The sequence below is a fragment of the Channa argus genome, chromosome 1 (genome assembly GCF_033026475.1).
Source record: "Channa argus isolate prfri chromosome 1, Channa argus male v1.0, whole genome shotgun sequence".
NCBI classification, from domain to species: Eukaryota; Metazoa; Chordata; class Actinopteri; order Anabantiformes; family Channidae; genus Channa; species Channa argus.
In genome coordinates, this window is record NC_090197.1 from 51,557,748 (window position 1) to 51,823,944 (window position 266,197).

Genomic DNA, 266,197 nt, shown 5'->3' on the forward strand with positions numbered 1-266,197 from the left:
ACGTGTTCACCTGATGACGTCAGCTTTGTAAAACTCCAACCCTCCATGAATGACGGCGTCGGTAGCCGGGTGCGGTGGCACGCGCCTGTAATCCAAGCTACTGGGAGGCTGAGGCTGGAGGATCGTTGGAGCTCAGGAGCTCTGAGCTGCAGCGGACTGTGTCGAGCGGGTGTCCGCACTAAGTTCGGTATCGATATGGTGCTCCTGGGGGAGCCCGGGACCACCAGGTCGTCTAAGGAGGGGTGCACCGGCCCAGGTCGGAAACGGAGCAGGTCAAAGCCTCCGTGCCGCTCAGTAGTGGGATCGCGCCTGTGAATAGACGCTGTAGCGCAGCCTGAGGACACAGCGGGACCCAGTCTTTTTCTTCTCTTTATACTGTGGGACAACACACACGGTCAAACGTCCTGTTTCATCGTCATACAGCAGCTTCTTCTCTCTGTCTGCATCTGCTTCTTTCCACAAAAAGCTTCAGCAACCGGAGCTGCTTGTTGCTCCTACAGCGCCTCCAGCTGGAGCAGAGCAGCAGTGACACCAGTGCTCAGATCCAGATCCACAGCAAACTAATTGCTAATTAGCTCTTAATGTGAGTCTTGATGGAGTGGAAAATAATCCCAACCCTTGACAAACTGCATTTACACAAGAAAAGAAAAACCTGACTGAATATATGTGAACATGTAGAATATGGATTCTATCAAACACAGGACGTCACACAGACTGGATTATAGTAAAATGACAGCTGGTGAGGAATGTGGATCAGGACTCTAATTCATAACATTATTCTCTAATACAAACAAAGGAACAACTCATATCTTCTCTATCAAACTAATTCATGTCTTTAATTCATTTCAATTTCTGACAGTAGAATGTGACGTGTCCCACGGTCTCTTCTTGTCCACAATAGTCACATTTGCCTGTGTTGTGCTTCCCTATTCTGAACAATGTCCCTATTCATTCCACTTTGTCTAAATCTGAGTCTTGACTGTTTCATCTGTCCTATCTGTCCCTGTACATGTCATCTCTCCTACTTTCCTTAGAACCATGGTCCTTTTCTTTCTTCTTTCCATTTAGTTCATTAACATCCTGAATAATCAGTCAGCTTTTCCCATTTCTTGACCACTAATATGGTAAATGGTAAATAATCGCTTTTATCCAAAGCGCTTTACAATGTTTCTTCCCACCGGCAGCAACTTGGGAGCAAAATGTAGCCAGGGGATCAAAATTGTGACCCTGTGGTCCATGGTCAACTGCCTTACCAACTGAGCTACAGCCGCCCCTGACTTCACTTACACAGCGTTTTGGTTATTTTTTGTCCTCACAGTTTGAACACAGACTGAGACTTGTTATTATTGAGTAAAAACTGTCTGTGGACATGTCTCATGTCTATTCATCATATAGTGGAGTACGGTCCACAGCATCTTCTGCTGCTTCTCAACGATTAAAAGAGGAAGCAGAAAGAGCAGCTCTGCTTGCAAGGGCTGCAGCATTGAAGAAGAAGCAAGCTCTGGAGATGAAGGAAGTACAGCTAAGAGCTGAAAAGGAACAACTGGACATACAAACGGCACTAGCTGTCTTTCAACCACAAGAGCCCCAAGGTGCTTATGCCGTAGAAATGACACCTGGTGCAGTAAGTCCACAATACGGTTGCAAAGGTGAAGACATTAAACACAGTCCTATAATAAATTATGTTAGAGACAAATCATACAAAGATGACTTGCACTATGTTAAGCCTAGAGTACACGAATCCTACAAGTCGATCCCAGTAACTGCTACAGAACCACCACACCATCAGACTGACAAACGAGAATTATACAGGGTGATGAAACAACAAGCAAATATGACAGAATTGCTTGTGAAGAGTCAGCAGTTGTCTCTACTGCCACAAAGGGAAATACCATTGTTCCATGGAGACCCTCTTGAGTTCTGATCATTTATAAAAACCTTCATTTTTCAGCTCTGCTTTCACAAAACCATGTCTGCTTTGTGACACAAATCACAGTTTAGAAGAATGTTATTAAGTGAAAGCAAAAACCAACAAGGAAAAGACTGAGTTCTGAAAAAAGGCAGGTCTGTGTTTTGGATGTCTTCTCAAGGGTCACAGAAGTAAAGATTGTAGACGGAGAATGACCTGTCAGGTCTGTGCTCAAACACACCCTGCTGTGTTTCAGATAAGTCTGGTACAAGGAAAGTTACAGAACAAATGACACAAGATGATAAACCAGATTCTACAGCAGTTTCCAGTGCAATGGTAACCATTAAACCAGAAACAAGTGCCTGCACTGGGGCTGGGGACGACTGCATCTTTGCCATTGTGCCAGTCAAGGAAAAGTAGCAAAGTAGTGGAAACATATGCATTTATGGACCAAGGTAGCTCTGCTACTTTCTGCACTGATGCATTGGCTGGACAGGTAAACAAACTGAACTTGAGCTGAAAACTATGGGTCCAAAGCAGCATGTGGAAAGTTATATGCTCACAGACTTGGAGGTTAGTGGGATTGACAGCAGCAAATTTATTGATCTGCCTACAGTATTTACACAGTCAGCCATTCCAGTTTCAAGAGGGAGCATTATTTGCTGTCACAGCAAATAGTGCACATGTTAAGGTTGCAGTCCATCACATTTCTGTCAGTAATATAAAACAATTACTTATTCAACAGTTTAATCAAGACTTCCCTGAGCACATAAGTCAGGAGAAGCTGGAGATGTCCAAGGATGATATACAGTTCATGGATTCTGTAAAAAGCTCTGTGTATCATGCAGATGGTCATTATTATGTTGGACTCCCTAAGAGAAATGCTCACCTCACAATGCCAAACAACAAGAATGCAGCAAAAGAGAGAGCTCTCATTCTCAAAAGAAAATTTGAACAAGAATCCAGCATTTCATGACAAGTATACTGATTTCATGAATCAAATAATTGACAAGGGATATGCAGCCAAGGTACCCGAAAAGCAACTGATCCAAAACGAGGGAAAAGTGTGGTACATCCCACATCATGGGGTCTACCATCCCCAAAAGAAAAAGCTAAGAGTTGTCTTTGACTGTGCTGCCGGTTTTAATGGAACCTCATTAAACACTGAGCTGTTACAGGGTCCTGATCTTGCTAATTCTCTTGTAGGAGTGTTAATGAGATTCAGACATGAGCAAATCGCTCTAACGGCAGATATAGAAGCAATGTATCATCAGTTCTTGATGAAGACAAAGATCTTTTGCATTTCCTATGGTGGCCTAATGGAGACACAGAATTTGGTGGAATACAAAATGACTGTACAGCTGTTTAGGGCCACATCATCCCCCAGTTGTGCAAATTTTGCATTAAGAAAAACTGCAGAAGATAACAGAAACAACTTGTCACCAACAGCTGTCGATACAGTGCTCAACAATTTTGACATTGCTGACTGTTTGAAATCCGTCAGCAGTGTAACTGAAGCTGTTGCCCTGTATTCAGACCTTAAAGCCCTATGTCTCTCAGGAGGGTTTAACTTGACAAAATGGGTAATCAACAGCAGAGAGGTTCTAGCAGCCATAGCAGAAGCTGATAGAGCCATAGAAGTGAGGGCAGTAGATTTGGCACATGATGTCCTACCAATAGACAGAGCACTTGGGGTATTATGGTGCATCGACTCTGACTCCTTCAAGTTCAGATTCATGTAAAGACAAGCCCTTCATTAGAAGAGGAATCTTTTCAACCGTGTGTTCCATCTACGATCCATTAGGATTCCTTGCTCCATTCATACTTCCTGCAAAAATAATGTTGCAGCAGTTATGTAAAGAGAAGTGTGGTTGGGATGAGGAGATACCAGAAAGATATGCTCAGAAATGGCATGAATGGCTAAAGGATCTAAAACAATTGTCTACCTTTTCTGTGAAAAGATGCATAAAGCCAGAGGACTTTGGAAATACAGCTACAGCCAAACTCCATCACTTCTCAGATGCAAGTGAAAATGGATATGGTACTGTATCTTACCTCCAACTTGCAAACGAACAGGGTCAAGTCCACTGTGCATTAATACTGGGAAAGTCAAGAGTGGTACCCTTGAAACAAATGAGTCCACGACTGGAACTAACAGCAGCGGTCATGGTGGTGAATATAGACAAAATGATAAGAAAGGAGCTACAACTAGACTTACAAGACTCAGTATTTTGGACAGACAGCACGACAGTCTTGAAATACATTGAAAATGACACCCTGCGATTTAAAACATTTGTGGCTAACAGGGTATTTACCATCCGAGAATCAACAACGTCATCACAATGGTGATATGTGAGATCTACAGGGAATCCTGCAGATTGCACATCGAGAGGTCTCACAGCTGCTCAGTTGATGAATCACCAAAGCTGGATAACTGGACCGTCTCATACACAGGAGCCTGAAGCTCTCTGGCCAGATAACCCTCATCAGTTGAAGGTAGATGAAGATGATGCTGAGGTTAGGAAACCAGTAATTTCAAACCATATTCATGCAGATGATAGTACAGATCCACTCAACAAACTCATCACATACTACTCCAGCTGGTACAAGTTAAAAAAGGCAGTAGCACAGATGTTGAAGCTTAAATCTACTCTGATGCAGCTGAGCCAGAAACGCAAGAAGCTGTTAGCAGCAAGTGGATACAGTTATGCAGACACACAAAGAAGCTTTGTAGAACAACAAATGCAAACCTTAAATACTGAACATCTGCACAAGGCAGAAATGGAAATAATCCGCTTCAGTCAGAGACAGAGATATCAAGAAGAAATATTAAAACTCCAAAAAGGAAACCATTTCATCAAGAGGAGTAGTTCAATATATAAACTGGATCCTGTTCTTTAAAAAGGAGTACTTAGAGGGGGAGGCCACCTCAGTAAAATCTGCCTTACCAGTTGAAACTAAGCATCCAGCAATCATTCCAAAGGATGTACACATCACCACCCTAATACTGAGAGACATCCATGAGAAACTTGGGCATGGTGGAAGAAACTATATGTTTTCCAGACTCAGACAAAAATATTGGATTCCCACAGCAAACTCCACAGTGAGAAAGTTCCTGTCAAGATGCATTGTCTGTAGAAAACTCAATGCAAAGAAAGGTGAACAAAAAATGTCAGACCTACCACAAGACAGACTTCTGCCTGATAAACCGGCGTTTACAAATGTCGGGGTCGATTATTGTGGCCCGTTCTTTGTAAGGAGGGGACACTCTACTGTTAAGAGATATTGTGTGTTGTTCACCTGCTTAACAACCAGAGGACTGCACATTGAAGTTGCTGACACCCTCAACACTGACTCCTGCCTAAATGCCATTAGACGTTTTGTGTGTAGGAGCTGTCAAGTATCTATACTTCGTTCAGATAATGGCACCAATTTTGTTGGTGCTGAACGAGAGCTTTGGGAAGCAATACAGGGATGGAATCAAGAAAAAATACAAAACGCACTACACCAGAAAGACATAGAATGGATGCTCAACCCGCCGGCTGGCTCTCATCATGGAGGTATTTGGGAGCGACAGATCCAGTCTGTGAAAAAGATCTAAAAAGATCTAAAATCAGTCCTGAAAGAACAATGTGTCGACGATGAGGGCTTTCAAACTTTGCTGTGTGAAGTAGAAACTATACTCAATGACAGACCAATCACAATGTCATCAGATGACTCGAATGACCTTGAGGCCTTGACTCCAAATCACCTTTTGTTGCTAAAAGGACAACCTGCACTACCACCAGGACTGTTTAACAAGGACGATGTCTATTCTCGTCGCAGGTGGAGGCAAGTGCAATATTTGTCAGACTTATTCTGGAAGCAGTGGGTTTGAGAATATCTACCTGTTCTACAAGAACGTCAGAAATGGAATCAGGTGAAACAAAATCTAACGTCCGGAGACATTGTTATGGTTGTTGATGATTCAGCCCCTAGGAACTCTTGGATGCTTGGGAAGGTCATTCGGACAAAAACAAACTTTCTAGAAAGACCTGTTGACAAACTTTGTCTTATTTGTTAGAATATGTCTTGAAAACTTGCAACGTACCATGGAGAGTGAATAACAATGTAAATGTTTGTTTATGGTTCAAGTAATTGTTTTGTCTCTGTAGTGTTGTAATTGAAAAAATTTTTAGTCTTTTGGCCTTTAAATTTGAGGCTGAAAAATGTAAGAGCCAAAACAGCTGTGCATAGTTAATTAAGTTATTGTTATTTTGTGTTATATCATTTTACTAATTGTGCCATCTATTTATAGTAAATTGATCATGTGGGCCAGGGCGGCAGCACATGCGCAGTGAAGGCTATGAGGCACATAAGAAAGGAAAAAGAATAGAGAACGGTAAAAAAGTTGTTGAGTTGGTACAAAACAGGTTTTGACTGTATAATACGTATATTACGATAAGAAAAGACAAAGTCGATTAGTGGATTCACTGTTAATAATTGAGAGAAGCTCAGTTAAAGGACATTAAGATGGAAAAGTAACCAGTTTTTGTCTGATGCCAGTAAATCATCAAAAAGCTGCTCGGATTGATTCATCTGTGAAGCCGTAAGTCTGTGGAACGTTACATGAGAAGTGGAATACGAGTCAAAACGTTTTGTCTGGAAGGTTTTATTGATAAGAAAAGGCACCAACAGCCAGTAATTTAAAACCAGAAGACAGAAAGTCAGAACTGGTAACTGGGACATCGTGGACATTGGTCTTTTCAGACTTTCAGAGTTCCAGGGCTACAAGACCTAACACACGTTTGTAAAAAGACAAATGGAATAAATCCAAACCTCAGACAGGAACTTTTGTTCACTGACAGTTGAACCTTAGTGAAAATCATTCAGCAAATATCAGCCTCCATATTAAAATCATCACAGCATGTAGCATTGTTAGCTTGAGACATTGTCCATGTTCAGGAGGCTCTGAACTTTATCTAAATGTTGGAAACTCATCAACCTGCTGTAACATGAACATACTGTGCACAGTAGACAGCTGTAGTTCGCTCATATTTGAAATGACTTTCTAATCTTATGACGTCATAGAGTCAAACTGGGGCTGCAAACACAATATTTAGTAAAACTACTGATCTGTGATGGAAGTGAAATGTTCACTTTTTTATATTCTGACTCTGTCTGTGGTTCCAGACTGGGACACACCAGTGACACCACCTTGTCAGTGTCGGTTTGGTCCTGAACTCAACCACAGACTAAAACTACAACGTGCTTTTTTCTGAAAAATGTTAGAAATCAGTGTTTTTTTCTTTATCATTCTGTTGTATTTTCTGAACGTCTCACATGTTAAATCAGTCCCTGATTTTCATCTTCTGACCTTCTCCTCTGTTTGGGCTGTTGGAATCTGGAGACCGTCTCTTCTTTGCACAAGCAGTAGTTGAGCTGTATTTACTCACACTGACACAGGTCATCTTCTCTGGACATGGACATGTCTTACAGGGCTGGACAGGTGTTGTGACTGCACACACACTGGAAGAACAGCTGGAGGAATGTGGGGAAGATTTAGATAAATATGACAACATGTGGCCGTAACTTTAATGTGAAACGTAACTAGTTCCTGTCAGATAAATTATTTCCTTCTGATTATGTTGAAGTCTAATGTTATGGGTGATTATATGAAGCAGAGTTTTTACAGAAACACTCAGGGAGCAGGAAGCTGTGACACTACTTCAGAAAAACACAGTCCAACAACAAGTGCAGGACTTTGTTTCACTTTTGTCAGTGTGGAATGAAACCTGACAGGTTCAGTCTGTAGCCTGCAGCAGTTTACAGCTTAAAGACCAGAGAGAAACTTCCTGTAGAAGCTCAGAAACAACTCACAGTTTAGGATTAAATCTGAAGGAAAAGACCAAAGAAGAACTTACAGCATTTTATTTGTAACCTTCTCAAACACTTCCTCTGTCTTTAGATGCTGTGTTGATAAATTCATTATAACGTCCATTTCCACAGCTGTATTTCCATCAGTACAGTTTAGATGTTAAATGCTCCAAAATGTTCAACAGCAGGAAAAAACCCGACAATGTATTTGTTAGACAGAATAAGTTAATAATGAAAATCTACAGATTGGATTCAAATTTCCGTTCATTAGTTTTAACATTAGTAAGTAAAGTTCAGAATAATTCAGTTTTTAGTGTTGGTCTGATTGTGACAACATGTGGCTCCAACCTGCTGAACATGTTGATCAAATCTGTATCTGACAAACTGAAAACTGACTCTGACACTTTGTTGTTCAGAAGCTGATCTAATGTGAGACTCAAACACACACCTGAGAGGGGGCGGGGCCACAATGAACACTTGATCCAGGTACATTAGATCAGGAAGGGAACACAGCTTCTATTTAGAGTGAACAGAGCAAATGGAGGAAAAGTGAAGACTGAGACAGGGTGAGTGTTAATCCAACATTACTATTATTTTACTGTCAAAGTCTCTGAGTCACACACTGTCCACTGCTGTTTATATGAAGAGACTTCGGGAAACAAAACAGGAAGTAGAAAATGTGGTGTTTCCTTTAACTGACAAATTTTGTTTTTACACCATTGTTGTGAAGAAGTTTTGGCTCCTGACAATTTCAGAGTCTGAGGGTTAAGACTTGGTTTTAGTTATTAATGGTTGGTGTTAATATAAGAATTATTTCAAGAGTGTCTTCACCAGTCTAGTAAGACACGACTCTGTGTGTTTGTGTGTGTGTGTGTGTGTGTGTTGTCTTTTTAGGTGTGAACAAACCTGTTTGTCCTGATTTTATGTTCTGGTCTCATAGTTTCTGTTATTGGTTCTTCATGACTTGTACAAACATACACATACAGTTGTTTCTATGCTAATAAACTGGAGTCACATGTGTTTTTAGGGAACAGAAACCCACATTTTTTTCTGCTAACACAATTAGGACATGTTAACAATAACATAAATATAAAGTCACTAATACATTCATGCTAAACATACAGTTGTGTACAAAAATTCCATCTGTCTTTTTAGTGTAAAGATGCAAACTTTACATATACTTTACAAAAAAGAAGTGTATGAAGAAGTTATTGTAAAATAATGAAAAAAAAATTAAATTAATTAAAACAAAATTATTATTTTTCTTTATTGTAAATAATGTTATTTTAATTAATGTTTGTAGGTAGATTTGGAACGTTAACTTCCTCAATGGGTATCTACCTCAGTGCTTTCAGTTTAGCAGCCTCTAGTTTTCACCCTCCCATAGACACATTCAGTCAATGACAAATGATTGCAAAACAATTAGTAGGAAAACAAGGCTTCATTTCCTAAGCATTTTACTTTTTCAAGTAATTATTAGATAGCTTGAAAATATTGTCACATAGTGTCGATTTATTGAAATCTTAATGTTATTTTATTTATAGAGCACAGATTTACAGCAAAATAATGTCAAGGCACTTTACATAGTAAGTTCATGGCCTTAGAAATGTACAGACAAAGCCAACAAAGGACATTGAGCAAGCACAAAGGTAACGATGTGGTGAAAAAAATGTGGAAAGCAGAAAAAAAAATTAAAAAAACAAGAACTAAGGCCAGTGACTGCATATGGAAACACACAGCTCCAAACTGGGGACACCTGCAGAAGATAAAAGCACAACTATGGGAAAAGAAAATAGTTAGTGACATATAATGGTGACATGGCAATGTGTAGAAATGAAGAGAGGGGAGGAGGAGGCTCCTTTCATGAATCTGTACCCAGCATGTGGCACTGTGTTCTTTATTGTCAACACGACATGGTCAAGTTCTTCATCTGTCGTTTTAGAATTGGTGTCAAGTTGACAAGTTGTTTTCAGCTACACATCTCTGAACAGTCCTCCTAGATACTCCAAGATGCTGAGCCATCATTCCAACTGACATGGACATGTCAAGCAGTCCCTGAAGCTGGTTTGCAGATACTACATAACGTGGCCGACCCATTGCTCCTTGTACTTGTTCTGGAGAGGCATCAGGCACCTCAGGGTCACAGATATGAATATCATTTAGAAGGTTGTGTAATCCCTGTAAAATGGGTGGAGGGATCAAAGTGAACTCTTGAGAACAAGTAAACTCAAGAAAGTCCAAATCAATGGGAGGATGATTGATGACTTGGAGTAGCCTGGTCTGAAGCTAAACAAAAGGTGAACCAACATAACTGTACTTAACACATCCTGCCCGTGGATGTAGTGGATGGTTAACCATCTAGCACCAAGTACTGCCAGCTCTGCCTCTGTGTTTAATGTGTTGCCGAGGTTTCCTCAGCTCACAACAGTGCTCATTAATTACCATTAAGCTGACAACTGTGGACTGTCTTGATACAGTGTGTATAATAAATGACTTTATACAAACCCGATTCCAAAAAAGTTGGCACACTGTACAAATTGTGAATAAAAAAGAAATGCAATAATTTACAAATCTCATAAACTTATATTTTATTCAGAATACAACATAGATGACATATCAAATGTTTAAACTGAGAAAATGTATAATTTTAAGGGAAAAATAAGTTGATTTTAAATTTCATGGCATCAACACATCTCAAAAAGTTGGGACATGGCCATGTTTACCACTGTGTAGCATCCGCTCTTCTTTTATAAAAGTCTGCAAATGTCTGGGGACGGAGGAGACAAGTTGCTCACGTTTAGGAATGTTGTCCCATTCTTGTCTAATACAGGCTTCTTATTGCTCAACTTTTTCAGGTCTCCATTGTCTCATCTTCCTCTTTATGATGCGCCAAATGTTTTCTATGGGTGAAAGATGTGGACTGCAGGCTGGACATTTCAATACCCGGATCCTTCTTCTACGCAGCCATGATGTTGTAATTAATGCAGTATGTGGTCTGACATTGTCATGTTGGAAAATGAAAGAGACAATGTCTGGATGGGAGCATATGTTGTTCTAGAACTTGGATGAACCTTTCAGCATTGATGGTGCCTTTCCAGATGTGGAAGCTGCCCATGCCACAGGCACTCATGCAACCCCATACCATCAGAGATGCAGGCTTCTGAACGGAGCGCTGATAACAACTTGGGTTGTCCTTGTCCTCTTTAGTCCGGATGACACAGCGTCCCAGTTTTCCAAAAAGAACTTTAAATTTTGATTTGTCTGACCACAGAACATTTTTCCACTTTGCCACAGTCCATTTTAAATGAGCCTTGGCCCAGAGAAAATGCCTGCGCTTCTGGATCATGTTTAGATATGGCTTCTTTTTTGACCTTTAGAGATTTAGCCGGCAGCGACAAATGTCAGTGTGGATTGTGTTCACCGACAATGTTTTCTGGAAGTATTCCTGAGCCCATGTTGTGATTTATATTCCAGTAGCATTCCTGTATGTGATGCAGTGCCGTCTAAGGGCCCGAAGATCACGGGCATCCAACATGGTTTTCCGGCCTTGACCCTTACGCACAGAGATTGTTCCAGATTCTCGGAATCTTTGGATGATATTATGCGCTGTAGATGATGATAACTTCAAACTCTTTGCAATTTTTTAATATTGCTCCACTATTTTTCGCCGCAGCATTGGGGGAATTGGTGATCTTCTGCCCATCTTGACTTCTGAGAGACACTGCCACTCTGAGAGGCTCTTTTTATACCCAGTCATGTTGCCAATTGACTTAATAAGGTGCAAATTGGTCTTCCAGCTGTTCCTTATGTGCACATTTAACTTTTCTGGCCTCTTATTGCAACCTGTCCCAACTTTTTTGGAATATGTATCTCATGAAATCCAAAATGAGCCAGTATTTGGCAAAACATTTCAAAATTTCGCATTTTCAACATTCTATTGTGAATAAAATATAAGTTTAGGAGATTTTTTTTGGAATCGGGTTTGTATGTACAGTGTCTAATAAAAAGAAAAAACTATGCTAGATAATTGACTAGTTCAACATGCAGGACGTTTCCCTTCTGTTTTCCCCTTTTTTCGCTTTGTCTTTGATTTCTGTGGACTTTAAATTTGAAAAACAATTGAACCCGACATCCAGATGCGGGCGTGACATGTTGCAGTGCCGTCGTAAAAAATGTAGCGCTGACCTCTGGTAATACTTAGGTGTTCAAAAGCTGCCAAAACAACCGGGGGAAAACCGAGAGCAGATGCAGAAATGAGCACTCAGAATGGACTGTGCTCTCACAAATCCTTCCTCCCTCGCTCTCAAAACAAAGACTGACTTACAAACCTAGGAGCTCTCAAAATTGGGTTTGTGCTCTCTCAGGCCTTTTGGCGTTGATCTACTTCCATAGAGCGAGAGAAACAGAAAACACTATTGATTAGGACATATGTGAATAATTACTAATGATTTGATCAACATATTCCCAGATTAAGTTGCTGCAGTTTGTCTGAAATCAGCTGTGATTCTCTGGTCTCAGCTCTGAAGTCCAACCCCTCCCATCTGAGAGAACTGGACCTGAGCTGGAACAACAACCTGCAGGATTCAGGAGTGAAGCTGCTGTGTGGTTTTCTGGAGAGTCCACACTGTAGACTGGAGACTCTGAGGTCAGACACCTTTTATTTTTTCAGTGAGAGATACTGTTGGGTTGAGTTCTGTGAGTTCAGACATACTTTGACAAACTTGTTTGATGAAACAGCTAGTGAACGTGCTTGTGAGATCACTGTGCTTAAAGTTGTATGTACAATTGATCTGTCATCGGCTAAGTTGAGAACCAAGTGCAGTAAATGTTCAATGTTTGTCTAACAATGATCTCTGGAGTGAAGTATGTGCTGAAGCGTCAACAGCGTCACATTCGAGTAAGATCACCTCTACATTTTCTGTCTCTGCTCCTGTTTCTGACATTGATCCCAGACAAACCAATGTAGCAAAGATGTGTTTCCCAGTCAGTCACTGAGACAATAAGAAAGAAAACTTCCTGTAACTGTTCCTCATGTGAGGTCTTACTGGGATGGTTTTATCCATAACTTCCCTTGGAAAAAAGTTTAGACTCCTACCTGACAAATAAATTTGAACTAATAAAAACAAATCTCTCTAATTGTTTTGGACCTGTGATTATACTGTGTTTCAGTCTGATGTCCTTACTGTCATTACAATCAAAATTCTCAATAATTTCAACTTTTCTTAAGATATTTTTTCTGAATATTTAATTACATAGAATTCAACTTTATTCATATGGCACCAATTCACAACAAAGTCACTTTACAGAATGAAGTGAAGACTATACAGATGTGTAGAACCAGAACCAGGCTCAGGGTGGGCAACAACAAAACATCTGGCAGGTTGTTAGGACCAGTAGCTGCACACTGGAGAAACACACAGCTCCAAAGCCGGGGACACCTGCAGAAAGGGACAGAGAGTGGGAGACAGAGAGGGACATAGACACAAAGTGAAGAGGACAGTGACCAATATTTTCTAATACATTTTATATTTGCTAAATTCTATATTCATAAATGTAAATTTACTAATAACCCAAGTGAAGTGTGAGACAGGGTGAGTGTTAATCCAACATTCTTCTTATTTTACTGTCAAAGTCTCTGAGTCCGTTTGTCCCTGTGGACACAACACACACTGTCCACTGCTGTTTATACAGAGAGACTCAGAGAAAATGAGAAACTTGTACTGTGTGTTACCTCCTGGTTATTGAGCTCAGTTACTCCTGTCAGTTTATAAAAATGTTTGTTGAAATGTTTCTAATGTGGTCAGATGATTGTTTGAATCACATAAATCTGCTGCTGTTTGTATGATATGAACTTACTGATGATAAATGTAATGTTTGATTAAGACGTAATGATCATAATGATCTTTGTGATTATACTGCAGGCAAATACCAACATTTCTACTAAAACCCTTTTTAATTCAAGCTGTTGATCATGAAAACATCATGTTAAAGCTGATAATACACACAGACAGACTCATGAGAAGAAGCTGCTAAAACAGAAACTGTTCTTAGAAATTAATTTCTGTTGCTCTAAAGTAAGAAAGCAGTGGTGCAGTAACATCTGTGTGCTTCTTCCTTTTTGTCATTTCCCAGAGCTGATATTCAGAAGATGGACGAAAAGGACAGAACAGAGTCTTCAGGATCCAGCTGTCTGTCTATGAAGAGTAACTTGTCCAAAGACAATCCTCCAGACTATAGTAATGGACCTGGACCCTCAGACACAAAGTAAGAGACTGAAGATGACTCAGTGAGCAGGAAGATAAACTTCTGCTCTGTTTTATCAGTTGCTCTTCACTGTTACCAACAACAGACATTTCATTAGAGATGATGATCAGGAGGAGTTTATGTCTCCAACTTAAAGCTGTAGGGGTTTTGTTTCAGAGTATTTTACTTTATTATTTTAAAGTAGTAACTTTACTTTTTTGAACCTGCTGGTGAAGCTTTTCTTTAACAAACTGAGGGTTTCTCTCAGTCCCTTTTTGCTGAGTCTGAAGAATCTGTCCGTCTCATTCATTCATACAATACTTTTCATATCATACCAATTTCCTGAAGTTTACTTGGGGAGTTCAAATTAACAACTATTATTTTATTAATTAATCCTTTTCTTTTATATATACGTGTATATTTATGATTGTACATTTTTATTTTAATAAATAAATCTTAGTTTCATAAACAGGTTTCAAATGATTTATAAATCATTGCATGTACTTATTATATTTTATTACTGATAATGGAGATTCTTAACGAAAACTCTTCCAACAATGATAATAATAAAACACTTTAAAAACAACTGAAATTGTGTAAGATAAAAAAATAAAAATGAAATACCAACTGAAATCAAGACATATTTAATCAATACAATATTTGATAAATATTTTAAAATCAAACATCCACCTTTTAATCTCTTGTATACAACTGATCACATGACTTGTGCAGAGCCCTGAGGGTGTGACATCATGTAAAATCTAAAATGATGACACACATTTCCTGCACGTTATTTGCTTGGTGTTATTTCAGAGCAGGTTATGTTTCAGCAGGTTCCAGTGTGATGTTAGAAATGTCAGATCAAGGTCCTTATGTTTATAAGGTTATGTTTAAGAAGACACATATCCTACAGCTGCAGAGGATTCTTATTGGTGAATTATTAAAATGTTTCTTCACCATAAAAATAATTTTCCACTCATCCACAGGACGTGTGCTCCTCACTTCATCAGCTCATTTGTTGTTTTCTACTTTTCCTGTGAAAACTTGCTGTTGAACTTTGTGTGGATTGTGTCAGACCAACTACCTCTGACCTCTCTGATAAATTTCTGATTAAATGGCAGCTTTCAGTCCACTCTGAGACATGTCTGAGGTTTTTGTATAATGAAGTTACACACATCTGCTGAACACTTAGTAGTTACATGTCCAATTTGAAAGGACTGATGTCTGAAAATCAAAACAGTCCTGTAAGAACAAACTGTCACAATTCATGTCCACATTGAGTTTTCTTAATGTCCACAGAAAGAGGAAGAGGACACAAGTTTCTGTGGAGGAGCAGGTGTCCTGCTGTGCTTTGTGTCAGGACGTCCTGAAGGATCCAGTCTCATCAGGAGACTCCTCCTGTCCCCAGTGTGCAAAAAGATCCAGAACAAGACCTGGACTGAAGACAGTCAGTCAGAACAGGACTGTACAAAGTAAGACTGAACATCTGTCTGCTGATCTTTCTGAAAACTGGAGTTGTTATTTTCCACAGAAACATTTGTTACATCATACAGCACATTTTTGTGTAATTTTAAATATCAGATATTCTTAGACATCTTTGATTGTTTTTATTGGATCCTGTTTCTTCATTCTCACATAGTTTCTAATCTTTCAGCAGATGTTGGTCTGCAGGAGGTTTTAGATGAACATAAGATCAGTCTGAGGAGGAGATGTGAATGTGTGATTGAAGGAAGTGATGAAACAGGAAGTGGAACCCTCCTCAACAGGATCTACACTGAACTCTACATCACAGAGGGACAGAGTGAAGAGGTTAATACCCAACATGAGGTGAGGCAGCTTGAGACAGCTTCCAAGATGAAGACCCTCCATGTCACTCCAATCAAGGTCCACGACATCTTTAAAGCCTTACCTGACCAACAGAGACACATCAGAGTGGTTCTGACCAATGGCGTCGCTGGTGTTGGAAAAACCTTCTCGGTGCAGAAGTTCAGTCTGGACTGGGCAGAGGACTTGGAAAACCAAGATGTCAGTGTGCTGGTTCTGCTTTCGTTCAGGGAGCTGAACTTGATCAAAGATGAGCAGTACAGTCTTCTCACGCTGCTCCATGTTTTCCATCCAACATTACAGAAGGTCACAGCAGAGCAGCTGGCTGTCTGTAAACTTTTGTTCATCTTTGACGGCCTGGATGAAAGCAGACGTTCACTGGATTTCAACAACAGTGAGGTTGTGTCTGATGTCACACAGAAGTCATCAGTCGACGTGCTGTTGACAAACCTCATCAAGGGGAATCTGCTTCCCTCGGCTCTGGTCTGGATAACTTCCAGACCTGCAGCAGCCAATCAGATCCCTCCTACATGTGTCGACAGGGTAACAGAAGTACGAGGCTTCACTGACGCCCAGAAGGATGAGTACTTCAGGAGGAGGTTCAGGGATGAAGAGCTGTCCAGCAGAATCATCTCCCACATCAAGACATCCAGGAGCCTCCACATCATGTGTCATATCCCAGTCTTCTGCTGGATCACTACCACAGTTGTGGAGCACACGTTGACTACAGAGCAGAGAGGAGAGCTGCCCAAGACCCTGACTGACATGTACTCACACTTCCTGCTGGTTCAGACCAAGAGGAAGAAGAACAAGTATGATGAGGGACATGAGACCAGTCCACAGGATCTGATGGAGGCTGACAGGGACGTTCTTGTGAAGCTGGGGAGGCTGGCGTTTGAACATCTGGAGAAAGGAAACATAATGTTCTACCAAGAAGACCTGGAGCAGTGTGGTCTTGATGTCACAGAGGCCTTGGTGTACTCAGGAGTTTGTACAGAGATCTTCAAAAGAGAGAGTGTGATCTTCCAGAAAACAGTCTACTGCTTTGTTCATCTGAGCATTCAGGAGTTTCTGGCTGCAGTTTACTTCTTCCACTGTTACACCAACAGGGAGAGAAAGGTACTGAAGTACTTTCTGGGTAAATACTACAATAACTTATCTCTCAATGACTTATTGAAGTCAGCCATGCAGAAATCCCTCCAAAGTCAAAATGGTCACCTGGACTTGTTTGTCCGCTTCCTTCATGGTCTCTCTTTGGAGTCTAACCAGAGACTCCTAGGAGGTCTGCTGGGTCAGACAGAGAACAGTCCAGAAATCATCCAGAGAGTCATAAACAACCTGAAGAAAAAGCAAACTAAAAGTTCTCCTGACAGAAGCATCAACATCTTCCACTGTCTGATGGAGATGAAGGACCACTCAGTACATCAGGAGATCCAAGAGTTCCTGAAGTCAGAGAACATATCAGAGAAGAAACTCTCTGAGATCCACTGCTCAGCTCTGGCCTACATGCTGCAGATGTCAGAGGAGGTTCTGGATGAGTTGGACCTGAAGAAGTACAACACATCAGAGGAGGGACGACTGAGACTGATCCCAGCTGTGAGGAACTGCAGAAAGGCTCAGTAAGTCCAGATGTGATCAATCACACTTAACACACATGATAGATCCCACTGTGGTGGGACAGAGAGTCAGAACCATGATATCTGTGTGTGTGTGTGTGTGTGTTCTGTGATCCATCCTCTTCATGCTGGTTCTAATGTTCAGTGTTTGTTGGAGATGTTCTCCATTCTACAAACAGCTGATTGTGGATTAGCCCACATTAATATCATCTCAGTGGACAAAGTAGAACAAACATCTGTTAGTGTGAAGCAGTACAATTCAACAGCATCACACTAAATCCTCCAACATGAGCAGAGATGGAAAATAGTGTCACTTTCAGATGTGTAAAGTGTTCAGGGATCAAGTGATGCGTTAACAGTTTCAGCTTTTCAGCAGCAATAGGAAACATTATTCACCAACCCTCTGGATGAAGTTAGTGTTGGAACCAACAGTGTTATTACACCATAGATATGGACATTTAGAGAGATTCCTCCAATTCTGTCCAACAACTGTATGATCAAAGTCTGGCAGAAAAGTGTGACACTTAATCAGTGCACGTTGTGGTTTAGCTCATGTAATATATAACACGATGGGTGTTGAAGGTTTTTCTGCTTTGTTGTGGTGTCAGTGTGAAACTACAGATACTGTGACTGCAGTCTGATTTAATGTAATGTCAGAATGACAGAGCAGGGAGTGGGGGGCTGAGTGGAGCAGAGGGGATTGATTTGGAGACGAGTTTTAGTAAATTAGCAACTGAGAAACTTTAGTTTCTAACTAAAAATGAAGTTTAGTCGGAAACTTCATTTTCAGGAGACAGTGTTTAATCACTGCATGAAGCTTCTGTTCAAAGTGACTTTCACATAAATTTGGTACATTGTGGATTCTGTGTGTAGATTGAGGACATGTACATGTGGACAAGAGGAGCTGATTGACCCAGGAGACTGTGTGTGTGTGTGTGTGTGTGTGTGTGTGTGTGTGTTTGTGTGTGTGTATGTGTGTGTGTCTGTGTGTGTGTTTGTCTCCATAATGTAGAAAAGTGTTATAGAAGATAAGTTCAGACCATTTAGCTTCTGCCTCCATCTCATTCTGCTTTGTGATCAAAATAAAATATAAACTTTATAATAAATCTTTGATTATACTTAATAAATGTTTATATTATTTCTCATTAACTGTGATCACAGACTTTCTGACTGTGGACTCTCAGAGACTCACTGTGAAGTTTTGGCCTCAGCTCTGAAGTCCAGCCCCTCCCATCTGAGAGAACTGGACCTGAGTAAAAACTGGGACCTGAAGGATTCAGGAGTGAAGCTGATTTGTTCTGGCCTGAAGAATCCAAACTGTCTCCTGAAGACTCTGAGGTCAGTTTTCCATCTTAAATCCATAAGTGAATGTTCAGGTTTCGTTTGGTTCATTAGTTTCTACGTTTGTCTGAGCACAAATGTGAAAACCATTTCCTCAGGTCAAATACCTCAACACTATGTGGGACTTTAAGTTGAGTCCACATAGAGAAGTGAAATAAGTCCAGACTGGCTGATGGGAGATGTCTCCATGTTTGCAGACTGTACTTGAAGGAAAGTGGTGCTGAGGAGGAACAGGCTGACAGTCTGATTGGGCCTTGGACTAGTACCTTGTCTGCACTAGTAGTGGACCATGAACTTAAGGAAAGCCGAGTTTTTCTCAAGTGTTAAAGAGTGAAAAGTGTAAAGATGAAACTTTCTTTCTCTGACATTTGTCTGCCTGACAGCTGGAAGGTTCCACACATTCAACAGTGGTTTCTGCCTGTGGCCTTTATGCACTGAATCTTTTCCCACTGTGATGTTGTGGAGATGGTGAAAGAGCTCAGTTCTTTGCAAACTTCTTCTTTCAACTTGATGACAGAATTGTCAAAGTGCTGAGCCACGAGCCATGTTTGATTGTAGAGACTGAGGCTTTGAGCCAATCCTGATCCCCTCACCTGTTACCAATGAAGCTGCTCATTCTGGAATCATCCACAACCGTCGGACTTTTCTTCACTTTTCACTCTTATTTTGTCTTTTCTCAATGAGCTTCAATTTACAAAATACAGTGAAAAATCTTTTCTTTGTCCTTTTGTCAGATAAATCAAATTTCAAGTGAATGAACAAATCCCAGATTGGAGTTTTTATTGCAGTTTGGAAAAAGTCCCAACTTTTCTGGAAGTAAGGTTTGTAGATGAGAAACAGGCAAATAGTTTTGTTAGTGTTGTTGAGAAAAACCAAAGGCTGAATGTCGTCTCAGTATGAATCAGAGCTACAGTGAACCTTTGTAGCAGCTCTTTAAATTCCACTGCTGAGGACATGATCAGGATTTTGGTGGTTTGGTCGTTTTGACCTTGGAATGAACCAGTTCATGGTGGATTTTGTTGTAATTTTTCACGATTTACCTGCTGGTTTTATGTTAAACGACATTTAATAAGTAAAATTTAACACAGTCAAAATCTGTTTTATCAAATGAACTCTTCATATCTTTAGTGGTGTCTGATTTGTCTCCATCAACAGGTGACACTTGAACCTGTGCATGATGCTTCCTGTCAGACAATGATGTCACTTTGTGTAGAGACACAACCAGTAACCAGGAGCAGAAATCTGACCCTGCAGACATGTTTGTACAGAAAGGTGCTAGGTTCCATTTAGGATCAGAGAAGAGAACATCCATCTGACTTTCAGAGGAAGCTGAACTCAGTGTGGTCATTTATTTCACAATACTGGTCATTTATGAAATTCTAAAGAAAACTTCATTCAAGATTCAGTCTTTTGAATAAACATGTCTGATTTTATAATATGTTATAAATGTCATGTTCTGAATCAGTGGGGACATGAATAGGTGTATGAATGCTGTGCTGACATTTGGATGATGTCTGTAGAAGTCTGACATTCTGATAACACAAGGACAAAGTCACTCTAACACCATTGATTAGGACATATCTGATTGATTACGAATGATTTGATCCACATCTTTGATTTTTTATTCAGATTAAGTTGCTGCGATTTCTCAGAGATCAGCTGTGATTCTCTGGTCTCAGCTCTGAAGTCCAACCCCTCCCATCTGAGACAACTGGACCTGAGCTTCAACAACAACCTGCAGGATTCAGGAGTGAAGCTGCTGTGTTGTTTTCTGGAGAGTCCACACTGGAGACTGGAGACTCTGAGGTCAGATTCCATTTTTTAGTTGTGTGCTGAGATTAATATGATGTGAAAGTTGTGGTGACACTAAACTACAGACAGGTTCATGTTTCTGAGGTCAAATCACATTCAAACTGTTCAGTGGTTGAAAGTAAGTTTTGAAAGTGTCGACTCTGATTGTAAAGTAGAAAAATCTGATGTAAAAATGTGAAGATGACATTTGATTGTCAGACTTAGAATTGAAGACACTTGTATAAAGCAGCAACAGAGAATCAGCTTGGAGCAAATAGAAGGAGGAGAGAAGAATCAGCAGGTTAAGAACAGGACACACAGCACTAAATAGTTGACTGAAGCTAATGAAGAAGCATCCAACTGCCAACTGTGTCAAGAAGCAGAGACAGTTGATCCTGTTTGATTTGAGTGGAATAAATGTAGAGAGGAGCAGCAGAGTGGGATTGGAAGGTGCAGAGAAAAGGAAAGAAATCCTCCAAACATTCCACAACTACTATCAAGTGCAACAGGAGATGATTGACAGCTTTACATCATATGGGAAATAGTTTGCATGTGTGAAGACATGTGAGAGACACATGAGAGAGCAGGGAGGACAAATGTGTGTTGAGGACAACCAAAGTGTTGCTGCAGACAAACTGGATCTTCTGGGTCTTCACAAAGACATGGACTGTCCAAATGAAGAAGAAGACAGAAATATATTATTGAAGAATCCTGAGAGAAAATCCTGATCTCAGCTCTGATCAGATGAAGAAACATTGATGGTTTCAAACAGGAATTTTGTTTCTAAACTTACATCTTTGATTCTTTATTCAGATTGTGGGGCTGCAGTTTGTCAGAGTTCAGCTGTGATTCTCTGGTCTCAGCTCTGAAGTCCAACCCCTCCCATCTGAGAGAACTGGACCTGAGCTACAACAACCTGCAGGATTCAGGAGTGAAGCTTCTGTGTGGTTTTCTGGAGAGTCCACACTGTAGACTGGAGACTCTGAGGTCAGTTCACTGACTGATACTGTTGGAGATTTTATGTGTTTTGTCCCCAACTGTCATTAATAAATCAATTACACTGAAGTTAAATGTTTCTTATATCAACAGACTAAAAATCTTTTCTTCAGTTTCAGGTAAATGTATTAATAATAAACCTACATTTATTTAAGATTATTTTTTTTAAAAAATGTAACAGTAATAAAATCAAACTCTGTTTAGAACAGCAATAAAATCCTTATTAAAATCAATTTACAGTCAGTGAAAAGCTGCATTATAATGGATCTGCAACCTTAAAGAGACACATGTTTAACTCTGCAATGAAACTGTGTTGGTGAATGTGAAAGGGAAGTTCAGTCCAGAGTCTCAGTTCTGGTTCTGAGTTGAACTTCAGCAGCTGAAGTAGATCACAGCATGAGGGAGGCAACATCATAAAGGCTCAAATTGGCCAGTTATGCAGGAGCAAGGCCATGCAGAGCTTTGAATACTTCCAAAAGAATTTCCAACTGAACATGATGAAGTAACGTGTTCACATGTTTTAGATTGGATGAGACCTTTGGCTGCAGAGTCCTGGATAATCCAAAGATGATCAATACATTTTGGGGAATGTCAGACAAATATTGGGTTTTGTTGCATCTAATTATTTTTAGTCATGTGTCATTTTTCTGTCAAATTAATATTCATATTTCTCACTAATGTTTCTCAATACATTGTAAAGAATGTTGAGTTCATCTTTGAATTTAAATTCAGATTTATCACAACAACTTAACAAAACAATATTCTTTGGATTTAATTCATATCAGTGAGCTGTAATCATTGATGATCATATAAAAACAGTTGTATTTTTTCACATAGGTGAATTTTCTTGTTAATGAAGTTGCAAAATGTTTAAAGAACCAAACTATTGTTTTTCCATGTTTCAGTCCATGAAGTGGAAATTGTTTTTATTTTACATTTCTGCTGAACATTTTCCAAGTTTTCATAAAATCATCTGTAATTTGGGATTCAAATAGTTTTTGTTCTGATTAGTTTAGTAGTAAAATAGTTTTTAGTTTTGCTCATTTTAGAGAAAACACCATTGATTAGGACAAATCTGATTGATTACTAATGATTTGATCTACATCTTTGATTCTTTATTCAGATTAAGTTGCTGCAGTTTGTCAGAGATCAGCTGTGATTCTCTGGTCTCAGCTCTGAAGTCCAACCCCTCCCATCTGAGAGAACTGGACCTGAGCTACAACAACCTGCAGGATTCAGCAGTGAAGCTTCTGTCTGATCTTGTGGAGAGTCCACACTGTAGACTGGAGACTCTGAGGTCAGTAGAGGGTTGGAGTCAGTCCATGCTGCTTTCAGCAGTATTGTACTAAACCCAGTTAGTATCAAAGCAAAGATCCAGTATTTCCTGTAAAGCTCCAACCTTCTCAGTGGCTGCTTTCCTCAGTGAAAATGTGAGAAGAGAATGGGGACAGGCTTCATGATTGGACAGAAAGAAAGAGACAGAGGGAACAGTCAGCCAATCAGATCAGCCAAGAAGCTTGTTTTCATCATGTGTTTGAGTTGTTGTTGTCTTCATGTGGACAGGAAATAAAGCTGGATTCCAGCTGACAGCCTCACAACATAAATAGAGACAGTGGTCCTCATTCATCAAATCTGATCTGATTTCAACACTAAACTATTGATCAGTTTGATCTTTGTCACAGCTCTAAGATCAGTCTGACTGAAGCCTGCAAATCAAAGAACCATGGTTACATTTAGTAACCATGCTGTCTTTTTACAGACCAGAACCTCTGCTGACTGACAGATGATGAAGTGAGTCTCTGGAAACATCACTGATCTCCTTTGTTTTCTCTCATTCTCTCCACAGGTGGAAGTGATGATCTCTCTGTGTCCTGATGATGCAGATGTTGCAGCAGCAGCATGTTGTGTGCAGAGAGGCTCTGAATGGACCATGTTACTGGGAGGTAGAGTGGAGAGGAGAGCTTCATCCAGCAGTGACTGACAGAGGAATCAGAAGAAGTGGAGATGACTCTCAGTGCTGCAGTCTGAACTGCTCTGAGAACAGCTCCACTGTCAGACACAATGTCAAGTCCACCATCATCCCTGTGTGATCCTCTGGATCTGAGAGAGGATCAGCAGTGGATCTGCTCTGCTGCTGCTCTGTCCTTCTACACAGTCTCTGCAGACACACTGAGACTCCTCCACTCCTTCTGCTCCACACTCAACCACCTCCTCCACCTCCACCTGGATTTGACTTTGTCTTGTTTGATTCCTTCAGATCTTACATTCATATGTCTGTTTAACTGATGGAGTGTTAAAGTGAAATGTTTCTCTCTGAACTCTTATATCTGCTCTTAGACACCTCAAGTGTAAAAAGTAAAGAAGCTTCAACATCCAGGAAGAGAGAAGAACATCAACAGAGTTTCCAGTGCAGTTCTAAACTTCATACATCACACATTAGTTTTCTAACCTTCTGTTGCTGGGCAGAACATTCTCCTCCCTCAGGCTACTGCTCTCATCCCTTTTCTCCTTTTCTGGAAACCTTTTCAGCACTTTGATAAGCACCTTGACTCTGGGTCACTACAGTGTGGGAAAGTCTGCTGTTAGACAATAACTGACCTGGATATGAGACAAAGTTTGAACAACATTTAACAACTAGAGAAAACACAAGCATTAACATTATATCCTACTTGATTTTCCATCACAAGACATTTAAGAGATTCAATATACATCATCATGATGTTGTATTGGAAATTCCAGCTGTTTTTTTTTGTGACAGACATCACTGGGGTACAGAGCTAAGCAGAGATTAGGAGGTTTTCTAAGCATCTGCTTGGACCTTTTTGGACCTTTTTTCAAGCAGACTATGCTGATGCCACACAGCTCTTCCTGTCCTTTCCACCGGACGACTCCACTCTCTCATCGCACATTTCTGCCTGTGTCTCAGACATCTCAGCCAGGATGAGTGAGAGACATCTTCAACTCAACCTCTCCAAGACCGAAGTCCTTGTCTTCACAGCCAGAACTTCGACACAACATCAGCATCAACATTGGATCTACAGTGATTGTCCCCACTAATTCAGCCAAAAATCTGTCATCATCGACAACCAACTGAGCTTTAAGGACCACATCTCCTCAGTCTCCAGGGCAGCAGATTGCTCTCTACAACATCAGGAAGATCAGACCCTACATCACGGAATATACAACCCAACTCATTGTACAGGCGCTGGTCACATCTCTTCTTGATTACTGCAACGCTTTGTTGATGGGGTTACCGATATCCACAATCAAACCCTTGCAGATGATCCAAAATGCAGCGGCTCGCCTCATTTTTAATCAGCCAAAAAGGACCCATGACACACCACTCTTCAGATCTCTACACTGGCTTCCTGTAGCTGCTCGCATCAGGTTCAAAACTCTGTCTCTTGCTCACAGGGTGGTTAACTCGACAGCTCCCGCTTACCTCAACTCACTCATTCAAGTCTACAATCCTTCTCACCCACTGCAGTCTGCCAACGAACAACGTCTGGTGGTCCCAGAACCGCACAGAAGACATCAAGCAAAACTTTTTAGCGCAATGATCCCACGATGGTGGAACGAGCTACCAAACGCTGCACGCTCAGCTGAGTCTCTCCCAATATTCAAAAAACTGCTGAAAACAGAACTTTTCACACCTTCCTATGCACATATATCTCTTAAAGAAAAAAAAAATCCTTTCTGCTCTTTCTTGCACTTGCATCTCGTGAACTGTGAACACTTTTCTGATAGAACTTTGCTTTGATGTTTTCTCCTTGACTTAGATTTTTGCTGCCTTGTACCTCACTTGTAAGTCGCTTTGGATAAAAGCGTTTGCTAAATGACTAAATGTAAATGTAAATGCATCTTTACAATCTGTGAATGGATCAACATCAGGTTATTAAAGAACATTATTCTTAGCAGATCTTAGATCAACAAGTGCCATCTGATGAGTCACAGCACTCTGTGACTCACATAATTAGACCTCTTCCATGTGGCATAAGACAACATCCACAAAATGCAAAAATCAATTCTAAAATCCCAAATCTTTACTGTTTTTGTCTTCAATTAACTTCATGCTTCTATGAGCCACAAATTCAGCTCCTGGAGCTAAATAATAAGATGGTGAAGCACCAAACCTCAAACATCATGTTTATGGAACCATTGCAAAATCCACTTGGGGTCTCTTCCATGGTGGGATTGTGTGATGCAGAACCATCTGAGAAAGTAACAGTGGAACTGGGTTAAGAACATTCTATTCATTAACACTTCCATTAGGCTTGTCAAGTAACACTGTATCGTATCTCTGCCGTCTCGCTGTAGAAAGGTGATGAGTTTCTGCTCCTGGAAGATGAAAGAGAGGCTGCATAAGGAACCAAAAGAGTTAGATCAGTCTAACCAACTGTTTGTCTGAGTCATGACAGCTTTCTCTGCAACTGTCACAGCTGGCAGGCATCATATTCCATCATCTACAGGGTCCAGCTTAGCTGAAAAGTAAGCAATAGGTTATCATCATGCCATCATGGCTCTTTAACCAAACAGAATATAATAATATCTACAGAATATTAAAGACAAGGAGCCTTTCTGTCTTGGCAACTGTGAATCCATTGTTTTCAGTATGACGTCATTGTTTCTTGGTTAAAGATATTAGAACAGATTGTTTGGTTATGTGATCTCAGCTGTGATCACATGACCTAAATAAGTTTCTTTAGGTAGGACAAACTGTAATGTGAGTCAGTTTTCTGCTAAATGTTTGGGTAGGTTCACCTTATCTAACATGCAGGCTTTCTCAGACAGGCTGCACATCAGAAAGTCATCAATGATTTCAGCTGAAAATCACCTGGACGCTTCAAAAAGTCAATTCAAAAGCCAAATCTTATCCAGGTAACCGCTATTATTTTCAGCTAACATAAGGACAAATAGAAATACATTCTCCAAATCAGCAACAGAGAAATTAGTGGAAGTTGATTGTGGATTTAATACTTCTGAAGCTCTCGGATGAAATTCCATTTTTTACTACTTGCAAATCCTGTACAAATCTCCACTTTCCACCATCACGTATCTTTGCCGATAAAGTTTCACAAGACGACTCAAAACATGTGATTCCTTCAGTCTTCAATCTTGCACAAATTGTCGTCTTTAACCGAACACGTTCAGGTGAGGTTTCCAAAATGCACCTCAAACACTTTCTTGAAAGAGAAAAAACAAAACTTTTTATCGATTGGTCAAGATTTCAAAATTCCTTTTGACGATGGAAAAAGGACAGATTTCCAGCATTCAAGGAAAATCTTTGGATGAAATTGAAATTGAAGGTTTGTACTGAAATGAATTTCTATTCAAAAATATGTCCACTGGATTGTCTTATACACATGATAATTATTTTAAATAATACAGTAACAAAGTTGACAGTAGAATGTAACTGCAGTGCCACACTTGCAGACCTGCCCACCTGTACTTATTATTTGTAGTATCAAAATATGCTGCAATGATTGGTCACTCTAAAGTATTTCACAAAGATGGTGACATCTTATGACCAGGCTACACATTTAAGCTGTTGTAGCTCTTGTATTAGCCATGAAGCAGTCGATATTTGGTGGCCAGTGAACACAGATGTGTTTAATTTTAAAAAAAAATGCAAATAAATACAAATAAAAAAAATTGTATAAATGTGGTTGGTGATCTAAGCAGTTTGAACAGTTCTCTTCATAAAACCTCTGTGGTACATGTGAATATACCATTTGTAAAACTTGTTATTCACTGATTAACACAGCTTGGTAACTTGACTATTGGTCTATCTAGACATCGGTGTTTGTGCCCTCAGAAAATGTGTGGAATTCATGGCTAAATGCGGTTGCCCTTGAAATAGTTTATGGGGAGTTTTGACTTATTGCAGGCCTCACATTTCAAATTGTTTAGTCTTATTTTGAGGTGCATTCTTCGAACTTTATTTTCCTAAGCCTGGCAGAAGTATATATGTTCATATGTAGTTGTAAATGGTAGGTTGTGTTTTTTGTCTTTAGCTTCTCATGTGCTGTTAACAACAGGTGAAATTTGATTAAGTGATGCAGAAAATGGTGTCCTTGAAAGTGAATGTGATGATGATAGTACCACCGATGCGTTGTCAGAGAGCGGATCTAGCCGGGCTGTGGATGCTCCATCAGACACTACAGTCACAGACCAGAACAATGAAACCAGAGATTTGGACAGGTTTTACAATATCATTTAGCTTGTGCCAATAAAATGTCTGTTACAGCACAAAATGATGCGAAATTTTGTGTTCAGCAGAAACATCAGTGTCCTCAACAATAAACGAGACCATCTCTGACTCTGAAGGTAAAACAAGTTTATTTTTATACTAGCTTTTTGTAATAGGTCCATTTAAAGTGCTTCACATTATTAAACTTTTTTTTTTCAAATAAATAAAAAAACATTAAAGATTTAAAGTATAACCAATAAAATTCCACACAAATCTTATTTTCATCAAGTCAGATGCTAAATATGCTAAAACAAATCACTTCTGATCACATTTAGTGTTTCAGTCGGCAGCTTGGATTATTTTGTCTTTGTCATAGTTCAAAAATAATTTTATACTCATAATTTAGCAATTGGCTGAAATTAGTAATAAAGATCAGGACTTTTGCCGTAAGAATTGCAGTGAAAATCTAAAATGAGTTGCTGGGCTATAAATGCAACAAAAAAGGTTTAGGCTGCCAACAAGTTGTGTAGTTTGTTCATACTCACCATGGACATGTCAATATGGGCTTTAAATATGACTTTAGTTTTCATACTGTGTCAGAATCATTCTACAACACACATGTTTATTAAATGAATGCACTCTGGCCAAACTGGTTGGATATTTGATCCCTCTTTTTAGAAAGAGGGATCAAAGTGCAGGTCCATTTTTAAATACTCCACCATATACTATGCAATGCACCAGGTCAACTTGGAGCAAAACATACCTAGAGCAGTGTTTAATCTGGCCATAATTTCCTCCCGTACGCTTATTCTTTGTCCATGAGTTGTTGTTGTTGAGTTGACTTGATTGCTGGGGTGTTGGGCGTCCAAGAAAGGTTCCCATTAATGAAGAGCATAGTTATATTGTTCCCGAACTCCGTTATATAGTTGGACTGTAAAGTATCTAGAGGTCTTGGAGATTAAGATCAAGATTTCTTTATTTGGCCTTTAAGCATAAACAGACAGTGTAGGCATATAGGAAGTGTTTGCTATCAACTTGTGGCATTTTGATGATCAGAGGCTGCAGAGGGGAAGGGATCTTCTTAAAGTCTATGATTTCTTTTGTCTTGTTTATATTGAGGATGGATTTAGATTCAGGTTGTTCTCCTCCCCATAGACAAGTATGTCATTCACCAGGATGGTGGTGTTGTCCTGGATGGAGACACAGTCAAGGTGAAAACTTCGGGGCTGAGACAGCAGTCCTGCGGTCATCTTGTGCCGATCGTGAGCTCGGCAGACACCCGCCCTCCCATTCAGTCAGGAAGTCCAAAATCCAGTTACAGGTGGGAGTTGGGACACCAAGTTTAGTCAGCTTCTCAATCAGCCTGCCTGGGCAGATGGCATTAAATGCAGAACTGTAATCCAGGAAGAGCATCTTAACATACGTTCCGCTGCTGTCCGGGTGTTTCAGGGTGTGGAATAAAGCCAGAGCAAATGAAGCTTGCTGGTTTGGGATTGAAAAAAACGTCATCCAGTGGAATGGTGTGTCTAGAGGATGTACTTTAACTAGCATTTGTACAACAATGGAGTTGTGGCACAAACAAATGAGTGAATCCAGGCTGATAACTAACCAAACATGAGCACAGAAGATTGAAACCATACTTGGCTGAAGTCATCTTTTAGGATTTGGGTATTTAAATGTCATCATACACACATTGAAAATGCCTAAGCTAAAATAAAGCATAAGTGCTTTTCAATTTTGAAAGCTTGTTCCCTCAAATCTGATTGATGTCAACTCTAACACTTATGTCCTTTTTCTTACTGGGCATCATTTGTAGATGTTGCTGAAGACAAACATTCCAGCAGAGCACCAAGGAGAGCATGGTCTAAGGCTGAGATGACACTTCAGAGCTCACATTCTTAAAGGAAAAGTGGCCACACAAAATGAATGCAAACAGTGTAAGCTTGCAGAAGGTGCAGCTGTAGAAGGAAGAACCGTGCAAAAAGATTATAAAAATCAAAGTCATCTATTATTTAAATATCTGGTTTCTGTGTTGTGTTGCAGGCTGCTCCTGTAATACAGTAACACAGTTTTTGGACTTTTGATTATGGCTGTGGTTTATTTAATTAACATATTTTTATTTTATTTTAATCTATTTTTGTTGTAATACAGTGTATTTTTATTTTTTTTGGAAGCAACTTAAGTGCAGCTTTATTGTTAATGAAATGACTGTGCCAACAATACTGTGTTCTGTCAGGTTTGTGTAGATATGCAAATGAAGTCCAATATAAACTGTCAATCATTCTCCCTTTAAAGACCCAACAATGTTTATTTGGACCATGTAAACCACATAATCAGCCGTCTTTACAAACCACTGTAGTTTCAGGTTGGTGTGTATGAGCTTCTGTAGCTTGTATCTAAATTCTAAAGTGAGCTACATTTTTTTCACATTTTTTGCACCGTTTTAATCTTACTTCCACGTCTCTACCACATCTAAAAGTAGTAGTCTGTAGAAACCACCATCGCACAGGTTTCTCAGGAATCGACCTTGTAGTTTGTGTGTGTGTGTCCAGCGGAGCACAGAATCCTGTCATGGTTTGAACGACTCCTTCCTGTTGGCTGCACACATACATATGCAATAGAAAACATAACCTGGACAAAAGTTAGTTGGTGTCTCAAAGACCAAATGAAAATAGCAACTAACAGCCATCAAGACCCCAGCTGAGCAGCCCCTCTCTCACACAGAGAGGAAAGTTCACCAGAACACACATAGTGAACTTTGACAATCAGCTGCATGTTTGGATCCAACTTCATTTGAAGTGATGCTTTTATACACTTCAGCCCCTGATCTCTGTCGGCTGATACCTGGCTCAGCTGACCCAAGTAGGGTTTGGATGTTGCATTAGCAGATGGGTTTTGAATCCTGAACTTGATTTATTTGAAGTTGGAGGATATTTGTGCTGTTACTTTGTGTGTTCTCTTCCTTTAACAGCACAACACCTGCTTCTGCCGTACGTGCTTCTAGGGTAAAACCACAATGTGTCCAAAGGGCTGACGGATTGTTAGCGTTTTGTTTTGGCCTCTTGCTTGTCGACATCGGGGTTTGCTTCTGGGGAGTTAAACTGATTCATCATTCAGCCCTAATTCATTTTTTTTTTGATCTGATTTCACTGTTTGTCAGTCTGTCCTCGGTAACATTTCCTCTTTCTGAACAGCTTTCTGAACATCACACTGCCAATAAAAGGCCAAGCTCTGGTGTTCCTCCATCCACCATATAGAGGGCCTCAAACACTTCATGGATTTCTGGGCAAAACAACATTCCTCTCTCTTCTATGGGTTTACCTTTGATCTAAACTCCGATTTCAAGTCAAATCATCTCATTCTTTGGAAACAATCAGAATCTGTCTGTGACGTTCATGATAACAACCACCAGGTGGCAGAAAACCCCAGAAAACACTAATCAGCTGACTAGCTGGCTCAATATGACCTAAATGTATGCTAGCACAAGCTAAGTTAGCAACTATGCTAACAGGTCAGGGATCAGAATGGAGTAATAGTCAACCAGCATCTAACAGCATCAGTGGCTTTAAACTTCCAGATGTTTCTGCTCTGGCTTCAGCCTCCAGCTGGAAACTGCAGCCTGCTCCAAAATGAAACCTCTAGTGTTTTAACAGATCACTTTAATGATCTGCCCTGTGCTGACTCGTCTACACGGGTTATGGAATAGTTTAGCCTTAGTATGATCTAGTTCAACACCTCACACTGTTCATTTCTTCTTCTTTGTTGCTGTGTGTGCAGTGAACTTCTGTTTTCATCTTTTTTATCCAAAGTCATTTTAGGAAGTTACTGACAGTCTGGTGCATATTCTGACTCCATAACTACATTTGTTGTTTTACCAACGCTATGATGAGCATATATATTTATTCTGTCTCTTTGTTAGAATCCAACTAGATATACAGAGAAAATCTGTGCACAGTATTACAATACACAGAAATGTTAGGGAAAAAAGCCCAACAGTCTAAAGTGACAGGTATTTAGTGTGACCTCTCTTTGCACTTTCTTCCACCAAAAATAGGAGTGAAGACCAAGAAAAGTGTCAAATCTCATGAGAAGTTTCTTCTGTGAGAGACCAGAAGTCCAGCAAGGACCTGACTCAGCTTCTGACAGCTTCAGATGCCAAGTTGATGCTTTCACTCAGAAATAGACTGAGCTGCACTAAGTGCAAAGAGAGGTCGCACTTAATTAGTGGTGGACTGATATGGGTTTTCAGCGGCCAAATATTAGAGAGCAGAGAGGCTGATGGCTGATTTATAATGCAGTTTTTTTCCATTTCTGCATCTTTAATAAATACAATTTAATAACTAAAGAGACAAATGTGTTAAATGTTCTATGTGAGTTAAATTAACAGGAATTATGTCAAATAATTAAACTGGCAAGACACTGAACCCCTAACAGCCCATTCTCCTCCCCAGCTGTGCAGTGCCGGTCCAAGCCCGGTAGAAATTGGGGAGGGTTGCGTCAGGAAGGGCATCCGGCGTAAAAGCTGTGCCAAATCAACATGCGGACAATGATCCGCTCTGGCGACGCAGAACTCACAGGATAAGCCGAAAGGACAAAAAAATAAATAAATAAATTTCAAATAATTAAACTAAAAAAACAACAAAGCAAAGTTAATTTTGAATGAATTTCTATTTAAAAATATTCTGCAGAGCAGCAAACAGAATAACTATTCAAACTACTTTCCAGTCTTTTGAAATCATCAAATTTGGGTTTGGGTCAAAAGATGGCAGCCGGTAATTTTGTGTGTAGAATTACAGGTTAATCCTCTAGAAGGACTGAAAGGATTCAAGAGCACAAGCTCTGCAGTGCGTCTTTAGAGGCAACTTGTCTTTTTACAGTCATGATCACATGGTTAAGATAAACATGTAGTGATTGAAGGTCATTTAATTAAGTGTCAGTCGTCCTCTTTTCCTACATGACACGAGTAATAAGGCCACGAAGATCCACTTGTAGAAGTTCCATAAAGATAAATGATGAAAACATTCTGGCTGTTCTGTGCTAAGACTCGCAGAAAAACTAATTGTTGCTTTGATACTAAACATCATGTGAATCAACATCGCCCTCCTGTGATCAAGTGTGGTACTGCAGGTTTCAAAAGGCCCACAGATGTTAGCAGCACACACTAAAACTCCACCTTAGATTCACTTTTAGAGCACAAATCAAACAACTTCTACAACAATCTGATTAGAAACACTTGAACTAAGTTCTCACAAAAAAGCAATTAAGCCGATATTGTTGTCTTATTTTATTGTCTTTCACCTTTGTTAAAGAATCACAGTCATGCACAAACTACAATCATCTACAGAAACAACAGAAGGTTGCAAAAACCTTTAAGCATGTTCAGATGAACCTGCTTGTGGGTACAAGGGCACAAGCTGACAGTAAATTACACAATGTTTGTGCCTAAGGGTTGGGGTCAGAGACTGGTAGAAGATATTCCAGAATCCATCTGACCTGGTTAGGCTGCCCTGGGCTGTCAGGCAGATGATACTGGAATCAGCATCAGGACATAACTAAATCCAATGGTACAAAGAGCAAAAACTACGAGATTTTTAACAATGATTGTTTCATATTTTCTCCAGATCCAGAGATCAGGATCTCTTGGCAAAATTATGTTTAGTAATTCATTTCTTTTAAGACAACAGTAGCGTCGTGGTTACCTGATTGAATTCTTCATCTTTGATTTCTACACCTACTGAATACCACATAAATCATCACATTTACACCTTCACTTGTGTTGCCATGGATACAGACAGTCACACTATGGGCTGCAAACTGAGCCTTATGCAGCTTATTTGCTCACGTTTTAAAAAGCCACAGAATCAGCTATGGACAGTTCAGTTTTACTTTAGACTGAGGTACTGACAACTGTCACTGAACTACTGTGATACTGAAGACGTCTTCAAGACCTGATTAATCTAATGCAGGTTCTGAAACCTTCTCATAATAAGGACATCTGTAAATCATAGTTGAGTTTCACTCAACTCAGGGTTAAACAGCCCAGAGTTTTCACTAAACCCACGTTCTGAAAAACTCCCCAGATCAGCTTCTGCTCCGGACATGAAAACCAAATATCCCATAAATACAACAGCAATGATGTTAACGGTTTGTTCCTTTACTCAGACTAACATTTCTTTTTATGCTTTCAGGTTAATGTATTAACTGTTAAGTCTTTTTATTTTGTGAGACCCAAACTTATTCTGACACGTCTCCGTCATTTCCGTCTCTGTCCAAAATGGCCGCCGTGCTGTGACTCTGGTTTCTGTCACATTTAATCAACTTGGATCAGTGTTCAGTTTCGTGTGATTTTTATTTTCTTTAACTCAGAGTCACATGTCTTTCTGTTAGACCGCCCTTCCAACCTGTCCACCCCCTTACAGCTGGGATCAGTTTTGGTGCAGTAATGTGGATCAGGATGGTCTTTGCTGCTGTGCCACCACCTTTTTTTCCCCATTTGTCCGTCATCGTCTATTGTATCAAACTTTCCATGTGCAAACAGTAAGAGTCCTTTTTGTTTTCTGTAATTCTGTGTGACTTTCTTTGGCTACCATCTCTCTCTGACCTTTAACCTTTGCTTATACATTACTGAGCTGTAACCTACTCACTTCCTGTTTATTACAGTCAACATGACAAACAATCCACTGCTCAGTATGTTTGGAAAAGTAACTTTGATGTACTATCCTCCACCTCACAGGTCAGAAATGACTAAACCTTTACATGAAATCTCATAGCAGCTGGTTTCATTGAGTGATGGATAAAGTGTCACTTAGTTCACTCTTTAGTTATAACCAGCGGTTTGAACTACAAACAGCTGCTCAGAGTCTCCAGATGAATCAAGGTGAACTTTGGTTTTGTCAAGTAATGTGATGGTTGATGACATGTTGTGTCTGGTGGTGAGTGGATGATTGTTGAACAACCTGAAGCTTCTATGTTGGTGCAGTATGTGATGATGTGCTGCCGCCTGCTGGCTGCTCCCTGTGACTTCCTGTGATGGAAAATCAAGTATTATTAAATGATGATTACATTTAATCCTTAGCATTTTACCTAGTTACAATAGCAACTTGTACTCAGTGCACTTTTGAAGAATGTTTAAAAGATTGTATGTTGTTCAAACTTTGTCTCATGTACATGTTTTGTCCTGAAGTGTTTGCAGAACTGCTCCAAGGTCAGTTATTGTCTAACAGCAGACCATCCCACACTGTAGTGACCCAGAGTCACTTCATGCTCACAGGTGCTTATCAAAGTGCTGGAAAGGGAAAAGGTTTCCATAAAAAGGAGAAAAGGGCTGGGAGCAGTAGCCTGAGGGTGGAGAATCTACCCAGCAACAGAAGGTTATAAAATTATGTGTGATGTATGAAGTTTAGAACTACATAGGATGGAGAATTGAAACTCTGTCCATGTTCTTCTCTCTTGCAAGATAATCAAACCCTAAAAGACGTCCTGGATGTTGAAGATTCTTTACTGATTACACTTGAGGTGTCTAAGACCAGATATGGTCATTTTTGTCATGACAATTTGAAGTTCTCGGCAGGATCTGTCAGTGTTCACCGGAGGATCCAGAGTGAACAGTGGTTTGCATGCACCATGGAAAAGAAAACCAATTCCAGTCTCACCCTCCGCTGAAAGAATCAGTGTAGAGAAGGAGAACTGAGCACAGCAGCTCCTATGGTGACTGCCGCCAGATTCACAAACTAAAAATGAAAACTGGTCAGCATGGATACCAGGTGAGTTGTAAAGAAGTTCCTAAATTATTTTGTTGAGCTCAAGTTGCCATTCTTGGTTGAATAATCTGTTAGAATCGGACGACTCCTAGTCAATTGGGGAGGATAAGTGACATTGATGGATAGCCCGAGTGGGCTAATGACTCCTAGCTAGTTAGGGAGTATAAAGGGCAACAGCCAAGTTGGACGAAGGGGCCAACAAATAAATCTGGTGTATTGGTAGCTTTAAAAAGATACCATCACCCTCGTAGTTGCGTCTGCGTTGAAGACCATGCACGGACGGGGGCTTGGACACCGTAGAGTCCGATTGTTGAGATTATGAAAACCAAGTATGGCGACAAAAGTCTTAAATGTATGAAAATCTGGATTGAGGATTTTGGCTTTTCTCGAGGAGGTTGCTTTAATAAAATAAGCAAACAAAATTAGAAGAAGACAAAAAAGTTAAATCAAGAAAAGAAACTGAAGGCTAAAAAGAGTGTCAAAAAAAAAAGACAAACAGAAACTTACATAATATTAAATATGTGAACAAAGAAAAAGGAAGTAGAGTTTAGGGAAAGAGGACGACTGAGGGGAAACAAAACTCTCATGACAGCTGCACCACACAGAACAGATGACGCTTCAGTAGAGAACACACACATCCACCACATACACCCAGTGTGTCTTCTCTCTGTCCACAGATCACGGCACTGAAACTGGACGCTGGCTTGGACTCCTACCCGTCAGTGCCGCCACATCCACCACCGCAAGGACACCATGAACAACGAGTGCAACAACAACCGGTCTCACAACAACAACCACCACCTGACTCCATCACATCTCCGTCCTCATCCTCATCTTCCTCCCTTTCTGCATTCTCATCACCAACCTCATTTCACCTCAGGAGAGGAAAGATGGAAGAGAAAAAAAACATGGTTGAAGTGGCCCAGACAGTCTGTGATACAGGATGAAGATGTCTTCATATGACAGGTCGTGGAGGAAATGGATATTGTGGACGATGGAGACGCAGAGGATGAGGAGTTGGATGTGGCTGACGTTCAGTAGCTGCAGATGGATGCCACACATGTGGGCAAAGGGGACACTGTGCAAAGGACTGTCCCTCTGGGATTGAGGAGGTTGGACCAAGAGATTGTCCTGAGAAGTCATCGCCTGTGGCAAACTGACGGGTGGAGAAAAAGCTGGATTCCGAGGACAGTTACTGATGATTGACCTAAAGGAGGGAGGTAACACACACTGACACACACTGCAATGAAGACATGCTCACACACACACACACACACACACAGTAAAGAAATGCTCGCTTAGACCTACACTGACAGACAAATGCAATGAAAACTGCTTGATAAAGCTCACACATGCTGGAAGAGATGTGGATTTGATTGAGCATCGTGTTTAATATCAGAGCTAGATTGAAACCACCTGAGGTTTAAATGCTGAGGGAGAGAGTCAATTTCCTGAACATATGCTGAAAGTGAAAAGTCAATAGGTGATTTTTTTTTTTTGGTGGGCAGTGGAACAATTAGGTCAGTATTAAAAGTAACCGAAGTTGCAAAATGAGCACTGTACATATTGGTGTTTCTGGAAAACCCCAAAAAAGAGTATTTGGCCTTTTCATTGCCTTTTGCTAATTCTCAAGATCGATCTCTTAAACATGCTTTCATGTTGTCAGAATTATGCCCCATAAATTTGATTGAATAAATATCTAATGATTAAGCTGTGGATCTATCTGATGACTTCATCAAAAGTAATGCAAGTGTTCGATAATTAAAAAATGTACAAACACACTATGATGAATTATTGCCCTGATTCTCTGTTATATGTGTATGAATGGAAGCTGTAGCAGTCTTGTCTTATTTATGTTAGGAAGTGATTTACATTGTACAGCACATGTTTCACATGGCCCTGATGTTTCTTATGAACAAAGATGGGATTCAGTGAAGTTTGAGAAATTGACTGAAGTGTTTAATTGGTTTGATCACTTATGCACTGTCTCTCTGAATGAGGAACAAAACTGCTTCTATGATGTTCCAAATGCTGTTCCCCATAGTTTCATTAGCTAAATCAGAATAAGATAGGTGGGAAAATTTTGGCTATTTTTGTTGATTCAACCTCAATTTGCTACCAACCATGCAAAGAACACTTTTGACAAACAGAGTTCAAGGAATCTGATAACAATCATATTTTTTTAACATAATAATGTTGCTGCATAGCTTGATATAAATGTTTGTGTAATAACAATGACTTAGTTTCAGCAGGAAACACAAAAGTGGATGCTGTAGCCAAGGAAGCTGCCCAACAGGAAGTACTATATCTCAAACACACACACACACACACACACACACACACACACACACACACGTGTTTCAGACATTTTATCGTCACTCACTGCTGTACAACAATTTTCTATCTCTAAGAAAATCAGAAGAAAAGAGGGGGTTGCAAATTCCAAAAGTTCCAAAAGTTTTCTTAAACACTGATAAAGTTGACACACAGGTTAAACCATGTGTCCAAAGGGGGGAATGTTATCTGTGTGACATTACTAAAGCCACAGGCAGCACATCCTCCATCTGTTAAACCATTTGACCATGTGATGATTGATTTCATTGAGCTGATGGCCAATTGAGAGTGGAGATATTGTGTTGTTATGAATGACATGTACACAAAACTAAATTGGAAGCAAGAAGAAATTCTCCTTGGACTGAAGTTTAATGAACATGGGGATAAGGGAAAAAAAAAAAAAAATTGTTTGGGAAATATCCAAATTTGAGAAAATGATATGTTGCAATATTGCCAGACGTTGTCTTCTGCTTTGTTTCAAATACATTAGCCGGTGAAGGACATTCTTTCTATTTCAACTGAAGGGTTTCTAGGAGGTGGAACAGACGCTTCCAAATGATGCACGCAACCACACAGCAGTGAAAGACATGGATACACACCACCCACCCTGTGGACAAAGAGGACGAGTGCAAGTGCCTGCACTCTGAGTCTCCAAGCCGTGAAGAAGGAAAGCAACAGTGAGAACAACACCAAAGAGGACAGAATGAGACTCTTTGTGCTACAGACTCTGTCCCAGAACGTGTACACAGGTGATGTTTGGATTGAAGGTAGGAATCAAACGTGACATCTCCCCCTTCTCCAGGGAGGAAGTGCAGTGCCCATAATGGATGGAAAATTAGAAACCAAATAGCTGGATTTGAGTCTTTGTGCCATTAATAAAAATGTTGATTGGATGAATTACATATATTATATTCACCACACCTCTGATACTGTAGAACACCTGGTGGAGCAGCTGGCAGAACAGGATGGACCTGGACCTGCTCCTTGCTGAGAAAGAAGGTTTGTGTGATGTTTGGAGACTCATGTTGTACTTTCATTCCTAATAATACTGCACCTGATGGAAGTGTCACAAAGGCACTTGAGGGTCTTAGATCCCTCAGAGAAGAGTTTGCACGGAACTAGTTGGACTGACTGGTTTGACAAGATATTTGGCAAATGGAAATCTGTCATATTGTCTCTGTTTACTTCTGTACTTGCTGGCCTGACAATCTTTGCATTTTGCGGCTGTTGTCTTATCCCATGTATAAAAGGTTTAATTATGCGAGTCACGGAAAGTGCTATGACTCTTCAAATGGCACTTGTTGACGTGAGATCTGCTAATGGTAATGCATCTCTTTTACAGCCTGATGTTAACTTGTACATAGACTCTAGTGATGAAGATTATTATGCTTAAACTTGTGTAAGGTGATTTAAACATGCTATATAATCCTTTCTAATCTGTGCTTAGCTCTGTACCCAAGTGATGTCTGTCACACAAAAACAGTGTCTAAATTTCACAATTTTTAACATTATGACGATGTATATATAATTTCTGTGAATTTATACATCTGATGACCGTTGTTGTGCGTCTTGTGATTAAAATGTAATCAAAAGGAGGAAATTGTGATGGAAAATCAAGTATTATTAAATGATGATTACATTTAATCCTTAGCATTTTACCCAGTTATAATAGCAACTTGTACTCAGTGTACTTTTGAAGAATGTTTAGAAGATTTTATGTTGTTCAAACTTTGTCTCATATCCATGTTTTGTCTTGAAGTGTTTGCAGAACTGCTCCAAGGTCAGTTATTGTCTAACAGCAGATCATCCCACACTGTAGTGACCCAGATTCACTCCATGCTCACAGGTGCTTATCAAAGTGCTGAAAAGGGAAAAGGTTTCTAGAAAAGCAGAAAAGGGCTGAGAGCAGTAGCCTGAGGGTGGAGAATGTTCTGTCCAGCAACAGAAGCTTAGAAAACTAATGTGTGATGTATGAAGTTTAGAACTGCACTGGAAACTCTGTTGATGTTCTTCTCTCTTCCTGGATGTTGAAGCTTCTTTACTGATCCCACTTGAAGTGTCTAAGAGCAGATATGGTCATTTTTGCTATGACACTTCCTGTCCACAGAAAACAGCTGATAGCATCAGCTGGACTTTACAAAAACACTGATGGAGATGAAAATTACACACACATCAAACCAAGTACAGCTGAACTTATAAAATGACCCATTTACTATAGTACAACAATGTTTTGCCTTATTGTTCTTATTGTTGTTTAAAATGTTTTTGTGTAAAAGTAAAATGTCTGCACTTTATTCAGTAAAGTTACTGAAGTACATGGAGCTGAGTAAATGTATCCTGTTACAGCCCAGTTCCTAATCTGAGCTCAGCCCTGCAGGACTGAGAGTTTCCCTGAAATTAGCCTGTGAGATCAAACCAGTTTATTAATGAGAAAAGATTTTCTCCACAGTCTGAGTGGAGTCACAGTCACAACATGACTGGTGTTTTATTCTTTTCTCTATGACAGAAATCTCATTCTGAATGTGATCAACTTTTTGTTTTAATGTAGCTGCAAATTGAAATGTTTCATATGTCAACTCAGTCTTTGCATTAATGAGGGAATAAAAACAGACCTGCCCATAAAACAGCTCAGCATCCTACTGTCCAAATACTTTGGCCAAATACTTTGGACAGTAGGACAGTAGGCACAGGGAGTCATGTGTGGAACCAGAGCTCGGAGACCAGTGGTTCATTAGAACACCATCATCTAGCAGGTAAGACACAAACTTTTCACATGTGAGATTTTTCCTTTGGGACCAACAGTGAGGTCTTCACTCCCCACGCCACAATATCTGAACCGCAGTAAGACTGAGCTGAGAAGGGCAACACATCCCCACGAATCAGGGACTGTTTTGCACCGGTATCTCAAAATAGTGATTGGCACTTGACTTTTCTCTCCCACCAGAGAAACAAAACCATGACAGACAAAAGGTTTAAAATCTTCATCACCTTTGTTATTCCCAGGCCCCACTGAAGGTGTGGAGAGCGGCCTGCTTTGTATTAGAGCTATGGGTGATGGAGATTTTGTAATTTTGGACTCTTTTCTTTTTAGGATGGGACAGACAGCTATGAGGTGACCCTGCTCATGACAGTAATAACACTCGCGTGTTTCAGAAGCATCTATGTTGGGGATTTTCTTTTACTTCCAGAAGAGACCAAATCACGACGAACTGGGGAAGTGAACACATTTTTATGAGTTCACGCAGATCACCCCAGGTTTTAATCTTACTAGCCTGACACCATTTGTCAAACAGAACGCAAACTCTACATATGTCTGTGTGGAAGTTTTTTCACATGTCCTAAATCTCTGTCTGTAGGCCTCCGGAACCAGCTCATCTGCATGAAGAACAGTAGCTTTTATTTTGTCATAGTCCAAACTGTCTTCAATAGACAAAGAAGCACATACTTCCTGGGCTTTGCCCACAAATTTACACTGAAGCAGCAGAGGCCACACAGTCTTTGGCCACTTTAACGTAGCCGCTATACGTTCAAAGCCATTGAAGTAAGAATCAACCTCTGATTCTCTAAACGGCGGAACGAGTGCAATGTGCCTACTCACGTCAAATCTGTCTTCACGGCCACATAAGGGGGACGGAGGTGCAGGACAGGCAGGTACAGCGGCTCCCCGCTCTGTCTCCAGAGCCTTCACCTTTAACAGCATGGCCTCCACCTCCCTTATCCGCAGGGTTCATTTTAATTCCTCCACGGTCCTGCCAGGATGGAGTGGTAGGTCTTGGAGTGCGGCAGGAGAACCAGCTAATTCACCCAGCTCAACTTCCCCGAAGGGTGTCGGCTGGACAAAAAAAAAACCCTTTCCATCAGCTTTTCTGTGAGGAGCTGTTTCAGTTCCTCTTTTTTGCATTTAAAGACTCACACACATCAAAAAAGTCTGCTATTAGAGTCAAATCAGCTTTGCAATATCTGTCCAACTAGTCTCTCGTTGGATTAGTTGTGAACTCCTCTAATTTACAACTAACTAGCTAATACCTACACCAAAAGAGAAACAAAGTGAGTTAAATCAGAACGGACGAGCCCCCAAATCATGTTAGGCCCCTGGTCTAGGGCAGTGGTCCCCAACCTTTTTATCACCGCGGACTGGTCAACCCTTGACAATTTTACTGCGGCCCGTCAGATAAGACTTCTGCATGTTGGTGTGCCCGCTAATACTCACAAGCTCTACTCCTCTCCTCTCGACCACTGCCCTAACGCTCTCTGACTCTGGTCGCTATGATAACGTTTAAACATCCCTTCAAAATAAGATACAGATACGCCACAAAAACGAATATAAAGAACAATTTATTTTCATGAAATTTTTAACTCACGATATCGACAAATTATGGGAGTCCTGAGCTTGTTTCTCTGCAACGAGACTGTCCCATCTGGGAGTGACGGCAGACAATGACACCCGAAGTCTGTTGCTTAAGTCCAGTCTGCTCCGTTGTTTGGTTTTGGTTGCTGTCACTGCAGAAAACCCCGCTTCACACAGACAGGATGTCGGAAATGGCAACAGGGCTTTCAGTGCTGCGGTGGCGATCACAGGGTTTTCTGCCATGACTTTAATCCAGAACACCGGCAGAGTTGCTGTCTCAAACATTGGCACATTGCACTCATTGCACCCAAACTAACCCACTAGCCAGGCCGTTACACAGCCCCCCCCCTTAAGAGGGTTCAGTGTCCCCACAACCCTCAGTCGCTCCAAAGCCCCACAACAAAGTCTCTTAACTGTCCCGGCAGGCGTCGAACATGCAGTCCGGTAGGCCCACAGGACCAGAGGTAGGTGCTGGTCCCAGTCCTTCTGATGCCTACTGGTTAGGATAGCAAGCTGGGTTGCCAGGGTGCGATAAAACTGCTCCACCAGTCCATAGCTCTGAGGGTGGAGTGGCGTGGTCTTTTTCACCCCAAGCCGCTGGCACACCTCAGCAAACAGCCGGCTTTCAAAGTTCCGCCCTTGATCACTGTGCAGTTCGTCTGGTACCCCGAACCGGGAGAACATGTCATCTTCCAGGCACTGAGCCGCTGTGGTGGCAGTCTGGTCCGGCACTGCATACGCCTCGGGCCACTTTGTGAAATAGTCCATTGCAACCAGGATGTAATGGTTGCCGGCCTCAGTAGTGGGAAAATGGCCCAGGATATCGACGCCGACCCTCTCCATGGGCGCCCCAACCAGGTACTGCTGCAGCGGCCCTCGTGAGTGCTGGCTGGGTCCTTTTTGTGCTGTGGAGTCGTCACAGCAGTGGACGTGAAGCTTAGCGTCCTGGCGGCAGCCTGGCCAGTTGAAACGCTGTCGCAGACGGCGCACCGTCTTGGAGTTCCCGAAATGGCCAGCCCCGGCCGACCCATGAACCCACCGGAGTACCTCCGACCGAAAAGCGCCGGCGACCAGGAGCTGCAGGCGGTCAACCCCCCCACCTGGCGCCCGCCACCACCGGTAGAGGATACCATCGCAGAGCTCCAGGCTGTCCCACTGCAAGTGAAGTATCTTGATCTCTGGCCCTTTTGCTGAAATGGCCGGCCATTCCGGTCGTTGTCGAGTCTCCAGCCAGCTTCGAACCTCAGCCAGCACCGGATCAGTCTCTTGGTGCTGCCACAGCTGCTCTCTGCTGAACGGTGACGCCCGGCTTAGCCGCAGCTGATGATGGCCCTAGCTCTCGTTCTTCATGGCGATGACAGTAGCGGCACTCGTCTGAAAGACAGGGGCGTCGGGAGAGTGCTGGATCTCGTAGTCATATTCCTGGAGGATCTCCAGCCACCTTGCCACCTGGCCCTCGGGCTGCTTAAAGTTGAGCAGCCAGGTCAGAGAGGCGTGGTCGGTCCTCAAGGTGAATCTGGTGCCAAGAAGATAAGGTCTGAAGTGTCGTACAGCCAGGACCACTGCCAACAGTTCTCGCCTAGTTACACAGTAGTTGCGTTCAGATTGTGGCAAAGTCTTTCACAAACCTCCTGTAGTAGGAAGCTAGGCCAAGGAAACTCCTCAGCTCTCTCGTGGTGGTTGGCTGGGACCACTCCTTAATTGCGGCCACCTTTACCTGGTCCGTGGTCACCCCACGCTCGCTGACCACGTGCCCCAGGAACTGAGTCTCTCTGGCCAGCAAGTGGCATTTCGCTGGGTTAAGCCGCAGTCCAGCCTGACATATGGCCATGAAGACTCCTGCGAGGTTGTTGATGGCGTCCTCGAAGCCCTTGGCGTGCACCAGCAGGTCGTCCAGGTAGACCACGCAGCGCCTCCGTGGAATGTCCTTGAGAACCTGTTACTCCTGCACAAGTAGATTATCTTGTTGACAATTCTGCAGCCTCACTACGTACAATACTCGATAGTGTTGCCCCTCTAAAAAAGAAGGCAGTAAACCAGAAGAGGCGATCTCCATGGTATAGTTCACAAACACGCAACTTAAAACAGGAAACACGAAAGTTAGAAAGGAAGTGGCGTTTCAGAAATTTAGAAGCATCTCATTTAGTCTGGAAAAACAGTTTAAAAATGTACAAAAAAGCTCTCAGTGATGCCAGAACAGCATATTATTCATCATTAATAGAAGAAAACAAGAACAACCCCCGGTTTCTGTTCAGCACTGTAGCCAGGCTGACTAAGAGCCATAGTTCTGTTGAGCCTACTATTCCCTTAACTTTGAGCAGCAATGACTTCATGACCTTCTTTATGAATAAAATTGTAGCTATTAGAGAAAGTATTCACCAGATCCTCCCCCCAAAAATTACAGATAGATCTTCATGTACAGCAGTGCTAGAATCATGGATAAGGCCCCAATCCCTGTTAGACTGCTTTTTACCCATAGATCTCTCTGAGCTAACTTCAATTATTACCTCATCTAAACCAACAACCTGTCTGCTAGACCCTATTCCAACTAAGCTGCTCAAGGAAGCTTTACCCTTAATAGATACGTTCATATTAGATATCATCAATCTATCTTTAGAAACAGGCTATGTACCACAGGCCTATAACGTAGCTGTAATTAAACCATTACTTAAAAAACCCTGTCTTGACCCAGGTGTTTTAGCCAATTACAGACCAATATCTAATCTCCCCTTTATTTCTAAAATAATTGAAAAAGTAGTCGCAAAACAATTATGTGATCACCTGCATAGGAATAATTTGTATGAACACTTTCAGTCAGGATTTAGAGTTCATCATAGTACAGAAACAGCACTGGTAAAAGTCACCAACGATCTTCTCATGGCCTCAGATAATGGACTCATCTCTATACTTGTTCTGTTAGATCTTAGTGCCGCATTTGATACCATTGATCATAACATTTTATTACAGAGACTGGAACATGAAATTGGAATTACAGGAACTGCACTAGGTTGGTTTAAATCTTATCTGTCTGATAGATTTCAATTTGTTCATGTTAATGATGAATCCTCCATGCACACAAAGGTTAGCTATGGAGTTCAACAAGGCTCTGTGTTAGGACCAATACTTTTTACTTTATATATGTCTCCTTTAGGCAACATTATTAGAAAACACTCCATAAATTTCCACTGTTATGCTGATGATACCCAGCTATATTTATCTATGGAACCAGATGAAAATAATCAGTTAATAAAGCTTCAAGCATGCCTACAAGACATAAAGGCCTGGATGTCCCACAATTTTTTACTTTTAAACTCAGACAAAACTGAAGTCATAGTATTTGGGCCCAAAAATCTCAGAGATATGATGTCCAACCATATTGTTACTCTAGATGGCATAAGTCTGGCCTCCAGTACTACTGCAAGGAACCTTGGAGTTATTTTTGATCAGGATCTGTCCTTTAAGTCACATATAAAACAAATCTCTAGAACAGCCTTCTTCCACCTACGAAACATTGCCAAAATTAGGAGCATACTGTCTCAAAGTGATGCCGAAAAACTGGTCCATGCATTTGTTACTTCTAGGTTGGACTACTGTAATTCCCTACTTTCAGGATGCCCCAGTAACTAAAGAGCCTGCAATTAATCCAAAATGCTGCAGCAAGAGTGCTGACTGGAACTAGCAAGAGAGATCATATTTCACCTTCACTAGCTTCTCTCCATTGGCTTCCCATTAAATTTAGAATAGAATTTAAAACCCTGCTTCTTACATATAAAGCTCTGAATGGTCAGGCTCCATCATATATAGAAGATCTCATAGCACCATATCATCCCAGTAGACCACTTCGATCTTAAAATGCAGGCCTACATGTGGTTCCCAGAATTTCCAAAAGTAGAATGGGAGGTAGAGCCTTTAGCTATCAAGCTCCTCTCTTGTGGAACCAGCTCCCAGTTCAGATTCGGGAAGCAGACACCCTCTCTACTTTTAAGTCTAGGCTTAAAACCTTCCTCTTTAATAAAGCATATAGTTAGTTATAGTTATGCTGCCATAGGCTTAGACTGCTGGGGGACCCACCCCCCAATGCACTGAGCTCCTTTCCTCCTCTTGACCATCTCTCCTCTCCTCTCACCCCGCAATTGTCACCACTGTATGTCATTAACTCTGTGTGTTCTCTCCCGTAGTTGTCTTTGTCCTCCTCTGTCCCCCTCTCTCTGTCCCTTTCTGCAGGTGTCCCCCAGCTTTGAAGCTGTGTGTCTTCCAGCGTGCAGCTACTGGTCCTACCAATCTGCCCGATGTTTTGTTGTTGCTTTTTGTTGCTCTGTTCTTTTCTCTCTCCCCTTTCCACTCACCCCAACCGGTCGAGGCAGATGGCCGTCCACCCTGAGCCTGGTTCTGCTGGAGGTTTCTTCCATTAAAGGGAGTTTTTCCTCTCCACTGTTGCCTATGGCTTGCTCCAGGGGGAATTGTTGGGTTCTCTTTAAATATCTTTATAATCTTGACTTGGCATTTCACCAGCACCAGTCTATGGGGCTTCAGGCGAATGGGGGGGCGCATCGCCAGTGTCAATGTGATGCTGCACCAGACCTAGTGCAGTCCTCGTCCTTGGCAGCAAAAATGTCCATAAAGTCCTGCAGCAGCCTGCTCAGCTGCTCCCGCTTTGCTGCATCAAGGTGTCCTCCACTCCGCTGCTCTAGCTCTGCAACAGCGGCATCAGAGGGAGGTACAGAGGCAGGAGGGGGCGGCTGTTCAGGTTCACTTGGCCTGGCTGTGCAATGGTCTCTGTGAGGCTGCTGGGGTGTGCTGGTCCTGGCTGTGCAGCTCCCACGGCGTCTCTGTTGCCTCTCCTGCCTGACCTGGGCTGGAGAGCGATGGTCTCTGTGAGGCTGCTGGGGTGTGCCGGTCCTGGCTGTGCGGCTCCCACGACGCCTTAGGGATTCTCCAGCAGCACCCCGGCCTGACCGGAGGGTTATGGTCTCCATACCGAGGCAGATAGCAGACCCCAGCACTTCGATGCACGCCCCCAGCGGGCCAGCAGATCCAGACCAACAATGCACTCCTCTCTAATGTCCGTGAGCCAAAACTCATGGCTCATCTGTTGCGCCCCCACCACCACAGGTAACAGTTTCTTGCATGGCATAATTGTCTTTTCTCCCGTCACTGTGAGCAGTTCAGTAGTGGTGGGGGTCCAGTCCTTGGGGAGAGGACCAGCGGTCCCTGGCAGTACCCCCCGCCGCACTAAGCAGATGGTGGATCCTGTATCCACTAGCGCACTGCAGAGCGGCCCCGCGATGACACAGTCTAAATACAGTCCCAAAGCGGCTCCGCAGCGTCCCACTGTGGGGCAGTCTATTTGGAGGGGTGGTTGGGAGCGGGATGAGGGGTCCCTAACTGCCTCATCCCGTATCTGTTTCCCGTTAGTGGTTCAGCTCTGGGGCGGGGGCTTGCGGCTAGGCAGTCTCTGGCAAAATGCCCCGGCTCCCCGCAGTGGTAACAGCGGTCGTCCCTTGACCGTCGCCGTGTGACAGCTTGCTGGGCCCGACTGGTCCCCTCTCCCTCCAAGCTGTCACCAGCGGCCTCCCAGCTGGCTGCGCTGACTGGCCTGTGCCAGGACGGGGATCAGCCTGGTGCTGACCCAGCCCCCAGCACCTCCTTCGCACGCTCAGCTTGCTTCAGGGCCTCATCCAGTGATTGGGGCGTGGCCAGGCGGACATGTTGGCGAAGCCGCTCCGGTGCTAACCCCTGCAGAAAGGAGTGGAGACTTAGTTCCTCTCGGGCTGCAGCTGGGAAGGTGGGGTAGCCGCGCTGGGTGTAGAGCTGCACGTCAGTGGCGAAGGCCCCTAAGCTCTCTCCATCTTGTCTGTAGCGTCCAGCTAGCTGTTCTCTGCTCTGCTCAACAGAGGTCCTCTGCCCGAAGCGCTGTTTGAAAGCAGCAGTGATGGCTCGGAGCTCCCGACGATCCTCTGGGAGTAGGTCAGCGAGCACTTGCAAGGCAGGACCCTCCAGGGCCAGGACAAACTCTAACACCATCCCTGTCTGACCTAAGCATCCAAATACATACAAAACCAAATGACAGGGTGTCTAACCTGAACTCCTCACCCAAAACAGGAGAAATATTAGTAACATAAAAGGGCTTCTCCCTCCTATGGTGGCTACCTGGTGCTCAATATGTACAGTGAATTATATTTATAAGTATTTACAGAAATGTCCCAAAAAAAAATCAAAAACAACAAAGTTCAAAGAGCTCTGTGATTCGATTCAAGTCCAAACACAATGCTGGGTTTGTTGGGACAGACAGTCAGTTGGAGATGCCCAATCCATGACGACCACCTGTGGCTCACCCCCCCTCAGACACACCCACACAAAACACTGAGGAGGAGGAGAAAAAGACAACACACGTAATGACTCAGGTCATAACAAGAAGTTTACTTAAGTAGGGGATTGGAAAATAAACATTCATCCAGACACTTTTCTTAGTTGTAGTCAGTCTTAGGTCATCAGAGTACAATAACTAAATCAATCAGGATAAATGATGCTTTCACTGTTTAGCTGTTGGTAAATGAACCTGAAAGAGTTCAGTTAATACAACCTGACCATAGTCTCACTTGTGGACTGTGGAGAAGAAGAAACACTGTCTCCTTCTCCTTCTGTATGTACCATAGATAAGTCTATGGTCAAGGACCATTTTAAGACATTACCACAGAGGGACTTCTCCAGTTCTCTACAATCTGATGGACATAAGTATGAATCAGAATCAGAATGACCTGTTCAATAAATGAAGAGTGTGGATCTGTTGTGTAAATGAGACCAAAAATATTGTTTTTTCCACTAAAATAAGAATCCACAAACAGAACAGATTTGACAGATTTGTATTTTTATTCTAAGACAACAAACAGAGAACCAGGAAGTAAAGTTTGACACATATGCACAACATCCAGTTGGTGATGCTGTCAGCTCGCTCTCATTGGCTGTTGCAGGTTTTTCCCTTTGCTCTACAGGATTTCAAGGTGTTTTTATGAAAGCTGATATTGGACATTGATTTTGGAGCCTGGCTTTTGGTGTCTCAGTGTCTCCAGTGATTTGCAGTATGTGCTCAGTGTTACACATTCTGATCCTGACCCTGTGTCTTCACAACTGATCTGACTTCTTGTTACTGAGACGTCATCAGATGCTTTGGAAAACCTCAGTCAGTGTTTGTCTTTCACTTTCCAGGCCTTCTGGACAAGTGTCAAATCAACGTGTTGTTGATGATTGTCCCTTATTTTGCACTTCTACGGCCAGGTGAAACCTAGAATCTCTCCAGAGGGTTCTGGGTCTACCCTGGGGTCTCCTACCAGCTGGACATGTCTGAAAGACATTTAATGTGAGTCCCCCAGTGTGTGCACTTGGACCAGGTCTCATTGATCCATATGATCACAATGATCACAGGTTAACAATAGTACTGATTGTTCAATGTCATGATTTTGTTCTGTGACGTCAAATAACAAAACAAGGCAAAGCTTCAGTGTCCTACTTTTACTGAAATCACTCTGTAAATAACTCATCTTGTCCCAGTCTCTGAATGGTGACGTTAGAGAAGAATCTAGAAGAAGAAAATGGAAAATATCCATGTTAGCGGTCGTCTCCTGCCACTAACTGAGGATGTGTCTTTGTCTCTACAAACTGTCCAAACTGGAGCTCATGAAGCTTGAACTGGTTTTTGATGCTTTGTAGTTTTGCTTCCATGAGATGTTGCTTTCAGCTGCCATCAACAATGGCTGATGTCACTCAGTCACATATCATGTAGAGTTCTGTACTCAAACAGCATCATCTGAATAGAGCAGATGGATTCGATTCAAACTCACTAAAGATTGTAGTGACTCATGTAGAGCAGGATGATCATTTACTGTGTGACACAGGTTTGATTTGTCAAATGCTGCCTCACAGCACTGCTCACTCAGCCTGTCATGCAATGGTCCACACGTCAGCCACTGACCTCAACAGAGTTGAGTTGACAGCTTCTGTTTAATATCACGTGTTAGTTGTGTCTGATGTCGTGCTGTCGTTGTGCTGCTTTGAACACGTGAAAAAATAATGTTCTGTTTATTTGATTCATAAATCATTTGGATGAAGAAGCTTTCCTTCATGGTGTGGTCTCCCTTTGCTTGGGACTTCTTGGCGTTTGGAAACATAATAGATGAAAAACATTATCTATAATAATGTAACATCATCTTCTAATAGACTGGGAGTGAGCTTGTGCTGTGAGGTCCTTGCCTCCACGTGCTTCTGTGCATGAAATGCAGTTTGTTCTAAGCAATAATATCCAGTGTCTACAGTCTGTACACGATAACACATGAGTCCACTATGAAGCAGGGGCCCAATATCTCAGCTCAGTGGGTTTCTCCCCTGCTGTGAGCCTGCAGTGGAAACTCCTGTGATCCCAGCAGAGCTAAAGGGACTTCAAATAGTCCAAATGGACAAATAGTATTGTTTTGATTTCATTTACGGGTTTTTTCTTACTTATTGATCAGTAGTTTGTGTTTGGTTTTATGGAAGTTCTTTAATTTATTTTCTACTTTTCACATGGAGAGCAGCTGTAAAATAGCTAATAAACAGTGATAGAAATAATTAGACAAATGAAAATGATCACATTCATCCAGTTCTAATTTCTGGCTCTGTGTCTTTACTCTGCATATAGTGATGAACCTAACATGGTCCATCACATCAGCAAATGTGATACAACAGTAAATATTACTACTGTTAGGGGTTTTGTTTTTTTGTTCAAATGCTGCTGGAAAAGTCAGTGACGTCTGGCTGCCAGTGTCAGAGACAATGGTTCACACATCAGCCACTGACTGTAGAAGTTTGAGTAAAGAATCCACATTTTTGTGTTTCCTCCATAAAATCTCTGAGAGCATCAGACCCAGAATAAGCCAAGATATGTGATCCAGAATCCATCAGCACTGGTCCAGAGTGTTGTAGTGTTTTTTCAGTGAGCTGTAGCTGCAGGATCATGAGTGTGTGTCAGACAACAACAACAAGACACACACAGCAGTGAACATGAAGGATTTAAACACAGATGGAGATTTGACTTGGATCAGTGTTGGTTCAGTTTTGTCGTGTGATTTTTATTTTCTTTAACTCAGAGTTACATGTCTTTCTGTTAGACCGCCCGTCCAACCTGTCCACCCCCTTACAGCTGGGATCAGTTTTGGTGCAGTAATGTGGATCAGGATGGTCTTTGCTGCTGTGCCACCACCTTTTTTTCCCCATTTGTCCGTCATCGTCTATTGTATCAAACTTTCCATGTGCAAACAGTAAGAGTCCTTTTTGTTTTCTGTAATTCTGTGTGACTTTCTTTGGCTGCCATCTCTCTCTGACCTTTAACCTTTGCTTATACATTACTGAGCTGTAACCTACTCACTTCCTGTTTATTACAGTCAACATGACAAACAATCCACTGCTCAGTATGTTTGGAAAAGTAACTTCGATGTACTATCCTCCACCTCAAAGGTCATAAACGACTAAACCTTTACATGAAATCTCATAGCAGCTGGTTTCATTGAGTGATGGATAAAGTGTCACTTAGTTCACTCTTTAGTTATAACCAGTGGTTTGAACTACAAACAGCTACTCAGAGGCTCCAGATGGATCAAGGTGAACTTTGGTTTTGTCAAGTAATTTTTTTTTATCCATGTGATGGTTGATAACATGTTGTGTCTGGTGGTGAGTGGATGATTGTTGAACAACCTGAAGCTCCTCTGTTGGTGCAGTATGTGATGATGTGCTGCCACCTGCTGGCTGCTCCCTGTGACTTCCTGTCCACAGAAAACAGCTGATAGCTTCAGCTGGACTTTACAAAAACACTGATGGAGATGCCACTTGAACACTTGAACACACACACACACACACACAAACACACACGCAGCAGCAGCAATCAAACCAATTACAGGTTAATTTATAAAATCACCCATTTACTATAGTGCAACCATATTTTGCCTTATTTTTGTTTAAAATGTTTTTGTGTAAAAGTAAAATGTCTGCACTTTATTCAGTAAAGTTACCGAAGTACATGTAACTGAGTAAATGTATCCTGTTACAGCCCAGTTCCTAATCTGAGCTCAGCCCTGCAGGACTGAGAGTTTCCCTGAAATTAGCCTGTGAGATCAAACCAGTTTATTAATGAGAAAAGATTTTCTCCACAGTCTGAGTGGAGTCACAGTCACAACATGACTGGTGTTTTATTCTTTTCTCTATGACAGAAATCTCATTCTGAATGTGATCAACTTTTTGTTTTAATGTAGCTGCAAATTGAAATGTTTCATATGTCAACTCAGTCTTTGCATTAATGAGGGAATAAAAACACACCTGCCCATAAAACAGCTCAGCATCCTACTGTCCAAATACTTTTGAGTCCATAAAATGGAGGGTTACATATGCAAATGGTTGCAGTCCCAACGTTAAAGCCGACAGTCAGAACATGTCGTGGTTAAAATAAGTGAACACACAGATGTTTCATGTGATGTCCTGAAACAAACCACAAACTTTTCCGTTCAGACATTTTGAGTCGACACGAGTAAAAACTGCTCCTTAGAAACGTCTGAGTGTTCAGCTACTCTTCACACAGGTAAATCACACAAATCTTCACTGGCTGGTTTGTTTCACCCTGTTCATTAAAGTTTTTCACTTTCAGCTTTTGAAATTTCACTTTTGAATATTTCCTCTATAAAATCGATGGTCGGTACAGAAAAAGCTGTGTGTTTCTGCTCACGTCTTGATTCCAGCTCTAAAAGGTTTGAGACACACTAACTTAATCCTGAGCTCTACTTCATTTGTCCTTTTTAAAGCAGCTCAGTGCAGCTCTGCTCTTCCTCAATGTGACTCTGTGGTTTCCTGTACTTTTAAGGGAAGAACAGCACAGAAACTGAAAGTGTGCAGTTAGTCAAGACTCCATTTTAAATCGATCAACAACAGGAAACCTGAGGCTGAATCCGGGTGAGTGTTAATGCAACATCATTCCTACAGTCCAACATGAGCTCTATAGAAGCAAAGAGAAGCTGGATCAGGCTGTGTGACTGAGTCCACATCCAGCAGTGTTTGCGTTTTCTGTGTTGTGTCTCTTTGGTTGACTTGTTTGTCACAGTTGTGTTGTGGACGTGTCCAGCACCTCTGTTTGGACATATATATACAGCAACATAGGGCCCTTGTGACATCATTAGGGATATTATGGCTTATAGCTTTGAATATTTTGGATAACAGAACTTAGTGGTTTCCATTTTATTTCAGTTTTTTCTGTGTTGTGTATCTACGTAATGCATAGAAGGAGCCAGGACTAAAAATCAGCAGTGTCTCCCAGACTGTGTTTGAGGTGGAAAATGTCTACCACTGGTCCACGGTTCTGTAACTAGTGAGCAAACTACAGTGAAGTGTGATCGTCTAACAAATGAAGAATCATCTTAAGGAAATCGTACTGTCTGGGTGAAACACACACACCCTCTTTTTTTATAGCTAATAAACAGTGATAGAAATAAGTAGACAAATGAAAAAAATGTTTCTGTGATCACATTCATCCAGTTCTAATTTCTGGCTCTGTGTCTTTACTCTGCATATAGTGATGAACCTAACATGGTCCATCACATCAGCAAATGTGACACAACAGTAAATATTACTACTGTTAAGGTTCAGTTTTTTGGTTCAATCTCTATGTGGCTGTGATGCTGATCTGTGTGTGAAGAAATGGAAATGTTGGTGGGGGCTGTACTGGGGGATTATGGATGTATTGGTTTCATATGCTGCTTCTCATCAGTTAAGTTAAAGCTGATTCCTGAGGGCTGCATCCCTGCTGTTCCTTTATCTTTCCACACTCCCCCCTCGTTTAAGAATCTGAGTGACTGAACACACCTGATCCAGGTGATCAGCAGTGGGTAGGGCAGGGACAGTTAAACAGTGTTGCTTAAATATGTTTCTCCATCACTGGTTTTAATGTTAAAACCACCTTTTCATTTAACAAGATGAAGCCAGGAGACATGATCTGTGTGAATAACTCAGACTCATGATTCCTGTAAGAAAAACCACTGAAAGTGTTCAGTTAGTTCAGCCTCCGTTTAGAGTGAAAAGAGCAGGAGGCAGAAACCTGAAGGCTGATGCAGAGTCAGTGGAAGGTGGAGGGAACAACAGCAAAATGTATTTTTCCTTTAGTTGTGACTTGTGATTTCTTTACAGAGTCAGTCACTGGTGATTAGTAAAGTGATCCTGACATTCTGCAGACACAGGGAACAGTAACCTCATGACATCAATGTGGCTCCAGTTTTTGGATCAGGTGCTGCCGTTGCTCTCTGACTGCTAAACCTCAGGGCTTCACATAGACCTGAGACTGTGTGTCATGTGATTTCCTGTAGAGAGGAATGAGAAATGAACAGTGTGCAGATAGTTCAGACTGGACAATTTGAAATCAACCGAGCAGAGAGAAGTAGAAGCTGAGGGAGACACAACATGATTATTCTCCTAGTTAAGTGTCTCTGTGGACTTAAAATGATCCATCTATTCATGCTGATCTGAAGTGTGTGTGTGTGTGTGTGTGTGTGTGTGTTGCTTCCTCTTCTTGGTTTGGATCAGCCTGATGCTCCAGCCATTGAGCCATCAGGCTGCATTGGGACATATAGAGGGCTGCATAGGTTAGGGGCCCTTTTTGGCATCAGTGAATATATTGTGGCTTAACCCTAAAATATTTGAACAGAAATGAATTATTCAAGATTCAACAACTTTATTGATCCCATAGGGAAATTGTGCTGCCTGCTCTGTGTGTGAAAAGTAGAAAAGAAAGGAAAAAATCTTCACCCAAACCAAGACAATGAACAAGTACAAACTACTGATCATAAGTAAGAAAAAACATGTAAATGAAATAAAAACAATACTATTTGTCCATTTGGACCATTTAGTCCCCCTCCTTTTCACAGAATCACCCTCTTCTGAACAGTTGAATCTCCTGTGTTGTTCTGTGGAGAACTTGACTGTGATCAGTCTCTGGCTGAAAGTGCTGCTCTCTGCAGCCAGCTCACAGTGGACTGGGTGGGAGGGAGGAGTTTGGACGACATTCTTCTCTCAGCCACAACATGCAGAGGGTCCAGCTTCTCCCCCCAGAACAGAAGCAGCCCTCCTCATTAGTTTGGCCAGTCTGTTACTGTCTGCTCTGTGTTCTGCATTAAGTGTCCAGGTGGACACCCAGGTATTTGTACTCCAAAACCACTTCCACCCCCTCTCCCCATAGGGAGAGAGGATTGACAGGAGTCCCAGATTTCCTGAAGTCCACCACCAGTTCCTTTGTTTTACTGATACTGAGCTGGAGATGATTGTGCTCACACCAGTTAACCAAACTGTCTACGATGCTGATATCATAATGCTCTGTGACATCTCCACCCTGGATACATCCAACAACCACAGAGGTTGTAGGATGTGTGGCTAAACAAAGTATTGGAACAGTGAGGCCAATTCATCTGTTTGTGTTCTGGGAAACTGTGTGAGTACTGCTGGTACTGGCTGTTACTCAGCAGACTAACCGAACGTTCATGCACAATTTAAAGGAGATTGGTATGAAATTGCCACAATCATCTAATTTGTGTATAATGCAACTTTTTGTCATACTTGCTCCTGGTTTTTGTTGTTAATGCTGTTTCATTGGTCAAATCAGGCTTTGCTTTGATTTGCACAATACAAAGACAAATAATCTTACTTTTTACGTTTTTCAGAAAATGATTTGTCAAGTGAGTGTGTATCTTAGTGTCTTCTACTGTAATCAGTGTGTAATCAGTGCCACCTGTTGATCCCCCTGCTGTCTCCCCATTGGTTGGGAGGAGAGCAGATCAAGTCAAGTGGCTTTTATTGTCATTTCTACTATACACGGTGATACACAGTACACAGTAGAAACGAGATAATGTTACTCCAAGAACCAAGGTGCTACAAAACAACACAAGCTATGTAAAGTGCATCGAGTGCAACCTAGTGCAAACAGTGCAAACAAAAAACAGTACAGACAGACAGTGTAGACAGACAACACAAAATAACACAGGACAGGACACATAACCTAAGACAGTGCCAACCAGTAAACCTACCGTATACTATTTTACAGTACAGTACAGTACAGTCAAGTGTGCTAAAGGTACAAAAAAAGCAGCATGTAAACAGTATAGTGCATTTAAATGTCCAGCATGTAAACAGTGCAATTGCAGTGGAATGTGCAAAAAACAGCAGGTAAACAGTGTAGTGCGGTAAATGTAGAATGATAAAAGTAAATAAATAATAAATAAGTGGTGGTGGAATGAATTGAGATGAGGAGTCTGATGGCTTGCGGGAAAAAACTGTTGCATAGTCTGGATGTGGTGGCCCGAATGCTTCGGAACCTCTTCCCTGATGGCAGGAGTGTGAAAAGTGTGTGTGATGGGTGTGTGGGGTCGTCCACAATGCTGTTGGCTTTGCGGATGCATCGTGTTGTGTAAATGTGCATAATAGAGGGCAGAGAGACTCCGATGATCTTCTCAGCTGTCCTCACTATCCTCTGTAGGGTCTTGCGATCCGCGACGGTGCAGTTCCCAAACCAGGCAGTGATGCAGCTGCTCTCGATGCTCTCAATGGTCCCTCTGTAGAACATGGTGAGGATGGGGGGAGGGAGATGGGCTTTCCTCAGCCTTCTCAGGAAGTAGAGATGCTCCTGGGCTTTCTTGGTGATGGAGCTGGTGTTGACTGACCAGGTGAGGTTGTCCGCCAGATGAACACCAAGGAATTTGGTGCTATTGACTATCTCCACTGAGGATCCATCAATGATCAATGGAGAATGGTCGCTCTGTGCTCTCCTGAAGTCCACAACAATCTCTTTGGTTTTGTCAACGTTCAGAGACAGGTTGTTTGCTCCACACCAGGCTGTTAACCGTTGCACCTCCTCTCTGTAAGCTGACTCGTCGTTCTTGCTGATTAGACCCACCACGGTCGTGTCATCGGCAAACTTGATTATGTGGTTCGAGCTGTGCATTGCTACACAGTTGTGCGTCAGCAGAGTGAACAGCAGAGGGCTGAGCACACAGCCCTGAGGGGCTCCAGTGCTCAGTGTGGTGGTGCTGGAGATGTTGTTCCCGATCCGGAGTGACTGGGGTCTCCCAGTCAGGAAGTCCAGAATCCAGTTGCAGAGGGAGGTGTTTAGGCCCAGTATGCTCAACTTCTCGATCAGGTGCTGAGGGACGATTGTGTTGAATGCTGAGCTGAAGCCAATGAACAGCATTCGTACGTATGAGTCCTTATTGTCCAGGTGGGTGAGGGCCAAATGGAGGGTCGTGGAGATGGCATCGTCCGTGGAACGATTTGGACGATACGCAAACTGCATGGGGTCCAGGGAGGTTGGGAGTTGGGACTTGATGTGCCTCATGATGAGCCTGTCGAAGCACTTCATCACGATGGGTGTGAGGGCGACGGGACGATAATCATTGAGGCAGGAGACAGTAGACTTCTTAGGCACGGGAACAATGGTCGTTGTCTTGAGGCACGTAGGAACAACGTTGCTGCTCAGGGAGATGTTGAAGATGTCTGTAAAGACATCCGCTAGCTGTTCTGCGCACTCCCTGAGCACTCTGCCAGGAATGTTGTCTGGTCCAGCAGACTTCCGTGGGTTAACTCTGCATAGAGTTTTCCTCACTTCAGCTGTGGTTAGACAGAGCACCTGGTCACTGGGAGGAGGAGTGGACTTCCTCGCCTTCACGTTGTTCTGTACCTCGAACCGGGCGTAGAAGTGGTTCAGCGCATCTGGGAGGGAGGCATCACGGTCACAAGCAGGTGAAGTTGTCTTGTAGTTCGTGATCGCCTGAATGCCCTGCCACATGCGCCGGGTGTCTCCGCTGTCTTCGAAGTGGTCGTGGATTTTCTTTGAGTGTGCGCGCTTTGCCTCTCTAATGGCACGGGACAGTTTGGCCCTTGCTGTTCTCAAGGCCGTCTTGTCCCCTGTTCTGAAGGCAGCGTCTCTTTGTTTCAGCAGCGCACACACATTGGCATTTATCCACGGCTTCCTGTTGGAGCGTGTAGTGATGGTCTTGGAGATGGTCACATCGTCAACGCACTTGCTGATGTAGCTGGTTACTGTTGATGTGTATTCCTCCAAGTTGATGGAATCGCCGTTGGTTGCGGCCTCCCTAAACATGTCCCAGTCAGTGCACTCAAAACAGTCTTGAAGAGCAGAAGTAGCTCCTGCTGGCCAGGTTTTCACCTGTTTCAGAACCGGTTTAGAGCGTCTGACGAGCGGTCTGTATGCTGGAATTAGCATAACCGAGATGTGGTCTGAGTAGCCGAGATGGGGGCGGGGCTCCGCACGATACGCGCCGGGGATGTTTGTGTAAACAAGATCCAGCGTGTTCCCTCCTCTCGTTGCAAAGTCCACATGCTGATGAAGTTTAGGGAGCACAGTCCTGAGATTCGCATGGTTGAAATCTCCGGCAATAATAAACAGTCCGTCGGGGTGAGCGTTCTGCAGGTCGCTAATAGCACCGTAGAGTTCACACAGTGCCTCCTTAGCATTAGCGCTGGGGGGAAAGTACACTCCAACAATAAAAACAGTGGTGAATTCCCGTGGTAAATAGAACGATCTGCATCTAACAGTCACGAACTCCACTAGCGATGAGCAGAAACGTGAGACAAGCACAGAGATCTTGCACCATTACGTGTTGATATAAACACACACGCCACCACCGCGAGTCTAACCGCACAGAGCAGCGTTTCTGTCGGCACGAAACACGGTTAGCCCGTCTATCTGGATGGCGGCTTCCGGAACTCTGTTGCTGAGCCGTGAAAACAAAGATGCAGCAGTCTCTGAATTCTCGCTGCGTCGTCCGCTGGAGTCGGATGTAGTGTAGTTTATTGTCCAGGGAGCAGACGTTGGGGATGAAGAGATGAAGGAGTTGATTCTCTTTTGGTTGGAGGTTAGAGGTAACACTAGTCTGCTGTGTGAGTGAGACTTCAGCATAAATAGACTGAATGTTTGAGGATGTTGTGATGGACTTAATGAATGTTCTCCTTTTTTAGCATTGTTACAATGTGGCCACACAGCATTTTATATAGTCTGCTGTGTGTGGGGGATATAGGTGTAGGTTTGGTTTTATGGTGCAAATATAATTATTTTAAAGTAATGAGATTAAACTTAATGATTTAATGTTTTGGTGTAAAACATCTCTTCCCTGTCCTAAACCGTTCCGGGTAATCAGTAGCCTTAATTCCCTCTGTGACTGACATTTAATATTGTAGCAACCCACGGTTTATGGGAGCTAACTGTGGGAGGCGGTGAAGCTAAAGCTAAGGCTAACCCTAACTAACTTAGCTAACCTAATTGGCTAGCTTCGGTGCTAGCAAGCTAACATCAATGAACAGTTCAAAATGGCAGGCGGAATGGAGAACACTTGCGCCCCATACACCGCACGACCCCAAGTGCCTCGAGCTGTTTGACATAAGCAATCACAACACAACTCTTGCCCCTTTTTTTTTTTTTTTTTTTTTACTCTGTTGTGAGAGGTAGCTGAGCTTTATTTTGAACACATCCACAAGTAGCCGATCACCGTGAGGGCCATTCATACACCCATCACCTTCCCTCACGGTGCCGGCTAACACATACACTTTACATAACAAACCTAAACATGTGAACACACCTAATAACACTGACTGTAACGTAATCATTTAACAACATTTAACATTTAAGCAATTAAAGCACAGAACTATTCAGAACACATTTACCCATAATTCCCTCGGGGCAGATTGCATCCGCCCCCACACTAACCCACTTGCTGGGCCGTTACAATATGTTTCACTGGTTGTATTCACGAGTAGATTGAAGGGCTGTGTGTTTCTTATAAATCGTGACTTTGTTGTGTAGTGGTTTGTCTAAATCATCACATGTGTGTATTTCTTCATCAGACAGGAGGGTTATTGTATATGATGAGCTGCATGGGACTGTGACTAGGGTTGTAATTGTTTGGGTATTTAATACAATATTAAATATTGTGAGTTTAATTTTTGATTTGTAAAATATGACTATAAAAGTGCTAATCATTGAAAAGGTGAATGAACCTTGGAAATAATACTGTGTATATAATTATACTGCAGTATAAAATGTCCCTCCAACTTTTCTCCAGTTACAGATAAAGTGCATGGCTCCAGAGAGATTTGGCATTGAAGGGCAGAATCTTGCTTTCAAAGGCTGAAGGTGTCTCCAGACGCTGTCTTTATATGTAGATGACACTACTTTGAAAAATGACACAATGTTCCTGGATTTTGTTTGGAAGAGGAGAATTCATTATATTACGACGTGTGTATTAATGAACAAAGGGGAGTGTGGTGCTATGAACGTACTTGATTTTTTACAAATTTTACATAGTTTCTCTGAGCTTATTCAGTTCCTGTATCTCCAAGGGAATAATGTCTTGTTCTTGATGAGGTTCCTTCTAATGTGGTCATGCTGTTCAAAGGATTTTCTGTCTCTGCTCCTGTTTCAGACATTGATCCCAGACAAACCAATGTAGCAAAGATGTGTTTCCCAGTCAGTCACTGAGACAATAAGAAAGAAAACTTCCTGTAACTGTTCCTCATGTGAGGTCTTACTGGGATGGTATTATCCATAACTTGCCTTGGAAAAAAGTTTAGAATCCTACCTGACAAATAAATTTGAACTAAAAACAAAAAGAAATCTCTCTAATTGTTTTGTACCTGTGATTATACTGTGTTTCAGTCTGATGTCCTAACTTTCAGTAAAATAACATTTTCAATAATTTCAACTTTTCTTTAAGATTTTTTTTCTGAATATTTAATTACATAGAATTCAACTTTATTTATATGGCGCCAATTCATAACAAAGTTACTTTACAGAATGAAGTGAAGACTATACAGATGTGTAGAACCAGAACGGGGCTCAGGGTGGGCAACAACAGAACATCTGGCAGGTTTTTAGGACCAGTAGCTGCACACTGGAGAAACACACAGCTCCAAAGCCGGGGACACCTGCAGAAAGGGACAGAGAGAGGGAGACAGAGAGGGACATAGACACAAAGTGAAGAGGAGAGTGACCAATATTTTCTAATACATTTTATATTTGCTAAATTCTATATTCATAAATGTGAATTTACTAATAACCCAAGTGAAGTGTGAGACAGGGTGAGTGTTAATCCAACATTCTTCTTATTTTACTTTCAAAGTCTCTGAGTCAGTTTGTCCCTGTGGACACAACACACACTGTCCACTGCTGTTTATACAGAGAGACTCAGAGAAAATGAGCAACTTGTACTGTGTGTTACCTCCTGGTTATTGAGCTCAGTTACTCCTGTCAGTTTATAGAAATTTTTGTTGAAATGTTTCTAATGTGGTCAGATGATTGTTTGAATCACATAAATCTGCTGCTGTTTGTATGATATGAACTTACTGATGATAAATGTAATGTTTGATTAAGACGTAATGATCATAATGAGCTTTGTGATTATACTGCAGGCAAATACCAACATTTCTACTAAAACCCTTTTTAATTCAAGCTGTTGATCATGAAAACATCATGTTAAAGCTGATAATACACACAGACAGACTCATGAGAAGAAGCTGCTACAACAGAAACTGTTCTTAGAAATTAATTTCTGTTGATCAAAAGTAAGAAAGCAGTGGTGCAGTAACATCTGTGTGCTTCTTCCTTTTTGTCATTTCCCAGAGCTGATGTTCAGAAGATGGAGGAAAAGGACAGAACAGAGTCTTCAGGATCCAGCTGTCTGTCTATGAAGAGTAACTGGTCCAAACACGAGCCTCCAGACTATAGTAATGGACCTGGACCCTCAGACACAAAGTAAGAGACTGAAGATGACTCAGTGAGCAGGAAGATAAACTTCTGCTCTGTTTTATCAGTTGCTCTTCACTGTTACCAACAACAGACATTTCATTAGAGATGATGATCAGGAGGAGTTTATGTCTCCAACTTAAAGCTGTAGGGGTTTTGTTTCAGAGTATTTTAGTTTATTTCTAATAAATCTTAAAGTAGTAACTTTACTTTTGTGAACCTGCTGGTGAAGCTTTTCTTTAACAAACTGAGGGTTTCTCTCAGTCCCTTTTTGCTGAGTCTGAAGAATCTGTCCGTCTCATTCATTCATACAATACTTTTCATATCATACCAATTTCCTGAAGTTTACTTAGTTGTTAATTTTAAACTCCCTATTATTTTATTAATTCTTTTCTTTTATATATACGTGTATATTTATGATTGTATATTTTTTATTTAATAAATAAATCTAAGTTTCATAAACAGGTTTCAAATGATTTATAAATCATTGCATGTACTTATTATATTTTATTACCTGGTAATGGAGATTCTTAATGAAAACTCTTCCAACAATGATAATAATAAAACACTTTAAACACAACTGTAATTGTGTAAGATAAAAAAATAAAAATGAAATACCAACTGAAATCAAGACATATTTAATCAATACAATATTTGATAAATATTTTAAAATCAAACATCCACCTTTTAATCTCTTATATACAACTGATCACATGACTTGTGCAGAGCCCTGAGGGTGTGACATCATGTAAAATCTAAAATGATGACACACATTTCCTCCACTTTATTCGCTTGATGTTATTTCAGAGCAGGTTATGTTTCAGCAGGTTCCAGTGTGATGTTAGAAATGTCAGATCAAGGTCCTTATGTTTATAAGGTTATGTTTAAGAAGACACATATCCTACAGCTGCACAGGATTCTTATTGGGGAATTATTAAAATGTTTCTTCACCATAAAAATAATTTTCCACTCATCCACAGGACGTGTGATCCTCACTTCATCAGCTCATTTGTTGTTTTCCACTTTTCCTGTGAAAACTTGCTGTTGAACTTTGTGTGGATTGTGTCAGACCAACTACCTCTGACCTCTCTGATAAATTTCTGATTAAATGGCAGCTTTCAGTCCACTCTGAGACATGTCTGAGGTTTATGTATAATGAAGTTACACACATCTGCTGAACACTTAGTAGTTACATGTCCAATTTGGAAGGACTGATGTCTGAAAATCAAAACAGTTCTGAAAGAACAAACTGTCAAAATTCATGTCCACATTGAGTTTTCTTAATGTCCACAGAAAGAGGAAGAGGACACAAGTTTCTGTGGAGGAGCAGCTGTCCTGCTGTGCTTTGTGTCAGGACGTCCTGAAGGATCCAGTCTCATCAGGAGACTCCTCCTGTCCCCAGTGTGCAAAAAGATCCAGAACAGGACCTGGACTGAAGACAGTCAGTCAGAACAGGACTGTACAAAGTAAGACTGAACATCTGTCTGCTGATCTTTCTGAAAACTGGAGTTGTTATTTTTTACAGAGACATTTGTTACATCATACAGCACATTTTTGTTGTAATTTTAAATATCAGATATTCTTAGACATTTTTGATTGTTTTTGTTGGATTCTGTTTCTTCATTCTCACATAGTTTCTGATCTTTCAGCAGATGTTGGTCTGCAGGAGGTTTTAGATGAACATAAGATCAGTCTGAGGAGGAGATGTGAATGTGTGACTGAAGGAAGTGATGAAACAGGAAGTGGAACCCTCCTCAACAGGATCTACACTGAGCTCTACATCACAGAGGGACAGAGTGAAGAGGTTAATACCCAACATGAGGTGAAGCAGCTTGAGACAGCTTCCAAGATGAAGACCCTCCATGACACTTCAATCAAGGTCCACGACATCTTTAAAGCCTTACCTGACCAACAGAGACACATCAGAGTGGTTCTGACCAACGGTGTCGCTGGTGTTGGAAAAACCTTCTCGGTGCAGAAGTTCAGTCTGGACTGGGCAGAGGACTTGGAAAACCAAGATGTCAGTGTGCTGGTTCTGCTTTCGTTCAGGGAGCTGAACTTGATCAAAGATGAGCAGTACAGTCTTCTCACGCTGCTCCATGTTTTCCATCCAACATTACAGAAGGTCACAGCAGAGCAGCTGGCTGTCTGTAAACTTTTGTTCATCTTTGACGGCCTGGATGAAAGCAGACGTTCACTGGATTTCAACAACAGTGAGGTTGTGTCTGATGTCACACAGAAGTCATCAGTCGACGTGCTGTTGACAAACCTCATCAAGGGGAATCTGCTTCCCTCGGCTCTGGTCTGGATAACTTCCAGACCTGCAGAAGCCAATCAGATCCCTCCTACATGTGTCGACAGGGTAACAGAAGTACGAGGCTTCACTGACGCCCAGAAGGAGGAGTACTTCAGGAGGAGGTTCAGTGATGAAGAGCTGTCCAGCAGAATCATCTCCCACATCAAGACATCCAGGAGCCTCCACATCATGTGTCACATCCCAGTCTTCTGCTGGATCACTGCTACAGTTGTGGAGCACATGTTGACTACAGAGCAGAGAGGAGAGCTGCCCAAGACCCTGACTGACATGTACTCACACTTCCTGCTGGTTCAGACCAAGAGGAAGAAGAACAAGTATGAAGAAAGACATGAGACCAGTCCACAGGAGCTGATGGACGCTGACAGGGACGTTCTTGTGAAGCTGGGGAGGCTGGCGTTTGAACATCTGGAGAAAGGAAACATCATATTCTATCAAGACGACCTGGAGCAGTGTGGTCTTGATGTCACAGAGGCCTTGGTGTACTCAGGAGTTTGTACAGAGATCTTCAAAAGAGAGAGTGTGATCTTCCAGAAAACAGTCTACTGCTTTGTTCATCTGAGCATTCAGGAGTTTCTGGCTGCAGTTTACTTCTTCCACTGTTACACCAATGGGGAGAGAAAGGTACTGGAGGACTTCCTGGGGAAGAAATACTCATCTCAAAACCCATCTCTTGAGGTTTACATGAAGTCAGCCATGCAAAAATCCCTTCAAAGTAAAAACGGTCACCTGGACCTGTTTGTCCGGTTCCTTCATGGCCTCTCTCTGGAGACCAACCAGAGACTCCTAGGAGGTCTGCTGGGTCAGACAGAGAACAGTCCAGAAATCGTCAAGAGAGTCATCAGCAACCTGAAGAAAAAGCAAACTAAAAGTTTTCCTGACAGAAGCATCAACATCTTCCACTGTCTGATGGAGATGAAGGACCACTCAGTACATCAGGAGATCCAAGAGTTCCTGAAGTCAGAGAACAGATCAGAGAAGAAACTCTCTGAGATCCACTGCTCAGCTCTGGCCTACATGCTGCAGATGTCAGAGGAGGTTCTGGATGAGTTGGACCTGAAGAACTACAACACATCAGAGGGGGGACGACGGAGACTGATCCCAGCTGTGAGGAACTGCAGAAAGGCTCAGTAAGTCCAGATGTGATTAATCACACTTAACACACATAAAAGCTGGAACAACAAGTCACATTGATCTGTTCTGTAAACTAAAGACATTTGGGTTTAAGATAAAAAGATCACAGATGAAGGTTCAGCATTTCATCTTTCATGTTCTTGGTGGCAGCAGCAGCTCAGCTCAGCACTGATGGACACACTTCAACACAACTACAGTCCTTGTTGCACAGTGACAAAATAATTTAAACTGTTACACAAACTGATTTTTCAAGGAAAAACAAGACAAACGTCTTCTTCACGTTTAAAAAACCAACCATTTATCAAATAAGACGTTTATATTCAACTTTTCCTTCAGACAAACTGGCAGCAACATATTTAACATATTTAACTTTAGCAGCAGCTTTTGTTTGCAAAATGAATAATAACTTGTATAAAACACTAGAGAAACAGAGCCAGTGGTAAATTGTCACACAGCTTACTGAGATAAGACTGTTCTAACCTGGGATCATGGTGGACGTTAACTGGTCATGAGGAGCTGGGCTGCAGGCTGCTGACATGATGCTGTGTTGTGTGGTAGAAAATGTTGGATCAGATTTACAGATGGACTTTATTTGGATCAACTGAGCACATGTTGGAAGTGTCGGCTGATTCATTAAAGGAACAGATCAGAATCTGTTGTCACTTGATGAAGAAATGGTGTTTGTAGAACTGTTGGAAAGGAACTCTTTCTCTGGTTTGTACTGATGATGCAGCAGGATGAATTCTCACGTGTTTAGGGCTTTATTATCTGCTCACATTGAGCTAAAAGCTCAGAATTTCACAGTGTAGATGGACAGTGACTCAAAGCACACTGTGAAAGACACCCAAGACTTTTTCAAGGCTCCACAGTTGAATGTTGTTCAATGGCCAAGTCAGTCATCTGACCAGAATCCAGTTAAACTTGGATTTGACCTGCTGAAGGCCAAACTGAAGGCAAAGCCCCCAAAACCAAGCTGAAGTGAAGAGAGCTGCAGTAAAGGTCTGGCAGAGCATCACCAGGGAAGAAACCCGGCATCTTGTGATGTTCATGGTTCCAGACTTCAGTGTGTTTGTGTGTGTGTTTGTGTCTCTGTAATGTACAAAAGTTCAGATCATTTAGCTGCTGCCTCCATCTCATTCTGCTTTGTGATCAAAATAGAGAAAATATAAACTTTATAATAAATCTTTGATTATACTTAATAAATGTTCATATTATGTCTCATTATCTGTGATCACAGACTTTCTGGCTTTGGACTCTCAGAGACTCACTGTGAAGTTGTGGCCTCAGCTCTGAAGTCCAGCCCCTCCCATCTGAGAGAACTGGACTTGAGTGGAAACTGGGACCTACAGGATTCAGGAGTGAAGCTGATTTGTTCTGGCCTGAAGAATCCAAACTGTCTCCTGGAGACTCTGAGGTCAGTTTTCCATCTTAAATCCATAAGTGAATGTTCAGGTTTCGTTTGGTTCATTAGTTTCTACGTTTGTCTGAGCACAAATGTGAAAACCATTTCCTCAGGTCAAATCCCTCAACACTATGTGGGACTTTAAGTTGAGTCCACATAGAGAAGTGAAATAAGTCCAGACTGGCTGATGGGAGATGTCTCCATGTTTGCAGACTGTACTTGAAGGAAAGTGGTGCTGAGGAGGAACAGGCTGACAGTCTGATTGGGCCTTGGACTAGTACCTTGTCTGCACTAGTAGTGGACCATGAACTTAAGGAAAGCCGAGTTTTTCTCAAGTGTTAAAGAGTGAAAAGTGTGAAGATGAAACTTTGTTTCTCTGACATTTGTCTGCCTGACAGCTGGAAGGTTCCACACATTCAACAGTGGTTTCTGCCTGTGGCCTTTATGCACTGAATCTTTTCCCACTGTGATGTTGTGGAGATGGTGAAAGAGCTCAGTTCTTTGCAAACTCCTTTTTTCAACTTGATGACAGAATTGTCAAAGTGCTGAGCCACGAGCCATGTTTGATTGTAGAGACTGAGGCTTTGAGCCAATCCTGATCCCCTCACCCAGTGGTGATCCTAGAGTATGTTGGCACTCTAGCCCAAACATTATGCACCATAAAACCACTATGCTTAAGATATGGAAAATAAAATACACCACACTGCACATAGCACAATAACTTACAGTAATAAACTGTACTGATACAGTAAACTTGGCTCAGTCAGAGACAACTTTCATCAGTTTCCTACAGAAAAAGAAAAATGTACTAATTCATGGTAATAGACACTAGTGTATATCACCACTTCCTTCACAAGGAGGAAAAACAAAAAACACTTCAGTCAGTCAATATGTGAATGTGTGAATAAGCAGGTACCAGCTCTGTCCCAGTTCTCAGTGCTGTAACACCAAAAACTCACATAGCACTGCTTCAAATCTGCTCCTTTCTGTGCCCATGGAACAAAGAAGGATGCAATGACAAGTTCTATTAAGAAAACATTATAAGCGCTTGTCATTATATTGTTTGATCCACTCTGACATCGGCTTCAAGGATCCGATTTGAAGGCACATTTTACAATAAATACAGCAGCTTTATGTCTAAAAAGAGACCATGAGTCTGGGGTTTAAATCCTGTGCGGTGAATGCAGCTCTCAGGCCAAACTGCACACAACACGCCAAAAAGGAAAATTGCTGAGCTCACTTTTGATTATTGCTAATATGTCAAATAACAGCCTGCACCTGGTTTAATAAAGACATTTCTGTGTCACTTGTTACTCGTTTTCATAAGAAAATGAACAAAGTGGTTAATTATGAAATCTGTAAAATAACCTGATTGTAATATAAGAACACAACAATTTTAGAAATGTAGTGGAGGAAAAGTCAAAGTAGCCATAATTAAATTTACTTAAGTTAAGTGAAATGTGACAAATTACAGTAAGGAAATATTTGTGCTCCATTACTTTCCACCACTGTAAATTGGTGAGTGAGGTGAGCAGCATGTTCTGAATCAGTGCTGACATGAATAGGTGTATGAATGTTGTGCTGACATTTGGATGATGTCTGTAGAAGTCTGACATTCTGATGATCCACAATAACACAAGGACAAAGTCACTCTAACACCATTGATTAGGACAAATCTGATTGATTACTAATGATCTGATCCACATCTTTGATTCTTTATTCAGATTAAGTTGCTGCAGTTTGTCAGACATCAGCTGTGATTCTCTGGTCTCAGCTCTGAAGTCCAACCCCTCCCATCTGAGAGAACTTGACCTGAGCTACAACAACCTGCAGGATTCAGGAGTGAAGCTGCTGTGTGGTTTTCTGGAGAGTCCACACTGTAGACTGAAGACTCTGAGGTCAGACACCATTTTTTCCGTGAGAGATAGTGTTGGAGATTTTTTTTTAGTTGACAACTGTAGTTAGTTAATTAAAATCAAATGTTTCTTTTTTAAAATAATATTATCAGTTTACAGTTACTGAATATTGTAGTAAGTTTTTAGTCTGTCATATGTGATTTGATGTTTGTCTTCTAATTCCAGTGGTGAGTGAGGTGAGCACCATGTTCTGAATCAGTGCTGACATGAATAGGTGTATGAATGTTGTGCTGACATTTGGATGATGTCTGTAGAAGTCTGACATTCTGATGATCCACAATAACACAAGGACAAAGTCACTCTAACACCTTTGATTAGGACATATCTGATTGTTACTAATGATTTGATCGACATCTTTGATTTTTTATTCAGATTGAAAGACTGCAGTTTGTCAGAGATCAGCTGTGATTCTCTGGTCTCAGCTCTGAAGTCCAACCCCTCCCATCTGAGACAACTAAACCTGAGCTTCAACAAGCTGCAGGATTCAGGAGTGAAGCTGCTGTGTGGTTTTCTGGAGAGTCCACACTGTAGACTGGAGAATCTGAGGTCAGACACCATTTTTTAGTTGTGTGCTGAGATTAATATGTGAAAGTTGTGGTGACACTAAACTACAGACAGGTTCATGTTTCTGAGGTCAAATCACATTCAAACTGTTCAGTGGTTGAAAGGAAGTTTTGAAAGTGTCGAAAAATCCGATATAAAAATGTGAAAATAACATTTGATTGTCAGACTTAGAATTGAAGACACTTGTATAAAGCAGCAACAGAGAATCAGCTTGGAGCAAATAGAAGGAGGAGAGAAGAATCAGCAGGTTAAGAACAGGACACACAGCACTCGATAGTTGACTGAAGCTAATGAAGAAGCATCCAACTGTGTCAAGAAGCAGAGACAGTTGATCCTGTTTGATTTGAGTGGAATAAATGTAGAGAGGAGCAGCAGAGTGGGATTGGAAGGTGCAGAGAAAAGGAAAGAAATCCTCCAAACATTCCACAACTACTATCAAGTGCAACAGGAGATGATTGACAGCTTTACATCATATGGGAAATAGTTTGCATGTGTGAAGACATGTGAGAGACACATGAGAGAGCAGGGAGGACAAATGTGTGTTGAGGAAAACCAAAGTGTTGCTGCAGACAAACTGGATCTTTTTCTCAATCACTACATTGTCTGATCACTAAAATTTCCCTAATGATCAGATTGTTGCTTCTGTCTTCACAAAGACAAGATGGACTGTCCAAATGAAGAAGAAAGACAGAAATATATTGTTAAAGAATCCTCAATGAAAATCCTGATCTCAGATCTGATCAGATGATGAAACATTCAAACAGGAATTTTGTTTCTAAACTTACATCTTTGATTCTTTATTCAGATTAAGTCACTGCAGTTTGTCAGAGATCAGCTGTGATTCTCTGGTCTCAGCTCTGAAGTCCAACCCCTCCCATCTGAGAGAACTGGACCTGAGTGTCAACAAGCTGCAGGATTCAGGAGTGAAGCTGCTGTGTGGTTTTCTGGAGAGTCCACACTGTAGACTGGAGACTCTGAGGTCAGTAGAGGGTTGGAGTCAGTCCATGCTGCTTTCAGCAGTATTGTTCTAAACCCAGTTAGTATCAAAGCAAAGATCCAGTTTTTCCTGTAAAGCTCCAACCTTCTCAGTGGCTGCTTTCCTCAGTGAAGCTGTGAGAGGAGAATGGGGACATTTTTTTCCTTCAGTTTCAGGTAAATCTATTAATAATAAACCTACATTTATTTAAGACAATAATACCAAACTAAACCAAATACAAAGAAACCTTTTTAAAAAATGTAACAGTAATAAAATCAAACTCTTTTTAGAACAGGAATAAAATCCTTATTAAAAATCAATTTACAGTCAGTGAAAAGCTGCATTATAATGGATCTGCAACCTTAAAGAGACACATGTTTAACTCTGCAATGAAACTGTGTTGGTGAATGTGAAAGGGAAGTTCAGTCCAGAGTCTCAGTTCTGGTTCTGAGTTGAACTTCAGCAGCTGAAGTAGATCACAGCATGAGGGAGGCAACATCATAAAGGCTCAAATTGGCCAGTTATGCAGGAGCAAGGCCATGCAGAGCTTTGAATACTTCCAAAAGAATTTCCAACTGAACATGATGAAGTAACGTGTTCACATGTTTTAGATTGGATGAGACCTTTGGCTGCAGAGTCCTGGATAATCCAAAGATGATCAATACATTTTGGGGAATGTCAGACAAATATTGGGTTTTGTTGCATCTAATTATTTTTAGTCATGTGTCATTTTTCTGTCAAATTAATATTAATATTTCTCACTAATGTTTCTCAATACATTGTAAAGAATGTTGAGTTCATCTTTGAATTTAAATTCAGATTTATAACAACAATAAACTGAAATAAAATTAACAAAACAATATTCTTTGGATTTACTTAATATCAGTGAGCTGTAATCATTGATGATCATATAAAAACAATTGTATTTTTTCATACAGGTGAATTTTCTTGTTAAATGAGTTGAAAATGTTTAAAGAACCAAACTGTTGTTTTTCCATGTTTCAGTCCATGAAGTGGAAATTGTTTTTATTTCACATTTCTGCTGAACATTTTCCAAAGTTTTCATAAAATCATCTGTAATTTGGGATTCAAATAGTTTTTGTTCTGAATAGTTTAGTAGTAAAATAGTTTTTAGTTTTGCTCATTTTAGAGAAAACACCATTGATTAGGACAAATCTGATTGATTACTAATGATTTGATCTACATCTTTGATTCAGATTGTGGGACTGCAGTTTGTCAGAGATCAGCTGTGATTCTCTGGTCTCAGCTCTGAAGTCCAACCCCTCCCATCTGAGAGAACTGGACCTGAGTGTCAACAAGCTGCAGGATTCAGGAGTGAAGCTGCTGTGTGGTTTTCTGGAGAGTCCACACTGTAGACTGGAGACTCTGAGGTCAGTAGATGGTTGGAGTCAGTCCATGCTGCTTTCAGCAGTATTGTACTAAACCCAGTTAGTATCAAAGCAAAGATCCAGTATTTCCTGTAAAGCTCCAACCTTCTCAGCGGCTGCTTTCCTCAGTGAAGCTGTGAGAGGAGAATGGGGACAGGCTTCAGGATTGGACAGAAAGACAGAGGCAGAGAGAACAGTCAGCCAATGAGATCAGCCACAAGCTTGTTGTCATCGTGTGTTTGAGTTGATGTGAAGACGACTGTTGTGGACAGGAAATAAAGCTGGATTCCAGCTGACAGCCTCAAAACGTGAATCTGATTTATTTCAACACTAAACTATTGATCAGTTTCATCTTTGTCACAGCTCTAAGATCAGTCTGACTGAAGCCTGCAAATCAAAGAACCATGGTTACATTTAGTAACCATGTGGTCTTTGTACAGACCAGAACCTCTGCTGACTGACAGACGATGAAGTGAGTCTTTGGAAACATCACTGATCTCCTCTGTTCTGTCTCATTCTCTCTACAGGTGGAAGCCGACTATAATGGACCAGCAAAATAGAGTCAGATCATATTAATGTCTGATGTAAAAGTGTCATTAAATGACCAGGATAATGTTTGTCCTGATGATGCAGATGTTGCAGCAGCAGCAGCATGTTGTGTGCAGAGAGGCTCTGACTGGACCATGTTACTGGGAGGTAGAGTGGAGAGGAGAGCTTCATCCAGCAGTGACTGACAGAGGAATCAGAAGAAGTGGAGATGACTCTCAGTGCTGCAGTCTGAACTGCTCTGAGAACAGCTCCACTGTCAGACACAATGTCAAGTCCACCATCATCCCTGTGTGATCCTCTGGATCTGGATCAGCAGTGGATCTGCTCTGCTGCTGCTCTGTCCTTCTACACAGTCTCTGCAGACACACTGAGACTCCTCCACTCCTTCTGCTCCACACTCAACCACCTCCTCCACCTCCACCTGGATTTGACTTTGTCTTTTTTGATTCCTTCAGATCTTAAATTCATATTTCTGTTTAAGTGATGGAGTATTAAAGTAAAATAGTGTAATGTTTCTCTCTGAACTCCTGGTTTTTAGCAACAATAGACAGTTTCTCATTATCTTTATATTATTAACAGATAAATAGCTGATAATAAATGTGTTTTTATAATCAGTAAAGTCTCTCAACTGACTGGAAATCAATTATATCTGTTTTTTGTTATTACTGTTAAAAATGACAATTTCTGGTCTTAGACACCTCAAGTGTAAAAAGTAAAGAAGTTTCAACATCCAGGAAGAGAGAAGAACATCTACAGAGTTTCCAGTGCAGTTCTAAACTTCATACATCACAATCATTAGTTTTATAACTTTCTGTTGCTGGACAGAACATTCTCCACCCTCAGGCTACTGCTGGTTAGATCAAACTAACCAACTGTTTGTCTGAGTCATGACAGCTTTCTCTGCAACTGTCACAGCTGGCAGGCATCATATTCCATCATCTACAGGGTCCAGCTTAGCTGAAAAGTAAGCAATAGGTTATCATCATGCCATCATGGCTCTTTAACCAAACAGATGTCATACAGCATAATATAATAATATCTACAGAATATTAAAGACAAGGAGCCTTTCTGTCTTGGCAACTGTGAATCCATTGTTTTCAGTTTGACGTCATTGTTTCTTGGTTAAAGATATTAGAACAGATTGTTTGGTTATGTGATCTCAGCTGTGATCACATGACCTAAATAAGTTTCTTTAGGTAGGACAAACTGTAATGTGAGTCAGTTTTCTGCTAAATGTTTGGGTAGGTTCACCTTATCTAACATGCAGGCTTTCTCAGACAGGCTGCACATCAGAAAGTCATCAATGATTTCAGCTGAAAATCACCTGGACGTCTCAAAAAGTCAATTCAAAAGCCAAATCTTATCCAGGTAACCGCTATTATTTTTAAGGAAAAAGCAAAAGAGTAATGGCTGTCAGCGAATATAAGGACAAATAGAAATACATTCTCCAAATCAGACACCGAGAAATTAGTGGAAGTTGATTGTGGATTTAATACTTCTGAAGCTCTCGGATGAATTTCCATTTTTACTACTTGCAAATCCTGTACAAATCTCCACTTTCCACCATCACGTATCTTTGCTGAGAAAGTTTCACAGACACAATTACAACTGCTTTTCTTCAACAACTCAAAAACTGATGTAATTCCATCAGTGGCTTTTGTTTTAAAGAATATTGTCATTTGCTGGGCCTGTAAGTAAACTTTGGTATTATCACAACCAGCTCAAAAATATATTTTATTTTATTTGTATATTACATTTTTCCCAGGGTTAATGCAGAATTCAGATGTATTAACAAACAGACAGAATGGACGTGTTCATGGGAGGTTGTATGTCAAATGAAAAATCTTAATTGATAAAACATGGTTGACATTCAAGACTTTTATCCATCAGTAGATAAATATGAGTATTTAAAATTAACATCCGTGCAGATTTAGGCCTATTACATCTTCAATAAATTAGAAAAAAAATACCGCCATGAATATAAACTGTTATTATTTGAATTCAACAATAATTATTTTAGGATATTTTACACCATGAGAACTTTTTTGCATCAACATATGAAACATATGATGGAACCTTAAGTCAGTTATTTATTATACACTATGAAAACAAACAGGAACCAAATGAGATTTTTTCCCGTTTTTCTTCCTCAATCAGCAAAAAAACATTTTTTTTTTTTTTTTTTGCCAAAATGTTTTGAATGATGTGAAATCCCACTTTTCTCAGTAGAAAACAGTGAATCTGAATCACCCTCTTGGAAATATGAATGAATGAATGAATGAATCACATGATCATTTTTTCTTTTTTCCTTTTTTCATTGAAAGGTTGTCACAGGTTACATTAAGGCTCCGTGTGACATCAGGGTGTTTTATTATGAGACCTACTCTATAACAAGGACAGCTTCATGCTCTTTTACTGTGAAATCTGAAAGAATCACTGGCTCATCCAATCCTAACCCTCTCCTCTCTGCTCGCACCTCTATCACTACGTGTTGCTGCCACTACATAAAGAGAGTGTGTGTGTGTGTTTTCTTCTCAGGCAAAACAGAACTAAAAGACTCAACCATGAGCTGCTTCCACTCATGCACAGAAGAACATTTTCCCAATTATCTTCTTCTGATTTAGCTAATGACAATATAAGAGGAGCAGCATATGAAACATCATAGAAATGTTTAGTTTCTCCTTCAGACAGACAGACAGTGCACATCTGTGATCAGACCAATACAAAAACCCTGCAGTCAATTTCTCAGACTTCACTGAATCCCCTCTTTGTTCATAAGGAACATCAGGGCCATGTGAATCCTGCTGTACAATGTAAATCACCTTCTGACATTAAATCTGTGCACATTGGGGAAAATGGATAATGTGACACTTCCATTCATACACATGTAACAAAGAATCAGGGCCGTGTGTGTTTGCAAAGTTTAAATGACTGAACACTCGTATTACTTCTGATGTAGACGTCAGACAGATCCACAAGTTAATCAATAGATATGTCAATTTATGGGGCTTAATCAGTTGAATTCCTGTGTTTAAAGATTTCACTGTAAGAATTGAGTTGGTTTCTTAAATCTCATGTGAGCTGTAAATATCAGAGCAACACAAACAGATCTCAGTGACTGTTTCTGTCCTGTCAGGATTTAGAATGTGACTGCAGAATCTTGAAGTTCCTCCAAAAGAGAACTTGATGAAGTAGTTCAGGACTCAGAGTATTTGTGTAGTTAATGCAGCATTAGATAGATATGAGCTGGCAAACATCAGATAGTTTGGAAATAGTTACTGTACAACACATCGAAAAAGCTCAAGTTAACACAGCAGCAGATATTTGTCTGGACAGACTGAAACCAACAGAAAACCAGGAGCATCTCTGGGGAAATGATGACAGGAATCTTTGGCTTAAATTCTCTGACTTCATCTCAGACTCAGATCTGATTAAGAGATTAACATCTGTCTCATATCCATGTTTTGTCTTGAAGTGTTTGCAGAACTGCTCCAAGGTCAGTTATTGTCTAACAGCAGATCATCCCACACTGTAGTGACCCAGAGTCACTTCATGCTCACAGGTGCTTATCAAAGTGCTGAAAAGGTATAAGGGTAAATTACGCTTCCTGAATGAACAGAGCTTCACCCAGTGGGGACAAATATGATCATTCGTGTCTGATTTGTACCTGCTGAAATGTCATTAACACAGGAGATGATGGCAGGTTTTGCACTTTACAACATTTGTTTATAGAATGAAATTTGTTAAGCCAAATCTTTTTAATAAAATCTTCATAGAGTCGATTTACCTGTTGAGGACCCTGAGGTAACAGTTCCCAGTTTGTCCTTGACTGATCACCAACCTCTGTGCATGTGTATGTCCCTGCTGTCCTTACCGAGTACAGAATAAGTGTGTAATTTTCACACTTATCTCCTATTTAAAACTGTGAAATATTATGACAACAAAATACAGGAAATATTATACTTAAATATAAACTTTCCTTCATAATGTTGATGAGGGATTTGTTAAAATGCCTCAGTAACTTCTTAAAAACTTGACCTGTGCCTGTTTGCAATAAGTGTTTCTTTGCAAACCACCAGGATCCAGGTTTGTTTCTCCGGCACTGCCTCAGTCAAACCAGGAGCTCAGACCCTGTGACGTTTCTGGACTAGAAAAATCCTCATGATCCACTTCACTCTTCCACATTTCTACTACAGGGATAAAGTTTTTCTCTTTACTCAAACACTGATTTAACACTTTGGAAACTGCTCAGATACTACTACACCTTTCTGCACTGCAGCTTGACGTGTTCACCTGATGACGTCAGCTTTGTAAAACTCCAACCCTCCATGAAGGACGGCGTCGGTAGCCGGGTGCGGTGGCACGCGCCTGTAATCCAAGCTACTGGGAGGCTGAGGCTGGAGGATCGTTGGAGCTCAGGAGCTCTGAGCTGCAGCGGACTGTGTCGAGCGGGTGTCCGCACTAAGTTCGGTATCGATATGGTGCTCCTGGGGGAGCCCGGGACCACCAGGTCGTCTAAGGAGGGGTGCACCGGCCCAGGTCGGAAACGGAGCAGGTCAAAGCCTCCGTGCCGCTCAGTAGTGGGATCGCGCCTGTGAATAGACGCTGTAGCGCAGCCTGAGGACACAGCGGGACCCAGTCTTTTTCTTCTCTTTATACTGTGGGACAACACACACGGTCAAACGTCCTGTTTCATCGTCATACAGCAGCTTCTTCTCTCTGTCTGCATCTGCTTCTTTCCACAAAAAGCTTCAGCAACCGGAGCTGCTTGTTGCTCCTACAGCGCCTCCAGCTGGAGCAGAGCAGCAGTGACACCAGTGCAAACTAATTGCTAATTAGCTCTTAATGTGAGTCTTGATGGAGTGGAAAATAATCCCAACCCTTGACAAACTGCATTTACACAAGAAAAGACAAACCTGACTGAAGATATGTGAACATGTAGAATATGGATTCTATCAAACACAGGACGTCACACAGACTGGATGATGGTGAAATGAACAAGTCAAATATGACACTGACATCATCATAAATCGGCTGCTGAACATCTCAGATCAGTGTTTAGAGTGAAGATAAAGAGTCAGACATGAGGTTAAATCAATAACAACTTTCAAAGCCAGAACAAATCACCAACACACCTGTTGATGATTTGATGATCTGACAGTATCTGCCTGAGCATTGTGTTTAATTCATTATTAGATTTAATGTAAATAAACCCAGTCACTGTTTTAGTCAAACCCTTTTATTGACCCCTTAGGATCTGGCGTCCACATGCGTGTACATCACATTTTGGGTTATATTTCCATAGTAGTTAATTCTACTTAACTGAGACCTCTTGGCCACGTATATGGACACTTACACTGAACTATTTTGAACAGTACATAGATAAAGATTTGATGAAAATTATTTCAGATTGCTCTAATGCTATGATACTACATAGCTACAATATCTGGTACATTAAAGAACAGAATTATGCAGTTCCTTGAGTTTTTATACTTATGAAGTTCCAATAAGCCCAAATAGCAAAGAGAAATAAAAAATGCATATTAAATTAGAGCTTGGGTCTTAAGAGGCTAGACCGTGTTCTTACATATGGAATTAAAATGGATAATTTAACAATATTTCCGCACAACTCTCTTCTGTCTGACCATTTTCTAATAACATTTGAATTTACAATAACGGACTATACAGCAGTTAGGGAAAAATTCCACTATAGCAGATGCTTAAGTTGACAATTCCGCAGCCTCACTACGTACAATACTCGATAGTGTTGCCCCTCTGAAAAAGAAGGCAGTAAACAGGAAGAGGTGATCTCCATGGTATAGTTCACAAACACGCAGCTTAAAACAAGCAACACGAAAGTTAGAAAAGGAAGTGGCGTTCCAGAAATTTAGAAGAATCTCATTTAGCCTGGAAAAATAGTTTAAAAATGTACAAAAAAACTCTCAGTTATGCCAGAATTATTGAGTAAAAACTGTCTGTGGACATGTCTCATGTCTTTTCATCTCTGTCATGATTCTTTGTTTCCTCCCAGCCACCAAATCCTCTCTGGATGCTGTGAGAAAAAGACTTCATGTCCTCAGACACCAGTCGTCCTCCTCCTCTTCCTCCTCTTCCTCCTCTCTTCAGCCTCCATCCAGCTCACCTTCCCCAACGTCATGACGTCATGGATCAAGGTTACAACGGAGAGCGTTTGGTTTCAGTTTAGCATTAGCTGAGTCACGTCCGTCCACCGGACAAAATTAAAGTCAGTAATTTAAAACCAGAAGACGGAAAGTCAGAACTGGTAACTGGGACATCGCGGATGATCAGCGCTCTTGGTCTTTTCAGACTTTCAAAGTTCCAGGGCTACAAGACCTAACACACGTTTGTAAAAAGACAAATGGAATAAATCCAAACCTCAGACAGGAACTTTTGTTCACTGACAGTTGAACCTTAGTGAAAATTATTCAGCAAATATCAGCCTCCATATTAAAATCATCACAGCATGTAGCTTGAGACATTGTCTTTGTTCAGGAGGCTCTGAACTTTATCTAAATGTTGGAAACTCATCAACCTGCTGTAACATGAACACACCGTGCACAGTAAACAGCTGTCGTTCGCTCATATTTGAAATGACTTTCTAATCTTATGACGTCATAGAGTCAAACTGGGGCTGCAAACACAATATTTAGTAAAACTACTGATCTGTGATGGAAGTGAAATGGTCATTTTTATATTCTGACTCTGTCTGTGGTTCCAGACTGGGACACACCAGGGACACCACCTTGTCAGTGTCCCCCTGCTGCAGGAGGACAGGTTTGATCAGGACAAGTTCTGCTAAAGATCCTCATCACCTCACCATGAGCACAGCTGAAGCTGAGAGATTCTTCTTTACCTGGGAAAGAATTCAAACTTTCCAGAGAAACACCAGGACCGGGGACAGACTCAATACATGGACCATGTTGTCAGTGGAACAGAGACTAGTGATTGAGACGGACTTTAACCAGAAAGTCACTGAGACATTTGCAGACCAGAAGGAGACGAAGACAAACGTGTTCAAGTTCTGTTTGAAGTTTGAAGGTGTCCTCAGTTTTAATATTGTGGATAATAAACCCAGACTGAGCTCAGATTCAGTGATTGTTTGTTACTCATTGTTTTAAATGTGCTTCATTGTCCCTTTTTTCAAAGTTAAGCAGTGTTTTTTCAGTGAGCTGTAGCTGCAGGATCATGAGTGTGTGTCAGACAGCAACAACAAGACACACACAGCAGTGAACATGAAGGATGTCTGAGATGGGATTTAAACACTTCAGCTGTTAGTTAGTAGCTTTGGACAGCAGGCGGAGCTGCTGCATCCACAATGAGATGAGACTCCAACAGAAAACAGTGTGTTTCTGTCTCATCTGCACACAATCATTTCAATAGCAACATCTTCAAATCATGAGACGTCATGAACATTTTAAACTACTGATCTGTGTGATCACCACTGTCACATTTACATGAATTTATACCTTCATGTAACATAGTTTACATAGTGTTTGCTGTTTGTGCAGAGTTTAGAAGCTTGTTCCACCATCGTGGGACCACTGCACTGAAGAAATTAGGTTGGGATCTTTTGCTTTGTGAGGAAGGAACCACCAGATGCTGTTTGTTCAGTTAGAGAGAGGGATTGTAGACCTGGATGAGGGAGTTCAGGAAGGCAGAAATGTGGGGTCTGATCTTTCTGATGTGTAGAGACTAAATCTGCTGCTGAGAGATGGAGGAGATGTGGTCAGTAAAGTTCAGTGTGGTGTCAGTGATGACCCCAGATTTCTTTTAGAGTTTGTGGGACAGTTACTGAAGATCCTAAGGTCATGCTCCTCCTGTTTTGTATTTACAACCTGACGTCTTGGTCATAATCCCTGTGTCCACAGTTCACAGTCATATTAATCATTTACCTCTCAGACTGACTGAAGTCCAGAGGAAGGAAGATGAAGACACAGCACAGTCTGCAGGATCCAGCTGTCTATGAAGCCTTGTTGGTCTGGTGAAAAACCTACAAATGAATAAGTAAGAGAACTTCTACTAACTCCTTTTTAATAACCACTGTCATTTCCATGTTGTTGGTGTATTGGTACATTAACATTTTGCATTTGCAAAGTAGAGACAGAATCAACATCAGTACAGAGACACTGAGGAAAAGTAGGACATTCAAACCTGACTTGTGTTTGTGATCTTACAGTCAGTAGGTCCAGTGGGATTTACTCTTAGTTTTATGTGTCTACTCAGTGTTTGTGCTTTATTGAACAATCATAATTACAGAATGAACATTGAAGGACATCAAAGTCATTTTGTCTATAGATCAGCAACTATTTGGGATTTTTACTCCTTACAAGATGTGAAATCTCATTTTTATTCCAGAAAGAATAAATAATGAGACAGTGATGATGAGAGGACTTTGATAAGTGAGCAGGATTTGACATTTACTGATGATGTTGAATCTCCACATGGGTCTTTAGGTCAGAGTCTTATTACTGTACATGTGTTTGGTATCAGCAGTGGTAGAAGAAGAACTCGAAACCTTTTCTTAAGTGGCTCTGTAGAAATCGTAAACTGAAAGTAAAACTTCCACTTAGGTCAAAGTACACAAGTATTAACACAAATATTTTATGAGAAGTAACAGAACTTTGCCCCATGACTTATCTGATGGTACAGTTTATTACAGTTTATTGCTTCATTCTGGGTGAAATATCAAACACATTTTTTTATTCACTAAGATTTAACATCATGATTTTCTTTTATAATTGTTAAACAATATATTTCTTCCTCTTACTATTAATTTGAACTTCCATGTTGTCTTTTCAAAGGCAGAACAAACAGTTTGATCAACTTCAGTGTTTGTAAAAAAGTAAGTGAGTCTGCAGCCGAAGTTTCTGTCTCCAACACTAAAAACAAAGTGTTCAGTGTGGAACTAAAGAATCATTTAAAGCAGCTGTGACTGTACAGAGAACTTGTCAGGATGGTGAGATGGAAAAGAGGGAACAGACAAGCTGCTGAAAATGAACAAGCACATTTCTGCTGATTAACATCTTTAGTTCAACCTGTTCAAACTAAGACAGACGCTCATAAACACACACAGGTGTAAGTGGGGAGGGGACGGAGCTACACTAAGCATGTGATCCAGGTACATGAGAACAGGGAGGGAAACACTGAAGGTGTTGAGTCTGTGAGTTCAGCCTCTGTTTACATTGAATAGAGCAGAAGGAGGAAAAGTGAAGACTGAGACAGGGTGAGTCAGTTTGTCCTTGTGGACAGTAGAGGACACAACACACACAGGAAAGACATGTTTGCACCATTTACATTTACATTTACATTTAGTCATTTGTCAGACGCTTTTGTCCAAAGCGACTTACAAGTGAGGTACAAGGCAGCAAAAATCTAAGTCAAGGAGAAAACATCAAAGCAAAGTCCTGTCAGAGCACCAAACTGTATCTGTAAAGTTTTCCACAGTGTTTTTTGTATTTTTGTATTTTGTATATTTGAGGTTTTTGTGATTATAGTGTTAATAAAATTACACTCTGTCAGCACTTGGTCAAAGTTAGAGACATGTTGTTTTCCACTTTACAAGAGAACAATTTTACCTTTTATTCACAATTTGTTCATTAGCCTTTAACCACTGTCCTTCTCTAACTTTAACCAAAGTGTTTTTTTATTGCCTGAACAACAACACACAAGATTCTGGAGTTGAACTCAGAGGATGTGACAGTTGTGTCTTCGTACAACATCCCCAAACCCACGTTTTGGGGTCGTTTTGACCTGTAAATTTTAGGACTGATTTGTTTTCTGATGATCAGACTCCTGCTTATGTTCGTGATTTGCTGCTTGATCACTGCTGAATAGTCTCCAGCATCTGAAGTGACCACGTCTACTCTCACTGCTTAAAGTACAATACTTCTGGACTTTACTTGTATCAGTTTTGGTATAATACTGCAACACATCAATATTACTGCACTACTGCAACTCTTAATACTGCTACAATATTATTGTACTTTTATTCAAATCAAAAAAATGTAAATGGAAAACTTTAACTTGGGCCACAGTTTTTGTTATTCTTACTTTTAATTAAATTCACAGGGTTTTTGCAAAGTGCTGAATAAATCAACAAGGCTCCAACTAATGCAAATTAAAACTCAGCAGAAAAAGGAGAATCACAGTACAAACTAAACAAAAATTCAAATACTTTAAAAGTAATCAAAAATCTCTTAGCTCTTCTGTTTTTCCATCTTTAATTATGGTTCCATTCTGTTTGAGTTTCAGATGTGTCTCTATTTTTAGTCTAATATTAGGAAAACCTCAGAATATAACCACCTTTAATTATGTTCCCTATAATTAAGATGGAATTAAATTAAAGCATTTTTGAGAATTATCATCAAAAACTGAAACTGATCTTCATAAAGACACTGTATGCTACAGTAGGACTTCATTTACCTGGTGAAACTGATCAGTGAGTCTATTTACCTGTTTGTTGTGTGGTTGTAGACGTTAAGATGATCGACAATTTATCGTTAAATGTCTAACAGAACTTTTCCACTTTTGTATTTAGATAAAGTAAATGAACTTAATAGAGGAAGTGCTTTTATTCTGAACACGTTCAACCAGAAGACTGATTGATGCTGTGGATGGAGGAACATGGGTAACACATCGTAAGTTTTGTATTATTATTTATTATTTCACTGTCAGAGAATCTAGTTTAGTCTCATGTTGGGCTGTAGGAGGTAAGTCGTGTTTGACATTGTCTGTGGACACAGAATAAACTTTACTGGAAAATAAATTTCCCACAGTTTGAGGTGTAAGTTACTGTGTATTTATGATATATTATTAGTTTATTAAGTAACTGATGCTGTGTATATAGAGTTTTATAGCAAGTTAACTTTCAGTCCCTGTTTAAAAAAAAGTTATGACCTAATTAAACTGTGATAATCAAAATGTTTATCTGTGTTTGAGCCGTTGACTGTGCAGATTCAGTGCAGTGTGTGAGCTGTAAACCACTGTCACATGTAACAAAGTGAACTGTGAAGACAAACCTGTGACAGTCACATAAAAGAACATGACACATGTAGGACAAACAAAGAGACGCGTCTTTAGGTTTTTGGTGTCAAATTCACAATTAGCATCCATCCATTATCTGCAACCACTTATCCACCCTGGACAGGTCTCCAGTCTGTCTCAGGGCCAATACAGAGAGACATACACAGACAGACACCTAGGGACAATTTCCCTAACATGCATGTCTTTGGACTGTGGGAGGAAACTCGCACAAAAACAGGGACAACATGCAAACTCCACACAGAGAGACTGCAGCTGGTCAGGGATTTGATCCAAGGACCTTCTAGCTGTGAAGCAACAGCATTAACCGCTCCACCACTGCTGCCTTCACAAATATAGGTTTTAAATTATTTGGAAATTATTTCGTCGTGATTGTATTTACGTTTTACAACATCTCAACTTTTCTGAAAACAGGTTATTGATGGAGAAAAACACATAATCGTTTTATATTCTAAAGCTCTGATAATGTCTTGTGTTTATGTCTGTTTATTACAAGTGTTATTGATAAAAACAATTTTGTTTCCACAGACAGAAACCAGAGTCTTCAGCATCCAGTCATCTGTCTATGAAGAGTGACTGGTCCAATGATTGTCCTCCAGACTTCAGTCCTGAACCTGGACCCTCAGACACAAAGTAAGAGACAGTTTCTACTTTAAACTGACCTGATGAAGATGATTCACTGAGGATAATTTATATTCATGATGCAGAACTATTAGTGCAGATACTGGTTCAGACTAAGATGGATCTTAGTCTGGGTTTTATTTCCACAAATTACTGATGGTGTTTCTGTAGTAAAAAAAGAAAAAAACAGAAATCTACTGATTAGTTAGTTATAAAGAAATGTTTTCACAGAGAGAAGAAAAATCAGTTTGGAGAAAGATCCAGAACAAGACCTGGACTGCAGACAGACAGTCAGAGCAGCTCTGTACAAAGTAAGACTGAACATCTGTCTGCTGATGTTTCTGAAAACAAGACTTGTTGTTTTATACACAGACATTTGTCGTATTATACAGCATTAACATTTATTTTGTTATTATCATTCATTTGTGTTAAATATTATAATAATCACAAATTCTTAAACATCTTTGTGTTTTCTTCATTGGTAGTTTCTGATCTTTCAGCAGATGTTGGTCTGCAGGAGGTTTTAGATGAACATAAGATCAGTCTGAGGAGGAGATGTGAATGTGTGACTGAAGGAAGTGATGAAACAGGAAGTGGAACCCTCCTCAACAGGATCTACACTGAGCTCTACATCACAGAGGGACAGAGTGAAGAGGTTAATACCCAACATGAGGTGAGGCAGCTTGAGACAGCTTCCAAGATGAAGACCGTCCATGTCACTCCAATCAAGGTCCACGACATCTTTAAAGTCTTACCTGAGCAACAGAGACACATCAGAGTGGTTCTGACCAACGGTGTCGCTGGTGTTGGAAAAACCTTCTCGGTGCAGAAGTTCAGTCTGGACTGGGCAGAGGGCTTGGAAAACCAAGATGTCAGTGTGCTGGTTCTGCTTTCATTCAGGGAGCTGAACTTGATCAAAGATGAGCAGTACAGTCTTCTCACGCTGCTCCATGTTTTCCATCCAACATTACAGAAGGTCACAGCAGAGCAGCTGGCTGTCTGTAAACTTTTGTTCATCTTTGACGGCCTGGATGAAAGCAGACGTTCACTGGATTTCAACAACAGTGAGGTTGTGTCTGATGTCACACAGAAGTCATCAGTCGACGTGCTGTTGACAAACCTCATCAAGGGGAATCTGCTTCCCTCGGCTCTGGTCTGGATAACTTCCAGACCTGCAGCAGCCAATCAGATCCCTCCTACATGTGTCGACAGGGTAACAGAAGTACGAGGCTTCACTGATGCCCAGAAGGAGGAGTACTTCAGGAGGAGGTTCAGTGATGAAGAGCTGTCCAGCAGAATCATCTCCAACATCAAGACATCCAGGAGCCTCCACGTCATGTGTCACATCCCAGTCTTCACATTTTGACTACAGAGCAGAGAGGAGAGCTGCCCAAGACCCTGACTGACATGTACTCACACTTCCTACTGGTTCAGACCAAGAGGAAGAAGAACAAGTATGATGAGGGACATGAGACCAGTCCACAGGAGCTGACGGAGGCTGACAGGGACGTTCTTGTGAAGCTGGGGAGGCTGGCGTTTGAACATCTGAAGAAAGGAAACATCATGTTCTACCAAGACGACCTGGAGCAGTGTGGTCTTGATGTCACAGAGGCCTTGGTGTACTCAGGAGTTTGTACAGAGATCTTCAAAAGAGAGAGTGTGATCTTCCAGAAAACAGTCTACTGCTTTGTTCATCTGAGCATTCAGGAGTTTCTGGCTGCAGTTTACTTCTTCCACTGTTACACCAACAGGGAGACAGAGGTACTGGAGGACTTCCTGGGGAAGAAATACTCAACTCAAAACCCATCTCTTGAGGTTTTCCTGAATTCAGCCATGCAGAAATCCCTCCAAAGTCAAAATGGTCACCTGGACCTGTTTGTCCGCTTCCTTCATGGCCTCTATCTGGAGACCAACCAGAGACTCCTAGGAGGTCTGCTGGGTCAGACAGAGAACAGTCCAGAAATCCTCCAGAGAGTCATCAGCAACCTGAAAGAGATGAACAGTTATAAAATCTCTCCTGACAGAAGCATCAACATATTCCACTGTCTGATGGAGATGAAGGACCACTCAGTACATCAGGAGATCCAAGAGTTCTTGAAGTCAGAGAACAGATCAGAGAAGGAACTCTCTGTGATCCACTGCTCAGCGCTGGCCTACATGCTGCAGCTGTCAGAGGAGGTTCTGGATGAGTTGGACCTGAAGAAGTACAACACATCAGAGGAGGGACGACAGAGACTGATCCCAGCTGTGAGGAACTGCAGAAAGGCTCAGTAAGTCCAGATGTGATCAATCACACTTAACACACATAAATAGATGTTGGAACAACAAGTCATATTGATCTGATCTGTAAACTAAAGATATTTTGGTTTAAGATGAAAAGATCACAGAAGAAGGTTCAGCATTTCATCTTTCATTTGATGGTATCATGTTTTATATATATACACACTCAGCCTCAGTCTTCTTGGTGGCAGCAGCAGCTCAGCTCAGCACTAATGGAGACACTTTAGCACAACTACAGTCCTTGTTGTACAGTGACAAAATAATTTAAACTGTTACACAAACTGATTTTTCAAGGAAAAACCAAATTCACAGCTGCATTGTGGTAAAAGACAAACGTCTCCTTCACATGTTTAAAAAACTACAACCATTTATCAAATAAGATGTGTATTTTCAACTTTTCCTTCAGACAAACTGGCAGCAACATATTTAACATATTTAACTTTAGCAGCAGCTTTTGTTTGCAAAATGAATAATAACTTGTATAAAAGCACTAGAGAAACAGAACCAGTGGTAAATTGTCACACAGCTTACTGAGATAAGACTGTTCTAACCTGGGATCATGGTGGACGTTAACTGGTCATGAGGAGCTGGGCTGCAGGCTGCTGACATGATGCTGTGTTGTGTGGTAGAAAATGTTGGATCAGATTTACAGATGGACTTTATTTGGATCAACTGAGCACATGTTGGAAGTGTCGGCTGATTCATTAAAGGAACAGATCAGAATCTGTTGTCACTTGATGAAGAAATGGTGTTTGTAGAACTGTTGGAAAGGAACTCTTTCTCTGGTTTGTACTGATGATGCAGCAGGATGAATTCTCACGTGTTTAGGGCTTTATTATCTGCTCACATTGAGCTAAAAGCTCAGAGTTTCACAGTGTAGATGGACAGTGACTCAAAGCACACTGTGAAAGACACCCAAGACTTTTTCAAGGCTCCACAGTTGAATGTTGTTCAATGGCCAAGTCAGTCATCTGACCTGAATCCAGTTAAACTTGGATTTGACCTGCTGAAGGCCAAACTGAAGGCAAAGCCCCCAAAACCAAGCTGAAGTGAAGAGAGCTGCAGTAAAGGTCTGGCAGAGCATCACCAGGGAAGAAACCCGGCATCTTGTGATGTTCATGGTTCCAGACTTCAGCGAGTTTTTGACTCGGAAAGATTTGGAACAAATATTAAAACAGACAGTTGAACTTGTTCTTAATATTTGTGAGCCACTAAAATTGGGGGTCTGTGAATAAAAGTGTGTGTAGTTCCTCCACTGTTCATCTAATGTTTTGGAGCAAAGCCTTAAATGAAAGCTGACAGTCTCCACTTTAAGCACATTTTGATGGTTTCACTTCAAATCCACTGTGGTGGGACAAAGTGCCAGAACCATGAAATCTGTGTCCCTGTTCAAATACTTATGGACCTGGGTGACTGTGTGTGTGTGTGTGTGTGTGTGTGTGTTTATAGAAGATAAGTTCAGACCATTTAGCTACTGCTTCCATCTCATTCTGCTTTGTGATCAAATTAGAGAAAATATAAACTTTATAGTAGATCTAAAATTATACTTAAAAATTAAATATTAATATTATTTCTCATTATCTCCGATCACAGACTTTCTGGCTGTGGACTCTCAGAGACTCACTGTGAAGTTGTGGCCTCAGCTCTGAAGTCCAGCCCCTCCCATATGAGAGAACTGGACCTGAGTGGAAACTGGGACCTACAGGATTCAGGAGTGAAGCTGATTTGTTCTGGACTGAAGAATCCAAACTGTCTCCTGGAGACTCTGAGGTCAGTTTTCCATCTTAAATCCATAAGTGAATGTTCAGGTTTCGTTTGGTTCATTAGTTTCTACGTTTGTCTGAGCACAAATGTGAAAACCATTTCCTCAGGTCAAATCCCTCAACACTATGTGGGACTTTAAGTTGAGTCCACATAGAGAAGTGAAATAAGTCCAGACTGGCTGATGGGAGATGTCTCCATGTTTGCAGACTGTACTTGAAGGAAAGTGGTGCTGAGGAGGAACAGGCTGACAGTCTGATTGGGCCTTGGACTAGTACCTTGTCTGCACTAGTAGTGGACCATGAACTTAAGGAAAGCCGAGTTTTTCTCAAGTGTTAAAGAGTGAAAAGTGTGAAGATGAAACTTTCTTTCTCTGACATTTGTCTGCCTGACAGCTGGAAGGTTCCACACATTCAACAGTGGTTTCTGCCTGTGGCCTTTATGCACTGAATCTTTTCCCACTGTGATGTTGTGGAGATGGTGAAAGAGCTCAGTTCTTTGCAAACTTCTTCTTTCAACTTGATGACAGAATTGTCAAAGTGCTGAGCCACGAGCCATGTTTGATTGTAGAGACTGAGCCTTTGAGCCAATCCTGATCCCCTCACCTGTTACCAATGAAGCTCCTCATTCTGGAATCATCCACAACCATCTGACTTTTCTTCACTTTTCACTCTTATTTTGTCTTTTCTCAATGAGCTTCAATTTACAAAATACAGTGAAAAATCTTTTCTTTGTCCTTTTGTCAGATAAACCAAAGTTCAAGTGAATGAACAAATCACAGATTGGAGTTTTTAATTGCAGTTTGGAAAAAGTCCCAACTTTTCTAGAAATAACTGTCAAATAGTTTTGTTAGTGTTGTTGAGAAAAACCAAAGGCTGAATGTCGTCTCAGTATGAATCAGAGCTACAGTGAACCTTTGTAGCAGCTCTTTAAATTCTACTGCTGAGGACATGATCAGGATTTTGGTGGTTTGATCGGTTTGACCTTGCAATGAACCAGTTAAAGGTGGATTTTGTTGTAATGTTTCACAATTTAGTTGCTGGTTTATGTTAAAAGATATTTAATAACTAAAATTGAAGAGAGTCTGGAAAGTCAGTAGCATACTTATCTACTGTTGAAATCAAAAACAAAGAAATTAATTTAATAAACATCAGTTTGATATTTCCTCAGGTCAAATCCCTCCAAAAATATGCAAATGAACTCTTCATATCTTTAGTGGTGTCTGATTTATCTCCATCAACCTGTGCATGATGCTTCCTGTCAGACAATGATGTCACTTTGTGTAGAGACACAACCAGTAACCAGGAGCAGAAATCTGACCCTGCAGACATGTTTGTATAGAAAGGTGCTAGGTTCCATTTAGGATCAGAGAAGAGAACATCCATCTGACTTTCAGAGGAAGCTGAACTCAGTGTGGTCATTTATTTCACAATACTGGTCATTTATGAAATTCTAAAGAAAACTTTCAAGATTCAGTCTTTTGAATAAACATGTCTGATTTTATAATATGTTATAAATGTCATGTTCTGAATCAGTGCTGACATGAATAGGTGTATGAATGTTGTGCTGACATTTGGATGATGTCTGTAGAAGTCTGACATTCTGATGATCCACAATAACACAAGCGAGTATACCGAGCGACGACACTAGGTAGTTTATTTCAAACTTCTTCTACTTCTTTTCTCTACTTTGCTTCACATTAATCCTTTCTACTCCAGAAAGCCTTTTTCTTTGTTATACTATGTGTTTTCAGCAGATCCCTGTTCTCCTCCGCAGACGCAGGACATGGCGTCCTACTAGGGGAAGACATGTTTCTCACCTGCGCACTCTCACCCAGACCACTTTGTCACCAGCCTTTTTTTCTCTTGCCCTGTGGAACTGCCAGTCTGCAGTGAACAAGGCCGACTTCATTCCAGCTTTTGCTACACAGTCAGCTGTTCACCTGCTTGCACTTACTCTCCGCCAATTTTTCATTCTCTCACACTCCTCGCTCATCAGGCCGGGGGGTGGGACTGGACTTCTCATCAATGACACCTGGAAGTTTTCCTCGACAGCACCACTCAGCAATCTGTGTTCTCTGGAATATCATGCAGTTAGGATCACAGCACCGATTGCAGTCCAGGTGACTGTGATATACCGACCACCGGGCCAGCTGGGGAACTTCTGCGGTGAACTGGACATGTTGCTGTCCCACTTCCCGGAAGATGCCACTCCTCTCATCGTCATGGGAGACCTGAACATTCACCTGGACAAACCACATGCTGCTGATGTGTTTGCTCTTCTAAACACATTTGACCTGAGTCTGGTCTCCACTCCTCCGACCCACAAAGCTGGCAACAACCTCATCCTCACCCGGAACTGCACCACAGACAACATCTTGGTCACTCCTCTGCATGTATCGGATCATTTCTTCATTCAACTCACAGTCTTTATCCCTAGACCTTCGCAATCTCCCCCCACACTTGTAACATTCTGGCGCAACCTCAGGTCTCTCAACCCGGATCGATTCTCCTCGCTGGTCTCTGCCAGGACCTCTCCATCCGCGATTCAGATGCAGTCACAGACACAGACGAGTCCGCTCGGCTCTCACCTTCTAATCCGTGGCTCACTGACGGGATCCGTGAACAATGCACCACGCTCAGGAGTGCTGAGAGGAAGTGGCGCAAATCCAACACTCCATCTGCCCTTGCTGATTATCAGAATCTGCTTGGACCTTTTTCTCACAGTGTCACCAGGGCTAAGATCAATTACTACCAGGAGAAGCTCAGCAACACCTCGGACACCAGAAAGCTGTTCTCCACTTTCAAATCACTCATCTACCCACCTTCACCTCCGCCATCTACCTCTCTCACTGCTGACAACTTTGCCTTGACTTTTTTACCAATAAGGTGGCAGCCATCAGCTCACAGTTCTCTCCACCAGATGATGACATCCATCTAACCTCTTCCAACACTGCATTGCTCCCATCATTTGCAATTCTGACTGAGGATGACGTATCCACCCTCCTCCTCTCTAATCATCAGACCACCTGCACTCTGGATCCAATCCCTTCCACTCTTCTTCAAGCAGTTGCACCTGCACTAATGCCAGCTATTACACAAGTCATCAACACATCTCTCAAAACAGGGACTTTTCCAACCTCTTTCAAGCAGGCCTTGATTACCCCACTGCTCAAGAAGCCTTCTCTTGATCCCTCTGTAGTGGAGAACTACAGACCTGTCTCCCTCCTTCCTTTTCTGGCCAAGACAATTGAACGAGCAGTCTTCAACCAACTCTCAGACTTCCTTTCCAAGAACAACCTCCTCGATGTCAAACAGTCTGGTTTCAAGAGGGGTCACTCCACAGAAACGGCACTCCTGACTGTTGTGGAATATCTTCGAGCTGCAAAAGCCACAGGTCAATCATCTGTCTTAATTCTACTTGATCTATCATCAGCCTTTGACACTGTGAACCATCAGATCCTCTTGTCTACACTCTCCGACTTGGGCATCTCTGGATCAGCTCTAGTCTGGCTTCGTTCTTACCTATCGGGACGAACCTTCAAGGTATCCTGGCGGAGGCATCTTTCTAACTCTCATAGCCTGTCTACCGGTGTGCCGCAGGGCTCAGTTCTTGGTCCTCTCCTCTTTTCTATCTATACTTCATCCCTAGGGGCCATCATTCACTCACATGGTCTTTCCTATCACTGCTACGCTGATGACACACAGCTCTTCCTGTCCTTTCCACCGGAAGACTCCACTGTCTCATCGCGCATTTCTGCCTGTCTCTCAGACATCTCAGCTTGGATGAGTGAGAGACACCTTCAGCTCAACCTCTCCAAGACCGAAGTCCTTGTCTTCCCAGCCAGACCTTCGATGCAACACAATATCAGCATCAAGATTGGATCTACAGTGATTGTCCCCACTAAATCGGTCAAAAATCTGGGGGTCATCATCGACGACCAACTGAGCTTTAAGGACCACATCTCCTCAGTCTCTAGGGCAGCAGATTTTCTCTCTACAACATCAGGAAGATCAGACCCTACATCACGGAATATACAACCCAACTCATTGTACAGGCGCTGGTCACATCTCGTCTCGATTACTGCAACCCTTTGTTGATGGGGTTACCGATATCCACAATCAAACCCTTGCAGATGATCCAAAATGCAGCAGCTCACCTCATTTTTAATCAGTCAAAAAAGACCCATGTCACACCACTTTTTAGATCTCTACACTGGCTTCCTGTTGCTGCTCGCATGAGGTTCAAAGCTCGGTCTCTTGCTCACAGGGTGGTTAACTCGACAGCTCCCACTTACCTCAAACCACTCATTCAAATCTACAATCCTTCCCGCCCGCTGCGATCTGCCAACGAACGACGTCTGGTGGTCCCAGCACCGCACAGAATGATCCCACGATGGTGGAACGAGCTACCAAACTCTGCACGCTCAGCTGAATCTCTCCCAATATTCAAAAAACTGCTGAAAACAGAACTCTTGCGCGTCTTCCTATGCACTTAAATCTCTTAAAAAAAAAAAAATTCTTTCTGCTCTTTCTCGCACTTGCATCTCATGAACTGTGAACACTTTTGTGATAAGACTTTGTTTTGATGTTTTCTCCTTGACTTAGATTTTTGCTGCCTTGTACCTCACTTGTAAGTCGCTTTGGATAAAATCGTCTGCTAAATGACTAAATGTAAATGTAAATGTAAACACAAGGACAAAGTCACTCTAACACCATTGATTAGGACATATCTGATTAATTACTATTGATTTGATCTACATCTTTGATTCTTTATTCAGATTGAGGAAATGCAGTTTGTCAGAGATCCACTGTGATTCTCTGGTCTCAGCTCTGAAGTCCAACCCCTCCCATCTGAGAGAACTGGATCTGAGTGTCAACAACCTGCAGGATTCAGAACTGAAGCTGCTGTGTGGTTTTCTGGAGAGTCCACACTGTAGACTGGAGACTCTGAGGTCAGACACCATTTTTTAGTTGTGTGCTGAGATTAATATGATGTGAAAGTTGTGGTGACACTAAACTACAGACAGGTTCATGTTTCTGAGGTCAAATCACATTCAAACTGTTCAGTGGTAAAAAGGAAGTTTTGAAAGTGTCGAAAAATCAGATGTGAAAATGTGAAAATTACATTTGATTGTCAGACTTAGAATTGAAGACACTTGTATAAAGCAGCAACAGAGAATCAGCTTGGAGCAAATAGAAGGAGGAGAGAAGAATCAGCAGGTTAAGAACAGGACACACAGCACTAAATAGTTGACTGAAGCTAATGAAGAAGCATCCAACTGCCAACTGTGTCAAGAAGCAGAGACAGTTGATCCTGTTTGATTTGAGTGGAATAAATGTAGAGAGGAGCAGCAGAGTGGGATTGGAAGGTGCAGAGAAAAGGAAAGAAATCCTCCAAACATTCCACAACTACTATCAAGTGCAACAGGAGATGATTGACAGCTTTACATCATATGGGAAATAGTTTGCATGTGTGAAGACATGTGAGAGACACATGAGAGAGCAGGGAGGACAAATGTGTGTTGAGGACAACCAACGTGTTGCTGCAGACAAACTGGATCTTTTTCCAATCACTACATTGTCTGATCACATGAAGCCAAATCCAGGTGAATGACAGCAGCTGTGCTGTGAGATCCACCTTAGAGACATTTCAAATGTGTGAGGACAAAGTTCCTCCTGTCTGTCTCTGTCCAGTGTTTGAAGACAGACACAGAAAAACCTTAGTTTGAAGGTTTGATCATTAAGAGCAGACAAGAGGTTGAAGTTTGTGTTTAGCAGAGTTTAGACACTAACATTTCACTAATGATTAGATTGTTGCTTCTGTCTTCACAAAGACAACATGAACTGTCCAAATGAAGAAGACAGACAGAAATATGTTATTGAAGAATCCTGAGAGAAAATCCTGATCTCAGCTCTGATCAGATGATGAAACATTGATGGTTCAAACAGGAACTTTGTTTCTAAATTTACATCTTTGATTCTTTATACAGATTGATAAGCTGCAGTTTGTCAGAGATCAGCTGTGATTCTCTGGTCTCAGCTCTGAAGTCCAACCCCTCCCATCTGAGACAACTGGACCTGAATGACAACAACCTGCAGGATTCAGGAGTGAAGCTGCTGTGTGGTTTTCTGGAGAGTCTACATTGTAGACTGGAGACTCTGAGGTCAGATTCCATTTTTTAGTTGTGTGCTGAGATTAATATGATGTGAAAGTTGTGGTGACACTAAACTACAGACAGGTTCATGTTTCTGAGGTCAAATCACATTCAAACTGTTCAGTGGTTGAAAGTAAGTTTTGAAAGTGTCGACTCTGATTTGAAAGTAGAAAAATCTGATATAAAAATGTGAAAATGACAGTTGATTGTCAGACTTAGAATTGAAGACACTTGTATAAAGCAGCAACAGAGAATCATCTTGGAGCAAATAGAAGGAGGAGAGAAGAATCAGCAGGTTAAGAACAGGACACACAGCACTAAATAGTTGACTGAAGCTAATGAAGAAGCATCCAACTGCCAACTGTGTCAAGAAGCAGAGACAGTTGATCCTGTTTGATTTGAGTGGAATAAATGTAGAGAGGAGCAGCAGAGTGGGATTGGAAGGTGCAGAGAAAAGGAAAGAAATCCTCCAAACATTCCACAGCTACTATCAAGTGCAACAGGAGATGATTGACAGCTTTACATCATATGGGAAATATTTTGCATGTGTGAAGACATGTGAGAGACACATGAGAGAGCAGGGAGGACAAATGTGTGTTGAGGACAACCAACGTGTTGCTGCAGACAAACTGGATCTTTTTCCAATCACTACATTGTCTGATCACATGAAGCCAAATCCAGGTGAATGACAGCAGCTGTGCTGTGAGATCCACCTTAGAGACATTTCAAATGTGTGAGGACAAAGTTCCTCCTCTCTGTCTCTGTCCAGTGTTTGATGGTTTCAAACAGGAACTTTGTTTCTAAATTTACATCTTTTATTCTTTATACAGATTGATAAGCTGCAGTTTGTCAGAGATCAGCTGTGATTCTCTGGTCTCAGCTCTGAAGTCCAACCCCTCCCATCTGAGAGAACTGGACCTGAGCTTCAACAACCTCCAGGATTCAGGAGTGAAGCTGCTGTGTGGTTTTCTGGAGAGTCCACACTGTAGACTGGAGACTCTGAGGTCAGTTCACTGACTGATACTGTTGGAGATTTTATGTGTTTTGTCCCCAACTGTCATTAATGAATCAATTACACTGAAGTTAAATGTTTCTTATATCAACAGACTAAAAATATTTTCTTCAGTTTCAGGTAAATGTATTAATAATAAACCTACATGTATTTAAGACAATAATACCAAACTAAACCAAATACTAAAAAACTTTTTTTTTTAAATATAAAAGTAATAAAATCAAACTCTGTTTAGAACAGCAATAAAATCCTTATTAAAATCAATTTACAGTCAGTGAAAAGCTGCATTATAATGGATCTGCAACCTTAAAGAGACACATGTTTAACTCTGCAATGAAACTGTGTTGGTGAATGTGAAAGGGAAGTTCAGTCCAGAGTCTCAGTTCTGGTTCTGAGTTGAACTTCAGCAGCTGAAGTAGATCACAGCATGAGGGAGGCAACATCATAAAGGCTCAAATTGGCCAGTTATGCAGGAGCAAGGCCATGCAGAGCTTTGAATACTTCCAAAAGAATTTCCAACTGAACATGATGAAGTAACGTGTTCACATGTTTTAGATTGGATGAGACCTTTGGCTGCAGAGTCCTGGATGATCCAAAGATGATCAATACATTTTGGGGAATGTCAGACAAATATTGGGTTTTGTTGCATCTAATTATTTTTAGTCATGTGTCATTTTTCTGTCAAATTAATATTCATATTTCTCACTAATGTTTCTCAATACATTGTAAAGAATGTTGAGTTCATCTTTGAATTTAAATTCAGATTTATCACAAAAATAAACTGAAATAAACTTAACAAAACAATATTCTTTGGATTTAATTCATATCAGTGAGCTGTAATCATTGATGTTCATATAAAAGCAGTTGTATTTTTTCATAGAGGTGAGTTTGTTGAACTTGTTAATTGTGTTGCAAAATGTTTAAAGAACCAAACTGTTGTTTTTCCATGTTTCAGTCCATGAAGTGGAAATTGTTTTTGTTTCACATTTCTGCTGAACATTTTCCAAAGTTTTCATGAAATCATCTGTAATTTGGGATTCAAATAGTTTTTGTTCTGAATAGTTTGGTAGTAAAATAGTTTTTAGTTTTTCACATTTTTGAGAAAACACCATTTATTAGGACAAATCTGATTGATTACTAATGATTTGATCTACATCTTTGATTCTTTATTCAGATTGAGTTGCTGCAATTTGTCAGATATCAGCTGTGATTCTCTGGTCTCAGCTCTGAAGTCCAAACCTTCCCATCTGAGAGAACTGGACCTGAGCCCCAACAACCTGCAGGATTCACGAGTGAAGCTTCTGTCTGATCTTGTGGAGAGTCCACACTGTAGACTGGAGACTCTGAGGTCAGTAGAGGGTTGGAGTCAGTCCATGGTTACATTTAGTAACCATGTGGTCTTTGTAGAGACCATCTGCTGACTGACAGATGATGAAGTGAGTCTCTGGAAACATCACTGATCTCCTCTGTTCGGTCTCATTCTCTCAACAGGTGGAAGCCGACTATAATGGACCAGCAAAGAGGACTGAAATCATATTAATGTCTGATGTAAGAGTGTCATTAAATGACCAGGATAACGTTTGTCCTGATGATGCAGAAGTTGCAGCAGCAGCATGTTGTGTGCAGAGAGGCTCTGACTGGACCATGTTACTGGGAGGTAGAGTGGAGAGGAGAGCTTCATCCAGCAGTGACTGACAGAGGAATCAGAAGAAGTGACTCTCAGTGCTGCAGTCTGAACTGCTCTGAGAACAGGTCCACTGTCAGACACAATGTCAAGTTCACCATCATCCCTGTGTGATCCTCTGGATCTGACAGAGGATCAGCAGTGGATCTGCTCTGCTGCTGCTCTGTCCTTCTACACAGTCTCTGCAGACACACTGAGACTCCTCCACTCCTTCTGCTCCACACTCAACCATCTCCTCCACCTCCACCTGGATTTGACTTTGTCTTTTTTGATTCCTTCAGATCTTAAATTCATATTTTTGTTTAAGTGATGGAGTATTAAAGTAAAATAGTGTAGTAACGTCCTTACAATGTTTTCTCCTGCTAATGTGCTTAGTTCAAAGCTTTGAATTGTTTTGTTGCTTTTATTTTTATAACTTCCTGTAAGACGGATGTGTTTTATTTTGAAAGGACAGCTAACATAAAAAAGAACGAAGCTTAACGGTAGAAGACGGTAAAATGTAACAGACGGAGAAATAAAATGAGACTAAAGACATTAAGGAGACGGTTACGGATAGTGTCTTTTTGTGTTTAGCTCCAGTTGAAAGTGGTAACAAGTTGGTTTTATAATTTATATAAATTTGTAAGACATTTGAAATTTGTTTTGATTAAGTTGCTAAATTGCCTTTATGTTAGCTTAACGTGAAACTGCTATAAGACGTATTAACGGTCTAATATGGTTTGAATTTATTGTTTTGTCTGTGTTTACTTTGTAAAGCTCTTACGCTGGTTTGAGGAAAAGCATAAAGAAAATAAACTATTATCAGACCATCAGTAAGGCTTCAAATTTCTGACTGGACGCTACAGTGTAATGTTTCTCTCTGAACTCCTGGTTTTTAGCAACAATAGACAGTTTCTCATTATCTTTATATTATTAACAGATAAATAGCTGATAATAAATGTGTTTTTATAATCAGTAAAGTCTCTCAACTGACTGGAAATCAATTATATCTGTTTTGTGTTATTAATGTTAAAAATGACAATTTCTGGTCTTAGACACATCAAGTGTCTCCAGGATGTGTTTTTCCCTTTTCAGCACTTTGATAAGCACCTGTGAGCATGAAGTGAATCTGGGTCACTACAGTGTGGGATGATCTGCTGTTAGACAATAACTGACCTTGGAGCATTTCTGCAAACAAATAAATAAACATATCTTACAGTGAGTGGAGTCATTAAATATGTCCTCCACTAGTGGTATTTACAAATGGACATGTTCCCATAAATGCTCATATGATACAACTGAGAAAAAAGCCATTTTTAGGAAAAACTCTCTTCTCACCTTCAGCATCCTGAATGAACAGAGCTTCACCCAGTGGGGACAAATATGATCATTCGTGTCTGATTTGTACCTGCTGAAATGTCATTAACACAGGAGATGATGGCAGGTTTTGCACTTTACAACATTTGTTTATAGAATGAAATTTGTTAAACCAAATATTTTTGATAAAATCGCCAACGTCTGTGCATGTTTATGTCCCTGCTGTCCTTACCGAGTACAGAATAAGTGTGTAATTTTCACACTTCTCTCCTATTTTCAGTTTCCAACCGTGAAATATTATATAAAATGACAACAAAATACAGGAAATATTATACTTAAATATAAACTTTCTTTCATAATGTTGATGAGGGATTTGTTAAAATGCCTCAGTAACTTCTTAAAAACTTGACCTGTGCCTGTTTGCAATAAGTGTTTCTTTGCAAACCACCAGGATCCAGGTTTGTTGGTTCTGCACCGTCTCCACTGGAGCAATGACCATCAGTCACATCATTCAAATCAGCACCACAGACCCTGTAGAGTTCTCACATGAGAAAAACCAGCAGTGATGTAGCTTCAGTTGTGGTCTGCAGCATATTTTGGTGGTGGATTCATTCAGCACTGAGGTCAAACACTGACCGACAGCTTGATAATAACATTTTAAAGAACAGGGATAAAGTTTTTCTCTTTACTCAAACACTGATTTAACACTTTGGAAACTGCTCAGATACTACTACACCTTTCTGCACTGCAGCTTGACGTGTTCACCTGATGACGTCAGCTTTGTAAAACTCCAACCCTCCATGAATGACGGCGTCGGTAGCCGGGTGCGGTGGCACGCGCCTGTAATCCAAGCTACTGGGAGGCTGAGGCTGTAGGATCGTTGGAGCTCAGGAGCTCTGAGGTCCCAAGTCTGGATAAATGCAGAGGGTTGTGTCAGGAAGGGCATCCAACGTAAAACACATGCTAAATTAAACATGCGAATCGTGAAAATGACTTCCATACCGGATCGGTTGGGGCCCGGGTTAACAACGACCACCACCGGTGCTGTTGACCTACAAGGTACCGGTGGAAATTGGACTACTGTTGGTCGAAGACGAAGAAGGAGAGGAGGAAGGTGTGTTCGTAGGCAGAGAGAGAAGAGGAAAGTTAAGAATGTAGGACTGACAGTAGGGACTTTGAATGTTGGTACTATGACAGGGAAGGTTAGAGAGTTGATTGACATGATGCAGAGAAGGAAAGTGGACATACTGTGTGTCCAGGAGACCAGGTGGAAGGTAGCAAGGCTAGAAGGTTAGGAGCAGGGTTCAAGTTGTTTTACCATGGGTCAGATAGGAGGAAAAATGGAGTAGGAGTTATCCTGAAAGAGGAGTTTGTGAGGAATGTTCTAGAGGTGAAAAGAGTATCAGACAGGTTGATGAGTCTGAAGCTGGAAATTGAAGGAGTGATGTTCAATGTTGTTAGTGGTTATGACCCACAGGTAGGATGTGAGTTAGAAGAGAAGGAGAAATTCTGGAGTGAGTTAGATGAAGTGATGCAGAGCATCACCAGAGGTGAGAGAGTGGTGATTGGTGCAGATTTCAATGGGCATGTAGGTGAAGGAAACAGAGGTGATGAGAATGTGATGGGTAGGTTTGGTCTTCAGGACAGGAACGCAGAAGGACAGATGGTGGTAGACTTTGCAAAGAGAATGGAAAAGGATGTAGTGAACAATTTCTTCCAGAAGAGGCAGGAACATAGGGTGACATATAAGACCGAAGGAGAAGCACTCAGGTGGACGACATCTTGTGTAGACGTTGTAATCTGAAAGAGATCAGTGACTGTAAAGTGTTGGTAGGGGAGAGTGTAGCCGGACAACACAGGATGGTGGTGTGTAAAATGATGCTGGTGGTGAGGAAGATGAAGAGGACAAAGGCAGAGCAGAGGATGAAGCGGTGGAAGTTGAAAAAGGAAGAATGAGGAGCTGAGACAGGCTCTGGGTGGTTTTTGGAGGTGCTTCCAGATGACTGGACCACTACAGCTAATGTGATCAGGGAGACAGGTAGGAGGGTACTCGGTGTGTCATCTGGAAAGAGGAAAGTGGACAAGGAGACTTGGTGGTGGAACGAGGAAGTTCAGGAGCGTATACAGAGAAAGAGGTTAGCTAAGAAGTGGGACACTGAGAGGACTGAAGAGAGTAGACAGGAGTACAGGGAGATACAGCATAAGGTGAAGGTAGGGGTGGCAAAGGCCAAACAAAGAGCATATGAGGACTTGTATGTTAGGTTGGACACTAAGGAGGGAGAGGTGGACTTGTACAGGTTGGCCAGACAAAGAGATAGAGATGGGAAGGATGTGCAGCAGGTTAGTGTGATTAAAGATAAGGATGGAAATGGATCGGTTCTGACCCCCTTCTTGTTTGCTCTGGTGATGGACAGGCTGACAGATGAGGTTAGACAGGAATCTCCATGGACTATGATGTTTGCAGATGACATTGTGATTTGTAGTGAGAGCAGGGAGCAGGTGGAGGAAAATCTAGAGAGGTGGAGGTCTGCTCTGGAAAACAGAGGAATGAAGCTTAGCCGCAGCAAGACAGAATACATGTGTGTCAATGAGAGGGACCCAGGTGGAACAGTGAGGTTACAGGGAGCAGAGGTGAAGAAGGTGCAGGACTTTAAGTACTTAGGGTCAACGGTTCAGAGCAACGGAGAGTGTGGAAAAGAGGTGAAGAGGCGAGTGCAGGCAGGTTGGAACAGGTGGATAAAAGTGTCAGGTGTGTTGTGTGATAAAAGAGTATCAGCTAGAATGAAAGGAAAGATGTTCAAGATGGTGGTGAGACCTGAGATGTTGTTCGGCTTAGAGACAGTGGCACTGAAGAAAAGACAGGAGGCAGAGCTGGAGGTAGCAGAGCTTAAGATGTTGAGGTTCTCTTTGGGAGTGACGAGGATGGACAGGATCAGGAATGAGGACATCAGAGGGACAGCTCATGTTAGATGTTTGGAGATAAAGTCAGAGAGGCCAGATTGAGGTGGTTTGGACATGTTCAGAGGAGAAACTGTGAATATATTGGTAGAAGGATGCTGAGGTTGGAGCTGCCAGGCAGGAGGTCTAGAGGAAGAGCAAAGAGGAGATTTATGAAAGTAGTGAGAGAGGACATGAAGTTAGTTGGTCTGAGAGAAGAGGATGCAGAGGACAGGATTAGATGGAGGCACATGATTCGCTGTGGAGACCCCTGAAAGGAAACAGCCCAAAGGAAAAGAAGAAGATTTTCCATGACACACAGTTCATCAATGCATGTCCCACACAATATTATGCGCTTAAAAGCATTTTCAGGCCGAATGAGCTGATATGCTTGTTTCTCCCAATTGCAGCAAAATACTGAAGGGAAAGTGGGTTTGCCTTCATATTTGACCCAGAACAACTCAGTTCAGCATGGAAATATCATTGCAACAGCTTTTATTTAGCCACAGTACAAACTGTACAGCCGCATCAACGACAAAAGGTACTTCTTCCACATCATACATCGTCTGTGCCTGACTAAGATTGAAGTCGTCATTGCTGACATTCAGACCACATGACGCAACGAGTCCTGCATGTTTCTTCAAGATCTGGCTTCATGCATTAGCAGCTGCAAGAGCTGCATTCATTTCCAATTCTTTTTTGTTTGCTCTAATCCTCACTTCCTCTGCCTTAAGCTTAGCTTCTCGCTGCTCTAGTTCGACCTGAAGCCGCCTTTGAAACTGCAGATGCTACAGAACTCGTTCTAGATTACCTAGATCTCCTTGAAGACCCAACAGACACACTGTCCTCAGGAGCAACTCTCATCTGCCTTACGTGCTTCCTCACGACGCTGACGTGCCTCCGTTAACCCACATGCAAGCTCGTCGCCAAGTTGTCTGAGTTATTTTAACCTCGGGTCGAACCAGTCTCTTTAAATGGTTTTCATTACTTCTTCGAGATTAAGCTCATGGAATGCTTCTGAGTGAGGTATTTATGCTACAAAAGTCATCAAGCAGATGGTAGAACTCCGGCAACAGCTTGGTTTCCGCCACTATGTAGCAGTGCTCTTCCATGAAAGAGCGCATCTTGGTCTTCAGTTTCGTCAGCTGGTCCAACTTGGCGTTTCTTTTCTCTATTCGATTTTACAATGCAACCTTTCTGGCCTCGAGGCTTGCCTTAGCCTGTTGTTCCTCCACGCTGTCTGGATCCACAGCTGGATCAACTTCTCCTTCCATTATTCGCTGAGTAGTGCCTAGCCCATGTAGAGGGCTTCTTACTTATCCCTCAGAATGTGGTAGTGAGATTACTGTACTTAAACTTGTATGTATGTAACTTGTATGCACACTGTTTCTTACAGGTTTCTCCGAGTTCAGTGAGTTCTGCCAAACTTTGAGAAACTTATTTGATGAAGCTGTTTGCAACGTGCTAGTGAGATTACTGTACTTGCATGTACAATTGACCTTGGGATCCCAAGGTATTTGTAGCTATCCTCAACATCTGCTGTCTTGCCTTCTGGTTGTACCATCCCCTCAGTTCTGACTACCTTTCCTCTCCTTGTTACCATCCGACCACATCCAGCCAAAAGGACATTCTGATATCCTAGCTGTATATCCTGGTGGTGTGGATCAGTGAGTCAATATCTTGTTCTCTCCTGGCATACAGCTTGATGTCATGTCTGATGGTTGCTCCATTCTGTAGTTAATATCCGTAACCAGTATTGGTGATGATCTGGTTAAGGGGGTTCAGGCCTCTGCAAAACAGCATCTACCTGGTATATGCCTCCCTTGATGTTGACTTGTGCAAGTGGCTTGAAGGGTCGTTTTCCTTCTACCCAATGAGTTCTCAATTAAGGCTCTTAAAATCCTGTTGAACTTGTATAGTATCAAGCATTCCAGGATCCATGTGTGAGGCATTGAGTTATTGGCTTGGTATGTCTGGTCTTTCAGTCTTGAGCGACGGCTTTATCTACCAGTAGCTGGTGCTTTGGTACCCATTTAATCTACAAAAAGTCGCTCTGCCACGAATTTTACTTTTGCGAGGTTATCATTTCTCAATTGTTTTTCTATAACAAGAAGTGGGTGTGATGTTTTGGCCACTCATTTTAAATAGAGTGGCCAAAACTTTAGAACCACCTCTTCTTATGATGCAGGCCACTACGAATCCACTTTGACTTCAATAACAAACACATAGAATTATCACCTTTCTGACAATTTCAACCTAAAAACTAACACATTATAACCTTGTTAAAGTAGAATTCATGTCAGAGCCACTGTATTCGATGGCATTACAATGCACAGGTTTTCCGATCAATGTAAATGCTTGAACAATTATTTTGGTGGAAAATTACTAACTTGGTCACAGTTAAATCACACAATTAATAAATGACTCATAGCAAACAGATAATGTAAGTAAGATTACATTAAAAACGATTTAGTCTTTAAACTCTCAAAAAAATTGCAAAAGAACGATTTTGCTAGTCTAACCAGTGGGTTTTGATGAAGATAGTAACACCAAGATCACCTCCATATAAATAATCTGCCTGCTCCAGGTCCTACACCAATTAATATAAACAGACAGGAGGAGATATTCCTTCATTCACAGAAACCTTTAAGCTACGAACACTTTGGTATTAAAATATGTTAGTATAGTCACATTATTAGGTAAAAAGAATGTAACAGGATTTAGTATGTGAACAGAGAAAAGGACACTCTCCTTTTTTTTATTTTATTTTATAAGGGCTAACACAATTGGTGCATTTAAATTTTGTAAATGGTTCTCTGTCTTTATGTGTCATCCATGTGATAAAGTGGTGACCTGTCCTGTATATAACCAACCCCTTCTCACCTCTACACTAGTTTGTTAAAGTTGTCTTAAATTTAATCTCTCAAATCCAAACTTTGGAAACTTGAACAGGGCAACCCGTTATCTCAGTGAGAACATCAAGTCGAGATGCAGAGGTCTGCAGGATCGAATTCCAGCCCACCTAGTCTTTGAGCCAGCTACTCGGGGTTGGCTCTCTGTGGCTACCCACTGCTTCTTCCAAGGGGATAGCATTTATTGTTCTTATCAGGTATGTGCTCAATGACAAGCTTAAAGAAAAGGATTTTTAAGTACAAATGGCTAATTAAGATTTACCGATAATGCTGAAATTCTGTTGTTATAATAATAATCACACTTTAGTTATAATTAGAAAAATACAACAAAATAAACGTTATTTTGGCTGCTCCCTATAGAGGTTGCAAAACTGGATAGAAATCTTGTTAGAAATGTGTTTCATTGACTCCTTACTCCTTGCTAAGTGTGGAAGTGTTTGCTCCTGGTGGGTCAGGTGAGCACCTTACATAGTAGTCATCAGTGTGTGAGTGTGCGAATGGGTGAATGAGAAACAATATTGTAAAGTGCTTTGGATAAAAGCACCCACACATTTTTCCTTCAGTTTTTTATTGGAATTGTCAGAGAACAACACATCTTCAAAATCAGATTTTTTTCACTCTTCAAAGGAGTTTCAGCCTATAATACTGCATAGCATTTGCATTTGTGAACTGTAGCTAAATAATAACTTTTGGAAAGATATTTCCATGTTAAACTGATTTGATCTGTGCCAAATAAGAATGTTTGACTTTGGAATTGTCTAAAAGCATGATAACTGAAGCATCTGCTCTTTTTGCCTTTAATAGTTTATGGCATTTCCCTTTGTGAACTGACAGCCTCCAGTTTACTACTGTCCTGCTGTCTGGAAATATTTTTGTGTGTCCAGCGATTTGTCTGATTTGTCAGCGATTGGATGATTTTCTTTGCCCTCAGCTGGGGAACCCAGGCTCATCCTTACAGGCTGCTTATACAAATAATGTGTCAGGGAACTGTAAGAAGAGCTGGGTTGAAATAGACAGGAGCACAGGTGAAACTAATCAGTTGATGATGAGAGGTGACCTGTTAGGAGAAACAATGAGAACAGGAAGTCAGGACAATTGGCTACAAAATAAAAGTCCAGGACAGGAAGTGAGAACTTGTGGTCATGACACTTATGTATCATCTTCTGTATCCTGGCAGCTCTGGTACAGACTGTTTCTGCTCACATGTTTTTCTGGACCAAAATATATATTTATAAGAATATACATTCTATGGCTGTTTTTCAGTCCCAGTCTGCTCTTGAATATATAAAATGAGAGATACTATTTGGTACCAATCAGTTTAGCAATGGTATTGGATCAAAGATGAAAACCTGACAAATCAACATCTAAATGTCAATCAATTGTCAATCATTACCCATCTCTCTTTTCATGAATTCTTGTCTCAAATCTGCTTGTTCCTGTGTGTAGCCATTTGTTACACACATGCACAGCTGGAGAAAGCGACAACAACTGGTAACACGTATATACAAGGAGTTCTCCAACTGTAACCTGTAAATGCACTCAATGACTACTGTCTCATGAGTTTTATCTCATTGTTAAAATTACCTTGATACTGCAAATAATAAAAATGAGAAATGTATGTTTTTATATGATGAACATTTTGTAAATATTAAAAATGACAACAGTATATCATAATGAGACAGCTAATCTCTTTATAACAAGATGGTGAGCAAATATATTTGTTGGGTCGGCAGCAATACAACAAAATGAAAATGAAACATAACAAAAATGTGTCAATGCAGTTACTATAGTCCAAAACAAAAGTTTCAAAACAACAACTAAATACATGTATGCAGAAAAAGTATTGAGAAAGAAATGCAACTACAAACTTCCTAGTTGGAAATAAATTTCTTTATTCTCAGTCAATGACAATTGCGTAATCTTATTTCTACTGATAAGTGAACAGCAGCAATCGTTAATGACAGATGACATTGTTTAGATTATGAAAAGTAAAAAAAAAAAAAGCAATATTAAAACAATACTAAACAATACTATTATCTGTCTACTATCTGAGAACCAGTGGGTTCACCTAGTTGGCAGCCATGATGAATCTTGGAAAACTTTCTCATGTCGTATATGTTTGCAAACACAGGAATCAAAGGTCACACAACTTTTAGATATCTTTTGACTGTAAAACATCTAATGTGTGTTATACCTATGTTAACAATACAGCAATAAAACAAATGTAGATAATGGTTCTTAAATAATAGCATGCAAATTATGCATAATGCCCACTCATCCATAGTCAGAGACAAGTACACAATTTAAAAACAAACAAAAAAAGAGTTCAACAAAGCAGGTTAGGTACTTTTTTTTCCTGATTATCATTGTTACTTTGCAAATACAAATTCAGGAAGAGTAACAAAGTAAATTAACCTAAATTATCTAGCTGCTCTAATTAAAAAGGAGAATGTGCTAACATTTCACTTGACGAGCTCTCTGAGGCAATTTGCTGAGGCATTTGTGTATTATTGTGTGTATTATATATATATAGTCAACAGCGTCATTGCTTGCTGTGAATTACCTGTATGTTGAAATGTAATTATTTCAGAGCTGTATCATGTCTTTACTACATGTCTTTATTCACCCAATCTCTTTTAAATTACATTTTCATAGAACTAAACTGCAAACGTGATTATGTTTTCCTGAGAAACCATAAATGGCGAGTTGCAAATACGTTGATACTGAACATATCAATAAAATTTTACCAGTTAACGAATTTTTGTCCGCGAAAAAATCCAATCTTGGAGCAAATATTCTGTTTTGTCTACCGCTGTAATGTGTGATCCTGGTGTAAGATACCTAGTTCGTGTGACTACAGTGTTATTAAAGTGTTTTATGCTTGTAGTTAGTTATGTAGGTAGTTACAGCAGCTTGTTAGGGTCGGAGGAAAATCGAGTACTGGTGTAATAGAGACAGTCATTTTATGCAAAATATATTATATCGTTCTTAAACACATCCACAATCTTTCTCTAACCCTAACGTTATCTTTTTTGCCTGAACAAACTAGGATTCAGGAGTCAATCTTGCATCTGTTGGTTGACATTCCTGTACTATGGACATCCACCGGCCTCTCCAATTACCTCCTTGCAGCTTCTATTGCAATATAATGATTAAGTCTTTACAGTCGCTACAAAGACATACACACATTTGTAGTTTAGTTGTATAGGGATGTAATTTGTAGGAGACAGAGTTGGAATCAGAGCTGGTGAATCTACAAAAACTATTTGACTGCAAGCATACTGAAAATGGGTTGTGCAATGCCTCCCCATTGGTCTCATGGCAAACTCATGGCTTCCTAGCCTAGTTCCAAACCTCAGACTCACAACTGTTTAATTCGGTCATTCAGATAGGTCTAGGTTATAGTATTACCCAGGTATGAGAAACAATCCACCAGTCAAAATTTAAAAAACAAAGTTGAAGCAAATTATGGAGGAAATTGCTTAAAGTCATTATACAGAAATAACATCTTATTACTTTAGTTTAATCCTGCTCCTATACTGTAACGTATCTTGTACATGTTAACAAGATACAGAAAATTTGTTTTTAAAAAGCAAACCTAACAAAAATGCATCTGTATTTCATATGTGAAAAAAGAAATTGGAAAATTGGAAACTACCTGGAATTATTTACAATTAGTCCTTTTGCTGCAGCTTTTATTAAAAAGACTTACAGCCTGGAAGCACACAACAGGGATAACTGGGGTCTAGTTGCCCTCAGACATGCCATGTAGGAGAAAGCCAGGAGAAGCCCTGCAGTTTGTAGACAATTGCTTTACCAACTGATCTACCGCCAACCCAAACATTGTAAAATGTTAAAGATGTTTGCTTTAATGTTTTGAAAATCAGTTGTTCCAAATTATTCCAATTGTTCCAAAAAAAAAAAAAAAAACAAGAATTTCCCTTGTTGTTGGTTGTTGAACAAAATCTATATATAACTTAACACCCAGTACAGCTGGGTACAGATGCCTTTTCAGCTGTACCATCAGCTTTCCATTATTAGTAGTTTAGACTGATATTGCAATCACAGGTCAATACACACTGTAATTTAGTGAAATCATGAATAAATGGGTCTGAACAAAATGCAATCAAGTTCACTTTCCCCTTTAGAATTGCATCAAACAAATCTGGTCTAGACTTGTAAGTCATCACAGAGTAAATCGGTTGTTAAACCTGTTTTTTGAAATACTATTCAACCTGTAAATAGTAGTTGTACCATGTGTGATCATCCCTGACTGCTAAAAATTACTTTCCCATGCAAGAAAAATACAACTGTATATACTATTGGAGGGAATATAATCAGTGGGTTGATTTCTGTTTCTATGCATTTTTGATTTAAAGAAGACATGCAGTGCTACATCCTTAAACTGAAACATAGTTAGAAGGAAATGGTAAATTATATAGCGCCTTTCTACTTATTGGTACTCAAAACGCTTTAGTAGCAAGTGGAACCAGTTAGGGTGGATGGCTACTACACCACAAACCCAAGATTAACTGAAAAGTACACTTCCTGGTTAGGTTCAGGCAAGAAAAACACCAAAAAAAGTTAGAGTTAGGTAAAAGTTGTGATTTGTTTTAAATGTATATAAACACACGTCCGTACTAATAGGATGATTCACTGGTTCTTTAAAGCTACTTATATTACAATGAGAGACCCAAGTTAGCTCAGTTTAGCTTAGTGGGACAACTGAATTAGCATTTTTACACAAAAAAAGCTTTGCATTTTGCCCCAGTTAATAACGCTACCTAATGACACTGGACAGGCTTGGTGGAAAAGATTGTAATACTGCCAGCTTTAAAATACCTGAACCATTCCACAATCTTACACCAACCTTAACCAACCCCAGTGTTTAAGTTCACAAATTTCAACCGAGTGCCTAAAAAATACTTTCAATTAAGCTGCAATTACAAAACTTTTGTTTTTGTATTGTGTTATGTCTTTTTGCCTTAGCTTTATTGCTTTGAGCTGTCTTACAACGGTAAAGTTATACTTGCAAAAATGTGTACTTTTTATTATGTATATGCTACTTTCAATAACAAAGTTTTGTATTGAATTTAGTTATCATGAATTTAGTCTCATCCACTAAACTGAAACAATAAAATAATTTGATTAAATTTGATTTCAAACTAGTGAGTTAAAAAACTGGAAACACACACACACACACACACACACACACAAACACCATTTTGACCCAGGTATCTTTCTTTTCCAAAGCCAGCTGTAAATATGATATCAGGAATGCTTCTGTACATGTCATTTGAAAAAGGAAAGTTTTTAGTGTTCACCACGCTGACAAGGGACAGATTTAGGTTATTTCCATATACAGTTTACTTATACTGTATGCAAACAGTATAGTCCGTCGTTGCCTGGGATTTAGTTTTTTTCCAACCAAAATCAACTCCCTTTGTGACAGTAAAATTAATAAATTACCTAAAAAATGTAATTCAGTGCTGACATTAGTCCAAAAATAGAGACACATTTCTCATCCTGCACGCGACAAAGTATATAGTCAATAACATATGCAGCAGGCATATGTAAAAAAAGAAAACCTAAGAAAGTTTTGAAGCAAGAGGCTGAAATGCCGTAAATTTGTCAAAAAGCAATATTTGTCAAGAGTCTGCATAATGAGCATATGAATACTTCCCCTTGAAAAATGTTATGCTCATTCTGTAAATAAACATTGTGTTTCATCTATGCAATCTATTTACAAAGACTGACTACTTTATACATACAACCCTTTTTTTATATTGTACAATACTTACAATTACAACATTCATTTGTGGTGTCATTTAATGCCTCAATGCAAAAAAAGTATATAAGAAATATCATATGACCACACAGGAAAAAGTGTAAATCTGGTTTCAAAGTATCGTTTTACAGCACAGTCGTCTGCAGGTAACTGGATTTTTGAAACGGCAGTATCAAGAAGGAATCACCAAGGTCTTCTTTTGTTTCGTAGTTTTTCTCAGAAATTCATAGTTGATGTTACATCAAACACAGCATGTGCCTCAGTAGCCATGTCTGATTTCACCAGATGTTATAGAGCTCACACATCATAATGAACCATGTATATTGCCATGTGGCTCATTGTCCTATAAAAACAGCCATAAATAACTATAACTGTATGATGGTGCAAGGTCTATACTTTCTAGCCTTATCGAAGTTTATGTGGTCGCTGTTGCCTCAAACATTACTGGCCCTGTGTTCAGTCTTCTGGAAACACACTGAAAATGCAAATCCATTTTTGGAAAAAAAAAACATTAAATATATATTGAAATGTCTTCAAGTTTCCTTTTTTGACTTCACGGTGACAGTCTCTGGTTGCTCTACTTCTTAGCCAGTTGGAAAGGGTGCTGACCCTTTAAACACATGTGGGAATACACTTTAATCTCTTCACATTAAAATGCATATAGAAATATATATATCATCAGTCTATGATGTTCAGTGGATTTCCAAAAGTTATTTCCAATGAAATGCTGTGTAGTAGTCATGGGTTCAGATTAGTTCTAGGGTCCCAAATTCTTGTTCACAAAATGATGCTGTTTTATTTATTTGACCCTTGTAAAACAATCTACTTACTGTAGCTAACAAAAGCAGGACTCTGGATGGCACTGGACATCATAAGCTGGATACATATCTTAAAATTTAAAGTATGTTTTTATCGATGTATTACTTTCATCCAGCAACAAATGTGGTCATAAAAAAAAAATCAAACAACTCTTTAAATCCATGCAGTGAAGCAAACACAGTTCAAGTCAACGAGGATTAGCACTTTGATGCGAGCAGTCAACACTTCATCCATTAGAAATAAACTCGGGTAAAAATTATTATATATAAACTGCAGCGTTAGTCATATAAAATGCTACTAGTTAACTCAACAACTGAAAAACAACATTTTGGCCCAAGTTCTTTTAAACTGCATTATAAAGGTTTATGAAAATTTCATATTTTAACGCCGAACAAAATGACCAACAACTTCTGTCCCATCTCCACACAAGATCTCTGAAGTTCAGTCAGACTGACCATTGAGTTCTTGGTCACGCAGCCTACTAAGGCCTATCTGGATGTGCCAAACTTCTTTTTGTTATGCAGGCCATGGACCTTATTAGCATTTACTCTAATACAGTATGCATTGTCACTGAGGCCTTCTATAGACAGGTGTGTTTTTCCAAATCATGTCCAATGAATTTAGTTGACCACAGGCGGACTCCAATCAAGGTGTAGAAACATCTTAGCAACAATCAAGAGAAATAGGAGGCATCTGAGCAAAAGTTCAAGAGTCAAAGAGTCTGAATCCTTAGGCTAATGCGATATTTCGTTTTTCCTCTTCATGCATGTGCCAACAATTCTAACGTGTTTTTACTTCTACATTTAGTGTAGAATAATGACAATAAAGAAATAATTTGAACAATCGTATCAGGCTGCAACATATTAAAATTGTAAATATCTGAATACTCTCTAAATTCACTGTAAACTGTCAGGAAACTATGTAACATAATTAACTACTGTACTGTATCATCAACTACTATCCATAACTATGTAACTTTAGGTTAGAAAGACTTAACATTTCCTAAATGAACAAAAATATAAAGCACTTCAATTGCTAATAAAAATCTCCATAACTATGTGGTGAAAGAGAACAAACAGGTTGGCTGTTGGTTAGCAGCTGCTAGACTTTTGCATGCTGGTCATCCTGTGCTGTATATTGTGCAATAGGTGAAGTTACAGGAAATTCAATCTACTCTTATGCTTTGCATGTGTGAACTGTCATTTATTCTTTAATGTAAAATAAACCGACAACTACTTGTCTGACCAGTATGAGCAAAACATTTATAGATCAAATTCAAAAAGATCTAAAACAGTTCTAACAAGTGCACTACAACAGTGTGTAAAGTCATCTATTTCTGAGTTTGGGTTTTAGCATTTATGGAAAATGTCCTTAAAAATAAAGGAGCTCAAAACTCCAATTAGCTGGAAAATTATAGCTGTACAACTTCACACTTGTGAAAAACTTACCTGTCTCATGTTTAGAAACAGTTCAAAACACTTTATCACTGTACATACTAATCCTGTGACTGCATTCTGTTTGACACCACAGATGAAATACATGTTTTTTCTGATAGTGTTCAACCAAGTACACAGAAATTATCTAATGATTACCTTTTACTGCAACTGTTTGTTTTCTCTTATATTCTTTTTTTCATCTTGTTTCTTATGTTCTTTTAGCCAAAAGTAAAATGGCAAAAAAGTAAAGCTTTAAAATTGTGTAACACGCTACATTCTAAATGTTTTTCAGTGAACACTGTCGCTTTCCTGTAAACAAAACATTTCGATTTAGAACATTTTTCCAAAACCATTTATGATGAACTGTTCATCATAAATGGTTGTGGAAAAATTGTATTGGCAATAATTTTGTGCTTTATGATTCTATGTATTAACCATAGTGTTAGGTAATCTCTTACACCATTTGGGAAAGTAATTCCTGACATTTTAGTTATTGTCTAGTTGGTAAGAATTAAAAGCAGGGCTCCACCATTTCAACACATATAAATATATTCTTAATGTAAAGGTGATATTGCATTACCACACCGAATCCAATTTATCTGCAATAACAAAATATTGACAGATGTTTCAACATCATTGATCTATCTCTAGTACAAACCTTTTTTTTGCAAACATGTAGTAAATTTAAATTATTATACTTGCAAAGTTTGTTCATACATAGTTTTAGCTCTTTATCAGAAAAAGCATAAATTGACCTTTCCAAATATGAATACATTTTTTCCCAACTCCACAATTCAGTGCAGCATGGTCTATGACAGCAAAAGCATAAAGCAGTTTTAAGCAGTATCCACTTCACATTATGCATAAATATCATGCATTAATAGTTAATAGTTATATAGCTAATAAAGGTTAATTAATAGTTAATAATTAATTATACACACATCCAATTATTCCAAAATAATGCATAGATGTAGAAATTAATAACTGTATGTATTAAAATAAACAATCTTTACAAATAGTTTGCTTTGATTTAATAGTTTTTTGTCCACATATAACAAAATAGGGAAAAATAAAAAAATATATATAAATATTCTATGTACAATCAAACAGCCATTCCAGAGTTATCATCACTGCAAGAAAAAGCAAAAAGGCACGTTCAAATATTATTTCACACAACACTCATAGAAATGTTTGCATACAGAATGTGACTTATTACTGTTAGCAACAAACCAAGACATAATCGAACTCTTAAACTTACTTTATTCCAACATCCAGATACAGGTAAGCCATCATCTCCCTGGAAAAATTAACAACAAGGTGTGAAATTAAAAGAATCTTCACGCTTCAGACATTAACAGTATTATTATGCAAGCATGAAGCACAAACACATAATAAAAAGCATGTGCATACATGTACAGTGGCACGTGAAAGGCTGTGAACCCTTTATAACTGTCTCTATCACTGTTTACTATAACAGTTTTCATTAAAGTCTTAAAACTAGACAAAAGAAACAAAAATATTACACTTATTTATATTTCTGTTTGGAAAATAACATGCCTTAAATTTTGTGTACCAAAAATATGTGACTCTGTTCCTTCAGTAACTGTTACCCCCATAACACCCTGTGAACTGTCCTGGCAGCAGTCAGATCCTCTTGGTGTGAACTTTGTAACATTTTGAATTGTAACCATGAGTCACTTAGCAGAAGGAAACTCTCACCATTTGTATTGTTAACTGTAACCATGTGCCGTGCACACTCTTATTGTTTAATGTTCTCCTGATGGTGGACTCATAAACCCTGATAATAGGCCTCCAGTTTCCTACACATTAGCCCCACACACTGTAACTTAATATGTGATTTTTGTTGGGTCACCCCTGCTGGGGAAGGTAACAATGGGCACTTTAGTTACTTTGAGCTCTCCTCTATTCAAGGCAGACACACGTCAAACTTTGATAGGGAAGACCCAGATTTCATTATTTAACATCTTGCACTATTTTCCCCGTTAAATGAATCAATATTTCTGAAGACATACAGTGGTATGACTCCCTGCTCATAATACAAGGGAAGAGAGCATTTGTACAAGATAAACTCTATTAATGTATTGTTTCTCCAAAACTGTGGTTGGTGGTTGAAAGACAGTCCTGGAAGGTGTGGTCCTTCTTTCTACACAACACAATGCAGAGTCAGACAATCAGATTTATTGTATGTAAGAATGTAAGTAATGCAGAGCCATATGTTAAGATCCCAAGAATCTAATAGGCCTGTAAAAGGCCTTTTACAGTGTTTCAGCTTCCTTACTAAGAAGTCATGTACCTGCAGAATTTATATGATTAACATTTGATTCCATGGACGAGTGAATAAACTATGAAGGTTTATATGGCAAAATCCTGGTGATACCATAATTCCAGTGTAGTTTTAGCTTAACTACTAAGTAATTTGTAAAAACTGTGAAGAATTTACCTTCTATTGAAGATGTACAATGACTCTGGAGGAAAACTTTTTATGGGGGGTTTGTAACCAGGTAAGTATGGGATAAATTATTTATATTATATTTATTAATATAATAATTATTTAAATTATAATAATGGCTGCAAAGTAATATTCCAGTTTCTACATAGTGCATAAATAACATACATAATTAAACTTATTGCAAACATAAACATTAGATAACTACAATTATAACTTCAACTGATGAGTACTACAGGAGGTTTTGATATTGCACCGGATCAGTCTAAGTTTTAAGTGTCAGGATTATCAACTTCACTTCCCCCTTCAAGACTTTTATTTTGCAGCCACTTCCTGTTCCTCACATTTTTTCCCCGCCTTACTAATCACCATCAAATAGTTTCACCTGCTCTCACCACCCTGTTTATTTACCTCCTCAGTTCCCTCACCAAGCTGCCAGATTGTCTGGTTTCTCTCCACAGCTTTCCAGAATTCATCTGAATCAACTTTGCCATCTACGGTTTGGACCACGCTACGTTTTTGACCTGACTCTGGCTGCTATTTTGGTTATGTGAGTAATTGCTCCCTATTGACTCTCTGTTGCTAACCTAATGAATGACCAGGATTATGAGCACTGTTATCTGCCCATGAGGGACCAAGTTTTTCACAAGCCTTTGTAACCACGGGATTATAAGGAGAAGATTTACCACGTCATGTGTACATTTTGATCATGCCATGTTACGTTTTTACTAAGTTATGTGATGTGTTGGAGATAAAGTCAGAGAGGCCAGATTGAGGTTGTTTTGAACATGTTCAGAGAAGAAATTGTGAATATATCGGTAGAAGGATGCTGAGGTTGGAGCTGCCAGGCAGGAGGTCTAGAGGAAGACCAAAGAGGAGATTTATGGATGTAGTAAGAGAGGACATGAAGTTAGTTGGTGTGGGAGAAGAGGATGCAGAGGACAGAGTTAGATGGAGGCACATGATTCACTGTGGAGACCCCTGAAAGGGAACAGCCCAGAGGAAAAGAAGAAGACTCCTATGTGGAACTCAGACTAGTATCCATCATGTGTTCAAGTTACTGTGTATCAAGTACTTGCACCAAATGAATATCCACTCAAGGTTTTTTCATGTGTCCCATTTGTGGACCAAGACATTATCAAGTATCAAGGATATATATATTGATATGATATAAGGATATATAATATAAATATCCACTGTAATAATTCTCATGTTAAGAACCATGTTTGTGTCTCATAAGAGATTCATGGAATCTAGAACTATAAGTCTCAAGATTCGTCTACAGGACCATACTCTACTCTTCCCCATAAGAACTTTGCTTCTCCTCTAGACTCTGCTCATCTTCCCACTGACTTTAACTGGGGTTTAGCGACATCTAGACTACATCTCCATCCTGTTTTGCCAACTATTAGATTTTATTTCACTCTGTATTTTTTTTGTCCTTTCCCGTGAGTTCAGGTTCGCCACATCGTCCGCATGTTTATTTGGCAAAGTTTCTACTGGGCTTTGACTGACACTGCACAGCTGGGTATGGGAATGGGCTGTTAAGCGTTCAGTGTCTTTCCCATATAGCCAGGGCTACGGATTGAACCACTGTGGTCTTAGGACAACTGCCTTTACCAACTGAGCTACAGCCGACCCTATTAGCTATTATAATAAACGTTATTTTAAACTGAGTAGTTGTGTCGAGGGCTTTATTGGGTCCCACCCTAAAACTAGTACCTTACATTAAGGTTCATGTAAAAAAACTGATTGTGAAGGAATGTGTTAAAGATTTACTGGTAACAGAACAGAATTCCAGTGCCCCTATAACATATATAGGGTTATATGTAATCTGACTTTATGACTCTGGCCAGCAAACAGTTTTAGACAGTGTTACTCTGAATATATATTTATTCTGAGGAAGATTTGATGAGAAAACAGATGAGACTATTTGTTGATTCCCTTAAAAGATGACTGTGTGGTTACAGAAATGGAAGAAAAATATGTTTAGTCATTAAGAGTAAGTAGTTTCTGACCCATTACACAAAATAAACCCGTATTTGTGTTTTTCTCTTAAAGGACAAAGGAGGATTAACTGCTGTGTGCTTGTATTGCTAGTTACACACTTTGAGTTATCAAATGAAACCAAATGTTAAATTAACATGTCAGGAGTATAAATGTAACCCTCTCAGAGTTAATTTAACATTATTGTGCTGTGCATATATATCAAAGTATAGACTAACTTTCTCCTCATCCTTCCATCTACACAGTTTGTCAAAGCAGATGGCCGCCCACCCTGAGTCCGGTTCTGCTAAAGGCTTCTTCCGTTAAAGATAAGAACAGTATCTTTCCTGTCGACTGTTTACAAGGGATTGCTCAAGGGAGGTTGTCTGTGTTTTTCTCTATAGCTTTATAATTTTGACTGTATTATCTTGGCATGACTTTGTTGTAAATTCGGTGCTATATAAATAAAGTTGAATTAAATTGAACACATCCACTTCTTTAAAGATTCTCTGTACACCTAATCTATGTGTTATAGCTACTTAATTATATCTGGCAAGGTCAACACCAAAGTTCTGTTCCCTGCTGTTCAGAATATCTTGAAACCTCCTGCTTTACTTCCAAACCACATGTATCGACATGTCCACTTAGCTCCTCAGTTAAGTTTTCTACGAATTCTCCCACTCTACGTTTCTCTAGCTATAAGCTCACTACTGAAATCAGATAGTTAAAGTCTCATCTCAAAATCAGAGCTCCACATGTCAGCTCGATCCCTTGCTGACTCAACGGGTAAAGTGTGTGTCCCTGGAGTTTTTTCCTACATTACCCTGATTAACTGTTCTTTGACTACTATGGGACATTTCAAACCACTGACATAGTTCTCAAAAAAACCTGGTACTGACTGAAATAACTTTCAGCCAGTTTCTCACTTGTCATTGATCTAAAAAATCTTGGAGAATATACAGGTTTACACAGGTTTATACTTGTTAGTTGCAATAATCTGTTTTAATCATTTCAGTCTGGGTTTCATTGTAAGAATAGGGAAACAGCTTTGGTCAAGGTCCCTAATGATCTACTGAAGGCTGCTGATGTTGGACTGCTAACTATTCTTGTTTTACTTGATTTGGGTGCAGCCCTTGAAATTGTTCTGTATAACATTTTACTGAACCACTTAGCAGCTATTGTCATTACTTGCACCTCTCACCTGGTTCACTTCCTAACCTATTTTATACAACTAAACATTTTATTCACAACTCTATTGTGGCTATTCTTGTGGGTCACGGGCTTCTCCATTAACCTTAACTGGTTTAGAAATCTGTTGCTTGTATTATAAGCCAGACCACCCCATACAACATGTTACACCCACTTACTTACTTTTAATTAATTTTTTTCAATTCAATTCAACTTTATTTATATAGTGCCAATTCACAACAAAGTTATTTACAGAATAAAGTCAAGATTATAAAGATGTATAGAGAGAACCCAACAATTCCTCCTTGAGCAAGCCCTAGGCAACGGTGGAGAGGGAAAAACGCCCTTTAACGGAAGAAACCTCAAGCAGAACCAGGCTCAGGGCAGGCGGCCATCTGCCTCGACCGGTTGGGGTGAGTGGAAAGTAAGGAGAGAAAAGAAAAATGGCAACAAAAAACATTGTGCAGGTTGATAGAACCAGTAGCTGCACACTGGAAAACACACAGCTCCAAAGCCAGGGACACCTTCAGAAAGGGACAGAGAGTCGGAGACAGAGAAGGAGAAAGACAACTACGGCAATCTAAGCCTTTAGCAGCATGTCTATGAGTTCAGTGTCGCCACAGCGGATCATTGTCTGCATGTTGATTTGGCACAATTTTTACGCCAGATGCCCTTCCTGACGCAACCCTCCCCAATTTCTACCGGGCTTGGACTGGCACTGCACAGCTGGGGATGGGGAACGGGCTGTTAGCGGTTCAGTGTCTTGCCCAGAGACACTTCGGCATATAGCCTGAAGTGATCGAACCACTGACCCTGTGGTCCATGGATGACTGCCTTTAACAACTGAGCTACAAAAGTTCTTCTTTCCACATCAACCACATGTTTGACTACCATGGGTTCTAGAGCATTTAGTTCCACTACCCGACTATCTCTAGAATTCTCTCTGGGGCAACATTTGTAACAAAGATTTATTATCCCTAAATAAACAATGACTTAAGACTTATCTATTTAAAATGGTGTACTCTTATTTCAGACTGTAACTTAATTAATTAGCCTTATTAGGAGCAAGGAAGTGACTTTGCAAGGACTGGTTGCTAAAAAGAGAACTACAGGTTGGAATTGATAACCATGTTTCACAGTTAAAACCCACTATATTCCTGAGACAGCACCACTAGTAGGGTACTGAAAACATGGAAGACACATTGATACATCTGTACTACAGCTGCAGAATATATACAAGAGATGAGGAACTGTTATGTAATTCTAATGACTGAAAAGTGCCTGAACAGCAACATGCCAGACTCAGTTTTTCAGATAGCAGGATTCTGTTCCTCCAAGTGAACTGGAACTTTCCACAGGGGAAACTTGGGGAGGAGGACTCTTTTTGTGCTCAACTGTTCCATCATTAGTAGCCACTTCTCTGAAGCAGTTGAGCATTTGATTAGGAGCCTCTCACTCTCCTCTGCTTTGGAGAAACAGATGTTGAGGTTGTCACTAGCCCAAAATACCTGTGGACAAACTTTAATAATTGCCTTGCTTGGCACACAAACAGATTAAGACCAATAAAGTCCAGACCAGACCATTACAATTGCAGATTTTTTTTTAAGTTCTGTGTTCTTATATTATCATTATCTTCTTTTATATCTCAAACTATTTGATTAATTAATTTACATGAAGTAATACCATTAATCAAATAAATTTATTTTAAAAAGTGTTTGCATAGGTATTTACCCTTTAAAGTCAGTGTTTATTAGATGTTACTTTCGCCATAATTTGTGTTATGGCCAGAGGTACAGCTAATAAACATTTGATTTGTGTAGATGGGTCTCAGTCAGCTTTTAACATCTGTTAACTACAATTTACCATTATTATTTGCAAAACAGCTTATGCTCTGTTCTCAACTGGATTGAGGTCAGGGCTCTGATTCAACCACTGCAGTAACATTCCTGCGTAACTAGAACCCCAAATAATGTGTTTCACTACCTGTGGTACACCGTTAACTTGAAGATAGAATAAATTAGTGCTACATGCAAGAGATAGTTTAAAAATGCTCTAGTAAACATAACAATTTTAAAGCTTTTAGAAAAAAAGATGTTTCATGGTTAGGCCTCTGTAATTGCTGATGCTAGTCACAATAACATGTGAGACTGCAGAGACTGCTGCTACATATAAAAACATAAAAAATGTCATGGAAGGACATATGAATATAATTTCTCAGAGGGACTGGCTCTTCCATGTTAGTTCTACAGGAGCTTAGTAACAGTATATAGACATAAACTTCCATGCAAGCATCCATGATTTTTACATTGCAACATCCAAGTGCCCATATTCAAGGATGTGGCTAAGGATAGCTCAGGACATGCTGTTAAAAGTGAAGGGAAAGAAAGAACACCATACCACAGGGCAAGGGGCATCCAGCCCATCCAGGCCTGGCAAGCCTGGTTCACCTTTCTCCCCTTTAAAGCCTCGGAAACCCTGTTTGTGAAATCAACCGTTTTAAAAGCCATATTGTAGCTTACTTGCAGTAGATGAATGTTTGTCCTGTCACTGCTTGATGGCAGGAAGACCTCAACTTCTGTCCACTGGGTGACTAGATGCAGACAACATGCAGACAAACTGGGACTGACAGGACCTGGGTTCACTGAGTTGAGTTTGAAGTGTTTATAAGGCTTTACAATGTAGTGTTAGGCTTTAGTCAAGTTTTATAATTAGGTCATTAGTCCTGTGGGTTAAAAGTAGCCACCTGACTTGGTCCATAAATGTGATCATTCTTTTAAAGGGCAGATTCAATAGGAAGGAGACCTGAGGATAGAACAATAAGACACACTGTATTTAACATGTGAAATCCCACTGGAACTTTTGGAAATGGTTACACATGTTGAGATCGGAACACATATTGCAAGTGCCCACATACCAATGGATATAGCGATACCATTGTGTGTTACCTTTGTGTTGCATTAAAATGTTGAACTGAGGGCCATATTGATTTAAATAATACAAAGAAGTTTCGGGTTAAGTACAGACATTTGAAAGGGGATAAATACATTTATTAAATGGTGGTTTCAAGCAAGATTCAGGTCTCAATCTTCAACCTGTGCAGAATAGATTTCTTTCTAATAGATAGCTTTCTGTTGATACCCAAGGTTGGCTCGACTTGCTATTTCTGGAAAAAAAGAGATACCTCAGGCAGAGTTGTGGTCTGTCGTCCATTCAAGTAATTTTTTCAACTGAGACATCTATTTTCAAATGTGTTTTACATTTGTTTAACTCTAATACATAGTTCAATAATTGATCAAAATAACAGGCTTTATCAATTATTCATGTGACTATATGTTTGACATCCAATTGTGCTGTTCAGTTGCAAATTTCCGAAGATTTCATCACTTCTAGGTGATGAAGTCATACGTTCTAACTGACAAGTCACAGAGAGTCCTAGAGTTCCAACATACTCTTCTAAAACTTCAAGCAAATCCAGAATTACTGAGAATCTATACACATCTTTGTCAGGCTGCAATAGACAACTAGACCAAACCCTCCCTGAAGTTTATTAGAACCACTCAAAACCAGAGCCAAAAGGAAGTTGCTTAATCACTACACATTAGCAGTGAAACTGAAGCACTAGTGGATTATGTTATATTCTAAAATAGTCATAAAAGTGCTGTTCAATGGTATCTAGATTTGCTTGCAGTTGTTAAGGAGGTTTCACAAAAATCAAAGTCCAGTTTGCCACTAAACAGCATTTTTAATGTAGCCAAGACTGAGATGAAAGAGAATTTTCACAGACAAATTCTAAAATAGTGCTTCTTCCTTTTGCCTCTTGGCTACACATGAGATCACAAACATACCAAAGGACAGGGGGCATCTAATCCAGGTGCTCCTTGGTCTCCCTTATCCCCTTTGGCCCCCCTGTTGCCTTTCTTGCCCCTCTCTCCCTGCAAACAACAGTGTATTAAAGAAAGACAAACTTTAGTCTTTCTTATTGCACCACACACAAACTGAACATCGTGTTAGTTTTGTTTTTGTACTCAAAAATAAAACTAACACATCAAATAAACACATTCAAGTCAATAACATGTTTGTGTGTGTTTTGCTATTTTCAAAAAAAGTATGAGCTTAATGCAAATTTAGCAGAAGAGGGCAGTAAATAGAAGAAGGGAAGAGACTAAAGCCATTGCATCTGGTGAGCAGTTTCTTGTATTCAAGTAATTCCAATTCTCTTTATTCATATTATGCCAAATCACACCAAAACCCCCCATTACATCGTAAGGTCAAGACCTTACAGAATTGGACAGAAGAATCCAACCCCCTTGAGCAAACACTACAGGCAACTGAGTTGAGGAAATACATATTCTACCGAGCAGTAATATTACAAGATTGTGAAGTAAGAAAAATCAGGTAACTAGGCTAAGTGAATAGATTTTTAAATTATTACATGATTTGTATTATTTTTGAAAACACTGCTGAACAATGAAACACAGGAAAATGCAAAAATAAGCACTAAAGAGCAGTGTTATAACTGGTGGACATTGTGACTTAACTGGGTGGTGGATCGTTTAAACACTGGACTATGTAAGTTGAGTCATCATGACAAACTGAGAAAATCTCAAAGGTTTATTAATGTACATATAAATTTGAAAGTCTAGTCAACTATAAGTCTCCCTTGAGGTTGTTCAAATCTATTCAGACAACCTCCTTTCACAAATGCAGATGCATGACTTTACTGTTTAGCACAGATGTCTCTAAAATCGAAAGCACATCTTAATTATGGCAACTTTGGCCTCTTTCTGTTTACAATATTTTCTCATCCACTGCAGAAGGATATATTCATCAAATATACGATAATATAAATATGTTATAAATTAGTTTCTCAATTATGATTATTAGTATCATAATTCACATAACCTGTTAACCTAAAGTCAACAAACAAACATGCCATGTGTTCCCTGTAGTGTTTTGTGTCTTATGTCTTTAAGCAAATATGAGCTGGGCAACGGTCTAAAATAAATACAAATAATCAAAATCATATTTTTTAGATACTTAATTGGTTTAGTTTGGTATTTGTTGATGGTCACGCTTTTTATTTATTTTTAAATTTTTTGATCTGCAGGTCTCACAGTATTATTCGTATATTATTCTTGGACTTTTTACCAAGACGGCCTTTCTGTATGGTTTCCAAAATTGGAGTAGCTGATTAGGGAAATCTGATGTTCCAGTAGAGTGCTGATATCTTGTGTATGCATAACTAGGTTTCTAAAATGATTTTTTTTCAACTGTGAGTGTAATAAAAGGCTGCAGACAGGAACAAGCAGCTGAGTGACGGGGTAAGGCTGCCTCATTTTAAAAACAAGGGCATAAAGCACATGGGAAAATGTAACTAACACAAAGTAATGTAAATGGTAAATGTTCTGCACTTATATAGCGCTTTTCTACCTATTGGCACTAGAAGCACTTTACACTGCTTCTTAATCAACCATTCGCACTCACAATAACACACACACTCACACACCGATGGTGGAGCTGCTATGCAGCTGGCCAACACTCACTGGGAGGAACTAAGTTGGGGTTCAGTGTCTTGCTCAAGGACACTTCGCTGTATGACCAGAGGAGCCTGGTATCAAAAGTTAGAAAGCAGCATTTTAAATCACTATCACAAGCCAGGCTTCCTAAATAAGTATCTTTATATTGTCATTGATATTAGTACGCCAAAAATATAACTGTGTATTGTAAAATATATTGTGATAAAGTGTTAAGATTTACTTCAGCAGCAGCAACCAACTGATAGAGATGGATAGAACATAAGCAACCTAAATATTTCCAGACACAGTGACTTGTTTGTTTTTCTAAACACTGCACCTACAAGCGTTAAATTATAGATCCCACATTTTACCATCTAATACTGCTGTTAACAGAATGACTCCTATCAAATACAATGCTCCAAACTCAAAGTTAGCATATTTTGTCAGGTAAAAAGTTGTACTACTGTGGGATTTATGTTTTGCCCCTTTCAATCTAGTCTTTTGCAGTTCTAAGTTGTAATAGCATATCATATACTCATCAACAAAAGTATAAAAAAATAATGCTTATTTGGGGATATTTATGTAGTACTTGTATTTATTTTTTTCGCTGCTACTGCATCTATCTCACCCTGAATTTGTACAATAGTACAAATACAACATAAAAAATGTGGAATATTGCCAATGTTCCTATGTTTGGTAAAAAGAGAGAGAGAGAGATGCATAGATAGACAGATAGAACTAAGATACTTAGTTTACTACAGTTACATAGGCGTGATTACAATGGAGCATCTGCATAGCCACAGACTGATATGCTGGGGGTACACAGTGACCCATGTAGCACAGGTCAGCCAACCAACAAAAGTCGCAATGAGATTACACGCAAGTGGGGCTACAGGAAGCAGAAGGGCGGCTTTCATGGGGGCCTAACAGCAAGGCTAAAGGCAAACCCATGCAGAAATCTGCTACAGTCTCTTCTGGTTGCCAGTGTTTACTTTCTAGAAAACAAACTGGATAATTTACAGCTGGACTTATCAACAAGAAGGGAGGTGAAAGACTGCTGCATCATAATTCTGTCAGAGACTTGAATAGACTCTTCCGTACCCGGTGCTGCTGTTAGCTTCGGGGCTTAACTGTATTCCATCTGGATAGGAGCTGCAAACTGACTGGTAATTCCCATGGCAGAGGTGTTTTTATAAATAACACATACAGCTGGTGCAATAACGGTGCATTTGTCCCCAGTCACTGTTCTTCTGATGCAGAAGTTTTGATTTATTTTTTTGTCATTTTGATTTATCCCGTGAGTTCAGGTTTACCACAGCGCATCATATTCCACATGTTGATTTGGCACAGTTTTTATGCCGGGTGCCCTTCCTGACGCAACCCTCCCCAATTTCTACCGGGCTTGGACCTGCTCTGCACAGCTGGGGAGGGGAATAGGCTGTTAGAGTTTTAGTGTCTTGCCCAGAGACACTTAGCCGACATATAGCCACGACCGGAGATCAAACCACTGAACCTGTGGTCCATGGACGACTGCCTTACCAACTGAGCTACAGAATAATGACTGTAAAAGGAATTTGTCAGTACATCTAACTTAGTGCTAACTCAAAGGAGGATCTCAGCATTCTCTATCCCTCCTTCAGTGACTTTCAAAATGCACATCGAGAAGGAGTTATTATTGTTGCTGGGAACTTTAATCAGGCTAAGGTGAAACCTGTCCTCCCTCACTTCCATCTGTATGTGGATTTTGCAACCAAGGGAGAAAACAGAATGGACCTGACCTACAGTAACATCAAGGAAGCATACAAAGCAGTACCACACCCCCACTTTGGCTCCTTAGATCTTCTCTCCATTATGCTCATTCCAGCCTACAAGACCCTGTTAATAAGGGAGAATCCCTTGGTAAAGGTGAGGATTTGGCCTGTGGGAGCCATGAATACGCCACTGGACTCTAAGAGCACAGCAGCAGCAACATAAAATCAGCACATCAATGTGGATGAGTATGCTACATCTGTGACAGGGTACATACACAAATGCATGGAGAATATCAGTGTCATCAAGAACACTATCTAGGCCAACCACAAACCCTGGATGACCACAGAGGCGCACGTCATGCTAAAAGCACAGCTTTTTAACCAGGCAACATGGTGGGTGCCAACCTCAACCGGGCCATCAGGACAGTGAAGCACACACATGGACAGAAAATCCAGGAATTTTTCTATGATTCCACCAACACCAGGAACATGTGGCAGGGCATCCAGGACATTACAAACTAAAAGGCAGCTCAGATGCCATATAAGGACTACAGTGAAAGATGTCCTCAACGAACTGAACAAACATTTTGGGAGGTTCTAGGCACTAAAAAGGACACCAGCAAGGAAAGCAGTGCTTCATCTGGATGAGCAGGTACTGAGTTTTGAAACAACAGAAACCTGCAGGACCCTAAATAAGATCAACACGTGGAAGGCAGCTAACCCAGATGATATACCTGGGCGGCTGCTCAGAGAATGTGCGGATCAGCTGGCCCTGGTTCTGATGGACATCTTTAACACCTCCCTGGAGGTTGTACTTCCTGTGGCAGCTGAAAAGGTTTCACCTCCCTGTGAACTTGTACACCGCCACCATCAAATCTATTTTCAGATCCTCGATCACATTCTGGTTTGCTGCAGCCACGACCATGGACAAGGCCGAGCTGCTGAGAAGGTGATCAGGTGCATCCTCTCATGTCTTTAGGAGCTCTATGTCTCCAGGATCCGGGGACAGGCAGCGAGGATCGCAGCCAACCCCTCTCATCCCGGACATAAAGTCTTTCAGCTCCTCTCCTCTAGCAAGAAGCTCCAGACCTTCAGGACAAAGACCTCGTGCCACACGAACAGTTTTTTCCCCATAGCAGTCTTTCTGCTGAAGATTGCCTCGAGCCCCCTGAGATAACCCCTCCAACCTACGGTTAGTCACTCTCACTTTTTAAGTTGCACTACTTCTCACTGCATACACACTTCTTCTTTTCAATGTATTATTTTTTTATTGTATTTTATTTATCTATTGTGTGCATATGTCATATTTGTTTTATGTCACACATTTTTATTTTAACTTTATATTAAAGAATCTGTGTTTGCACCTGTCATCAAGACAAATTCCTAATACTTTAAGGTTTTCTTAACTGTACCTGGCAATAAACTGTTTTCTGATTCTGATAGCACTTGTACAGCATTTACTTGGGACATCTTTCAAAGCCATTTACAGCACATGTGAACTATTGTTGTTTTACTTTACTTTTTTATCTTATTTTTAGTCTATATCCTCTATATCCTCTATATCCTTTACCTCGTGAGCAAATCCATCAAAATCTCTTGTGGTGAATGAATGGCAATAAAGTTTTGAACCTTGAGCCTACAGCTCAAAAGCATCTTGTTGGACAAACTACAAAAATGCAGGTCGAAATTCTGCACTGGAGCACGTTGTGTGTAAATATTTTGTTACCTAAATGACTTGGATTTGCCCTCTAAGATTAGTTCTTATCGTTAGTGTTAGTCATGTTTTGTGCATCTAATTACTGTGTGTGTTTTTGGTGTCACATCAGCTGCAGCAGCTCCTCTCCAGCCTCTCTCATCTTAACATCACCCATTGTTACTTTTCATGCAATGTAATCAACCAAGTCTAACTAAGTCTATGAATTTTTAGCCTCATGAATTCTGCACCATCAGCAGTGATCTCAACAGCCTACTGCCCCACTAAAGTGCAGCACTGAATCTTCCTGTGTCTTCCCTGTGTCTGTGCCTCCCTCAGTGATGATAGTCGAGACTTTGACTGAGGCTCAAAGCTGTTTGATTTTCATACTAGATCTGCTGCTTTGTTTACTTTTTTCATGAATGAAAATCCCCACTTAGATTTAGAAGATGTGGTCAATTCATATATCTAAATTTGATCCAGTTTCCACGATTCAAATCTTTCTTCTCTGCCCGACCGTGAGTGAACGGTGTCCACCTTCATACCTGGGGAGTGAAACATCCTTATTTAAGCAGTTTACTGCTGGTTCGTGTTCATATCATTTTAAAAAGTTGTAATTAATTTTGGAAGAATAAAGTTGGTGTCCAAGATGAAAATGCTACAGTTGGCTATACTACCCCAACTAACTAGAGTAGCATGATGAAAGAAACATAATTATCATGTAGTTTTTTTTCTACTTGTTTACCACACAGCAGTGCTTTGATTAAAACTGAAACTAACACAAAGTTGCCTGTAGGAGTCTAAGTTTTAAAAACTCCCAAAGGCTGCGCCAAATATGGACCCGCTGTCTAATTTCTCTCTTTTCTCACTGTGTTTCTTCCTCCAGGCTGTCAATTAATTAAAAAATTATTTGGAATTAATTTACTATTATCATTTCTACATGACTACTGTGTGTCTAACGTAGTTCAGTGTTGTTGTAAAATAGTGAATTTTAAAGTAATCTAATGATGAAAAATAATAACTACCACTATAATCCACTGCCTGTGTTGAATTGTTTTAATGATCATGTGTTGGTCCACACAGACACAGGAGAGGTAAGCGAATCCCCAACTATCAATGTCAAGAGCCTTTTCCCGGTGAGATGAAATGGAAGTAGAAATTTAGTGACTTTAAAAATCTCAGTGTTGGACATATTTATTAACAAAGGGCTTTTAACCAGCCCTCTGCAGGCAGTTGGGCTGCTCCTTCTATTGTCCTGTTTTTTTAGCGTGATGAAATTCACCACACTGGTCTAATTGTTGCGATTTTACAATATATTTAATGAAAGTTATTAAAAGTGTTGCTCTATTGTGTCTGTCCTACAGTACATACTGTATAATTTCTACTAAAATACTTTGTATTTGTCCAAATACAGAACTATGGTACAGAACATTAGAGGTTATGGTTTGTGCATGTACAGTTTACTGTAACTATGAGTGTAACCTGTTTGCCACCTACAGATTATATATATAATTACATGCCATGGCAGAGACAGACACTTTGAATGCCTACATATGGAGACAGGTAAATAGTTTTAGCAAAATTGCTAAGTAATGTTAATCAGAAATCAGCAAACTAAACAAATATTATAAATATTATTTAGACAGTAAAAGCATGTTTTTAAAGTGACCAATGAGTAATATGAAGGTAATCAACAATCACTGAGATATTGGAGTATAAAAAATGACTCAGATTCAGCAGAGATGGTAAAAGATGAAGAAGAAAAAAGGAACACTACCTGGAGAAATTAACTTGCAATAGTAAGCTATACTTTTTAAGAAAACAACAATAAAAACAAAACTATACTTGAATTGTAAGTACATAGGTAAGGGGGCCGTCCTCTACTGACAGCAGCACGGACCATCATAGTGATGATTTTCAGAATCAGAAGAGAAAGTCTAAACAGCTTTGTGATCACAAAATGAGCCCCATATCCCACAACAATGAACACAGCATGTAATCTACTTCACATTCTGTACAAAGACCCTGAGGCAGCTAAAGAATTTTCTTCCTTTCATTCTTTTCTGGTGAATAGGCCCTATTCTGCTTTTTCGTGCTTTTAACTGTAACTTAGTTCTAGTGATGATGAATGTTCATGTTAAACAGTACCGTGGAACAAGTTCCAAAATGTCCACCAGCAGGGTTTGGCAAAGTGACCTATCAAACTCAGGTTGAGCGAACTGTTTAAGATATATAAATATAGAAATAATAAAAAGGTTTCAATCAGTGCTGAAGAACAAGAAGTGTTAACAGTTTTTGGAATTAGAAATTTTTAAACTATTTAAGTAAACAAAAAAAACAAACAATCATACTACATTACATAAACTATGATCTCTGCTACATAACATGTTTGCCCAGAGTGCAGTGGTAACCTGGTTATTGAATTGCTTATTAAATATTCATTCATACTCTATGGGGTCAAGCTATTATACTATTTTGGATCATAATAATAAAAGAATATCTGCTCACCAGCGTGAAATGCTATTAGATATAAAGAAATTACAACACTTCACATGATAAACAGAATGATATGCTTCATAATCCCGTAATACAACAAGCTCATGCAATGTGATTTCATTCCATGAGCTTTTTGTAGTATAAAAAGAAAATATGAGAAATACAGTACAAATATGACAAATTAATTATTGTTTTGGCAGTGGTTACACATTAAAAGATTCAGTCTGACTGCTGTGTAAAATCCCACTAAATGCCTACAAATAAAACTGAAAAAATGTTTACATCAGAAACATACCTTAGGTATGTTCACATCTTTATATAGCAAACATCTTGACAGTAATGAGACAGCACTGTTTGCCAATTTAGAATGTAGGTAATGGGATAAGGGGTTGAAGGGTCTACACAAAGAAGCAGGACTCCGGAATGTTTTTGACCTGTGACATATCAGTGCTGAACCCTTGATCAGATACAATACATTTAGTTTTCTGCTGTGCCAGTAACTCATGAATTAAAGTGACCTATGTGGATTTTTCTGGTCATCATGCAAGAAATGGAATCATGAATGGAGATAAGCAAGAGCAGAAAAACTACTTTTTAGGGCATTAAATTCACCAGCGACATGAGACAGTGTCACCTCCAGGTGGAGGCATGTTGAAAAAAACCCCCAGTGATTTACCATCTTTCATATCCATGTCCAACGATACATTTTATCAAAGCTGCTAATGTATTACTGGGTAAAAGAGCAAACAGTTTCTTTTTTTTAAGTTCAGCGCATACATTTTCTATTTGTGGCAAGATTTTTTTAAATCTCTTTGGAAAGAAGAAAAGTGCCTCAATGGAGTGGTTTGTTCAGGTGATGTGCTTTTTAGATGTTTTTGGACAACAGAGGTTTACAGGACAGTACAGTACATTAAATGTCTCTGCCAGTGGGCCAGGCCAATTAATATCTATCCCAAATGTCATGGTCATATGTTTAATAATTTTAAAGCTATCCCAATGAAAACTCAAAATGTCATGATACAAGAAGACTCCACCAAATCATTATGCCTCATTATGCTCTAGAAAAATTTAATGTGTGTACCAACTTCAATGTGCATATCATTTATAGGGATGAGGTATTTCAATCTAGACATATGAATGTACACTATGAGCAAATGTGTGGGAGTGTAAATTAATGAGACTGGCTTGGCTAATAGTGGGACCAACAAATCTCTAACACCATTTTAAACAAACTCTGTAATGTATGTAAAATATGGTTATCATAAAACGTTTCAATTTCTCAAAATTAGCTTCATATGACCTTAGCACGAGGTTGGAATACATCTTACAATGATGGCTTGTTTATATACACTAAATAAAATATTTAATGTCAAAAATGTTGTAGTCAATACGATTAACACAATAATCTGGGAACAAACTGGGTTTTCATATAACATGAAAGATAGTATGACTTATGGCAGGAGTGTTTTTTTCCCCCCATCTGCACACTTTTACTTCCAAAAAGATAGGACCCTGACCTCTGGTTGTGTGTCTCCTGTTTAAATTCAATTCAATTTCAATTCAACTTTATTTATATAACGCCAATCCACAACAAAGTCATCTCAGGGCACTTTACAGAATAATGTAAAGTTTAGCCTCCGCCCCATTGGTCATATGGTGCCAAAGCACTTATAGAAAATGTAGATAGCAAACCCTGAAATATGTTATGAGGATTATCAGGATTGCATACTCAAAACTTATTTTGCTCTTACCATTCTGTGCCCGTGAACTGTTAAATGTTGAAATGCAGACTGAGTGGTACTTAAGAGTCTGTGAGTACATGAATGCCATGATGTGGTGGTGCAAGGTGGAAAGGTTTGCATCCCTTTATTCTGAAATGTGAAAAACTGGAAAACAAAGGTCTTTTCATCAACATAATATTTAATGCACATTAAGCAAGTGTTGCTTCTTTAGAAATAATTAGTTATTGTTTAATAAATGTATTAGGCGGGTGCAAAATTGTGACACAATGTAATTATCATTATTTTACCTTTCTTTATACACTACTTGAACATTTTTGTAACTTCTGATAATAAAACAGTTCATTGAATGTGTTCATAATTAAAAGAAATATTTTATCCTTATAACTCTTGACATTTCAAAATAGGTGGATGCAAACCAGCTGTATGTACTTTCCTGTGTGATTTACTTTTAGTGGGGATAAGCTTGATAATACTGTTGCATGGGTCAACGTGATAAAATCAAGATCTGTACCAAGGGGGTTTTATTTTCTTCTGTACCACACCACACAGTGGTGTGGTACTGTGGTTTCACAGTTTTGTAACAATGCAATAAATATATATTTTAGAATGTGCATAGACACAAGCTTTCATAAACATAAACGGGCACAATATACAATATGTTCAACAATATGTTATTACAAATAACTATTTGTATAAAATAATTATTTTTTAGTTTCCAACAGTAAGAACATGGATATAACCTCATCCTATTGATGTGCCACAACTGCATAATTTTAAACAAATAGGGTTTTTTTTTGTATGATTTAAACTATGAATTTTTCACACTAATAAGCATAAAAAGAGTTATATTAATTATTGTTTCATATTGTGTAGTGAAACCACAGAGGGATTTTTGTTACATCTTTTCCTCTGTCATCTCCATCATTTATTCCACCCCTAGCATGAGAGACCAGAAAATACAAAATGTGCTTTGTTACTCCTGTGTCACTGGCATTGGTTGAGCAGCATCCAGTAGAAAGCTACTGCAGGAGACCAGTAATCCAGCACTGAAATCCAAGTACCTCTCACTGCAGGCTTGACACATGTAACCCTTCTCTAACCTTTAGTGTGCAGTTTGGAGCTTCTCTTGGAATGCCACAGGTCAAAATATATTCCCAAACCCAACAGACATGAGGGCCTGCAAAGAAGAGTCACTGTTAAGTAAAAGGAGCAAAGAGCAGGTGTAATAGGATAATGATTAACCCAGGATTACATTAGAATACAGGAGGAAGAGCAGCAGACCAGGGGTTGTAAGAGGGAGAGAGGGCAACCTGGCAATAAAAAGAGCCACAGGCCACTGTACAGGGTGGAAGGAAGGAAAAGGGGATAGGAAGACCTGTGGAAACAAAGGAAGACAGGACAAAGTAAAAACACCAACACTATATTACAGCTTTGTTCTCAACACCTTCAACTGGTTTCTTCAGATATACAAAATATAGCGACTTTTGATTCAAAGCCAGTTGAAGGTGGAGAGAAAGCTTATTAAATATAAAGACTTAAAACATGTGAGTGGAAATATTAATAGCCATGAGTTATTGGGAAGGAAACAAACATTCTCTTAGAGGAAGGGGATGTTGATATTAAAAACAGATTCATTAAGTATATTGCAGCCTGGAGATGGAAAGCAGTTTTTACACAATACCCTTTGGCAAAGCTCTTTTTATATTAAAGGGACAAAATGCAACTTGTTTCACACTTTCGCTGAAGTTTCAGAGAGAGTCGCAGACTCTCCCATATACAGCTAGGATGATTCTTACAAGTTGCATATTGTACCTTTTAAATTCGAATTAAATAAATATATCGTTTTTTAATTTCCAACAGAAAGAAGATGGATATCAACCTCATTTTTGTGTATTATGCACAGAGCTGGAATCTAGTCACAAGCATCCTGTCCTAAATAGAACATGAATCATCAACCTTTAATGTGTTGTAAGTTCTGGACACCTTTACTACTCTGTTCCTACGCTACACTGTAACAAATTGCTGTCATTTCTACAGTAACACAGGACTTTTCTACAATAATATATTGTACAATTACAGGCAAGTTGTATCTTGACTGTAGATACACAGCTGAGTACTGTTGATTTAGACGGTTGAATCTGAACGAGGAACAAGAGCATTTGATGAGCGAAGCAGAAGAGCAACAGTACTTTCTTTGGTGAGAACAAAATTGTCTTATTTGTAATAGTGACTGTAATTTTAGATTATTTTAACTAATCTGACCCAAGCAACACTGTAGAGTGAAGCTGCAGGTTAGTCAGAAATTGGACAAAGAACAAATAGGGAAAAATTAGTTACACTAATGCTGTTTGTAAAGAACTTCACACCTTTGCATGATTTTAAAGTAGTATTTTAGGTCTTGCAATTTCCAGTAGGTAACTACATGTGTACCATTGTATGATGTTTTTCATGATTAAAATGCTAATTATTAGCATAGCTTTGGTGTATTGTTAGCTTTATTAGCTACTGTCTAAAGCTAAAATTAGCTTGGTATGATACAGTCTGTGAGCGGTTAGTTGACAAAAGTGACTGAAGCAAACTTTTGCATTTGTCAGAAGGAGAGAAGCAGGTAACAGCCTGGACCGTGTGAGCAGTAAAAGCCTCCGGCCTGCTACAGCTACAGTCCCACCTGTAGACACCAGCCAGAGATCGGAGTCCACCACAGCCTCCTTTCCTCCACTGTTCTTGGTCGGTGCTGTGCTCCAATGACCAGTGAGTACAAACTAACTGTTTGTGTGTTATTTTTGGTGGCTGGTCACTAACCCAGATAAAATGGAAGGGTTTGCAGCAGGAAAGGCGTCCGGCATAAAAAAAACCCTCATGCCATATTAACATGCGGGACACAATCCACTGACAAGCCAAAAGCTGTTGATCTTGGAAAAACACTTTACAACAACATAGTGTTTTGTGAACTACTACTACTACTACTCTCCTTTCGGCTTATCCCGTGAGTTCGGGGTCGCCACAGCGGATCATTGTCCGCATGTTGTTTTGGCACAGTTTTTACGCCGGATGCCCTCCCTGACGCAACCCTCCCCAATTTCTACCGGGCTTGGACCGGCACTGCATCGCTGGGGAGGGGGAATGGGCTGTTAGGGGTTCAGGGTCTTGCCCATGGTCCGTAGCAACTGCCTTTACCAACTGAGCTATAGCCGCCCCTAGTGTTTTGTGAACTAAAAGCTTTTAATAGCTGGCAACTTTAGTTGCTTTAGACAGTGCTGTAGACTAAATTACAATTAATTGTTTTTCTGTCCGAAAACAATACATTGCTGTAATTTTAAATACATTAAAACCCTGTAAATTATATGCAGTTGTATACTATAATTATTTTTACAGCAATTAGGTGCCAATTTTACAAAACTGTATTGGGAACTGTCATAGCTGTCCATTACACTACCGTCTTTGGACCTGTTAATAAGTTGTGGCCACAGCATAATATCTCGTTCCCACATGTAATGTTGAAGCTGTGACCAGGGGTTATTTGTTCTCCCATATTCCTTTCTTAAGTGTAAATAAAGGCGAATATTTATGAGGGTGTTGATACTTACTTTAAGCACTGTAACTCTTCATATCTATCTCTGATTAGGACCATGCATCACATACAATTCATGCTGTAGAGCATATAATTTTAATGTAGGTGTAATGTAATGTAATGTTATGTCTTAAGTTTGGATAAGTGCTAAACTAAAACGTATTGCAAAGTGTATTGCTTCAAGAGAAGAGTGAGACACTTAAGCTACAGTGGCCTTTAATATTAGGCTACATCAAAAATACTTATGTAATTCACTTGTTTTAAAAATAATTTTTCATTGCATGGAAAAGTTACTATGGTCAGGGTTTAGATGAAACAGACACCAACACCAAAACCCTGCATAGTAAATAGGGACACAAAACATGACAGCACCCCATGAAATATAAAAAACAACTATAATAAATAATCTTGGTTTGTAAATCCAAGTAATAAAAAATAACATTTAATATTGTAATCTTTACACATACATAGACATATGCTCTAGTGTGCTGAATTTTGACATGCAAACACGTGTGACATATGTCCAACAATACATGTTACCTGGTTATAGCTACAGGATTAGAGAAAAAATCTTTAAAGCTTTATTGATGCTTTCTGTCCTGTGGTTCAACCTTGAAGTTATTCTCTGCTATTAAAACACTGCACTGTGAAAAAGTCTCGTCTACAATAGTGGTTGAAGGTGGATGGAAAGTATAAGTACCACACTCCCAGTTGTACTTAAGTTAATGTACGTGATTTGCTATTTACTTAAAATAAATAAAGTAAAATTAGTTGACTATTTTTTGTGGATCAGTGCTACATTTAGGTTGTTATGTAGAAACCACAGTGTCATTTTAATGATTACAGATCATTCTACTAAAATGACCATTTATTAACAATATTGGATGTAATTGTATTTCCTACTTTGTTTTTCTCACATGTGGTTCACATTTCAAGACTGTGGCACAGGACGTAGAGCAGTTGTCCACCAATCCTACATTTGTTGGGTCGATTACCAGCTGCTCCAGTCACATGTCAAAGTGTCCTTGAGCAAGACACTGAACCCCAGCTTAGTTGCTCCTGGCGAGTGTTGGCCAGCTGCATAGCAGCTCCCCTATCGGTTTGTGATTGTTAGTGCGAATGGGTGAATAAGAAACAGTGTAAAGTACTTTGAGTCCCAATAGGTAGAAAAAACGGTATATAAGTAAAGTTTTGATGTTACACTGAAACCGAAATAAGGCCCTTAAATCAATGAGAAGGAGCAATTTGTTGACAACTATGGCCAAATAGACTTTCATTGGACAACAACTGTGCTCCCTAATTAAGTAATATGCACTGCTAGCTAACACAGTGAAATTCTAATTACTTAATGGTACTTGACATAAATCTAACTGTTTTGTCAATATAAACCTTTTTCAGTTTTCTTTTTAAACTACTCATGACCGAAACAGACTTACAGCAGTATTTGCACTGGAATTTCAAGAATGTAAGATGGAACAATGATAAAATGTCAAGAAAGCTGAAAATATGGTCACAGACATGAAGAGCCACAGAAATCCCATAACAAGAAGAAAACATTATTGTAAATGCTTGGGGTAAAGTAGCCTTATTTTAGTTGCACCTGATTTAATCCAGGTAAACACAGTAGATTGGTCACACTTAAACCTACTGTGCACTAGCATCTGTGTCCTGCTGCCTTCAGGAGGAGAGGACGACAATTAATCATGTCAATTATTGATTTATATAAATTTATAAATAAAGAGGGACTTTTCATAAGGGAAGGAGAGGTAGACAAAGCCAGTTTCAAGTTTAGGAAATGTTTCGATAACTGGAGCATTGACTTTGAAAGGGCAGAGTGAATTTGACATCTTATTCAATGATCCCTATTTTTATATTGTCGAAGACGAAGAAGAAGAGGAGGAAGGTGTGTTCGTAGGCAGAGAGAGAAGAAGAAAGCTAAGAATGTAGGACTGACAGTAGGGACTTTGAATGTTGGGACTATGACAGGGAAGGATATAGAGAGTTGATTGACATGATGCAGAGAAGGAAGGTGGACATACTGTGTGTCCAGGAGACCGGGTGGAAAAGTAGCAAGGGTGGAAGCTTAGGAGCAGGGTATCTCTCAAACCCCTTCTATTAATACTCAAACCCAAGAAAGGAACCACCCTCACAAAACATGAATGAAGAAACCAGGTGCACGCAGTTGACAGTCATCACTCTTGTCCCTTTCTAGGTTATCTGAAGATGTCAGTTGCGAACAATAAAACCCTTTTATTGCACCGTTTACCTCCGCTCGTATATGTCACCCTATGTTTCTGCCTCTTCTGGAATAAAGTGTTCACTACAGCCATTTCCATCCTCTTTGCAAAGTCTACCACCATCTGTCCTTCTGTGTTTCTGTCCTGAAGACCAAATCTGCCCATCACAGTCTCATCATGTCTGTTCCCTTCACCTACATGTCCATTGAAATCTGCACCAATCACCACTCTCTCACCTCTGTGGATGCTCTGCATCACTTCATCTAACTCACTCTAGAATTTCTTCTTCTCTTCTAACTCACATCCTACCTGTGGGGCATAACCACTCACAACATTGAATATCACACCTTTAATTTCCACTTTCAGACTCATCAACCTATCTCATACTCTTTTGACCTCGAGCACATTCCTCACAAAGTCCTATTTCAGGATGACTCATACTCCATTTTTCTTCCTATCTGACCCATGGTAAAACAACTTGAATCCCATTTATTCAGAATTGGGACTGGCACAAGACACTGGGTTGTGCCCCCTTGTGGTTGCATTTCATAAATGTATAACACTACAGGTCTTTATCAAATATTTTGCTCTGATAAGGTTGTGTGTAAAGCTCCTTCTATTTATTACAAACAGCAATAAATAGTGCAATATAGAATAGCACTGCACTTGAACCAAAGGGCAATCAATTAATTAATCAATCAATCAAATCAATCAATTTAAATTCATAGATTCATTCTTTTCTACTGGTCTCTTTGCTCCATAAAAGATGGCCTTTGAAAGCCCTTTCACTTTTTCAACACAGTGCATCCTACAATATGTGCAAGACGTCACAAGAGTTTCTTTCATAATCTATTTTTTATTTTTTTTTATTGCTGTGTATGTGTCACTGCAGAGAGGCAGCATAGAGGGAGAGAGGAAAATAGAGGGTAGAGATAAAGAGTCTGCACTTTTTTACTTTTCTGTTACCCAAAGCGCTTTACACTGCTTCACATTTACACTGATGGGGGAGCTGCTATTCAGCTGGCCTGCACTTACCAGGAACAACTAAGTTGATTGTCTTGCTCAAGTTCAATGTGTTGGTCAAGGACACTTGAACCTGTGACCGGAGCAGCTGGAAATCAAACCAACCACTGTGAAATCGGTGGATGACTTTACATCCATAGCCACAGCCGCCCCATCCTCTGTCAATAACACACTCCAAGGCTTCACAAATAGACCAATGAGCAAACATTGTGTGGAGGTAGTGTTCATGGGAATTGTAGTGTGGTAGTGTGATACTACAATTAGTCTATGATTTCACATTCATTTTGAGTCAAAGTCAAACAAATATAATTCAATCCGCCAAAGTCAGTGGTTGTTACACAGTACTGCTGAAATCCACCTGCATTTAACTGTTTGGTGTGTAGTAATGTCGAGCTCTGGTTACAAGTCCCACTGGTAGAAACAATGTTTGGTGAGCACTAAGACACTACATCAACACTTTTCACCACTTACTTAAACTGATGTACTCAGTTGTTGGTTTAAGCTCTTTTAATGCATTTACATGAGACTGATATCCATCTTCATTTCAGTTCTAAATTGAATCCATATTATGATCTTACAATAGAGATAATAAAACAAGGAACTGGTTGAGGCAAACATAGCTATCTCATTTGTCACTGCTGACATCCCAACTATATATTCCTATATTTAGTTGTGTATAGATTTTCTTTAAATAAAATAGTAAATTCTGGGGTGTTTAGAATTATTAGAGATTTATTATGGAATTATTCGTCTGGATATGTTACAATTTGTTTTAAAATGGATCAGTGAACCTCACAATCCAAACAAAGGCAATGCAAACACATACATTTGCCTCACATTTACAAATGACATCTATACTTAAAGTATTCATAACCATTTTTGTGTATATTAAAAAGTACATCCCATTTAATAATATTTAGCCTATTAATTTACATGTGCCCCTTAATTAGTAAAGCACAAAAGTGACCTGGTCTGTATGTTTTCCACATATTAAAACAACATGTCCATTTGGTAAAGTTATATTCCCCCTTCTGCTATATTTAAAACTGGAAAAACATTAAAAGTAGTGTCCTACCCGGTTCCCTTTAAGTCCCTGTGGTCCAACCAAACCCTGCAAAAGAAATGAAAACCATTAGTGCTGTGCATGTTTGGGAAAAATGCATATTTCTAACACTTCAGGTAAATGCCTATTGGCTGTTGTGATGCCCCATCGAGGGAAAGACAGTACAGGGAAGACATTTGTACTATGGACCATATATTGCTTACCGTGGAAGTAAGAGTTACAAAAAATCATGGATGCCTATATTCCCTGAAACAAATCAGGGAAAATTGGTGCATATTTCAAGAGATTATTGTAATTGTGCAATTTTAATTGCAAGTAAAAAAACCTGAGGTAATACTGTATTCCAGTTCATTATTTGAGTGCATGTTTATAAGTTGAAACATATCACATGATTTAAACCCATTTGTTGATTAAATGTCTGTTACTGTCTTTTGTGACACTAAAGTCTGAGTTGCAGAAGATTGCAAGGCGGTGAAAGTACAATGCATTTTATATTTGGGGTTCAGTGTCTTGCTCAAGGACACTTCGACATGCGACCGGAGGAGCTGCGGATCAAACCAACAACTGCGGGATTGGTGGACGACTGCTCTACCCTACATTACAAGTACAATTTAAGAAAAGGTGGTTCTAAAGTTTTGGCCACTCTATTTAAAATGAATGAGGGGAGCCAAAACTTTAGAACCGGCTCAGAATGGAACAACCATCAGCCAGAATTGAATGAGACATTGACTCCCTGATCCCTACCACGAGGATCTACAGTCAGGACATCAGAACGTCATTCAGACTGAAAAAATGTGGTCAGATGGTAACAAGAACAGGAAAGGTAGTCAGAACTTAGAGGATTGTACCACCAGAAGGCAACATAGCAGATGTTGATGATAGCTACAAGTACTTTGTGATCCCACAGGCAAATGGTAACCACGAAGGAAAGCAGCTCCTGCCAAATACCTGCAAAGAGTAAGGCAAGTTCTGATAAGTCAGGTGAATGGAACAAAGTCCGGTCGATTAATACCAGCAGCATAATAAGTTGGCCAAAAGAGGAGAGAGAGGCCACTGACATCAAGAGAAGTAAGCTCCTTACAATGCATGGAGAGTTTTACCCCAAATCCAGGATACTAAGATCGAGTGGAAGGAAGGAGAAGATTAGTGAGCATCAGAGCCACTAGCCAGAATAAAACAACTAAGATCCACGAATACATGAGAAAGTTGGCTCAGTGTGAGGACATGCTTCGGGTAGCGGAAATCAGAGGAGCAAGGGAAGAAAGAGCAGGAGCACAGGAGCTGGTTCTAAGTACAAGATCATAGAGGCCAGGGTCTACCATACCACACATCACTCCAGGTGCAGGCTGTGCAACAGGCTGGAGGTCCTAATGTCAAAACGGGACACGCTTTCAAAGGTGGTTGAGAATGACTCCTCAGAACAAGAGCATATATACCAAAAATGATTGTCACAACATCTACAAAAAACATCCTGCACAAGCATAATGAGCAAGATCTACAAGTACAACTAAATCATAAATTAAAAGTATACATATGTGTTTTCCATCACACTGAAAAGCTGGTAATGGCCAACCAACTGGCCCGAAAGAAAATTTGGAAATGCTGTTAGAGGTGAAAACACAAGTGGGCTCTATAGTAATAGGAACATTGAGGGCTGTGACACCTAAACTGGGAGAGTGGCTACAGCAGATTCCATCAACAACTGATATCTCTGTCCAGAAGAATGCAGTCCTAGGAACAGCTAAGATACTGTGCCAGAACGTCAAGCTGCCAGGCCTCTTGTAGAGGACCCAAGCTTGCAAGAAAGAATAAGAACTAGCCTAGTCTCAGTTAAATAATTAGTCAATCAATCCTCAATGTTGTTTATATGCCACCTTTAATAAACTATCTTGCTAGGAGCAACACACCACATATGTAACAGCAAAAAAGTTGTGTTAATGCACCTGTAGACTGTGCGATTCCACCGTTTTATGCGTTTATATAAAGCCACACTGTGTAACATGAATCTAATAAACTTAGATAGACTGTATGATGACGGCTATGATGCAAGTCAATAAATGGCATCACTGTGTCATTCATGTGCTCTTTTGTAGCTAAAAAATAAAGCTAAGCTAATAATGTTAATAATCGAGCCGCAATGCACATGTGAAATTCAAAACAACTAATAGCAATTAACCAAAAATTATGCGATCCAAAGATGTTTGCAGTTTTTTCAAGTAAGAAATTTGAATCTGGTCCAAATTTTTCCATTGTGCAATGAGGACACATTTCCAGCAGATTACTTTGCAGTGCGAATAGGGCAACACTACTCATATTATTTCCCACATGATGAGCGTTTTATTTCTGGTTTAAACTATTGCTAACAATGCTCAGCACCAGTAGCAACGCAAAACTGCATTCACAAGAAATATAACAAGTGGGCATCAAAGCAACATTCAAACAGAAACTGCAAATACAGACTTACAGGGATGCCCTGAGCCCCAGTTGGTCCTGGTAATCCAACATCTCCCTTTTCACCCTGTGAGAAATGAGAAAAAAGTGCATATTCTTTAAAATAACTCCCTTTGCATCAGTCTCTGTATTTCTCACTGTAAAAGCTAATCTAATCTCTCACTTTCACACACACACACACACACACACACACACACACACACACACACACACACACACACACACACACACACACACGTACTTCTATCTTTGTGAGTGTACCCACAGTGCTAGTGCAAACCATAGCCCTTACCCCACTGATAAGAAAATGTTTTTGAACTCACTCTCTCTCCTTTCGGTCCTGCTGGGCCTGGCACACCAGCAGGTCCTATTAAACCCTTTAAAACAGAAAGAGGAAAAATAATACCAGTCAGCTAACAGAAACAATGAGTCTATCATCATCAATTCAGTAAATCAACAAGCGGCCTGGTAGACATAAATGAAGCAAAATGCAATAGTGCACATGTACTGTTTTTACTAATCTGATGCACAAAGGGTAACTTTGTTTTTTTGTCGTTACATTATGTAGCACCAACATACCAAGCTTGTTGAATTTACTGTCCAAACCATCAAAAAGCAGGAAAAGAGAATGAAATGTCAGAAAGTGCATTTCTTCTTTCTGTCTAGCACTCAGGAGTGGAAAGGAAAATGCTGCATCTCAGTCATATCCATGGTATACGGAGCTGTACCAATACAGATATTTAAAGGTATTAAAAGACATTTCAACATGCATCATGGCACTTCTACATGCTCCTTATGGATTGTTCTTAGCAATAGTAGGTTTACAGTTCACTGTTGGTAGAGAATCAGGCAGCAAGATACTATAGAGACCGGCCTGAGAACTGAGGATTTACACTGTTATGTCAAGTCCAATACCAGACTAGATGGAAATTGAAACCACGCTGGGCAGCTTTCTATATTAGTAGCCCCAAGTAGAAGGAAGAGATAAGTTTTCTTTTCTATTTTAATCAGTGTAACTCCAATTCTGCCCTGTACTTGCATTCTCATGGACTTGTGAAACATCATCAGTGAAAACTGGAAGTGTTCTCATTCCGCCCATCAAGGATGCTTTGTGAGACTGACTTGTGTAGACTCAGGGTGGCCAGGCTTTGTGCACCACCCTGTGGTCTTAATGGAGAGTGTAAACTAAGCTCGGAGCTTATACAAATTACGCCAATTTAAGTTATAACATTTTTTTATGCAAGTACCCCTTCAGATGTGTTTATATGTGTTCTATTTATCCATATTAAGTCTGTTTGTAAAACTGACTGGACGTTTTTGGCACCATGAGAACTATCATCAGCGATCCCAGCTTATAAGAGGACAGAGTACATTTGCCATAGTCTCAGGGAACAACAGACTTATCTCAGTAAGCTGTGTAGTTGAACTACCACTTTCTGTTGTCTGTAGCATTTTTTACATATGTTAGTATTTATTTATTAGTATCTATTTTGGAAGACAAACATCTTAGAGATGAAATATATTGGTGCCAGTTTGTCTAAAATTTAAAATACACATTTGATTGAATACTACAAATCACCTGTCTGCCAAAACTCAATATAGTTATTCATACATGCATTAAAACACCTGTATAAATGATAATAACAGAGTGCAGTGTATATTGCATTGCTTTAAATATATAGGCATACATACAGTTTGAGTTTATCCTTTATTACATTTACTGTTGGTTTTGTCTTTCCTGAAAAAGTCTGTCTTGATCAGATGATATACTGAGAAACACCAAATGTGTCATTATTTTATACATCTGCTAAAAAGAATTTACTTAAGGCACAATTAGAAAACTAGACTTGGAATTTACATTCTCACCAAATAACTAAACTTATTTTTTTATACATATACTTTTGAAACATGGTAACAAGACTAGTAAACTGCTGGCCCTGGTTTGCCATGTGGTAACATCACTTTAAGACCAGAAATGGGTAAAATAGAATTCAACTAAAAGGATTATTTGAACCAACTTTTTACCACAAACTGAGAATAAACTGACTCTATGAAACTTTACCAACCAATATGACTTATGCAGCGTTGGCCAATCGCATAATTGAGGGCAAACAAAATCCTGAAACTTTTCCATTGTCCTGTAAAGTTAAAATGAGTGAACATAAAGGATAATGAATGTTGGGTATTGTTTTACATTCATGAAGTTGTACAGCCTGTTATGAAGGAGCACAAATGTAAATCATTGTGCATAAACTTGTCTACAAGTTGTTATTTCATGTTAGTAATGTTATGTTTCATTCATTATTACACGAACTGTTAGCAGCACGACTAACCAAAACACAATAGTGTCTTCTATGTTTGTTTTGCTACTTTTATACATAACAAAATTACTTCTTTAAAAAAACAGAAATTTGTGAGGGCTTTTTAGTTTTGGTCCAAGGCCAAATATGAGAGTGAATACCAGTGACACTGAAAAAAAAAACATTACGCCAAACAAATTAGTCTCAGTTATGTTTCTGTTAGTCATGCTGTTAGTTTAAAGACCAAAACTTAACGGTGCTAAGCTTCTCGTCTATGCTCACTCATTGTAGATTGCAGTGTTAACTGCCAACACTGTATAAAAGACTCCTTTTCTGGTTGACCTCCTGATTGGCCATAAATCCTATTGGTTGGGGAATTTTGATAATCTCAGTTAAATGACCACAAGCACAGATTCAAGACCAGAGGTTTTTCGAGCAGGCGGCAGCATCTCAAATCAAGGGTTTGAAGCACAGGAACATGTAAATCAACATGTAAATTTAATGGTGACTATGGCATATTCGAGTGAGAGCAGAGTAAATTGAGTGTGAGGCAAGAGTTTTGAGAGCGCTATTACAAATTCTAAACATAAAATCATGAAAGTTTGCTCTTATATCAAAAAATATGCTCTTGATATAAGACAAAAATATTACTCTGTATAGCTGAGAATAGCATTATATGCTGATGACATTTAGCTTTTTGTCATAAATCGAGAAACTTTAATTCCAGCAATACTTTCCATTATCAGCATATTTTGTGAAATATGTGCAAAATGGCAAGTCTGACAAATAAGAAGCACTACCTTAAGGAGATTTTGGTAATCAAAGACTAATTTTCCCTTTAAGTACTGTCTATTAACATTCTATGAGGACATCTAAGAATCAACATATCTGCAAATCAGAAAAACCTCTACAAAGGCAAATTGGATCAATTATCTCGGTAGTCAAGAGTCAAGTAGAAACTTCTACATCTACACTCCTATGTTTTTTAAATAAGAAAAATAGGCCAAGCGAGTGTATTTGAAACTTGAAACACTCTAGAAAACGATGCTGTGAACCTCTTACCATTTGAACACCTTCAGACTAAACATGTTATTCCCTTTTTTTGCATATTTACAGGTTAGGCATTACATCCTTTCCTCCTGCAAATTCTCATTTGATAAACTGGTAAACAGTATTCTTCTTACCACAGATATACTGTATCAACATGTGACAGATTCATCACCAAATGATATATATGTATGATATGATCATACCATCTCTTGACCAACATAACATTGATAAAATAATGTATGTATAGGGGAAGGACACCAAGACGGAACCTGATCAGAAAGAACTGATGAATTTACAGATTAAATTGCAATTTTTTCCTGCAATAGAATGGAGACAACATCACACACTGCACAGTTTACAGCGGACATCTCAGTTACTTAACAGGGTCCATCCCGGTGTCTCTCCTATGTGTTATGAATGTAAGCAAGAAACCGGAACATACTTTTATTATTATACATCTACATGGCCATACATCAGTATGTATTGAAAAAAAGGAACTTTAGTTTTTAATCACTCAAAAGTTAAGATGCAACCTGCACTGTTCTTAAAGGACTATTTTATCTGAGGACCCTGACCTTAATCTCAGACAGTGTACTTTCATAACAAAGCTCTTACTGCTAAGCAGACGATGTATTGTATTTCCAACATGTTCTCATTCCAAAGCGTCAGATAATTACCCTTTGCAAGGTGTCAAACTGTGGTGCTTTTTACATCCTTTTGGCTTATTATATTTACATCACAGATCGCCAACGGGTGTCTTAAGCATCATTTAACACATAAGGACTGGATGAAACAGCACTTTTTGATGGGGATGGGAATGAGAGTGATACAGAAAAGTATACAAGACTCTATCACTGTAACATCTTAGGGCTACAAACAACAATACTTGGCCAACCAGTCTTAGTTCATCCTCTTCCTCAATATAACATAAAATGATATGTATCCATACACAAACTGTGCCATTGCTTATTCTTTTTTCCAAAACAAATTTGATTTGTTGATGCTGTTCTTCTTCTTCTTCTTCTACTTCTTCTTCTTCTTCTTCTTCTTCTTTTCTTTTCCTTTCCTTTGTTCCCTTTCAGGAGTCGCCACAGAGAATCATGGGCCTCCATCTAACTCTGTCCTCCACATCCTTTTCTCTCACACCAACTAACTTCATGTCCTTTCTCACTACATCCATAAATCTCCTCTTTGGTCGTCCTCTAGACCTCCTGCCTGGCAGCTCCAACCTCAGCATCCTTCTACCGATATATTCACAGTTTCTCCTCTGAACGTGTCCAAACAACCTCAATCTGGCATCTCTGACTTTATCTCCAAACCATCTAACATGAGCTGTCCCTCTGATGTCCTCATTCCTGATCCTGTCCATCCTCGTCACTCCCAAAGAGAACCTCAACATCTTAAGCTCTGCTACCTCCAGCTCTCCCTGCTCTCACTACAAATCACAATGTCATCTGCAAACATCATAGTCCATGGAGATTCCTGTCTAACCTCATCTGTCAGTCTGTCCATCACCAGAGCAAACAAGAAGGGGCTCAGAGCTGATCCTTGATGCAGACCCACCTCCACCTTGAACTCCTCTGTCACACCCACAGCAGACCTCACCACGGTTTTACAGCTCTCATACATGTAGTTGCCACAGCTCTGCTCATCTCCCTTGTTCTTAAAAATTGGTACCAGTACACTTCTCCTCCAGTCCTCAGCATCCTCTCACTCTCCAAGATCTTGTTAAACAAACTAGTCAGAAACTCTACTGCCACCTCTCGTAGACACTTCCATACCTCCACAGGTATGTCATCAGGACCAACTGCCTTTCCGCTCTTCATCCTCTTCAATGTCCTCCTCACTTCACTCTTACTAATCTTTGCTACTTCCTGCTCCACACCAGTCACCTCTTCTACTCTTCGTTCCCTTTCATTTTCCTCATTCATCAACTCTTCAAAGTTCTCCTTCCATCTTCCCATCACACTCCTGGCACCTGTCAATTCATTTCCATCCTTATCTTTAATCACACTAACCTGCTGCACATCCTTCCCATCTCTATCTCTTTGTCTGGCCAACCTGTACAAATCCACCTCTCCCTCTTTAGTGTCCAACCTAGCATACAAGTCCTCATATGCTCTTTGTTTGGCCTTTGCCACCTCTACCTTCACCTTACGCTGCATCTCCCTGTACTCCTGTCTACTCTCTTCAGTCCTCTCAGTGTCCCACTTCTTCTTAGTTAACCTCTTTCTCTGTATACACTCCTGAACTTCCCCGTTCCACCACCAAGTCTCCTTGTCCACTTTCATCTTTCCAGATGACACACCGAGTACCCTCCTACCTGTCTCCCTGATCAAATTAGCTGTAGTGGTCCAGTTATCTGGAAGCACCACCAAACCACCCAGAGTCTGTCTCAGCTCCTCCCAGAAAACTACACAACATTCTTCATTTTTCAACTTCCACCACTTTGTCCTCTTCATCTTCCTCACCACCAGCTTCATTTTACACACCACTATCCTGTGTTGTCTGGCTACACTCTCCCCTACCAATGTTTTACCGTCACTGATCTCTTTCAGATTACAACGTCTACACAAGATGTTGTCCACCTGAGTGCTTCTACCTCCGCTCTTATACGTCACCCTATGTTCCTGCCTCTTCTGGAAGAAAGTGTTCACTACAGCCATTTCCATCCTCTTTGCAAAGTCTACCACCATATGTCCTTCTGCATTCCTGTCCTGAAGACCAAACCTGCCCATCACATTCTCATCACCTCTGTTCCCTTCTCCTACATGTCCATTGAAATCTTCTCCAATCACCACTCTCTCACCTCTGTGGATGCTCTGCATCACTTCATCTAACTCACTCCAGAATTTCTCCTTCTCTTCTAACTCACATCCTACCTGTGGGGCATAACCACTCACAACATTGAACATCACTCATTCAATTTCCAGCTTCAGACTCATCAACCTGTCTGATACTCTAATCACCTCTAGAACATTCCTCACCAACTCCTCTTTCAGGATAACTCCTACTCCATTTCTCTTCCTATCTGACCCATGTTAGAACAATGTGAACCCTGCTCCTAAGCTTCTAGGCTTGCTACTTTTCCACCCGGTCTCCTGGACACACAGTATGTCCACCTTCCTTCTCTGCATCATGTCGATCAACTCCCTAGCCTTCCATGTCATAGTACCAACATTCAAAGTCCCTACTGTCAGTCCTACATTCGTAGCTTTCCTCTTTTCTCTCTGCCTACGAACACACCTTCCTCCTCTCCTTCTTTGTCTTTGACCAACATTAGTCCAATTTCCACCGGTACCCTGTAGGTCAACAGCACCGGTGATGGTCGTTGTTAACCCAGGCCCCGACCGATCCGGTATAGAAGTCATTGTCATGATTCGCATTTTTAATTTGGTATGTGTTTTACGTCGGATGCCCTTCCTGACACAACCCTCTGCATTTATTCAGACTTGGGACTGGCACAAGAAGACACTGGCTTAAGCCCCCTTGCAGTTGCATTGCATTGTTGATGCTGTTGGATTTGGTTATTTGATAAATAATTGAAAATAAAATACAAACAAACTTAAAAATGTCAGTTATCCTGAGAAATAAAATTTTTATGTAATCAGATTACTTCTAAGTGATCTATCTAACTATCTATCTGCAGACATGGAAGTGTCAATAGTCAAACAATAATAATTGTTCTTTGGTGGTCCTTAAATGAGACATTATAAACCATCGCAGCAATAGGGTGATACTGCAGCTGTTATAATGTGTGCAGCAAAAGTAAATTCATCTCAGTGCATCCTCAGAACCCAAACCAGTTCTGTCTGCACACAGGTATTTTAGAATGGATAAAAATAATATGGAAAAAACATGGTAAGCGGGAAAGATAGTGGACATGACAAGCAGACATCAAGCAAGACGGGTGGAAAAGAGCAGGAGAATGGTGAGAAGACCAGAACAGGACTTGCACCACTCACCACTGGACCTGGTCTGCCGTCTAACCCATGAGCCCCCTGTATAGCATTGTACATAGTTAGAAAGCAGATATGTTGAAAGAGAAGATGGGAAGAAGGTGGGGTGGGGGTTTTGGGATGAGGAGGGTGGGGGTGATAAAGCTCAAATTGAGTGACTCAATTTCAAAATTACATTCAGATGATCACAAATGTGAGGTGGACATAAAGTGAGTGACAGTAAAATCAGAGATAATTGGATGAGTATTTTTTTGTGGATGATGATGGGATTTTTCAGCCATCTTGTTGCTCATAATAGTTTTCTTTACTTTGTTTTCACATTAATTGTTATGATATAATACCATGTTTGTAAATGTAGGTATGCTGAGTATACCAGCTGCTCAATACACCTACAGGGTTAAAGTATTGGACAATAGAATATAATGCTTGTTGAACCACTTGCCATCACAAAAAGGGAGGAGTTAGTTCCCTGAACAAATGTCCACTAGAGTAGATGGTCACTTGGTGCATCAGAGAGGTTGATGTGTTTTAATAATTTTTTTTGGCTTTGCATTCACACACAAAACAGATTTGAATAACATTATAGACTTGGCCATTTACTGAAAGATTTGACTTTCCTCTAAAATACTGGTTCCTAACCTTTGTCCTCAGCCATGGCCATGCTGTCATTGTTTACCTTCTAATTTCTGATTCATTGAACACATTTGATGCAGGTAATCAGCAGTTTTTGGATGGGATAAAACAAGCAAGGCAGTTGGAAACCAGTGCTCTAACCAATCTGTATGTAGTTGGACTAAGACGTAATTTATACAATGAAATAAACCACCCTGTCTAATCTGACATAAACCAAACCGTTAACTCAAGTCACCAATCTTTTGCAATAGTTCACTCTTAGCTGCATTGTCAAAAACAGCAAACATACATAGTTTCCAACACTGAACAATTCTGTGTGCAAAAGCTGCACAATTGCTTGAGATTTTCTCTTGCTGTGTGAATGTACAGATGTAGCCGTTAAAAGTGTCAGTCTTTGCTGCGTGACTTTGTCACTCTGGCAACAATTACTCCTGTCTTGTCCTGCGAGATGGCATGTGATGACAGTACATGGTTAGTAGGTGACATTCAGCTTACACTCAGCATTACAGCTCCACATTGCATGCAGAAATCATAGTCCCTATAACAATATACAGTACCACTATTACTGTACTTGTAAACCAACAATGTACTGGAGTAGAAGATATTTCTAGTATTATTCAAGAGCCATGAGAACAGCAAACCTATACCAAAAATAAAGTTTCAAGGAACCTAAGTATGTTGCAGTTAATCTGACATTATCAAGCAATCTCACAGATAATTACTGTTCAGACATGACAGCTGGTTTCAGTGTTTCTATGGGAAACTAGAGACTATGTGCACGTTACAGTTTTTTTTATCAAAGCCTCTCCCCATAAAAGAAAAATGAGGCTTTTATGCAGTGTTGTATCACTGTATCACTGTTTATGTGATCTCATCAATCTAACGATGTTCAGTTTAAATCATATGCCTCATTTAAAAAAAAATGGTTTTCCCTGGGAATAACTGTAACCTGCTCGTATTCTTTTTTATCGTCATCAGGCTGAAGTTATTTTTATATTGCACAAAATATTCAGCTGGATGAGACTGGGTGGAGTCAGGAATTATTTTCTGACCCACTAAAAAAACAACAATAATGCAAATAATGGAAATTGTTTTAGCCACGTCCACGCAACCGTTCGTAATCCTCCAAGCAATTCGGGACAGAGCAGCGTGCTACGCACACAATACGGACATTGCACTAGGGGGCTTGGAGGATAAAATTGGCAGCGTTTTATTTTCATTTTTATTCACACATACACTCACTCCAAAAAAAAAGTCAGGATAATGTCAGTTTTATTTAAATTTTGATGTGAAAAGAAAAGCAGACATCACTTTATGGTGATTATTTCTATTTTGTGCCTCTCTGCACTCCTTCAAAAAGCCAGTTGGCTCACTGACAGCAGTAGGAGGTGGTTGTTGTAGACGCCACCTTTTTAAAAAATTAATCACTACATTTAAAAATGCTTTGAACACAAGCCAGTGCCAGAAACCGATCGCTTGTTCTTTAGCAGAGAGGTCTGCATGAAAAACTTAATACTTAAACTGAAAACATCGGGTCAAATATATAGACTGAGATCATATAAACTGATATTTATTAAAACCTAGTCTATGTTCAGCTCAGACCTGCAGTTTTAGAGGCCAAAAATCTGAACTGTGATAACTTCAGGAGAAGAGAGAGAATCTATTAAGTGAGTTCTAATATTAGGAAAATAACCACATAAATATTTTCTATAAATTTATCATTGCGTGGAAAATTCACAACAGTTAATGTTGAGATGAAAAATGAGAAGCTGCTCCAGCTGGTCTGACACCAAAACCAGCACAGTAAAACATGACCGCATCCCATGATGAATTAAAACTTATCCAAGTAATTCACGTAACACTTAACAATATTTACACACAATCTGTTACAATGCGCAGAATTTCCACTGCGAGAATTTCTTTAAATAAATAATAAAAAAACTTTAAAGCTGATTAAATGCTGGTTATAGTTCTCTTTGGAACTACATTGGAAACAAACTCTTTACCAGCTCGCCACTCCAGTAGAGTAATGTTCATGTCTGTTCACATGTCTGTGGGTAAATATACCGTTTTATTTGCTAAAGACATGTTGGAGAGTGCTATAAAGCAAAGTAAATAAGTATCAAATGTTGGCTTCAAAAATTTTGCAGTTTAGTTGCTTAGGAACCTTTTAGGAAACAGGATGACTGAACGTGTATGAAAGAGTAATGTAATCTCATCACGAGCAACGTTAGAGTGACAGAAACACAATCTGTAGGAAATGTCCATCACATCATCTGACAAAGTCAACATAAACACAGGGTTATGATAGCAGCTATGTCATAGATCAGATTTAAAACTAGTTTTCACCAAGAAATTGTTCATGCATCCACAGACCGTAGGATTCAGTACCGCACACAAAAACCATGACACTTTCAAAGGATACACCTGTACACAGGCTATAAATACAGTATGTACATTAAACACTGTCTGCAGTGGATTTTCACAAAAATGCAGATGGGCTTCACCTTCCTAATGTTCCCATTACCCCAACGCTGTTAATGTTACTTTGATGTTTCATTGTGTTATATTATTACTTTCCATAGTAACATGGTAACATAACATATAACTCCATTACATTTATTAATTATGTTTAAGATACTTTATCAAGTAACTTGTAGATAACTAAGCATAAAGAGGAGCGTTACTAGCCAGCTATCCTAACGTCAAGAACAGTTTGATTTCTAAATAAATTTAGTTGCTTTGGCTTCATGAATATTGGGCAGCATGAACGTAAACAATTGATTAAAATACAAATAACTTCTAAAATAGGTTATGTTACCTAAAGCATGCAGTTAGAATGTTATTACTGAAATTAACAGTATTAAGTATTAAGTATTTAACAATATTTAATGTTCTCTTTGATTTGCCTTTGCGTTTTTTACTATATTTGCTAGTCTCAGTCTCTCATGTATTACATACATTTGAGTCATGCTAACTCTTCAGATACCCAATCAGGCAGTACATTGCAACAGTTTCTAAATTATTATGATCATTTGAGAACACTTACCCAAATACTGAAAGTATTAATATAGTATTAATATAATACTGAACCTCTTCTGGGTTTATTAGGATGAATAGTAAATGGCCTTTACAATGTTGATTCATATTCACCCATTAACACACAGATGGTGGTGGCTTCCATGCAGGGTGCTCATCTGGCCCACTGGAAGCAACTTGGGCAAGACTCAGTGTCTTGTACAGCTTGTGTAACTTCGACCCTGTAGTCCGTGGACTGCTGCCATGCCAATTGAGCTACAACTGCCCTCCTGGACTACAGCATTTTACATGCCAGGGAAACACACTAAAATTATATGTTTCCATTTTCGAGCCTGATAATGTTTTTAATCAATTCTAAAAATTGAGAATTCGACATTGTCTTTGTACTGCTATAGGGGGTATCAGGAGAGACTCACATGTACTGTAAAACACGAGAGACACAAGCTGTATGTGTTGTCAAACTGGTTTATGTGTAGTTTATACACATCAGCTATGCCAGACACATTTTAGGGTTTATAAATTATGTTAATATTATCATCATTTAGGAACTTAGTAAAGTGAAACCAACACTAAATATTGACCTAAAGTGATACTAACACAATTTTGAGTGTAAAGCTAGGCATGACAAAGTTTTCTATTAGATTATTTGTATAACATTGCAAATAAGCTTGGTACTGTATAACGCTAATATTTCTATATTGAAGCAGCACAGAAATTCTTAAAACAATCAAAAGACTTTTGAACTTACAGGGAGTCCAAGATGGCCTCTGTCTCCCTTGTCACCCTTCTGACCTGTTGCTCCTTTTTCTCCTCTGATGCCTATGCCTTGCTCTCCCTGTAAAATATAATCACATTCTTACACCCTAATGTATATAAATCACATGATAGGTGAAAACATAATGTAAATCTGGAAGAAGAATTAATATTGGTACAAGTCCTTGCACTTTATTTCTTTCTTTTTCATTGCTCACCTTAGGTCCTGAAGGTCCTTGGGATCCCTGGAAAAAAAAAGTGGTGAAGATCACTGACAGAATCAATACAATTTCACAGTTGTTGCAACTGCCTACCACTGATTTCTTCAGCTGTCGCAGGCCATAAATGTTGTGCTAAACCTTATTGGAGGCCCTCAGGCTGAAGACAACAGCCTTTCGAGCATGGTTGGGTCAGGAGTGTCCCTAATCAGCAGACAGGTACAGGCTGGCCAGTAGGGCTGCGGCTTGAGTTGTTGAAAATGCAAAAACTCACTCGTGTGAGTTTAGAGAGGCTATGGAGGAGGACGTTCAGTTGTTCCCCAAAGGACATTCTGGAAAACCATTGGATGCCTTACAAAGGGAAAGCAGGGTTTGGCCCAGGCTGTATTCAGCAGGGGAGGAGAACTGCTGGACATTGTCGGGGTTCTCTGGGGTACTCAAAGAGCACCTCGGCAGCAAGTCACCAGGTGCAGATTCAATTCGATTCAACTTTATTTATACAGCGCCAATTTACAACAAAGTCATCTCAAGGCACTTTACAGAATAAAGTCCAGACTACACAAGTATGTAGAAGTAACCCAACAAATCCCCCTTGAGCAAGCCATAGGCAACAGTGGAGAGGAAAAACTCCCTTTAATGGGAGAAACCTCCAGCAGAACCAGGCTCACGGTGGGCGGCCATCTGCCTTGACCGGTTGGGGTGAGTGGAAAGTGGAGAAAGAAAAGAAAAGAGCAACGAAAAGCAACAACAAAACAACAACAAAAAGCAACAACAATAACAACAAAAAAGCAACAACAAAGCATTGTACAGGTTGTAGGACACAGAATTAATGGCATACAGTGGTGACAAATAAATGTATAGAGAAAAGCTAGTTAGGGTTGAGTGAGGATTTTTAACTATAAGCTTTATCAAAAAGGAAAGTTTTAAGCCTAGTCTTAAAAGTAGAGAGGGTTTCTGCTCCCCGAATTTGGATTGGAAGCTGGTTCCACAGGAGAGGAGCTTGATAGCTAAAGGCTCTGCCTCCCATTCTACTTTTGCAAACTCTGGGAACCACAAGTAGGCCAGTATTTTGGGATCGAAGTGGTCTAATCGGGCGTTACAGGACTATGAGATCTTTTAAATATGATGGAGCTTGACCATTAAGAGCTTTGTATGTAAGGAGGAGGGTTTTGAAATCTATTCTAAATTTTATGGGAGGCCAATGAAGAGAAGCTAGTGAAGGTGAAATATGATCTCTCTTTCCTAATCCAGTCAGCACTCTTGCTGCAGCATTTTGGATTAATTGAAGGCTTTTTAGAGAGTTATTAGGACACCAAAGAAGTAGGGAATTACAGTAGTCCAACCTAGAAGTAACAAATGCATGGACCAGTTTTTCGGCATCACTTTGAGACATGATGCTTCTAATTTTAGCAATGTTCCGTAGGTGAAAGAAGGCTGTTCTAGACATTTGTCTTATATGTGACGTAAACGGCAAATCTTGGTCAAAGATAACTCCAAGGTTCCTCACCGTAGTACTAGAGGCCAAAGTTATGTCATCTAGAGTAACTATATTATTAGACAGCATATTTCTCATGTTTTTAGGCCCAAAGAGGATGATTTCAGTTTTGTCTGAATTGAGAAGTAGGAAATTGTAGGACATCCAGGTCTTTATGTCTTTTAGACATGCTTCAAGTTTGACTAATTGGTTAGTATCTTCTGGTTTCACAGATAAATAGAGCTGGGTATCATCTGCATAGCAGTGGAAGTTTATGGAATGCTTCCTAATGATTTTGCCTAAAGGTGACATGTACAGATTAAAAAGTATTGGTCCTAACACAGAGCCCTGTGGAACTCCATAGCTGACTTTGGTGCATAAAGAAGAGTCATCATTAACATGAACAAGTTGGAATCTGTCTGACAGATAAGATTTAAACCAATGTAATGTGGTTCCTTTAATCCCAAATCCATGTTCTAGTCTCTGTAATAAAATGTTGTGGTCAATGGTGTCAAATGCGGCACTAAGGTCTAGTAAGACGAGTACAGACACAAGTCCATTATCTGAAGCCAGGAGAAGATCATTGGAGACTTTTACCAGTGCTGTTTCTGTACTGTGATGAGCTCTATATCCTGACTGAAAGTCTTCATACAAATTATTCCTATGAAGGTGATCACATAATTGTTTTGCAACTACTTTTACAAGGATTTTAGAGATAAACGGGAGATTTGATATTGGTCTATAGTTGGCTAAATCACCTGGATCAAGACAAGGTTTTTTAAGTAATGGTTTGATTACAGCAACTTTATAGGCCTTTGGTACATAGCCAGTTTCTAAAGATAGGTTAATCAAATCTAATATGAAAGTGTCTATTAAAGGTAGAACATCTTTAAGCAATTTGGTTGGAACAGGGTCTAAAAGACATGTTGTTAGTTTTGAGATGAGATCCACCGTGAGATGCTGAAGGCTCTGGACATTGTCGGGCTGTCCTGGTTGACATGGCTGTTCAGTATAGCTTGGAGGCCGGGTACAGTGCCTGTGGAGTGGCAAACTGGTCTCTATTTTTAAAAAGGATGACCAGAGGGTGTGTGCCAATTATTATGCCCATACAGTCTAAATGCATTTTGTTGACTTGGAGAAGGTTTAAGATCATGTTCCTCATGGGGTTTTGTTGGGGTTATTGGGGTTTATGGGGTCCCGGGGCCATTGTCAGCCATCTGGTCCTTGTACAACCAGAGTGCGAGTTGTGCTTGTACTCGCGATAATAAGTCAAACACATTCCCAGTTGGTGTTGGCCTCTGTCAGGATTGCCCCTTGTAACACATCCTGTTTGTGATTTTCATGGACAGGATTTCTAGGAGCAGCCAGGGCGAGGATAGTGTCCAGCTTGGGGACCTCAGAATCTCTTCTCTGCTTTTTGCAGATGATGTGGTTCTGTTGGCTTGATTAGACCTTGACCTTTTGTATGTACTGGGATGGTTTGCCACCTAGTGTGAAGCGGCTGGTATGCAGATCAACACCTTCAAGTCAGAGGCTATGGATCTCTCCTGGAAACTGATTTCCTCCTTCAGGTTGGGAATAAGCTACTATCCCAAGTGAAGGAGTTTAAGTATCTTAAAATGGTCCATTTTAATGGACATTTGGTCATGATCTTTGGGTTAAGGCGAAAGATTAAAATCCCCAGTACAAGCGTCAGTCTCCTGCATAGGGTGGCTGGGCTCACCCTTACAGATAGGGTGCGGAGTTCTGAAATCCAAAGGGAGCTTGGAGTAAAGAAACTGCTCCTTTGTGTTGAAAGGAGTCAGTTGAGGTGTTTCAGGCATTTAATAAGAAAGCCTCCTGGGCACCTCCTGCAGGAGGTCTTCCAGGCACGCCCAACTGGTAGGAGACCCCGTGATAGACCCAGAAATCGTTGGAGGGATTATATATTTTATCTGGCCTGGGAACGCCTCAGAATCCCACCACAGGAGCTGGAAAACATTGCTGGAAAGAGTAATGTCTGGAAAGCCTTGCTAAACCTTCTGCCACCACCAACCGACTCAGGATAAGTGGAAGATAATGATGATAATGATAAATGTTGGTATTTGCAAAGGCCATTAAATCTAAGCCGCCTAGTTTTAAGGGTTATAGCATATTAGACTTACTGCAGGGCCAGCTGGTCCTGAAGGTCCTGGTGGGCCTGGTGGACCATAGATCTGAATACAGAAAACAAGGCAAAAGTTTTCAATTCAGAAAATATTGCTTGAACATTCTGTGTTTAACGTGAAATGTGCTAACTAGACCTGTGGCTTACCAATTCTGTTCTTTCTTTTCCTGGCTCACCTTTAGGACCCTGACAAAACAGGTACATACAGAAAAATATAATTTTGATTCCATAAACCCTCTGATTGGATGCTGCAGCTGATCAGACTAATCTTAGACCACATCACAACACCTTTACCTTTGCCTCAATAACACGACCAATTTAGGACTTAATGGTTTTATTTTTCACATCTAAAATTTAGTTAGATCACTAGTGTTTGTCCAACACTAGTGATCTGTAGACCTGTGCTTAGAACTACAGAGAGAGGAAAACTTCTTTTAATAAATAATGAAAAGACTTTAAAGCTGATTATTGCTCTTTCATGGAACAACGTTGGAATTGAACTCCCAAATTTGGCATTAAAGTGCTGAACTTTACCAGCTCACCACTCCGATAGAGAGGGAGTATTCACATGTCTGTAGGAAAAAGTATCAATTCATTTGTTAAAGACATGTTGCAGTGGGCTATAATCCAAATATCAAATGTTCCTTTCAAAATGATTTTGCAAAAAGGTTTTAGGAGACAGGGCGACTAAACCTCTACGAAACAGTAATGTTATCTCATCAGCCTCCACGTTAAAGAGACAGAGACACAATCTATAGAATTTTATGTCCATCACATCATTTGACAAAGTCAACATAAACACAGGGTTATGACAGAAGCTGTTTGATACATCAGAATTAAAACTAGTTTTCACAAAGATGTTGTTAATACATCCACAGACAGTAGGATTTAGTAGTGTGGACTGGGTACGAGAATGACACTGGCTGAAAAGACGAAATGCAGGTTATTCTTAATGAGCCTTTTTCTAAATACAACACACTGCATTCCTGATGGAACGCCACCAATAGGGTACTGTGGACATACCGCACACAAAAACCATGACACATTTAGGGGATGTATCTGATCTGTAGCTTCATTGTACAGAATTGTTGCAGTCAAACAAGCAATGCTGGTTTTCCACTGCAGGCATCAACTAATATGCAAGAGTGACAGCATTTAATGTAGGCTATCAGAGTGACAGCAGACTACAAACACCATAGCTCTTTATAGCATATTCAGTTATGTTTGGGATCTTTCAGAGTGAGTTAAAGGCTAAACCAAGTGTCATATTTGACGTCTATCAAACCAGTGAGTGTCATTTGATAACAAAAGGGCAGCTGGAAATACTAAGGCCTTCAGTCTGGACCATGGACTGTTATCAGGAAACCATTGGTGGAGATGTGATGTGGTGTGGTGTAACTCACAGTTGATCCAGATGGACCCATGTCTCCCTTATCTCCTTTGGGTCCTGGAAAGCCCAAGACACCATCCTCCCCTCTTGGACCTTTAGGACCTACTGGACCTGTAGGACCAGGTTCTCCAGGCTTTCCTTTGTGCCCCTAAAAAACCGACAGGTCGGATTATAAAGTTAAAAAACTATGATAATATATATTTTTTCAGTATTTAGCATCACAGTTAAAACTCTTCACAGAATACATTCATGCAACAATTCAACTTCCTGGCTAATGAGTACTGATACGGTGGACTAAAATATTACCTTCTCACCATCCAGTCCAGGAGGGCCTGGCAAACCTACTTCTCCCTGAGGACATACCAAGGGTGGTTAACTAACCAGGAAAAGCAGGTAACTGCTCCGGGGCAGACCATCAGGGGTTTCTGAAACACTATCTCAGTTGGTTTTTGTAATATGTTAAACACTGAATTTGTTAGCGTTGGTGGGTGCACATTGTTTTATGTACCCGTGTAACATAAAATCAGTTTGACCAGACCAGTTTGAAATAAAACCTTTAATTTAAAGAACTCCGCTGTTTTTGAAAGACTCTGTTCCATAAAACTCACAGACAGTGTGAAAAAAGTGTCAACATCATGCATCAGCTGTCCTTCTAAAATGTCACCTACCTTGGCTCCAGGGAGTCCAGGGGGCCCTGGAGGTCCAGGTAATCCAGGCGGACCCTAGTAGTACAAGTAAATGCATCACTGAATAGGATTTTGTGCGTGGTGTACAAAGTTATGATAAACCCAAAGAGCACTTACCATCAGAGGTATTTTACGAATATCCTGTTGAGGAATTGTAAATGTTTAAAATACTATATTTTTTTAGTCTCTTTATCTTAATTAGATAAGAGTAACATACATTTTCATTGTTGTGGATTTCAGTTTTTCCCGGTTCTCCAGTTGGCCCTGGAGCCCCCTACAAGGTCAAAAAAATACTGTGTAAATCTAAAGGTGCAATGTGTAAAACTTAGTGGTTTTCTAGTGGTGAGGTTGCAGATTGCATTCATCTCAACATCTCAACATCTCAGCATGAAAGAGAGCTAAGGTGGTCGGGTGTACGAACACAAACATGAAACATCAAACTTCATATAAAAGCAACCTGCTGATTTGAAATGGAAAGATGGTAAAACGGAATGATTGCAAAGGTGCTTCTTTCCAACAATGAAGGAACGGTTGGTTAAAATGAACATTTTATTAAAAGAATGCTTCTCTGAAAATTGTAATGACTGAAATGTTAACTGCAGTGTAGTATGTTTCCAGTGTGGCTACATTTACAAGGCTCTGCTGTCTCGAAGTTTGTGTCCTCAAGTAATCACATTAACTTTTCTCTCACTAGTGAAAATGGCACAGAGTAGGTGAGTTCAATTTCAGGTAAGTTTTCTCAATGCACAAAAACTGATATTTTGGATGCTAACAGCCAGGACAAGGATGCATTTTTCATTTTTAGTAGGGAAGACAAAATTAGAGCCACATCCCAACATAAATGCTGTACTGGATCACATTTCAATAAACAAGTGTACCTAACAAAGTGGCTGGTGATTGTATGTTACATAGGCATAATTTTTCTAATATTGAACCATTTGATTACCATATTTCTTCTGGTCCCCCTGATTAATGTTACTTTTACTTAATGTTATCGTTTCTGTTCATTAAATAGTCAAACTGATTTCAAGTTGTCATTAAAAAAACCTCGTTAAATCTTAATTTATATCAGACTTATTGAAACGTGAATTTTCCAATTTACCTTAAATTCTTTCCAATCAGAACAAAGGGTGCTAAAGCCATTATTTCAACATAATAATGTAAAAATTCCCTTTACTGCTAGGATTTGTTTTGTCCTTTGGGCTACTGAAGAAACATGACAGCACAACATGGCAGCCTCCATCAACCAGGGGACCCATTCGCATATAGATGTTTATTTGTTTAAATGTTTATTTAACGCTAAAGAAGACATCCATTCTTATTTTTAAGGAGATTGTGCCCAAAAACATAATTATGATCTGATAGGTTTTTCTAAATCTTACACATTACACCTGTTACTATAATAAATACAAAACACATTCTGTGTGCTATGGAACATAGATATTTAGTAGATGTAACAAAGTTGCCATGCATGACTCACTCTGGGTCCAGCTGGACCTTCAGGCCCCAAATCCCCCTAGAATTTATATGAAAGCATTACACATTTATTCATAAAAAATTTTCAGAAAGCAGGTTTCTTATTAAAATATTGTGTTTAAGTTATTTTATGCTGTTTTATCTTACCTTATGTCCCCGGTCACCTTTGTCACCCTGCAAAAAGAACAGCACTACTTATTGGCACTCAAAGCACTTTACACTGCTTCTTATTCAACCATTCGCAGATGATCTCACACACACACACACACACACACACACACACACACACACACACACACACACACACACACACACACACACACACACACACACACACACACCATGGGGGAGATGCTATGCAGCTGGCTAACACTCACTGGGACAAACTACGTTGGGTCATACAGTAACTTTGCTGAAGCGTTATAGTAACTCTGGGACTGCTGTATGTTAAGGTACTGCATCTGTCTACTAACCACATATCGTCCCTTACCTTGGGTCCTATTAGGCCTGGAATTCCTGGTGATCCTGGTTCCCCTTTAATTCCCTGGGCTGCAATACTTGGATCTCCCTTTTCACCCTGCCATACAGTACACACAGAGACAACAAATTGTCAAGGCCTTACCTCACATTATTTACTGACTCAGGAGATTCAATAACACCATAAACGTTCATGTTGAAAGTAATCTCCAGGTTTTTTCAACAAATGTTTGAAAAGTAGAACAAGGGGTGGCCCTTGTCTTTTTGAGGCCAGTGTTGATGCCTCTGTCTCCGCATTCTCTCACACTCACATTCACTCATTTATTTATCAGTGGTGTTTCAAGTTTAAACTTTTGGACTGCTTAGTTTTGTTGGATACTGCTCACTTTTTTATTTATTTTGCTGCTTAGTGTGATGATAATGATTACACTGCATCATCAAAGTGACACAGTAAAATGGAATTCAGATCCAGCAGGGGCTAACAGATGCCTAAGTCACAGGCCTATCCTCTAGTCTGTCCTCCAGAAGGGTCCACCCTCACTGCCAGCTGCCCGCTTGTTCACCAGATTACTTCTGCCCTTGCCACTAGCCTCCTGCCCATACTCCAGAGAGGTTCTGCCCTCACCACAAGATGACTGATGAAGGGATCCACCATTGCCAATAACTTCCTAATGATTTAAAACATAACGGTGAGCCACAGCTTGTTCAGGCTGCAAAGACTCCATGACCATCAGGAGTGCAGTTTTTATAGAATGACTGATTTCTTTTAAGAAATGATTTCTCAACCCAAACTGGTTAACACCAAGCAATTTGATAAAAGCCTGCACATTCAGGGATCTTGGCCAGAAATAAAAGAAGAAGACAGTGCAGTTGAAAAAGAATGTATTTTATTGGGATAGATCAGTATAAAGTAGCAAATAATTGTGAAATGAAAACAGAAATGAAAATGATAATGTTTAGCACCCTTAACTATAATCCAGTGGAACCAATTGCCTTCAGAAGTCACCTAATTAGTGAATTGAGTCCACCTGTGTGTAATTTAATCTTAGTATAAATCCAGCTGTTCTGTGAAGCCCTCAGAGGTTTGTTAGAGAACATTCGTAAACAAGCAGCATCATGAAGTCAGAAGGAACACACCAAACTGGTCACGGATAAAGTTGTGCAGTAGTTTAAAGCAGGGGTAGGTTATTAAAAAATATCCCAAGCTTTGAACATCTCGTGGAGCAGTGCAGAATCTATCATCCGAAAATGGAAAGAGTGTGGCAAAACTGTAAACCTACCAAGACATGGCCGTCCACCTAAACTGGCAAGGACACCATTAATCAAAGCAGCCAAAAGGCCCACGGTAACTCTGGAGGAGCTGCAGAGATCCACAGCTCAGGTGGGAGAATCTGTCCATAGGACAACTATCAGCCATGCACTTCCTAAATCTTGCCTTTCCCACAAGGCATGTGGGGGACACAGCAGTGCTCCTGTCAGATGTGAACAAAAATGTAACTTTTTGGCCTAACTGCAAAACGTTACATGTGGTTGAAACCTAACATTGCATTTCTAACAATTAAACCATCCCCACCGTGCAACCTTATCATGGCAGCATCATGTTGTTGGGATGCTTTTCTTTAGCAGCGATAGGGAAGTTGGTCAGAGTTGATGTGATGATGGATGGAGCTAAATAAAGAGCAATCTTAGAGGAAAACCTGTTAGAGTTTGCAAAAGACTTTAGACTGGGATAAACACACAGCCTGAGCTACAATGTATTGGTTTAGATCAAAGCATATTCAAGTGTTCGAATGGCTCAGCCAAAGTCCAGACCTAAATCCAATTGAGATTATTATACATCAATTTGTGTTGGTCTATAACATGAAATCCCAATAAAATACATTTACATTTGTGGTTATAATATGACATAATATGGAACATTTCAAGGGGTATGAATATTTTTGCAAGGTACTGTAAGAGGGGTTAGGACTAGGCTTCTTAAGCAGTGGCCTTTTAAATGTGGTTGGCAAGGTGCCTGTTGTGAGAGATATATTAATAATGGCTGATATTAGTGATGGCTGCGATTAGTGTTTACAATAATCTTGGTTCTCTGAAGGTCATTTTGTCTACTTTTCTAACATGAAAACTAGTGGCCTTGAAACACTTTCATGAAGTAAAACAAAACAAATGTTGGCTGCAAGAACATTAACAAATTTTTTTAAATTTATTTATTTATTTTGTCCTTTCGGCTTAACCCGTGAGTTCACTGTCGCCACAGCAGATCATTGTGTGAATGTTGATTTGGCACATTTTTTATGTCGAATGCCCTTCCTGACGCAGCCCTCCCCAATTTCTCCTGGGCTTGGACCAGCAAAGCTGCTGAGGGCTTTTAGGGGTTCAGTGTCTTGCCCAGAGACACTTTCTCCTTCTTTTTTTTCCTTTGTCTCCCTTGTGTGTTTTTCCTTCGTGTACTCCGGTTTCCTGCCACTGCCTAAATACATGCATGTTAGGTTAATTAGTGACTCAAAAATTGCCCGAGGGTGTGAATATGAGTATGAATGGTTGTCTGACCTCCCTTAATCCTTTACCCTTTGTTGGCTTTTTGTTGGCTTACTTGACAGAAACATTAGACCATTACACTGGAGCTTGGTTAGTTTCTGGTCTTACAAAATGTGAGACCATATCTCTTGAACCAGTACCTCTTACTACAGGCATTTTTGACCCTTTATTAGTAGAACTTTTTAAGGATCTATGGCAAATTCTGGGGCCTCAATAATAAGTACAACGGTGGAATTTAATGCAGTCCAATACAGTGTCTCTGCCATAAGTCCTACTGGAGTGCATTATAAGTGATATGATGGTCAAAATATTGAAGCATTTTATCCACTGCCCCCTTTATTTTCTGGAATAACCTTTCTGCTGAATTCTGTAGAGATTTTTTAATCCAAACTTCAAACTTGTTTATTTGCTCTAAACTTCTATTAGTGTGTTGTTTAAAAGGTTTTGTCTAAGTGCATGCTGGGAGTGAGCATGTTAAGTGCGATAGAGCCTGTGCGTGATGGGAGTGTGACTTATCTAATTCTTTTTCTGTTTTTTTACCCCCTTATGTGAAGTTTCTGTTGTCATTGTTTGGTTTCACTCTTTCACTCTTGGGTTTTACTTTGGAGGAGTATGTGGCGTTGGCTACCAGCTCTGCTGGTCAGCATGACACCGGCTGGAGGATGCGACTTAGAGAAACAAACTCTAAGTCGGCAGGCCATTAATTTGGCACCGGGTGTCAGATGTAGTGTGGAGGAATTTGGCCTGTCTGTTGGTGAAATTTTAAGGTATGATGGTAATAAATCCACCTCATGTATGAATAATGGTGTAGAATGGGGTGGTCATTCACAGTACTTTTACCCGGGTCTTCTTACTGTCCTATCCTGCAAAAAAAGTCATAATTTTTAATGTTCCTCCATTCATTTGGAATAAAGTGCTATGCAAAAGAGCTGTCAAGGCCTGGGCAACTAATGTTACCCATAAAGCTCATTCCTCTTGGCTCAATGAAAACATGTTATGTTGTTTCCCAGACAGGTGCTTATGATTTAAAAAAAAAAATAGGAAGATTTAAATCTTGTGTTCAAATTGACTTTGTAGATGACTTTGATTACTCTGTGCATGTAACTACGGAAACAATGAAACACTTTAGTTGGGGTTTTAGAAGGGCATTTGGTTGTGGTTTAAAAGTGGAAGGGAAGTGGCGTCGAAGTTGGTGTCCACTGCATCACCTCGCAATTTGGCAGTTGGCCTACCTTCAAGTGGGTCACGGTTGTGCCACCGAGCTGCTGAGAATCTGAAAAGTAGGATTAATGGGATTATGGGAGAGGAGGCCAATAATGTGGCGTTGTGGCATGGTTCAGAAACTTTTTCACAGGAAGAGCTGAGAAGATGATTGTCTGTCTGGACAATGAGGATGACTATATGGATGAAGAACTTTTTAAATCTTCAATGAAACAGTAAAACAAATAAATTAGAACAACGGTAAAAAAAAAAAAAGCAGATGTCGAAAATAGCAAATGTTTCACTATTTCAGACAGAGGTAATGATGGATAATGATGGAGACTGTGAAAATACTGGTGAAACAGTGGGTAGTGAGTTTGAAAGTGGTTATTAATTTGCTCATATAAAAAAATTTGTGCAAGACACAAAAGGCCGGAGGGTTAAGGTGGAGGATAATTTTACAGATCTTCTGCTTCTGCGTCTGCAAAAGTTTATATGGTTCCTAAACCACAATGTTTCCCAGATCAAGAGGTCATTAGAATGAGAAAAATAGATGAAGAGATAGTAGAGTGGTATAGCAGTCGTCCACAAGCACCAGTTGGTGGTTTGATCCCCAGCTCCTCCATTCACATGTCAAAGTGTCCTTGAGGAAGACACTAATCCCCAACTTAGTTGCTCCCAGTGAGTGTTGGCCAGCTGCACAGGGTGGAAGTGAAATGGGTAAATGAGAAGCAGAGTAAAGCGCTTTGAGTGCCAATAGGTAGAAACGTGCTATATAAGTGCAGAACATTTACCATTTGTCTTGCTGATTATGTTGCTTGGTTTTGTTGTCCCACTGTCCCACAATATTGGCTCTTTAAATCTGAATATAATTTTGTTTAAGAAACAATAGTATGGAGGAAAACACTGTAGAGGTTTTTCTTAGTCAGTGGTTATTTTCACAAAAGTTTAATCCCAGTGACACAGATGTTGAAAAACAATTGTGGCAGAGTGAATTTTGAAAATAACAGCTCTCGTTAAAAACATTAAAATGTTTTTTATTAACATTTATGCCCCAACTGTAGTTATGTTTTTTTTTTTAATGTTTTGAGTGTTTTTTTCTTGGATGCGATTTCATTTGTACAAGATATCCCAACACTGAGAGAAATCATCCTGAACCTCATTTAGCTTCAAAGAACCGTTTAGTAAAGCTACTTAAAGAGCATGAGTTGTGTGACTTGTAGAGATTTATTTTATAAAAATCCACTACACTTGGGCCCACAACAATGAATGGTTCACTACTCAGCTGTCTTTAAATGGCCATTTGCTATATGGCCACTTATATATTGATTTTATGCAAAGAACTTTACAATGTTGCTTCTCACATTAACACACACACAAACACACACACTGACACATCAATGACGGTGGCTTTCATGCAGGGTGCTCACCTGCAACTTGGGGTTCATTGTCTTGTCCAAGGACACTTTGACACATAGCTTGGACTGGGGATGGAACCACTGACCCAGTGGTCTATGAACAACTGCCTTACCAACTTAACTACAGCTGTATTTAAATATGTAAAGTCTGGCAGTGCTTTTTAGCATTTTTCTCACTTTTGTTGGATAACAGTTTTATAGACTAATTTTCTTTCTTTTGGAGAAACGTTAAGCAAAAAAAATCCCACTGTAGCTCTTTGTAGCAGTGGTGGGATTGTGGAAAGAGTCAAATACAAAGTTTGTGCTAACAGTACGCTTTCAATGTCTCCAGAGGTTTCGCCAGGTCTATAAGAGCCTCAAAACAGAAATGTATGTTTCAGGCTAATATGCTGGGCTCCTCTGTCAGGGGTGCTTTTGTATGCAGTAGATCTCAAAATGGACCTTCTAGCTTTTTCTTTAGTCTAGAGAGAAAGAATAGGTAGAGGAGGCAAATCTTGTTACTACACTCAGGGGATGGGCAGCAGCTGCAGGAGTCTCCTGATATTCGAAGTTTGGCAGCAGGTTTTTATGTTGACCTTAAGGTCTAAGTCCACTGAAAACCTTAAGGCTTCTTAGCTCTTTTATACAAGTCTGCCAATGTTCTCTGAGGAAGCCAATGCAGAGCTGGAAAGTAAGTTTTATGCAAAAGAACTGTTTGCTGCAGTTCATGGTCTGCGCATTGATTGCATGCCGGTGGACTTTTATAAGGTTTTCTGGCATGTAATAGGTGAAGACCTGTGGTTAGTCCTTAATGACAGCCTGAGAAAGGGTCTGCTGCCTCGGAGTTACAGCAGAGCCGTTCTAGCCCTACTCTGAGTTGTTTGATATGTTTTTGAGCAACATATGCTCCGATCCAATGTCCCTTTCAGGAAAGGCCTTGCATATTTCAGCAAGAAAACGCTAAACCACATACTGCATCCATCACAATAGCATGGCTTTGCAGGAGAAGAGTCCAGGTAGTGATCTGGCCTACCTGCAGACCAGACCTTTAACCAATAGAAAACATTTGGCACATCATAAAACGAAAAATCCGACAACAAAGGCCCAGGAGTGTTAAGCAGCTAGAATTTTGCATCAGACAACATTCCTCTAGAAACTCACTTCCCAGACACCAACCTGTCCCAACTTTTTTGAGGTGTGTTGCGCTACTATCAAATTCAAAGTGAGCTAATTTTTTCCATAAAATGGAAGGTTTCTTAATTTCAACATCTGATATGTTGTTTATGTTCTATTTCATTCTATTTACGTTTTACACATCTTCCCAACATTTAGGGAACTGGGGTTGTACCTTGGGGTGTACCTGGGAGATCCTACCACACTGTTAAAAAACTAGGAGGGTGTATTAAAGTTGAAAGGAAATTTAAGAGATAGAAGTGGATTTTGCCTAGTGTGTCTTTAAAAGGATCCTTTCTAATAATTAATGTTGCATCTTTTAGTCTTTTTTCATCTATGCTGTGGCACTGTCTTTGTTGTTTAGATCCTCCAGACCACATAATGTCAAGAATCCAGAGGGTGATTGTGATTTTTTTTTTTTTTTCTGGGATCTCTACCACTGAAAACCACTGGAGTATCTTGTTTTTACCTAAGGAGGAGGAAGGGCAAGAACTAATCCATCTAGCCGGTAGGGGTGCTGCCTTTCACCTCCAGTATATACAGAGACTGCTTACTGACAATTCCTTATATTGGCTTTTAAAAGAGCCTATTGTTCATGGTTTGCAAATATAAAACTGTCTGTGGAGTGGGACCCTCAGTATAGAAAAATGTATGTAATCTAAAGTCCTAAAAAATAGGTCATGTGGTACAAACCACCACTATCTAAAACTTTAGAATGATGAAAGATCTAGAATGTTTTGCTTCTACATGGTGTTATGAAAATGTGTAATGCTCCAATAATGAGGGGGAGCATTTATCTATCCCCCTTATTTTATTTCATTTTATTTTGATTTATTTGTTTACCTTTAGTTTGTGGATTTCTGTTTGGTTTAATTAATGGAGCATGAGAATCCCTGGAGGTTTCATTTGAAGTGAAATATGATGACTTATATGGTGTATGCTAGGTCCGGGAGAATGAGTTGAGTGTTGAGATCTAGGCTACAAGCGGCTCACCTGACCTCAGCAGCAGCAGGAAGTAGTTGCCATTGTGGCCACAGCTGCAGCCGGGGCTGAATCCGTTCGCACACTCACCAGTGGATCTTGCAGTGCAAGAAACGCAGGGTGAAAGAGATGTGATGGTTGAGGGACAAATGTCAATGTTTATCCCTCTGTGGCAAGTTCAGCAGCCGCTGATGAGGCTCAGGTGCTGCAAGTGTGGGCTCCCTGCCTGCTAAAGCTGAATGGTGAGAAGGAAGGGATTGGCTGAGTTGCCTGTAATTGACCACCACCGACCGATGGAATGACAACCCCTCATTCACCCTATTTAAAATAAATCAGGTGGCCAAAACTTTTCTTATAATGCATCCAATATGACTCCAACATCCACTATGACCTCAATAATAAGCATTCGAGTAGAATAGAGCAGAGCAGGGTAGAATTATCACCTTTCTGACAATTTTAACTTAAAAACTGAGAAATTATAACGTTGTTAAAGTAGATATTTACACACTGCAGGATATAATTGTTTTTTAATTTTTTGGGAAATCTGTTAAAAGTCACTGATTATTTTCCAGACAGTGAAAATGTATTAGGTCTGTCAAGATCCTACAAAAACTGGTGGGATTTGATTTGTTGAATGAAAGAAAAAGACAATGATAAGAAAATGGTGTAGGTGTCTGAGTTGGTTAATTCTATTCTGAACATTTTACATTGGGTGAAGTAAATGTTCTTCACTTATATAGCGCTTTTCTACCTATTGGCACTAAAAGCACTTTACACTGCTTCTTATTCACCCATTCACACACACAATCATACACTCATACACCGATGGGGGCTCTGCTATGAAGCTCACCAGGAGCAACTAAGTTGGGGTTCAATCTCTTGCTCAATGACACTTTCATGTGTGACCGGAGGAATCGGGCATTGAACCAACAACTGCGAGATTGGCGGACAACAGCTCTACCTTCCTGCTCCCCAGTTCTGTGGATGGACTTGTATTGTATAAATTGTAAATTTGTGTCACTACTCATAGAGCAGGTGTTATTGAATCCCATCCCTCCCATTGTCGTCCCGAGCCTGGACAAAATGGGAAGGTTATAGCAGGAAGGACATCCGGTACATATCACTAGTTTGAGAAAAGTGACTTTGTCAAAGAAAGAGAAAATGGAAAAAACTTAATATATAAGTTATAATATAAATGATCATTTTGTAACTAAGTGGGTTTGTTTCATACACTGTCACCTTCTTCCTCCTCTCATCTCTCCTATACAAGGGTGGGCTCTCATAATATTAATGGTGGAAGGGAAAGACAAAACAGTCCCTTAGTGGCAGATTAATTTAAACAGAAATGTTAATATGTTTGATTTCTCCAAGAAACACATACTGATATCAACAGTTAAATTACGTGGGACTGAGTGTGGTTGAGACGGCACCCAGTCAGTGAATCACAAACCAACCAACGTTTTTCCCAAATTCTTTTTCGAAATAACGAACTATTACCACTAGATTTGAAAAAAACGAAACAAAAAAAAAAAAAAAAACACTAAGACAATTCAACTCACCAACAACACAGAATGGATTTTCTTTTTCCTCATTTTCTCACTCTACCCTGGAGGCCTTAACAGACTTGGAAGCATTCATAGATCACTACTACATCCACTGCAGCATAGATAACACATAAACAACCAAGCAAAAGATGGAAAAACATCATCATTTACCAGTGACTAGCATTGAGGTTAGTGTACTTGCATCCATTAATTGCATTCCCACTACTCCTCAAGCTTCAGTTTATACTTCAAATACACTTAGGCACAGAAAAACAGATGAAATTAAGTTATTCTACTAAAAACCAACCATACTAGTTACTTAAACAAATATCATGAAATATACAAGGCTTCAGAATCCAAACAAAAAGACATAAAATCATCAATAATTTGACTAAAGCTTGGGACACACCTGAAGACTAGCAAAGACTGTCAAAGACTCCTCAATTTACACATAAAGACTGTTCCCACCAACTATCAGAGTTTTCTAGTCTCTGACCAGTGGCACACACTTGATGATTGAGTAAACTGGGGGCAACACACTTAATGACTGGTCGGGAACGACTAGACATTCTACAATCCAACTCCTGCAAGAACAGGAATTCCTGCACCATCGATATGTACTCGTTCTGTGCTTGAGCCTTCTCCTGGATTGGCCGCCGTCCCACCTGGCCCTGGACCTGTCTCTGGGGCAGTTGGTGATCCTTTTGTGTCGGTGTCAGTTTCTGAGTCCACCACGATCTAAATGCCAGCTATCTCCATAGCCACCTACAGCTGAATCGTCAGCTCCTGTTCCTAGGCTAGCTGTGTGTCCGGTCAACAGTCTCCCTTACTCTGTCCTGAATTTGACCAACCAGTCAACTCTGGAGCCACAGGTAGCTGACACCACCCCATGTAGGAGACGGTTAACAAGACATTTGAGGTCCTGTCGCACCAGCCCCACCAGACCTCCCAGCCAGGAACCTCTCTCCAATAGCACCCCAGAAATTACTTACCAGTTAACCCTGGGCTGGACTTAAATAAGCAAAAGCAATACCCGGTAATCCACCAGCTACGTCCCGCGTAGCCGCGACTTCGATCCTGCTTTGGCACCTGCCTCCGGGTTGGTCTACATCCCGTCTGGCCCCGAATCCGATCCTGCTTCGACACCTGCCTCAGGGTCGGTGGAGGGTTCTCCTGCTCCCGGGCGAGTTGACGCCGCCACCTCAGCTCCTGCTCCCGGGCAGGTTCCTGGGTCAAGCAACGTCCTTTCAAGTCTAGCGCCTGGTCCACAGGTCGTGGGTTCTTCGCGTGCCTCTGAGTTACCACCCACTTACTTGCCGCCGGGGAGGTCACCGCCTGAGACGCATGTCAAAACGCCGCCCCCCGGAGGGCTCTCGCCTCAGATGCTGGCCTCCAGTGGCTTAATACAAATCATATTATTAACAATACAAGCACACATGAATACAGACATATGACCCCTCTACTAAAACCCAACAAAGACCCAACGCACCTATCCAGTTACCACCCAGTTATTCACAAGTTTGGCTTTGGAGAGTCTTTCATCCATTTAAAAAATAAACTATAGACTATACCCAGGGCCACAGTAATCACAATTGGGGTCAGAGTTTACACTTAAATGGGGAGCCAGACAAGGATGCCCACTCTCTTTGTCTTTATTTGCCATGTTTTACTGTTAGCACCAGCCAAACAACAGAGTATCACAATTAGGAATCTAGGACGCATAAAAAAAACTTTATGCAGATGACCTATTGCTACATCTACAGGGCCCCCATAGGTCAGTAAAGGATATATATATTATTTCATTTTTCCATAATCTCAAATGACACTAAAAACTGGAACAAATCAACTATACTTCCACTCTGTAAAGAGGGCTGGCACTACTTCCTAGCAACACAACAGCAATACTTAGTTACACATTGATTTTGTTCCTTCTGTATCCCAATCTAATGTACCACTAAGACACCAGGCCCATAACACCTTTTCTATGACTAACAACACAAATTTACAATTTATACAATACAAGTCCATTCGCATAACCCACATCACTCAAAGTAAAATGTTTAAAATGGGATTAACCAACACAAACACCTGCTCACAATGCACTTCAGGTAGCACAGATGTTTACTTCTATGTGAAAAAAAATTTACTTTATTAAAACTTTTTTAAAAATGCTGTAATATTTTCCATACAGCATTTAGGTGTAGGTGCAACTTTTATTTTTTTAGTAGGGCAAACTCTCCAATTTTGATTCAACTATAAGTAAAAAAACTTCTGCTTAGATCAAACTTAAAAAAAAGGCTATAACATTTTACAAGCAAATGAACATGAAATTGAAATACCAGAAAAATAAGTTCAGACAATTTTATTTAAGTCAGCAATATAACTGTTAAATGGCCGCTTATATAGCACTTTCATCCAAAACACTTTACAATATTACTTATCATTCACACATTCACACACCGATGATGGTGGCTGCTATGCAGGGTGCTCACCTAACCCACCGGGAGCAAGTTAAGGTTCAGTGTTTTGCCCAAGGACACTTCGATACATAGCTTGGGAACAGGGATTGAACCACTGACCCTGTGATCCGTTGATGACTGCCTTATCAACTAAGCTACAGCCATCACTTTATTTTAGCACTTCAGTTAACATCTGAAGAAATAAAATCAAAGACAAAAGTACAAAGTGAAAACAATAGTCTGTATCAGTTCAACAACAACTATGTTTAACTATGTATCCAGGGTAATGTGCTTATTTAAGTCATTCCAGATGTTTTCAACTCTTGAGACTAAGGATGTACATCACTGTGAGTCAAATGTAGCAACGACTCACTACACTGTCAAAACCAGACAACCCTGAGGTTCCCCTGACGATGTTGTTTGTTCAGTTTTTGATGGTCCCGATGAATGTTACTTACTGGTGTTCCCTATAAAACACGCACAACACTTGTGGTTACAATTTTGATGTAGCACAAATCATAAATAAGATTAAACAGAGGTTAGGTCATTAAATTCAGACAAGGGTTTAGTCCTTTATTCTTCCTTCATTAATATAATCTTTAAAAAGTGATCAGCTTCAATGAAGTTTTTATTGACATTTTGTTAATAAAAAAACAAAGTATTCAGTTTGTTTGCATCTCATTGATTAATATAGATTATATGGCCTCACCTGAATTATTTGATTAGTTTCTCTTGTTATTCTGACCCACTGCTGCTCCTCTGAGTTTGGTCTGCACCCATCCAGCTCTCAATCTAGTTTGTTCATCTAAAAGATAAGAATTTGTTAGACAAGAGTAATGCAAAAGTAAGAAGTTATCATCTTACATTGTAACTTGATTTTAACACATGCAGGAATAATTATTATATTTAATACATTAATTTTGGGAAGTACTGTTTTTTGGGGGTTTTTTTTGTCCTTTTGGCTTATCCCATGAGTTCAGGGTCGCCACAGCGGATCATTGTCCGCATGTTGATTTGGCAGTTTTTAAGCCGGATGCCCTTCCTGACGCAACCCTCCCCAATTTCTTGGACCGGCACTGCACAGCTGAGGAGGCGAATGGGCTGTTAGGGGTTCAGTTCTTGCCCAGAGACACTTCAACATATAGGCAGGGCCGGGGAATGAACCACTGACCCTGTGGTCCTTTACCAGCTGAGCTACAGCCGCCCCCAATTTTGGCAAGTACTGTGCAATGTTGAAAAGTTTAAATGGACAGTGGGCCACAATCCAGTGTCTTCGTGCGAAAGTCCTAAATCTGGATAAATGCAGAGGGTAGAGTAGGGTAGGGCGTATGACATATCCGAAATCAAACACCAAATCTGACTTCCATACGGAATCAGTCACGGGCCAGGTTAACAACGGCCGGCATCGGTGCTGTTGACCGTCAGTGCTGGTTGAAATTGGGTCAAAATTGGTGTTGAGAAGGAGAGAAACGACTGAGTGTTTTTAGGCAGAGAGAGAAGAGGAAAGTCAAGAGTGTAGGACTGACAGCAAGGACTTTGAATGTTGGGACTATGACAGGGAAACCTAGAGAGTTGACATAATGCAGTGAAGGAAGGTGGATATACTCTGCGTCCTGGATACCAGGTGGAATGGTAGCAAGGCTAGAAGCTTAGGAGCAGCGATCAAGTTGCTTTACCATGATGTGGATGGAAAGAGAAATGGAGGTGAAATGCGGTAGGAGCTAGTAAGTAATGTTGTCATTCCAGAGTATACGACAGAGTGAGGAGTCTGAAGCTGAAAATCTGAAAGTCTGAAGATGCAGAGAGCAGTTGGAGGAAAATCTAGAGGTGGAGGTCTGCTCTGGAAGGCAGAGGAATATAGGTTAGCAGCAGTAAGACAGAATACGTGTGTGTGAATATGAGGGACCCATGTGGAACGATGAGGTCACAGGGAGCAGAGGTAACGAAGGTGCAGGACTTTAAGAATTTAGCATCAAACGGAGAGTGTGGAAAAGAGGTGGAGAGGCGTGTGCAAGGAAGTTGGTGGAGAAAAGTGTCAGGTGTGTTGTGTTGTGTGATAAAAGAATGTCAGAGAGAATGAAAGGAAAGATGTTCAAGACGGTGGTGAGACCAGAGATGTTGTTCGGCTGAGAGACAGTGGCACTGAAGAAAAGACAGGAGGCAGAGCTGGAAGTAGCAGAGCTTAAGATGTTGAGGTTCTCTTTGGGAGTGACGAGGATGGACAGGATCAGGAATGAGGACATCAGAGGGACAGCTCATGTTAGATGTTTTGGAGATAAAGTCAGAGAGGCCAGATTGAGGTGGTTTGGACATGTTCAGAGGAGAAACTGTGAATATATCTGTAGAAAAATGCTGAGGTTGGAGCTGCCAGGCAGGAGGTCTAGAGGACGACCAAAGAGATTGATGTAGTGATAGAAGACAGTAGGTTAGTTGGTTCGAGAGAAGAGGATGTGGAGGACAGGGTTAGAGTCAGAGGATTCACTGTGGTGGTAAATGCTCTGCACTTATAGCCCTTTTGTAAAAGGGCTTTACACTGCTTCTTATTCACAATAACACACACTCATACACTGATGGTGTATGGTCTTCTGCTGCAGCTGCTAAATAACCTGATGTCCAACTAATTGTTAAAAGAAAAGAAACTAGTTCTGTTCAGCTGTGGAGATCTAAAATGATCTGAAGTTTTTTTTTTTTGCTGTGTTTTTTTCTTTGCTACGTTACTGATGAAAACTCCCTAAATAAGTTTTACTGTTTGCCTCTTTTACAATATCTCACTTATTTTATAGCTGGTTCCACATTAGAGTTGAATTTAGATTCTATTTTTTTAGTTATTTTGTTTCCCATCTCCTTTCTTCACTGAAATCTGAAATGTCTTTGTTTTAACTGTGTCAAACTAACTAAAGCAGCAACAGTGGGACTCTGAACTCTTTAAAAGTGCAACTGGAATATAAATGTTTTCAACAAACAGACTTGGTTCTTAAACTGGGAGCTAATTGCTGCTCCATCTAATACCAAAATAAACACATAAATAAATTTAGTTTGTACTTACTGGTTGATGGGCAGCACAGAGAACAGTGGAGGAAAGGAGGGGGAGGCTGTGAAGGACTTACATCTCTGGCTGGTGTCTGCAGATCAGACTGTAGCTTTAGCAGGTCGGAGGCTTCTACTGGTCACACAGTCCAGGCTGTTACCTGGTTTTCTCTGTCCAATAAATACAAATATCCTCTTTTCAGTCACATTTATCACCCGAAGGATTATAGACTGTATCACAACAACCTCGGTTTAGCTTTAGACATTTGCTAACACCACCAAAGCTATGCTAATGTTGATAGCATACTAATGTGCTAATTAGCTTTATAACCATCAAAAACTGCATGGAATTAGTACAATATTAGAAACGTACACATCTTGTTAAATTGCAGTAAGAGTCGGTATTACTTTGATATGAAAAGTTATCGACGGATTTAGCGCTAATATTGTGCCGAAGCGATATCTGCTCTGTTTTTGACCAACCTGTAGCTTCACTCTGCTGTGTTACTGCTACAACTTGGCTAAAACTTAAAATAGATTAAAATAGAGTAAAACGATACTTACACCTGTAGAGTATAATTCCTTGAAGACTTCGGTAAATCTGGCCTCAGCAAAGTAACTGCACTGCCACAAAAACAGGTTCAAACTGGTTTTTGGAGCTTAATTCCAAATTTAGTAATTAAAGCTCTTTTATGGAGTTTTTGTAAACTCACACACTTGGCATGTTTCACAAACACGATTTTAACAAAGGGAAATAATGAGTTTCTGTAACCTTGAATAAATATTGATTACTGGTAATCAAACAATAATACAATAAATTATTTTTGTTTATTTTAACAAATGACATGCAAGTAGTATGTGCTTCACCAGTGAAGGGCTTTTTGCAGTGTTCATAACCATAGAGACAAAAAAATATATCAAATGTCAATGAAACATGGAACCCATTCTTAGATTATTTCAGTTTAAAGAAGATGCCTGTGACTGAAGCCACGCACACACCCACAAACCCCTAAAAATGTAATTTGATATGATATACATGTTACCTTATTTCTGTAAATATACGGACTGTAACGGTTGTTAATATCATCCATTATTTTTAGTAGCGAGCCCTCACTTGTTGGGATTGACAGCGACTCGGAGGAAGAGAATGACAGGTCACCAAAAACAATATTATTTAGCTGTTTTCAACACAGGAAACTAAACAATGCAAAACAGCAGCTAGACCATCTGCCCTATGACCAACTCCTCTGATTGCGCCTTGATCAGAAAAGTTGTTTTCTTACGCTTCAACGTTTCCCATGTCCCCTTGCTGCCCCTCCTCAAATCCTCCAAGCCCAATGCACTTTCCCAAGCAAACAGCATAGGATAGGTCTTGTCTATCCAAAGTGCTTTACAATGTTGATTCCCATTCACCCATTCACTCTCACACTCACACTCCAGATGGCGGCGGCTGCCATGCAAGGTGCTCACCTGACCCACCGGGAGCAACTAGGGATTTACATTTCACAACCTTTTAGCAACAGATTAGAGCACAGCCTTATTTATCTGGTAGGTTTCACAGATTACCATTTGGTCACCCTAAAACTCTTTGTATCAGCAAAACATTTCATACATATTGGCACTTTAACAAAAAACTCTTGCAAGACAGAGATTTTTAGGATTCCTTCCGGTCCTCTGGGAGCAGTGAAGAAGAAGAAAAGAAGACTGATTCATGACCTCAGTGGTGGGAGATAAGAAAATTTTGTCAGTGATATACTTCTCAGTCAACAGCTAGATTTAGAGCCACAGTTGAGAGACTTGAACATGAAATTAATGAAACCATACAATAAAGCCTCATGCCTCCTGGTAGCACAACACAGGGTTTATTACTCCAAGAGAAGCAAAAGGAGCACTTTTCTACAGGAGAAGGTGAAAGGATCCTTGGTTCATGTAATAGACACATCCTGTGTCTACTTTGTTAATTAGGAAAAATCTGGTCCACTGAGAAAGCGAATGCTCTATGTCATCCAAATGGTGAGGATTTGGACTGGCCTGCTATGACCTACTGACGTCTATGAAGGTTTTTAACTTCCAGCGAGATCTCACAGGTTCTCTGGGCATATTGCTATTTGAGGAACAACTTTTTTTATAACTTTATGAAATTAAAGGAGGTCTGTGATGCCCTGCTGAGTCCCCTCAGAGTTTGCTGAGAACCGTACTCTATCTGTTCAATGGGATGAGGAATGTGAGTACATTTTCTGACCTAAATGCCTCTCCTGCACTTGGGGAGTATACTAACAGCAAAATGTGAAAATCTGCAAAGAAATGTGGATATATCTCATCTCAACTCTCGTTTTAGAGCAATTTACTACTGACGTTTCTACCAGCATCAACAATCAAACCCCTCCAGATCATCCAAATCCCAAAGCAGCATGCCTCATTTTTGATAAGCCAAAAAGGACACACCACTGTTAATATCTCTGCACTGGCTTCCTGTAGCTGCCCGCATCAGGTTCAAAGCTGACTCTTGCCTAGTGAGTGGTCAACTCAACAGCAGCTGTCTATGTTCTCCCTCATCCAAGGCTTCAATCCCTCCCGCCCCTGTGTTCTGCCAGCAAACAGCATTTTGTGCTCCCATCACAAAACAAAAGATCCCAAGCAGCTTCAGCTAAGTGGTCCCACAATGGTGGAATTAGCGACCAAACCCTGAGGTTTGGTTGTTGGTTCGATTCCTGGCTCCTCCTGTCACATATCAATGTGTCCTTCAATGGCTGGGCTTTCTATGTCACACTTTACACATATGGTAGCAGCTTAATGTTTTAATGATTAACATGTTTCAATTTGAGATGTCAAATTGAGGCCACTCAATAGCAAATGTCAGGGTTGCTTTTTGTTGCCAGTCTGCCTCTGCTTTAAGAGAAGCACAAAACACCAGAGACAAAGATTTAAAAAATGTATAAATAAGAAAGAAGATGAATTACCTTTGGACCTTGTAGGCCAACATCACCTTGATCACCCTATAAAGAGACAAATATTGTACTATTGAATATTTGACTGATTAACAAAAGTTTCCAAACTCAAAATTGATCATGATTGTATGTAGTGCAAGCAAAAAGATGTTATGTTTTAAATTCATCTTTTTCTGAGGCACCCTAACATTCAGTTTCTCTGACTATTAAACTCCAATTTTACTGCCCACAGACACGTCAAGTCTTATTACTAAAAAAACAACAACTTGTAAACCACAATTATGCAACTAGAAATCAAATATTGCCTCTTTTTGCTTCTAAGTAAATTCATTAACAAAATCAATAGAGTTAGAGCAGACACTGTTTACAAATGATTTTGTGCTGGAACAGGTATTTTCTATCGATTCTAAATTTACTAGGGCCTCATTTATTGAGTGTGTGGATGCAATTTGTGCTAAAAACTCACCTATACTAAAAATTCCAAGGGGTAGTCAGGTATTATTATGGATTCACCACTAAAGGCACATAAATCCCAGCCCTACTGTCTGTATTGGTCTCAGTGTGCTGATGTTGTGTATCTGTTGTAATCAGCCAGCTTTAACAATTAACTAGTCATTTCCTAGGCATTTATATCATCTTTTTGCTGCTATTGCTAAACTGTTACAAAAAACATTTAAAAGCAAACATATTTTGTAATATGTATATTGTACAGCTGTGGCACTGACTTTCAGAGTTTCAGATAAGTGTGTAAAATAACATTAAAATTCATAATCTTAGCAGAGTTTGGTTACATTATAAATATACCTGCCCTTTGTTTAACATTATTTATTTCATACAGAAGAAAATGAGAGTTCGATATGAGATTGTACAGTTTTTATATTATTAAAGTTTGTCATTTTGAATATCTCATCTGTTAGCTCAGAAGGCTGTAGAGTCTTGTTGGCCCTTATTCATTTCTGATTTAATTATATGTTTTAGTTAAAAGTACAAAAAATCAATACTTAAAAAAGGTGCAAATGTTGGCCAAGATGATCTCTACTAAAAGGGCCACTTTTTCTTTTCCTTCACTAAAAGTATTAACGGGATTATTTACATTTTACTTTAAGTGAAATGCAAATGTTAAGTAAAAAGTAGAATAGTTCACATTCAGCTTTATCATGTGTAATTTGATTCCCTGAAAAACAGCAGTTACAGTCTTTGACTCATCAATCCAAATATACACGGACACTGCAAAATCACTAGTGTTACATTTATATTTCGGAAGTTACCACTGGTGATTTTCCTGCAGGAGAACAGAACGATCGTCTCCCCAGCTGCTAACAGGAGCTGCTGTAACAAACACGTGAGCTGAAGGAGGTTTCTACTCTCAGCTGATTCCAGTTAACATGGTGCTTATTGTCTCTACAATCAGAAACTCAGTAAATCTGCTTCTTGGACAACTGCCTTTACCAATTGAGCTACAGCCACCATCGATTATTTTTGTTTTTACTGAAAATAAATACAGAATTAAAAGGGGGGGTCTAGCTTGTTTAAGTTGTACCATTGGTGTTTATATTAAAAGAACCAATGGTATGAATGTTGTGGCTGATCTCTGTATGATGATTGTAATTTTTCATTGTAGCTGATGTAATTTGTGTAAAGTGAACATGTTATTCCAACATGGAAAATTATCTGTTTTTCTTATCAGAAGAGTGTAGGTTGCCAAAAATCTTACGGCCCGGGGAAAAAAAATTATGTTACCAAAATGAATTAACAATGTGGAGTTTTGAAGTGCAGGAAAAGAAATCTTCAGAAAGTGGTTTTTAAGTTGCTTCATTGTAGTTTTATTTATTCCAGTTTATTGTGTAGTTTGATATCATGGAAAATGTATTGATAATATAAAATGTGAATTATAAGGTTCCTGTAAATATAATAATGGATACGAAATCAAATTTCTAGAATTCCAGAATCTTAACAAATCTTTCATTGTGGGTCTCAAGTGTTGTGATGTATTGAAGCACAATCTTGTGAAAGGTTTAATATCAGCAGTAGTCTGTAAGGTAGCTACTGCCAGCTCCATTTTGTTTCACATATTGTTTTATTAACTTGATAGTGCCAAGTTTTTGAGGTGGTTGGGTTTGAGGGTAATTACAGTTTTTAAATGTTCAGCCAAATAATATTATATACAGTAGTAGAAACAAATTATGAAAAGACTGATCATCAAGGAGGCAGCGTTAATACTGTGGTTAATATTTGCGTTAATGATGATAAAACTTCTGTCTGGATTAATGACAGATATATTATGCACCAATGAAGTGTTTTTGCTGATTAGGATTGACACACCTTGTTGTTTATTATTTTATGTTGATTAGAATATTTTATTAAATTGTTTAAATTGAATTCTGTATCTGTTATGTGTGTTTCATGCAGAAAACATTTGAAACACGCAATTCCAGGGCATCGCCCTTTATCTTGACTTTTTACCTTAAGTTATCTATTTCTTAGTTAAACAAAAATCTTGCTACAACTTTAAATACTGAAGTAGTAGTGTAGGCTGTTGATGACTTAACAACATTGAACAAATGTAAGTGCTTTAATTGTGCATCTGGCAGGAGAATAGCTCAGCAGAAACCAGTATCAGGACTACAGTTCTAATTCCAGTCATGTTTTACAGCATGAAGACTTTATGTTTTATTTTATTTATTACTTTTTTAAAATTGTATTTTAAGGAAAATATCCAGAGGGGTCTGGAAACAATGTCTGAAATTGCTAATTTGCTGCTATTGTTGAGCACAACTAAGTACCAGGCTGTTAGCTCTCTCAGTCAGGACTATCAATGTTGAAGGTGCTGTTGGGTATATTGAATAATGTTTAAAAAGCAGTTCTCCCCTTGTGAATGCAAATTATCACAATTTTGGCTACACTAGTAGAATTTAGCTAACACCATTTAGTATATTATATTTAATCTTTATTATCTTAATCTAATTGTATAGTGACAGAAAATGCTGCTTTCTTCCCTTCACACTCTCACTTTGTTACTTTCTCAGCCTTTCACTCTAGTTACCAAATAAATAGAAGAGTAATTTGTTTTTCAAAGTTATCGTTCTAATTATAACATACTATAGCCTAAATAGTGTTTACTATGTCATAGAGATATATATATATGTGTGTTATCAATGTTCAGTAGACCTTTGAGTAAAAGTAAAACTGAGTGTAATAGATAACACATATTTCTCTCACTCTAACTCAGAACAAGTTTCCATTCTAACTAACTCTGGGTTGAGGTTCTCTCTGTTTCTGGTATTGAAAAGAGTTTTTTTTTTAATGATAGGCTATATCTTATTCCTATATCTACTTGACTGTAGTGTTTTTCATATTTATTGTATGCTGTGGTCCATCTTTGGACTTTTTTCTGTATGTAAATCAACCAGAGCACATAGGAGCAGCCTAAGCATCCTAAGCCTGGATAAGTCGCGAGCCCAAATAAAATGGTACATGCCAAATCAACGTGCAGAACATGTTCTGCACGTTAGCAGATAAGTATATTTTCTTAATCATACAGTATAGCTCCAAGGCAAACACTTTTTCAAAAGAAAAGGATAGAAGGGAGCTCACCTTTTGTCCTGGCACACCTGGCTCCCCCTGAGAGATAAAACAAAGTTTTTCTTAGATACATGGTTCATATCCAGCCAGTGTAACTGAGTATTTTACATTGACATATCTTGAAAAATGTAAGTAGCTGGAATTGAGGGCTGCAAAGTCATGTTTCCCACCCAGATCCTCCTCCGACTACTGCAAGTAGTGACCAAAGGCATTTAGAGCAGTCTGTACATTTCTATGGACCTCGCATAGAACTTCTATTTACAACCTCAAATTCCATTTGAATTTTATGGCAGCAACGCATCTAAAAAAAGTGGGAACAGTGTCAACAAAAGGCTGAAAAAGTAATTGCCACACAAACAAATGGAGAAGCATTCGACAACTAATTAGGTTAATTGGACACGGGTCAGTAACAGGACTATGGTTATAAAAACAGCAACTCAGAGAGTCAGAGCCTCTCGAATGTAAAGATGGGCAAAGGTTCCCCAATATGCAACAAACTGCATCTAAAAATGATTAAACTATTTCAGAAAAATGTTACTCAATGTAAAGTTGTGAAGACTTTGGAGATCCCACCATCTACAGTATAAAATATCATCAATGAAAGACAATCAGGAGGAATCTTTTAGAAGCGACATATGCTCTCATTGAGACGTCTCTTTCAGGGAAGACCTTGCATATTTCAGCATGACAATGCTAAACCACACACTGCATCCATCACGACAGAATGACTTTGCAGGAAAAGAGTCTGGATGCTGAACTGGCCTGCCTGCAGTCCAGACCTTTTACCAATACTAAACATTTGGTGCATCATAAAACAACAAATCCGGTAACAAAGGCCCAGGACTGTTAAGCAGCTAGAATCCACAAGAATGGGACAACATTCGTCCCCTTAACTCCAGCAACTGGTCTCCTCACTTCTCAGATGTTTACAGACAGTTGTTCAAAGAGAAGGTGATACTACACAATGGCAAACTTCAACCTGTTCCGACTTTTTTTGATATGTGTTGCTGCTATAATATTCAAAGTGAGCTAATATTTTCCATGAAATGGTGAAATGTGTCAGTTTCAACATCTGATATGTTGTTTATGTTCTATTTTATTTTTATTTTTATTTTATCTTATCCCTTTATCAATTAATATAATATTGATAGATTTAATCATCCAGTCCAAAGGATTTAGAGATGTGTTGTGTTTCTCTTGTATAGGTGGATATCTATGCAAGAATAACATCTGGACTTGAAACATGCTTGTTTCGATTACCTTCAATCCTTGTAAAAGCTGCAGAAATAAAGTATAAAAATGTTAGTTTCACAGTTGCAGATTAAAGGATGGATAAATGTTTTTTAATTGAACCAAAGCTTACCCTTATGTCTTTTCCTGGTTTGCCTGGCTCACCAGGCTTACCCTAGGAATACAACAAAAAAGGTCAAAGATCAAGGTCAGTATGACCTCATTGTCTAATACATTTTCATGAATCTCAGAAATGCCTTGAGGGGGTGTCTTCTAATGTAGCTCAAAGACAAATTAAAATATTAAAATGATGAAGTGATAACATTCAAAGTTCTGTTTCACTTCTTCATGTTCATTTAAACACACAGAAATGGTGGGTTTGGCACCACTTTTGACATTTGGTCAGAGACTGAATTGGTGATACTAATGCCTACATGAAAACTGTCATTGTACAGATCTTCTGTACTGCCATATTAAAAATGTATCTGAAGCATCCATGTTTAAAAATTTTGCTTCTTACAAACATTGAAGCAATAATAGTTCTGCCATTAGTTGAACTGCAGATCCTCTTTATAATATAAACCAAAATGTTCCTGTAAATGTAAACCTAATCATCTAATTCAATCATACATACAATAGATATAAATGGGGTAGGGAAGTCATAAATTATTGAGATATAAAAACTGAAATCAATCAGCTGGAAGTCAACATAATGCAGTTATTTAGCTTCAATGTAGCAACAATAAAGGTGAAAAATTTTAGAAGATAGCTTTTTAACATAAACACGGTATAAGCAGTTTACACTGCCTCAGTTCACACTGGGGCTTACCGGAGAGCCACCAGCTCCAATCAGACCCGGGGCCCCAGGGGGTCCAGGAGGTCCTGGAGGTCCTGGGGGGCCCTGCACTCCAGGCTCACCCTGCTGAAAGACATCCAGTTACAACCTGCTATGCTGTAGTGAGAACTGCAATGCACTTAACACAAAAACCTTGTACAATAAATTGTATGAATTCTATATTCATACAATGAGATGGGGGGAAAAGGGTCACACTGCTTGAGCTATGTTATCCATTTTTCCATTTCTCATACTGTTCATACTGAACATACTAAACCAGTTAGCTAGGGACACCAGTTTTATGCATAAGGATGAGATTATTAAACTTACATTAGTACTACCCAGCTAAATTACCCCCAAATTACTAACTGGGGTGTGGAGTTTTACAAATAAGCTAAAGCTGAAACCTGGGATTAAAAATTTTAACTGGCGTTATTTTTTATTTAAAATGAAGGAGAGTTTTAAAGAAAATATTTATCTGTGGTTTGCTTGACAAACAAAGCAGTTTTGTTTGGTGTCATGAATAGCATTAAATATTTACATTTAAATATGACTAAACATTTAGAGGAAACAGCAGCCAAATGATTAATTAAAGCGTTGTGGTGGAGGATGGTTGAAATGATTTTTTTCAACAGATAAAAGCAGTGAGCAAAGAATTAGAGAAGTAGGGAGTAGAGAGAATTGTACCTTGAGGCGTTTTAAAATTAGAGGGCTTATTGAGGGCATGTTTCGCACAGTGATGGGCAACATCTGCTGGGGGTAGTCACATAGCACAGGAGGCCAACAGTGCAAAAAGGTCACACGGCAAAGGTCACCGGGAGGCCAGAAAAAGGAAATGGTAAAATTAGGAAAACAAGGTAAGAAGAGGGGAGGGATAAGGAGGAAAAAGAGAAACAGAACATGAATGTGAAAAGCAAGAAAACGGGAAAACAAATAAGAGGCACCTGCAGACGAAACTGTGGGCCTGGAGTGGCAAAGGGAACCTATGATGTACCTTATTACCCCTTTATTTCAGAATATTGTAAATGCATTTCAATTTACAGTGAATACTGTCAAAGTTTATTGGTGGCAAATCAAGTATCCCTCATTTAGAATTTGGATGCATCCGTGTCCCCAGTACCATTAAACCAGACCCCTAGATTGCAGCAGAGCAGAGGAGGGTACCAGTTTTGTCTCAAAGAGAGTACAGACGTATAGTTACAGTGCACATTTAGACTTACTGTGGCTAACTGTCCAGCACGGTGCTGTACAATACGTCGCTTCTGTTGAGATGACCAGTATTATCAGATAAAAGTTTAGCAGAGGGCAGTTCAGGTACAAATCCTAGACAGTTACAGTACATATCCCCACTGACACCATGTGGAACAAATTGTATGCAACCTGCCTACATTTGACATAGCTCACATATTTCCAAAATAAGTATTCACTACTCCTTCTTACCTCAACATATATAACTTGTATGCTAAGTGTGGAATGTGGTTGTTTTCATTATGTGGTCTGTCAGACTATATTTAATTGGATTAGTTGATGACTCAATGAGTAGACCATCGGGTTGGGATGCATAATGCCGTGGGATCGAATCCCACCCAACCAGGTGTGGCCCCACCCAGCCATCAAGGGCCACCTTGGTGTCAGGCCTAAAGGGTGGGGTGCAGCAGGATGGGCATCCAGAGTAAAAACGCATGCTAAATTAACATGCCGAATACGTTCTGCTGGGGTGACCCCTGAAGTCACAAACCCGAAAGCCGTTGATCTTGATTTAATTAGATCAGTTGAAACAGAAATCCAGTAAGTTATACAACAGGGCAAACAGGTCAGCAGATGATTCAGTTAACATGGGACCACATCACATTCTAGAACACCTCCACAGCTCTGAGACATATGCACAGCTGTTGTTGGTGGATTTTAGCTTGGTGTTTGGTTTAGAAATCTTATTCTATAAACTCTCCCTGCTGTTTGTATCCACGTCCATCTGTCAGTGGTTCACCAGCTTCCTGACCAACAGGACACAGCGGGTAAAGATGGGAAACGTTATATTCTGCCCATGGCAAACTGGTATTCAGGGATGTGTAGTCTCCCCTCTGCTCCTCTTCCTCTCAACAAAAAACATCACCCCCAGTGACTCCACTGTCAAGCTCCTAAATTTTCTGGATGACAGAGTGGTTATTGGCCTCATTCGAGATGCATAGTGATGAGAGGTTGATTGGCTGGTGCTGGGGGATCACAATAGATTTCAGGTGGAGTCTACCATCTCTCAAGGAGGGAGAATATCATCAACATCAACTATCCTCAGTAAAGCTCAGCAGAGGATGTACTTCCTGCAGCAGCTGAGAAAATTCAATCTACAATATGAGCTGTTTATTCATTTATACAATGCAATCATTGAGTCTTTAACTATTACAGACAGGTGTGTAGCAGCCACCAAACAGGGAATGAACAGAGAGAGTCAGAAGTGCAGAAAGAATTATGGGTTTTCTCCTGCCCACTCTCAAGGCCTTTTACATATTGAGAGCCAGGAAGCAGGTAAAGAACGCCACCTCTTACTCCTAAGGTCATCACACATCACAACATAACATCTGACCTCATGCTTAACTGCTACATTGCTGCTATCCGTGCTGTACTGTACACAACCTCCAACAACATGTTTCCTCTGTAATTTCTGTTAATTTACCTGTCTGGACTTAATTTACTTACCTACTTGAATTTACTTTGAAACTGTCCTTGAGAGGTACCAGCAACCAGAAGCTAATTTCCTTGCGCGTGTTAACATGGTTCTCCAACTAAAGCTGATTCTGTTACAGTATCTCTCTCGTTGGCAAAAACAGGCTCGTGCTAACAACTGCTAATTGGCTTTTAGCCTTTATGTGAACTGTACATGCTACATGATACGTCTGTTTTTACATGAGCCAACACACTCATTCTCACAAGCTGGTGACTCAAAGTGCATTTAGTAAAGTTTAACAACTTAACCAGCATAGCACCAACCTTTGCCAGTGGCCATGCATATCTTTCACAGACACAGCATGCTTTATATAAACCTGCATAAGCTAGTCTCGTGGAAATTCAAAATAAACTACATGTACATGTGATTTGAAATTCCAAACCACAACAACAACAAAAAATAAATAAATATTTTAAAACAATTTATAATGTCAAATAAAAACAGGAAACAAACCTGTTTCCCAGTTTTGGTTTTGTCATTTTAAAACCGAAATGTATTCAGGGGACCTTATACTACACCTAAGTAGCTTGGCTAGAGTATGAAATAATCCTTATTCCTGTCACCCACACTAAAAGGCTTTATCATAGCAGACTATATGCTCTGGAAGCTGGAGGAAATTGCCCAGTTTTCAGAGCTAGCAAAACTCCATAGAGCTAAATGACTGTCCCGATTTTTCAGTTTCTCCTTTCCTCCTCTAACTAAACTGTTCTTTTCTGAATTACAAACTGTGAGACAATGTAAAATGCAATGTTATCACCAATAAATTACAGATAAAACTTTTGTTAAAATAATAACATTAATATTGCATGCACTATTAAAAGCTTCCACAATAAAGGACATAGAATAGTTAATCTATTTTCTTACCCGGTGTGTGTAGTCTCCACATACACCCTGGAGAGAACAAACAAAGTTAAACTCAAAAGTAACAATAATAGAAGAAATAATGGTTGCTTTCACCTATTAATTGCCCAATATTGTTATAATCAAGTTTAACATTTAAAGGGTCCAAAGATTTTAGCAATCAAAAACATGTCATGTTCTCTGACTTCAGAAGATGTTTTTGGGAGCTTAGTCTTCTGATGTCATAGTGGTATCATTGGGGTTCATTCATCTTGCACTTGGTGGGTACAGATTTACATCAGAATTATTTTTGAAAGACATGAGTGATCACGTCAGGAGTAAAAAGATGCTACTTTCATTCTTTTTTGTTTTCTGTTTTTTTTCTCCTTTGTGTCTGATGACATTATAAAGGTTCAATGCTAGAGACCAACTTTAACAGTACTTTTAAGTATATGAATGCTTATTTCCCTACTGATAATGGTAAACTGATCAGTCAGTAACCACATGAATTCAATGCGATGAACGAATTCCAAGAAACCAGTGCAAACCATGTCTCACCTTCTCCCCTTTGGGTCCAGGTTCCCCCTTGAAAGTAAAACAGGAATTAAGGGATTGCTTATACACTTACACTTAAAAGAAAAATAGCAGGTTGATATTTCACATATCAGTCTTCACAAACTTACTGACAGTCCTTTAGGACCACGCTGCCCCTAAAAACCAGGAGAAAAACTTGTTAGTGGCTATGAACTAGTGGTAAAGAAAATGAACAATGAACAAAGCATTCAACAAGATTAAATACATATCCCCCCAAATAACCTGAATCACACAAATAATGTGAAGTTATCAATCAAACAGATAAATTAGCTGTTTCACAAGTCTATTATATACATTTTAATTGCATTTAATGGGCAAAGTGACTTTATCAGATCCTTTGTTCAATGCATATGTCAGAGCTCAACAATGGGTTGATTGAAAAAAGACTTATGCATCAGACCCAAAGATCATTACTAAAGCCACCTGAATAAAGACTGTAACCACAAAACGAATGTCCACCACTCTCTTCTTATTTATTTGGCATTTTCATTTAATGGCTTGCTGCAGCAATATGACAAAACATTCCTACATCGCTTTAGCTGAAAAAAAGAAGGAAGATGAAAAAAGTGAAACCAGAGATGCATCTGGAGAATATGTGCCCAAGAGAGGAAATGGATGTGCAGTTTGAAAGTTTTTATGGTTTAAAAAACATTCAAAGTAGACCAAAAGACTAGCTGCTGGTGCTAAAGCTTGCCAGAATCTAATCCATTGGGAAACTAGCAGCGAAACTAAAAAATAAACTGTGCCAAATCAACATGCAGACAATGATCCGCTGTGGCGAGCCTGAACTCACGGGATAAGCCGAAAGGACAAATAAATAAATAAAAATAGTCAAAATACTATTTTTTTATTCATGTCACCCTAATGCTCTATTATACACTGACACATCAACCTAAGTCTAAATTCAACATAACTGCAATTATGTTCACAACCTATACATTAACAGTCCATAAGTATTTGTCTTCACAGCACACATTTGAATGCAATTATCCAGTCCAAATGACATTTCATTGTCCTGGCTTTAGACAGAAGAGGTGTGGATCAGTAAGTTGATGTCTCGTTCACTTTTGGCATTATGTAAAGGGGATGGCTGATGGTTGCCCCATTCTGTATCCAGTATCCATAAAGACTCTTAGTGATGATCTGATTGAAAGGGTTCAGCCCAATGCAGAACAGCATCGGAGACATATCATCTCTTTGGTAAATGCTGCACTTAATGTTGACTTGTGCAATTGGATTGAAGTTGGCCTCAAGGGTTGTTTTCCATAACCCCATTGATGTTATACAGTAGCAAGCATTCCAGGATCCATGTCTGAGGCATTGAGTTGTAAACACTCTTGTAGTTAACCCAGGTAGTGTACAGGTTGGTACATCTGGTCTTGAAGCCTTGTGTCTTTGCTTTATCTACCAGTAGTTGGTGGTTTGTTCTTCTGCTCTTACTACCAATTCCTTTCTGGGTACCGCTCATGTATTGACCCATGTGCCTGCTCATCTTAGCCTGACAGGAACTTTCATGTTGCGCAAAGCAGGTATTTGGGCAATAATTGGATGAGACAGCTACCTTCTGGTGGTCCCTCAGGATCAGGACTGTCCAGTCTTCAGTTAACCATTCGGGGTGGGTTTCATCCATTAGTAGCTGGTTCATTTCTCTCATAAATTGAAGTTGGCTTCTTTAACCAGTAGGCATGGATCATGACAAGCCCGGTGCTGTCCAGCTCTTCATAGTTAGGACCTTCTCTTAGATATATGCCATTGTGATGGTTATAGATCTTGTTCAGGATGTTTGCTGTGGTCTTTGTGGTTATTGTTGTGATACGTCCTTCTATGCTTTTCAAGTATTGTTCAGTCTCCAGTTAAATAAAATGTATTATTATTATTATTTCTTAGGTACAACTTCCTTATAATGCCTTACTACAAATTCAATAGCTGGCTAATTGATCTTGGCCTTAACCCTCTTTCTCCATGTTATGGAGCCAAGCACCTCAAGGATCAAGGTTGCTGTGGTGTATATCAGCTTGTTGGTTGTTGTAAAAGGAATTGTTTTCACATCTTATATGCACCTGGAGAGCTGGTATAGGAGGGTTGGGGATTTGATTCCCTCAGGCAGTGAGAGTTCAGAACACAAGAGTCAAACAGTCCAGGTCAACAAGGTCCAAATAACGTGTTGGGGAACATGGGCAACCTGATAGAAAGTGGGCTACTGGAACAAGAGCAAGACATTTATGGGAAAGAGCTGAGAGTTGTGCAGTTTCAGGTCTGAACATGGGCTACACACACCAGCAGAACTGAGCAACCTGTCTGCTAGACCCTATTCCAACTAAGCTTCTCAAGGAAGCTTTACCCTTAATAGATACGTTCGTATTAGATATCATCAATCTATCTTTAGAAACAGGCTATGTACCACAGGCCTATAAGGTAGCTGAAATTAAACCACTACTTAAAAAACCCAGGTGTTTTAACCAATTACAGATTAATATCCAAATTCCCCTTTTTTTTCTAAAATTCTTGACAAAGTAGTTTCAAAACAACTATGTGACCACCTGTACAGTAATAATTTGTATAAAGACTTTCAGTCAGGATTTAGAGTTCATCATAGTACAGAAACAGCACTGGTAAAAGTCACCAACCATCTTCTCATGGCCTCAGATAATGGACTAGTCTCTATACTTGTTCTGTTAGATCTTAGTGCTGCATTTGATACCATTGTTTACAACATTTTATTACAGAGACTGGAACATGCAATTGGGATTAAAGGAACTGAACTAGGTTGGTTTAAATCTTATCTGTCTGATAGATTTCAATTTGTTCATGTTAATAATGAATCCTCCATGCACCCAAAGGTTAGCTATGGAGTTCCACAAGGCTCTGTGTTAGGACCAATACTTTTTACTTTATATATGTCTCCTTTAGGCAACATTATTAGAAAACATTCAATAAATTTCCACTGCTATGCTGATGATACCCAGCTATATTTATCTATAGAACCAGATGACAATAATCAGTTAATAAAGCTTCAAGCCTACAAGACATAAAGGCCTGGATGTCCCATCATTTGTTTACTTCTAAACTCAGAAAAAACTGAAGTCATAGTATTTGGACCCAAAAATCTCAGAAATATGATGTCCAACCATATTGTTACTCTAGATGGCATAAGTCTGGCCTCCAGTACTACTGCCAGGAACCTTGGAGTTATTTTTGATCAGGATCTGTCCTTTAACTCACATATAACACAAATCTCTAGAACCTTCTTCCACCTACGGAACATTGCCAAAATTAGTAGCATCCTGTCTCAAAGTGATGCCAAAAAACTAGTCCATGCATTTGTTACTTCTAGGTTGGACTACTGTAATTCCCTACTTTCAGGATGCCCCACTAACTCCCTAAAGAGCCTGCAATTAATCCAAAATGCTGCAGCAAGAGTGCTGACTGGAACTAGCAAGAGAGATCATATTTCACCTTCACTAGCTTCTGTCCACTGGCTTCCCATTAAATCTAGAATAGAATTTAAAACCCTGCTTCTTACATATAAAGCTCGGAATTGTCAGGCTCCATGCTGCTCTAGGCTTAGACTGCTGGGAGACCCAACCCCCGAATTCACTGAACTCCTTTCCACCTCTCTCCTCTCCTCTCACCCCACAATTATCAACCACTGTATGACATTAACTCTGTGTATTTTTTTCTCCAGTAGTTGTCTTTCTCCTTCTCTGTCTCCTTCTCTGTCCCCCTCCCTCTGTCCCTTTCTGTAGGTGTCCCCGGGCTTTGGAGCTGTGTGTTATCCAGCGTGCAGCTACTGGTCCAACCAACCTGCCCGATGTTTTGTTGTTGCTTTTGTTGCTCTTTTCATTTCTCTTGAGTTTTCACTCACCTCAGCCGGTCAAGGCAGATGGTCGTCCACCCTGAGCCTGGTTCTGCTGGAGGTTTCTTCTGTTAAAGGGAGTTTTTCCTCTCCACTGTTGCCTATGGCTTGTTTAAGGGGAAATCGTTGGGTTCTCTCTATACATCTTTATAGTCTTGACTTGAGATGACTTTGTTGTGAATTGGCGCCATATAAATAAAGTTGAATTATTGTCGTTCCAGTAGCCCAATTCTGAATAAGTTAGGTTATAGTTCCACAACAAGTTGATTTAAGTGACATTTGAGCCGGTGTGAGCCTTGTGTTTCATATTCCCATTAGTACCCAATTAGGCAGTTAGTATTAGGGGCCCTTCCTAAGGGCCCACACTGGATATATTTAGAAGATGCCCGGAAACTGAACCCTGACAATCAAAATCAGTGGTGCCAAAGTCATGGCTACTTTGACTTTTACTTCACTACATCTAATTGTAATTATTTTAAATTTTTGACTCCAATACATTTCCAATCATACTTATGTTACACGTTTACACATTTCATAATATACCACATTTTTAATTTATAAGTAAGACATGAATCGCTTCACTAAATCAGGCCCAGGTCTCATTTAAAAGACTTATCTCAAATATGAGCACTGCTCAAAGTGAGCCAGCATGCAGTAATTTTATTTGGAGTTTGGCCTGTCTACTGAGATCTGGATTTACTGCAAAGGAGTGCAGTGACAACCCCCAGACTAGTTTTACAACATGTAAAATGTGCCTTCAAATAGGAATCTTTGAATTCGGTTTCAAATTCACTCTGCCAAGTTAAAGTAAATTAAACAACTTAATGACCAGCGCTTTAAACTTTTTTTACTTGAACTTCACATTGTCTACCTTTCCTGAGCCGTGCACACAGGTGCACTGCAAAACGATATCTTGATGTTACTGCGCTGAGCTCTGTGACAGAGCAGTCTTTGTCAATTCATGCATTAATATGTTAAAGTGACTAATGTGATTTTTTGTTCTCTTCTTCTGAAAGAGGGCAGCCACATGCACTAGTGAGCAGTGGGGTTACACACAACCACGGAAACACAGCCATCATAAAGCTACAACATAACCTCCCATCTTTACAACTTTACAAAAGTGTGTTATAATCCAGGTATGTTTAAAACACACTCACCATGTCTCCTTTTGGTCCGTTTTGCCCCTGCGTAACAGCAGAAATCAATGCATATCATAAAATAACAGCATCAATCAAAGCAGATACAGAACCTGTACTTATATTTTGGAAAATAATTATTAAAAATATATTTTATAATATGTTTAGTCCCATCCTATAATAATAATAAAAAAAATGTCAATAAAATAACAATAATGACATTACAAAATCATTCTTAGCATAGTTATCATCATTATTTAGAAAGTGGGATCACGCCACCACCATTACTCAGTTATTTCACTTTTTTGTTATAGGAAACTCACAGGTTTGCCATCCAGCCCAATTGGACCCTATAAAAAAAGGGTATGTTTGATTAAAAATAGAGATAAGTATTGCACCACACAATTTATATATATGTATGTATAAATGGCAGGTTTTATCACAATACAGTCTTCTGTACGCCAAGCAATCCCATGTTTGCCGATAATGATACTAGGATGCAGTTTCAATTTGAATTGATTAAAAGGCCTGAGATGAACATGAAATTACATTTTTGGCCTGTTTCACAAAATTTACCACATTTTTAATAACTCAAATATGCAGCCAAAATATGATGATTTTATTCACTGTGCTGTTCTTTCAATATACAATTAAATAGAAAATATAAACAGCTTTGACTTTTGAGAGAAGAAACAATGACACTGCTACACTTTGCACAAAAAAGCTGGAAAAACATTTATCTTCTCTACATTACTACATTTAACGTGAAACTTCACATTCGTTGTGCGTCTTTAACAATATATTACTTAACAGAAACTATGTGGAATAACAATTACATGTTGCTGGTGTTATCAGCCACGAGTGCAAACTTTTTGATACTCTTATGTTTGCACTGCACAAAATGTTTACAGTTACAAATGTTGTGCATAATGTCCAACCATCTGTTGACACTGAACCTCAGCTCTGCAGCATTAATATCAATACAAGTGTCTCAGTCTGGTATTTTTTCCCACACATCATGGGTTTTGGCCATCTGATTTTTGTAAATGCAGAACACTTTTACACTCACAGTTTGTTTCCAATATTCTACTTTATTCACATAGTTTTTTGGCTGCTATTAAAATACTGTGCCACCTAATCCTTGTCCAGTTTAAAGTGAATGCACGCTTTGACAGAGCTGTGTATGAACACAACTGCCATGTAATTATATGCCAGGGATGGGAATATACTCTATACTCCACTGTGTTTGTACTTTGTCCAGTATATGCCAAAATTATATATACTGTACACTGATGTGTAGGTTTTGGTTCAGATCGTTGGTTATTTGTGCTTCCTTGTTAACAGCAAATGATTTTGTGTACTTTAAATGTTCTTTAGTCAAGTGTTTTTCAGCAGTTACATTTACAATGTCAACCAGTGTCCTGACTTACTGGAAATCCTGGAAATCCTCTTGTTCCAGGTTGACCCTAAAGAGAAACAACAGAGTTCCAATGTAATGGGGGTGGATGAATAGTGGGAGGAAGTGAATGTATTTAGTGTGTGGTTGTCCGTTTCATTTTGCTGATAATCTATTTTTTTTAGGAGGCTTGATCTTCCTAAAAGCTCAGTCTTGAGCTATTTTTTTAAATGTTTGATTTTACATTAACGTAATGCACTTAAAGTTGTTTATGTTAACCAATAACATTCTTGATTTGATTATGTTGGCATAGTCAGGGATCCCAAAGTGTTAAAGTAATCTAGGAGTTGATCTAGAAGGAACTTTGCTGCTTAACATGAATGAAAAGTCTAAAAGTACTTAACATGTGAAAGGTTCCAACTTTTTATGGTTACGATTGTGTTCCACAACACAATCCTTTTTGTTTCCAGTCATGATACGGGGCTGCTCAAAATTAACTACTTCAACTAATTTTTAAGAACCACCAGGTGTGTAAATATATATATATATATATATATATATATATATATATATATATATATATATATATATATATATATATATATATATATATATATATATATATATTCTTCTTCTTCTTTCCTTTGGGCTGTTCCCTTTCAGGAGTCTCCACAGCGAATCATGTGCCTCCATCTAACCCTGTCCTCTGCAACCTTTTCTCTCACACCAACCAACTGGCAGCTCCAACCTCAGCATCCTTCTACCGATATATTCACAGTTTCTCTTCTGAACATGTCCAAACCACCTCATTCCTGATCCATATATGTCTGTGTGTATAAACTGTTGGGAGAGGGTAAAAAAACTAAAGGAAAAGTTGTGTAATGAGAAAAAAAATTAATTCCTGATCTTTTTTTTTCATTACACAACTTTTCCTTTAGTTTTTTTGACCCTCTCCCAACAGTTTATGACAAGTAAACAATGAACAAACATTAAACATTTTGCTGCCCATATTTAAAGTCTGTGCTATGAAAAATGAAGATGCTGGGAGCTTTTCACTCGAAAACTTGAATTTTTTTCCCCTTTAGATTAGATTAGATTCTTTATTGTCATTACACATGTAGAAATGTATTTTTATGTACATGTTCCAAGTTCTTCTGATATCTGAAAAAACTAGCCCTCAAGCACAACAAATTGATAAATCCAAACTATAATATGGGTTCTATAAACATCAATTTATAAAAAAATTAACTGGTTAAGTACTTCATATGCGATGCATATGCCCTCCTGACAGATAAAAATTGAGAAAAAAGTACTCATTTATATTCCAAGAATTTGGACAAAAATCATCCAAAGCCTTAAAACCAGTTGCCAGGGTAAACAACATTCTGCATTTGGTCCAGGGTGGAGTTGTTTCTGCTTCCTAATAAACATGCGTAATGATTCAGTTTATGGCCAAATCACAGTTTCAGCTTTTTTAAACAATGCTGTTGTTTTCACTAACTCTGCAATTAATATACAATTATTATTAACGACTGTTTGGCAGGCCTGGCATAAACCTTAGCCCGGTACGACAAAAGCCTTTAAAAACACGATTCTCCAATTGTTTAGTCCACTTGACAGACACAAGACAGGGCAACTTTATAATGGTTGGAAGTGTTTTTCAACAACAACAGGATAATAATAACGATAATAATATGCAAAAAAAAAGTCGATTGGTGTCTAAGAATCAGATCTGTTAAGCAGAGGTAAAAACCTAAAATGGTAGATAGTAAAAGAAAAATTGGTATCCAATTAGGTAGCAGAGGCTCAAAATAAAAGAGCTACTGAGTGTCTCAGTGAGGTGTAGAAACTTACAGGAGGTCCTCTTGGTCCAATAATAGACAGACCTGGCTCACCTGGTGCTCCCTATGGACAGACAAAGACAGAAAAAACATAACTAAAAGGTAAAATGGAGCAGTGATTCCTGTTAATTTCTCTGTCACCTCTAGAGATTAGAAGAAACAAATCAGCACAGGAGTTTTTACATATAAACATCTGTTTGCTATAAGGAGATCTATCCATGTAATATGATGAAATCAGGGTCATAACACCAGTTGGCGTTAAAAAGACAACAAATTTATTTCCATGTTTTACAAGCTACAGGGTACATTTATATCCCTCTTTGTATGGCACTTATATAAATAATGACACTATTAGTGTCATTATTTATATTTTGGATACTGCATTTTTAGCCATAATATTAGGTGCTTTCAGACAAAACAGTTCAAAGGATTTAGCGCTTGGGACTTTCTTTGATTGGGCAGTAGTGCTGGTTGAAGCCCTTCCTGGTTTAAGTGCATTGTGTCAATTCCTGTTTCTACACACTGTGTTGGATTGTTACTACTGTTCACTGATTAACTGTAGCTTTTATTTTCTTTAAATAAGTGACCTTTCTGCGCAAGGATTACTGCTTGAGACATTACATACACTTACATACGCATAAGTACTTGCTCTTCTAAAACATATAACAAGCTAAGGTGAACTAAATAACTAAATTTAACCTATCTTAGCTTCGCTAGCTTAGCAGTTATGTTTAGCTTTTCCTCTGCATAAGGTTTTTGCAGCATTGGAGGTGAAGCTGATGGAGTTGGAATTGTGGCTCTGCACCATGTAAAATAAGCAAGCTAGTTCCCTCGTACCTGGTGCAGACCAACCTAGCGCAGCCCCTGTTAGCTGCCCCCAAACAGTTCCCGAGCAAACGGAAAGCCAGGCCAGCTGGACGAAGGTTCATAATGGATCTAATGCTCATCACCAGCTGGTTCACATTTCCAATAAATTTACCCCACTTAGGGACACACCCAACTCTGATCACTGGCAGCTCCATAGTCAGAAATGTGAAGTTAGAGACTCCAGCGACCACAGTCACATGTTTTCCTGTGGCCAGAGTGGGTGACGTTAAATCATATTTGAAACTCATGGCTAAGGATAAATGTTAATACAGTAAGATTATTATTCACACAGAAGGTAAGTTGCAGACCACTAAAGCCACTGTTGAATTGATGTGCCAAAACATCAACTGTAACAATTAGACACCTTTTTGTGGAAAACATAGGCTGAATAGGAGAGATGGCATCCATCCTACTTTAGATGGTGCAGCCCTCCTATCTAGAAGTACGGCTGGTTTTATCAGACAACCCAAAGTATGACAATCTAGAGATCAGCCTAGGATGCTGTGATCCAGTCCTACACGCCTCTCTGCAGTGTCCTATGCAAACTCCTGAATATGTATACCTGTGTCTGTTGCTCGACCAACTAAATTATATATACCAAAAATGAACATGAGTGAATCATAAAAACCTAATCAAAGTTGAGATCACACCTCTTACACAACAAAAACCCAAAACAATTAAATGTGGATTATTAAATCAGATGTCTCTCGTCTAAATCTCCACTAGTAAATGACTTGAAAAGCAATAATCATTTGGATTTATTTTGTCCTACTGAAACTTGGCTGCAGCAGGAAGAATTTCTCAGTCTCAATGAGTCAACAGTTATCATGTTCCTCGAAGTGCAGGCCGAGGTGCAGGATCAGCTGCACTCTTCCACTCAAACTTACCAATAAACACTACACATAAACATAGTTACAACTCATTTGAGAGCCTTACCCTTAGCTTGTTATACCCAAACTGGAAAACTCAAAAAACACTTTCATTGTTATTGTGTACCCTCCCCAATTCCCATTCAGTTTTCGATTGAATGTTCAGATTTTTCTGAACTGATTAGATGTATTAATTAGTACAGATAAAGTCATACAGTGGGTGACATATTTCATTTTTTTACATTTCATATAGATGCTGACAGTAAGTGCTTCAGCACTGCAATTATGTCATTATCAGATTCAATTGTTTTTTCCCAAAATGTAAATAAACCCACTCACTCTTTGTCCTGACATACAAGAGTTGCCATTGGATTGGAGAGTTGCCACCTTAACTTTACTCCCATACAATTTGATTATTGTAAATGTTCTGCACTTATATGGCAGTTTTCTACCTATTGGCCCTCAAAGCACTTTACAGTGCTTCTCATTCACCTATTTGCACTCACGATCACACACACACACTCATAAAGCGATAGGGGAGCTGCTATGTAACTCACCAACACTCACCAGGAGCAATTATGTTGGGATTCAGTGTCTTGCACTTAGACATTTTGACCTGTGTATAGCCGGGGATTCAACCAACAACTGCGAGATTGGTGGACAACTGCTCTACCTTCCTGCGCCACAGTCGCTGCTAACACTGTCACCCTTGTTATCTTGTTGATAATTCTGCAGCCTCACTACCTACAATATTCAATACTGTTGTCCCTCTGAAAAAGAATACAGTAAATCAGAAGAGGTGATTTTCATGGTAAAGTTCAAAAACTCACTTTAAAACAAGCCTCATGAAGGTTAAAAAGATAGTATCATTCCACTCATTTAAGGGATTTTGGAAAAATAGTTTAATAATATATAAAAAAGCCCTCTGTTACGCAAGAACAGCGTATTTTTCATCATGAATACGGGAGAACAAGAACAATCCCTGTTTTCTTTTCAGTACTGTAGCCAGGTTGACCAAGAGCCATAGTTCTGTTGAGCCTAGCATTCATGAGTTTGTTTAGGAATAAAATTGTACCTATTAAGCAAAGCAAAGCAAATTCACCAGAATCATGACTAAGTCCCCAAGGAAAACTGGTGACGAGGAAAACAGGGAACATGGGGCGGGAACATCTCCTCTGGGCCAAAGACAAATACCAACCAGCACTGACAGGCTCCAGTAAGTGCTGGGAGGGGAAAAAACTCATCAAACAAGTCTACTGGAAAGTTTGTCAGACATGTCTTCAGCTTCCCCAGCCTACAGCTGCATCTACCCCGGCAACAGTGGCATTTCCTCTGTGGAGGTAGCACTGAGGCGTGGCAAAGGTGAGCAGGTATCTCCGACAGGAAAGGGGAAGTTTCTTGTTTCTTGTGAGTTACATTTGACAAAAGCCGCACAAACAGAAACAAAAGCTATAGGAAGCTTCACTTCCTTATAGAATGTGCATAGCAGCGAAAAGCTAAATGAATGGAGAGATCATTTATGGGGGGTAGCTGTCCACATAAAGCCAGAGTGAAAATGAAACACATAGCATCCAGTAACAGCAACATGAACACATAAAAGCAGTGATTTCTTTCAGTACACCGTTTCAATTACAGAGCCAGATGGAATAGGTTTTAATAAGAGAAGCCCAGGTTTAGATATGTGAGCTCCTGTTTTGGAGCTCACACAACCAGTGGACCCGTGGACTACCGCAGGGCTTCGACATAGTTTTTAAAAACTATGTGGTGGGTGTCCGGGACGTAGTGAAAGACAGTGGCTGAGCAGAGCAGAGACAGAATAAGAGAGGGAGCAGTGGTAACGGGACAAAGCAGTAAATCTGAGAAATAAAGCCTTGTTTTCTGATGATTTCATTGTGATTACATTCAGCACAAATAAACATGGCCATACCTCCACCTCTGCTCTGCTGCTGAGTGTAGCCTGTGTTGAAACACACACATAGAACCGAACCTGGATTCATAGTGTTAATGTTCACAAAGCAGATCACTGATAGAAAAACAAAGTGCTACAGTACAATCATCCTTTTGGACAAAATGTTCTGATCATCACACACTAATCACCTGGCAGATGAAAACAGCTTTGCAATGATTGTAAGAAAGTGCTTTAGGGGCCGTAACAAGGCAGTTCTGAGTTTGTTACATCATCACGGGGGGTTGACATTCAGTGTGACGTCCCCCATCCGACAGGACACGAGCATGAATGTAGCATGCAGTGCATGCAGCAGCTTTAGGCTGCTCCATCTGTTTTGTGAGCTAAGCTCTGATAGTGCCCTAGAATTGCATGAATAGGGCTCAAATAGGTGTGGTTACTTTAGAATGTATACACCTCCTATCTGGCATCTGGAGAAGGGGTTGGAAGAAAGCTGGCTAATAACTAGCTGGAAACCATCTGACAACTGGCTGTTAGCCTGCTAAGTGCAGCAATTCTGAACAGCTACTGTACATCTGTAATGGACTTCAAGGATCTGCTACTGACGGCTTGGTGCCAGATAAAACAGCATACTTTCAGAGGTCTGGTGAAGTCCATGCCTCAACAGGACAAGGCTCTTTAGGCAGCAAAAGTGGGACCTACTCAAAATTAGACAGATGGTCATATTATTATAACTGGTCACTACACACTGTATCACATTTTTCTACAACTCATCCTACTTGGGCTGATGCATACAGATTCTGTTGACCATATATGTGATGCCTAAAGTCACAACGTTTACAAATAATGAAAAAGTAGAATATTTTTTGTTGTATAGCAGCTCATACTCTAAACATACCTTGTCCCCTGCTTGTCCTTTTAAGCCATGGGATCAGTCACAGCAGACATAGTTGTACGCAAAAAGGTGTGAAAAGAGGAAAGAGAGACAAAAGAGTGATTTAACCAGTGTTAGAGATGGGGGAGGTTATAGGTGATGTCCTTAAAATACTGTAAGTGAAAACTCATGCATGGGTATTGCATGCAGCAGGTTTCCAAGGTCTCTATGTGTTAGTATTAAAAATAGCAGCCTTTGCGTTTCTTAGAGCGAATTTGTTGATTTTGCTAGAAATATTGTGTGGAAGCACATTGCACTCACCATTCTGCCAGGATATCCCCTACTTCATTTGTCACTCTATTGATCAATGCAAGTTCAGAAGGAATGGGCCATTAAGAAGGTTAAACTTAAGACCCTTAGTGTCATCACAAACCCTGTTTAGAATTTCTCTGGACAGAATATTAAAGCAAAGCTGAGGGTAGGCGAATGTCCAGGTTGATGTTATTCTGTTGGCTCGATGAGTCTGTGACCATCAGCATGCAATGGGACAGTTTGCAGCAGAGTGTGAAGCAACTGGGATAGAAGTCAGCTTCTCCAAGCCTGAGACCATGGTTCTCCAATAAATGGTGGATTGCCCCCTTCAAGTTACATGACTCACTGCCCCAAGGGAATAAATTAAATGGAGGGTAAAATGTGAGACTGACAGGCAGATTGCAGACATTGTACTGAATCATTGTGGTAAAGAGGAAGCTAAGCCACAAGGCAAAGGTCCCAAGTCACCGTAAGTCTTGGCCAGTGGAAGTAGTTTGACCGTTCCACTGCAGGGGTTCTAGGCACATTTGGGTGGTAGGAGACCTCGGGTAGACCCAGAACACTCTGGAGAAATATATCTCATCTGACCTGGGAATATCTTGTAATCCTGCAGAATGACCTTCTGGAAAGACATTCTACACCTACTTCTACCATGACCCAACACTGGACAAGCAGAAGATATAATGGATGCCTGCATATAACATTATACCTGAGTTGTGTTACAATAACTTAGATAACAGTCTTGTTTGCAATTCAATGCACATCTCTGGCTTTAACAGCTCTATGGAGACTGTCCATATAAAATATGACTATATAGTTAGTTTGCAGCAACAGACTAAGTTGACCAAAAGATACTTATTACCATTTGCAAAAAAACTATCAACTATAGTGAACATACAAACATCATCTAGTATTTAGACCAAAAATTTGAACATTTTGCCGCAGGAGATGTACATTTAAGTCTAGTTTGAAAGAAAACTGCTTTTGCTAATATCCTGTGGTCACAAGGAAACAGTGATTTTAGGGCAAATCCTAGTTTTTCACTAACACTAACCATGTTTGTCAGTACCTACACCTAACCCTGATGTCCCAACCTAAAAACTATGCATGCACAGTCATGAGCCAGATTTTCTTTTTTGCTATTTGTTTTTTGAGTGTGTGTTTGTTAGTAGGATTTATAGAGATACTGCACACTGTAAGCTTAACTAAGTAAGGTGTCTTTCCTATGATTATTGAAAGCTATTATTCTGAAATAGCTGCGGGGTTTTCATTCTTCTTTCAAAAACCAAATCCTCTTGCAAACAGACTGAACATGATTTCCTGCAGCTTGATAGATGGTGTAGTCATGGTCAAAAGTTAGAACCCTCTTTGTTTTATTTTGGATAAAAGCATAAAAATCATATGATCATAGTGGGTCTCACTATTGGACAAATAGAACATCAGACAAACAATAACAAAACATTTTCACCATGCAACCATTTATTCAACAAAAATGAAGCAAAAAAAGAAAAAAAAACATGCATAGAATTGAGGAGGGTAGGCCAGAGGGTAGGTAGGAGGTAGCCAGGTGCTGCTAATCATCAGCTCTTGGGTAACTGATCATCAACAGGTTTTCTCTTTAAAAGTATTAGTTTTGTCAGTTTGCTGGTCTGGAGCATTAAGGCAATTGTCTCAGAGAAGCACATCAATCTGAATAAGGTTATAAAAACATTTCCAAACAATTTGGAGTTTAACATTCTACAGTGAGTAAGATTATTCACAAATGGACAGGATTTAAGACAGTTGCCAATCCTCCTAGGAGTGTTAGTCCCAAGACACACACCGAGTGGTCAGACCGAGCAATGCTCAGAGAACTACAAGAAGCCCAAGAGCTACAACTCAGATCCTACAGGCCAAAACTATCCATCCATCCATCCATCCATTCATTATCTTAGTTCATTATCTTATCCCTTATTCTGAGTCAGGTTGTAGTGAAGGTTCAATAAAGATTTCCAGAAATCCTTCTCCCTAGCAATGATTTCCAGCTGCTCTGGTTGGAATTTGAGACCCTTCAAAGGAAACTTGGCTGCTTGTATTTGTGATCTTATTCTGACAGTCATTACCCAAAACTTATGTCCATAGGTGAGGGCTGGAACATGGATTGACTGGTAAACTGAAAGCTCTTTACCACAACGGTTCGGTATGACATGTCCATTATTGCTGATGCTGCACCAATCTACCTGTCAATCTCACAATCCCTTTTAAACTTACTCTTTGAGCAACACCCCAAGACACTTAAACACCGTAACTTTGGTTAGTGTCTTATTCCAAACCTGAAGGTTCTGTTAGTTACATTCTGATGAAGCCAACAGAACCACATCATCTGCAAAAATGCAGAGGAGATTCTGATGTCCCCAAACCGGACACTCTCCTCCCCTCGGCTGCACCTAGATATCCTGTCCATGAAAATCACACTGGTCCTCCACTCCACTTTTTTAAAAATGGGGACCACCACCCCTGTTTGCCAGTCTGCAGGCACTATATCTGTCCTCCACGCAACACTGAACAGGCGTGTCAACCAAGACAGAGTGAAAATGTCCAGAGTCTTCACTATCTCAGGGGGAATCTAATCCCCACCTGGTGACTTGCCACAGAGTAGCTCTTATCTACCTCAGAAACCTCCACCAACGATATGGAAAAAGGTTCTTTCAACTCTTCAGGCTCTGCCTCCTCTTCAGAGGGCATGTTGGCACACAACACAAAACAGCATTGCTGCAGAAACACCTCATACCCACTTCCAAGCACGGCAGTGACGGGGTGAGGATTTGGGTTTATTCGGCAGCCACATGACCTGGCCACCTTGCACTCATTGAGTTGCCAATAAACTCCTCTCTATATCAGAGTATTCTACAAGCAAATATTCGCCAAATATTAGCTAAAAGTTGGTGTAAATTGGGTCATACTACGGGACAATGATCTGAAGCACAAAATAAAAGAATCCAGGTTTTCAAATGGCCTAGTCAAAACCCAGGTCCAAACCACTTGAAATGCATAGGTGAGTCCTTAATAGAGCTGTGTAAAACCAAATGCCTCATTGAGATTGTTGGGATTTTCCTATAAATATGTTTCACAGGGGATTTTGTCTAATTTTGTCTATTAAAGAGTATTTATTTTACCATGGATTTCTCTGCATACATTACCAGAGTGTTTTAATTTAGGTAAAGTAAGCTTGATTTTTGCATTTAAAAAAAAATTGTTTTAAAAGAACTGATGGAGCTCACGACTCACTATGAGAACAGCTGCATTACTCCAGAGGATTTTAGCTGTAAAACTTGGAATCTATGAATAAATGCTTTGTTGGCTATTGTTTAAAAAAGTTTACAGCTAATAAATATAAATTGATTTAAATAAGTACTGTGACTTTGTGCAGAGATAAAAATTATTAATGAGGTCAGATGCTGAGCCTAAATGTCAGTTACTGTCAATCGGAGAATGCAGATGAAACATACATGATTTCTGCTGCTATGTGTGAAATATATTTTTATTAATTAGAGCTGTAATTGTGAAATTAAACCTGTCAAACAGCTTTGTCTGAAAATCATCAACACAGACTTTTTCAGTCCATTACATGACTGTATAACAATATTTCAGTTGAGTTAATTGCAAAGTGCCCACATTGGCTTTCTGATGAGGTCTAGAAGCAGGAATAGCTAATATTACTAATGTGAAACAGACAGAACTAGGTAAATGGAACCTCTATAAACAAGTTAGAAATACTGGTGCTAATTCTATGCTGTTTACCTTGTTACTGCAGCTAGTATTAGCTTTATAACTGCTTTGTGCTGAACCTGCCTGCCTGGTCACAGCCACATTGAGCTGTTGCAACCAAAGCCCTATTCCAGTCTGGCCACAACCACAAATCTATATCTCCAGAGCAGGTTTGAGTCTCACTATGTCATCTAGCAACTGACACTGAAATAGCTACTACACTGAACGTGGATAGTCTTAGTTTACTTATGTTCAATACATTCATTTAAAAATCTAAATTACACAACACAGTATAAAGTAGGGAGAAAGGTCAGCAATGCAGTAATTGCTACTTACACTTTCAAATACTGTATATACAAACACACAAAAACTGTTAAAAAGACAGTTACCAGAAAGCCTGCTCGTCCAGGAGGACCCTGTAAAAGGGATGACAGAAAATTGGTACAGAAACACTTGAGCACTAAACCAGTTGAGAAAAAAAATCAAGAGGAAAGACTTGAAGTAGTATCATGTATGTTTTATTATGGCCTTTTCCATGAATTATCATTGTCATGCAGTAGCATGCATGTAACATTTTTAAATTCTTGCCTGCAGGCATCCTTAATTCCAATTTTTGCGCAAGCGTTTTTTCTAAAAATCCAATTATTTTGTAATTGGATTTTTTTTTCACCACAAAGATTCATGCAAAAATGAGAAAAAATGCATGCTGAAAGTAATTTCTAGTAAACCCTATTAACTCTAAACTAATCCCATTTTATTTAAAAATGTACTATTCTGTATTTGATAACATGTCAACATGGCTGCATCGAAAATAAAATGACTACCAATTGTATTTAGGAGAAAAGTGTTTAGTGAGTGGAAGACAAAACAGTGATTGTTGTGTAAGCAGCATAAGGAACAGATGGAAAGGTTGGAAGTCAAAAAGAAAGAAACTCTTAATAGTTTGCTGACGAGAACAATAACTTCCCAATCTTGTAAAATTGCATCAATATTATGATTAGGCATTTGAAATGACTATTATAAATATATCTGTATATCATGCGTTTATTTTTCAAAATAAAAACAGAATAATGAAAAAAAGAAAAAAAAAGATTTTTCAATAATCATTTCCATAATTGAACGTATAATGTTCTTTTTTTATTTGGTGCTCAAATTAAACATGGAAAAACAACCACTCTGTCATGATTTCTAGACTCACTTTTCTTTTGGTTTCAGGCTCCTACGCTACCTGACCTGTGCACACATCACACATCCCAGCTGGTTCTGCTTTCTGCTCTCGCTCTCTCTCTCTTTCTTAGCTTGCTCTCTCTCACTCCCTCTTTCTCCACTACCTACTAGCAACACCCAGGTGTCCTTAGTTGAATAAAGCTTGCCAGACATATACACCCCTGTAGGACTCGTAGGGAACACAATTTCCCAATCAATAAAGTTCTTTGAATCTCTGCATTTTCTTTTTCTCACCTTGCTCCTCTGCTTTGTGGATTTTGAGCTTCTCCCTGTTTTTACTCCTGGATCATGTTTTCGTCCCCTGTTGTTTGCCTCTAATTGAGGCAACTGTGTCATTATGCTAATCATGGTTGAGGAAATCCCTGTTAATTATGGTTGTTTTCCCTTCTACATTGACTTTATGAACTCATGTTTTTCCATTTCCTGTTTCAGACTCACTGTCCAAATTATTAGGTGCATCTGTACAATCTAAGGCAATCCAATACAGCAGCTCCGACATAAATTCTACTTTTACAATGTTGTAATTTCACTCTATTAAGAGATGATTTTAATGTTTTGCCCTCCCTATTTAAAAAGAATGATGGGGACAAAACCTTAGAACCACCCCTTCTTAAAATGCACTCCAGTACAACACCATTACCCACTCAAATAGAGCACAGAATTATCACCTTTCTGACAGGTTAAATTTAGAAACTTATTTTATCCCATAATACACTGTAAAAAAAGATGTAAATTTACATGCAATGTTGTGCAAAACTTCACATCATTTTACAGTTTTTTACATTTTTTTAAATAAGGGTCAAACATTACTTAATTTACATCTAATCAACATTTTTAAGTTTTTTGCCATCACTTTACAATTAAATTGCTTAATAGCAAAAATGTTTAACCCTTTTTTAAGAAATACAATTTAAACCTGTAAATCGACAGCACACATATTTTTACAATATTTTGTTAGTAAAAAACACAAAAATATTAAATTTACAGTCAAAACACATAAATTAAAAAATGTTTATTATAAATTAAAAGACTGTATTTTATAAATATCGCAAATACTTGTGATTATATTACATTGTGTTATTACTATTTTATTAGTAACAACACAATAAGAAGTTAATTTACCAGTCAACATTTATAATTACATAAAAGATGCAGCACTGTTTTTAAGGTATTGCAAACGCTTGTGAGTTAACTACATGTATGTATTTTTACATTGTTTTGTTAGTAATGTAATTTGAAGTTACTTTTACACTCAAAATATATGATTTCAAAGATATGTTGTATTTTATACAGATTTCTGATTCTCGGAATTATACTACAGTAATGTTTTGTTACAATAATTTTACACCCAAAATTCAAAATAACAAAAATATGCATGGCCATATTTTCTAAATACTGTTAATGTTTGTGACAGTACTACATTAATATATTTTTACAATTTGTTAGTAAAAACATGGCCAGAAATAAAAAGCGATGCAAGGCTGTGTTTTACTAATATTGCCAGTGCTCAGGATCACAATACAATGTTAAAGAAGATGGAGGTAAGGTAGCTGTACTACCTTACAGATCTTTGGTACAGAGCCTGTTTCTAAAGATAGATTAATGATATCTAATACAAACTTATCTATTAAGGGTAAAACTTCCTTGAGCAATCTAGTTGGAATAGGGTCTAGCAGACAGGTTGTTGGTTTAGATGAGGTAATAATTGAAGTTAGCTCAGAGAGATCTATGGATAAAAAGCAGTCTAACAGGGGCCTTATTGATGATACTAGCACTGCTGTACATGAAGATCTATCTGTAATATTTGGGGGGAGGACCTGATGAATTCTTTCCCTAATAGCTAAAAATTGTTTTCAGTAAGAAAGTCATGAAGTAATTGTTGCTCAGAGTCAAGTGAATACTAGCCTCAACAGAACTATGGCTTTTGGTCAGCTATGCTACAGCGCTGAAAAGAAACCTCTATTATTAATTATTAATATACTATTCTGGCATTACAGAGGGCTTTATTTATATATTATAAAGCTGTTTTCCAAGTTAGTTGAGCGCTACTTCCATTCTGACTTTCCTGCATCTTTGTGAACTATACCACAGAGTTCTTAATTACTGCCTGCTTTTTCAGAGGGGCAACACTATCGAGCATTGTATGTAGTGAGACTACAGAATTATGAACAAGATAAGGAGTAAAGTTAATGTGGCTACTCTCCACTGTATTGACACATGACAAAGTAAATGATAAAGGAATTCTTTCCTTAAATTTCAGCATTTTCAGATACTGTAGTGAAAGGACTGCTGTAAATTCCATTATTGTAAATTCAAATTTTATTAGAAATAATCAGAAGACAATTATAAGGAAATATTATTAAATTATAAGTTTCAGTGCCATACATATACAGATAATGACTTTATCTGTACTAAGCACTAAATTAGTTAGAAAATCCCAAAATTTAGTCAAAAACTCTGAATAAAGGACTGGAGGACGGTACACAATAACGAATAATAGTGGTTTTTGAGTTTTCCAGTTTGGGTGTGAAAGGCTAAGAGTAAGGCTCTCAAATGAGTTATAACTATGTTTAGGTCTAGGAATTATTGGTAAGCTTGGGTGGAAGATTGCTGCTACTCCTCCACCTTTGTCTGTGCTTCTAGGAACACGATAATAATAATCTTACTGTATTTACATTTGTCCTTCAAATGATGCTTTCTCAGCCGCGGTGTTGCTGAGTAGGGAATATCGATTGGAAAACGTGAACTGACTGGTGATGAACCTCTGGCGTCTGTCTAGCATCGGATCTCTTATTAACCCTCACCCAGCCGGTAATTAAGTAATTATGTAAAATGCCTTGAGATAACTTTGTTGTGAATTGGCGCTATATGAATAAAGTTCAACTGAATTAAATTAAATACTGAACCAGCTGTAATTTATCTTGGTTATTTTCAGCCTTTTGAATTAGTTGCAGTTATTTGGACAAACACCCAGAAGACATTTAGAGCTGCTGAACCCTGCCCATGGCTCTTTGATGTCGCCAAGGAGAGAACCTGCTTCTCTTCTTTATGAGTTGCTCCATGTTGTTTTCTGTAGTTCTGATCTGGTGCTTAATGAGGATAAAGAAATTACTGATAATGGGCATGTTTGCTAAATTTTGAGTGATTGTCCAGTGTGAGGTCTATTATCAGTAGTAATATTGATAATAGAATTATGGGAACTAATTATTCATTTTTTTGTTTAGTTTAGTTTTATCACCTGAATGTACATTGTTTTTCTACTAGGTTTAGGATTAAGTTTACATTTTCCTAAATGGAGTTACAACATATGGCGATGCCAACTTAACCCAGAACCTAAGCTAATATCGCTATACATAAGTTCAGATGTTCTTTTCTCATCAGACGTAACCAAAATGGTCAAGATTAGGGGCTAGTTAGAAAAAGTTTTGGCATGTGAGACGCCTGGTTAACTTCCCATATAAAGTATTAGTTTAATGAAGTGTAAACTGCCTGATAAAGAAAAAAGGAGAGAGAAGTAAAAGTATGCTACAGATACAACATATAAAGCAAAGGAACAAAATGCAATCATACCATGAAAGTCTTAAACAAAGACAGGCTAAAGAAACAATATTGGAGTAATCCTGAAGTAAAAGAGAAAAAAAGGAATACTCTAATAATTGTTACCAAAACAATATACAGTTTAGGCAGAAAAAAATACAAAGCATTATAGAACGTTACAAAAATAGCAGAGTTTCGACAGAAGCAGAAACAATTTATAACTCAACGGTATCAAAACACTGCAGATTTTCGGCAGAGACAGAAACAGTTTATTACCCAACAATATCAAAATAGTGCAGAATTTTGGCAGAAACAAAAACAGCACATGTTAAATAGATATAGAGATAATGTTTGTGTTAGAAAACAACAGCAAGCTTATATGATTAAGCATAATGCACATGATGCAGTATTTAGATTTAAACACAAAGAGTTTATGAAACAAAAATGCAAGAACGTTACAAAAACAAAGTTTTTAGGATCATGCTCAGACAGGGAAAATGGAAATGTACGTAATGACGTGAAGCAAATTATGGAGGCTTATTCTAAAAAGAGAGAAGTCAGTGCTCAACAGTGTGTAAGTCGTGCGTGTGGCATCAAATTGAAAAAATTTTTCATGTGGTACAATATTCATACCAACAGATGATACACCAGATAGTGTAAATGTGTAGATGACATCTTTAACTGAAAAATACAAAAACAGACCTGAAACACCTGAGTTTGAAGAGATGTGTTTGGCAGATTTAGCTAAAGCTAAAGGTGTTTTACCTTTGTTTGATAAGATGTTCAGAAACGAAAAAACAGTAAACAGTATAGTTTTATCGTAGGACAAAAATTCTGAACACTATTTTGGCACATTGTTGAAATTGTATCTTCCCAATCGTGCAGCTATCTGAGGAGAAGAGCTTTTCCCACACATGAGTCCTTCCACAATGAAGGGTTGATAGGGCTACAAGTTGCACCCTATCTTGAGTTTGTGAAAGACATTGTGAAATGAAATATAAAATGAAAAGTGAAATGAAAAATATGAGAAAAATAGCAAGGAAATTCAGGAGGCTGTTGAAGAGTATGAACAGAATGGAAATGAAATTGATGAATGGTGTAACTTAGCACCTGAAATTAAACTTATTAGGTTGGAGTCTATTGAATTGCTGCAGCCAAGAGACTTAATAGAGCAACATGAACAGGAAGACAACCATGAAGTGTATAGTAGTCAGGTCAATAGATGTGACACTTGTAGTATCAGAGAACCTCCAGTACTTGATCCTGCGGTGTTACGTCAAATGTATCTGAATTCAAATCAGAGGCAAGCTTGTGTATTTTAGGCAGTCTGAGAATGGTGTTTGAAGCGTGTGTGTGGTCTAAATCCAAACCAGTTTTTTTTTATATAAACGGTGGTGCAGGAACAGGAAAGACGCACCTTATTAAATGTATTCATTCAGAAGCTTCTAAGATACTGTGTAAAGTGCAGAGAAATGCTAACGAGCCTGACGTATTTAAGCAAACTGTTCCCTTAAGTGCTTTCACTGTATAACATTACGCTCTCTTTTAAAGCTACCGAGAAGCCTCAAGCCTCCATACAAGGACTTGGTAACAAACTTGATGAATTTAGAGCCGAGCTGCATAATGCAGAAATTCTAATTATTGAAGTGTCCATGGTGTCAAAGCCACTTTTTGTTTAAGTAAATGCAGGACTCAAACAGATAAAAGGCAGCCAAAAACCTTTTGGAGGAATGTCAGTCATAGCTGTCGGAGACTTTTATCACTTACCACCAGTAGGACCTAACAAACCTCTCTGCATACATGATCCAACACAGATCGATTTATGGCAGGAACACTTTGAGATGATTACACTTACTGTAATTATGCAGCAGAAAGTTAATGTGGCATTTGCTGAGATGTTGAACAGGATACGTGTGAAAGTAAAATTAGAAGAGTTGTCTGAAGCAGGTAGTGGACTACTGTCACAAACTATTACTGAACCTTCAGCTTGCCCTCGTGATGTACTACATATTTTTGCAACCAACAAGTAGATAATCATAACTCTAAAATACTAACTGAACTTCATTCTGACACCATAACAATTGATGCTGATGACAATAAAAAAGACCCACAAACTGGCAGAATAACAAGACAACCTAAACCTTCTAAAGGAACAAAAAAAGATTTACCAGATGTACTGACAGTTGCTGAAGGTGTAGGTGTTATGCTCATCAGAAATATTGATGTTTCACAGGGACTGTTAAATGGTTCATTTGGCAAACTTGCTAGAATTGTCACCTCTGGAGAAAATGAATCTGTACATGTTATGATGTTAGGAATTGTAATCAAAGGAATTGTGCGCCGACAGTTCCCCATTAAACTTGCTTTTGCTTGCACAATTAATAAAGTTCAAGGTATGACAACTACGTCAGCAGTAGTTTCACTAAAACATGTTTTTGAACCTGGATTGGCTTACGTAGATCTAAGCAGAGTTACTTGTCTCAGTGATTTACACTTGCCAGATATGGATGAGAAGAAAATATATGCAAACCTAGAAATCACTGAATCCCTAGAGAATTTGAGACAAGTTAGCTTTCAAGACATAATGCCTCTCGCAAACAAGTAAAAGCCAAAACCCTTTCACTATTGCTCACCATAATGTAGAAGGGTTACCAGCTCGTATCCATGGCATGAAAGGCCACCATGAACTGTGTCTTGCAGATATAGTTTCTCTAAGAGAAACTCACTTATTTGGCTGTTTTGTTTCGGAGAGTCTGAATTTAGAAATTCCATCACAGTAGACACCTGTGTTATACAAATTTCCCTCACATAGCAACCAAACCTGGTGGTGGAGTTGCTATTTATGCCAAAAATCATCTGAATGTCAGAGAAAAGCAATATATACACAATGTAACAGACTTTGTTTTGCAGTTAGAAGCTCCTGTAAGGGAACTGGTTGCAGCTGTTTACAGGCCTCCAGACTACTGCATAAAATCATTACTCCAAACATGGGAAGCCTCATATATTCTTTAAAGATCATGGATTATCAGCAGTTACATACAGTTATTGATTATCCAAGGACACCAGCTAAAAGCAGTGTTTTTCTATGCATTACAATTAAATTATTGGTCAAAATACAACATGTGTTGTCCTATAAACCACTGTCCACAATAATTGTGATTTTGTGATGCTCCAATGGGAGCCAGCATGCTTTTATCAATGTCTTCTGCCATCACCCCTATCTAATTGACAGCATTAAACAATTTACAAGTGGAAAAACATGAGTGCTTGAAGCAGTTCATTATGATGTAGTTTTTGAGATATTGCTGTTTGATGCTGTGAGATTGGAAGGCATGAACTACTTAGAAGTAACAGCACATGAAACATTGAAGACGTTTTCAACTGCTATTCACAAACTCTCAGAAGCCCGTCCAACGGAATCAACTGTTGCCATCTTGCCCTGTCAACACTAATGAATTTCTAAAGATGTGATGAAAAAAATATAAGCACCAAGTGGAGAACTGAATAGGCACCCACCATAGCGTCCCCCAGAAGAGACAGTGTTTTGCATGTATGTGTTAAGTTTTATTCAATTCGGTCATTGCATTAGCTTTTAAAAAAAAAAGATCTAAAAAGTTTTAGCTGTCAGCGTGTAGGAGTAGTAGCATGACAAAAAACGTACTTAAGGATGCTTATATCTGACAACGTGACGGTGCTATAGAGCCCACGCTATAACATGTGAAGCGCTTCATCATGGGGCAGCTGTACACAAAGTTTCATCATACTACAATGTGTAGTTTTTGAGATATTGCAGTTAAAACATCACTCCTATAGACTTTCCATTAAAAAAAATCATATTATTATATTCATAACAACATAACATTAGCTGTCAGCACATAAAGCCCACCTCTCCCAACCAGGCTTAACATATTACAGTTGGAACCATGTTGTTTGCTGTTAGCATTTAGGACTAGTAGCGTTCCAAAAAATGTACTGTCAACGCTGCAGCTGCTGCAGCCATCGCCAAATCTGCAGGTCTGAACATTGTAGAAGCGACAGAACTCGAACAAAAAAATAAAAATCATTGCAGGTACGCCTAGCAGAGCTATAGAGGCAATGCTCTAATATGAGAAGAATTTTTGTCACGGAGCAGCTGTCCACAAAGTTTCATCATGTTACCATGTGTAGTTTTTGAGGTATTGAACTATTTATAAGTGACAGCACATGAAACAATGAAGAAGTTTGCAATTGCTATTCACAAACTCTCCAACAGATGGCAGCTTGTCCACAGGAAGCAACTGTTGCCAGCGTGCAGAGTGAAATGCTAACAACAGGAGAACAACCTACAAATGAAGAATCTCTGACTGATCCCTTATCTAAGTGCAGTGAGCACCAGAACCTTCTGGGTTTCCTGAGTGGGAGGATACCAATGCTGCTCGGTGAGAAGAACGTCAGAAGTGATTTTATTTTACTCTTTTTTTTTCTATGCGTGTCTTTGGGGGTTCATATGTAAAACTGATCTGGTACTGCAACTCTAAATTTGATGTCTATTAAATTACCCATAGCCCCAGTCCCATTCCCCACTCACTGGCTTTATGGACTACCTGCTGTTCCTGGTTACTTTCCCTCTTGCATTGTCACCGTAATTCTGGCCAGTATTTTACTAAGTATGTACATTAGGGATAATCTAGTATTTTGTTATCATATAAACTTACAGGTTGTTCACCTCGCCTTGATTTTTGTAGTTGTAATTCGCAATATCCTATTTCGTTTATTCCTGTCTGATTTCATCACCTGTAGAAGTACTTCCAAGATTCCATGTTTTGTATTAACTAGTAATATGTAATTATACAAAACATGAAAGATTGTAAAGTTAGTAACTAGTAATATGTAAACACTTATTGTTTAACTTATTAAGACTTAGTTTTACTAGTTTTGGCCAGTACCATAGCTATTTAGTTAATAAATCTTATTTTATTCCCATCGGTCTGTCTTTTACTGCTGTGCCAGCACTGCACAGCAGGGGAGGGGAATGGGCTGTTAGGGGTTCAGTGTCTTGCCCAGGGACCCCTATGCAGATTACTTCTTAATATACTTGTCTAATTTATACAAGTCATTTTCTTGTCTGGTAAAGCTATTAGACATACTAGATGAATATGGTAAAATATATGGGTATAAAATTAATTATGAAAAAAGTGGGTTACAATAACTGCCCAGAGTAACAAATGAGTAATCACGTTTAAATTAAAGTTCAGGTGGGTTTAGGTTTACATACATATAAGCAAAGAGTTACCAAACAAATATGAATTACATTATATATCGTCAAAGAAACATTCTGAGGTTCTTTAATTAGTTCATCAAACTTAATCAAATGTATTATTTTGCCTAGGTTTGCTTAATATTATTTATAAGAATTGCTGTTTAATAAGTTTTTCAGGTCTTAGTTAAGGCTCCTATTGAAAAAGTAGAAATAAACCATCCAAATTTAAATTGTACTAAAATGTTTCACAATCGCATAACATTACATAGGCCGTCATAGTTAACGATACAACAGAATATAGTAGTTTTTATTCTATGCCTTAGAATTCAGGAGTTAGGAGCCACAACAGTAGGGATAATTATAATATCTATATCTAAAGAATATGAGTTACACTTTTGCAAACAACCATTGTAATCACGCAAAACAAATTATTAAATTCACTTTGTTCTGTTGGTGCCATGTGTCCATCAATTATGACCAATACACCATTAATTCAACCATTGGCAGGTGGTGTTTATTAAGTTGTTTTTTTTAACTGAATATTAATAATTGTTTTTTTAAAAGCTCACGTTTTTCTCTAAGTTGCTTTTAATGCATTTAACCTACTAATTTAACTTGCTATAGTGTGTTTGCTGCAAAGCAGAAGCACATTGTATGTTAATAATAATACTTACCTTTTTCTTAATCTTATTATTCTTTTGTACAAATATATAGGAATGTACTGTAACCAGTTCCACAACTTAAAAAAAACGATGCAATATATGTATGAATTGTGTACAATGACTTGTAGTAAGTTTGGACTTACCATGGCAAAAAATTCAAAGAAAAAATAAATCACAATAAACTGCACAAAAAGTCCCCGATGAAACAAAAGCGATTGAACGTGAAAAGTGAGCAGACGTCCTTTTAAGCCACAGTGTGTCGCCATACTTTGACCGAGAGATGATTAAAACATAAAAATATTAGCAGTGTTTCTGTTTGCTTTTTATAATAATAATAGCATTTTTAGACATATACTGTAGCATGACCTAACTGGTCATGTTATAACATGAGCTTCCATCACTGAACCACCGGATATGCGCTTTCAAAATATAAGCCATTTGTTAGTGTCATTTCAATAATAAATCAATAAAATAGCATAACATATGATATAACATAACATATTATAGAGTAATGTACAGGATACCACTGAATCCAAATAGGGAAATAAATACACATCATACATGTTCAAAGGAACTTTCTAGTTCATTCATGTCACACCAAAATGCAAAAATGTCACTTTACCACATGCAGGTCCCATAAGGTATCTGTTTTACTTACTGGAGGTCCTAAAAGAGAAAGAGAAAAAGAAAACATTTACTTTTAAAGTCTGAAAACATACAATACAGGCAGTTTTAATATCAACAGCCTGCATTTGATTAGTTCATTATGTGTTGAACTTTATTTCATACAGTTTTGTATATATATGTTCATTAAATGGTATTTTCTTCTGAGGATAATAAATTATGCAAAATAACTTTTATAATTGCCATATGATAGATTTGTTCCAATATAATTTGGAAAATAATAACTGTATAAAAGGGCTGTAAGCTGTAAGTACAGCAGTGTTTGCGAACGTGGAAAGGCACAATATGCTTAGTAATCATCTTTGTGTTCAGGCCAAACATAGAAAGCCCCAAATAAAATGCTTCTAACTTTGAACTAACTAAATAATTCATTCTAAAGGTCTCTTTAAGGGGGTAACACTTATAAAAGCTAAAATTTTGTACAGGTGTGATACAGGTGTGCTTAATGAGCCCAGCAAGTCAATGGAATCCCAGTGACAAGGGTGGACATACACAGGATGACACAGGATTGGTTAACAGAGAAAACAGCTTTTCAACTTTTTCGCATTTATCTAAGGGCTGTGACCAAATCGACAATTGTCAGCCAGCATCAGCTGATTGGGGCCTAGTTTTTTCACTAGTTTATTTACAGCGTGGTTTTTGCAATGTGTCTAATCTGCTTTTCAGCAGATTCCACATTTCTGCTCTTCCTCTCAGAACATGCACCTTTAGCTCTTATCTTTGCAGAGTGTATGAGAAAAGAAACGGATCTCCAGGTATGAGAGGAAGCTGTGTTAAGAGGAAAAAAGGCATGTAAATGCCAAAAACACTCTGCATATCTTGTGTATGTGTGTTGGAGACAGGAGAAAAAAAGGAGACAGGAGATGTTAGTTGTGTCCGCTCAATTAGCCTGTTTCTGTCTGGGAAGCAGAGGCCTGAACACTATGTGCCACATAGCTCTCACTTTGGTAAATACTGCACCTGGTGGCGGAATTTGGCAATTTCAATATAGAGCTTGCTACTTGCTACATGTACAGAAATTTGGCTTTTCCTTACACAAAAATACACAAAGTACAATCTTAACTCAACAATTGTGACAGAGCATTGGTGGGTGTCAAAATACCACCGTTGTATGGGAGAAATAATAAAATGACTGGTGAAATTCAATTCAGCGCACAACCGCTTAGCAGAGCATCCTGCCAAAGAACCAGTCCTGCAGGTGTCTGGAAAAAGCTGATCACAGCCAATTTTATCATTGTGTCATGTTCACGGTTCCTGGACTTAAGTTTTTTCTCTAGCTTTACTTTCTGCCCTTGACTTTTATTTTGTAGTACCTCAGCACCACTTCCTATTCTTAGTTTCTTAAGCTTCTTTTTTCAGCTTTTTAACCCTGATTGTTTTCACCTGTGCTCCAGTGTATGTAGCCCAGCTCTCCCTGTTGCTTATTGCCAGATTGTCTCTCCTCCTCCTCGGAAAGTAAATGTTCCTTTGGACACTTTATGCTCTCAGACATTGTTTCCCATTGAGTGTACTCATGTCTTCCATGCTTAGTCTTCTCATGTTTGGACTTTCTCCCCCAACCTTTTGGTCTAAGGTTTGGTTTCCCATTTGTCTCTCTCTGTTTAATTCTGATTCAGTATTTAGGATTAGTCTTTCGTTATCCCTGCTTGTTTGGTCCAGGTTTTGTGGGAGGTTTGGTTATTTATTTGTTCCTGTCAATTTGCTTTTTATGCTTTGTTTTTCACTGTTTACTTCACCTTCGTTACTTAGTTAGTTCCCCTTGCTTCTGTTATAATATAGTTGATTATTTAGTTATTACCATTTTACTACGTGTTTTTCCTGTCCTCATGATGTTATATTATTTTTCTTAGTTGTTTGCCTTTTGTCAATTAAAAAGCTCATTCACTATAACACTTCCCCTCCCCGTCTCCTCATTTGGGTCCTAATCTAAATTTAAATATACACAGTAGTGTGACACATTGAAATCTGCAACTTTACAGATGCTGAGTGTCGTGAATTGTAGAACATGTTCATAAAATTTCTGTTTCTGGAATGTTTCTTAATTTTTAGCAAATTAAGGTTTGTCAAACGTGATACTGCCCTTGTTTTTGGACATGTACAAAACGCATATGCAAACTAGTTTAGCTAAACTGCTTAGCTTAGCTAAACTACTGTGGTGAAGGAAGGTGGAGCGGTCATCCACCAATCCTACAGTTGTTGGTTGAATCCCCAGCTCCTCCGGCTGTCAAAATGTCCTTAAGCAAGACACTGAACCCTACCTTAGTTGGTCCCGATGAGTATTGGCCAGCTGCATAGCAGCGTGTGTGTGTTTGAGTGCCAATTAGTAGAAAAGTGCTAGATAAGTGCAGACCGTTTACAGTATAAATTAATAATTCCAGAGCCCCTCTTTAAATATTTCTGTAAGTTGTTTTAGACAATGTTCATGTAAAATTACTTAATATTGTGATTGCACATTTGTATTTGGTAGTATTCAACCGAAATTGATGGATTAGTAGCTGTTCTGTGTACCTGTTATTTGCTTTTCAGAAAAGCTAAAAAATGTTATGCCATAACAGGGAATTTAAAGCAAATATTCTGTCTTTTTTGCATTTGTTCAACAGGCTACAAAGATGCAGTAGACATCACAAGTGTGAAGAACAGTATATAAAGTTCAAGACCTCTAAGGCAGAAAGAACATCTTCATACCCAAAAATGTCAGTTCCAAGAAATATGTTTGATCACAACATTTGAGTATAGTGAGAGTTTTAAATTTGTTTATACAATTAAAAGACTATTTTGTCACTAAGTGGCAATTGGAGCGGCACTGCACAGCTGGGGAGGGGAATGGGCTGTTAGGGGTTCAGTGTCTTTCCCATAGACACTTCGACATACAGCTGGGATCGAACCACTGACCATTTGGTCTGTGGACGACTGCCTTACCAACTGAGCTACAGCCGCCCCTTTGTCACTAAATGGCAATAAAATGACAAAATTTAGTGCTAATTTGTTTTGTCTCACTACAGACACATGTTGAAGATGGCAAAATGATCATTAAGGTGCAGTACTAAAACACCAGGGATACATCGATTTACAGGCTGCTGATTCTGAAGAATTCATTTCTGAAGGTCAAGTTCCAATTGTTATGAATAATTATTATTGTTTCAGAGTGTAAATTGAAATTTTTAAGAATTTCCAATGTTATGCTTTCTTTTTGACTCTTAGTGAGAGAAATTCTCAATCCCTCCATCACTGAGGTGGACAGAGTGTTTGCTGAATTATCTACTATGGGGGAATTTGCTTTGTTCTCAAGGACAGCAAGGATGACAAAGGTATTGTTTTTTAGCAACAGTGCCCATTTAACTGCATCCACTGTATTAAATTCAAAATCCTACATGTAATTTTAATATTGGCAAAAGGAAATTATATCACAATTTCATTTGAAGTATGAATGGGTTGCTATAAAAACAAGCTTGTTTTCTTTGTTTGTGGAACTTTAGTAGGAAAAGATAAATGGGTCAATGTTCCAAGTTTTTATCCACAGCTTTGCCGCTTATAAGATAAATTGCTGTTGTTCTTAGGTTCTGGCCCATCTCAGTCACCATTACTTCCTTCCTAAAACACAGGTGCTTGTCCGTGTGCTAACTACACTTATCTTTTTTATTTTTCCAGGAGAACCCCACAGCGAGCTACTAAAGAGAAGTATGCGCTGGGATCTGTCACATTGTTGCCTCCCTTAAAAAATGGTAAGGAACATTATTATGATAGCCAAAGCAGTTCTGAATAACTTTCTTGGTGGCTCAAGACAATTCAGAGAAAGATAAAACTTGTTTAAGAACCCCAAAACACAGATGGCAGCAGGAGGAGGTGGCCCAAAATGGGAGAGGGGACTGTCTCAGCATGCTGGTCAGTTGGATGAATATACTACTATATGAACCCAACCAGGAAAAGAGAAAACCTCTTGCAGACAATGAAGGAGACGTTTGAATTTTATCCGGGTTGCAGAAAGGAGGTGTCTATACTCACACTGTACGCTCCTGGAAAGGACTGGTAAGTATCATAAATCCTTTCTTTTTAGTTCATAGTAAGTGCATGCAAAGATTTTCCAAGTAGGTTAAAAAATAAAATAAATTGCTTTCTCATTTCTGTGTTAACGTAGATACTTCATGATTTTACCCTCCTCTTTAGGACACAAACACCTACCAGACTACTCTAAGTGTCATACATTCTATAAAGGAAAGGGGATCAGATACGTGGAGAGCCTTACACCTTCCCTGCTGCTCCAAAGTTTATTAAAATCTGCCTGGAATCAGTGGTCTGATAAAATCTCAGTGAGTGACCCCAGGTATTGACTAATATTTGAGGCAAAATTACTTTATTTTTTTAAGCTAGTTACAAATCATACTTAAGATGTTATGTAACATAATATATTTGCATAAACAAAGATATGGCCATTAAGCTTGAATGGAAACGCATTTGTAATTAAAGCAAAACAATCTTTGGCTGCCTACACGGTGCGACAGTGATATGGTATCGTTCCTGCTGCTCTTGCATATCTTACCACCTTAGCCTACAAAACCCCCCACAAATGACACAAACAGTGCAGATCAGGCCATGGACCACCTAGTTGTATTTCTCAAGGTATGGACTGGGCCACAGTATGTGATTTAAAACATCCAAACAGAAGGAAGTATTACATTACAACTTGATGTGTATTTATTTTTATCGTAGTCATGCAGGAGTTTAGAACACATAAAAAAAATCAAGAGTGCCCCTACCAGCCATACCTTCTGGCTTCTGGTCCTCACAAGCAGGCCATCAACACTTTCACATTGTGATTTACAAGAAGTTTATCCTCTGAACCCACATCATTGGCAGCCTTTGAACTCTTTAAAGTGCACTTGGTTTTTAGTGTAAGCTATGACAACGCTCTAAGCAACATGTACACATTCCCTCAGACCACAGTCTAAAGTATTGATGTTGACCGCACTAAAAGCCCAGAGGTGAAGGTTTATGAAGCGCTAAGGTTAGAAATAGGATCTAAGGGCAAAGTTCTCATACAAACGTGCAGCCATGCATAGTGTTGCTCAGTGCACTGAGAGCGTTTTATGCAACAGTTTTTGCATAGGTTATGTTCTGACAACAAAGTCTTTGTAGTAAATCTGCATCTTTATCATGAAGCGGTTAAAACAATATTTATGAACAGGTACTAGGAGCCAGGTTGGTGTTACATTTGTACTCTGAAACCATCTCCACCCCTCTCACCCCCTATAGAGAGACGATTAACAGGAGTCCTGGACTTCCTGAAGTCCACTGCAAGTTCCTTTGTTCTGATGATGTTGAACTGGAGATGATTGTGCTCACACCAGTTAATAAACCTGTCCACCACTGATAAGTACTCTGTGATATCTCCACCCCACATCCTACAACTGCAGTGTCATCAGAAAACATTTGAAAGTGGCAGGACTCCTGAGTTGTACCTGAAGTCTGAGGAATACAGGGTGAAGAAGGGAGATAGAACTGTCCCCTGGGAAGCACCTGTGCTCACCTGTGTTTAAATCGTTGTCTTATTAATATTCAGTGATCCCCAAAAGTGAGACATTGGCATTTGCTGTTAATTTTATGTAACTTCAAGAAACACCAAATAGCTGTTGCCTATCATTGGGAATCAGTGACTGCCATTGGTATTGACTCTGGGCCTGTGAAATCAAAAACAAAGTCTACAGTCTTACAGCGGTTACAGATAACTTATCCATTCAGGATGATGGATGGATGTCATAATGGAAGAAGTGACAGCTCAGCGAAGAACACCCTAACCCTGGTTACTGGAAATCTGCATGTACACGAATCACAAAAGTAATTGGATTTCTCCTCCCCCATGACTGATTTTAAGTGTATGCTGACTGAAAATGCTATTTTCTGTTGTATGCATGGTGGCAGACAGAAAAAAGTAGGAGAGACACACAGCGCAAACTGTCTGCATTAAAAAGTCCGCGATGGAAAGAGACTAATTTAGACTTTTACAATTTTGCAAGACAATGGTGGTATTGATGGGGGTGAAATAGATGGACAGGACAGATCAAAAGGAAGATTAAATGGAGGGCAAGGGAAGTTGCAGAAAGGCCCATTGATATCACACAAAGATATTGTATTCAGAATTGGTTAGTGGAAGTGGGAAGCCACAATACTCAGCTGGAACCCAGGATACCAAGAACTATAAAATTATTAAAAGGCAGTGGAGAAGCAAAGATAATAGGAAGAAGACAACTTAGAACGCTATAAGTAGGTCCAGCAAAGAGAGGAAATAAAGGGGGAAAACATTTCAGATGAACAGCCTTCATCATTTTAATGACCTTATTTGCAGCTAAATTCTTTGAAAGCCATTAAACCACTTTTGAGAAGAACAGAACATTTGATTTGTGTAAAGCCGTTGATATAGTGAGGCTACTGTCACTGGGACTGGCTCAGCACTGCATTTTAGTTTTCTTGAATTAAGTATGATCCTAATTTTAAAGAATACACAAATAATTTTTTTCTATCTTGCTGAGCATCATTGAACCAAGGATAGTTTTTAGTGCTTTATTGATTGCTGAGCATCTCTCAAAATGGCTGGGGTAGTGGAAACAAACAAATGACTGAAGACTTTAGGACTGAAAAACATCCCAATTGTTGCCCAGTTATGATGGCGCCTCGGTAATGAATAAACACATTTTTGGTGCCCAGAAGTGCATCCAAGAGACTCGTCCATATGCAGCATATATACACTGTTTGGCACACAAATTATAACTTGTGGAGTGTTGTGCTGTAGGCTGCAGAGTGAAAACATTCCTGAACATTATTGATAAATTGTACTGTTTGCAAAGTTTTCAAACCATCGATTTAATGAAATCCAATTATCGTTACAACCACCACCAGTGCACATCAACTGCCACCGGTTCTGTTGACCTACAGGGTGCGGGTGGAAATTGGGCTACTGTTCGTCGAAGGAGTAGAGGAGGAAGCAGCATTCATAGGCAGAGATACAAGAGGAAAGCTAAGAGTGCAGTACATAAATACTAGTGCTTAACATTAACAACTTTAGGCCTATTATATCCTCAGTAAATCTGAAGGAAAATATTCCCATTAATGCAAATGTTATGAGTTACTGTAACACGTAAGAAGTCGGCTGTTGAATGACTGTTGTAACTTGGATTCAACAATAATTTCAGGATATTGACTGACATTGGAGTTGTCTGCAGGATCTGTGAGTGGTCGCCAGAGGAGTCACAGTGAACAGGGTTTGCATGCACACTGGAAAACAAACTCCAGCCTCAACCTCCACGGAAAGCATCAGTGTAGCTAGCGACAGATCAGTGTTTCCGGTGTGTTGTTGGATAAAGACTATCGGTGAGAATGAAAGGATCCACCGAAAGCCAACAATTTATGCACCAAGGACGGACTTATGAGTTATGGCAAAGTCTGCATCAACAATATCTATGGAAACCATGGGAACATGCTCAAGTGGGGAAATCTGAGGAGCCATGGCTTCCATTACATTGCACTCTTCTACAGAATGAACACCAAAAACTAATGAAGCCTGTTGGGAGGAACTAATACAACACAATGTTACACAACATGCTGGACGGCGCAGCATTTCTACCTTTCTGCAGTCACTACAGAGTGAATACCTGCGTCCAATAAAAAAATAAAATCAGTAATTCACAATTATCTGATATAATAATCTGTTAATTTAAACTAGCATCTCTACCAGGTTATGTGGCACAGAAAGATATGCAAAATTAAATTGCAAGTTTTTAATATTTTATCGTGTTTCATTAACACATTATACAGAGCTGACAATGAAAACCCATCATATGGTTCAGACCTACTAGTGCAAAGCACTGTTAACAGCACACAGCTGCTCAACATCTACAAGGATGTGACTTTGCCTGACTGGAGCCTAAATTATTCTGGATCAAGTATCTACCAATATCCCAGGAATTGATAAAGCTGCACCATCATCCACTATTGTCTGTCGAATCACATCTGATATGTCTTGTTTGACGGAATAAACCGTCAAACTTTCAGCTGTGCCCCTGTCCATTTTTACTCTCAGTAAGCTACACTCTTTGCCAGATTCTCACAGTTGATCCCTGTTGGATGCCCTGTTTCCTGATTATTTCCCACCTTTTGTCAGAGCAGGACTTGTCCAAAATTATACCTATAGCAAAGAAGCGGTTGTAATGTTGTAGTGTTTTAAAAGCATTAAATTATTCCATATCAGGGACACAATCCCCACAAATCTGGAAAGCCACCTGGTCTCTCATAGACATTTTAAGTCATCAAGATATTGATATTAGAGTCCCAGCTCATCTGTTTACATGTTTGTCAAGATTTTTTTTTTTAATCAGAAAGAATCTGCATAACCAAGTCTGTTATAGCAGCTCATTGCCAGTTCCAGCCCTTTCTGCAGTTATAATTACTGTAGTGAAAGCAAACAGTGACGCAAATAAACTATATTGCATTTTAGGCTATTACATCTTTTTAGCTAGAGCCACTCACCTAGTGGACATATTGCAGAGCACTTTTCAAAGACACTGTGTTTGCCTTTGAGAAAGGTGTTCAAATGTAACACATGAACTGGCGCCAGATGAAGGGGCCACTCAAGCAACAGCTTTACATGCAATAAGCTGTGGACAAAGCATGACATTCATAAAATTTATAGTGCACACACACACACACTACGAGAATCTGCTTGGCTGCATTTATATCATGGTTCAGAAACCTTTTCTTCTGCTGGGCTTAATGTTGTCTAACTATTGCTAACACCTGTTGCTTCTGCTTATGCAAAGGCACTGGTTATTTGTGGCCGGAAATACAGTCTAACATTGCATGCCAGCATGCTCAGTCATGAGCATTCTCCCTCTCTTGATTCTATTAAAGCCGTTCATTTGTTTAACAATGTTCCATCAAATATACATATAAAAAAAAAAAAAAAAGAGTGCACCCATGCTGTTCTTCTAGAAACCTTAAAATCAACAATAGTAATGTCCCCTTTATCCTCAGCTTGACCTTTTGCCAAGTATGAGTAAACTGATGTGGTAGGCATGTGGGCTCCCTTGTTGAGACTATTCCTGTCCAAGCATACGGATACAGGAATAAGCTGCGTGATTTCACTTCTGAAAATATCCCCACCCCCATGCTCTCAGATTCCCTGCGTCTCCAGTTGCTCACACAGCAGGGGCCTCAGCAGAGGCCTAAGCAAAGGGTGTCTGCTGTGATGCTTCCATTTGGTAAGTGCTACAAAAAGATTCAAGAAAATGTCCAATATCATTACAATACAAAGGGGATCCAGCCAGAAGTCAGTTTTGGTCCAGGAGTATAATGTATAATGATGAGATCTCTGGCTCAAAAATGCATTACTGGCGTTTTAGTCGAGGCTACTTATTGGCTCCATAGCAAAAAGCAAAACAAAATGAATAAAACCCATCATATGGAATTAGAATATTTCCATCTCATTTTGAGAAGTGGTAGATTTACCTACAGTATTGTAGCCCTTCTTAAATTTAGATGCATCCCCACCTCACACAAGGTTTTTAGTCTCCATATGAAAAATGCAGATAGACAAAGGGTTAGTTGACTAGGATTTTACTCGATTGGATTTTCTAACTGTGAAAGATTCTGACTGTGAATTTTAATGCTCTCCAGCATTATTTATCATGTAGTGTTACGATTAAAAGCAGTGTAAGTCCTAGAAAGAGTTAACTTATTCAAGTTGGGATCACATACACTTGGCAACAGTGTTGAATTTAATTCTTAGATTGTCACTATACTACTAAATTTACTCTGTAAACATAACCGGCCTTAAAATGTCATCGTCATACTGTAGGAATTGACAGCTTTTTGTCATTGTTTTCAGACACTTAATGGACCAAGTCCTCTGTAAATTAAAAAAAGAATTTAACAAAATAAAATAGCTGAAATAGAAAAGTATGGATAAATCAATAATGCAAATAATTTGAAAGCTATACAGTACATACTGACATGCACAGTATATCTAAAACATGTTATGATAATACATTACCTGTGATGTTTTAGAACACATTAAATTGTGAAATGAAAGAACTAAAACTGGTATAAATAAATGTAAAAAATGTAAAGTTGATTATTTGCATTAAGTTGATGTTGCATCAACTTAGTCATCTTTTGATGTGTTTTTGGAAAAAGTATACTCTTGACAAAGTAACGCCGCCTAAAGTAATGGAAAAGGTTTGTGTGTGTAGATGTCAGCATCAGTAGTGATGCATGTCATTTTTACCTGTGTTAGTGCTGCTAATGTGCAACCGTGTTCCCTAGAGGTCAGTGAGAAAATACTGTACATTTTATTTTCTGAATAAAGCAGGCAAGGTAGGCAAATGCTTGGGGCCCAGAGGGCTAACAAAATTTTAAATATGTATAACACTGGCTGTGTGCAAAGTGTGAAACACTACCAGTCGCAGACAATAGTTTTTCTGTAGTAAACTGATAAAAGCTTTGTTCAATTAAATTTGTTCAATTTGTTCAACTAACTGTCAAGCTATGAATGCTAAGGTATGAAATTCAGATGCCCCAACAGACGCCACTGATGCTAAATTAACTGTCTTCCTAACCTACAGATTAAAAAAAGAGTTTTCTTTACTCATAATCGTCTGTGTATTTCGGTGTGTAAGATAATATAATACGTCTTTACCTGAGTGGCATGTTTCCGTTATGTTCATCTCTCTAATAGACTGAAGTCTCCTTTTGTGTTTGACTTAATGAAATCTAAAACAACTTTCCTTGTTTAGAGTCATGCTACACTGTGTGCAAAGACCAGTATATGTGCTTTTAAACAGCACACAGTCTATGTGATGTTTCTTAGTAGTACAGAGCTGTGTGTGCAGCAGGATAGAGTTTACTGTATATACAGTCTGACCCACGAGGAGGCATTAAAATTCCTGTGCTAAACTCCGAGGTCAATACTCAGTGGACGGTCTCTGTCCCCTACCTAAACTGCCTGACAAAATAAATAGTAATAACTGATGAGAGACAGGATGTCTACTGCATAACACAAACAAAATGAGAAGCTAAATCACTCAATAAGATTGGGTTTCAGACGGTGAGGCCTCAAATGAGAATAACAGACTAGACCACAAAAACTCAGGTTGACCTCCATCTTGGCAGTAGTATGAATGTCAAGACATTGCATTCCTTCATCTTACCAAGAGCACGCCTTTTGGACTAGCCAGTCTCCCATCCCTCTACCAGATAAGAACAAAGCAAAAAAAATGGTACTGCTCTGCAAGTGACAAGGCGGAGGACTCTTAATGCACTTTGTTTTCTTTGATTTGCTTGTTTTTGAGCAATGTGCAATATATCTGCTGCATGGAAGCTGTGCTTTGGACTGTATGCGGCATGTACAGGGACTGAAATGGAGCGAAACAGAGATCCTAGCACTGGCGTCGCTACTTCCAGCTAGTCTAGGGCCTAATAGCACTGTTTTAGCGTACAGCCGGTCTGTGCTCGTGAACCTCAGGACTGCAGAGTGCTACCATCCCATCCCTGCTGATGCCAAAGGAGCCAAACATCACCGGTCAGATCCTTACGGAGGCAGTAAGGTCAGGCAGTGAGGTAGGAGATTGAGTGTGTCCAGAGGGCTAAGCTGCTGCTGGCACTTATGCTACTGTGTAACCCTCGCTCTCTGAAAAATTACCTGGATGAACTGCGTTCACAAGTTCGAGAATGTTTTGGACACCGCGAGTCGGGACTGGTGACTTTTATGGAGACTTGGCTTGCGATGAAACCAGACAGTACCGGACTGGATTTACACATAAACAGAAATGCAACCAGCAGCTAAGAACAGCACGGTTGCAGCCAAAGCAATGAGCAGAACAGGAGCTGTCCAATTCTAATACAAAGGAACTGCTGGACTTTATCCGGCATATGACATGGATGCCAAAAAATGGCCTTGTCTGCCCAGAATGAATCTGAATAATTTTTATTTGCATTTTGGAACTGACAATTACAGGCAATGCTGTGCAGTCTGAGAAAATGTAAACTTTAATGTGAATGAGGACTGATTTTTAATTGACCCTCTGTCAGCTACCAAAGTTTTTTAAAACCATAAACACAAAAAAGGCAACAGTATGTCAGCTCTCAATATGCCAGCTCTTAAAACATTTGCAGAGAAGCTCTCACCAGTTTGGTATCAACTTTTTCAGCTTTCTATAGATACACACAGTTCACACTCTGGAAAAAAACAATTGTAATTCTAAAAAAACTTGCCCTCAGGTGAACAATGATTATCGGCCTGTGGCTCTCACCTCCAATGTTATGAAATCACTGGATACACTTTTACTGGAGTTGCTATGCATAGAGGTGGACCCATCAATTGATCTTATTCAATTTGCATACATGCCTCTGCAGCGCATAGAAGCTCCTGCCAGGCATCATAGCAGCTAAGATGAGCAGGCACATGGATCAATAATTTAACACCTACGTTTCCCGGTCACCAGGTGCCCCGCTGGCATAAGCTGGCCAAAAGAGGAGAAAGAGGCCACTGACATCAAGACAAAGAAGCTCCTTACAATGCATGGAGGGTTTCACTCCAAACGTTACGCGGAAGGAAGGAGGCAGACGATTCGTAAGTGACAGAGCTACTATCCAGGAAGAAACAACCAAGGTCCATGAATATATCAGGAAGATGGCCCCAGGTGATGATGTTCTTAGTGAATACATCAGGCAGCAGAAACCAGAGAAGCAAGGGATTCAGGAATCCTCATGGAAGGACAAAACCCTGCACCATATGTACCAGGACTCCAGCTTGCAGTGCAAACATGCCCCTTAAATAATCCAACAAATAACAGTGAGGTGCAAAATGCTAGCAGGCAGGGTCTACATGCCACTAAACATCTGTGCCAAGTACAGGCTGGAAGTCCCAAAGTCAAAATGGGACACACCTCCAAAGGTGGTTGAGAATGACACAGCTAAGAACCTGAGGGACTTCCAGATACAGACTGACAAACTGGTAATGGGCAACCAACCCGACATACTGTAGAAGAACACAAGAACATGGCCGTAGTGATAGATGTAGCAATAAAAGCAATAGCAACATTAGGAAAAAGAAACAACTTAAAGGAAAGTTATATACACTACTCACAAAAAGTTCAGGATATTCAAATTTTAGTGAAATTTCAAAACACACACAAAATGCCTATAACCTTTTACAGGTGAGCTTAATTTGACCTTCTCTAAACTTTTGAATGGACATGTCCCAATGTTCAGTGTTTTAGTATATTGCATATCATGCTGTTCTCTAAAAGGTGATTAACCGTAAATATCACATGATTTGTGAATCATGTCTGAAAATTTATTTAAAAAGAAAAAGATGAAATATCACATATCAAGTATTCAGACCCTTTACTCGGTATTGAGTTGAAGCACCTTTGGCAGTAATTAGAGCCTTCAGTCTTTTTGAGTACAACGCAACAAGCTTGTAAAATAAAGAATTAGATCAGTGCAAAAGTTTGTATCCCATATTATATTCACAATAGAAGGGCGGCTGTAGTTCAGTTGGTAAGGGAGTTGTCCATGGACTGTGCCAAAGTCAACACGCAGACAATGAAGAGCTGTGACGACCCTGAACTCACGGGATGAGCCGAAAGAACAACATTTCAATAAAACAATATTTTTTATTCACAATAGGAGATAAATTAACATCAGATGTTGAAACTGAGATTTTACTATTTCACGGAAAATATCAGCTTAATTTGAATATTATGACAGCAACACATCTTAAAGAAGTTGGAATAGGGGCAACAAAAGGCTGGGAAAGATATTGCTTCAAATAAAAGAGTATTTAACAACTAATTAGGTTAATCAGCAGCCTCTCGAATGTAAAGATGGGCAGAGGTTCACCAGTCTGCCACAAACTGTGCCTAGAAATTGTGGAACAACATGAGAACACGTGAAAATTGAAAATGGCAACAGGTCAATAACATTGCTGGGTATAATGGCGCATTTTAAATAGGCAAAGCCTTTCAGATGTCTTTACACAGTCGGTCTGAACACAAGGGCTGATGCTCCGCCCAAGAGGTGCCTTTTATATGGTCTTAACTGGCTACAGTTGAAACCGCCCCCTCGTTGAAACCAAACTAATTTGTGTGTCTTTGTTAGGTCAAAGGTGTGAACGCTCTGTGATTACTAAGCTGAAACTACCACCAACAACAGACCAAATATCCACTTCACCAAAGAGCAAAACTTTCTACCTACAGTGATTCCAAACTCACCCTAATAACTAACATACTTCTTTAAGAGTATCTCCTCCTCTTATCACATGAACATGCTTCTTGCAAGAAAAAAAAACTGTTACTATATTGACATGAGTCTTAATTATGGACTCCAGAAAAACTAAATAAAATATAAAGTGTGAATCCTAGGATTCATGTACTGTAATATGATTGTACTAATATGCACTGTGAGTTATGAAATCACAATGAGTGACAGTCAGTCACTGCAGACTGCAGAGTTTATAGAGTTAATAGAGCTAATTTGTGTGTCTTTGTTAGGTCAAAGGTGTGAACGCTCACACCTTTGACCTAACAAAGACACAAAAATTAGTTTGGTTTCATGAGGGGGCGGTTTCCGCTGTAGCCAATTAAGACCATATATAAGGCACCTGTTGGACTGGAGCATCAGCGTTAGCCCTTGTGTTCAGACCGATGGTGTAAAGACATTTGAAAGGCTTTGCTTATTTAAAATGCTCCATTATAGACCCAACCAAGTCCTAAAAGTCCAGCCCGCCTACTTTTTTTTATTCCATATAGGGGAGACAAAGTGCCCCATGAATCTCAATGACCATCTTTGAGTCACGCAACTAAACTGTGTTACACCAAAACCTAAATGCATGTTTCTGTCTTTAGCTACAGACATGATCATAATCAGAAATACTTAATTAATCCCCAAAAGGTAAATTGCTTTTGGCCTAGATGCTCAATGCCAGAGTAGGAAATTGTGCATAAGAACATGACATATAATCATAGATAATAAGTTAAAAAATAAAATATAAAGTAAAAATTTTATTCAGATTATCTGATCTCAGAGGGAGGAGTTATAAAGATTGATGGCCACAGGAAGGAATTACTTCCTGTTGTGCTCAGTATTGCACTTTGGTAGTATGAGTCCTGCACTGAAGGTGCTATGTGTCACCAGCATGTCATGCAGAGGATGGGAGCCAGGCTCCATTATCCCTTGGAAAGCATCTTTCTGTTTGACATTGCTGTTAAAGTGTCCAGCTTAATCCCCACGATGTCATTGGGATTTCTGATAGTTTTAATGAGTCAGTTGGTGTCTGTCGCTTTCAGTCCACTGCCCCAGCACACAACAGCAAATCGCACTGGCAAACACAGACTCATACAATATCCTCAGCACAGACGTTAAAGAACCTGAGCCTCCTCAGAAAATAGAGGCTGGCCCTTCTTGTAGAAGGCGTCAGTGTTCTTACCCCAATTGATTGTAAATGGTAAATGGCCTTATATAGATATATAGCGGTGATGTTTGGCTCACTCAAGGTGCTTTACACTGCTTCTTATTCACCCATTCACACTCACACACGATATGGAAGTCAATCACAGAATCCTTTGTCAACAAAGTCAGTGATGATTCCCCTGTTTTCCTGCTCATTCCCCTCAGACACACAGCCAACAATGGCAGTGTCATCTGAAAACTCCTGCAGGTGACAGTGGTGGGAGTTGTACCCTCATGCAGAGGGTAAAGGGTAAATGTTCTGCACTTATACGGCACTTTTCTACCTATTGGCCCTCAAATAACTTACACTGCTTCTCATTCACACTCACAATCACACACACACCAATGGAGGAGCTGCTATGCAGCTGTTTTTGCACAAATCTAACTGGTAAATCCAACTCATGTCATATTTATATAATTGGAAGATTATTCCATAACATAAACACAAAATAAACCATAATATAAAAATATAATAAAATTAATTAGCATTAACTTTGGTCCAATGTGCAAATTAATTTTTAATGCCCCACAATCACCATGTTTTACTTGCCTGACAGCCCAATGTACTTGACCTAAATACAAAATATGCGTATTGAAATATAAATAAAATATATAGGGATGTCGATAAACAATACATGTTATTAACATAGAAAACATAATATTAAATGGTAATAATAATATACAATCTCTGCTTTTTAAATGTAATTTGCAAATTGGCGCAAAGAAGCAGTGACAAATATGATTATGTAGGTTTACTGTAAAAAGTGATCTTTGTGTTTCTGCAGTGTGTTTCGAAAAGAAACTTTACTCTTTTGGCACTTTGAGGACTCAACCACTGCGTTTACCTCAAGAAATCAGGATCAAATTACAAAAGGATGAGACAACATACCTTTACATAGACCCTTCATCAGTATCATTATTGGTTAGGAATAAGCATTTTACCTGTGGGAGACATTTAACTTTCAAAATTCATTAATTCTGTGCATACTGATCTTTTTTCCCCTCTGTTTTGACATTTTATCACTGGTTAATTTTTTATGTTCATGCCATTCATATTAAATGCAGGATATCACCATGCACATGTATGTAATGTTACAACAGGTGAAGTGTAGTAAAGAGTCTGATAGTATAACCTAAGCAGTCTGAACTAATTATTTACATGACCGTGACACCCAACATTTATATTGTGGGAAGAAAAATCAGCACCTATCATAACATGTAAATTGTGTGCAGGTAGTTGACAGATTCTTTTCACTGAGTAAAACACAACTTTAAACCCCTTGAAACACTTTTAAAGACAGCACAACAATGTGAAACTCGTGCAGACACACCCCCCAAAGATGAGCACTTGCAGTCAGGAATGATGGCCAAAGCTCTCCAATGTCTCTACTTTAGTCCGACCTATTTAAAAATGAGATGCCTTGATTTCCTTGACAATCCTTCCTTTCATTCAGCCTTTAATTGCCTGAAAGGCATTTGGGAGGCACCATCGAACCAACACAGCATTGTACAGAAAAAAATGGCAAAGGTTTTTTTTGCCAATCTTTGGTCATTACAGTGTCAAAATTAAATAATCCGTCAAGAATGGGCATATTTACACGTGACTGACCTGTTGCCTCTGGATTACGTTTGCAGGGTTAAGCAATCCTGTCTGTATTACAACCCACAGTGCAGTGTGTCCTAGTCTTAAATACATATATAACATCTTTTACTATTAACTGTACTTCCCAGGTTGTATCAGTGCGACACAAATACCAGCCCGACCAACTCAGCACACTGTGCTTTTTCACACATGTCAAATGTCTGTCTAATTACAGCCTTTAACAAAGTCTTCTACAAGCTGTTTCTATAGTATTAGTACTATAATATTGTAAGTGTGAAAGGCTTTTAATGTGTTAACATTTGACAAGTGCCATGCTAAACTACCAATAAAGGCAGTACTGAGACTTGTAAGCTCTACACTTTAGTTTTTTCTGCAGATTTCAGTACCATCTGGAAAACAATTCAGATGTCTATGAGAATAACATCTGAGTTTGAAAATGAAGCTGAGGTGCATGTGTGTTTGTTGGACTTCCTCCAGTGCAAACAAATGCTGTTTCATATACTTTAGATTTTTAACTCTTTGTTGCAAGTATCCGATTAGTGTTGGTCAAAACTAGTGATGATGTGAAAGGCCCACACATCTAAAATGTATCAGTTATAATTCTTAGACTTGCATAAAAGTATATACAACTTCAATTCATCCAATCTACTTTTTTCACGATAATTCAGATTCAGCGGGCGAAGATGCACAAATATTAGACTTTAGATGAATATCACAAAGTTTTGTGGACTGATGAGTTATTTTATTGGGACTTTATGTGATAGACTAACACAATGTGTCACTAACTAAAATCCAATGGGACCAATTGCCTTCAGAAGTCACCTAATTAGTAAATTGAGTCCACCTGTGTGTAATTTAATCTCAGTATAAATACGAGGTCTGTTAGAGAACATCAGAAAACAAACAGCATGAAGACCATGAAACACACCAGATAGGTCAGGGATAAGTCTAAAGCAGGATTAGGGTATAAAAAAATCCCAAGCTTTGAACATCTCATAGAGAAGTGTACAATCTATAATCCAAAAATGGGAAGAGTATGGCACAACTGCAAACCTACCAAGAGATGGTCGTCCATCAAAACTGACAGGCCGGTGAATGAGAGCATTAAGAAATCAGAGGAACAGACAAAAGAGCCCATAGTCACTCTGGAGGAGCTGCAGAGATCCACAGCTCAGGTGGGAGAATCTGTCCACAGGACAACTATTAGTCATACAATCCTCAAATCTGGCCTTTAGGGAAGAGTGGCTAGAACAAAGATGTGAGACCAGAGATGTTGTTCGGCTTAGAGACAGTGGCACTGAAGAAATGACGAGAGGCAGAGCTGGAGGTAGCAGAGCTTAAGATGTTGAGGTTCTCTTTGGGAGTGAGGAGGATGGACAGGATCAGGAATGAGGACATTAGAGGGACAGATCATGTTAGATGTGTTGGAGCTAAAGTCAGAGAGGCCAGATTGACATGGGTTGGACATGTTTAGAGTAGAAACTGTGAATATATCGGTAGAAGGATGCTGAGGTTGGAGCTGCCAGGCAGGAGGTCTAGAGGAAGACCAAAGAGGAAATTTATGGATGTAGTGAGAGAGGACATGAAGTTAGTTGGTGTGAAAGAAAAGGATGCAGAGGTGAGAGTTAGATGGAGGCACATGATTCAATGTGGTGACCACCGAAAGGGAACAGCTCAAAGGAAAATAAGAAGAAGAAAAAGGCAAGAACAAAGCCATTGTTAAAGCCATAAGAAGTCCCCACAAGACATGTGGGGGGGAAACAGCAAACATGTCGGAGAAGGTGCTCTGGTCAGATGAGACCAACATTGAAACGTTTGGCCTAAATGCAAAACGTTATGTGTGGCCAAAACCTAACACTGCACATCAGACTGGACAAACCATCGTCCATGAAACATGGTTGTAACAGCAACGTGATGTGGGAATGCAGGGACAGGGAAGCTGGTCAGAGTTGGTGGGAAGATGGATGGAGCCGGTTTATTAAAAACCTCCTATAGTCTGCAAAGACTGGGTCGGAGGTTGAGCTTCCAGCAGGACAACGACCATAAACATCCAACCAGAGCTAGAATGGAATGGTTTAGATCAAAGCATATTCATGTGCTAGAGTGACTTAGTGAAAGACCAGACCTAAATCCAATTGAGAGTATGTGGCAAGACTTAAAAAGTGTATTTTTACAGATGCTCTCCATCCAATCTGACTGAGCTTGAGCTTTGAACGTTGATTTTGGAAAGAATGTGCAAAATGTTCACTCTCTAGATGTCCAAATCTGGTAGAGACATACCCAAAAAGACTTGCAGCTGTAATTGCAGCAAAATGTGGTTCTACAAAGTATTGCCTCAGGGGGGCTTACAGGGGGATTACAAATGCACAGCACACTTTTCAGATATTTATTTGTTAGAAAAACATTTATCACTTCACAATTATGTACCACTTTGTGTTCTGTCATATAGAATCCCAGTAAAAACATTTACATTTGTGGTTGTAACGTGAAAAAATGTTTAAAATTCAAGGGGTATAAATACTTATGCACGGCACTGTACAGACTGACAAACTGGTACTGGCAAACCAACAGCACATAGTAGTTGTGGACAAACAGAAGAACAAGGCTGAAATGACGTTGATCTCAAATGACAGCAATGTCAGAAAGAAGGTAGAAGGACCGAGGGCTAAAGGAAGAGTTCAAAAAGATGAGGAAGATGAAGGCACAAGTGGTCTCTATGGTAATAGGAATATTAGAGGCTATGAACCTAATGTGAATCTGTTGGAGCCACTCCTGGAACAAAATCTGAGATCTCTGTCAAGAAGAGTGTAGTCTTAGGAACAACTGAGAGCCTGGTAGAGGACCCAAGATTTAAGGAAGAAATAAGACCACATCGATATAGGAGCGAGTGGGAAATAATATACACTGTATAGAGAGAGAGAGAGAAAGAAACAGTGCTCACCAAAATTGTTCTCGTTGAAACTCTACTACAAACATTGAGTCATAGATTATGTAATTTATATTTTTCTCTCCCTACTCTTGCTGTCACAATTGTCTATACTGTTAAACAGTGGCACAGAAACCTGACACTGTAAAAGCAAGGAAAGCGGATCTGCTATGTTCCTTTTCTGTCAGCAACCGTATCTAAAAAGTTAAAACATTTATTTTAATTAAATTGTACAAAGGTAAATACATTAATGAATTAAACATCCTAAGACTGTTACTTGTTTATTATTTAAATTCTGTTTTCGAGTGTGAATCTGCACCAAGCAAAGTTAGCATTGGCAGTAGCCCACTGGTTAGAGCTATAATTATCCCAATTATGATGGGCATCCCTGCTATGTGGCTGGGCTCTGGTAGGGTTATTGCACATGAAACACAGCGGCTGCATGGCATTTGCTATAAATGGTCTGCACTTATATAGCGCTTTTCTAAATATCTCCGAACATTATCTCTGCAGATTTTTTTTAAACAGGTCGCACCACACGTTTTGCTGCACTTGCTGACACCTTCAGTGCACTTATTGCGTTAGCTACCTTCTTTCTCTCTTTAGGTTTAACGTCAGACTACACTTGTAAGGTTATAGGTTATTATGCTGTCAGTTCCATCACATTTTCGGGTACCTCTTATATAAGTTAGGCCTAGTTGCAGTCAAGAGTCAAAACCTAGTCAAAAACAGTCAGACCTGTATCGCGCATTGAGTTTATGTTGGCCAGATGTAATATCCCTGTATGTCCGGTGTCACATTTCCTTCGTACATATGTCAAATCAGGAATAGAAAGTCAGAAAGATGAATGAAAGGTGAAGTACTTACCCGGGGGACACAGACAGCTATGATGAGAATCTCTCACTTCCCGTGTCTTCGGCTGTCGCATTGCAAGCTTCTGCACAGAAAGCACAGAACAAATTTAGAAAGTTCTGCTGTGATAATTCATTTTATCACATGTCCAAAATGACTGTACATACTGTGTCAATATGATAATGGACTTTCACCTTTTAAATACTAATGCTTACTGTTGATGGTTACTCTACACTGTGTGTAGAATGTAGAACATCATGTGCTGTGGTAGCCTGATGACTGCAAGGCAATTATGATAAGGGTAAGGTTACAACCAAACATTACACATTTCATTCTCAACTACATAGCAGTTGTGGTAGTGGAATCCCAGCACAAGCTGTTCAGGGGGCTTCGGCAGTTGCTAGGTTCACTTACTCTGAGCACTCTGGCTATATTCAGGTACTGTTATCCTGGTTTGTAGGATGAAGTCCGTCCTTTTAGTGTTGTCTTACTGTCCAAACCATAACATTATAAAGTGAATCGTATGTGTCTTTCTGAAAACATTATGCTGTTCATAGAAAGATTATTTTCTTTGAGATATAGCCCAGAAATTCAGGAAAGAAGCAGCAGTGGAAGGCTCAAGTGCACATATGCTCAAGGAAAAAACTTATTTACAAGTGTCCTCCTTGAGAAACTCCTTACTGCTCCTGATTGGTGCACTCAGTGTTGCCCATTAACATTAACAAACATTAATAAAGATGGTGTATGTCTGAAGTTGCATTTGCTTAATACTAAGACTCGGTATGATCAGATAAGTCTTATGTTTGTACAGAGTTATAAGGTGGGGTACCACTGACCTTTACACATGACTGCATAGCAGCTCTCCCATCTGTGTGTGAGTGTGTGTGATTGTGGGTGTGATGGGTGAATGAGAAGCAGTGTAAAGCGCTTTGAATACAAACGTAAAAAAGTGCTATATAAGTGGAAACCATTTGCTTTATTCCTGAGGATGGATGACCAAACTGTTGAGCACAAATTTCCCTTGACAGACCTAATTCACATTAATGTTTCTTCAAATTTATTTGGTGGATTTTGGCACAAATGGAGAAGAGACAAATGCAGAGCTGTGCAGCCATCGGTCTCCCTGTGGCTGCACAGCTCTCTGCCAACCGTAGCCTAACGAAAAGTCACAGTGACGAGAGTCTGCCAGGAGAGAAATATAGTGACCATACTTCTGGTTAGCCAATACACATTCATACAGTTTATGACTGATACCTTAATTCAACACTGTTTTGTTTTGAGCAATGAAGGAACTCTGACTAATTCATTCCTTTCGGGACAAATAACACAGCTGGTTGAGAGAATGTTTATAATTGTTCACTGATTGACCGAATCTAAAAATGTAGCATGAAGACTGTAATGTTTCCTCACTTATGAAAGAAACTACTGTGTGTGTGTGTGTGTGTGTGTGTGTGTGTGTGAGGTGGAGAGACAGAAACCATTGAAGGTACATGCCACTAATGCAACAATGTGACAAATTAGGGTTTAACTATTGTCCAAATCCATAGCTTGGCTCTGACTTTGACTTTGAAGACATGGTTTAGTTCATATCTCATCTTACCGTTTGCAGCACTGTTGAGCTCTGAGAGCCTTTAAAAACACAGATGACCTGTAGTGTCCCTGATCACAACACACAGTGTTATTCTTCAACAATCCAAATGTTACTGAAATAATGAGGACGGATTCTGTGCTGCATGAGAAGTGGTGGATAGTGGACAGTGTTGGGTTAAAAAAACCACAAACATCTCTCTCTTTCTACAAAAAGCCACATCTGTGCCTCTCTCCCATTAATAATAACTATTTATATACAGTGAGCTAAACAAAAAGGACTGCTGCATCACCCCAAGCCTGTCTGGAGACAGAAATTCTTCTCACTGGGCCCCACGGGGTAGCTCCAGAACCAGGTGCTCTCTCCAGATACTATTACAAGCACCTTTAAATAGATCCAGTAGGTGTTTTGTAAACTTATACATGAAGGTGTGCTTTAGCGAAATATGTAACTTCTTTCCTTTTTCAACTTTGTTCTTTGTCTGGTGTATATTCAATTGTATTACTTTTCATTTCGTTGTCAAGTACTAGTTTTTAGTTTCAGTATGTACAAAACACATGACTGCATGTGTACAAACTGTGAACAAAGTCACTTTCACCAACAGGCCAACGCCGGCTGACGTCTGACAATTGAGTACAATTTGAGAGACACCGCAAAGACTAGGCTAACACCTGACACTGCCAAATACTGTCCAACTGCGGATGGTCAGGTTGGTGTGGCCTAGCCCTTAATAAAAAGAATGACCAAGGACATCCAATAGTCAGAGTGTGTTGTTTTATAATGAAACGCAAGGCAGGAAGTCCATTTGGAGAATTCGTTTAAAAGCTTACTAGAAAGCCCACTGATGTGCAATATTCACAGAAAGGATTTTCTAATTCTGCCAAGTTATCAAGGCAGAAACTATTGTATCATTCATCATGATGATCACAAGAAAAACCCATTGAAATATGGCATTAAAATTAAAAATACTCCACTATAAAGGTTTGTTTTCATGTATAAGATTGGTCAGTTTTGTCATTTGGCAGATGATGTCAACTGTCATTCAGTTGTTTGGGTGATGTTTTTACGAGAATATCTTCTAACTGGTCCTAATAAAGGTAAAGACTGAAGATGAGATTGTAACACTGAAGGTTAAATGTCAAAATGACCACTTATGTGTGATGTAAATTTTGTTACTTGCCCAAGTCCGCAATTGTGTGGGCAAGCAAACCAAAAATTTTAGTGGATGTGTGCAGACTGTTCTTCACGTGAGCCAAAGGACTTGTGCATTGTATGAATGCACCTTGACATTGTTCTTGTTTAGCTTTTTTTGATGTCACTGGTCACCATCATGTTTTGTAATGTACATTGAACATGTCACCATATACTCATTTCTAGTATAAATAGAAGCATCTGCCTGTTCATAATTCAAGTCTGTTCGAGAACAAGGAGAAAGCAAGAATTAGCCTTTAGGCAAAGCAACCTAAAAAGGGGAAAACACAGTCACTTCGGGACTCTGGGGGACAGATTGTTTGACACACTGCATGAAAAACTATATTCATAATTATTTAAATGGGATTCTCCTTTTCTTTCTCTTTGCCCTCTACACAGCCTAAGCAATCAAGACATATTTCTGCCAACCCTGAACCTGTTTCTGTCCAAGGTTTCTTTTAATTAATGGGAGTTCCCCCCATTGTGAAATCAAAGAATTGCCAGATCTCTGTAACTTCAGTATTCTGCTTTAAGATCCAAACTAATTTTGAAATTGGAAGCATAATGCCCCATCATATGAAGAATGTAGCAGATTGTCTGACTGGTGCTCAGATCAAGGCCTACAAGTCAAACTGCTACTGCAGATTTTCATCAAGCAAGCATCAAGAATTTCTCTTCTGCATGGACCCTGTCAGAATTTACCAGACCTGACAACCAAATGTGTATGGCAAGGAAGTTAAACTAAAACCCTCAGGTTCCTTATGAAACAAGCCTTTGTTAAAGTGCATAAAGTATCCAGGTCCAAAACACAAACCATAAAATCATTAAAAAAAAAAAAAAAACGCATATGGAAAAACAAACACTAATTCACTACCCAGTGTTGTTTCCTGGAAAAGCAGAAGACGAAGTCTGAAAACATGTCCAAAGAGTAAAAAGCCATACAAGTTGAGATTTCTGGATGCTGTTACCCATTTTCTTCACTACGTCCAATGACATTGGTTTGAATGAATTGTATGTTAGAAAATTAAAGAAAGTGTGAATAAATGGCTGAGTAAATTATTTTTTGCTGTCTAGATAACTTGTGGATTGAGTCTAAAAGGCAATTTACAGTAAGCTTATTCATTCCAATGCTAAATGAGTAATATCTCAGTTTCAATTAATCCTAAATAAGATTTCCCTCTTTATCAAATAACATATTGATGTTCCTAAAACGCTACACCACTCACTTCGTCCAGGATCTGGTCCAGTCGACTCAGGATAACGGGCTCCACCTGCTCAATGGACAGCATCCAAGCGGAGAGCTGCGCGTCCCGCTGGTGCTCCAGACTTACTATTCTGGACTTCAATTCCGAGGTCTGAACAAAAATCGCAATGCAAACTCCAAGGCACAGGACACATGCTGCAACGCAAACGGTTACGCAGGTCGAATCCCTCCAGTTTCTCAATTTCGACGGTTGCTGCTGTTCGCAGTGCGTCCTCCTCTCCTCACCCGGTTTACCAGCAACTCCCCACTTCTGATCATATTCCATTTTAGACATCGTACTGTGGTGTTCTTAACATGCAAATCAGGGTAATTATACGTATGACTTATCACAAAACTGCTTTGCAGATGTCCTTTTCTTCTTCAGACTATATCCAAGTTATTCAATAATTTTCCCAATTCACAGCAACTGATATATTCCTCTGCGTTCCGCTCTGTTTCTCCATTGGCTGCTTTGGCTCGGAGCGATCCCACTGTGCCACGGGTCGGCCGTAATTGTGCGTCTCTGAAACCCGAGCCAACCTCCACTGCCTTTGCACAGCTCCGGATGCCACGGGCCCTTTGCTCGCTCTGCACGCTCCTCCTCTGGTAGGCGTTATGTTGAAGGGCGGGGCGGGGTTCGTGACAGAGTTGCTCCCTCTTTTGAATCACATACCTATTGAGTTATATTTTTAGGATGAGTAAGGCCACGACGCAAAGTTATAGTGTCAGTGTACGGCTCGCACGCTGACAAGTACTTCTTAGCTCTGTTTCCAGGACATAGAAGACCTGTTGGACATGATGGTAACCCACTGTTTTCTGTCCCGATGGCTTTACATCACTTATTTTTTTCCACTATAAACTTCTACTCTACTACATTCCAGAGTCTACTTACCTTACTAGTTCTTTTCAAATTAAGATTTTACATTATAGCAGACTGAGTATGGATGTAACAGCTGGCGAGTTGTAACACCTGTGGTTTCACCAGGGATAAGAAAGGAATCATAATTTCAGTTTGTACACACTTCTGCATTTTGACTGTTAAGGCTGAAAGTAGGAGAAGAGAGAACTTATTGAGAAATCAAAGCACATTTTTTTTAAACCATTATAAATAAAACGATGACTTAGATTAAAATGAAGTCTCAAAATTTGATGCATTTTACCCAGCTAAAGTAAAGCACCAGTGTAATATAGCTACCAGAACAATGACTGAGTGGGGCAGGTTTTGAGACATCTTAAAAAGGCATCACAACCATTTCCCTACATACAATATGTAAGAAAACATTGTTGATTTTTGTAATTCTATACAATGCCTTAGCAGTCTATAGAGTTTATTTAAAGATGAACCATGCCTCCTTGGCTTCTGCCATTATGACGAGGTTACAAATCTGAGATGGAGGAACAGAGATCGGAGGAGCTACGTTAGAATGGTACATGATAAATTGCTTACCTTACCATTATCAGCTTAACTGTACATACAGCTGTAAGATAGTAAATGCAGTGGGTTGTGTCAGGAAGGGCATCTGACGTAAAACACATGCCAAATTAAAAATGCAAATCGTGACAATGACTTCCATATCGGATCAGTCGGGCCCTGGGTTAAAGGGCTTGAACCCTGCTTAGTAGCAGGGTTCAAGTTGTTCTACCATGGGTCAGATAGGACGAGAAATGGAGTGAAGATATCCTGAAAGAGGAGTTTGTGAGGAATCTTCTAGAGGTCATTAGAGTATCAGACAGGTTGATGAGTCTGAAGCTGGAAATTGAAGGGGTGATGTTCAATGTTGTTAGTGGTTATGCTCCACAGGTAGGATGTGAGTTAGAAGAGAAGGAGAAATTCTGGAGTGAGTTAGATGAAGTGATGCAGAGCATCTCCAGAGGTGAGAGAGTGGTGATTGGAGAAGATTTCAATGGACATTTTGGTGAAGCGAACAGAGGTCATGAGAATGTGATGGGCAGGTTTGGTCTTCAGGACAGAAACACAGAAGGACAGATGGTGGTAGACTTTGCAAAGAGGATGGAAATGGCTGTAGTGAACACTTTCTTCCAGATGAGGCAGGAACATAGGGTCACGTGAGCAGAGGTAGAAGCACTCAGGTAGACTACATCTTGTGTAGACGTTGTAATCTGAAAGAGATCAGTGACTGTAAAGCATTGGTAGGGGAGAGTGTAGCCAGACAACACAGGATGGTGGTGTGTAAAATGATGCTGGTGGTGAGGAAGATAAGGAGGACTAAGGCAGAGCAGAGGACAAAGTGGTGGAAGTTGAAAAAGGAAGAATGTCGTTTAGTTTTCAGGGAGGAGCTGAGACAGACTCTGGGTGGTTTGGAGGTGCTTCCAGATGACTGGACTACTACAGCTAATTTGATCAGGGAGACAGGTAGGAGGGTACTCGGTGTGTCATCTGGAAAGAGGAAAGCGGACAAGGAGACTTTGTGGTGGAATGAGGAAGTTCAGGAGTGTATACAGAGAAAGAGGTCAGCTAAGAAGAAGTGGGACACTGAGAGGACTGAAGAGAGTAGACAGGAGTACAGGGAGATACAGCGTAAGGTGAAGGTAGAGGTGGCAAAGGCCAAACAAAGAGCATATGAGGACTCGTATGTTAGGTTGGACACTAAAGATGGAGAGGTGGATTTGTACAGGTTGGCCAGACAAAGAGATAGAGATGGGAAGGATGTGCAGCAGGTTAGTGTGATTAAAGATAAGGATGGAAATGTATTGACAGGTACCAGGAGTGTGATGGGAAGATGGAAGGAGAACTTTGAAGAGTTGATGAATGAGGAAAACTAGAGGGAACGAAGAGTAGAAGAAGTGACTGGTGTGGAGCCGGAAGTAGCAAAGATTAGTAAGAGTAAAGTGAGGAGGACGTTGAAGAGGATGAAGAGCGGAAAGGCAGTTGGTCCTGATGACAAACCTGTGGAGGTATGGAAGTGTCTAGGAGAGGTGGCAGTAGAGTTTCTGACTAGTTTGTTTAACAAGATCTTGGAGAGTGAGAGGATGCTGAGGACTGGAGGAAAAGTGTACTGGTACCAATTTTTAAGAACAAGGGAGATGTGCAGAGCTGTGGCAACTACAGAGGAATAAAGCTGATGAGTCACACAATGAAGTTGTGGGAAAGAGTAGTGGAAGCTCGGCTAAGGGCAGAGGTGAACATTTGTGAGCAGCAATATGGTTTCATGCCTAGAAAGAGTACAACAGATGCAGTATTTGCTTTGAGGACGCTGATGGAGAAGTACAGAGAGGGTCATAGGGAGTTGCATTGTGTCTTCGTAGATTTAGAAAAAGCGTATGACAGGGTGCAGAGAGAGGAGCTGTGGTATTGTATGAGGACGTCTGGGTGCGTAAGTGAGCAATTAAGTAAACCAGGGTAGTGAAAACAAAGTAACTGGGTGTGAGCTGACTGGACTAGTGACCAAAAATAACGTTAACAAATCATACAGCCCTAATAAACACAGATGCAGAGAAACTAAATGCTATTTGGCTGGATAAGCAAAGTCTATACACAGAAAAGATTATAGAAAAACTGCTGAAAGTTCACTCACACATCAGACACTGCGAATTTTACTTGGTGTACTGCCAAGTAAAAGACATTCAGCAGTTAACTATGTGGATCATATGACTAACTTCTTTTCTTTATTGAACTTATTGATCATAATTGCACTCAAACATTTCTATGAAAACACTGAATAAAATTTTATTTCAAAACAAACCATTAACTTTTTTAAGTAACAGAAAATTCATCAGGTTTAGTATGAAATTATGTATTTTGGTTGTGTATGATAATTTCATAATGTCTTTCATTTGTGAGATGTAAAGGTTCCTCTAAATTTAGATGTCAGGTTTAGGGTTTGGCTTCCCCCTACACTGTAATGGCATCGAAGGTGATGCAAATTTAACCCAACAGCTAACATAATAATAATGCACATTCAGCGGATGCAATCTTTTGTACCAAGCTTTTTATTGAGAGATTCCCAAAATGCTACATATCACACAAAATCTTATTTCGTACTTGAACTGGATGTTAATGGTGAAAATATATATAATACATATACAAATATACATAATACAGCTCACTGATAATTTAAACAAGTGTTCATGGTCTGCAGTGCTCCATGTACAGAAAGACCTGAAACTTCTCCACTGACAGTTAAAGAGTAAATTTCATCTTTCTTTTTTATGTGGTGGCAGCTACATGACTTCATGTTGATTTATTCATGAAATGTATTTAAAAGTTAATTTATTTAACTGTATTTAAACTGTCTCTAAGCCGAACAACATCTCTGGTCTCACCACCGTCTTGAACATCTTTCCTTTCATTCTTGCTGATACTCTTTTATCACACAACACACCTGACACTTTTCTCCACCTGTTCCAACCTGCCTGCACTCGACCTCTTCACCTCTTTTCCACACTCACCGTTGCTCTGAACCGTTGACCCTAAGTATTTAAAGTCCTGCACCTTATTCACCTCTGCTCCCTGTAACCTCACCGTTCCACCTGGGTCCCTCTCATTGACACACATGTATTCTGTCTTGCTGCAGCTAAGCTTCATTCCTCTGTTTTCCAGAGCAGACCTCCACCTCTCTAGATTTTCCTCCACCTGCTCCCTGCTCTCACTACAAATCACAATGTCATGTGCAAACATCATAGTCAATGGAGATTTCTGTCTATCCTCATCCCGACGACCCACCTCCTCCTCTGTCACACCTACAGCCCAACTTAGCTTCGTGTGATTTTCTCTCCCTCCTCTAGCAGTGATTTTCTGTTGTTGCCTTTTGTTTAAATAAACTTGCGATTTACTTTTGCCATCTCTTTCTTTTCGGGTCCTTCAAAAATTAAAATAACACACAATAGTAAGTGTGACATCGCCAACCTGTTCAAATTTACCTTTCCCTCCTTACTGTCCAACCTAGCATACAAGTTCCTCATTTTGTTTGCTCTTTGTTTGACCTTTGCCACCTTACACTGCATCTCCTTGTCTGCTCTCTTCAGTCCTCTGTGTCCTCCTCAAGATGGTTGATCTCATATAGTGGCCTATATTATGTTTTTAATAAAACATAAAATGGTCGTGTTTCTATATGATCTCCGGGCACCACAGGGGAGCTTTGAAAACTAATAAAGAATATCATGTCTTTGATCTATAATTGTAGTGACACCAAGAGATTTATCCTTGACTGTCATGTGCCTGCAGCATCATGACATAATGACTGCATATGCTTGTAAGAGTCCTTGTAATTACAGCTTGGCTTTGTGGGCGATCTGGCTTTTTTTATTCTATGAGCTAAAAAACGCACTTTGAAAATGTTCCTCAAAATAAAAGGCTTGCACTTGAATTTATTTGTAATTATGGGATTATGTTAATAGTGAGTGTTACAACAGCTGTGTTTGGCATTAAAAATGTAAAGTGACACAAGATTTCTTTTACTTGTAATTCAGTTTAGAAGCCTTTGTCTTAATTTCTTTATTAATAATGTCCATCTTTATTGCTCTGTGAACCCTATATTTCAACTGTAATACAGACCTGAATAAAACAATGTCCCAGTGACACAACTTGAAAGATTAAATTATTAGGCAATTGACACAAAGTATTTTTAACATATTTTTATGTAATTCACTTCACTGGACAATTATTGGCTCAAAACAAAAACCTTTGTTATATTTACTAATTGTGTTATTTTGTGTTATTCAAGTATGCTTTTTATAAACCTTTCTATTTTTACTTTATTATTTTACATTTTCTAAAATTACACACTTTTTTAATTTTTTTATTTTTATTAATTTGTTCTTAACTCCTGATTTACAAATGAACCATCATTCAAATTGAATACCGAGCTGTGTTTGTAAAATGTAAAAACATCTGTGTAAAAACAGATAATAAAGTGAGGTTATAAATTAGTAAGTGCATATCAACATACATATGTGACTGTTCATACAAGACATCTTTCACAATTAGAATAGACAACTGTAATTCCCTACTGTGTGAGCCAACCAGGGTTTCCTAGGTTTTTTATGTTGTACATTGTGTAGCGTACTGTTTTGTGTACTGTGTCACGTTTAGGTGTACTGACGATATCATTAGTGACATCATATGGCTTTGATTGTTGCCTCTGTTATTTACCCTTTAAGATTGTTGTCCAGTGGTGAAGCGAACAATGCAATGCAGAAGTTTTTTTTACAACAGTTCGCAGTTCAGCTCAGCTACTGAAGGGAGCAGACATGACATGGTAACTGGAGCAAAGGGACTGACTACAAGGTAGAAGTCAAAGGTTCAGTGTGTAGCTGTGGAGGCACAGTTTCTTACTGTGGATTCAGCCATACTTTGGGAAACGGGTTTAGCTATACTTTCTGAAACAGATCTGAGTAAGATCGCCTAAGAAACCTGTACATAGGCTAAACAGTACTCGACAAATAATGAAAGGAGAAATTGATCCAGCTAATGTGGAAAAACCAGGCAAAGCCAAGTCTCAAAGCTATAGAGAAGGCTTTGCATTATCTGTAGACACAACATAGGTCAAGTTGGACCAGATGGCAAAACGAAACAGCAAGATACGCCGTTTAATGGAGGAAGACCACTGCATGGAGGAGTTGGAAATCAAACTGTTGACAGAGTTCAACCAACTGTTTGGTGAGTTTTTAGATATAAATACCATCGTTAAATAATTACTCCATTAGGTTAAATCAGAGGAGGATATGAATAGCGATCAGCAAGGCTGGTTTGAGCTGAAAGCAAGTTCATTTAGATCATTTGGTGATGATTTTGTCCATTGGGTTTCAGTGGCACATCATCGCATTGAGGAATCAAGTAGGACAAATGACAGTGTAAGTCCTGAAGACAGTGTGTCTGCGGCGTCCTCAAAGAGATCTATGAAGTCCAAAACAAGTACTGATACCATCGCTCTGTAACATCTCCAGCTTCAAAGCCATGTCTTAAGGTTGTACTAGAAAGTGCAACATTATTATTGAAGGCAGAAGCATTAAGGCAAAGACACACTGTAAAGGAGCAAGAAGCAAACTTAGGGTGCAAAAAGCCAGGCTGAAGGCAAAAGAAGTTACATGTAAGGCAGAAGGGGAGCAGCAGAAAGTTACCTTTAGAGAAGAAAAGGAGAAGATTAGAGCAAGGAAGGAATAGTGGGAATTAATGCTGCTCTTGCAGCCACTAACTGTTAAATTCAGGTCTTAAGGAAACAGGTAGGCTCCATGGTGCCATGTGATTCAAACATCAGCAATGACAACTTCAATCTTAGTCATGCACGACAACGTATGCAAGGGACAAAGTACCTGTCAATGCGGCTGTAAAGTGTGAGGAAGCAAGAGATGAACCTGTTACGGGGTGTTTCGATGCTGGTTACAGTGGGAGTGTAAAGGAAGACGAACGTAAGTCTAAGTTTATAGATAGATGGAGTTTCTCAATAATGAATCTCAGATCTCACTGCACCCTTACTGTCCTCATAGTTATAACATTAACTCTGTGTGTTTTCTCCCGTAGTTGTCTTTCTCCTTCTCTTTCTCCTTCTCTGTCTCCCTCTCTCTGTCCCTTTCTGCAGGTGTCCCCTGGCTTTGGAGCTGTGTGTTTTCCAGCGTGCAGCTACTGGTCCTACCAACCTGCCCAATGTTCTGTTGTTGCTTTTGTTGCTCTTTTTTTTTCTCTCTTCACTTTCCACTCACCCCAACTGATCAAGGCAGATGGCCGTCCACCCTGAGCCTGGTCCTGCTGGAGGTTTCTTCTGTTAAAGGGAGTTTTCCTTCTCTACTGTTGCCTAGGGCTTGCTCAAGGGGGAATTGTTGGGATTTCTCTATACATCTTTGTAGTCTTGACTTTATTCTGTAATGTGCCTTGAGATGCTTTGTTGTGAATTGGCAGTTGAAATGAATTGAATTGAATAATAGACAAACCTAAAGAACACAAAGTGTCTTTCAAGTACCAAGTTAGGGAGGGTAGGGTTTAGTAAAAAGAGGTTTACCACGACTGCAAAGTGACAAGTCAAAAGGATGTGAGCGTAGAGCCTGGCTCTAGTAAGACAGGCCCTTCTAGTACCATCAAAGTCTCACCTAAATCTAGTCTTTTTTGCAATGAGGAGCGTACTTTTGAACACTGTAAAAAGCTTCAGAATTCTTCCTACCCTGATAGATAGACTTTCACAAGAGCAAAGGTTTATGTTTCAAGTGTCTTAAACCAGGACATACGAGTAAGCGCTGTCAGGAGAAAGTAAACTGCCAGACCTGCTCAGTGACACACCGTACTTTGCTACATGTGAAGATCAAGAAGGAGAAGCTGGAAGGTGACGAGCAGGTGTCACACTTTGATGTATATTTAATGTTTTGCGGACCCAGAAAGAGAGACGGAACCAGGCAGTTAGGAAGGCGTGAATGTTTATTTAGGGGAAGGTATAGTGGATTGGGTCGGGGGAAAAGGGAAGCGCTGCCGGGAGGCGATGTCCGGAGAACGGAGAGGCTGGTCCGAGGAGCTGGTACAAAGGACTGGAAGAGACTGGTTTTAACTGAGATACGTCGAAAATGGGATGCACTCTCATATTTCTGGGGAGTTTGAGTTGTACAGAGGATAGGTTAATTATTCTTTCAATAGGGAAGGGGCCAATATATCTGGGGGCTTCTGGGGGCAAATTTTCGAGATTCGATATGCAGAGGAATATTTTGAGTGGACAGATAGACAGTCTGACCTGGTTTATAGGTGGGGGCCGGGGTTCTCCGACGGTCGGCGAAGCGCTTGTTCCTCTGTGTTGTCCGGAGGAGGGCTTCCCGGGCCTCTCTCCATAGCCTACGGCAACGGCGGATGTGTGCGTTGACAGAAGGAACTGCAATCTACGTCGTCTGATTTGGGAACAATGGCGGTTGGTACCCTAAAGAGCACATAAAGGGCGAGAGACCTGTGGCAGAGGAAGTGAGAGAGTTATGAGCATATTCAATCCATGGAATGAATGAACTCCAGGTGGCGGGGTTAGATGAAGTGACGCATCTGAGGGCGGTTTCCAGACTCTGGTTTGCACGCTCAGTTTGGCCATTGAATTGGGGGTGGAACCCGGAGGACAAACTGACGGTTGCCCCAGAGCGTTACAGAACGCCTTCCAAACCTGGGAGACAAACTGTGGGCCACGGTCCGAAACAATATCGTGAGGGATTCCATGGAGACGGAGAACATGCTGGGTGAGAAGCTCAGCTGTTTCAGTGGCTGTAGGTAATTTTGGCAGGGGGACAAAATGGACAGCGTTGGAGAAGCGGTCGATGATGGTGAGAATAGTGGTATTTCCATGAGACGGTGGAAGTCCTGTGACGAAGTCCAAGGCAATGTGCGACCATGGGCGACTGGGTATAGGAAGGGGTTGAAGGAGGCCATCTGGTGGTTTCTTCGGGGTTTTTCCCCGGGCACAGGTGGCGCGGGCTGCCACAAACTCCCAGGTGTCCTTAACCAGAGACGGCCACCAGAAGTGTCTCCGGAGGAGGTGTATCGAACGGTCTGCCCCGGGGTGACAGGAGAACTTGGAGCAGTGGGCCCACTGGAGGACCTGGGAGTGAACCCGAGAAGGAACGAAAAGGAGACCAGGGGGTCCGGTGCCAGGATCGGGCTCCTGCTGCTGGGCCATGCGCACAGTTTGTTCAATCTCCCAGGTGAGGGCCCCCAGTACACATGATGGGTGGAGAATGGGTTTGGGATCATGTCTCAGGGGCGTGGATGTGGGACAAAGCGTCGGATTTGATGTTCTTAGACCCGGGGCGGTAGGTGAGGGAAAAATTGAAGTGGTCAAAGAAAAGGGACCATCGGGCTTGGCGGGAATTGAGTCGCTTGGCAGTCCTGAGATGAGCGAGATTTTTATGGTCAGTCCAAATGATAAATAGTTGTGGCGCCCCCTCTAGCCAATGGTGCCACTCCTCCAGTGCCAGCTTAATTGCCAGGAGCTCACGATCACCCACAGAATAGTTCCTCTCGGCAGGGGACAACTAGCGCAAGAAGAAGGCGCAGGGCCGCAGCTTCTGGTCGCCCTCACTGCGCTGGGAAAGAACGGCACCCACGCCAACCTCTGAGGCATCCACCTCGACTACAAACTGGCGAGAGGTGTCAGGCTGGGACAGGATGGGAGGAGAGGTGAACTGCTCCTAAAGTCGGGTGAAAGCTCCCTCGGCTTTCTCTGTCCAGCGGAATGCGGCAATTGGAGATGTTAGTTTTGTCAGGGGGGCGGCGATTGTGCTGTAGTTTTTGATGAATCTGCGATAGAAATTGGCGAAGCCCAGAAAGCGTTGCAGCTGTTTCCTGGTCCCAGGTCTGGGCCATTCCGTGACTGCGCGTGTCTTCTCGGGGTCAGGCTTCACCTCTCCCTCACCAATAAGGAATCCTAGGAACAACACAGTTGGACAGTCCGTGGCGAAAAACCGTCCGCAGAGTAGCGTCGTCCCATTGGGCCTCCATAGAGAGCACCCGGAACTCCACCGAGAAATCCGCCACACTACGAAAGCCCTGGCGGAGAGAGAGAAGCCTGTCGGCTGTGTTCTTCGACGCATCGGGTGATCTAAAATTTTTCTTAATTCCTCGACAAATGTGTGGAATAGAATCAGAAATGAGTTACCCAGCCTTGCCTCCGCCCACTCGAGAGCTCGTCCTCGGAGCAGTCCGACAACATAAGCGACCTTCGCTGCATCTGAGGCGTAAGTTTGGGGCTGCTGGGCGAAGACCAGACGGCACTGGAGGAGGAGGACCCGACATTTGTCCAGGTCACCGGAGAAGGGCTCGGGGGGAGGCACGTATGACTTGCGGACCGTGGGAGTGGTAGGCAGCTGTGGCGGTGGAGCAGGCTCGGTGGAGGAGGCAGACATGGAGCACAGAACCCTAAGTGTGTCCGTCACCTGTGAGAGCTGCTGGGTATTCCGGTCCAAGACCTCCTCGATCCGCCACATCTGGTGGTCATGCTGGCCCAGAAGAGCCCCCTGGCTAGAGACCGCGCGCTGCAGGTGGCTCGCATCTGCTGGGTCCATTTTGCTGGCCAAATCATTCTGTCACACTTTGATGTGTATTTAATGTTTTGCGGACCCAGAAAGAGAGACGGAACCAGGCAGTTAGGAAGGCATGAATGTTTATTTAGGGGAAGGTATAGTGGATTGGGTCGGGGGAAAAGAGGAGCGCTGCAGGGAGGCGATGTCCGGAGAACGGAGAGGCTGCTCCAAGGAGCTTGATGCCCGGTGCGGGGGGGAGCGAGTGGATGGCGAGCCACAGGTGGAGGTTGAATGGTGATCGCGGGAGAAGGAGCCGTGGAGACGAGGAGCCGAGGGGATCGCTGAACACAGCAGGGCGGCCGGAGGATCTGAGGGCAGGGAGACAAAGACCAGGTTAGCTGTTTCTTACTAACGGGTCTTTTACTAGGAGCCTAATGTACACGAGTACCAAGGAGGTTACTGCGATGATTTGGCAACTTGTGGCGTGAAGGAGACCGGTATATGAGCTGCTGTCATTAGGATGAGTGATTGCCTGCATGTGTGGCCGCCGCTGCAGTCCAGGTGCTCTAGGAGAAAGAAAACAAACAGGGAGAGAGAGAGAGCAGGAGGGAAGGGAAGGATAGAAGGGCGGATGCTGTGACAGCAGGCAGTGTTGAGCGGATTTGTGAACAGCAGATGTAATCAAATCTTCGGGTGGCTGTAGCTTAGTTGGTAAGGCAGTCGTCCACGGACCATAGGGTCAGTGGTTTGATCCCTGGTACCGGCTATATGTTGACGTGTCTCTGGGCAAGAGACGGAACCCCTAACAGCCCATTCCCATCCCCAGCTGTGCAGTGCCGGTCCAAGCCTGGTAGAAATTGGGGAGTGTTGCCTCAGGAAGGGCATCCGGCGTAAAAACGGTGCCAAATCTTATCTGTCAGACAGATTCCAACTTGTTCATGTTAATGATGACTCTTCTTTATGCACCAAAGTTAGCTATGGAGTTCCACAGGGCTCTGTGTTAGGACCAATACTTTTTAATCTGTACATGTCACCTTTAGGCAAAATTATTAGGAAACATTCCATAAACTTCCACTGCTATGCAGATGATACCCAGCTCTATTTATCTGTGAAACCAGAAGATACTAACCAATTAGTCAAACTTGAAGCATGTCTAAAAGACATAAAGACCTGGATGTCCTACAATTTCCTACTTCTAAATTCAGACAAAACTGAAATCATCCTCTTTGGGCCTAAAAACATGAGAAATATGCTGTCTAACAATATAGTTACTTTAGATGACATAACTTTGGCCTCCAGTACTGCGGTGAGGAACCTTGGAGTTATTTTTGACCAGGATTTGGCATTTACGTCACATATAAGACAAATCTCTAGAACAGCCTTCTTCCACCTACGGAACATTGCTAAAATTAGAAGCATCCTGTCTCAAAGTGATGCCGAAAAACTGGTCCATGCATTTGTTACTTCTAGGTTGGACTACTGTAATTCCCTACTTCTGGGGTGTCCTAATAACTCTCTAAAAAGCCTTCAATTAATCCAAAATGCTGCAGCAAGAGTGCTGACTGGATTAGGAAAGAGAGATCATATTTCACCTTCACTAGCTTCTCTTCATTGGCTTCCCATAAAATCTAGAATAGAGTTCAAAACCCTCCTCCTTACATACAAAGCTCTTAATGGTCAAGCTCCATCATATTTAAAAGATCTCATAGTTCTGTATCGCCCGATTAGACCACTTCGATCCCAAAATACAGGCCTACTTGTGGTTCCCAGAGTTTGCAAAAGTAGAATGGGAGGCAGAGCCTTTAGCTATCAAGCTCCTCTCCTGTGGAACCAGCTTCCAATCCAAATTCGGGGAGCAGACACCCTCTCTACTTTTAAGACTAGGCTTAAAACCTTCCTTTTTGATAAAGCTTATAGTTAAACTGCTCACTCAACCTGAACTAGCTTTTCTCTATACATTTACTTGTCACTACTGTATACCATTAATTCTATATCCTACAACCTGCACGATGCTTTGTTGTTGCTTTTTTGTTGTTTTGTTGTTGCTTTTCTTGTTGTTTTGTTGTTGCTTTTTGTTGTTGCTTTTTGTTGTTTTGTTGTTGCTTTTTTGTTGTTTTGTTGTTGCTTTTCGTTGTTGCTTTTCGTTGCTCTTTTCTTTTCTTTCTCCACTTTCCACTCACCCCAACCGGTCAAGGCAGATGGCCGCCCACCCTGAGCCTGGTTCTGCTGGAGGTTTCTCCCATTAAAGGGAGTTTTTCCTCTCCACTGTTGCCTAGGGCTTGCTCAAGGGGGATTTGTTGGGTTGCTTCTACATACTTGTGTAGTCTGGACTTTATTCTGTAAAGTGCCTTGAGATGACTTTGTTGTAAATTGGCGCTATATAAATAAAGTTGAATTGAATTGAATTGAATTGAAAAAATTGAATTGAATTGAATTGAATTGAAATCTACAACAACAGCAGACAATGATCCGCCGTCGTGACCCTAAACTCACGGGATAAGCCGAAAGGAAAAAAAAAAGATTTAATCATAACTTTGATGACAGGTCTGAGAAACACCGCAGGCATCCTTGCCAGAGTTCTTGTCCGAGTGAAGGCAAAAAAGGTAATTACTTCATATGCATTCTTGCACAGATAAACTTCTTGTTGAGCTGAATCGACATGGGAGAAAGGTAGTAGCCTTCTCCTTATTTAGATTTTCAAACATGATTCAACGTCACCCGCTTTGGCCCTAGAAGGACATTTGACTATGGCCCCTGGAGTCTCTAACTTCACGTTTCTGACTAAAGAGCTGCCAGAGTTGCTTTCTCAGTGGGTGTGTCGCAAAAATGTGGAAACTTGAGTAGAAACGTGAACCGACTAGTGGTGAACCTCGGGCGTCTGTTTAGCATTAGATCTCTTATGAACCATCACCCAGCTGGACTGGCTTCCCGGCTGCTCGGGAACTGCTGGGGGACAGCTAACAGGTGCTATGCTAAGTTGGCCCGCATTAGCTACCGGAGCCTGACTAGCTGGATTATTTGATTGACGAGATTAGTGGACAATAATCACCATAATCGCCCCATTATTTTTTTATCTATTTATGCATTTAGTTATTTATTCATTTATTTCTAAATAAGCAATTTTTAGCCCTCCATACTGCACAGAGAAGATCTAATTTTAGCTATGTAGCGTATTTAAATATGTTCTTGAAAGGAGAGGGGTAGGGTCAAATGTAACAGCAAGATTCTTGACTTTGAGAAATTACAAAGTTATTATTGTGAATTGCTCAAAATTGTATGAACCAACCTTCTAGTTTCATAACCAAACTTGTGGTTTTTTTTAAACAAAGTTGTTATTTAGTAGAAAAAGTTGCAAAGTTGCAGAAACTTGAGGAGTTGATGAGTGATAGGCTGCTAAACTGAATGTGCTCTTCAGACACTCAGGCAAACAGAATAAATTCAATCCATGTGCCATGATAAGCTTAAAAAAATACTCTGCATATGTTCCAATCAATCAAGAGGTGGACGTTCCTATTGACAGCAGATAGCCAGAGGCACTGACCACAGCACAGCTCCAGGCAAAGGATTTTAAATATAGATGGAAGGATATTTAACTTCATGGATTTTTTATCATGCAAAGTAGAATTAGAATTCATGATGCTTATTTATTTAATTTTGATGAAGCCTTTTTCTTTTGACTTGTATAATAATCTTATATTCTGTAACATCTGATAGTGTTTTGTGGCCCGGCTGTGTGTGAAATTTTCCAGGCAGCACATCCTGCAGCCACTGAACTATGCTTCAAGTGTTCCTCCACTGTAAAACCAGAAACCCCGAGCTCAATTTGAACTCTGCTGTTGCATCTATGCTCCCTCTTCACTGGTCTGGAGGGACATCTGCAAGTTGTTTCTTCGGAGTGATGGCTTCAAGTCTATATTTAGTGACTATGAACTAAGTAGTCATCTTTTATGTCAGATGAGTAATGGAGTCTGGAGTCGGTCTGGCTATGTGTAGTTTGTTTCGGTGCTGCTGAGAAACTTTTTGTAAACATTTTAATACACAATCAAAAATCACAAGTAAGTTGACCCCACATCCTTGAAAAGTACTTTTCTTATGATATTCATACACTCCTGCACTGTTTACTGCTTGTTTGCAGATGGAGTTCTCACACACAATTATTTCAGAAGTACCTGTAAATGCTTCTGGAGTATTTTATGCCAATATGGGATTAGAGTATTAAGACAAAAAAGGCACATCATGTCCATCTCAGCTGTGTATCTGTGTTGGTCTGGGAGCAGTTGCTAAATCTCTGTTAGCAGCGACCCTCAATTAAAGGCTTTACTGGTGGTTCACTGGCATAAATCTTTAGTTTAACCCCAGGAAACACGGTCCTGCCTTCTCGGCTGTCCATGCTTATATTTAGTACTGCAGGCAGAATGAATGAGCTGTGGTATACGTTTACCCAGGACTGTTTTATGGTTTAGCATATTTCTTTCCACCAGTGGTGCCTGTGAAGGTATGTACTAGTGAACACATGGATTTTGGGGCACAGTCTGAATCCATAGCATTTCATTGCAGATGTTACTGCAGATACACATCATTTCTTAGATGGTACCTATGGTCACTTAGTTGTTAGTATGACGATGCTGAACCATTATTAGGATCAGGGACACATATGTCTTTTTCTGCAGTCATGGAGATCGGGGCAGTAAAGGTATCTGTCTCCTGTTTAAACAAATACCCTCCAACAGATTAAAAACTTGATTAAACTGTGTTTCGAAACAAATTAACTAATTGCTTTTATTAATTAGCATTATTAGTATGCAGTATGTAAGTGCAAAGCTCGCTTCAGTAAACGATATGAAAATTATTTAATTGCACAAAGCACAAAGTCGTCATATGACTTTCCCCAAACCTTTATGTTGAATTGCTATCACATTGTGGCCCTAAGGCAGTGGACAACTACAGGATGTAGTTATGGACATACAGTATTTCCTGTACCCAGAATATATTCATTTGCCAGCTGTCTGGTGTCTGCTTTCCTGCTGCTACTTGCATCTCCTGCCCTCTCTGTCAACAGAGAACAACAGCTAAGATTAACTTAACACACAAAGCCAACCATCTTGTAGGATTTGTTAAAACAGCTAAAAACAGCTATGTTTAAATGTCATTCAGTCATTTTGTATTTTTTGCAATACCCCACATATCTTTGGTGACATTGTTTAAAGGTTGTACAAACTATACTTTGGTGAGCAATTTCATCCATACTGAATAGAAAAGCAAAACATAAGCAATTTGCTGTCAGTTTTCTGTCAGCTTATCAATGCAAATTGACATGTAAAGTGTTACCTCATTATTCTAGCAGACTTTGACACATTTAGTACATATTTAATGGTAAATTTATTACTGATTGAAAAGCACTTAATTTACCTGCCATAGCGATAAAGGAAACACGTTCATGTTTACAAAACACTGCACCACAATTTTAATTAGTTTTGTTTTAAGTACAAAAATAGTCAAAAGTAAAAAAAATTACACTATGTCAGTGATGTACACACTCCAAAATGTGTTAGGTCAACACTGTGTCAAGTGGATCCAAATAGACACTTTGAAAGTCTTACCTCTGACTTTGCTCATTTGGGTAAATCTGCTGTAGATGCTTTGTAGGAAATTCCCATCAATAGTGTCCTTGAACTGGACACCCACAATAATCATTTTAGTTTCCTCAAATAGGAGTGTGGCTTCTACCTTTGGAGTCACAAAAAGGTACACGTCACCACATTGTCACAACATGGAAATGAACTGAAGCTGATAACTTAGTACCAGATACCAATCCACAAATAACTGCATGTGACGCACTGAAAGACAATAAAAATTATGATATTACAAAAGCAGTGTACAAACAGTGGATTTCCTCAGTGCTTTGGTAGATAATAGGAATATCCTGCTGACACAGATACCAAAAGAAATTTTCACTTGAGGTCAGATTGTCTGCTATTCCCCGTAAATTCACAATCGACCATCCTTTCCAAGACCAAAACAATATTTTTCATAGATTAAATTGTTCAGGTAACGCTAATGCCAATGTGTCACGTTGACACATGCTAAAAACTTAAAGATAATGTTAATTTTTAACCTGCTCTTCACTAAAAGTGGGTACTGTATGGTGACTCTGTAGTCAGTGTACTTTGACTATGTGCCAGCAGACACTGTGAAGTGTCCTATAAGTTGTCTTATGTTGACCTGCTTGTGGCAATATTTCACACCCAGAGCATTAGTTCTACTGTGTCCAACTATGTACATTTAATTCCTCATAAATCAACAGAGAATAAAACATATAGACAATAATAATTGATAATTGCTTTTAAATCACTTCCTCTCTCCCCCATGGGCTCTGAAGATCATAACTGTGTGTATCTGTTTCCCACTTAGAAACTGTATGAAAAAGAGGGAAAAAGTCCAAATAAAGGATTTGAAAGTCTGGACAAATGATGCTGTGCTCACTCTGCAGGGCATCTTCGACTGTATAGATTGGGAAATGTTTAAGAGATCCTGTGAGGACCTGGATAAATTAACCGATGTTTATTCTTATGCTAACTTCTGCAGAGATATGGTTATACCTGTTAAGAGGGTTAAGATTTACCCTAACAATAAGCCATGGGTCACTAAATCTGTTAAGTCTTTTATAATGAAAAAGGAATTAGCTTTCCAACAAGAAGACGCATCTCAACTAAACACAGCTACCAAAGAGCTTTTAAAATTTATTTTTAAAAGCACAACAGAACTATAAAATTGCCATAGAGAATAAAATGGCTTCTAACAGCCTTAGTTCAGCTTGGTCCTACATGAAAACTGGCCCTCAGCAACACAAAAGATGGTACCACTTTAAATGGCTTGAGCTCGAACATTGACTTGGCTAATGCTCCTAATTGTTTTTAGAATTGTTTTAATGTGTTTGATTTTAGCAAAAAAGTTCAGGAATGAAACCTTAAATTGCATGACAATCATGGTAAATGGCCTGCACTTATATAGAATATATATCACCTATTTGCACTCAAAGCGCTTTAAGCTGCTTCTCATTCACCCATCCAACACACACTCACACTGTAAGGTAATAGTTTTAGAGTTGGACCCAATAAAGCGCTTGACAAAACTACTCAGTTTCAAATAGGGTTTATAATAAAATATAACAGTTGGCAAAACAGGATGGAGATGTAGTAAGTCCTGGTCTTGAACTCCAGTTAGTCATTGGGAAGATGCACGGGGAGATGAGCAGAGTCTAGAGGAGAAGCAAGGTTCTTATGGGGAAGAGTGGAGTATGGTCCTGGTAGAGTAGATGGGTCTGAAGATGTGGCGACTGAACCTATTGGCTTATTTCTTCTAAATTTCTGTGTAAGCGTGACCGAAAATCTTGGGTACCCACAGGTCCCATCGTGCTCAGATATCTCCTCTTTACATCATTGTGTCCTGCTGTAAAGTCCAATTTTGTTGTTTATCTGGTGTGCATTCATCACTAAGGATAGATATCGTTACAGGATTACTAGGGCTGAACTGGTGCTAATGCCTAAACGGTGCCTAGACTAATTCTTTTCACAGAAAAGTATTTCTTGCAATAACTTCAGTAATGTTAGCTTCCAGATCCATCCTGCAGCTACATTTGTTTTCTCAATGTCAGCTATGGGTGTAGTTAGGGGAGTTAGCAAACCCCCACCACCCTAAAAATAACAAGTAAGTAAAAAAAAAACATAGTTGTTTATCCTTTAGTTATTTTACACCAGTTATACACATTGTATTGTTACCGTGGCTGTATATGTGTTACACTTTCTCACTGTCCATCATTTTGACAGGCATGTTTATAAATGGTCCATAATAATCTGTTATAACCTGTCATTTAAATTTTGATTTTTAAATTTTAACAGGATATATTGCATTTTTCTAGACTCAGTCTCACTTTTTGATCATTAATATACAGGATAGTCATATAGATGTAGTCATCAACTGTGTGGTCATGGTTTGCAATCCCTTTCTAAGTATGCTGGCCCAGAGTTTGTTGCTGCCCTTGGTGACTTTCTAGTTGAATGTATTGTAAAGTTTTATGTCGGGGATTAGATTAATGAGCTTGCAGTAATGTCACTACTGCAATGATTGTATTTAGAAACCAAATCTTTCAGTGATAGTCAACCTAAAACGCCAAAAACATTAATGTGATTCTCCACAGGAAGCAACATTTTGACTTTTGCTAGAAATTTGAATCTTTAGAGATGTAATTATGCTAGACTAACCCTCAGAGTATAACCTGTCTGCCGTATAGAAAAACAAAGTTAGGTCTATTGTAGGTATATATTAATAAATTATTAATAAAGATGACTCTCGCACATATTGAAGACACACATAGACACACCTATCCTGCTACAAGGATCCTGCTATGAGTTAAGGACAGTGACCACCTGCATTTGTTTGTCAGAGTGAGATAGTGTCTAAACGTTGCAATGTGACAAAAGTTGGACAGCACCAACCCAGCAATGTTTAAACAGGCAGCATTGCACTTTGGCATGACCTAAAGACTATGTTGTCCATGGCACTGAGCCGGCCCCTGCTGGTGTTTCTCCATTCTGTAAGCTTTCCCTTTGCCAGGAAGAGATCAGTATACGCTCCTTGTGCAGCTGCAGCTCTTTGTGGTCCATAGTTACAGATGTGCTCCAAGCCCTTCAGTCTGTGTCTCTGAGCGTTGAGTCTGGTGTCAGCACTGAGGCCTACATGTGCCGAAAGGGAACTTTTTTCTCCCCAATACAATTAGGATAATTAAAAGCTTTATTAGTCTTTATTGAATACATATAAATGTTTATATATATACGCTACAATAACATTTCTTCTTTGCATTTAACCCATCCCCTAGGTGGAGCACTGGTCAGCCACAGGCAGCACCATGGGAGCTTGCATAGCACTTTGTGTCTCAGGACAAGGACACACCTGGTGCATAGGCTGGAATTTGAAGTGGGAGACTTCTCTAATCCAGCCTGATGCTCTACCCATTGAACCACCAAGCCGCTAGGTCTAGAAATAAATTTAGTTATGTTATATCCACCATGTCCTCTGTGATGCCACAGAGCTTTCCATATTGTAAACCTAAACTAAACTCAAGGCAGCGAGACACAAGGTCATGCTGGTGAGATCAAAGACAAAGCTAAACCAAAATGCACAATCACTGCTAAATCCACAGGGGTTTGAATAACTGCAAGTTACAGTACATTGACTAATATGTCAAAATGATGAATAGCCTTTACATTTACTGTCTGTTACACAAAATAATGGTGATAATAAAAGTGACTTCTGATGTGGAAAAGTAATCTGGCAAGAAAAAGTTTTTAAAAAATCTACACAGTTTTGTATTTCTATGAACTTTATTCAATCAAATAGTTGTAAATGGATCATAAAACATGGTAAAAAAATAAAAAAGTTTTTAGGCATATTTGACCAAATGAAATTTGCATGTTAAACTTTACTTTCAGCAATAACCTTTTTTTTTTCCAGAATTTGCTCTTAAATTGATCATGTACGTCCCTCCCAGGTGTTAAAACATCTTAAAATAAGTTAATTTCAGGTAAACCACTCCGTACTTAGAGTGACCTGCCTTTTACTGCCATGTGTAAATTAGAAATAAAAACTAAAACAAACAAAAACATCTTTCCTCAGAAACTGATCAGTCTATGCTTGTCTTGAGAAAAGAATGTTATTGTCTACGAGATATGACCAAGAAATATGAGATTTCTTCAAAAGGTGTACACTATAGTCACTATCCAGTCAAATCCAGTCACATGCTGCAACTGGATCCAATCAGGACACAAGACACTGGAAGGCCCACGTGCACGGCTTCTCGAGAAGACAAGTACCTACAAGTGTCTTTTCTGCAGCTCCTTACGAAACAGACAGCTCATTGCTCCAAAAATGGTTGCATGTTGAATGCAAGACACTGTGACTAGGAGACTCAGGTCAGCTAGTCTCCTATACAGCTGCCAAGAAAAAAAAAATCTACTAAGGATGAAAAATCATAAGAAAAGGTTACAGTGGTCCAAGATACTCAGTTTACATTAGATGACTTGTCTACAAATTCTTGTAGTTTGAGGTGTTTTCGTTTAAACAAGGAATATGTGTCAAAGGACAGTAGTTTTTCTTTTAAATCAAGGTAAAGTATAACATGCACATTTGTTATGACCATTATTCTGTGTTCATTCTCTGCATATTTCTCTACATATGTAAAATTTATTGTTTTCCATTTTTTATGTTTTGTGATCCATTCACAAACATTTCATTAAAAATCAACTTTAGAACAAATTTGCTTCATGCATTGTTTCATATTGCTGTTTATTAGAAATGCCATCAAAACCTTTATGTTACTCACTTAACCTGAGTGATATAAATACAGTGGGCTCAGTACTTGAAATCTGTTATTATAATGTAATATATAAAGCAAAGCTTTGGATACACCTGCCAAATTACTGAAAGCGCACACACCATCACATTACAGTTCTGGAGAATTTATAGCATTTGCTCTTCCGTTGTTTCCTGATAATTCTCAGCAGGGGGCCACTGACTGATGGACTCACTGAATGACTGACCATATATCTGTATGTGCGGGAGACAAGGAGTAGTTGATTTGACACAATCGCACCGGAAATCTGGGGAGGATAAGGGTTCTGAAAAGAATAATTCATTTTCTTGAATAATTCATTTTCGGGATTTTGTCAGTCCCTGACAAGAAAAACTGCCAGGAAATAAAAACCTTTTACCTGTGTGACAGGGCTCAAATGAATAGCTGAGGCAGAAGCTGAAGGTCACTGAAGAGTTAGGTGTTGGCTGAGATGTTTAAAACTTTTCAAAACCAATCAGTTTAGTTTGTCTAAAATTAAAACTGTTTTATTTTACCCCCAATCTTTACATTTTTTTTTTTTTTCATTTTAGTTTGATTTCGTTACCTTTTGTTGGAGAGTGCATTTCTTAGCTTCAGTATAAATTCAGTTTCTCCAAGAAGTCAAATTATTTAATTTCATTCTACATTATTTTGGAAACAGTATGAAACATGAAGAACACACAAAAGCATATTGTCTCAGAGTACAAGGTTCCTCTCCCATGTCTGACACACAAAACAAAATAAGAGCATGTCGAAGCTGAACAAACCCGCTGCACTATGCTTCTCCCTTCCACTCTGTTCAGGGGTTGAACTCAATGCTGTTTTGTACTGTGCTGACATCTGGCTAACAATTGCCTCTGCAACATACTTGAGTGGCTCCATTTCCTTTGAAAATGCTAAATGGTTATCTAAAGCACTCTATAGTATCACTTTTCCTTCACCCGATAAAAATAGCTGCCATGCAACATGTATGTCTGACCCACCAGGAGCAACTTGAGGTTCATTTCTAGTCAAAGGACATTTTAACATGTTGGCTGGAAAAAGTCGAACCACTGACAGCATATATGCTTTGATCATTGCAGCTTTGCAGACATTCAGCATTAGCCTCTTTTTTACCATCCTTAATAAATATTCAAACTGGATTAATGTGTAACCACATGTCTGCCACTTTACATACAGCACCGGTAACATATATTTTAATTTCAGAGAGTAATTACAGAATTTTTACGGTGAAACAAAGTAGCTGTGTTTAGGATAAACTCATCAAAACAAATATAATTTTCTCGATTATTTGAGATGTTAAGCCCCCCTTTTTTCACCAAGAGAGTAGAATATTTAACCATCCTCGCTCACCTCAGTTCAGCTCCGTCTTGTAAATCAGCATATAGCATGCTCTTAAAGCTGGGAGACCCCTAAGGAATGTGTCAATCAGGCCACAGCTACATAATTTTAGTACATCGGAGAGCTTGGTGACATTCTGATATGTCTTCAATATGCTGTCTGAAAGGCAAACTCACCCGTCAGATAAGTACTTACTGGCTGGATTGATTATCATTAAACAATAATAACTAAACAAAATAACAGAATAACAAAACTTACTTAGAACTTACACTTAAGAGTCAGTGGGAAGATGAGCGGAGTCTAGAGGAGAAGCAAGGTTCTTATGGGGAAAAGTGGAGTACGGTCCTGGTAGAGTAGATGGGTCTTGAGATGTGGCGAAGTTAAGTAACTTGAAGATAACGTAGGGAAATGTTGGGATGAGGGAACGCTGGGGAAGATGTAGTGGCCTGGATCAGTAATACAGAGGCAGGCCTGGCAGTGAGCGTGTGGAACGTAGCCGTGCTGAATCTCCAATCCCTGATAATGAAGAGAACAAAATCCCATTAGTGACATAATGTGCAAATTCTGAAATTCCTTTAGCGACTAAGTGCCCTAGTGCAATTGTCTCATAGGCGTTATATAACTCTCTTACGTGACACAAACATGGTTCTTAACATTGGTATGAGAATTCTTACAGTGGATTTTCACTTGGTAAAGTCCTTGATACAGGTAACTTGAACACATGATGGATACTCGTCTGAGTTCCGCATTAGAGTAGTAGTAGATAATCGCATAGCTTGGTAAAAACGTAACATGGTATGATGAAAAAACGTAGACATGATATGATAAATCTTCTCCTTATAATCACGTGGTTAAAAGGGCTTTTGAAAAGCTTGGTCCTTCATGGGCAGATAACAGTGCTCATAATCCTGGTCATTTATTAGGTTGGCGACAGAGAGTCAATAGGGAGCGATTACTCCCATAACCAAAGTAGCAGCAGAGTCAGGTCAAAACGAGCGCTGGTTTGACCTTCAACACATGGAAAGCCACATGGATCAGGATACGGGGAAGACCATGAAGACAGAAGACATGGGTGAGAAGCGTGTCAGCAGCTTGGGAAGGTGTACAAAGGGAGCCATTTTTGAGAAGTGGTCATCAACTGTAAGGATGACGGTCATGCCGTTTGAAGGGGGAAGTCCAGTGACAAAATTCATGGATATGTGGGACCATGGTCTCTTCAGGATAGGTAAGGGACGGAGGAGACCTCTGGGGGAATGTGTGGGAGTCTTGGCCTGCGCACACTCAGGCCATGCAGTCACACACTCCTTAACATCCTTGAGCATGAAGGACCACCAAAAGCGTTGCCGGATGACAAAAAGGGTCCTAGAAACACCAGGGTGACAGGTTAAGTTAGAGGCATGGCACCAGTGAATGAAGTTGGAGCGTATATCTTCAGGAACATAGAGGAGATGAGGAGGACAGGCAGAGGGTGCTGGTGCTTGGGCGAGGGCTTGAATGAACTCCTCTTCGAGGTCAACCTTGGCTGCGGCAAGACGAACAGAAGACGGTAAAATGTAGTCAGGGTCCTGAGGCTGGTCATCCAGGTTGTGGATGTGGGATAGAGGATCTCCCTTGCAGTTCTTTGAGCCTGGGAAGTAGGAAAGGATGAAGATGAATCTGCAAAAGAAGAGAGCCCACCGGGCCTGGCGAGGATTTAACTGTTTGTCAGAGCGGAGGTATTCCAGATTCTTGTCGTCTGTAGGACCCGAAAGGGCTGTTTGGATCCCTTCAACCAGTGTTGCCACTCCTCCAGGGCTAGCTTAACGGCCAAGAGATCATGTTGCCAACCTCATAATTCCTCTCCACTGTTGAGAGGCAGCGAGTGAAGAAAGCTAGTTATAGGCTGTAATGTACAGTGTGTCTTCTAACCTGTTGCCAGTTTCATACTGGTTGGTTATCACCAGTTTATAAGGTGCAGTTCCTTAATGATGATGATGTCAGGGTGAGCAAGTTTCTGCATGAGCTTTCCCAGTGTCCAGTGATCTTAGAACTAAATAGATGTCTTTTCATCATGAAGCCTCATGATCAGATGTCCCTCTTGGACTCAATGAATAATGCACGTCTGTGCATATATGTAAAAAGGCTGTTTCCCAGGTGGAAGATAGGAGCTAAAGTCAGTAAACCACTTTTGAAAGGGAGAAAGGTTTGCATTGGTGTATTTGCATCTGTGCCTATCAGACACAAATACTATGAAAATATAATGGATATCTATAGTTATGTATTGCATTATTATCTATGCAGCAATGGTTAGAAAGCCAAATGAATCATATTAAAGCATTTCTGATCATTTCTGTGGAGAAACTAATGTGGTACAATCCACACAGTAACCAAGTGTCTCTCCTTTCTTTATACTGTTAACTTGGTTTATGCCAAATAAAAGGAAATTGTTAATATTTTTCATACGTCTGAGTGACAGTTTTCCTGGAAGACAGTGTTAGTGTTGTCCTAAACAACTTGATGTTGAAATATGACGTTTTTTGATTACAGCATTTTGGATGTAAGATTCATTGTACTGAGCGACATGTTTGCAAAGACTCAGTGATGAGTTAACGGCTATAAAAGCT

The 266,197-nt window shown here is 39.7% G+C and overlaps 3 protein-coding genes across 52 annotated transcripts; 2 read left to right on the forward strand and 1 right to left on the reverse strand.

Moving 5' to 3' along the window:
• The first annotated feature begins 8,080 nt into the window (after window positions 1-8,080).
• LOC137098559 (NACHT, LRR and PYD domains-containing protein 12-like) lies at window positions 8,081-97,646 on the forward strand. 19 transcript variants are annotated; one of them, XM_067474955.1, is made up of 18 exons: window positions 8,098-8,331; window positions 10,621-11,543; window positions 12,284-12,410; window positions 13,898-14,029; window positions 15,308-15,480; window positions 15,666-17,451; window positions 18,610-18,786; window positions 20,419-20,595; window positions 21,394-21,567; window positions 22,700-22,873; window positions 69,154-69,327; window positions 70,151-70,324; window positions 71,539-71,712; window positions 92,762-92,935; window positions 93,974-94,147; window positions 94,969-95,142; window positions 96,325-96,498; window positions 96,642-97,646. In XM_067474955.1, exons 4-18 carry the CDS (start codon window positions 13,914-13,916, stop codon window positions 96,688-96,690), a joined length of 4,044 nt encoding a protein of 1,347 aa, XP_067331056.1. In that variant the 5' UTR covers window positions 8,098-8,331; window positions 10,621-11,543; window positions 12,284-12,410; window positions 13,898-13,913; the 3' UTR covers window positions 96,691-97,646. The 19 variants fall into 19 exon arrangements, with proteins under 19 accessions (XP_067331164.1, XP_067331155.1, XP_067331094.1 ...); XM_067474919.1 differs by having other exon boundaries at window positions 8,099-8,331; window positions 10,621-12,113; window positions 15,663-17,451; XM_067474910.1 differs by having other exon boundaries at window positions 8,099-8,331; window positions 15,663-17,451.
• On the forward strand, window positions 80,174-85,450 carry LOC137098847 (protein NLRC3-like). 4 transcript variants are annotated; one of them, XM_067475523.1, is made up of 5 exons: window positions 80,174-80,283; window positions 82,817-82,916; window positions 83,848-83,952; window positions 84,172-84,251; window positions 84,426-85,450. In XM_067475523.1, the coding sequence occupies exons 2-5, from the start codon at window positions 82,903-82,905 to the stop codon at window positions 85,304-85,306; spliced, it is 1,080 nt and encodes a 359-aa protein (XP_067331624.1). In that variant the 5' UTR covers window positions 80,174-80,283; window positions 82,817-82,902; the 3' UTR covers window positions 85,307-85,450. The 4 variants fall into 4 exon arrangements, with proteins under 4 accessions (XP_067331624.1, XP_067331616.1, XP_067331633.1 ...); XM_067475515.1 differs by lacking the exon at window positions 80,174-80,283 and adding an exon at window positions 81,452-81,502; XM_067475532.1 differs by lacking the exon at window positions 80,174-80,283 and adding an exon at window positions 81,452-81,502 and having other exon boundaries at window positions 84,441-85,450.
• Window positions 97,647-104,619: 6,973 nt separating the features above from the next.
• Window positions 104,620-241,528, reverse strand: col13a1 (collagen, type XIII, alpha 1). 29 transcript variants are annotated; one of them, XM_067475300.1, is made up of 37 exons: window positions 240,915-241,527; window positions 236,925-236,994; window positions 215,969-216,012; window positions 196,120-196,170; window positions 194,300-194,335; window positions 193,193-193,219; window positions 192,891-192,917; window positions 187,967-187,993; window positions 187,842-187,868; window positions 187,308-187,334; window positions 184,942-184,983; window positions 184,409-184,471; window positions 183,716-183,805; window positions 183,020-183,061; window positions 182,917-182,934; window positions 181,669-181,695; window positions 178,087-178,122; window positions 160,821-160,907; window positions 160,478-160,504; window positions 160,335-160,370; window positions 159,072-159,128; window positions 158,972-158,995; window positions 158,837-158,890; window positions 158,475-158,519; window positions 158,182-158,316; window positions 156,926-156,964; window positions 156,777-156,827; window positions 153,159-153,185; window positions 152,936-153,022; window positions 148,522-148,557; window positions 141,530-141,583; window positions 141,220-141,273; window positions 138,768-138,803; window positions 121,509-121,595; window positions 120,061-120,138; window positions 113,281-113,319; window positions 104,622-110,377 (listed from the first exon to the last, which is right to left on the reverse strand). In XM_067475300.1, the coding sequence occupies exons 1-37, from the start codon at window positions 241,224-241,226 to the stop codon at window positions 110,345-110,347; spliced, it is 2,052 nt and encodes a 683-aa protein (XP_067331401.1). In that variant the 5' UTR covers window positions 241,227-241,527; the 3' UTR covers window positions 104,622-110,344. The 29 variants fall into 29 exon arrangements, 27 of the variants coding, with proteins under 27 accessions (XP_067331448.1, XP_067331434.1, XP_067331480.1 ...); XM_067475281.1 differs by having other exon boundaries at window positions 183,716-183,808; XM_067475290.1 differs by having other exon boundaries at window positions 184,409-184,474.
• Between the last annotated feature and the right edge of the window lie 24,669 nt (window positions 241,529-266,197).

What these genes read in the sequence shown, in the direction of transcription:
- LOC137098559 (XM_067474919.1), top strand. Translation starts at nt 13,914, where the DNA reads ATGGACGAAAAGGACAGAACAGAGTCTTCAGGATCCAGCTGTCTGTCT. An exon ending in TGTAGACTGGAGACTCTGAG is followed by an intron (nt 21,568 to 22,699) that starts GTCAGTTCACTG and finishes TTCTTTATTCAG; the next exon opens with ATTAAGTTGCTGCAGTTTGT. An exon ending in TGTAGACTGGAGACTCTGAG is followed by an intron (nt 92,936 to 93,973) that starts GTCAGACACCAT and finishes TTCTTTATACAG; the next exon opens with ATTGATAAGCTGCAGTTTGT.
- LOC137098847 (XM_067475523.1), top strand. An exon ending in CCTGGACCCTCAGACACAAA is followed by an intron (nt 83,953 to 84,171) that starts GTAAGAGACAGT and finishes ATGTTTTCACAG; the next exon opens with AGAGAAGAAAAATCAGTTTG. An exon ending in TCAGAGCAGCTCTGTACAAA is followed by an intron (nt 84,252 to 84,425) that starts GTAAGACTGAAC and finishes CTTCATTGGTAG; the next exon opens with TTTCTGATCTTTCAGCAGAT.
- col13a1 (XM_067475272.1), bottom strand. Translation starts at nt 241,226, where the DNA reads ATGTCTAAAATGGAATATGATCAGAAGTGGGGAGTTGCTGGTAAACCG. An exon ending in CTGGGGCTCAGGGCATCCCT is followed by an intron (nt 138,804 to 141,219) that starts GTAAGTCTGTAT and finishes TTTCTTTTGCAG; the next exon opens with GGTTTGGTTGGACCACAGGG. An exon ending in TATCTGGATGTTGGAATAAA is followed by an intron (nt 110,378 to 113,280) that starts GTAAGTTTAAGA and finishes ATGTGTTTAAAG; the next exon opens with GGTCAGCACCCTTTCCAACT.